At 43.6% G+C, this 288,358-nt stretch overlaps 1 long non-coding RNA gene across 1 annotated transcript; it reads left to right on the top strand.

Annotated features, from left to right (window-relative positions):
• Positions 1–284,713: 284,713 nt before the first annotated feature.
• On the top strand, positions 284,714–286,671 carry LOC144766922 (uncharacterized). The gene is made up of 5 exons (XR_013597983.1): positions 284,714–284,841; positions 284,949–285,074; positions 285,738–285,839; positions 286,157–286,233; positions 286,575–286,671. It is a non-coding gene; the product is annotated as an uncharacterized LOC144766922 (long non-coding RNA).
• The last annotated feature ends 1,687 nt before the right edge of the window (positions 286,672–288,358 follow it).

The following is a 288,358-nucleotide window of genomic DNA, read 5'->3' as shown; positions in this document are numbered from 1 at the left end:
GAGAAAAGCAAGAAGCAAGGCAGTGCCACATAGTCTCAGTGCGCCCCTTCAAGTCTTTATAAAGATACAGGCCAGTCTGGTGACTCTCGCGCTCCAGCAGAAAGTCCGCTATAACCCAAACTTAAATGATTGTTTCCAAGGCCGGACTGGCCAGAGCAGGCATCAGCCTTTTCCCCAGGAGGCTGGAAGGGTGGGGGCCGGCTTTGTTACTGCGGGCCAGTTTGCAGTGGTGCCGGATTATCTGTCCCCAGCAACAAAAGCAACGGGCCAGGCAGTGCTTTCCCAGGGTCTGGTCCAAGAACATTACCAGGTTTGTTTTGGGTTCCCAGTCAAGCACTGATTGTTTTATTCAAGCAGCACTCATGCAGTGTGTGGAGTTCCCATTGCTCTAAGACTGGAGACCCTACTCAAGCCTGGTTTCTGTGCAAACTACCCAAATCCTTTCTGGTTTCACTCGGAAGGATGCCACTCATAGGGGCAGTTTTCGGTTTAGCAGAGACCGTTCCTCCACTACAAATGTTAGTTCTACATATTGTGTGAAACTACCTATTGGCTCGAATTATGCTATGTTGAATTTGGTGCATAGTCATTTTTTAATGACAGATTCAAAAGAAAGATTAAGTCTGCTTTCATCTGCTGGCACAGTAAACAATACCCACAAGGGAATAATGGCAGGGTCTGAAACATTATATGCTATATCCTAACCCTCTGTCCACAACCATTTTTTTTTTATTTATTTATTTATTTTAAGGTTTTATAGAGCGCGAACATGACCCGTGAGGGTATCAGAGCGCTTCACAGACACAAGTAGAGTAATACAGGGTCATGGTGGGGCATAACACAAAAAAAAAAAAAAAAAAAACTGGTAAAACGATATTAAATTAGTACATAGGAGAGTTTACAGAAAATCAGGGGGGTGAAAGGTGGGAGAGGGTAGCAAACAGGTAATGTACCTGGGGAAAGGAATAGTCTGTACATCAGGACAAGAATAATACAATGAACAAGAGAGGTAATGTACAAAGACACAGGATAAAGCAATAGTCTCTCAGGTGGCTGAGGGAAACGAGATTATCCTAGGAATTTACCCATGAGAAAGGCCTTGGCCTCTTTTTTGAAGCGAGCAAAGGAAGGGATTTTCCTAATGTCGGGAGGGAGGGAGTTCCATATTCTTGGTGCAGTTCCGGTGAAAGCTTGATTGTAAGTTTTTATTCTCCTAAAACGAGCAGGCCGGAGTAGGAGGGCCTTGGTCGATCTTGAGTTTCTGTTTCCTCCCGATAACACAAGTTTCTGAGCCAGATACGCAGGAGAGTTAGAGTGAAGGGCCTTGTGCGTGATGCATGCTAGCTTGAAGTGAATCCTCGCCTCGAAAGGGAGCCAGTTTAACGCTTTCAAGTGAGGAGTGATGTGGTCGAATTTTTTTGAGCCTGTAAGTAGTCTGGCTGCTGCGTTAAGGCAGGCTTTTAAGGGAGCCAGCGAGATCTTAGGTAAGCCAGAGAGGGCGGAGCAACCGTATTCTAGTCGAGAGATGACTAATGATTGGACAGCGAGTTTTAGGTCCGGAGCATCTAGAAAGGGTTTCAATTTCCATAGGTAGTTCAGGTGGAATCTGGCCGATTTCGCCATTGTGTTGATGTGATCTCGCATATTTAGCTTATAATCCAAGGTAAATCCCAGAGATTTGGCTGAGTCCACAATGGTCTGGGAACAGTTTAAATCTGTGATGGCATTAATCCATGTCTGGATGTCGGGGTTGTTCTTGGGTGGGGAGATTAGGAGGAACTCAGTTTTCTTGGCATTTAATTTTAGTTGATTGGAGGAGAGCCATCTGACGGTCAGCTTCAGGGCTTCATTCATGGTGAGGATCTCTGCAAGAGATGAGATTTTTATGTAGATCTGAGTGTCATCAGCGTACATATGGAAGGAGATATTTGCATTACGCAGGACTTCGGCAAGGGGTTCCAAATACAGATTGAAGAGGGTGGGGGACAATGTTGATCCCTGAGGAACTCCCACCGTGACCATGGATGGAGCGGACAGTTTGCCATTGACTAGAAATCTCTGAGATCAGTTATGGAGGTAGGATCTGAACCAGTGAGGACTGTGCCTTCTAATCCCATCCTGAGTTTAAGGCGTTCGAGTAACATCACATGGTTGACCGTGTCGAAGGCCGATGAGAGATCAAAGAGGATCAAGAGACAGGTTTTGTCTTGGTCAAGAGCTTGAAGAGCGTCATCAATGATGTGGAGCATGGTGGTTTCGGTGCTGTGCCCCGGTCGGAAACCTGATTGACAGTCGTCGAGTAGATGGTAGTTGTTGATGTGGTGACTTAGCTGTAAATGTACACATTTTTCCAGCACTTTCGCCAGGAGCGGAATGTTGGAAATTGGTGTAAAGTTGTCTGGGGAGACTGGGTCCAGCATCATTTTTTTCAGAATAGGTAGGACTTGGCCTGTTTTCAGCGAGGTCGGTATTTATCCCTGTCGTAGGGAGGCATTGATGATTGCAGTCCAGCTAGGAATGATGGATTTGGAAATGGTCGCGAGACAGTTTGATGGGAGTGGGTCGTTGAAGTGGTTGTTGGGGTTCAGGGAGGCAAGGATTTTTGCGACAGCGACTTCATCATAGCATGTAAATTTGGACCAGTGAGCTAAATTCTTTGGTGAGGATCGAGGCGGCAAGGAAGGAGGAGGCAAAGGGTCGGAGATCGGAGGGGGGAAGGAGGCAGCCTTGAGTTCAGTATCTAAGGTTTTGATTTTGTTTGTGAAAAATGAGGAGAAAACCTCAGAGGAGATGAGAGACTTGGGGTTTTCTTTCACTATTTTGGACAGTTTGTTCGATTGTAGTTTAACCATCTCAAAGAGTTTGCGAGGTCTGTTCTGGGCATTTCCTAGTTCCGCTCTGAAGAATTCTTTTTTTGAGTTGACGATGTTCTTGTTGTAGATGTTTCTGGCCTGGCGAAGGAGTTTTAGGTGGTCTGTTGAGGGGTGCTGTCTCCAGGTTCTTTCATGATGTCGGAGGGATCTTCTCTCCTCGTTGAGGGAGCCAGTGAACCATGGGTTTTTATCTCTGACTGAGTTCTTTTTAGTTTAAGAGGGGCTAGGTCATCCAAGATGCTTGATATAGTAGCCGAGTAATGATCATTGAGGTCACTGACCGAGGTGATGTGGGGGGGGGGGTGGTAGGTCAGTTTTGCAGCGGATCTCAAGCTTGTTGGTGTCTAGGTTTTTGGTGTCTCTGACCCAACGTTTTGGGAGTACCTGTTGTGGTGTCCTTGTCTTGCGTCTGCTGGGTAACAGAAAGGTGATGGTATGGTGGTCAGACCAGTCGCAGGGCTCTATAGATGTAATCTTCACGGTTGTTTGCTTTGGGATGACCCAGTCAAGAGTGGCTCCTTTCGAGTGGGTTGGGAGAGGGCAAGCTTGGGTCAGGGCTAGATCAGCCAATAGGTCTTTAATGGCATTGACATGGGGATCCTTGAGATCATTCCAGTGCAGTTTGAAGTCGCCGAGGAAAATGTCCTTGGAATTAGGTGAGGTTTATTATTAAAATTGCAAATTCCAAGTCCTGGGTCCCCATTGAACCTACCTATGTAGGGATAGCAGTGTCCAGGAAAATTCAACAGCTGATATCTCATGCATCATCATTTGCAGTCAATGTATTTTAAGCTTATAGGTTCCCCCAGACATGACACATCATTCAAGGTGATTTAGGGAGTTATATAAACCAACTAACGTGGAGATATTGCAAGAGAGACAAACCAGACATTATACATTGCATGGTCTGGTGAAGCCACGAGTGTCATGTATGCAAAGCCGTGTTGGTCGCTTTTAAGGAAGCCCTGGTGTCTCTGGACTTCTTCAAACCCACCAGGAGGTGTTGGAGGGCCTTTGGAGCAGGGATGAGGGCTACTGATCTCTTAGTAATTCTCTTATGGTTGAAAGGCTGAAAGCTTGCAATGCATAGTCACTATTGAAGGTCGGGTCTCCTGAATTTGTTTTCAATGTCTGTATTCTAATGATGCTCTGGATTCAATCCACCACCATTTCAGGTACTTCATTTGTGATGTAAAGTCTAAAGTCTCTTAGCCAGAGTAGGAAGTTGTTCCTTAATAGGTCACTGGATCCTTCACACAGACTGAACGTGTGGACTTCAGGCCTTTAGCAGGAAGACAAGCAAGTCAGTCCCCCATTGGCATAGGTCCTAAATTCTGCTCCCTGATGGACAGAGATCAGCAGTATGTAGCCCCTGAAGTCTTGGAAGCAAGAACACAAAATTTAGCATCTGAATGTTCAAAATGTAGCTCCTCAAAAACTAGAAAGAGAGAGAGTGTGTGTGTGTATACGTACATGCATGCATATGTTTGCGTGCACATGTGTGCAAGGTTCAGTGTTGATGTTCTAACCATTTCTGCATCTAGTCTGTGGCTTTTCGAGCTTGCATAGGGAAACTTGACAAAACGTTTACACAAAACACTAAACCATTGGCTTTCTGAATCCGTGGTAAGCAGGCTCCTCTCCGGGGCGGTAATGCCTTATGTCACTTTAGAGTGCTTGTAAATCGGAGGCTCCAGATAAAGCTCCATTGATTCGCCGCCATTACCTGGCTGCTGCAGCTGGCAGTGTGTACTCTGGGCGGGAGATAAGCGACTGACGACTGGTTTTATTCTCTGCAAACACTCAGAAGGTCAATGCCGGCGTTTCTCCGATATATTGAATTGCAGATAAGTCACTGTTTCAGTTCAGGAGCTCCACAAACGCCGAGCCTAGGGGAAAATACAGACTGAGTGATGAGTATGGGAGAATGTCACAGCTGGACAAAGCATGTGAAGCACACAGAGGGCAATGGTCAGAAAGAAAGGGAAGTCTTTTGTTGACATGTAGAGGAGGTGTTGATTTGGAAGTATGTGGAAATGGCCACATGTTGGGGAAAACTGATATAACCTCTATATAGAGAAAGCCGGTAGGAAGTGAGATAGAACTAGTAATAAATAACTTATAGTCTGCTGTATATTCTTGTAGTTATTTTACTGAAACTCAACATTATAGAGCGCAAAATGACTCCAGGCGTCAGTGTGCTGCCGGCCAACGCTAGTGGCATCATGGGCACCTACTATCTCCCGCTGAGTGGGTGAGAAAGCTGCGGAGCGGAAACTGCTGTTGTCCAGGGAACTCATGGGCACAGCTGGCACAACCATGTGCCCAGTCTGGTGGTAGATCAGCTGTCGTGGCTCGCGGCCTTGGGTGCCCAGAAGAAAGACATCAGTCTCCGTGCAGTGATTTGAAAGCACATGACAAAGCAATGACAGCCGTCCAAGTGAGATCAGACATAAGACTTCTTCCTTTCCAGCAGGCAAAGCCCTTCCAGTCTTTTAATGCAACAGAGTCCTTTCAACCCAGGAGGCAGGCGGGAGAAATGCTTCATGATGAAGATAAAGCCCCCTCCCCCAATCTGAACTGGGTCCAGCAAGTGCGAATGACTTCCCTTCCCTGTCAACCTTGAAATCATTTCTAGGCTTTCTCTGCACAAAGTCTACAATGATCATTTCAGTAGTAAAATATCTCTGTGCTCTCCAGCTTCCATAACAACTACATCTAGTCTGCCTCTGTCTGTATCCAAGAAACCTCTGTGGGATGTAGAAATGGTTTATTTATTTCAGTAATCAAACCAGGCTCGCCCCTAGAAAGGGGGCAAAGATCCAATGCCTACTACTTCCTAGCAAAAGTTCAAAATGCTTACTTTGGCCAGGGTGCTGCCATATTTGCAGATAAACATGAGGGTATGCTCAGTGGGCATCCAAAGTGCCTACCTTCATGTGCCTGTCCTAAAAGAGAAAAGCAAGAAGCAAGGCAGTGCCACATAGTCTCAGTGCGCCCCTTCAAGTCTTTATAAAGATACAGGCCAGTCTGGTGACTCTCGCGCTCCAGCAGAAAGTCCGCTATAACCCAAACTTAGATGATTGTTTCCAAGGCCGGACTGGCCAGACCAGGCATCAGCCATTTCCCCAGGAAGCTGGAAGGGTGGGGGCCGGCTTTGTTACTGTAAATGTCCTTGGAATTAGGGGAGTTCCTAGCCGTAATAACTTCCATGAGGTAGTAAGTGAAAAGTTTGTTTGTGCCTGGGGGTGATAAAAGATGTGTAGGTTACAAATGTGGATGGTGCTACTGATGACTGAGAGGGCTAGATATTCGCAGGGGTCAGTAGTATCTGTTAAAAGCTCGGTGACAAGGAGGTTAGAGCGATGGATGCAGGCAATACCGCCTCCTTTTTTGTTATGTGGTCTGTCGAGCCTGACAATGTTGAAGTTGGGGGGGATTAAGAGGTCGAGGCATGGGGATGAGGATTCATTAAGCCATGATTCTGTTAGAATGGCTATGTCGGTGTTGTTGTTCAGAATGAGTGCGGCGATGTTGGCCGCATGCTTCACTGCGGAACGACAGTTGATTAAGAGACCCGTCAGGGCAGGGTGGGGAGTGGTGGCGAGGGTCAGGATGGACAAGGGCACTGGTGTAAGGTTGCTTCTGAGCATTCTTCTATTACTAGGGGGGGCTGATCTGTGTGGGTCGATGGCTACCGTAAGGATGGGGTGTGCTGCACTCACGTCACTCACATCAGTGGAGAAGTGTGGCTCAATGGTTAGAGCAGGCAGACCTCGATGCAGAGCTCTGGCCAGGGACCAGGGTTCGATTCCCGCCTCGGCGGGTCTCGGGTTCATTAATTCCCCTGACAGGATATTCTCGCCTCAGTGCCTATTCTGATCATGGGTCCCACACTGCAACTCTGGGCACTAGCTTGCTTAGTCTCCACAACGGCCCCCACAACGCGAGGGATGCCTGGTCTGAACCATGGGGGTGCCCAGGAGTGGACACTTCACAGGGAAAGCCAGGAAGGGTTTCCTTGCGGTATTCGTACAAGCGCCGGGAAACCCACTGCGGGTAGCTGGCCGCTATACAAGTACAAAAACATTTAAATTTACATTTACATCAGGTAGACTGGGAGAATTAGGGGCTGTGTTCAGGTCCATAAGGAGGTCCTAAATTTCCTTTTCGGTGAGATCTGGTGGATTAGTTGTGGGGAGGGAGAGGTTGTAGGAGAGGATGAGGTCAAAGGTTTCCTCCTCAGACAGGCAGCTAGTGTGCTTGTGGGAGCTCAGATGTCTTGAGCTAGTGGGTAGTGGTCGTTTGAGGAGCTCTGGGCTAGGAAGGCAGTCTGGGGCATGAGCTTTGCGAAGGAGAGTTCAGCAAGGTGGAGGAGTTTTGTAAGATCGAGGATGGAGGAATGGAGGTTCTGAATTAATATGGAAGCTCCGGATTGCAAGGAAGTGATGTCTGCGGAGTGGGGTGTGGGAGGGCACGGGTGGATTGAGCTGGGAGTCCTAGGAGAGGTGGCTTGAGTGTTCGAAGTGTAGGCCTGATCTGGAACAGTAGGAGTCGTTGAGGGGTGTGGGGCTTGGTGCCTAGGATGAAATGTGTGAGGGGTCATAGGGGGGGTGGCTTGATTGTTAACGGGCGGGTTTGACCTGCTATAGCCCAGGTCTCAGGTGGCGTTGAGGTTGTGGACCTGGAGATCGAGGAAGGAGCATTGCAACACCCATTACTGGTGTAAGCAAACATATGCATATGAAGAACATCTACATCCCAAGCCTACTTCATCAAAACATACCGCCCTTGTTACTGTCACTTCTCCTGTCACTGTCTGGGTTATTGTAGTATATTAGCCTAGACAGCTGTCATGTATATATGTCTGTCCCCCAGATCCCAGTGAACCTTTCCTGTGTAATTCAGCCCATATTAACTTTGCAACAATTTGTTGCAAGTGAGGTTGTGTGGAAGGTAACAATCTGGTATGTCAAACCTTCAAAAGTCACCGGTAGCCAGCGTTTCAAGGAGAGTGGTTGGTCCCAGGCAAAGGTCTCTAACCTGGAAGAACTATGTTCTATGTAATATCTTGTGACAATAATGCTTCTCAAACAAACATATCAAGTAAGTATTAAGCCTGCATGCACTGCTAAAGATGATCCTGTGGTTTAATGATTGCAGTGAAAGAAACACAAACAGAAATCGCTGAGAATCATTCTGTATGTGGCAAGCAAAAAAATCATAGATGCATACTAGTACACAGGGTCAGGGGCTGTAGAACCAAACCTCTTGTTGTGGAGCTTCCACTATGGAACTCCTACCCAGAGGTTAGTTTGAAAAATAATGAGTGCTAGTGCCCAAATCTCTGGTCAAACGACCCTGGCCAGAGCTATCACATAGCAGCGTGCCGAATACCACGGCTGTTAGTCCTTAATCCACCACAGGACTCTGTCATCCACTGCCAGACACTCCCTGTCCCTTTATCTCGCTCTTTCTTGCTCCTGCTTTCATCTTTGGTGATGGATTTTCTGTCTCTCTCTCTTCCTCCTTCTGTCCACTTTGTGTGTTTTTCCCTCTATTGCTTTCCGGAAATGTCTGATGAAGAAAAATAAGTGCCAGTTCAGAAAAGTGAGTGACTGTAGGCCCCACCGGCAAGCACCAGCTCAAATTAAGCACTGCTGCAGTCTCCAGAAATGGCGGTATTGACAAGTGTGAAGAACCTAGCTAGTGTAATCAAATCACACTGATGATATTGGCCTATGAGTATGATTCCTTAATACGTAGTCTTTACTAAATCGCACAACACCTCCATAGAGCATGAATAGGGTGTATTCAACTAATCACAGTGTTGCTGTGTACTCTGCAGGATGGATTAATTCGAGATATCAGAAAGAAACTCCAACTAATGACTGTTAAATGTGGAAGGCAAACAGTGAAACCATACTAGAGCCACTATAGGCAATCCATTCCAAATATTTAGCCTATTGCAATTGTTAAATTTTAGATCCAATTATGTTCCTTTCTGATAGAATATATCGCCATTCTGAAAGTCTCATTACTTGAAACGTACCTACATCTCTCAATAGTAGTCAATGTTATTGATTTGTTGGGCTTCCATGTTGCCAGGATCATCAACAACAAGGTAAAGAGACTATGCAGGAATTTCTACTCTTCACATGAGTTGGCGAGTCTCTAGGTAAATGGTTCTTAACCTTTTGACTACGGTCAACCCCCAGTTTATCATTACTAGAATCGAGGGACCCCCACTCAATTATATTGGAATCCAAGGACCCCCAATTGAGTTATTGTTGGAGTCCGGGGTCCCAGCCTAAGCAGTTTGGATCATTTTGAACCACAAAACAATACACACAATTTGAAAAACATGCATTCAGTAGACAAATGATTACATCATTTGTATAATTTAAAAACACATATACCAAAAATTTTAAGTGTAATTTTAATGGGAAAGTTGGAGTTTTCCTAAATTTACTTGAGGCCACCAATTATCCATACTGTATTCTGTTTGATGCTGTTGCTCTGCTACCACAAATCAATCTGAAAATACCAATCTCATTTTTAACCCCAATTTTAAATTCCAAACACATTTATAGAAAATTTTGACATGTTCTATTTTAATTCTTTATTTATATATATATACTTCATTAATCTATTAATATAATTTAACTTTCAAAGCAATGCAGACCCTGTGAGTAGGCATCGCAGATCCCCAGGGAGTCCTTGACCACAGGTTAAGAACCGCTGCTCTAGGAAGTTGTTAAGACCATCTTCAAGGCACTGGGTGAGTCAAATTCCAGCAGCTACGTTTGCAATAAACCTCAACTCTAAATCTGATTGGTACATTTCTTGGATGATCATTGCTCCCCATTCTAGAGGGTCAGCTTCACATTGGCCTGTTCTAGAGCATTTTGTGCATGTTTTCCCAACACCTCTGGTTCTTAGGTTGCTGCAGAAGATCACTGATTGTCCACGGTGCTTGTTATCCTGGTTGTACTGATTTAGCCATGTAAGGTTCGATACTTGAATGATCTCCATTGCCCTGTAAATCTGTCAGCCATTGTTCAGAACACACACCCATTGGGTGGTTTGTTGCTATTTGAAGTCAATGTAGACTGCCCAAAGGGATAGCTGTAGTGTGCCTTGGGTCAGCCAATACCCATTCAATCCATCAAATCCTGACCATTTCTCAAAAGCAGAGATCAAGAAGAGTCTAGGGTGATGTGGCGTAAATGACCCCATCGCCATTTCTTAAGCAGAATACTCTGTTAACCAGAAACAATGCATATAGTGAGATAGCTTAGAGTAAAAAAACACCATAATTGTGCAAAATGTGATACTAAGGTGGCACTTGGAACAGTGTTAGGCTATCATATGTATATTGATTTTTTATCTAGACCCCAAAAATCTGACCCCCCCATTTTAGGCATGTGATGTCATTAGACAAAATTTAATTTTAGTCTTCCAGCTCATAATTTAACGTATTTTTAGCCAAGGCTTTAAAAAATGTTGCAATTTGATTGACTCATAGTACACTAAGATAAATATGTAGATATATCATAGATATACAGGGTGTTCCACATAACCTGCTCACCCCCTTAACTTTTGAATGGCTAAAGATAGAAATTCCAAACAAAAATCATGGTTCATCAAAACATGTCTGCTTTATGTTGTCACTATTTTAGGGCCACTTGGGCCACATAAACAGGGTGTACCACAAGTCTATTACAAAATTTTAAATGACACCATGCATATTTTTGCTATTTCTTTTGTTATAATATAAAAACAGATTTTTTAACATTTAAACATCAACATATTTTTTTACTGAAAAAGAATGAAGATACAAATGATATTGTTATTTCTGTTAATTGTTTAGTCAACAGTTTTTCTAAAGGTTACAATTTGGTCAGTCATCTACAACATGTCCTCCTGATTGCATTGTCCATCACAAACACAAAGACTAGTACACGGAAGAGACAATTGTTTATATTTACAAGTGACCCCAGAGGTTCATATCCAGAATCTTCCCTCCGTAATCCCCACTGAGCTGGATCAGGAATATCAGGAAACACATTCCAACACTATGACCACACATAACCCGCATGGAAAATAGCTCTCTAGCTGTAAAAGAGCAGCCTCACTTCGTGGCATATTTTCTAGAGAGCGATTAGGTTTTGTCACCATCATTCTTCAACAGTCATTACCAGAATCTGTTTTAATGTTCTTGTTGTATAATCTAATTACAAATTGCTGATACTGACTGGAACTGGTATTTGAAATATCTGGTGGGCAATGAGCGAGCTCAATAAATGTTTCAGTGACAGCCTAAGTATTTTGACACGTTTCTAAACTTAGGGGTTGATTACGATGTAGGGCGGATCCCCACTGCCCGCATGGCGGTGGCGATACGCCCTACATTTCCTTTCGACCGTCACCCATTTCCCCCGCCATATTAGCATGGCGGGGGGACCCCGGCGGATGGAAAGACTGTCCACCAGTTTTCCTTCGGTCGACCAGACGCCTGGGCAGAAAAGGGGGTAGATATATATTGTGGCGGTGTCTGCTAGACACCGCCACCCATATTAGCATGGGTGCAGGAAGCAGCCTTTCGATGGTGGCAAAGGCATTCAGATTTTGCTGTCGGGCCCGTTGGGGACCCCAGGGTATTGGGGGGGTGGGGAGTGCACATGGGCAAGGTGGTAGGCACCGTGCAGTGCCTGTCACCTTGTGCATGAGAATGCACACTGTCCATTCCCAGCATTGTGGCAGGTGGTGCTATGAGCACCTCCCGCCACAATGCTGGGAATAGAGGATGCCACCGCCACATCCTAATTGCAGGTGCGGGACCGCCACACCACTGGTGGCCAGTCCCAGCACCACTAAGGTGGCAGGCGGACGAAAGTCCGCCCGCCATCCTAATCGGCCCCCTGGTTTCTTCCCATAACCAGCAAATGCAGATACAGGGTTGCAACCTGTAAATGCATGGACAAATAAAATAACATCACAAACACTTTTGCCAAATTTATTAGCATACTCAATTACTCATATGGATAGGCAGTAGCCTATAATGTTTCCCAATACCATAATCAATCCACAAATTTTAAAGCTTTAAGCTGCTAAATGCATAAATAGCAGTAACTGCTCCATGGGAGTCAACATTACATATAGTTATAGACTTCTGGATACATTCACTAGCATGTTTTGCATTTAATAGTATTCTGGTATCAGCTTCTTCTTAATAACATGGGCTGAGTTCAGATACATTCAGATTTAATGGGACTTTTCACCATGCTATCATCCTTTGTCAGTACTGCAATTTTACCCTCTGATATCTCAAGACTCAAAAAGTTAGAAGCCAAGAATTGGAACAAATCATTTTTGTTATCTTCATTTTGTATAAAAGTCGCCCAGTTTTTTAGTATATTTGTTGAACCTTTTATAAAATAATGCTTAGCAAAACCTTGCCTATTTTTTCCTCCTTTCAGAGACCCCTCTATGTAACAGTCAACTACTATGTCTACTTGTTTCTGTTTGTTAAGTATATTCATTACTTAAGGCTAGAACATTTAGGTGCTGTAGTCTTGAAAATTGCATACTTTGTTGGGTTTTAAAAAATGCATTATTGACGAGATGATGTAAGACTTTACCCTTTTCTTAGCAATCCTCCCTCAGAAAGTGATGGGGGATAATCAAGATTCTCATGGGCAAAACAATCCTTTAAATCTTATTCTCTGTCTTGGCAAGCAATATACTGTCTAGTGAAAAGTGAGCAGTTGCTTTTTAAGATGGATACTTTGTGGTTCACTGATTTTGGGACTACCTTATGAAACAAACATATCTTGTTTCTAGGAATAGGTTCAGAAATAGATTTTCCGCAGACATTCTCGAACAAACGTTCCATGTTGAGCTCTCCCCACGTCGACAGCAATGCACGCAGATTTATTTGCATTATGACTCATGATTAAGTTTGATGCAATATTCATAAGGTTTTCGCCAATATTACAGGCATAAGATTTCTGTTAACATGCGAAAACACTTGTCTAAGATCCTTAACATCATTTACAAATCGAGTGCTGCAAAGGACATTGTCTTCAAGGTGAACACAATTATTTTCGTTTTCACTGAATCGCATTTCTTCATTGAATTGTCTCAGTAAGTTGGCAATTAGAGGTCCAGACACCATCCACTTCATCAATGCACTAGGATTATCAAGAATACCAACAGCCCGACATTTAACTTTAAATTCTTATTACCATGCTCATGCATCTGATCATGAGATACCCAGGAATAAGGAAAACCACTTTTACAAGCAACAAAAAATCCATTTGAAAATTGTTCATACACATCTGGAATTATTGTTTTCAGCTCGACAAGCGTGTAAATGAACACTGCGATCCACATGGCCTAGTGGGTGTGGTCCATAGCAAACATCCAAAGACAGATCATTTGCAGGGGTACAATACACTTCTCAAAATGTGCTGGTTGAATGGTATCAAGAAACTGGAATAGCAGTAATTCGAGATAAAGTTTAATATATCATTATTTGAAATGAACAGACTCTGCAACTCTTCGTGTAATCCATTCTTTCTTGGATATTTGGCAATCAGTAGATACATCATAATCCTTTTTCAAAAGTATGCACAGTGATGCAACACTTAGTGTATGTAGTGGGGTCGTTTTACATAAGACCCTTTTAGACACTGCCCAACTTTACCCTCACTGGTAACAGTGTCTTCAACTAAAATATTGGCTCAGTCACTACCATCAAGCCGATCTCCTAAAACTGTAAGGAATTACATTTCAATGTGTAATGCTCCCATCATTACTACCTTTTTGTCTTCCCCATACAATTCTGAAAATAACCACTGTAATTGTTTAGTTGTTGCATAGACTGGTTGAACATGTCACCACAGGAGTCTTATTAGAATTAAATGTGATCAGTATACACTTTAGTATCTAAAATAGTGGCTATCGCCGAGCTATCGGCACTTTATTGCAGCCAAAGTTGTGCTAAAACTATTGCTTCATTCACAAGCTGGTACTAACAGCCCATATCACCAGTTTACCTGCAATAGCAGCTGCAAAAAACATCGCCACGGATGACCCCCTCAACTATCGTAAACTATGCTAGATCCGTTGGTGCACTCTTCTTTATTGATGAGTTTAATTGCTGTAATTCACTTATAATTTCAGTGCACTACTTCCAATGTGTTTTGTCTAAGAACTCTATTATTTAAATGATTTCTAGAAAAGGTGGAGGCTCCCCACCTTTGGTGGTCGTGTGCACCATAAACTTCATGATTTAGTCAATTAATCATGCTTCATCACTTCACGTAAACCCGATGCATTTCGGGTCAGGGACCCTTCCTCGGGGGTCTGTATTGGGAGAAAACAAGGAATTTTGAGCCAACCTTATCACTCTATCAGTATGCACCCTAAACGATAATGTCAATATATGTACAAAATAGACTTTGATATATCATTACTAAACCAGATAATAGAAATGGTCTCAAAGGTGTAAATGAAAACGCTGTAGGAACAGTGATCTAACAGAAGTCAACTGCGAGTGAAACAAAGTACAATTAAAAGAGTTAAATGCCAACTTCCTCGACTACTCTTCGTGTTCTATTGACTTCATTTACTTATCTGCATTTCTCATGCACCTAACGTCAATAAAACAAATATACCGTTACATGCAACTCAAACATCATTGTTTGTACTTACGGAAGTGAGAATCAACGCGAACATCGTAGTTCAACCAATCGTAAACGCGCTAGCTGTTTGCTGTGTGTATTGGCTTTAAATCAATGTGCTAATTGGATCACGGGAAAGTCATGTGATCGCAACCTGTCTTTATCGTCGGAAACCGACTGAAAAATGTATAGAAGTGGATGATTACGGTATTAATGTCTTACCACACGCATTTGGAAAGGTTACGTCTGTATTATAGAAAATATTAAGAGACTTAACAAAAATTGTGAACCAGGAAAAAAAGTGGAATGGTAACTGCAAATACCACTCTGTTAGGGATGAAGGACAATTCTTGGTCCCCTCATTTTCTTCAATTTTTAAGAAGGATGATATACCCTGTGCATCTGGCTTTCTCTGTATCAGAGACATGGCTGTTCAGTGGAATGACTGAGTGGATGAAGATAACAAGGGATTGTGATCAATATTGTTTATTGCAGTACAAGTGAAAGTGGAGAGGTGAGGCCTGTTGGACACATAACCCTGCCATTACAGAATTGCATACATTGTTTGTTAGTTATTGTTGCTGATACTTCTCGACCACACTCATATGACACCCATACACCCAGTTTGTGAAGTTTGTCAACTAATTCCTGTTTTTGAGTTTTTGCAAGCACCCTTAATCCAATATAAAGAGGTAGTGGAGTTTCATTTTCTTTTTTGTGGCGGATGTTTCCTTTAAGATTGGCCTTCTTACACTTACTGGTATGATAACGAACAAGCTGTGAGACTGACAAAGCTGCATTCTTCTTACAATAAACTGTGCTGTCATTTAAAACGTTACAATGAATCTCAGTTCCAACAGTTTTTGTACTAGATATAAGCTCTTCATTCATATTTACAAAATCACATCTTCTTTTGTTAGACATTTTTACTCCTTGACATCGGAAAATCTTTTCACAATTTCAGAAACATGCATCCAAAAAAATGTGTTAGTTTACAAGGGCAATACAACATACTTTTTTATTTACATCATAAGGTATTTATTTACTGGTTCCATTAAAATCTTCCCATACATTGTCAGGGGTCAACTAAAATGCAAAATGTGTACCACTTTTGGCATTCCCAACGAGAAAAATGTATGAAATTATGTGATGGATGTCTAACATTACATTCATAGTCGCTATACAAATAATAGCAGTGGCCATTTTCTTTTATGATTTTATACGGACAAAGTAGCCATATGATTTTTGGGGTCTATATCATAACTCATTTTTTACATTATTATTAAGCCATGTGCAAAGTATCACATTGTGCAGGATTCTAATGCTAAGCTACCACTAATACAATTTATTTGGGAGAGTGGCAGCAGTGCTTTGGAATATGGTCAGTCATCCTCCAAGAAACCATAGTAACCCTGTGTAGTTTTAAAGATGCAGACCTTGGGCACTCTGGGGATGTGTAGCTTGCCTGCCCTCACCATTGTTTGGTGAACAGAAAGCCTTACAAATGTCAATCTATGGCTAAGTAAAATGCAATTTCCTAACAGTTCCTATGGGTATGACTGCACTATGCTGGCTGGCCACGAGGAACCTTTACTAACTCTAGGCATATTTGAAAACTAAAGAGGATCTAGTGTGGCGTTCAATACATGAAACCCAGCATTCTCTCCTGCTCAGATTGACCATCAAACTTTTAAAATATACCTTAAAAGTATTTCCTCTCAGTTTCTTTGGAGAGTATTTACAGTATTTTGGCCCAGGATCGGTCTGCACCGAGGTAACCCTACTCACCCCAGGCATGTCTGAAATCTAGTGGTTCAGCAGAATCCAGCTTGTTGCTGCTTGAATGGATCACAACAATTTTTCTTATGTAAAACGCCCTTCAAAACATTTCTAACAATCAAAATTGCCTCACTTTTTGTACATTGAAAACACTGAAATTGCTCATCCCCTCCAATTCCAAATGTTTCCACTCAAACATGTGTGGAAATATATTTTTTTCCAAATTTTACATTTGGTGGGTTCCACGAAAGACAGAACTCACTGAACTCCCCCAGAGGCTTACTTTGACAATTGCCTGGGGTCGATAGGTATCCCTGTGCATGAGAGATCCATGGGCTCAAATAGGCAAACTACCCTTTGATCCAATATTAATCTTCATAATAACAACTTTCCATAGTGCAGTTTGTGGGCCTTTCCTGTCCTAGGCAATCGGCCTACCCACATGTGTAGTGCACCATTTTTATTGGAGAAGAGTGAAAATGCTAGGTTGTTGGACATCTGCCACTTTAACTCCTTCCGGTTGGGCTGTGCTCATGACGGAACCGTTCCGTCATGACCACACCCGTTTTTAAGAACGTTCAGCACAGCGTGAAAATTCGCGCCGTGCTGAACGGGTTAAGCAAATTCCATACCATTCTATAACATAAATATGAGAACATTGTATTTTCTTACCTAATGTTTGCAGGAGATTCTTCAGAAGAAATAGTGGGGGGTTACATGCAAATCACTGCACCCTGGACTCCCAAGGTCACTAGTTTCCTGAAATGTCTTGGAGTAGTACTTGTCTGTGGGTGCAAGCTATCTATGGGTGTCCAAGTCAGTTTATATTATTGTAGGGAACACCAATAACTCTGGTGGAGATAGGGGAAATTAATTCATATGTAATAAATTCTAATTTCGGGGATCAATCAATCCAGCTCTTTTTCTTGCACCCCTACTAAAGGTCTAATATACCATTTAAATTACATGGCTTTCCTTATCACTACTTACAGCACTCCTCTTGAAACCATCTCTTAATGTAATGTTTATCAATAGCACATAAGCTATGTTTATTGTTTACAAAATGTTTTCCATTATTTTACTTCATGTTCATAACCACATTAATGAAATATTTTGAAAAGACCTATGTCTCTGTGACCAACAAAAGAAGGAAAATGCATTCTAGAATATCCATATACAATAAAAACAACGCCCTTGTTTCCTTTTTCTTCATATTATTGTTTGTTTCTTCTAGTGCATACCTTACATTATAGAGGTTGAATAAAATAGTCACACTTTCTTTACTGCTGCTTTTTGTCCGTCAGGTATACATTTTATGCATCCTTTTACTTGTGATGGATGCTTCTTGTTTACGTTTCTGCCTCTGAAATTGTTGTCAATTAACATACAATACGTAGCAGTAAAAAAGTGTGACTGTTTGATTATTCATCCTCTCTATTGCAGCATACACACTAGATATATTATTATTATAACAACAATAATAATAATAATAACAATAATATTAATAATAATAAAATAAACTTATATAATAAAAATCATAATCAAATGTTAAATGTTAAAGTGTATACATTATAGACAAATCAACATAATTTCCATATATAATATACCTAGTATATAACCACTGTTTGACAAAAAATAGTCAATGAAATTCCTTTCTGTCCCGTGAACGTTTTGTTCCATCCATTCGTTCCATAACAATATTGTGAATCTATTAACAATTTACAGAATTTAGTTACTTGTAAAGATGTTTTAACATTTCCGCAAATTTTCAAGCATGTTGTAAATTCCTAATTCTGGTGAGAACTCAGGAACCTCTTTAAACATTAATATCAATATGAAATGTGTCTCAATTGTCCAAACCCCATTTATGCTATCAAGATCAATTAGGCAAGATATCTATTCACTACTTGTAAAATGGAACAATAAAATAAATGTGCCCGTGCTGCCATTATAATGTTGTGAAAAAAAAGATATATGAAGAATGGAATGTATCCATTCATTTCTATTAGGAATTAAAAGCAATTTGTGAGCAGCTTAGAGTGCACATCGACAACCAATGAAAATTGTCAGTCGTGAGAATACTACCCACTATTTGTCAGTGCACCCACTGGTGTATGATTTTTACGTAATATTATCAATAAACATTTACCTGGTTTTGATAAACATCTTATGAAGAAAAAAAAATTTGTGTGGTCAAACATTGTTCTCCTGGTGGTGTTCTCCCATATAGTTTGCAGGGCTCTGCATTGAAAAGAGAACATATGCCCTGTAAAGGAATAACAATAAGTGCAAAACAATTCAGTATTAATTCAGGATTAAGGTAAAACTTCCTAAATGAAAGAAATTAGGGGTGGAAGTACCTTAACTGGAGATCTTTCACACGAACTGCATGCAATCCTGGATGGCGTCTAGAAAGCATGCCATGGTATTTCCTTGTGATATATACTTATATCAGATTAACATGTCGGCCATATTAGAGGGAGCATGACTGACATTGCCATATTGGAGAGCTAACTGGATCTTGTACTTATCCCTACCTGGCAGCCATATTGAGAGCCTAAACAGTTAAAGCAATTATATCTTTAAATGTCATTTACCATATATTAAGCACACTATCCTAAATTCCTGTGTGTTTTGTTGTATTACAAGCGCAAGCAAAAAGATTGACCTTTCAATTTTGTTACTGAATATGTGATTTTGTTTATAGCCGCTGTGTTTTTTATTTGGATCCTATCTTATCTCCCTTTATATGGTTGTGTTTTTTGTCCTTACCTTTCCTCTGCTAAAGGCCCACTCACACATATAGGATAGCCTTTTTAGGTCGAGGACCGAAAGGCTGCACTTGCACAGTCTCCGGTCAGTGATTTACTGATGTTTAGTACGGGGCTTGAACCCGCCTCCCTCTTCCATTGGCTGGCTCCCTAAACGGAGGCCAGCCATTGGATGAGAGGGGCATCTCTCAGTTCAAGCCCCGTCTCTTTCGGATTCGGGGGCGTGTTTTTTTGCGTTCTTTCGACTGTGACATCATCCGTCACTCAGAACACCAAAAACACGCCCCCGAATCCGATATTTTCGGATGTTTGCGGCCGCCATTTTTTTTTTCTTTCTCAGCCTTGTAACTCCTGTTTCTGGGAAACCGTGCCAGGAATAACCCCATGTTTGCTATTCACTTTCGGAAAGTCTATATTTTGGTGGCAAAAAGTCCGAAGTTGAGCCTCCATGTTCTTTCATGCTCCGCACAATAAGCGCCTTCCTGATCGGACTCCGCTTAAACGAGCTCCCCTACCTGTGAGGGCTTGAAATGTCTGACACTGGCTGCCGCACATCTCCTCTCTTCCACCTCGGGCTGCAGGCGTGGGTGACCGTGATGAGCTCTCGCCGCATCTGGAGCCGCGCCGCCTCCGCCTGATGCAGTAAGGCCGCCCCCGGGCCCGCACCCCACCCGAGCCCGCCCGCACCGCCAGGATTCTCGGGTAAGCAATGGTGCTGCTGAAACCTACGCGTTGCGGCATGGGGTGGAGGCTACTGAGGCGGCCGAGTCTAGGCGGCTGCGCGAAGCACCGTTCGCAGGAGGAATTGTTGCTCCCACCTTTAAAGCAGAAGGGGCGCAAGCGGTCCTGACCCCCTCCGGTGCTGGTGATGTAACTCAGTTGCATTGTACTCCGCCCCCTCCATTGAGTTTTTTCTTTCTGCGTGCACCATGTAAATAAAGGACCATTACGTAATGAGACCGAGCTAGGGCGCCTGACAAGTCCACGACCCCCGGGGGGTGGAGGGGTGAGCGGGGTTGTACCTCATTTGTTCTGCAGAGATACCTGGGGTGTGCATGGTGTGCACCATCGCCAGGTCCACCCTAATAATGGACCCTGTGTTGATATAAGTAAACGAGGCCCCGCCGGGAGGCACATAGGGAGCATGTGGGCACTGTACCCCATGTTTGTTTACAGAGCCCCGCTGTTGTAAGGAGGTGGTGGGTGTACGTCAGTGTTTGTTTACCTAAACTCTGTGGGTGGGTATACAATTAAGTAGGGAGTGTGATCAGGCCTGGGGTCACGCGTACGTACTGCTGGCTCTGCACCTGTATGTTATGCAGTGGGCCCCTCAGTATCCCTATAGACAGGCCGGTTTTGACAGTGCACCCTTTTCCACTACGTACTCCAGAGCCAATGCATGTCACTGACATGAGCATCAGCCGTGCTTAGGCTGCATGACGTAACCCGGTGTCCCTGCCAGGCGGGGGACGGGCGGCACTGACAGCTCGCAGCAAGCCACCTTCTAGCTCGGTCCTCCAAGGGGCAACCATCTGTTCCTTCTTTGCTGTACTTAGACTAATTTCTACATTTTCAAAACAGTTTCGTTTTTGATTAACACTCGTGTTTCTTTTGTACTTTGTTTGGGGACCCTTCGTCTGGTTGTTATTGACATCTTGCATGTTTTGATTTTGAGCCAGGACATGGCTTCTTCCTCTTGTAAATTTTTGATAAATCTTAGTTTGAGTTTGTAAGAAAACCACTCTATCTCTCGCTGAGCTAATTTCCCCTTAATAGTTGTTAAGTATTTGGAACGAAAGTAATTTGCTGGTGAAGCCTTTTTCTAAGTATTGTTTGTCGTTAGTTACAATCCAGTTTTCAAGATAAATAGACCGATATGCCCAGCTTTGAATCTCAATTTTATTGAGGCAATGTGCTGCCATATAGACAGGTTATTAGATAGTTTCGACTAGAAAGGAACTTTATCACTGTGTTAGCGTTCTGAGATTTTGTTTTGTTTGAAACGCCTTTGAGCTTACATATATCTCTCTTTGTTTTCATCCTGCATTGTCACCAGAATGCCACTTGTTCTCAGCACAGGGAAGCTAGAGCATGTGCTGTGTATAGGTATAGTCAGCAATGACAGTTAACTTCACCAAATGAGGTTGGCAGCCTTTCATGTGATATGAATAAGATTTGGAGTCAATAAAACATAGCTTTGAGTTTGTGTATTAAATCCATGGTTTCGCTTTAATAGAAGTTGCGATTTGCACAGAACATTTCGCTGTGAATTGACCCCAAAAATATTTGTGGAATGCTATATCAAAGGATCGATGCATTATGGTGTGCCAACTGTGAATTCATATGCTTTTGCAAACTTCACTTCCTCTTATTTCTTTATATCTTAAGACCTTACATCCATATTAAAAGAAAAAGAAGTGAAACAATTGTTTACTTTTAGACTGTTTCTATTGGTTGTTCATATAGAATGGGTGCTGGCTTGTAGAGAAGGGCATGGGACTCGGCAGAGGAATACTAGGGATCATGGTCCTGACGAAAGACAGACACCCCCCTTCTTGGGTTAATTGGAAGACTGAAACATGTTGACCTAACAGATGCTGGTGCAAAATTATCTTGCATGCATTCCATTAATTTTTTTATGATCCCACTGCTCTCATAATTAAAGAGAGCAATTCATAGGTAAGGTTTTTGAGATTTGCATTTCTTCTCATGGCTCCTTTTCCTCACTCTTTTATAGAAACGCTCTCAGTGATGTCAGAGAGCTCACCCATCACTAGACTTCTTTGGCGAGTGTGCGTGGCCAATAAAGAAGTGACACTCTGGGTGGTGTGTGAGGCTGTTCCTTACATTTTATTTTGTAATTCTTGGGTCCTGTTTAGGTAATAAACTCATAGCAAGATCCTCAGTGAAAGGGTAAATCCCACAATAAGGACACTGAGGAATTACAATTCTAACAGTTGCGTTTGCTACTTGTGATTTAGACATAATTTAACTTCAACTAACAAACAAATCCAGAAATAAAGTTCTTCCTTTCAGAGCATGATTGCCTATTCATGTCTCCTTCAGCCTTCCTTAACATTTGATTTACTATCTCTCACCACCTACTATACTGTACTGTAACAGAGTTGGAGATGGTTGCTGAGAGAATGCAGCATACTTCTGTGGCTGCGACTTGCTGCAGCAACTCAGAGAATCACAGAGACATCTTCAGCTTCCTCTGGCCACTTCTTGGCATTTTTCTCACAAAGACAGAAAGGCCAACCTTGCTGTGATTGAGGTGTGATGTCGCCTTCCAAAGGGGTGAGGATGAAACAAACAAAAAATAATGTCAGGACGCTATATGGTCTCTTTTCTAAGGGTGCTACCTTCACCAGCTTGTGTTGCCACCAGAGTGAGGGAAAAAGGTGTGGGGTATTATTTATATGTGTGCCCCCTCCTTTTATTTTTCCCCACCCCCTCCCTTCTCTTTGGCCTCCCGCAATCCTCCCAGTCTTCTTAGCTTCTGAAATAGATTTGTCCAGTACACTTGAACGTCCTCCAACTTCATGAGTTTCTCCCATCTGCTGTCTCGCCCTCCCTTTAAATCATCAGTTTTGTATTACTCCTTTTCTCCTAACCATTCTCACTGAAAGGAGCCAGATCCTCTCCCTGCACTAGAAAATAAATCCACGCTCCTAGGAGAGCCCACCAACAACATTGTGCTGCATGTTATACCTTCAGTATGGACAATGGTGCGTTAGACTGCCGCCATTTCTAAAGATGTTATGGATGTGATCTTTATAGAGTATGGAAACAAAAAGCAAAGGGACATGCCTTCACAATCATCCAGCAAAGCAATAAGTAGATGTAGGAGATTCCTATTTGCTATAGTTATTTGACTTTGACTCTGGCTCTGTGTGGGTGGCTATGTATGTGTGTGTGGGTGGCTTTGTGTGTGTGACTCTGTGTGGGTGTAAATGCAATAGGTCATGCATTTACGAGCGATTAAGCTATTGGCATTGTAAATGACAATGCCATTTATTTAACTATTAAGCTATTGGCAATGTAAATGACAATGCCATTTATTTATGATTTAAAAAAAAAATAATTCATGAGCAATGCCAATAGCTCTACCTTTAATAATGCCGAGACCATTGCATTGTAAATGCTTGTTATAAGGAGTAGTCTGAGAGTGAATGGCATTAGAACATTTGCTATTCTCTATTACATGTCCCTGTAGTTTTGGCTTTCTACTGTTAAGTCAGTGTCCACAAAAACCTCTTTTTTGAAAAACATATAGCCTGGCTTCATGGATTATCCAGAATTCGGAGTGGCATGAATTACCATCTTCACTAAGGGCCTGATTACGATGGCGGTGGGACTGCCACCGTCAGGCTGTCGGTGGCAGTCCCACCGCCTTCCAACCCATTGGTCCGACTGCTTTATTAGGATGCAGGTGGCTGAAGCTCGGCTGTCAGGCGGAAAGACCGCTGCATCCAACAGGATCAAGGATCCCGTCAGGGGGGCGGTCAGACACCTATTCTCTGCAAAGAGGGCAATGCCTGCTCAGGCACCGCGGTAGAGATTAGGATGTCCCTTTCCGCCTGCCCTTTCACCCACCATGAAAAGGCAGGCATAACATTACTTTTGGGGCCTCCTTCCCCCCTGGCCGTCCCCTATGGGCCTGGGGAACATTCCTTGACCATGTGGCAGGCACCGCAATGGAGCCTGTCACATAGTGCAGGGATGTTTTAATTGTGTACATTTTGTATTGCGGCTTTTGCTGCAGCCCGCAGCGCACAATGCAATGCAAAATATACACACTGCAACCGCCGTGAATGCGGGCAGTGGGACCGCCAACTTCTAGTGGGTCGGTCCTGCTTTTGTCATGGTGCCGGTCTGACGAGTGTCTGACCGGCATCGTAATCAGGCCCTAAATTTGGATTTTTCTGTGCATTTAAAAAATGCATAGCTTTGCTTCATAGCCAATTTTTATTCATTAGATATTTTGTTATTAAGTTATGCATGGTTGGTACAAAGTGAAAAATCAATGTAAGTCACTATTTGGTTGTAGACTCTTTCTCACAGGTTTTGGACAAACTGCAAGCACTGTATATTTCAGAGACTAAAAGACTGTGGTGGGCTTAACAATATATTCTGTCATAGATTGTCCTTCCATACAAAAAGTTACAGGAGAAAACCTTGGCACCTCTTGCTATTTTTCCTTTTATATTCACTATTTTTATATTTCAGCAATGAGCTTATTTTGGAAAATCTTGAGCAATCTCTACAAATGATCCCTTGCTACAGTCTGAAGTTTTTGTAGTTTCAGATATGTATAACTTTCTGTGTTCACTGATGGGCTCCACATCTGTTTACCCTACAAATTACAGTCAGCTATAAGTTTTAAGCATAGTAAGCATTTACCATCAAAAACTGAAAACAGTAGTGCAAAAAAATGTTTGCCTCGCTTTCTGAAATCTGGGAAAAGGGTGACATTAGCACAGCAAACCTTTTGTTGGTGCAATATTTAGAAAAGCGCATACAATGTTTTGCGCAGTTTCAAAAACAATTGACAAGTTTTTTCTGTTTTTTCAAGCCTCACTACATAAATCAAAAACTCAGATTACCTTTATTCAAGTTCAAGTTTTATTCACGTTTATTTGGACCGAAGATCCTCAAACATTTTCACAAATACATTAAGATATATCTAACATCTCACATTATTGTAAAAACATCAAAAAATCATATTATACACTCAGCTTCCCTTTCAGCTTAGCCCATAACCATATGCATCAGATTGTATTACATTTAATTTCTAAAAACATTTAAAAATACTTTAACCCTTTGCATAAATTTCGCAATGGGAACGGCTATGTCTAAATGGCTCAATTCTGTTACAAGAATTACTGCCTGGGCCCTATCTTTAATATCATACTTCTTAAAAATCGGCCATAAAAACTCTATTAGAATATCTAAAAGCTTCTGACAGTCCATTAATATATGTAAAATGTCACATGAAGTGCCCAAAGTGCAGGTGCATTTTCCCTTATTGTCTACCATAGAGCCTTTCACCCCATTGTTTGCATAGCAGGGGTTCACCCCAATACCTTAACCTTAATAATTCTCTTCGTAAATGCCAGTCGGATAACCTATCGACTTAAGGGAAGCATTGATCTTTTTTCCACGCAGTAGCCATAAGATATACTGACATTTTATTCAAGAGATAGTCTTGATCCTGTGCCCGCGAAATTTCTTTCCCCTGCACCCTAAGTTCCCTCTTGTCCATTTTAATCAGGTAAGTGTTGGGGCACAATTTAACCTTCATCAGACAACATGCCTTTGTGATAGTAGCTCTAATCTCCTTTGCCCAATTTAATTCGCTCTTCTCAAGTTCGTTTTTGCACCATCGTGATATTTTAAAATCCTCTCCTGTTCGTAAACGCTGCCAGAAACGAAGTAGAGCCATACAAGCTAAAATGCCCCATGAGGTAATTCCCAATTCAAGTCTCACTGCCTGAACCTTTATGATCTTCCAAAATGTGGCTGGAAAAAGGACTGAAATTTGGCCTGGATCACACTAAAGAAGAAACTATAAAGGTATCAGAGCAAACTGTCTTTCCAAATGTCAAAAAAGTTTGAGCCTGAGGTGGTGGGGAACCCCTTAGTATGGTATATCCTCACTATATGACATGACAATGTCACCTTCACTTCACCAGCCAATATGACTGAGGCTTGGCCACACCAATAATCTGTTCCGGTGCCTGAAGCTCTGCTCAGTGGCTGGCCACCGGTGCAATTAAAGTTGGTGCACCAAATACCACAGCTATTAGTCTTTAATCCACAACCAGACGCTCCCTGCTCCTTTTTCTCACCCTTGCAAGTTTCTGCTTTCTGTTTGTGACAGTTAGTGGTCTTTTTCTTCCTGCATTTTTCCAATCTGTGTGCTTTTCCCTTCTATGCACTAGGTAAATATCTGATATGGGAAAAATAGGTGCTGGTCCCCGGGTGCTGTTGCAGAGTGCTTAATTTGTAAAAGAAAGAGTGACGGTGCATGAAGCTCTACTCAGATGCCTGCAGCCAATGCAACTAAATGTCAGTGGGCCAAATTCTAAGGCTTCGTAGTCTTAAATCCTCTTAATGCTTCTTTAATCTACTACAAGACACTCCCTGCCCCTTTATTTAACTCTTGAAGATTCACACATTCTACCTCTGTGATGGTTTTCAGCCTTTCTCTTCCTCTGTCTTTCAGATTTGTGTGTTTTCCCTATCTTGCTTTCGGTGAGGATAGGATGCTTGCAAATTAGTTTTGGTCCCCATTAATTTGTTGCTGGTATCACCCACCTGACCAAATTAAGCACCGACGGTGCCTCTCACCAGCAACCACCAGCTCACATTAAGCACTGCATATGTCACAATTCGTGGTCACTGGGCCTAAAGGTTAATTTAGGGCCAGTGACCCCGAAGGGTAAAGTACCCAGTGCTAAAATAACCTTTAGGTCCATGCACCTCTAACTCTTAGACTGTGAAACACAATGCATCCCGTGTTTTGGTCCTTTCATTTTTGGCCCCTCTCTGATTGCTTTCATCCCTGGGTGACCCTTGCATCTCGTCCCTTATGCAGTAGGTAAGATGACAGTACTTGCTGCCCGCATGACACTTGCATCTCCCTTCTCATACAACAGTGAGGGCTGCAGTACTTTCTGCCCATGAGACCCTTGCATTTCCCCCCTTGTACCACAGGTAGGGCGGCAGTGCTTCCTGCCCGTGTAGCTCTTCTCCCTCCTCATGCAGTTGGTAGTGTGGTCGTACTTTCTGCCTGTGGGATCCTTGCTTCACCCCCTTTATGCCGGAGGTAGGGCGGCAGTACTGTCTGCTCATGTAATCCTGCATCTCCCCCTTCATGTCACAGGTAGGGCAGCAGTACTTCCTGCCCACATAATGCTTCTCCCCCTTCATACCGCAGGTAGGGCAGCAGTACTTCCTGCCCACATAGCACTTCTCCCCCTCATGCCGCAGGTAGGGCAGCAGTACTGTCTGCTCATGTAATCCTGCATCTCCCCCTTCATGTCACAGGTAGGTCAGCAGTACTTCCTGCCCACATAATGCTTCTCCCCCATCATACCGTAGGTAGGGCAGCAATACTTCCTGCCCATGTAGCGCTTCTCCCCCCTCATGCCGCAGGTAGTGCGGCTGTACTTTCTCCTCATGTGACCCTTGCATTTCCCCCCTTGTGCCACAGGTAGGACGGCAGTGCTTCCTGCCCGTGTGACCCTTGCATTTCCCCCCTTGTGCCACAGGTTGGGCGGCAGTGCTTCCTGCCCATGTAACTCTTCTCTCTCTTCATGCAGTTGGTAGTGTGGTCATACTTTCTGCCTGTGGGATCCTTGCTTCTCCCCCTTTATGCCGGAGGTAGGGCGGCAGTACTGTCTGCTCATGTGATCCTGCATCTCCCCCTTCATGTCACAGGTAGGGCAGCAGTACTTCCTGCCCACATAGCACTTCCCCCCCTCATACCGCAGGTAGGGCAGCAGTACTTCCTGCCCATGTACTGCTTCTCCCCCCTCATACCGCAGGTAGGGCCGCAGTACTTTTTGCCCATGTGACCCTTGCATTTCCCCCCTTGTGCCACAGGTAGGGCCGCAGTGCTTCCTGCCCGTGTAGCTCTTCTCCCTCCTCATGCAGTTGGTAGTGTGGTCGTACTTTCTGCCTGTGGGATCCTTGCTTCTCCCCCTTTATGCCAGAGGTAGGGTGGCAGTACTGTCTGCTCATGTAATCCTGCATCTCCCCCTTCATGTCACAGGTAGGTCAGCAGTACTTGCTGCCCACATAATGCTTCTCCCCCCTCATACCGCAGGTAGGTCAGCAGTTCTTCCTGCCCACATAGCACTTCTCCCCCTCATGCCGCAGGTAGTGCGGCTGTACTTTCTGCCCATGTGACCCTTGCATTTCCCCCCTTTTGCCTCAGGTAGGGCGGCAGTGCTTCCTGCCCGTGTGACCCTTGCATTTCCCCGCTTGTACCACAGGTAGGGCGGCAGTTCTCCCTGCCCGTGTAGCTCTTCTCTCTCCTCATGCAGTTGGTAGTGTGGTCGTACTTTCTGCCTGTGGCATCCTTGCTTCTACAAATACCAACAACAAGGATAGCAATGGGTCAAGGAGAAACTATCTGTAAATATTCTGTACATTCCAGGGGTACAACCACGATATCTACTGAGAGTATAACGTAGAAAAATAATTATTCTCATCAGGTTACCGACCTGTGCCACCCTACATCATTTGGGATCCTTCACCTTGAAGGAGAAGTGGTTTTACCCACAGTAGATAAGGCAAGATGTAGCCTAATCTAATCAACTGTCTCAAATGTGAGTATAGTGTACTATGGCATCAGGGAGGAAAAAATGATTGACAGTGCAATGCGACAAGTGAAAAAGTGTTTTAAAATTGGGTAGTGGAAATGGAAAACAGTTTTATTAGGTCCTACCCACTCCCAAAGATTAAAAACAGTGCAAAGTAGTATAAACAAATAATTACTACTGTTGGATTATGGTCGGCATGTTTCTGCAGTGAATGCGGAGCCTATTGGTCTCCTACTGCTTCCTCAGGACCTTTATTAATGCTACTGCGTGTAGTGAATACTCTTAAAATAACGTGAAAACAATATCACCTGCAATTTGCCTGTTGTGATGATCCAGAGTCACCCAGTATCAAGAAGCGAATATGTGAAAAAATACAAAAAACATTACAGATAGTAACCATACATTTGTAACATACGTATAGTCTCGCTCTTGCCAAATGATTAATTGGTCAATCAGGATCTATAACAGTAACCTTTTAGAAGCCATATTACTATTCAGGCAAAAATAAACTTTTTGTAGTTTTCACTCACCTAATAGTTAGGGAATGCACACCCCACCTCACCTGGCTACAGCTCAGGTAAAAAGGAGCACCGCTCTATTTGAAGAAAGCAAGGAAAAAGTAAAGTAAAGGAAGGGCTTAAGGTTGTGCTATATCTGTTTTCTGAAATACGATTTTGTTAAAATCATGTATTTATTCTCTTAAATTTTCTGTTAGTTACTCGATTTAATTAACCCCCTGTATTAATTATCTCGCTCCCTCCATGTCCATTGAGTGTGTGTATGTACTTCAAATGGACTGTGGGTCGCCCTTTGCACATTAACGCCACAGCATCACGCCTGTACCGACGTGAAACAGCAGCGAAATGTAGCAGCAGCTCGAGCTCGATCACAAGACCTGTTCGGATAATGTCCGCACGTTGTGTTGCAAAATATGTTGATGGAGCATGAAGTATGCGGGTTAAGTCTTTATAGAAACGAAAGCGGGCGACAGAGGCTTCAACATTAATCAACCGCGTTAAGCAAATCGCTAGATATGCGGGCTTAGTGTTACACGCAACGATAAAAGCTAAGGCTGTGTCCCGTGTTTTCAATGTAAAGGTGTAGAAAACGGCACTTACCTGTCCGTCGGTACTCCGGCCATTCGTCTAGGCTGTCTTTGGGGAGGTACCCGACAGGACAGGAAGCCGCCATTAGTAACCGCCCTAGCGAGCGTCTCTTGACACGTAACGTGCGTCTTTAGACACGTGATCGTGTGTTCCAGCGTGAGATGCCCCTGGGAATTGTAGTTAATAACACTGTCAGTGTGTTTACGTTTTCAATTCCACACGTGCGTATACACGATGGTGACATATTATTTAGGAGAACTGGTGCTTATAACTAGGAAATGAAGCGACGTCATAATCCACCGTAAGTTGGAAAAAACAAGACTCTGAATTACCATATTATTGTCAACATGCAACGCACGGGTGTTGGTCACTTTGAATGGACGTGTCATTCATCAGGGGAGAGGTGTATGGTTACCTTCCTTAGGAATTAAAAATTAAAAAAAACCATTCTACATTTATCAATGTGTAATGGCCACTGTAGTTATGGCAGAGACTGGCATTCCTGGATTTGTTAATTTCAAGTACATCGACTGGTCTTACTTCTGAATTATATCGTAAGCCAATGGCACGTAATTCCTTACTTAATTACAATAGCTGTCACCCCAAGTCACTGCGTGACAACCTGCCCTATGGGCAATTTTTGCGTATTCAAAGAAACTGCTCAACGAAAACAGCGTTTGAAATACATGCGAAGAGTTTAGTACAAGACTTGGCTGTTAAGGAGTATCCCAAAAGGCTAATTCTGCAATCAAAAAAAAAAGCCTCTAATAACAACAGAGAGAGCCTTCTGGAAGTCTTGCCCCCTAAACCTAAAACTAATCGTATGACTTGTGTCAGTACCTTTAGCGTGGAGTCCAATCAAATTAAAAAGATCGTGAGGAGACATTGCGGAATTCTGAACACTGGTGAGGATACTCTGCCCCCCCTTTGTTTGCCTTTAAGAGAGGACAGAATTTAAAGGACAAGTTGGTCCATACTAGACCTAAGAGTGACATTCCCAGAGCGGTGGGCACCCTGTGGGATATGCCTGCGGTGACAGGTCATCATCCATGTGGCCACTGCGCTGCTTGCCCCCAAACATCTAGGTCTGTGACCATAGACATCGGCACAGACCAACCTTGGCAACAGCGCAGGTTCACTAATTGTAATAGTATGAATCTGATTTATTTGGTCAGCTGCCCATGTAATAAGAAATATGTGGGGATGACCACTAGAAAGGTCAAGCTACGAATATCGGAACATAAGAGCTCGATACGATGTTGTAGGCAAGCCACCAGACTCACTAATCATTTTATCCAAGCACATCATCTACCAACAGATTTACGTTGGACTGTCTTGGAACAACCAATGATTTCACCCCATATTCAAGACATCAGTAAATTTCTCTTTAAAGGAGAACAGAGATGGATTTATAAACTGCAGACGGACAAGACAGGATTAAATGAAGATATCCCTTGGATGTCGCTATGACGTCTGTCTATATGCTAATGACGCAACATAGACGTTATAGCGTATTCAATCATCATGTGCTGAGTCTTTACAAACTATAACATCTATTCTGCATAAACTGTAACATCTAGTCTTTACAATTCGAGTCATCTCGCCAGTTGCTGTCTCGACGATCTAGAGAAGACAGCAGCCATATATATAGTGGCTAGTACATATCTACAATAACTAAAGGATGGAGTTGAATAGTTTTATATGGAAGATAACCACATACCTCCCTTCTGCTGAGTCTAATATTAATTGTAACATCTAATCTTTATAAATCGTTATTTGCTGCCTCGACGAGTGAGAGATGACAGCTGCCATAACTACAGTGGCCATTACACATTGATAAATGTAGAATGGGTTTTTTAATTTTTAATTCCTAAGGAAGGTAACCATACACCTCTCCCCTGATGAATGACACGTCCATTCAAAGTGACCAACACCCGTGCGTTGCATGTTGACAATAATATGGTAATTCAGAGTCTTGTTTTTTCCAACTTACGGTGGATTATGACGTCGCTTCATTTCCTAGTTATAAGCACCAGTTCTCCTAAATAATATGTCACCATCGTGTATACGCACGTTTGGAATTGAAAACGTAAACACACTGACAGTGTTATTAACTACAATTCCCAGGGGCATCTCACGCTGGAACACACGATCACGTGTCTAAAGACGCACGTTACGTGTCAAGAGACGCTCGCTAGGGCGGTTACTAATGGCGGCTTCCTGTCCTGTCGGGTACCTCCCCAAAGACAGCCTAGACAGATGTCCGGAGTACCGACGGACAGGTAAGCGCCGTTTTCTACACCTTTACATTGAAAACACGGGACACAGCCTTAGCTTTTATCCTTGCGTGTAACACTAAGCCCGCATATCTAGCGATTTGCTTAACGCGGTTGATTAATGTTGAAGCCTCTGACGCTCGCTTTCGTTTCTATAAAGACTTAACCCGCATACTTCATGCTCCATCAACATATTTTGCAACACAACGTGCGGACATTATCCGAACAGGTCTTGTGATCAAGCTCGAGCTGCTGCTACATTTCGCTGCTGTTTCACGTCGGTACAGGCGTGATGCTATGGCGGTAATGTGCAAAGGGCGACCCACAGTCCATTTGAAGTACATACACACACTCAATGGACATGGAGGGAGCGAGATAATTAATACAGGGGGTTAATTAAATCGAGTAACTAACAGAAAATTTAAGAGAATAAATACATGATTTTAACAAAATCGTATTTCAGAAAACAGATATAGCACAACCTTAAGTCCTTCCCTTACTTTACTTTTTCCTTGCTTTCTTCAAATAGAGCGGTGCTCCTTTTTACCTGAGCTGTAGCCAGGTGAGGTGGGGTGTGCATTCCCTAACTATTAGGTGAGTGAAAACTACAAAAAGTTTATTTTTGCCTGAATAGTAATATGGCTTCTAAAAGGTTACTGTTATAGATCCTGATTGACCAATTAATCATTTGGCAAGAGCGAGACTATACGTATGTTACAAATGTATGGTTACTATCTGTAATGTTTTTTGTATTTTTTCACATATTCGCTTCTTGATACTGGGTGACTCTGGATCATCACAACAGGCGAATTGCAGGTGATATTGTTTTCACGTTATTTTAAGAGTATTCACTACACGCAGTAGTATTAATAAAGGTCCTGAGGAAGCAGTAGGAGACCATTAGGCTCCGCATTCACTGCAGAAACATGCCGACCATAATCCAACAGTAGTAATTATTTGTTTATACTACTTTGCACTGTTTTTAATCTTTGGGAGTGGGTAGGACCTAATAAAACTGTTTTCCATTTCCACTACCCAATTGTAAAACACTTTTTCACTTGTCGCATTGCACTGTCAATCATTTTTTCCTCCCTGATGCCATAGTACACTATACTCACATTTGAGACAGTTGATTAGATTAGGCTACATCTTGCCTTATCTACTGTGGGTAAAACCACTTCTCCTTCAAGGTGAAGGATCCCAAATGATGTAGGGTGGCACAGGTCGGTAACCTGATGGGAATAATTATTTTTCTACGTTATACTCTCAGTAGATATCGTGGTTGTACCCCTGGAATGTACAGAATATTTACAGATAGTTTCTCCTTGACCCATTGCTATCCTTGTTGTTGGTATTTATAGTGTTTAGGGACGATAGCAGTGTTAGGTCGGTAAATATTCCCTTAGACCCCTTTGTTACTTTATCCTTGCTTCTACCCCTTTATGCCGGAGGTAGGGCGGCAGTGCTGTCTGCTCATGTAATCCTGCATCTCCTCCTTCATGTCACAGGTAGGTCAGCAGTACTTGCTGCCCACATAATGCTTCTCCCCCCTCATACCGCAGGTAGGTCAGTAGTACCTCCTGCCCACATAGCACTTCTCCCCCTCATGCCGCAGGTAGGGCGAAAGTACTTTCTGCCCATGTGACCCTTGCATGTCCCCCCTTGTGCCACAGGTAGGGCGGCAGTGCTTCCTGCCCATGTAGCTCTTCTCCCTCCTCATGCAGTTGGTAGTGTGGTCATACTTTCTGCCTGTGGGATCCTTGCTTCTCCCCCTTTATGCCAGAGGTAGGGCGGCAGTACTGTCTGCTCATGTAATCCTGCATCTTCCCTTCATGTCACAGGTAGGGCAGCAGTACTTCCTGCCCACATAATGCTTCTCCCCCCTCATACCGCAGGTAGGGCAGCAGTTCTTCCTGCCCACATAGCACTTCTCCCCCTCATGCCGCAGGTAGTGCGGCAGTACTGTCTGCTCATGTAATCCTGCATCTCCCCCTTCATGTCACAGGTAGAGCAGCAGTACTTCCTGCCCACATAATGCTTCTCCCCCCTCATACCGCAGGTAGGGCAGCAGTTCTTCCTGCCCACATAGCACTTCTCCCCCTCATGCCGCAGGTAGTGCGGCTGTACTTTCTGCCCATGTGACCCTTGCATTTCCCCCTTGTGCCACAGGTAGGGCGGCAGTGCTTCCTGCCCGTGTGACCGTTGCATTTCCCACCTTGTACCACGGGTAGGGTGGCAGTGCGTCCTGCCCATGTAGCTCTCTCCCTCCTCATGCAGTTGGTAGTGTGGTCGTACTTTCTGCCTGTGGGATCCTTGCTTCTCCCCCTTTATGCTGGAGGTAGGGCGGCAGTACTGTCTGCTCATGTAATCCTGCATCTCCCCCGTCATGTCACAGGTAGGTCAGCAGTACTTCCTGCCCACATAATGCTTCTCCCCCCTTATAGCGCAGGTAGGGCAGCAGTACTTCCTGTCCATGTAGCGCTTCTCACCCTTTATGCCGCAGGTAGGGCGGCAGTACTTTCTGCCCATGTGACCCTTGCATTTCCCCCCTTGTGCCACAGGTAGGGCGGCAGTGCTTCCTGCCCGTGTAACTCTTCTCCCTCCTCATGCAGCTGGTAGTGTGGTAGAACTTTCTGCCTGTGTGGTCTTTGCATCTCCCCCTTCATGCCAGAGGTAGGGCGGCAGTACTTCCTGCCCACATAGCACTTCTCCCCAGCACACCGCAGGTAGTGCGGAAGTGCTTTGTTCTCATGTGACCCTTGAAGCTCCCCCCTGGTGCCGCCGCTACAGGCGTCAGTGCTTTCTTTCGGCCCTTCCCAGCAGCGTCTGTGCTAACGCTGAACAAAGATAGATAGACAGGCGCGAGCGGCCTAAAATTAGAGGTTAGCAGCAGTGTGATCCCCCTCCAGGGCATTGCTGTGGAGCGCATTGTACTGACTGCAGTACCTGCATTGTGCTAAGCGCTGCTTGTCTGAACAAACATAATACACGCTGTGCGCTTTCAGATTTAATTGAAGACAGAAAGCTTTTTTTACATAACTGATTGGGAGGGAAGCGGCGGAGCACTTTGTGTTTGTGCATTGTCCATGCTGTGGGAGGACGGGAACAGGCCTGGGAATAGCAGCCAGCCTGGGCTAGCAGAGGGAGCTTTATTGCTAAGACATCACGATGATGCGGGTGGTGCATTGTCAATGCAGCACACCACCCATCACAACACACCGACGCAATCTCACAAAAATGCTCTCCGAAGAGTGGTAGCCATGGCAGCCGCACCAACTGCTGGGCGGGGTTCTCAACAGGTATGATAATCCAGAAAATATGAAAAAGAAACATTTTGTTAGATTCTTTTAACCCTCTCATACCCTATGCACTGCCTCTCACTCCGGTGCTTAATTTGAGCCTGTGGTTGCAGGTGGGGGCCACTGGCACTCATTTCTGGGGACCAACACTTACCATATCATACCTTATTGTAGCAGAGGAAGAGAAAGACTGAAGAACAGTGCAGAAGGGAGAAAAAATAGGCGGGAAAAAAAGGAACTTTAAAGAGTGGGACACAGGCAGGGACTGACCGGTGGTGTATTAAAGAGGTGGAACCAACAAGACGCAGTTTTGATATTTGGTACCCCAATCTTTGGAAGTGCTGGCCGTGGGCTTCTGAGTATCAGCTTTGGGCCCCTGCACTTATTCTTTTACCAATTAAGCACTATCTCACTCCTTTCTGACGGTAAAACTCTAAAGGCATCCTGTTGTAAATAGGTTAGGTAAGCAGAAGGACACATCTTCAGGTAATTAAGATGGATTTATTAAGTTACATAGAATAAGACAGCAGAGCAGTAAAACCTCACAGCTGACCAGACCAACTGCCAAGACTGGAATCTTCACATACCTGATAGAACACACTTAGGTACTATGGGAGATAGAGAAGGTAAGAACACTAAGAACACAGACACCAAGTAGTCATATTGAACCAAGTAAGAATATACAACACATCCATTCTTTTTTTCTCCATTCATTAGATTCATTGGCATCAGATGGTACCGTTGGCATCATGCAAGAATAAAAGATAACACAAATGGCTACTCAAATGACTATGAATAAAACTAGGGATATACTAGACTTTGTGGACCTCCAGGAGCAAGTGTTAAACAAAAGACCATCACCACACAAATATGCAAGGGGCATGGTATTACTGCATCACAACGTTTCTCATGATTCCACCGTCTGTGACTGTTAACTAGTACCAAGGGAGACTGTAAACCAGCACCTAGGGATGCAGCCTACTGGCGTACCTCCCGTTGGTACTGTGGCACCGGAGCCCGACGGCCTGAGGGGCCAACTGATTATTGCTGCATTTCACCACTGCCACTGGACCCATTGCCTTCCTTGCACTAGGGCCCCTGACACTGGCTACGCCACTGATGCAGCCATAAAGTTCCAACATTATTCCTCCACTCCTCCATGTTTATGTTATGTTATGTTATATCCATTTGTAGCGCGCGCGGATACTGTTGAGTGTCCCGGCACTAACCTTTACCAGAGCTTGGGTTTATCTAGTGCTTCTCCCCAGAAGGGAGATATGTAAACATTGGTTAGATCCGGGAGCTACCTTCCCTGGATGACTGGCTCAAGGCCTTGCAGTGGACTTGTAGGTTGGACCTGGGGTGCACCTCAGGTAGGGCGAATGGCATCTGAGCCGATTTCTTGAGATGGAGGGCTATGTTAGAACAGGAAAGCAGCGCAGTCCTATGAGCATACCTAAGCACCTAAGAGTTATGGGTGCTTTAGCCCAGTTTGGTGTGGCTAGGCCACTGCTTGCGCATCAGTTGTGAGGCCGGCTCCATAATGTCACCTGCAATTGCAGCAGCTCTAATGATACGAGGACAAAAAAAACTAACCTTTATCAAAGCTCATGCGCGAGAATTCTCTTATTTGCAATACACCTTTTCCTGCTTTGCTAAGTTCTCGCCTCCAAGCTCACTTCCAGGACACCTTTTTTCTGGTATGCCCCCTTCCTCCCTCGTCTTTTCCCATAAAACTTTGAAGAGACCTTCCTGTGTTGTAAGCGCCACATGTTCCCTCATTTCAGTTTCCTTCTCCTTTCTAATGTACACTTTCCTTTGTCTTCACATTTTCCTTACTGCTTGAAAGTTCTAAGCGCTATACAAAGCCAGCCTGAGATAACGTCATATACCCTACCTCAAGATCCTCATTCTTTCCACCTTCTTCCTCCTCACGACCCTCGCCATTTTCCCTTTTCACGGGCACCTCGCATGCCTCCCACCTCTGTGAAGTGTATTAAAACACCAACTTGCAAACTTGCCAACTTGAAGAACAATATCATAGTGTGAGGAGGGGCGGAGCCTTGTGCCGAGAAGTACCTAGGAGACACTTTTGAACCCCACCTCACCCCCAAAGCCCCCTCATCCCACCAAAAAAAAGCTTGCTGAGGCTGGTGCTGATGTCCAGGGGTGTTTTCACACCTCTTAATGCAGATCAGAGCTTTCCAAACTCTGTGTCGCGACACCCCACTGTGTCACCTGAAAATGGTGGGTGTGTCGCGGGATGACAACAGCAGTGATCCCTGTAAGATGGGCGCATGCACTGTAACTTCCCCGAGCGTGCAAACTGAATTGCGATGTGCGCCCATTTAACAAATCATGAAAGAGACCGTTTCAGCTGATTTTAATAACGTGAATCTGCATGAAAAAATGGTCACTTGCATGCTGGAGAAGCGAAGACAATATAGTGTGGAGAAGCAGTTCACTGTGGATGAGGCAGGGGCGGGGGAGGGGGCCTGCAGTGGGTCACACGCATTGCTGGCTGTAATCGAATGACTGGGACTGCAGAAAGAAACTGATTGTTGTGGGGGCTGGGGTCGTTGTGATGTAATTGCAAGAGGTGTGAGGAAGATGGGAGGAGGGCAGGGGGTTGATCGTGTGCTAACAATTACTGAGTTAGGGCTGTCACAAGGTCGCTAGCTTCGTATGTTTTGCTGATATAGGCGGTGGCTACAGGGATTTACAGGCAGAAGTGTTGAGTCGACTCTGATTAACGTATTTTTAACTGCCATGCATCCATTGGCATTATTTGAAGGCCTGGTAAAAGTGTGATGTTTAAAGTGCTCTGCGCATTCTTCGTGTTTTTGTGTCTTTTGCGCAGCATGGTGTGTGCAACACATGCTTTTTGACATTTTACCTACTTGGTCTCTTAAATGTCAAATTTGAAAGTAAATTTTTTCTAAGCCAATATAAACTCTAAAACCCGGGCGCGCTTTTACATTTATAGGAGGCATAATTTATTACCTATTATGAGGGGAGGCCTTCTTCACCAGTCACTCGCCAGCGCCCCATGGTGAAACAGCCACCTGCCTGGCAGGGCTTCCAGGCTGCCTACCTCCCCGAGCAACTTTGACACAACCCCTGAACATCTTGGAATAGCGCCTCGGAGCCTGGGCTGGTGCGTAACACCCATATGGTGCGTCTGGGAGCACCCGCTTTCCAATGGACTGTTGTTCTCAGGGACTCAACAGTACCCCATCCTTCATTAAATTGTGGTCACGAACAAAAGCGGCTGGCTATGGTCTGTGCTGACCCCAAATAGCACCTGCTAATCTTTAACAAAACCAGACCTCCATGGGGGGGGTGTGGGCTGAGCGACGGTGGAGAGGTGGACAACGCCATGTCGAGTTCGGGAAAATCAATGCAAGATGCACAGAAACAAAGAGAGCAGCAAAAGCCAAGTGTTTTGAAGCACATTTAATGTCAATGAAAAGTGAGAAAGAAAAATAGACTCCAAGAAATGCAAAACGGTAACTTAGAAAAGTAAGCAGAAAGAGGGTTAGGGTACGAAAGAGGTTGGTTGGGGAGGATATGTTGTGGAGTATTGAACAGAGCAGGCATGGTCATAAGGGGTTAATCATGGTGCACCCCTTCGCAAGAAGTGGAAAGGAGATAGTTAAAAAGTGGGTGTACATAGCTAAAGTGGAATGGGCAGGAGGGGAAGAGGAGAATGAAAAGGGGCAGCTATAAGTGGTAGGGCCAGTACTGTTTATTTATGAGAAACTTGAACAGTGAAGATTATTTTTCCATTAGTACTATAGGCATGTGATTCACGTGAGCTGCAATTCAAACTAAGTACTTATAAATAATCACATAACATACTTTTAAATGAAGCTCACAAAACTGTGGTTTACACCTTGCGCCTGCGCTTGCCTTTTAGACATAGGTTGTGCCATAGAAGTCGATGTTCATGCTTTATTTTTCATATATTTTATTTTTTACTTGTGAAGTTTGCCATTGTCGTCATAAAAGGAGGCAGAAGTTGATGCAGAATTTGAGTTTCTGATACAGTTTTGTGGTACGTCTGGCTATTTTATTGTTTGGTAATCAATTTTCACGGCCAGGCAGGTTGCGTTTTGCATGATTCTGCATGATGTCTGGTCCATCCGCCATCTCTCTTGATCTTAACGTGGAATAAAACCCAATCCAAGATTTGTTATTTTTAAGAGGAGGTCTTTCTTCAAATTCATAGTGGTCATGCCCCAGCTATATCCCTTCTTCAAATGCAGACATTCAGGAAATTCCGCTATTTTAACTAGGTTTCCGTTTCAGACACTTACTGTTAGGATTTGGGAAGTTGATGCACAATCCATTGTGATATTTTTGACCCAGACTCATCACGTGCTCCGTCTTTTTTTTTGTGTGTGTAGTTTTATATAGCGCAAACTAGACCCAAAGGTATCAGAGCACTTTACATGAGCACAAGTTACGTTACAGATGGACACATTCATTTTTGTTAGGCTTGGCGGAGATTAAGTGATTTGCCCAGAGTCACAGAATGCTGAGCGTGTCTGCCGAGACTCAAACCCTGTTTCCCAGCTTCGAGGTCGACAGCCCTAGCTGTTATGCCACATTTTCTCTCCGTAAAACTATAGAAATGGGGATATAGTGATCCTAATGTACATTGACAGTGGCTATGTCTAATTTAAACCATCACTGGGAAACTAAACTCGAGAGAACCTGAAGTGGTTGGAGGTTGAAGTGTGAAAAAAGTGGCTGCTTCAACTCTTTGCTTGTGATTGGTGCTCTTACCGGAAGATCAGTGATGGTGGGAACATATAGCCAAGGCCCGCCTGTGAGAAAGAGCAAGAGCAGAAAAACGTTTTCTGCGGTTCATGTGTTCTCTGCAGATCAGTACCTGCAGTGTACATGATAATATTCTTTTCAGGCACAAACCTAACCTTTCTTACACCCATTTTTGCCAGTCACTGTCTGTGTTAGATCAGATTCACAATTGCTTTAATAACCTTCCTGCTTTCTAAAATTTGCTTGAAAATGCACCATTTGCCCAGTATTTTTTCAAAATTTTCTCAGGGGAACAATAGGCCCGAACCCCCCTTAAGAGGTTCAGGCACACTCACATTACCGTGTCACAAAATAAAGATTGTCTAAAAGTGTGTTACCGACATGAAAAGTTTGGAAAGATGTGCCTTAATGGATGTCGGCAGTTCAAAGCCTTGGAAAAAACGAGCTGGAAAACCACTATTTGCAGTGGTTTTCAGCTTGTTTTCCCTGCCACAGTGAGATTTCTACTCCTCACTGGGTGACTGTGTGATGGGAGCCAATATAGTGTGTCACACCACAGTGGCACCATGTGAGTCGGCAGGAATGAACTTGACATGACATCATATTTACAAATTCTAGCAAACAGTTACATTTTCTGTACTAATTCCAGTAACATGACAGGAAGCTAATGTAGTACTGTAAAAAAACAAATTTCAAAGAAGTGACAGGCGTGAAAGTGGTACATAGGGCGCGCAGGACATAGTGCCAAAATCGGCAACATACCCAACCCACAAACACAGCAATACCAGAATAAAGAACACACAAGACACATTGGTTGTTGGAGAAAACTTTGATGCAGGTTTATTTTGCATAAGAAATATGCCAACATGGTGGGTCAACTTACGGGCGATCCAAGGGCAGGCCGACCCTCTGCTGCCTGCCCACCTGATGAGCCAAATTGCACCGTGGCATAACCAATCGGTGCTAACCATTTTGGGGGATTACCCCGTACATCCTGTGGACCCATTTACTCACGCCTCTTGAGGGGGCAGAGCATATCCAGGCAAGCCCCCGGTTGCTCAGGTTTACAACTGCCCAACAGCTAAATTTTTTGTACTAATTGCCGTAACATGGCAGGAAGTCAATGTAGTACTGTAAAAAACACATTTCAGAGAAGTGACTGGCGTGAAAGTGGTTAATAGGGTGTGCAGGACATTCCATAGCTCAAGCTGCTGAAAGTATTGTTGGGCCCAGGTAGTTCTATGAATGACTTTCTCCTTGCCCCATGTGCCTTTCACATCATCTTAAAGTGCAAGAAATCTCCCAATGCCATATAGTTACATATGGCACCTCCTTAGTAAGTCATTTAGATATTTTCATTAATTTCAGGTGAGCAGTTCTCCATGAATGGTAATACTTTAAAACCTACTTTTTGCCATTTTAAGAGTGTGGTTCAAAGCCGTGATATATGTATTTGCAATTCTTATAGACAGGGAAAAGCTCTTTCATTCACCCATCTCCTTCTGAAACAAAATGAGGCACAATGTGTAGACTGTGATTTAGCAAGTCATTTGCAAATTGAGGTGTACTCTTTGTACACTGAGATTTAGAAATACACGCCCACAAATCCTGTTATTTTGTAAATCCGTCAGTCAACAATCTGTATTCAGTTTCTACAATAAAAACGGGAACATCCTTTTCGACGCGGATGTTACCCCGCAGCACTTTTAGAACGCGTCCTGCGCTGGAGGGTGCTAGAGGATAAAGAATAGTAAATTTACTATTCCAACACCTTCCCTAATATCCACGGGGACTGGTGTTAGAATAGTAAATTATACTATTTACTATCCGCGCCCCCAACGCAAGTCGTGGTTACGACTTGCGTTGTGAAAGACGCGTTGTAAAAGCACGCGTTGTGACGGTACGCATCGTACCGTCATACATCCAATAAAAACCATTAAAAGAACACAGATAAACCTACAGATACAAAGATCCACAAAAAGAATACAGGTAAAAACTTTATCTATGACTACATGGACAAGATGAACTTCACATCATGATTCAAATAACACCGTTCTCACATAAACTGCACCAGATTAAAAAAAAAGGCTATCTTAAAACTCATCCGGCCATAACATTAGGTAATAAAGTGACCTTCTTAACCTTTTATAAAAAATGTAAAACATGATAAAATGCATGGTATCCTGGACTGAATAATTATCACAGCTGCAAGAACTGGGGGTGGGAGTAGAGCTATCGCGAGGCACAGCCAATAATTAAGTATTGAGTTTAAACGGAAACGGGTCAAAAGAAACCGGTGAAAATCAGACATGTTTTACATGAGGTAAGGTTCAATTAGTTACGTGATCTGCAGTGGTAAAAAGGTTCTGGCGGGTGATCTGTCCTTAGCCACTGATATCTTCCCAACTGCACATTTCTTAAAATGGGCCCAGTGAATGGGGCAAAGCGGTCACGGGAAAATTTTGGGTGCTTGTTTGGATATTACAAGGAGTCTGGAATTCAAATGAAGTGTTATACTTTTTTTGTAAAGAAATCTGGGTAAAGCAAAAAGAGTGATGTCCCTATAGGTATAACCATCCCCAAGGATTCACTTGGCACCGAGCATCAACTTTAAAAGAGTTTTTTCATGTGCTCTGCCAGGCTAAATTGGAGTTTTGTGGTGTATCCAGGGTAAAATCAAGGACTCAAAATTCCGCGCAATTATTAGAAGGGAGAGAAGGTACCAGGGCACTTGCCATAACTTAACTCCATTAATTAACAAAAGTACCGAATGTCCAGAATCCGTAATCGGATTTCAGTGATAGCACTTTCTTGCTCTCTGGGGAAATTCAGACATGTTTTTGTGTCAGCCCTTGAGGGCACAGTTGCTTCGCTTTTCTTCCTAAGTGTTCCTGTTGGTGTCCTATTTCAGAAGCATGCCTTGATCTCAGATACTCAAACAGCACAAGGAGAAAAAACAGGCTGAAGTCAAATAGTCCATCAGGAAGATGGCCTCTTCACGGTTCGTTGCCAAGCTAATGTACCGAGAGGGGGAGCTCATGAGGTAATCTTTCATGCCCCCAAAGGAACAGAAGGTGCAGGTTATCCCACGTGACATCTGAAGGGCAGGCTCAAGGGCGCAGATGGACAGTGCTGTCATGCCACATGCGCCTGGCACACGCTGTCGGGAAAGCGAAGGGACGGTCAGTGGGGGCTCTGGCTTGGCAACATTGAAGAGGAGGTTTGGGTATTTTTTGTTTCCTCATATACTCTTGCAAGCGAGGTTGCCCTCTCCATACCACCCGCTTTGAACCATGTCCCAAATAGCTCCGAGTGAGTGGGTGAGGCAGGTGAACCCAGATTGTTCAGGAGATGGAATTCTGATTTTTTTTGCTTTCCGTCCTTCCTTCTCCGCGTCTTTCTTTTTGTTTTTTCCTTATGATCAGCTGTCTTGTCGGAGGGAAATATTGGGGACTTGAGAAAGCTAACCTAGAAATGCATTCCACACAAAGCTTCCAATTGGCTTTGCCTTTTGTCACTCACAGGTGCTTGCTTTCTGTTTGCTGACTTTATTTGTTTTAGAATGTCCACCTTAAATGAATCCCTCCTATGAAGATCTGCCTCTTTTATTTCCTCTCTTATTGGCTGCTTCTAGACTTCCACGACTGCTCACTTTTTGGGAACTATTAATTTTTTCTTTTTTGTAGCACTTTATAAGAATGCATGTTTTTGAGCTGTTTCTCCTTGCATCCTCCGCCACCTCCCCTCTCTGAATGGTTACAGTAAGGTGGTATGTGGATTCAGCTGTTACTTTTACACAGAGCAGTTTTGGTTTTGACTTGGTTTTTGAGACACATTTTTCTATTTAGAGGTCGCTTTTCACAGGCATGCTTCATTAGCTACCATGACATGCCTTCCACTGGTATGCCTCAGGCTGTGATTTTGTTTTTTACAACCTTTAAGATTTGTAGGTTAAGTAGCCTATGAGGAGACATGGTGTTATCTTTATAGCATGCCAACAAACACCCCAGGCTCATTTGCTGCTTGACCAGCGTCCTGATATATATAAATTGTCCAAACGTTTTCTCTTTTTGCTTCTGCCTGCTTTTAAGGTTCTTAACACTGGTAATTAAATGTGTTTCTATAACATGAAAGAAAGCACCCGAGTACACATTTTTATTTCCCTGGCAAATCTACCAATAGTTTGCAGTGATTACCAGTTCAATTTAATTTTCTATCGAGATGCCCTTATGTTGGATGCTTATGTACCATGAGCAAACACTTCCTTCTTTTCTGGAATGTGCATTCCACTAGGTACAACACCTTAGCATAAGCCACACAACACAGTTATTTTCATTTATTGTTTGGCAATTGAATATTCTGAGTGTTGCCCTTCTTCATTTATTACAATATAGGTGCATGGTAAACACAGCCATTAGCCAATTACATATTGCCTTATCATGTGCATGTACTGCAGTATACTACGAGATTCCCATGGTATACCACGGCACAAAATATAACTAAGTAGTTTAAAAGGTATAACTTTAAAAATACTTACTCTATTCACAAATAATATGAAAAATCACCATGTACATCAAATAATATATTTCCTGCCACCTTACATGTACATCCGTTAGCACACTTTTACGCTATGTCTGTTTCATTTACCATACTCTACTATACACCACTCCACTCTATGCCACTCCACTCTACACCACTCCACGCTATTACATTCTATGCCACTCCACTCTACATCACTCCAGTATATGTCACTCCACTGTACGTTAATCCAGTGATGCCTCTCCACTCTACCCCACATAACTCTACACCACTACACTATGCAGCACTACTCTGTATGCTATTACACTGTACGCAACTCAATTTTATGACACTCTAGTGTACACCAAGACACTCTAAACCATTTCAATCTATGCTACTTCACTATACACTTATTCACTGTATGCAACTTCACTCTATGACACTACACGTTACACTATTCCACTCTATGCCACTCCACTCTATGCCACTTCAGTTTACACCACTGCCCTGTACTCTATTCCGCTTTACACCACTGCCCTTTACGCCACTTCACTATATGCCACTCTACTCCACGACATTCTACTGTATGCTATTACACTGCACATGCCTCCTTTCTATGACAATACACTCTATGAAACTCTACTCTATACCAATCCATTCAACCGTACTACACTCTGCACTATTCCACTGTATGGCACTCCACTCTAAGCTACTCTACTCTATGCTATTCCACTATATGCCACTCCAATCTATGTCGCTATGCTGTATGCCACTAACACTCAAGGTTATTCCACTCTACACTACTCTGCTGTACACTTCTCTACTGTATGCAACTCTACTCTATGACACTGTACTCTACGCTATTCTAATACATGCCATTCCACGATATACCACTCTTCAGTACTCTATTACACTGAATGCCACTACCGTGTACCCCAGTGCACTCTACCCCACTCCACTGTACGGTGTTCCACTCTTTGCCATTACACTGTACGCCACTCCAATTTAAGCTATTCCACTGTACATCACTACACTGTATCTCACTCCACTTGACGCTAAGCGACTGTACGCTACTCCACTGTTTGCTATTCCACTCTAAGCCACTATATTCTGCCCCACTCTAGAGTACACTATTCTACTGTAAGCCACTCCAGTCTACTCCACTCTACTCTACTCCATTACAACACTTTACCCCACTCTATACCATTCTACAACACTCCACTCTACGCCACTCTAAGATACTCTCCCCCACTATATGCAACTTTGCTCCACAACACTTTACTACACTCTATGCCACTTTACAACACTCTGTGCCACTGTACAAGACGCTTCTCCACTCTATACCCCCCACTCATGCCACTGTACTACACATTATAACACTCTATGACATGCCATTCCCCTCCTCTCTATGACACGTCACACCACAGTATGACACTGCACTCCACTCTACGACCCTCTTCTCCACTCTATTGTACGACACACCACTATTCAGCACTCTACTCACCCTACTTCGCTGTACAGCACTCTGCTCCACTCTTCTCTAAGAGACTGTACGACTCGCTACTCTACGTCATGCCACTCCACTGTACTCTACGACATATCATTCCACTATATGCCACTCCACTCTATAACACTCTACTCCACTCCATGCCCCGACTCTATAACACTTTACTACATGCCACGCCACTCTACAATACTACACAAGACACCAATCCACTCTATGACATGACACTCCACTCTATGATATACCACTCCACACTATGACACTCATGCCACTGCACTCTATAGCATGACACTCCACTCTACAACATGCTACACTATTCTACGAAATGCCACTCCACTCTCCACTCTCAACACTCAATTCTATACTACACTCTATTTTCCTAAATTCTACATCACTGTGCTCCACTTCATGAAATGGCACTCCACACACTAAACGATACGCCGTCCCACTCTTTGGAACGCTTCCTCAATGTACCACAAGCCACTCCAATCTACGGCATGCCACTGCACTCTATAAAACTTGACTCTACAACACATAAAAGAAAAACTATGATGGATTTAGTTTGTGTTATGTTACAAAAAATGTTTCATAAAATTAAAAGGAAATACAAATTCAATGAAAACACCATGGGTTAAAGCTTAGCTATGGTTATGATTTATTATTTCTAAGCAAAATCAAATTAAACTACACAAATTCTAACGTTAAAGTTATAATTTACAGTTATAACTTAAAGTTATAATTTACACCCCACCATAAAATTACTGTCACCTGTGCACCTCCGTACACAGTGTTGTGAACTCCCTAGCCGCACTACATTAACTATAACTCGCCCCTCTAAAATACACAGCTTATACCCTTTCATATAACATCACTTATAGCACGTTAAATAATACAATGTATACCAATATGGCTGACATCTTAAATGACATTATTTTGAGAGCACTGATTAATTTCGGATCTGCTAATAAAAAGACATAAGTCTTTGTAAGTGTGTGCATGAGTAGAATGCATCAGTGGTGTAACGATAATTGAGGGGCCCCCCAGCAAGGTACGTGGAGGAGCCCCTTCCGGGCTCTATCAGGAGCTCTCTGGCTGAAGTGCTGTTCTGAGGGGGCCCCCTGGCGCTTGGGCCCCACGCACTGCGAGGGCTGCGGGGGCCTGTGTTACGCCCCTAGAATGCATGTGCATGCCTACAAAATAAGGCAACAGTCTCATAATTAGGTCTTTTTTTCAACCGGGTTCACAGCTTCCTCCATGCTGTTCTATATGGCAAAAAACTTTAAAAACATTAACAAAGGCAATAGGTCTCAACATTGTTTCTATCTATCCACCCATTGATCCTTATTACTGTCTTTTCCATCATCCATCAATCTATTCTTCCCCTCATCTTTTTTATCCACCCTTCCTTCTCTCCATCCGTATTTGTCTTTTTCTTTCCTTCTTCCTTCTTCATCCATTATCCCTTCTTCCATTCACCCGTCCATTCTTTCATCCACCCATTCATTCATCCATCCATCTCTCTATTTTTTCTCTCCATCATCCATCCATCTCTCCCTCCAACCATCATCCATTCTCTTCTCCATTCCCCATGCTCGCAATCCATCCATCCATTTTTCCATTCATCCTACGCTCCATCCATCCTCGCTCCCTCCTTCTCACCATCCAACCATCACTCACACATCCATCCTTCTCTCCATCCATCATTCATACATCCATCCCTCCTTCTCTCCACTCCTCCCTGCCTTCCTTCCACTGCCAGAGATCAGATCTTTGAGCTTCTCGGAAACTAGAGTTTCTGATCAATTTTAAAGGAGCTATAAACAAAACCGTAAATGTATCATGTTAAACAATACTGTCTAGAAACACCCACCGTCACCCCGCTCAAGCTGCTAAAGTAGGGCTTAATGATACACTTACCATAATACCATCCAGTTGCAAAAGCACTTATGCAAAATTGATATTGCCACCTTGTAATAGTGCTGCACAAAGAAAATAGCTAAGGGATTAAGGGTGCACTCTTTGTTAACGACTAACAGTTTGTTTCCCATGACAGGATTTTACTTTTCTCTCGCCTATTTCCTTGGCGAAGAAAACCTTCTGCATTGGTATAGTCTTAGATAGATAGATAGATAGATAGATAGATAGATAGATAGATAGATAGATAGATAGATAGATAGATAGATAGATAGATAGATAGATAGATAGATAGATAGATAGATAGATAGATAGATAGATAGATAGATAGATAGATAGATAGATAGATAGATTGATTTTTTGGGGGGGAAATATTGTTTTGTTGGTGTATGAAGAGTTAAATGAGAAAGGGAAATGAAAGTACAGAGGTTACTGATCTTCTAAAAGGATTCAGGCACACCCACAATCTCTAGCTTCAGACCATTGCTGCTTTTTTAAAGTTTAGTCTACCAGATATACATGCTGTCTGGTTGAGAAAGACATTGTGGGTTTACCAAGAACATGCAGGGGCTTGCAGTCCACCCTTTGTTTACCATTGGTTGGCTTTACTATAGCTCCTTTTTGCTTACTGGCTATTGGATGGCTTTACTTGTTTTAGACTATCCATCGTGTGCTTGTCCCTCCTCCGAAACATAGCCTCTTTACTACTTTGTTGATTGGTTCGCTTCTATGCTTCCTCAGTTCACTTTTAGGTAACTACTTTTTTCGTTTTGCTTAAGCTCTCCCTGGGAGTTTTCTAGCGGTCTCCTTCATGTGCGTTGCTTGTCCCCATGTTGCTCTTTCTGTCACTCATGTACTTCTCTCCCACTCCCACACTTGTGTTGTTGTCTTTCGCCCATGTGCTTTTCCCCCACCCCCGAACTCCACGTTGCTCTTTTTTCGCATGTTGTCTCTCCCCCTTGTTGCTTCTCCCCCACCTGTCCTCTTGCTTCACACCCCACCGGCTATGTTACTTCATCTGAGCGCCGAGACACTCTGTTGAGAAGCTGCACACTTTTACACATCGGGTTAACATAACATAACATACACTCCCCAACCCTCACCAAATTGCTTATCCGGTCAAAAAAATTGTTTAAACTGCTGTCATACTACTTTTGTTTTTATTTATTGATACATCTTGGATGAGTAAATAAAGAAAAAGGCTGTGTCCTTTTGTAGGCACACACGTTTGCTGAATGCATGCTCATGCCTGCAAAATGATGCAGTGGCTGTGTTACGGCGTCTTCTTTTATAAGCCAAGTGGCACAACAGCCATGATACTGTTCAGCATGACTGAAAAACTTTGGCAAAGACAATAGGTCTTACAGGTGAGACCTATTAGCTCTGCTAGTTATCTGTTGTTTCTGACTTCCCTCAAGTGCCCTTTCCTCACTGCCTGCCTACAGCATGGTCCCATCAGTCATGACTTGCGGGTGAGATTATGTCCCTGCTATCCAATTGTGAGTGCGTAACAACTAGGTCTTCATCCTTTAAGGAAATTGCAAGCATTTTTGATATTGAGTGTAACGGCGCCCCACAGGCCGTCCAATGGATGGTACGGGAAACGTCGTTTTCAACGCGGTGTTTACACCGCACGACCTTTACCATGCTGCTATTACAACGCAAGTCGTTACTACGACTTGTGCTGGATGGCGCTGTGGGATAAGGAATCTTGTAATTTTATATTCCAACACCTTCCCTACTGTTACGGGGACTGGTGTTGGAATATAAAATTATAAGATTCCTAAATCCGCGCCCTCCAACGCAAGTCTTGTAACGACTTGCGTTGTAATCTCTGCGATGTAAAGTACCGCGTTGAAAACAACCGCGTTGTACTGTCATACATCCGGATGGTACATCGCGGTTTGTAGCCTACTTAGGGATAGGTGTGTCCCAGTAGCCAAAGCAGCTGACTCCAGAGTGCAGAGCTTACGGTTCGATCCCGGCACTGGCGGCAACTCAGCTCAGCACCATGTGACTCTGGGCAATAGCTCACTTAATCTCCCCGATGGCCCCCAGCGCCTTGAAGCATTAAGGGGTGATATGTTTACGCTTTACAAATATGGATTATTACTTAGCAAAGCCTTTGCGATGGCATGCAATCATGATGAACATTCTTGGGTTCTGAGTTAAAATGGAAAATGGATCTAGATGTCGGCCCAGCAATGGGCATGAAAGAGTACTGATTCAGGGCCTTAATTGAAATGAGAGAAGAAGGCAACAATTGGGAGAGTTATCGTCGAATAGGGGTCGATGAGTCCTGCCAACCCGGCTGGGCTTTTGTGTGGCAAAAATGAATTGCGAGGCTAGATCAAAAGAACCTGGTTTCAATCTTGGCTTTGCATGTTTAACAAACTGTGCGACCCTGGTCAAATTACATTTCATGACTACTCCTCCTTTTCCCTGATCATCACATTTAAGACCACCTTGAAATAATTCAGTTCATAGTGTGCATTATTCAAATGCTATTCTTGTATATGCTTAAATAGATCATAATGCTGCTACAGCAACAACAATAAGGTCTTCTATAGAAGGCACAAGACAAGTGATTTGCCTCTTGAGTATCTCATAACATCGCTATCATAGCATAAGAGAATGGTTCAAATTCCTTTCTAAGAAGGGACCCCTCAGTATAGCGATATAAAGTAATTTACTTAAGTGAAACAATCCAAAACGTCACATCATATAGTTTTCTAATTTAAACATGTGTATCTTATGCTCAGGTGCAGTTAGCTACACTTTCAGAGTGGGAGGGCCAGGCTGAGCCTAGACCAGGATCTCTTGTCTCATCAGCTTCAGCTGCACTGCTTTTGCAGGCAGGAATCCTATCACAGATTGGAACACATGTGACGTCTCCACTGAGCATTGTTAACCCATCACCGCTATGAGTACTACAGTCCTTTTAGCACTGGTGGCAAGACACAATTAAGTGCTATGGGTGCAGTGTGTGGGGGAAGGCCTATGTGCCCCCACACTCAATCAGTTGTGAGTGTGTCTTTTCTGAATCCCACAGCATGGGTGCAGCATATTTCATTGTAAGAGCTGAGATAATAGTCACCCATGCTGTAAAACATGCTGCCCCCAGTCAGTGCTTAATTTGAGCCAGTGGTTTCCAGTGTTCAGCACCGGCACTTAATAATCAACCGCAGCGCTTTTCATGAGCACCAGTTAAGAACACATTCATTTACGGTAGGCACAGGGATATTAAGTAATTTGTCCAGAATCACAGGATGTTGAGCCGATGCTGAGACTCAAGCCTGGTTCCGCAGCTCCGTAGAAGTCAGCTGTGGCCATTATGCCACATCCAGTCCCACCTTTCATGGTTAGTAGTTGGTTCTGTTTTAGACCACACTAACAGAAGTGGGCTGGTGCAAGCTGCCTCCTGACGAGTGCCGGCACTTATTTTTCTACAAATTAACCACTGCCCCCACTACTTACTACCGGCAGACACTTCGTCAAACAGTGTGGAACTCTTCAAAGAGCAGTCCAGGGGATCAATGAGCCACTTGTCCCCCCTTCTGATGGCAGCGTTGCCAACTTCTAGATGATCCAGATATCTGCCAGAGGGTTTTTATGCCAGGGACAGTGATTAAAACTTTGTATTTTTGGAAAAAAAGAAAGAATGATCTGGGACAAGCTACATGCAAATTGCGCCAGAACACGATTGAAGGTGGAAGAGGAAAGGTCAATGTATAGGAAAGGGATCTATGGCTTATTATATGAGAATACTTTGTAGTGAATATAAACATTGACAGGAGGTATGTTGAAATACAGAACAGGAACGTTTGTTGTAGTAACTGTACGGACAATAAATGATGTGACAGTCACCAGGATCTTCTTAGCCATTGGTTACATTTAATGTTTCTTTGAAAAATAATGCATTAGTATAGTATAGTGTAGTATAGTATAGTACTTTTAAATCTATATCAAGTAAGTCGATAGTGAATCACCAAGGTGTAATGTTTACCCAGGTCCCATTTAGACACAATGGGTTAGCCTTTTGCTTGATAATCCGGTCTCTGCAGTTCTGACACTCTGTGTCGTTGATGGGTTTGTCCTCTAGGGAAAAGAGACCTTGATCGATGGCAAATGCGCCAACCATTACTCCAACTGATCCTTAAGCCCTGCTTAGGATCAGAGAGCAGCATAAGGCTCTCCGGCCTGGATACATTCCAAGATTGCGCCATCTGTGCCAGACCAGTAGCTTACCTGGGCACAGGTCATGCTAGGTTTCAGGATCATGAGAACCTGGTCTTGCTAGTGCTTGCTGTCCAACTCAACAGACAAAACAGTTGGAGAAGATCTTATCTTATGATCCCTCCCAGGGTACCAGGGGATTACTGAGTTAAAGGACAAAGTTTGTGGTCTCTTTGGCTATCCTCAGTCTCACATGATATCCACAGATGGGACGTGTGTGCGTGAATATTTATATGTTTTGTAAAACCGTTTTTTATAACAGTAACATAGCGGCACTTCTGCTTCAGAGGTCAGAAGTGTGTTCTAGTGAAGTGTTTTATGCACACTTTATGAGGGATCTAACTCAGGCCCAACAGGTAGATTTATTTGATTTTATTTCGTTGTGTTTTTGTACTGTTCTACTAACCTCCCTATGGAGGTCTCCGAGCAGTCTGGGAAAGGTAAGAGTGAGGGGGCAGATTGCACATGGGTGGTCGAGACCCAGTCAGTCGCAAGCAATGAGAGCAGTGCCAAGGTAACCCTATTCAGATGAGTCTGATGGGGCTGGTGAAGCAATTATTTTTTGGATAATCAAGTTTATTTATTTTAGGAACATTGCAGACACACAACAAAGCAATTCTAAGGACCTGTCTCGGGTAGTGACAGCAAACAGGCCCTGCCTGACAGCCCGAACAATGAACAAAAGAGTCGACATCAAATCCAATCCTCGCTAAAATGGCGGGGTTAGCATATTATATAACAATGTCTGGAAGGGAACGTGCTGTCTGAGGAAGACGGACGACCGGACGTCCGGTTTGCCAGCAGAAAGAGGCAAATGTTTGCCAGCCTGCCCGGAGAGCGCTTTATCCCCTCCCGCGCGCACCTACTAACGGGTGTAATTACGGCGCGAGCGTGCGGCAGGTGTGTGCCGAGCGCGCGCGCGGGATGGCTTGCTCCGGTAATCACATCCATCACGGGAAGGATTAAAGCGCGGGTTATTACGCCCTCGGTCCCACATCCAGCGCCAGGCTGGGCCTCGGCCTGCTGCAGCGATCACTCACTGCCAGCGGAAGGCGCGAGGCGCCCGCCTGGGAGCCGGGCCTGGCGGGCGCGGTAATTAATACTTATCCGCCATCAAATTTAAACCCAGAGAGAGGTGGGCCGCTGCCGCTGAACAACGGGGCATATAACACCGAGCCCACCGGTTCCATTACCAGACCAGGACTTGTTCAGCCATGTCGATTGAGAGTCTCCTGGGCGGTGCTTAATTTGTAAAATAATAAGTGTGAGTGCCCTGACTGGGAGGCCACTGCAGCTTGCCCCTGTCATCGCTGCCAAAACAACTACTGACCATCTCTCTCGCCTACAGTTCAGTTTATTCCAGGCCCCCAAAGCTAAAGAAATGGCTGGGCAGGCAGGTATTAGTAATTCCTCAGTATATTGCAGTTATAAACAACAGTTATTCTAAATGAGACGAGCAGCGCCAACAAGTGGCACTGGCAGACTGTTCTAAGTGGGGTGTTGACAATTAAGTGCAGGTGCCCAGCACTGGAAACCAATTAAGCGCTTGTGCCAAGCACCAGAAACCACCTGCTCAAATTAAGCACTGCTCCTGGGCCATGGCTGATGTTAAGGAAGGGCAACTGGGCAAGTGTGTGCAGAAAGGGGATGTGACGTGCAAAAAACATGCTGTGAACTTGAAGAAGTTTCCTGTTCCTTTAAATGTTGAGGAAGAGCAGTGTAAGGTGTGTGTGAAATTTGTGATTGTATTTTGCATAATTACACGAGTTTTCGGTACAGGTATGAAAAATTATGCAAAATGCAAACCTGGCATTTAGCACAATGTCGTCCATTTTGAGCATTAGGATGCATTTTACTCTTTTTAAAAAAAAGGGCAAAAACCACAATTGCGGCAAAAAGCTGCCGATTGTGTTTGTTCGTGTTCATGTATTTCAGCTATATGATTTTTTACTCAAATGTGAAATACAGCAAACATGGCTCAATGTGTAATTTCAGGAATTTTGTATAATGAACCTAATGCGGAACACCGGAAATTATGCGAGATTATGTTGGCGTGATAAAAATGTCACCACGGCTTGGAGCAGTGTAATTTCCTCTTCTGCAGCTGATTGGGTGTGCTCCTTCCTGAAAGGTTCTGTATGGCTTAGAGTTCACTTTGAAGGGAGAAGACAATCAGCTGAAAGCAGCAGCACATCAGATTATTCCAAAGAGTCCACGGAAATATCACTTTGGCATGGGCCACTAGCCCACGTTTATTGCAGTGATGAAGAGTACTGTGTTCTGCAGGGGGGCACCCAGGTTTCTACAACTCCTGTGGAGCAGCAGGGCCCAACTCAGTCCAAGGCCTATGAATATCTGTGAGAAATGGAAGTGTCACAGCCCATGCAGGTAAGAGCGGTGGGGCGGTAGGGCCAGGTCGCGGGTATTTTGACTGACAACGAGGAGGGGAAATTATTTATTTATTTAATTTCCCCTCATGGTCATCTGTCGAAATCCCACCCCCAACCCGGCCCTACCGCTCCACTGCCCTTATCTGCTGCGGCTGTGTCAGGGGCCCCTAATCACATTCTGCAGTGGGTGAGGGGTCACATCATATTCAGTGCGGTGCGTTCACAGGGGTGCAGTTGTGTTGACCCCCTGCTGCGAGCCACTGCCATGGACCCTGGCTCATTTGGTAATTGAAATTAGCCCTTACATCCTCTATTAATTACATTTTCTTAATGGGCCAGGGCAACAGAGCTCCCATGGGGTGGAACGAGCAGCTGTGGCTTGAACTGAGCTGCATATGTCAGATCGGCCGGTACTGTCATGCTCGCCAGTCTGACATGCGCAGTTCAGGCTTCCCCATTGAAGGCAGACATGGAGCTGCATCAGCAAAGGCACAGCCCCATCGGTCTTCAATGACGCATTGTGCTTCCATGCCCCAGCCAATCCTAGATCTACTCGTATGCTGCTTAGTATTATATGCAGCATAAGAGCAGTGCTTGTATTGGCTAGGGAGCAGCTGCCTGTAACACATGCTATGATGTAAGCAAAGCTTGAAGCAGAGCTTTTCTTATTCGGTCCGACTCCATTTGGCCCCTGCAAACGCCTATTTGTATAACTAGGGGCAAGTCGCAGATACGCAACGCAGTGAAGAGGGTGTAATTTTAATCTGAAAAAGCCCAGCATCATGCTATTTCCTCAGTGTCCAGAGTAGAGATCCGGATAGTCCCAAGATGTGGCAGGAAGGGCTGTGCCTGGTGCTGCTGCCCCACTGCCTGGTGGCTGCCCTCTTACAGCAAGAGCTCAGCTGCTCCCATTTGAGAACAGGGGAGACCTGCTAGTCCCGGAGGGGGCCGACGAGACCTCAGAGGTGGTCAAGCTGAAGAAGACTTTGCCGCTCTATGAAGCGGAGTTTGACAGTCTTTACGTGAGTCTGCGCGTCCTCTCTGCGCACCGTTGCTTCAAAGTGCTGTGTCCTTTGTACGTGGACTTCAAAGTACTATGCTTCCTGGCTTGCAGGTTAATTTGCGTCTCCGACCTCTGCTGCCCCTTTTTGTGTGCTGAACGCTGTTCCTCACCTCACCTTTCTGAAATCAGTGCCTGGCAATACATCAGCCTTGAAATGAAATGAAATGAAAAATGCATTTATACATCACGTGGCTACCCGAGGACCTTCCAGCGCTAATAGCAGCAAGCAGCAGAGAACCGTCCAACTAGGGAAATGGCCAGGTTTTCAGCATCCTCAGAAAGGCAAGGTGATTGGGTTCCTTGCGCCATTGAAGAGAGAGCCTTGCACATATCTTGTTGCTAAACAACCTGAAAGTCCTGCCCTATCTTTTGGGTTGTTCTTAAGATAAATTATTGGAGCAGACCACGCCCCAGCAGCTCTTAGAAGCTAGCACATGTGAACTCAGTGTAATGCTTCTAGAGTCTAGTACATGTTTGTAAAGTTCTGTGCTACACGTCGTGTATAGTTTAAGAAAGGTTTCTGTGGTATTTTAGGTTGTGTTTCACCCAGTCACCTCAAGTCGTTTGATGCCATAACTGTGCCCCGTTTGAGGGTATATTGTCTTTGCATACTCATGGCCCCATAGTTATGTGACAAAATTATGCAGGATTACCCAAATTATGCTGCAAGGTAAGTGAATTATGATGCACTTCAACTAAATAACTCTGCACATGCTGTGACAGATAAGTCACTGATTGTGTTAAATATTTCCATACCAAAGCCAATATGAATGACATTGCTATGAATACAGTCGTGTTTGTTTGCTATACTAGCTTAATGTTGTTGTATAAAGTCCCGTTTTTCTTGGCAAAAATAGTGTGAAACCATGGAGTCGAATAGGGGGATTGTTAAAGTTCTTGTTTTCTCACTAAATTATTAATTAAAATGTGCTTTAAAATGCACCATTTTCCACTCTTTAAAAAAAACAAAAATTCTCGGGGAAGACCCCAGGAATGCCCCTTATGTCAATCGGGCTCACTCACTTCTCTCCTAACTACTCCTCAATGTTTACGCCCTACCACTTTGAAATGTTACCAGCCACCACTGATCATATTGCGTTATACCATTGGGGTTCTGGTGAGGTGTTTGGTTGGTGGTGCATGTGCTGAGAGGATATACAACACGGTGCTTCCACATAATGCAGTTTTTCGCTGCCCTGCTCTTGCACTGTTTGAAGGTGAACATCAGATTTTCTGCCCCCTTTGTGCAGGGTATCAAGTACCTAATTATTAATGCAATGTCATGTTTCAGACTACAGACTTTTAGGGCGTAGGTCCCACAAGTAGAAGAAAAAGTTACACCATTCACACTAGGCCTCTGAAAGTGTGGGTGCCGAGGTAAAACTACTTGACATTGTGTTTCCATATCAGGCAACCATGCCTAGATATGAAATAGAGATGGAAACCTACAAGAAGTGGTGCAAGGTGTATGTGGTTTCAGACCTGTTATCCTTGCTGAAAGCATTGGTTTCGGTTGGATTGTGGATATATGTTAAAGTTAATAGTAGGCCAGGGAGAAATGTTAATTACGCCAGAGTAATCAGAGTAATTTCAGTAATTACACATTGCTCTTGTGATGCAAAATTTCATGATTACGGATGCCTGAGTAAATAAGAGTAATTTGGGCCAAAAATTCTACCGCAGGAGCACAGGAACAATGAACTAAGAGAGAGTGAGTGACTGTTGGCTACTGCTGCTCCTGTCCTACAGCATTTAGTGCTATTGTCGTAGCCCAAAATGCACCCTCTAGTCCATTCTGGATGAGAGAGTGCATTTTGCACTAAGAAAATAGAGCTATATACCGGATTATGTTTCTCGCATAATTATGAGTAATTTTGCAGTATTTGCAAGAAATCACGCTAGAGAAATGTATGGCAGTTACTCCCGCCACTAGTTATTCGTCAAGTCTAGATTGAGAAACAAAGTCATCCATGGCAAAGACACTGGAGGGTTGCCCGTGGTCAGCCGGATACGTTTTTATTAGCTGCACAGTTGGCCAGTGGCATTACCAGCTGGGTCACCTGGTAGCATCAGCACTCATTGGGGAATGGGCGATAGCCTGGGGTGCTCCTGATTTAGAACAATCTTTAGGATTTTAGGGTTTACATAAGTGGCATAGTTTAGGGGGATGACCTAATAATCACTGGCCATACCAAGTTTAAAGCCTACAAGATTCTGAGTAGGAAATCATGGACTTCTCTCAAGGCTTTTATCTGAAGACTTCTACATGATTGAGAGGCCATGACCTGTTTCTGATGTTTCATCCCCCAGTTCTCATTATTCCGTAGCTAAGTATTACCTGTTACTCAGGCACAAACCAATTTTTTTATGTAAAATGGTAAGAAAAAGAAATCAATCAAAATCCTGAAAAATCAAAGACGTTTACCTCATAAAAAATAGGCAGTTAGACTGGCAGGAAATATACGTTTGGATGCGGCTCATTTTAATCTTATTTCCGAGTCAGTCGTTTTTCACCTGTGTGGCAAGTTACTTGTAGTCAGTGAGTGGGTGTGTGAGTGTGTACGGTTACAGATTTCGTCATTCAGGGACTTAGTATAACACAAGTATATCATGCTTCCATCTCATCATGAGACATCATGAGAGGGCTGAATTTAGCGGGTACATGCCCAAATACACCAGTAACGTCCTAGGGCTTAATTACGACATTGGCGGTCTTGGAGGGGGCTGCTATGCCGCCGCCCGCGCTAAGACTGACAAAGCCATACTGACACCGCCCACCAGATTACAACTTTTTTAGTCTGTGGCGGGCGGTTCTTTGGCAGTCCCACAACTGTGCCTATGAAAAAGGCAATGGGAGCATCAAAGGCAGTTCCTGCACGGCATGGATTGGTGCAGTCCATGGCATGCACACTGGGGGGCACAACATGTGCCTACCTGGTTGCACCCCAAGGTCACGAGGCAACAGGGGTCCCTGTAAGGCCCCCTTTGTTTCCTACCTGCCACAGTTTTAATGGCGGGCTCAAAGCCATGAAAAACATGACGGAGAGGAAACTCATAATATGATTGGCAGTGCCACAGCGGCATCAGTCATAATTAGGCCCTAAGTATTCTTGGATCCAATGATGTGGACATTATATTTTATTGGGTTTTCAGAGTTGTCAATCACTTCTAGTACTTGATCAAGTGCATACTTCTCGTTTCACAATGTCTCTCAGTTTCCATTTAGGAATGTGGTCCTTCTTCACCTGTAATGAAAAGTTAGGTGACCGTGCTCTTACTGTGATAAACACACAGGAACTCTACTCTGGCTGTAATGAATACAGGGATATTGATCCTTTTTTGACAAAAACACTTATACCAGCTGAGTGACAAGTGCAGTACCCACACTCCTGACTTGATAAATGTGCAATGAAAGGTTAAAAAATGTTATTTCAGTATACTAAATCCAAATACAGTAGGTTTTGAAACGTTTCATTAGATTAAATGAAAAATATGAGTGCAGATGGGCCCTATCTGCAACCACTGGCAAAAAGTTAGCGTTGGTCATGGATGAAAATGGAATGCTGTCTTTGAAGTGCTGTGGTTGGGACAGTTTCAAGAATAGGACACCGAAATGTTCTTATACCCTGCATGGACCACCATCTGGTGCTGCATGTTCTTGCAGAGTTCCGTGATTATCTAATCTAGTAAAAGGCCTTTGCCACCAAACTGTCATGATCAGTTTTTCCATAGTTCGTGTGAGGGGCACACCTCAATGTGGTATTTTTGTCATGGTACTACCTACCACCAATGTTCCTTTTCTCTCTCCACTCTCCTTTTCTCCCCCACTGGAGTCACTGTGACTATAGATGAGATTGTATTTATTTGTTCTTATTTCTTTCAGTTGCCATTTAATAAAAGTTGGGAGTTAGGGGGGAATCTGGTCTTCTGTTCCCTTGAGTGTTGTTGGGCCCTATTATTTTATTTCACAAAAAAATTCCTAAAATGAAGTTGTAGTTTAAAAAGTTAACACACCCTTATCCATGACCCCCACACTAGAGAAAGATGCTGGTAAGTGACCCTGCAAATAAAACTTTCATTAAAAATCTACCAGGCTTTATAGAATAGACCAGGCCTAACAGCAGGAGCCTGGCTCATTACTCAGTGTCCTCTTGACTTGGTTGTATATTTCAGACTAACTGGGCCCCTTTGAATTACATATTGTATGTCTACCTCTGAAAAATACCCCTCAGAAAGAAAAGATGGAAATAGGAACACAAATTAACAACAGCAAACACAAAATGTTGAATTCTTGACATGTTATCTATCAAACTTCTATTAGGTCCAAAAATCTCCAGTTCAACATTCAAAGTCCTGGGCTGACCGGAAGTGTACAATATTGTTGAAAAAAATAAAGATGCTCTTTGTGAAAAATCTAATTATGGCTCCCTCCTCATATATGGATCGGATGAAGAAATCTCTGTTGTGAACTGTTCTGAATTTTTATGGAATGGCTTTCACTAGATATTGAGGGTTTTGCACATGTTTGGCAGTTTCCAAGGGTGGAACAGCAAGGGGTGGGGCATAATTTGACATTACTTGAATTAGCACCAGTGCGGTTGTCCTAAGGCTAACACTGCTCTTTTCTGTTTGCACTTATGGGAGACTCAATGTTCCTCTTCACATTCTGCAGGGGCCCGGTCATTTTGCAATATACAACTAACTGTTGGTGTTAGTATTTCACAACTGCACCTGTCATATTAACCCCTTAACTGCGGCGCAAATTCTCCTGCAGTGCGCGAGAATTAAACAGTGGGTGGGACTGCGACGTCCAAAGGACGAACGCAGCACCAGGGAGGTAGACGTAGTGCTTGCACCGATGCAAGCACCGAACGGGTTAATTACTCTGTATGGTTAATAAGTGAACATGTGTGTACTTCCAATATTGTCTTCTGCTATTTGCTAATTACAGCTGCATACAAATCAGATGAGTCCCTGTTTAACATAGAACATAGTTGAGAGAGGACCTTGGTATAAGTAGTGGAAAATATGTCATCTTTTCAAAATGCTGAGCTGAACTTTAATAAGGTTGCTTGGGCCTGACGTTTGAAGATTCCGTTCACAAGACGTGGCTGCAAATTGCATACTGACTTTTTGTGAATGGCATCTAATTTTGTCAATCAACCTATGACTAATCGGTTGGTTCTTAAAATCACGAATCATAGGAAGTCACAAAATACCTGCCTAATCAATATTCATTAGGAAAGGGCGCAACGTACAGCAGACCACTATCACTGTGATTGCATTCCAAAACGGAAGACTTATTTTTTTTAAGCTGTCAATGTTCTTAAAGAAACTTTAGCTGCTTTACAAAAAAAACAAGCATTGGCATAGCCAATAGGTCTCGCTTGTAGGACCTTATAAGTATTTAGTTACAAGGATATTGTGCTGCAAAACAAAATACTTATAAGGTCCCACAAGCGAGACCTATTGGCTATGCCAATGCTTGTTCCAAAATGTGCCTTTTGTCTTGTCACAAGAGATCGGAAGTCTTTTATGTGGCCACAACATAGATTTATAAAGACAGATTGCCAGGTAGATCAAAATGGAGGGGCGGTATGGAGATAGAGAAGCAGGAAAGTAAATTGCAGAGGGAGATGAGAAGAAAGGGAGGTGAGGTGGTACATGTAAGATCAGACAGCTGAAAGACGAATAACTAGACATACACGCAACCGGTTCAAGAGACAGCCCTGCCTGTGCTACCAAGAGGCCGAGTCACAGGGCCTTAATCTGTGAGTTGTGAATTTCACGCCAGGTCTCAATGGCTTGACATGCTCCGTGATCCTGTACAGACCTCGTTGTGTATGCCCCAGATGCATGTTTAAATGGAGACGCTGGTAGCAGCACAACGTTGGTATACCATATTACATAAATATGGTAATTCATTCATGAATAGATAATGCCCATCGGGCGTGAATAGCTAATCTGCTTTCATGCAAACAGTAAGAGTGAAGGGTTGGAGGCAGAGTGACATTTAAAAGCAACAAAACTGAATCAGCAGATGATTGACAGGTTTTGATCTAAAGGTGCACAGGAGATTACCGTTGCAGAAGTCTAGGTCTGGCCTGATATGCGGGCTGGATTGCTAGTCATTGTATCTGCACAATAAGGACTGAGATGGTTCGGTTTGAGAATCTGCAACAGTCTAGTTACAAAAGCGGAACGGACTGCAGATTTATCGGGTGTGCTATGGCCCCTGAAGAGCTGAGAAGAGTCAACTGCATGCCAGGCAGAGTTTAAGTCTGGGAATGAGTGTCACGTGCCAGCCCTTCAGATGCACTGGCACCTCAGTCAATGCACTGCACACCAGACTGCATCTGTGTGCCCTTGGGTCAGGGCTATTTTAGTCCGCAGCTCCACCTAGCACTTACCCACGTGGGCAGTGTGTGCTCTTCTCCACGGACGTGCTCGGTGTCTGGCATGATAAGGACAGCCCAGACAGCAGAGTTCAAGGGAAAGTGAGATACTGATGAAAACCAGGCCAGCCTCTCCTCCATGCCGGGGTCAGGCACGGCTTCCCCTCGTTTCGGGAACCAAGGGTTGCAAAAGGTGACAAAATACAGAGATTGGGTCAAAACTAACGAGAGTAAATCCGTGGATATAATATCACTTCGCTGGCAAGGAGGCTGTAACTGAACAACAAGTTGTGTTGCTCCGTGAGACTTAATTTTGAAGCAAGGTTAACAAAACAAATTCACCTATAGGCGGATAATGTTTTTCCTAAACTCTGGGACTGAATCAGTGAATGCGTAGATGTTTTCGGACCACTTTGAGAACGAATCTACACTTGCAACGTGAGTTTTCTAACACTTCATGGAATGCCCTGGTGACTGGAGTGTACATTTTCTAACCTTGGAGAAACTGAATCGGTCTTAATACTGTACGAGTTGCCAACCCTCATAGAATGAATACACATGTAAACGAAGTGAGACTGGATTTGTGAACGCTGCGAGCCAAAATGGATCAAGGGAGCAGCAGGGCAGGGGGAGAAAGGAGGGGCAGCGGAATGCGTGCGAGGGGAGGAGAAGTGTGGCAGGCAGATGTGCGGCCTGGTGAGGGGGCGGGAATGCGAGAGCCAAAATGGATCAAGGGAGCAGCAGGGCAGGGGGAGAAAGGAGGGGTGATTTTGCGAGGCTTCTGGCGGGGGGGGGAGGGGGGAGAAAGGAGGGGCAGCGGAATGCGTGCGAGGGGAGGAGAAGTGTGGCAGGCAGATGTGCGGCCTGGTGAGGGAGCGGGAATGCGAGCCTGGTGGGGGCAGGCGGATTACGGAGATGCTCGTGCTTGTGTGGTCACGTGACCCGCTTTGTGGCCACGTGACCTCACATGCACTGTGAAGAAACGCCAGTGGTTTCACTAGACGATCGAGCACTTGAATTCGATCCTATCCATTCCTGCGGAATGGGACAGGCTCGACCTAAAAAGAAATAGAATCTTGATATTTTTTGTATAATTTGTGCTGATATTGTGCACTGTTTTAAACAGTTTCGATGTGTGCTGGGGATTGTCATTGTATTCTGTTGGCCTTGGCCTCTAATTTTGGGGAGGTTGGTGGTTCTCACCTTGCAGCACCATCACAGAGATAAGGCAATTGCGAGATAGTGATATGTGCTACTCTCCTTAGTGGTGCCAGTAAATCTAAGTAGCGTATCACTGTTCGAGTTTTTTTCTAGATTAATTTCAAGACACCACTTCTTTGACCGTCTGGACTTTGCTGCACTTCCCACCGGGCATCAGGACTGCAACTAGGAAGACTCCTGCTGCTCCTGGTCTCGTCGCCCTGCTAGTCTGCTGCAACGTCCGTGCCTGTGCTCCATACAGGAACCTTCCAAGGCCTGTGGACATCCAAGACAGATGAAGGAATCTCCCTTGAAGTGAAGGGGTCACTGCCCTGCATCTGCAGGCACCGCAACAAAGCTGACCGGTCTGCTGACCCCGAGCTCCCACAGACTCCGAAAGGCTCAGCAACACTGGTGGTGGTTGTTCACATCCCTCGAGGCCTGCCCTGTCCCCTCACCAAGTTTGAGACCAGTATACCTCGTTGGAGCCGCAGGGATTGAACCTTTGTGCACCGTGTCAGCTTGCTGCAAAGGCTTGTTGGCATCCTTCCTCCAAGATCTTCGGGCTCCAAGTAGCCCCAACCTCAAGCATCTCCATTGACCAAGATCTTCGTCCCCACCGCAACTCTTGCATTGTGGGTTTGCATCGTTGGTGAGCTGCTCGAGGTCCTCTCGCGACTCCTGTGCCTTCGGCCTGTGGTTCCTCTTGAGTAGTCTTTGCTCGGGGCCTTCCCTGACTCCCCTGCTTGTGGTGAGTTACCTGGACCTGGCTGGTCCCAACAGTATACCCTTTTCACTTTCCATGTTGGTTGCAGTTGCAAAGACTTGTTGGTGCTCCCTACGGATACCGACTCTTAAACTGTCGATATCCGATGTGGGACATGTCGTGCATGGCTCCTGGTCTTCCACAGTGTCACCTGGTCGACACAGCTACAGCTTCAAGGTCACCGTCAGCTCTCCTGCAACACTCAACATACGTGGGCATTTGTCTTCCGTGCCTCCTGGTCACTTCTGAGTGGCATATACTCTGTCCCTTCTGCTTGCAGGGGTACTTCTAAACTTGAATCCACCTTTTGGGATCCACCAGACACTTCCACATTCCCCAGCAGTGGAATCGTCCTGAAGTTCTCCATTGAGTTTGACAGCGGTTTCCGAAACCACGTCACACCTACGCACCTGGCTTCCCTGATGTTGGTATCTTGGTTTCTAGGGTATCCACGGGTTGGGTGGCTCTCCAACCTTCTGTCCGCCTCCGGTTGCTTCAGGGTCCACTGTGAAGGGTCCTTCTTTAAAATTGCAAATGCGACTTACCCATTGACATGTATTGAGCCCGCGGTTGTGTTCTTGCCCATTGACTTGTATTGAGCACGCGGTTGTGTTCTCACTCTGCACACAGCCTCCGTTAGGTTCTTGGTTAATTACCTTTGGTGGTTCCTTGGCTCCCCGGCACTTCTAAGTCTTGACTTGAGTCTTGGTTCGCATACCACTATTTTAGTATATGGTTTGGTCTCCCTCTGGCGACCACTGCGTATTTGTGCTATTTACCTATTTCTATTGCAAAGTATTGTGTATATCTCCGGGTAGGAGTTATCTGAATGTGTTAGTGAGTATCTTATAATAAATACATATTTTTATAAATATACTGTGTGGTTCTTTTTCAATTACTCTGTACCAATAAGATTATGCTCTGGTAAAACAAGCTGATTTACACTCCTTCTGGACTAAGCCTGAAGGCTGCTTTTCACAGCTACAGATAGCTTTCCAAGGTTCTGGAAGACCACTAAAATCACCGTACGGGTTGTTTGGATTGGTACAGAGTGCCCACTTAAGTGTGCACCACGTACCAAGCCAGCTCCTCACACAGTTTGTTAATCTTGTGGTTGTCGCTCCCATGGAGGCTGGAATATCTGCTTCAGATGCTTGCACTTCAAGAACTACCTTTTTTGTGTTAACCACTCAGTGAGAGTGCATGTGTTTTTAAGCCGTCTCCTTCTCAAATGTTTTCTGTTGCCCAACTGCTTCTCCATATTACTTGAGCTCACATGTGTGCTTCTCCCCATTGCTTTCCACCACCTACCCCCTCCATTTTGCTTTAATGCTCCCTGCGCCCTTCTGCTTTTATGTCCCCATCTGTGTTGATTTGGCACCACCAGCCCCACTTCAGCTTTGCCGTTCCCGTCACCTTCCCATGTGTTGTTTCCTCTCCACCACCCGCTTAAAAAAATACACAGCATTTTATTTTTAGTTACTGATCTAAATGTGAGCTGTACCTACAAAAAAAGTGCCTCCGACAAAGGCTTTTGAAATTTTTGTTTTTTACTTTAACCACGCCTCACAGCATAGCCGCAGTGCCCCTTGGCTAAAAAGCCAACAGCCGAACCAGTACATCACAAAAGCGAGACATATTAGCTTTGCCAGTGCTTGTAGTAAACACCATAAGCCAGTTAAATATCAAGTCTCTCCTACATTGAGTCCCTTGTGTCTCTACTCGCATATAGCATCAAAATCCACCAATATGCTGGTAAGACGTAACTGTATTTTAATGGTCTCATCCTCTCCAGGGTTTCAATACTTTAAACACTGTTTGAACCATCTTCACATCTGTCTCTCCAGCACAAAACTGAATCATAACCCCATCAAACAAAATTCTCGTTGTTTTTCCATAAACGACAAGAAACCAGTAGTCCAAACCTGGCTCCATTACATGCACCTGGATGTATTCAATTCATTTATTTTACCAATTGCCAAGTTTCTCGGGTTCACTCTTGACACCAATGTCCCCACTTGAGAAACACATCGACAAGATAACGAAGACAAACTGATGCCAGTTCTCACTCTTGCATCTGCATGGTGGCAATGCCATGGTACACAAATTCTTGAACTCCACTCTACCCAAGATTGGGACCAACATCCATATGTTCATCAGCTCTGAGTCAACCGTGCTCCAGTTTAGGAAAGAGCTGAAATCCCCCCTCTTAAAAGAACACTACAGCTTGATGCAGTTACAATGCACTTCTGCTTTTAGACATCCGGTATCCCTCCAATCACACATTGACTTTATTTAAGCACTCTACAGAGCTCTACCGATTGTACTGCTAGCTTTGTGCTATATAAATATCACACATGGCTTTTATTTCTTTGCAGTCTGTTTACTGAAGTGTTCCCTTTATTCCTTCCATGATTTCTAAATCGAGTTTTCCTGCTACAGTACAGTTATGTTATGTCTGCTACAAGTGCCTTTAATAGCGCAACTGTCTGTTTCATAGTCTTGAATGAAACCATAGTGTGGTCTCCTCGCTCTCCTCCAGTTTCAGTGCTGCTGAAATAGTTTAATATATCTCTTTATTTGGCATGATTGGTGGGGAAAAGAGTAAATCTAGTGAAATGAAGCGATACTGGCATGGTCTAGGTTTAAGATCTTGAAGTCTGTGTCTGGAAAATACTAGCATATCTCGGTATTTTATTTGAACTTTCACTTTTGCACTCTGTGTTTCTGCTTACTACTGGCATTGTAGAGTGTTCATAAGGGTAAACTGCTTTTCCTTTAGTATTTTGATTGTCCCTGTGGTGCTTATAAAAGTAGGGGGTTGCAACACTGAACGAGATTCCACCTTTTAGATTAAAAAGTATACTCTGGAATTCCATGTACTTATTTTACAAACAACCGCTCAGTCCTGCATCCAGCTGCACGCAATTACATACATTGAAAATGTTGGAGAGTAGTGGTTTTCTTTGCTGATTTTAAAGTAGGCAGGAAGGTAAGCACAGAGATCCTCTTCTGGCAGATTTATACCAGAAAATTCATTCTTTGGCTGACAAGCGTTGAAAATGACAGTGTTCAAACACATTGGCAGCGCTCCTGAATCTTACACTAAGGCTACATTTGTCCTATGCATACTGAAAGGCTACATTGGCTAGTAGCGTGTCTTTTTCGAACGTTTTTTGCACAGTTGAAGTTTCTTTGGGATTTATCTGACCCGTGCATGATTTTTCTCTTGAGACAAGCATGACCTCACAGATTTCAAAGAAGCTGGGTTTGGGTCGAGTGGATTCCCGTTTCTAGTTGCAACAGCATGTCTGTTTAGAGACACTGTTGTACCAGACTGCAGTCTTTCCTTTCAACAGTGTTTTGATGTAGGTTTAGTTGCTATACTTGGTTTCCTTATTGCTTACATCCATCCGTCGCAGAGTGACCCAGGAAAGAGATCATTGAGGCCCAGACTCTCAAACATCAAGGAGCTATGGAGAAAGGGCACCTCAGGGGCGACAGATGTATGTGCACTCACACTATTATACTGGACTGAGAAGCACTAAATACAAAGAAGGTTAACTTCAGACAAGCATTGAAAATGCAATAGGTCTCGCAATAGAAGAGTTTGACATTTTTCGTTTTGCATATAGATGAGTGGCGTTGCGTGGATGAGTGGCGTTGCGTGGGTGAGTGGCGTTGCGTGGGTGAGTGGCGTTGCGTGGGTGAGTGGCGTTGCGTGGGTGAGTGGCGTTGCGTGGGTGAGCGGCGTTGCGTGGATGAGCGGCGTTGCGTGGCTGAGCGGCGTTGCGTGGCTGAGTGGCGTTGTGTGGCTGAGTGGCGTTGCGTGGCTGAGTGGCGTTGCGTGGCTGAGTGGCGTTGCGTGGGTGAGTGGCGTTGCGTGGGTGAGTGGCGTTGCGTGGGTGAGTGGCGTTGCGTGGGTGAGTGGCGTTGCGTGGGTGAGTGGCGTTGCGTGTGTGTGTGGCGTTGCGTGTGTGTGTGGCGTTGCGTGGGTGAGTGGCGTTGCGTGGGTGAGTGGCGTTGCATGGGTGAGTGGCGTTGCGTGGGTGAGTGAATGGTTAGCTGTTGCTTATGCGACGTATAGCACTTAATACTAAAGTAGGCAGACCTTCTTAGCCTTTATGAGAATAATAGCAAAATAAAAATAAAAACCAGATCAAGTCAAGGACGCAAACGGCACCATGCTATTGTTTATTTACTCAGATGATTTGCATAAAAATGTAACTTGTGAGCACGTTTCTCTAACTCTCCAATAATCCCATTACAACACTTTGTACAAATGAGATTGGGACTCATCCTTCCGAAGTCGAGAAAAATGTGCAACGCTGTGTTGAAGTTAATTTTTTTAATTAACAAAATGCAAATAATGTGGAGAGATTTCAAGTGATTCAGGAATGGGCGCCCTTGTAAAGAGAAAGTACGGCCGGCCTGGGCAGTGATAGGGGAGGAGGGAGGAGAAATGCGAGTCACGGCAGCAGCAGCCTTTGATGTGCCTGCCGGCCGGCCGTGAATAATTAGGGGGTGAGAAATGCGCTCGGAGGGCTGCCTTTGATGTGGTAATGCGAGGCAGGCAGGCAGGCGGCTGGTGGCATTGTGCACGCGCTTTTTAGGGCTTGCGCAAGCGCAATGACCTAAAAAGCACATGCACTTGAAGGAATCACCAGTGGAATCGCCAGTGGATAAACACTGGATAAGCCCCTATAGAGCTTCGCCAGCTATCTTGCTTCCCAAAGGAAAAGGGGTCCCGTAGGCATCATTTCCCCTTTGCAAATCAAATATCACGTCCTTTGAGGAGTCAGCAACTGATCAATGGTCCGCAAACAGAATTCCGGTCGCAAACCATTGCTAGATAGGTTACCGAATCGCAATATGGGAACAATCTAGCAGAAGAATCAAAAATGTGTTTTGCGATTCCTTATTAGCGAAAAATAAGGATTCGCTAATAAGAAATTGCAAAAGCCAATGCATGTAGGAATTGCTAAAAAATAGCGATTCCTACAAATTCCTTAATTGTGAATCGCAAACTGCGAGTCGCAATTAAGGAATGGCTTCCCATTCATTCCTATGAGCCTACAGGCCCATGGGAATGAATGGGAATTGCATCCGCAATTTGCGAGTACCCATTAGGTACTCGCAAATTGCACATGCAAATTCAAGGATGTCAAAAGGACACCCTACTGCACCCCTGAAATTGTAATGCGAACCCATGTTGCGCACACACATGCCCCAAGGGCATGTGTGTGTGACTTTGAAAAATGCCTTTTAGTGCTTTTTTCAAAGTGTCCGCTAATTGCCATCAGGTGTAATTTTCTGGTAATTAGCAGACCCTAATAGCGAAATCACTATTTTAAATGGCATCTTGCATTGCATTCAAGGCAATGCAATTTGCGATTCCTTAAATGTAATCGCAATTTGCGATTTTTGCATTTGGGAAGATGCAAAAATTCTGGTTGCAAAGGGGCAGATTCTGATAATCTGCCCGTTTGCAAAGTTTTTTTTTCCTTGATGCATGAGGGCCAATGTCCTTTTCACACCACTTAAAAGTTGCAGTTCAATAAGGGGTTTGGAACCCTTTGTAAAAAATTAACTTACTGTTTTTCAGCAGTTTTTTGGTATGTTTATGCATTTAGCATATTCATAAATGATGAGCACAAGCAAGAGCTTTTGCTTGCAGGAGAAAATCAAAACCATTCATACTTCAGCTTCTTCAAACAGAGTAGAATGATTCCTTCTTTATCTTGAAAAGTCTTTTTTTCACTCTTCGTGTTTGCATCACAGATACTGTTATTAAAAGCAGCAGTTATGTAGAGTTTTAGAAGAATGCAAAATATATTTTTCAAGTCAAATGGCTTCAATACCATTTATTTAAATATGTTCATCATAAGTATGAAATATGCAATAATCAGCTGCAGGGCTGTTCCTTAAAGGAAAAAAGTGCATCTAGGGAGTGTGAAATGTGTTCTTGCAGTAAATCTGAAATTTAAGCCAAGATTTTAAGCATAACTAGAATGTGTAAAATAAAAGATATCCCTTTATTTCAAGAAGTGCGTTAATGAAGGTTTTTTTTTATCTACTGTGCAGCAGTGTGTACTTTGTAAAGTAACTGTTTTGTTCTGGAGGTAGAATGGGTAGTGGTATAAAAATAGCATTACTGCAATTCAATACAAGGCAAAATTATTCATTATTGGTGTATCATATTTTAAAAAGTACGTTATTGTAGGAAATTCACATATTCTCCATGGTCACTCTGGATTTCTTTACCTTTTTCCGGACCCTAGTTTTGCGGTCTTTAAATTACCCCTGCTAACCATGAATATCTGTCCTCCCACTTTAAACATGGTTAAATTGACTTATTCCTAAATTACACATTTATCTTGCCGACGAGTCTCTAGTATATGATGTAGAAAATGCACCCAGAGCCTGGACTACAGTACTCATTGTGCCATCCACAGAATGGGTCTATAAAACATAGCTTCAGGCCTTCCATTATAGGCTAACCTTTGCACTGTTAAACCTACAGGGGGATCTGTCAAAATAACCCCTTTTGACAAAGACCTCCCATTTAAATATTAATAAGTCACTGCAATATAGGCCTTGTAGCTACCTCTTGTAGTCACCCCTATGTAGGCCTTGTATTTAAAAGTGGAACATGTAGAAAATTACCGTCACCATGTGACTACGGTCCAAAAATAAATTTTCACTGTGAAAGGCCTAACTGCCTTATAAAGAAAACCAAAATACAGATTCAAATGTTAATATTGATATGTCAGGCTTGGAACCCGCAAGAAAAATATTTAAAACAGTGCACTGTTTTTAAAAGTTATTATAATTCCAATTCAATGGTGAAGCGAAATGTTTAAGGAAAAGTAACTTTTAGAAAGTTAACTTTACCCCACCAGCTTCAAGCTCCTGAAAGTGAATTTGCATTAGCTCTTAATCAACTGCCAGCCTATACTTAGCCTTTAATGATGTGTGAAATGTCTTCTAGGAGCTGCACAACAGACTGCTCAGATTGAGAGGTTGATCTGAAAGGGCAGGAATGATCTGAGCTCAGCTGGACATTTAGGATGTGGGCTGCTCCCCTCCTGCTTGCCCAACACGGTAAGCTCCTGCCTGAAAGGTCTGTCTGAGGCACATGTAAAACGTGTGCGACCTTTAAAGTGATCAAAGAAGATCAAATCACACTTTTGTGTTTTCCCTGTGTGGTTGCTGAAGGACCCTGATTGATCTTACCAGACTTCTCCGACATTTTTTGTTGTGGTCCTGTGCCAGCTTCAGCCTGGATTTTAGTGTTAGATGTGGGAGGATACTAGTAATGTCTATGGTATTTTCCCCTAAACACCCCCAGGCCCAAGATTTAAATTTTGAAATTGTCCAGACACATTGCATTCTGGGCCTTTTTGCAGCATGCCAAACAGGAACTACTGAAAGGGTAGGTAGGAAATGTTTACCCTGTTAGTTATGAAGTTCCCAGGAGTCACCTCTACCCACTAACTAGTGCCAATCATGAATAATGAACCCGCCTCAGTACATGTTCTGAGCCTGCAGAAGAGGATTATTCCTGCTGCCTGTGAGGAGTCCTGAGGGCCTGGGCCTGCTCTCTCTGGTACCCAAGACAAAGAAGTGCACTCCAATGGCCAGTTGGCTGACATCCTGTGTGGCTACAGGAACACAACAAGCCGCAGGAGGCCTTTTACCTGAAGTACCCAGCTGGCCAGTGGCAACTGGGCCAGGTCCTTGCTGTTGGCCTCTGCCTGACACTCTTAAAGCCTCTAGTGTCTTCTCCTGGGGCCCAGAGTGCCTTAGAAGTATACTACTGTGGTTGTATGCACAGAAAAGAAAGTTTGGGCACTTTTGCAAACTTGTCCTCTAGAGCTTCAGAGGAATCCACCAGGAAAAGTATGGCCCAGCAGTTCCACAGTGTCAGATCGCATTTCAGTCTAAATAGCGCTCTTTTGGAGCACATTAGTGACTATTGGTACCTGGGCCTAAAATTTGCAAGTAATTTAAAAATGGATAACCATCTAGTAAAGCTCAAAACTTCACTTCTAGCATCTGTTAATGCCATGAAAAGGTTTGATTCCTGATTTGAGGGCCTGTTGGTGAAGCTTCTAAAAAAGCCAACTTTAGATAAATTAATACCACAATCTCTGTACGGAGCTGAATTACTTGCTAATGACCAGCAAGTCTAAAAGTAGCTTCTGAAAAGTTTTTGTTTAAAGACTCGCTTGGGCCTCACCTAAACATTTGACGATCCAAGCGGTAAGACTGGAGTTGAGCTTTAGATTTTGGACATTTTTAGCTCATTCCCATGAACTAAGGTTCCTTTTTAGAATTAAATGTTTCTTTAGTGTCAAAAAAACCTTTATTTTTAATGCTGAATGATATGCAGCAGGTGGATGAATTTTCACTAACTCCATCCCAGAAATGATTAATTGTATGAGTGATGATTCTCTGACGTCAAATAAGAGTCTCTGAGAAAGGATTAAGAAAGGTCCATTACTAAGTGGCAGACATTATCTGGCAGACAGCCATCTGAAGATCACTTGTTAGAAGCGTGGGTGATATTGAGACCTTCCCCTATTTGTTATAGATTTCTGATAAACAAATACAGAGTACTATCCTACAGTTCTAGACAGGATAGACCCATGTCGGACAATTGCTGGCTTTATAGGTAGAGCCTTCGAGAATAATGGATATATTATTTTGGATCTAAAAATGTAATACTCTTCAATCCGTTTTCTCTTAGACAGATTCCTCTTTTTGATTAAGAGGAAAAGGATCCCTTTCCCCTCGTTAACAAGGTATGGCATTAGATATAGGAGAAAAGCACTAGTCACTGTATGCGGAATAAAAACTTTAGATACTGTAATTGCAATTGTAACATATATTTTATTGTTCCAGAAGAGATAGTCTTGAATGGTACTAGGTGAACCATATTTAGGGTGTTTGTGGTAAGCTTATGAATTCTTTGGGGCACAGTTCCTGAGTAGGGATGTTGTATAATATTATGATGGAGAGCTTAACTGTAAATGCTGATGGGTTTTTAACATGGTAGATTATACCCTTTTAATTTGTATGATATAAATTGAAACTATGTTTTTTTTGCTTGGAATGCTGAAGAATGTTATATATTATCTTTAAGTTATTGAATTAGCTTCTCATCGAAGGCAATTGGTTATTTTGGTATTATCAATTGTATGTGTATTATTTATGTTTTTCAGATTTTTTTGTAATCTTTTAAAGTTTTGTATTTCTACAAAGTATTGTCTTGGAAATAAATATTGTATACTTACATTCACAAAGGGTTAGAGGTCTCTTAGGGACCTCTTGCTGTTTGTCAACGGTTGGCCACTTGCTTTGAGATATTGGCAAAATGGTAATGTTTTGTGACTAGATTTCGGACACAAGACATTACTACATAATATAAGGAATATGTATTTGGAAGGGGCATGTATGTATGTATTCTAACCCCATTTAATGATATGGAAAAGCTTGTCAATAAATAGGATTAATAAGTTTGGAAAAGGTTTTAGCATTTGCAAACCCTCTGATGTAAACAATCAGAGGATTTGCCAATGCTAATACACTTTGTACATCTGGCTCTTAGAGATGGCCAGTCTCCTTGTTTGGATCAGGGTCGTCCTAAACCGAGAAAAGGCTGTAGCTCTGTGATTGTGAAGGATAACCACATGGGGTTAACAGTCCTTGGTTCCTCTAGGAGATAAAATAGAAGGAGGTGAAATCTGTTTGATGTCAAACAAGCCGGCATAGATGGATGTGTCACAAATTGACTACTCTGCGTCCTTTCAGGTCTCCATAGCATTTCCAGTGTTTCCTGAGATAACACTTCCAGGTAGGAGGCAGCATTGAATAACATGCTACAGCCAAACTTCAAATCCGGTCCTGCCTAGGGGGAGACTTGAAGCATGCAGCTCCTGTTCCAGGATTTACCACATCCCAATGCTGGTGGTTTTTGTGAGATTCCTCAAAGTTCTGTAGTTAAGCCACTCCCTACAACTTAATTTTACTGCAACAAAGCAAGCAGTCCACTCCCAATCATACTGGATGCAAAATTCAACATTTTCTCACCAATTAATCAGGCTGCCTTTATTTTTGTATACTTTCTCTCACAGTAGAAAGTTATAGAAAACGTTTGAGACATCTTCCTTATATAGTCCTAAGGTTAACATTACTCTGAAAAAAGGCCACCCCAATTTATGTGGCATGAGGCATCTGTATACCTGCATCCATTCTTAGCAATACCAGGGGTATTGATATTTTCAGGTTGCTGAAATACCAGTCCATTGCAAGTTGCCCCCTTGGAAATTGTCAAGATCACACTCCGCAGGATCCGCATGCAGCAACAATGCTCCACCTCCGGACCCTCCAAACACCCTAAAGTATAAACACAGGGTGTTCAGACGATACGGTGAGGGAAAAAACCCCAAAAGGGGAAAAACCCGAAAGAATAAAGAGGAGAAGGAAGGGGCAGCAGGGATAAAGAAACTGGAAGACACAAGTACAAAGGTTAATATGATTCTTAAACCTACACTCATATAATTCTCGCTAGACCACAACCCGTGGATTCACCTGTAGAGAACTGTGCACATACACCATACTGCTGTGTTTCCCGCCTTCCTTCTGTCCTGTATAATCATAAGAGAACGTATAAGACATAAGGCATAACACACCATCTGCCTAAAACATTAGTTAATGCTAGTAACATACCCCCTAGCCATTACTCGGCCAACTCTGAAGAATACAGTTCCATAAATGAAACAAGAAATGCACCAGGAAGTTTGTAGCACACAAATGCCAACAGAAAACAAGGAGAGCCTCTTTAGATACGCTGTATTCCTCCTTGGTTGCAAATAGCGTAAATGTCACCAGCTCTAAGCAATGCTCAAAGGTTAGCCCAAACACGGCATGACGTAGTTCCTGCACTACAGTCATCCGCTTTGGTACTTCAATCCAAAGTAAACAAAAGGTCTAAGCAAATCCCACGTCACTGTCTTCGTGACGGTAGTGTGGAGGTCCTAATCCCCCCCCTGCACTCCGCCACTGGAGAATGCCCCAAAATGTATTATGCACCAACCCGCTGTTACTTCACAGCATCTGTACCTCTGCACAGCAAAAGCAAGAAAAGAACAAATGTTTTTTCCTCGCAGCCGCGAGGCAAAAGGACACGGAGGAATCCCAACACAGCAGACGCGCTAGCCAGCACATTTCGCAAATACCGGGCAGATCTTTGGAATCCCAAGCCAGAAATAACGAAGCTCCACAGGAATCTCCAGGACACAGAGGAGCGGCCGCTACCTCCGTCTACACAAAATCACGAGCCCTGTTTGTCAGGCTCCGCCCCGTAATATCCTGTGTTCCCGCCGGGGACTCTGGGAATAGTAGTTCTGAGCCCAATGTTGATGGGACTTGTAGTCTAGGCAGGCGCGGTGACCTGCTATCTGACAGAAATGGGGTATTTCCGTGTATTATACACCATTTGTGGCAGTTTTTTCACCCATGTATTTTGCCAACTTTCCAGTGAAAAATTAACAAGCCCATATATTCCTGCAGTGTTCCATTGAATCGTCTTTATGGCTCAATGTCACTCCTTAATTTGACTGAAAGTGTTCCCTTCTGCCATTACTAGGCATATTCTGGTTTTTCTACTCCTGCTCAGGCTGAACAGTTGGTGGATTATCTAAAGACTATGGAACAAGAAGGAGTGTGAAATGAGAATTGAGTTGAGCTATACAAAAGACCTGCTCCGTGAACCCAGGGGCCATCATGGCAACCTGGACTACAACAGCAACCTAGGTGGGAGGGATGCCTTTGCTAATAGAGAAACTTCCTTTTCTCACATAGAAATTATCTGACCACAATAACACACATACACACACAGCCTTCAATGACAGGGCTCATTGAAATGCACAATCACATTCCTCACACACTTGAGTGAAGCAGATAGGGGGCCATCGCCACTGAGGCTTTACTTGGGAGCTCGGTGCTTGCTGTTTCAGACAGTCCTCCTGTTTATGTGGCTTGCCACCTCCCTGCTCATTGAGGTACAACCTACTGGCTACACGTCAACAACCATCTCAGTGCCACAGAGATGTAGTTAATTAAGTATACCGGATTCCTTAGCTTTCTAGGGATTGTCCCAGGAAGCACAAGGTTTATGGTCCACAGAAGGAAACATTTCAATAATGTGCTGCAATAAAAGTGACTTCCAGAATGGGCCACCAGAAAGGCAAGTGTGCCCGGCAACCATAGTATTTGAAATGTTAGTTTGGGCTGATACACAGTTCTTACAGGCTGATTCCTTTTAACAATGTTTTGCACAGAAATATCTGTGATGATATCACAGGAACTGTAGTTTTCTTGTGGTGCTTATCTTTGAAATGCCAATAAAAATTTTTTTTTAAGTAGACCTAATGCGTCAAGAAATTGCATGATTTCTCAGAAAGCCACTCCCACTATATTCCTAAAACCCTGCCTGAATAATTGACCTTGCCTTAAAACTATCAGTTGTTTTCTTTTATATCTTTATATCGAATTACTCTCTCATTACCTTCCATCCTCTGCACAACTCCTCTCTGTGAGTATTGCTTATGTTAAGTCACATGACTGTTGGCCTCGTCTATGTTGATATATTTCTGCAAATTGTTCAGGCCTCATTTCATAGATAGCAACTTCTTCCTGGAAACCATATTCCTGCAACATAGCAATAATTTGTCTGTAGCACCTCCATTCACTCCACCAACCATCTGCATGAACTTGCATGCAACCGACTGATGATCACACCTAACTCCTATAAACTTAATCTTCAACAAAAAACTGGAGGAAATTCATGGAGTGGTTTGATTGAGAGCACAAGCCTAATACCAATTGTAGTGTCTTATAATCAAAGACGCTAGAACTTGTTTGATTCCCACTGTACAACGTAGGCCTGTGTCGTAAGTGATGGAGGGATGAGTTGAAGGCAGGCTTAGAATGAGTTCTGACTGACTTATACTAAAAAATAAAAACATGTAAAATTACTCTCTACATGTGGAATACTCATTGGCGAGTGCCTAGGCTGGCAGGACGCTACAACTGGCAATGAGATAAGGAATCCGAAGCCCTTACACTGAAAGCGCTCTTCTGGAGTTTGCTGTGGTCCAGCAAACTGCTTGTGCGTGCCACGTGTGCTGCAGTTGAAGTGTAGAATTGACGCTGGCACAGGCGGAGTCTCAGCCCAATGCTAGCCTGTATAAAATGCTTGAAGATAAAGAAAGCGACATTGAAAGTCTCCATGTTCGTGGCCAGGAACTGAATGAAACGACTGCAAATAAAAGGTATTGCACCATTACCCAAACTAATGCCTTATGCTGTACGGAGTAAGAAGGCTAAATGAATGAAATAAAATGAAATGGGGTTTTATAAAGCGCACTTCTACCCGGATGCCTCGTAGCGCTAAAGACAGATGCAACCAGGTTGCAAAAGTAGCCCCTCGATACTTCGGTACACATTTTATTGAAATTCATGTGCTATGAAGGAGAGATTAACCAGGTGGTTGTGAAGAAACATTTAAGCACAAGGCTGACAAAATATCATAACGCTATACACTTTTGTGTACTCGTGGTATATAAGGTTTATCTACTTACCGAAACCACTAATGACTCATTGTGCAACGATCGCTGTGTAGTGGCCCCAGAAGGAGGGTCAGGAGTTGTGCATGTGGAGTTGTCCTCAGAAGAAGAGGCCCACCGCCAAAGCTGCAGCACAGGGGCCCAGAACAACTCCCCAGACAGCCATTAAGTAAAGCTCTTCAAGCAAGGCAAGATCCAAGCAGCAACAGTTGTTAAGGATGACCCCGCAGCTAGCATGTGACAAAGTGCTAGAGATGCTCTGCCTAATCAAGTTTCAAAAGAAGAGCCTGAAAGACCACTACTGTCCACCAATGTACATATGGCTGCTGCATTCTTAAAACCACCGACTGCATTTGATACTGCCCAAAAACACAATATTGGCCAATAGATGGATAGCATGGGTAGAGACTTTTGAAGATTTCATAGATGAGACAGATGAAAAAAGATGAAGATTATAAAAAGAATATAAAATATCTGAGGAACATGGCTGGTGAAGGAGTGAAAGAGGCTATGAAAAAGATACCACAAGAAGGTGAACTGACATACGAACAAATAAAAACATCCTTGAATGTCAAATTTAATTCAGTGCCAAATGTGGATTACCAAAGATACATATATTTAGTCAAGAGCACCAGAGATTAGGTGAGACCATTAATGAGATAGTGGAGAGATTGGATGTTCTGGTGAAACACTGTCAATTCAATGCATTTAATTATGAGGAAGCTAACCGGCTCAGAGTAATTGACAGATGCCTGTCAGATTCCTTTCAACGAAGAATGCTGAAGGAAATTCTAAGCTTAGACCAAGTCCTCAAGGCTGCACGTGCTGAAGAATGACTCAAAGACACAGACGAGTTGTGTTTCCCTTGCAAGATGCTGTTGAAAAGGAATTTAATTCATTATTTAAAGATGACATCATTGAACACTCCACTGGTCCGACACCATGGGTTTCTCCCATTGTAGTAGTGCTCAAAAGAGACAGTGAAGGAGCTGTATGTATGTGTGTTGACATGCATCAGGCCAACAAGGCAATTTGAGAGATAGAGAGACATCCATGCCCACACATTGCTGATATGATCACTCAACTGAATGTGGCAAAGTTCTTTCTCGACTCGACCTAAATAAAGGATATCACCAATTGGAGTGTGAAGAAAAATCTAGGTACATTACAACCTTTTCTAAGCATATTAGTCAGTTTCGCTATTACCAATTGAGTTTTGGTCTATCCTCTGCTGCACAACATTTCCAAGACGTCATTCGACATATCATACAGCCTATTGTAAATGCATTAAACTATAGTGATGACAGCATATATAGTAATGCTTCGCTGAAGAGGTCCTGAAGAGAGCCCCATTTTATCGAGAAGTTCCGGCCTGAACAGTGGTACTGTTGAGGCAAATGATGGATAATATGCCCTTTCAAGCATGTAAAGTAATGTAATGTAATGTAATTATGTCTTGTAAAGCGCATGAATCAACCCACATGGGGTATCTCCGCGCTGTAGACCGCTGGGGAACCCGTCCTGGCTTTCCCTGTGAGATGGTCCCTACTGGGTAACTCCAAGGTGAAACCAGGCATCCCCGGCATATGTGGGGGGCTGTTGTGGAGATGAGGCAAGCTAATGCCCAGAGTTGCCGAGCGTGATCCCTGGTTAGAGTAGGCACCGAGGCGAGAATTATCAAGTCCACTGACCCTGGTCCACGACCCTGCCGCGTCGGGAATTGAACCCTGGTCCCGGGCCGTCCTCTGCTTCCGGGTCTGCCGCCTCTAACCAGTGAGCCACACCACCAAGCATGGAAAAGAGGTTGCTGGGCCCTGCTGGGAGACTTATATCCTGGTGAGATCTTCATGTCCTTTCATCAAGCCTGCAAAGACTTTGCACTCTAGCACTTTTTACATAATGCTGGACTAGCCTAGGTTGCCAAACTGACCTGGTCTCCTTATCCTTCCACACCTCAATACACTCATACTCCAGACATTTTGCTGTCCTGTGGTGCAGGACAGCACTTGATCACACTACTACAGCAGTGGTCACTAGCAGAGGAGATACGCATGAAGATAAGTAGGTGGGACGGAAAAATGGTAGAGGGCTTAAGTGATACATTTCTAGATCCACATGCAGACACTGACTTCACCGATAATGACACCATGAGTGAGAGCGTGGGTGTTGGTTCGAATCTATGGAGTGATGGGATCTAGGCTTATCAGTATTAAGATTATTTGTCCTCAAGATTGGAGTGCTGGATAGTGCCATTGGGTGCCAGTGACAAGTAGGCAGAGTGTTCGATGGTCAAAAGAAAGCCTTCTCCAGCATGACGTGTCATGTATTATATACTGTGCTCCGTGGACTGATGTATTATGTCTTCTAAAAGTCAAAAATAAAGGTTTAAAAAAATGATAGTGGTGACATCTAAGTTTTCGGAGCCACACAGAAAGAACATGACAAAGCGCTCATGCAAGTATGTCTTTTGCTGACCAATGCAGGCTTAACTCTGACTGCAAACAAATGTGATATCCACAAGAAAAGGTTGAAATTCTTTGGCCATGTCTTTTCTGATGTGGGTATGAAACCTGATCCTGCAAAAGAGCACGAATTGTCTACTGTAAATCCCCCACAAGACATTTCTATGTTACGATCCTTTCTTAGACTGGCTGGGTTACTGTTCAAGATAAATTCAAGAATTTGATACAGTCAGTGCACTGTTACGAGAACTAACAAAAAGAACATATCTTTTCATTGGTCGTTTGAGTTGATAACACATCAACCAAGCTATTAGGAGTGCCACTGAAATGGCCTACTTTAATTCCAAACTACATACAGAGGTTGTAGTTGATGCTAGCCCTGTTGGGTTGGACGCAATCATTGCACAGTGGACAGCCAAATGCCCAGAGACATATCATGTACGTAGAAACAGTTCCCAACAGGTGTTATTTAGAAGACAATTTACACAGTGTATGCAATTAGCATTACGAGAAATAACCAACAAGGAGTCACTTGAGTTCTTCGAAAAAGGTATTATTCACCATTGGTAGGGGAGGGGGGTTTCAAGGTAATACAGTTTGAACAGCACTGTACAGAAGGAATCATGTGACAACCCAGTGGCACTTGATAATTGGTGATATATACAGTAAGTGACTGTGAAGGTGCAAGTGCTAAAGTGAGCAGCGTGATCGGCGCATAGTGACAAATAATAAGGTAAAACAAAGATGGCTCCAAATTAGAATCAAGTTGTAGTCACTTAAAACATGATTTAAAACAGTTTGACAGGAGCACCAAGCTTAATATGTGTCTTATGATTATGCTGTAAGGTCGACGGCGTTTCGATCCCTGTCAGTTGGGATCATCTTCAGGACGGGGGTTGTCGGTGTGAACAGTGAGCGTCAGCCCGGTGGAGATCCTGTGGGCTGGGCGTCCTGGCCGTGGCTCAGGAGAGGATGGCTGATCGTGCAGGGGATAGAGTCAGATCAGCAAGGGAGCGTTGGGGCGCCTGTATGAATCAGGACGTCTCGGGCGATGAGGGCTCTGTAAAGTTGCTTGAAGCGGGCAGCAAATGCCGTAGCTGTGTGGGGCTCGGCGTCCTCCGTAGGAGACATATCATGGCATACGCCACTAAGAGCCTCTCACAAACAGAATGTGCTTACTCGAAGTATGAGTAAGAATGTTTGCCAGTGGTCTGGGCTGGTGAATATTTCTATGTTTTCTTGAACGGAAGACCTTTAAATATAGTGCCGGATAATCAAACACTGTTGACAATATTTGGCAATCAAGAAACCAAAATGCCTCCTTGACTTGAACACTGGGGTTTAAGGTTACAAGAATACAACTATATGGGAAAGATCAGAATCCAGCTGATTATTTTTCAAGAGTGCCATTACAATGCACTGGTGCCCCATCAAAGACAGTGGAGGCCTACATAAATGTTATTGTGAAATCGAGCACACCAGGTTCCATGTCTTTAGAACAAATTGTCACTGCCATGAGCCAATATAGTAACATGTTAAGATGAAAAGACATTATTGCTCATCAATCATGGAACCAGCACTCCAGACCTTTCACTAATGACAGTGAGTATTTGAAGTTTAAAAATGTAAGAGATGAACTGTCAATGACTCAAGAAGGCCTCATTCTGTGAGGTATATGAATTGTTATTCCTGAGAGTCTATGACAACAAGTAATTGATGTCACCCTTGAGGGACATCAAAGAAAAGTTGCCCCCAAGAGCGCTCTCCATGACTGAGTCTGGTTTCTGTATCTCGACGAAAGTGTTGAAAAAGAATTAAAGGCTTGTCATATATGCAATTGTCTTTCATCTTAAGTCATTCAGCATCCTTTGAACATGTAAGATTTGCCACATCATGCTTGAGGGTGAATTTGTATTGATTTCTTTGGTCCTCTTGAAAATGGACATCATCTTCTAGTCATTGTTGATGAATACTCTAATTTCCATTGGTGGAAGACCTTTTCATCCACTAAACATAAAAAGGTTATTCAAACACTAGATGCCATCTTTGCAACATGGGGTGTACCTGCAGTATTAAAGTCTGACAATGGCCTACCTTTCAATAGTTGAGAAATTAAAGACTTTCTAAATCCCCTCAATATAAAGCATCAAAAAAGAACTCCTCTTTGGCCCCAGGCCAATGGCCTGGTAGAACAATTAATGAGTGATCTAAAGAAAGCTGTTCAGCGTGCTGCATTGGAGAAGTTCGACCTCAAAGCTATTTTAAACACTCTTCGAGCTTACTGGTCAACCCCTCACTCAATGACAGGGGAAAGTCCTGCAACTCTAATGTTTGTAAGAGCCATGATGGCCAAACTGCCCCAATGGACCGGCCTATGGTCTATAGTGAGAAAGATGTTCACACTATGGCCTTTGGTCGCAAAGCGAAGATGAAAATACATGCTGGCCGACGACAACATGCAAAGGACATCACTTTTACAAGAGGAGATCGAGTGCTTGTTAGACAATACAGAAGAAGGAAATCTGATGCTCCTTTGGAGATTGAACCTTTATGATCACACCAACATCAAAGCACATATGGTGACTGCCCAGCGTCCTGGGAAGTGCCTTACTAGAGATTCCTATCATTTTCGACATGTGGCCATCATTCACCACCATCAATGTTAATGTAGAGACTGGGTCTTGACAGACCCATGGTGACTCTGTATCTGCTGATAATTCCACCTCACCTGTGCAGATTACTGAGACTTTGACTGCCAGTTCCAGTGTCCAATGACCCGATCAAGATGTATAATTCAGGCGCCATAATGGTTACATGAAGAATTGTAATTGCTTGGGTATCTAAGTATCTATGCATGTATTTATTTGTATATTTATTTGTGTATATATTAATTTAACTATTTTTGAAAGTTGTGACTTTTAATTAAACAAAGCGGGAGAAGCAGTGTCTCAAAAGAACACTGGAACCTATTTGGTTCCCACTGTACACTGTAGCCCTGTGATGTAAGCATTGGAAGGAGGCAGGCTTAGAATGTTGCGTTCTGACTTACACACAGCGGAATTTAGAAGTGTAAAAGTGTTCTCCATGTGTGGCTTTACTTATTGGTGAGTGCCTAGGCTGGCAGGACGCTACACCAATAACCACCAATACCGACTAGATTAACCACTAACCTTGGGTTATGAAGTTGCAGGTAGCTCGCCCCAAAGCGCTTCAGTGCCTTGCCAGGGAGTAAGCGCTATATAAATGCAATTATAAAATAATAACTACCTCCATGCCTCAAACTGCCCTGTAAAATGCTATTCTAGTGTGTACAGGTACTAAGAAACTTCAAGTGAATTATCTTCACACGTAGTAAGTTCTACAAAACAAATAAATAAACTGCTTTCTTCCCATATAAGAGATGCGGAAGTGCCAGTTTAACCTGCCTCCCACCCCTGTAGCACCAATAAAAAACAAAGCCATCCCATCTGCCCCCTCTGCTGTCAAGCTGTGTGTTCTCTCTCCCACACACTGCTTGCAGCAGCAGGAGAGAAGTGATGGGGACCGCATTTGGGTTAAAGTGATAAGACTCCAAGGATTCTCTTTAAATAGCATCCTGATGTGCAAGACTTAAATGGATTTAGAACTCCTCTGGTAGCTGTTTCATATGCTAATCACAGGTGTATCTGCCTACTATAGCTTCAATCAGCCTTGCACTCTTCAGGAAGCTCTGGCATATCAGTGGGCATGCCAAGCTAAAGATGGTACCTGTAGGAGGAGGCTGAAAGCAAGAGGCGGAAGCCATGAAATATTGTATTGCTACTGAAACATCTCTTCAGCTATTGACCTAGCCAGTAGGTTTGACTTTTGTATAGTGAATGCACGCTGATATGCAACATTCAAGCACACATTGACATAGATGACATATTAATGCACCATGCAAAGAAACGTGCATATAGACATTATCCACACACACAGCAAGCATACTGAAACCCAGGCACACATATGTCAAGACATGTATAGACAACAACATGCATAGACTAAAAAGCTTACAGTGACCCTTGCACTCTGGAAAATAGACATCCATACACAAAACACTTAAGCGTATTGCAACCTGTGCACACAGCTCAACAGACCTATAGGAACAAATGAATATAGAGCAACACAATGAAAACCACAAACTCACCATATATTCCAGCATCAAAAACATGAGGTTGTAAGGCACAGAAGCACATAAACTTAAAAGGCAGGGAGTGGGGTATTAGTGCCCATTTAGCCCTTGCTTCACTGGTGTATGTGTGAAGGAATAGGCTCGGCTCAGTGTGCATTCAGTAGTTACCTTTCGAAAAATCCGGTAGTGGACATTTGGGCTTGGGAAGTAGCAGAGGGCTGCATAGAGGAGCGTGCCTATCTCATGATTTTCTGCATCTGTCATTGCCCCCAGCCTCTTTTTACCTCTTCTTACTGACTAGGAATTTTGCTTCACACCCAGTGGGATTATAAAGTGATGGCTGGTAAATTTGAGCATGCCCTTGGGACTAATGAATGATGAGTGGCAAATCTGAGAATGCCCGGAGTATTACAAAGTGATGGGTGCACCTTGGTGATCATCACGTATGACATAGAAACATTTACCACATAGGATCAAAACAAAGACAGCATCCTTCAATCCACACACCCTACACGGTGTAGCATGTAACCCATGTAGACAAGCGCTTCCACGCCCCACAAATGGGCCGTAAGTGCTATATAAATGTTTTAGTAAAATGCAATGGTTGGGAAACGTTAGCATGCACTGTGGAATTTTGGATTCTGAGCAAAGGGCCCACATCAGAGCATGTACTGATAATTATTGGTTAGTGATTTGCACAGCATGGGTAGCTGCATTTTCTCTAGAATTCTACTCCAAGAGCTGGACAACTGAATAATGAACAGTAGATGGAAGCCTCTGGAGTAGCAATCAAACTTGCTTTCCCTTAAAGATTGCCAAAGGCGTATTATTTACAACCTCCTAACATGATTGGCAGAAGAAAGTGTAAATTACAGTATTTGAAAACTTATACAAACAAAGAAACAAGCAAAGAATCATTCTGAAGACAGGATAAAGATAAATCCATACAAGATAGTTTTGCCATAAGTAGGTTAACAAGCATTGGCAATGTCAATAGGTCTTGCTTTACAAGAATGCTCTATAGCAATGTAAAGCATTACAAGTAAATAGCATGGGAATTAATATGTATTTGTGTGGAAAGAAAGCACTGTAGAATAAGATTGGTGTAGGTTAAAAGGTCTTATGACAGTCACACTTTCGTGCCAGACCTAAATATCAATGTAAGGTAATGTCTGCTGCCCTACCATCTTTGCTCCTGCCAGAGAAAAGCAACATAAATTATCTTGTTGTCTAAGATACTTTAATAGCATTATAATGTCTTGTGTGTGTGCCCCTGAAAGTGCACTCTCAGGCTGCTGGATAAATAAACAAAATGATCACAGCTGTGTGTAGGGAAAGTACTTGTTTTAATAAACACACAACTTTTGCCAATCAAAACATGTACTCCAGGCCCCCTACATGTGGGTGGAGCCAAAACACCTCTCTAGTAATGCTCACATAATTGATTGGCAACAGCTGTGCTGTTAAGCCTGACCATAAAAATGGGTATATCGGTTGGGACTTGCACTCTTTAAATTATAATACATTTTTATTTTTCTTTAAAAGAAGTCAAGACCAGGTGGAAACTGTAAATATGTGGAATAGGAAGGAAATGGGTCATCTCTATTGGACAAACTCTTTGAACTCGCACATTCTGTATTTGCATAAGTGACTGCTCTCTCCTGTAGTCCCTTAGCAGAGATGCACTTTATTCACACAGAAATAAATACATGATCAGAAAATAATGGTAGACGGACATAATGATGACATTATCTTTGTAAGAAATGTAGTTAATGGTTGAGGGGGTGAAATCCTACTCAAGCAAGACCCACACCTCTGGTCATGGTGAAGTCACAAGCAACCCTTAATTAACCTGTGCTCAAACCTCAGGTGGCTTGGCACAGAGCAGTCAGGCTTAACTCAGACGGAGGCAATATGTAAAGTATTTGTGCAACACTTCAAACACTAATAAAATGAAAACACACTAAAAGAAGGATCCCACACCAAATTATAAAAATAGAGTAGATTTTAATGAACAAAAGAAGAGCAAACTGTCAAAAATCCAATCAGTAGAACCTAAGATAATTAATTTGAGATATTTCAGTGAAAAGAGCTCCAAAATGTACAAAGCACAAACTGAGGCTATCTGGTCGCATCGGACCAGGACAAAGTAACAAGTTCTGGTCAACGGCCATGGAGTGTGGGCCCAGTACAGGGACCCAGTTAGGCCAACTCAGCAAGAGTTTCTTAAATCCTGGTTGCGGAAATTTGCGAGGTCCTGCACCAAGGATGCGTCGCGCGACCAAGAGGTGATGTGTCGGTTCCGAGGCACATGGAGGCGGCAATGAGAGGTCCTGCATTGTCACGAAGGATCTCGGTGATGAGGACTTGCAAAGTGACGTCTGGCATCTAGGATGCATATCGCGCAGTTGAGGCAATGCATCCGTTCCAAAGAGCTGTGAGGCTGTGCTGAGAAAACCTGCATCGTCTTTGAGGCTGCAGTTGACAAAAGATTGGCTATATGAGGTCCTGCGTCGCTGAAGCTTGGCACAGGGCTATTCCGATGCGGGCTATGAGGTCGAAGAAGAGTCCTTGTGCTGAGGGAAACCTCACAGCAGAGGCGATGAGTCATTTCTGCTTGGGTATGTGCCATGCTGCAAAGGCGATGCGTTGGTTTTGCTGGATCCACCTATGGGCTGGCAAACCACCTTCAGGCCCATGTCCAAGGGTCAAGGGCTGCCATGTCACCACATGGTCTCCCATAGGGCAGAGAAGGTGCTAGGTTCAAGATTGTTGGATCCTTCTGTCCTGAAGCTCTAGTCAGGAGGTCAGCCTTCTAGCCCTTGGAGTCACTTTGGAGTCCTTGGTTCAACAGATGCAGGTCCAGACCTTCGCACCCAGGCAAGAGACCAGCAGGAAGCAAGTCAGCACAGCAGAGCAGCAGTCCTTCAGAGTGGCAATCCTTTCAGCCGCACACCAGTCCTTCTTCCTGGCAGAGTATCCACAGGTTCAGAAGTGTACTGAAGAGTTTGTGTCTGAGGACCAATGTTTTTACCTGGGCCTTCATTTGAAGTCAGAGATGCTTCTATAGGTTTCCCTGAGAAGTGCACAGGTGTTCTGCCTTCCCTGCCTCGCTACTGACTCACTGCAGGGGGTATCTAGCCCTTTGTATGGAGGCAGGACACAGCCCATTCAAGTGTGAGTAGGGCTGTGCCCTGCTCCGCTCTCCCATCCTGCCAGTGATGGCCCATCAAGGCACACCTGTGCTCTCTATTGTGTGTGGCTATCTAAGAGGAATAAACAAAGTCCATCTGTCAGCTACAACCAGTCATGTGACCCAGAGAAAGGCAGCAGGCACTAAATAGCCGAGGCAGGAAACTTTCCCACTCTCTAAAAGTGCCATTTTCAAAATTGTAATGTAAAATCTGACTTCGTTGTAAGTTCGGATTTTTCATTACAGTTCCTAAGACACCAAACATGACCTGGTTACTTGCTCCCATTTGGAAATTCCAGATTATTAAATGTAGTAAGGTAACTCCAGTGTTATCCAATGGACGTGGTATGCCACGTAGTAGTGAAAAACGTATTTAAGAGTATTTCACTACCACAACATGTAAAACTGAAAAGTACATGTCCAGCTTTTAAAATACACTGCATCCTGTCCCATGGGCTGCCCAAGGCCTGCACTAGGGGTTTCTGAAACATACTAAAAAGGATGGTTTAGACTTGCCAAAAGGTTTATTTAGCCAGGTCGAAATGTCAGTTTAACCCCTTCGGCGCTCATGACGAGCTCACCTCGTCATGATCGTAACGTGCCCTACGCTGATGACGAGCTGAGCTCGTCATGTAACGCGGGTTTTTTCAAATTCCAGCGCGCAGCGGGAAAACCGCTAGCGCGCATGCGGTTAAAACTGCGCACACAGGCTGCAATGGCAGGCCTGAAACATGTTTGAAGGGACTACTTGTGTGGGTGGCAAGCAGTGCTGCAGGCCCATGAGTAGCATTTAATTTACAGGCCTTGTGTACATGTGATACCACTTTACTAGGGACTTATAAGTAAATTAAATATTCTAATTGTTGATAAGCCAATGTTACCATGTAAGCACATGCACTTTATCATTGGTTAGCTGTGGTAAAGTGCACAGAGTCCTACGGCCAGCAAAAAAGAGATCAGAAAAAATGGAGGAGGAATGTAAATGTTTCTGAGGGAAGAAAACCCTAAGACTGACAGGTCTAACAATCTTCTGTTGTGCTGACTGATGAAGGCCTGGTTTCTTTTCCCATAGGGATGCCAAGTGTTCCAGGTAAGTCTTCACATTTAGATATTTCTTATGGGATGGTACAGCATCAACAAGGCTTATTGTTACCAGATGAATGCTCAGAACTTCGTGATACAACATGGCCATAACAAAATACATTCATTTCTCTCTTTCCACAGCATCCTCCCACTTCTCCTAGGATGCTAGGAGATAAGCTCACATGGGATATGTTTATTGCCAATAATTTCCAATTAGGACATTTTCCTTCCACTCTCTTACAATTAATAGGTTGCTACCATGTAGATTGGTGTTAACCAGCTTACCTTTTCAGCATCTTACCTAAGGCTGTTAGCCTCTTATTAAACAGCATATATCTTGCGATTGTTTTTCTGTTTTGCCTTTTGTGCCCAGACTCCTATCCGACTGCCTTCATTAAGTGAAGGCCAGAGAGTGTAGAAAATCAGATTAAATGTGTAGTAAGTCGTTTTTTGCGCATATTGCATGAATTTGCTATTTAGATTAAATTGTTATCTATACATTAGAATTGTGGTAATAGCACATTTCTGCAAGGGAAAGATGGCATGTTATCAAAAGAATAATGCTTGTTCTGCAATGTACAGTTAAACGTGGTAAAGCAAATAAAAACACCATTTAATCATCTGTCCCTCCACTCACACTGGGCTACAAAACCGGCCCGGGCAAACAGCTTGGCCGGCCCCCGGTGGGTGAGCGAGGGGGATGCTTGTTGGAAGCACCACTCCCTTCTCACCGCTGCCACTTTTGTTACAGGGAGACGATATTGCAGTAATCCTGCACAACAGGCCCCCTAGGGGTCCAAAACAAGCCACCTAGGGGTCCAAAACCGGCCTCAACCCTGGCGGTCCACCAGGAAAATGCCCGGTGCCCGCTACGGACACTCTGGCCCTGCCTTCACTAAAAGCTTACTTTATTGTTAATGGATCACGACTCTAGTAATCCAATTACTGAATCGTGCTGTAACCATGAATAATCCAGGAGAGGCAAAATTGATACCAAGCCTTTAAACTGACAGAAAATGATGTACAGTGTGGAAATGTGCTTTAACTTAATATTTGAGTGTTGGATGTCCAGCATCAGCTGGTTTTTTAATGAAACATAAGAGTGAAATTCTGAAATATTTATTGTTTCAGCGTTTTTTATTTTATTGAGTTTTTTTAATGATATTATTTCTTTGTTGGATATATATACAATATACAATATATTTTATCTATACATATGTGTGAGTGTGTGCGTTCATATACATATGTATATATATTAAATCAATGATCTTCGGACTGGGTTCTGCTCTCAACATTTTTTAAATGTTGCTAGAGTGTCCAATGTAAGAGTAAAGTGTGGTATAGCCGGATACATAGTGCATCAATGTATTGCTAACCTCTCAGACTGCTGCAGTTTACTGCTGGCTCTATGCATCGACACCTTAATGTTGATCACGGATGTCTGATTCCATTTACATTTTAGCTAACCTACATGTTTTATTATTTTTGTGGATAAGCTAAAAGGCTACATCATCAGCCACCAAGAGAGGCTTGTGTCAGAGAAAATGGGGAGTGGAGGATGTCAGAGGAAAATAAAAAAAATAATTTACCTGCCGCCCTCCAGCATCGCGCTCTTCTGCTCCTCTCCACTGCAGGCAGGTACAAGCGCCCATACTGCCCTGGGGCCAATCCTGAAGCTGCTCTCATGCATGAGAGCAACTTCCAGATTGGCCTAAACACCGCGAATTTGCACTCCCAGACAAACTGGGAGCCTGTGGCTGCTCTCTCCAAACCCGGCAAAAACAACAGTTGATAGACAGAATGCAGAGCAATGTCATACATTCACCTGAGTACAGAGATATGGGCCTAAATCCATCGTTGTTTTGCACTCCACACCAACCCAGTTCAGACATGGCCATATGCAAATCAGCCTTGACCCTGTGCCTCATGGGAACAGTCCAGCCCGAACTGCCAACCCGGCAACATAGCTCTAGCTGGAGGGAGCTTCAGTGTGCATGTGGTTTGTCACGCCTGTAGCGGATGGTCAAACTATCATGAGCACCTCCTCCAGTACTGTCATCCACCTGGCCCCGCCCCCAAGACTCGACACACAGTCACGTAGAAGAAAAATAAAACTATAATAAACCGGGTTTTAAACCCGTTTTTATCATCATTTAATTTTTTTTGTTTTTTAAGCTTCTGGCAGGGGGTGCCACACTCCACCGCCATTGCGGAGGAGCGGCTGCTGTCAGCCACCAGTGACGAGAGCTGCAGTTTGCGGCTGGCTCTATGCATCTACACCTTATTGTCTAATGTGTTTATGATCACGGTTGCCTGATTGCATTTGCACTTTAGCTAACTAACATGTTTTATCACTCTGTGGACGCATATCATAAAGAAGCTAAAAGGCTGCATCATGTAGCCCTCTTTAAATCAGAATCTAAATAGCATTCCTTTGACAGCATTGCATTTCCCCTCACTCAATGGGGCTGCAACGCTTGGACCTGTAGTATCCGATGGCCATTAAACGAATCTGAGGGGGGACTGGTTTAGTGCCTCTGTGCTCAGTTACATATCCATTTTGTTTGCTTGGCGTGCATAACCCTTGTATTTTTATTGTGTTTAATATGAAAAGTCTTACTTAGTCTCAATCTACCTGAATGTTCTGCTATCTTTACTGCTGCTTTTGTATTTCTAAAAGTCGCCCGTGGTTTTTTTAGGGAATAATAGTGAGATTGGGGCTGGTTTTGTCAGACCACCGCACTTTACGTCATTTTGAAATGTACTGTACTGATTTTTAAAAGGCCGTCGATGTTAGATCGTATTTTCACTTTTTAACAATTTCTTTAAAAAAAAGAATCTTTTTATTGCATTTAAGGCAACCAAACGCATAGTAACACAAGTTGAAACACTCTGTAGCACAGTGGCACCATTAGACAAGATCAGTCTCCTTCCAATCGGTAGGCCTCCACAACCCCCTTCCTCCCTTCACAAAGTCCTATGAGGCAGTCTCAAATCCTGGATGAGCAAGCACAGTATACACCACCGGTGTTTCCAATGGAGGCACATAGACCCCCTCAGTGAGTATTCCACTTTCCCCATATCTTGGTCCATTTATTGGGGCAGCCCCATCTCTCATAGAGCACCCTGTCTGCCACCATGCACCAGTCCATGTCTCGCTTCCTCTCCTCCAGCTGTGTTGCCTGGTCTGCCCTCCATAGACGCACTTTGTTCCGCTTAGTTATCATCAGTCCAACGTCATCCGCAACTGATCCATGCGCATGAGATCAGTGGCATCCCAGATGTTCAAAATTCACCATTTTGTGAAAGCACCCATGTCTCCCCCACAGACATCGTTTACACAATTAACCATTGATTCCCAATATTACTGACTGATCAGGCAATCCCAAAGCATGTGGAAAAAGGTACCCATGCGGCCCCAATGTCCTTTCTGTGACATAATGCAGATGTCACCCTTCCCATCTTTACTATGGGTGTGCATGCATACTAGGATTTGTGTAAAATCTTTAACTGCTCTAGGCTAAATCCATCTTTTTAAAAATTTCGTTTTATTTTTATCTGGTGATTTACAATGATGTTGACTAATCGTGCAAAAATAAAGAAAGTGAAACGTATTGCTACAGTATTTCAACTTCTAGTTCTTGTACCTAATTGTTGAGGATTTGTAAACTTTTTTAAGCTCTAGCATTTTTCTTATGATTTGAGGACTAGAGACATTGTTCAAACTTTGATCCTCTCCAAAAATAAAATCCTTTACTAGTTAAATGATGTCTTCGGTAACATGATAGACTGTTAATAGGGGCTCGTGCTGTATATGCCACAAGCCTAGCTCCCATCAGTTGACAGAGTGTGTTAAAATCAGCTTAGATGCAAGGGATACAGCCTAATAACTTACAGTCGAGGTTAAATATGATCTGAAAGAGATACACCTCTGTGATAGTCGAGAGACGAAATGTTACATCCCAGAACAAGCCGGATAGCTACAAGCACAAGTTCAGAGAAAACAATGCTCTCTGCAAATGGATGATAAAGAAACTGAAGAGCATCAGCTGTGCCTCTCTATGACAGAAGCATGACTAGATGGCTCGACAGGGAAATGTTTAAATTGGTTGGTTCACACAAGACATGTAAATTCACCGATGAATGATGTAGGCAAGAAAGGGAGGTGTAACACTTTTAAAGAGACAATTGCTAACCCTGTACGGAATGATTTACAATTTTGTAGACACTTCACTTTCTTGCGTACTGGTTACAGTACTATTTCTGCCAGTTTCGAGATTCTAAATGTCACTCCCTGGTCCTAGACTTTCTGAGAGGCATATAAAGGGATGCAGGACATATTGTGCCAGCTGGAGGTGCCACATTTTTAGGTCAGGCAGCGCACAAGCGCTGCTTTAGGGAAGATCTGTTATGTTATATGTTATGTTATGTTATATATTTCTTATAACGCGCACTGCTAGTCAAGACTGTCCTGGCGCAAGAGAAAATTCAAGTATCGGAGGAAGAAAAAAGAAAGCATGTGGACTACGTGACTTGCCTGAATAAAAAGGTTTTAAGGTGTTTTTTAAAATATGCAAGGCTTGTCGTGTGTCTCAGATGGTCAGGGAGGCTGTTCCATAGCTGGGCGGCTCTAACCGTGATGAATTTCCCCCCGAGGCGAGCTCTCTTAAATCTGGGAGTGACCAGGTGTCTGAGGGAGGCAGATCTCAATTGTCGCGAGGGATGATAAAAGGCAAACCTAACACTGAGGTAGGGTGGACATGGGCCGTGTAAGGCCTTAAAAGCTAGTGTCAGGATTTTGAAGCGCACTCTGAGAGCAACTGGGAGCCAATGAAGCTCGGCAAGTTGTTTTCGTACGCTAAGACATCTGGGAATGTTAAGTAGAAGCCTCACTGTCGCGTTCTGGACTACTTGAAGTTTGCGGAGCAGGAAGTCGGGGGCGCCCACATATAGTGCGTTGGCGTAGTCCAGACGTGAGAGGATAAGTGCTCTGGCCACTGTTTCTTTAGCTTCCTGGGGGAGAAGGGGAAAAAACTTCCGGAGGGTGGTAAGGGTCCCAAAGCAGGTTCCCGCCAATCGCGAGATCTGATCTCGGAAGCTAAGGTCAGCGCCGAACCAGATCCCTAGGTTCTTTGCAACTCCGCAATTTCCAGAGGGGCACGGCAATCCTATGGGCCAAATGGATTCCTTAAATCCCTCTGGGAATTGGCCATACAGGAGAAACTCCGACTTGTCCTCATTGCATTTGAGAGCCGCCTTGGCCAGCCAGGCAAATACTGAGGACAAGCATAGTTGGACTCTCTTTGTATCAAGGTTGTTCTTGTCCCACGTGAAGAGGAGCTGGGTGTCGTCGGCGTAAGCCATTATTTTTGCACCCAAACTCTCCGCAAGATATACCAGGGGGGTCAAATACACGTTGAAGAGCAGGGGACTTACAGTCGACCCTTGAGGGACTCCAGTGTTCACCTTGCTAATCGATGAATGGTAGGGGGGGAGCCAGATTTGTTGTGACCGGTCAGTGAGAAAGGACTTGACCCATTTGAGAACCGCGCCTGAGATGCCAATGTCCTCTAACCTAGAGATCAACTGGGCATGAGGAACCGTGTCGAACGCGGCAGAGAGGTCCAATAAAATTAGGGCCGCTCTGCCGCCCCCGTCTAGACAATCCCTGATAGCCTCAGTGACCTCCACTAGCGCGGTCTCAGTGCTGAAGGAGGAGCGGAATCCAGATTGGGCAGGATGTAGTGCCCCTGAAGATTCCACAAACTTCTCCAGTTGGCGAAAAGCCACTTTCTCACAGACCTTGGCTAAGGCTGGGAGCAAGGAAATAGGTCTATAGTTAGAAGTAACTAAGGGGTCCGCTGAAGGTTTTTTAATCAGTGGGAGGAGTTTTGCTTGTTTCCACTGAGGTGGTACATTACTTGTAAAAAGAGATTTATTCACCAGGTCTGTAACTATAGGTGCAATAACTTCCGCCACACCACTCAGAACTCTGGCCGGACAGGGGTCCGCCGGGGATCCTGATTTCAACACCTTCAAAATAGCCAGGACATCCTTCACCTCAACCTCTAAGAAAGAGCACATTGCTTCTTTGGGCTTTATGCCATTAGATGGAATAGAGAGTTGGGGGACGTTGTCCTGTTCTTGTGTGGTCTGAGCAGGTGGAGGATGGTCAGAGTCAGTGGTCTTAAGGCTTTCTTGGATTTTCTTTATTTTGTCTATAAAGTAGGTGGACAGTTTTTCGCACCAACCCTCAGAGGGAGGGGCTACCTGAGTTTCTGCTACCGGGGACGTGAAACCTTTTACTATGGAGAATATTTCTTTGCTATTGTTTTTAGCTTTAAGAATCCTATCTGCATAGTAATCTCCCTTAGCCTTCTTAATTGCAGCGTAATAATCTTTTTGCCCTGCTCGGAGTTTTGCCTTAGCTAACGGGCAATACTCCCTTCTCCGTGATTTTTCCAACATTTTGCAGCTTATTTTTAAACTTTTAAGCTGATCCGTGTACCAAGGGGATGGCGGAGTGGCTCGTGGGCGAATATTCGTTTTAGTTTGAGGTAGCCTGCTTGCAGAGGATCTGATCCATGACGAGAAATTCTCGACTGCTTCTTCGAGATTTCCCGACTTGTCCGGCAGAGTGTGGGATAGGGATGTTGCCAGAGCTGGGATACTAATCCTTAGGGGGAAGGGGGTCTGTTGATTGTCAGCTGTGGCGCGAGTCCTGTCCGTTTCCCAGGAGAAGTTTACCAAGAAGTGGTCCGACCATGTGACTGGGCAAGGAGTTTCAGATATCACACCAAAATTGGAATAGACCAGATCAAGGCAATGACCTCCATGGTGGGTGGTATCAGGACCTTGTGTTTTAAGCTGTGCTAAGGTGCATAATTCCCCCAGGTCACTAACCCACGGGGCTGTAGGAACATCCATATGTATGTTAAAGTCCCCCAGGAGCAGAAACCTGGGGAATCTCAGCGCTCTCTGGGCAACTAACTCCTCCAGTGATTGAATGAAGGAGCCCAGAGAACCCGGAGGGCGATAGATGAGCAGCCCCCCCAAGGTGAATTTTGGCGTGAGAGCAATTGAAAATTCCAGTGCTTCCCCGTCCTCAATAACACCAGTGCATTCCTTAATCAGAGACCATTTGTCTCTATAAATGACTGCTAATCCTCCTCCGCTACCCGAGCTGCGATCTGCCCTTGTGATTTTGAAGCCCCTAGGTATAGCCAACTCTATAGTAGGGGCGCAGTGGGGGTGCAGCCAAGTCTCAGTCACGAATAGGAGGTCAAGCGAGTTATCAAGTATCAGCTCTCGCACCTCTTCCGTGTGCTTGACTAAAGAACGGGCATTAATGAGAGCAGCTCGGATTCGAGGATCTCCCTCTTTTTTCCCCCCCAAGTCGGATGGGGAGGGAAGGCCCGGTTTAAGATGGAACTGGCATACAGGGCAGATCGTATTCGCAGAGTGTTGGACCTCCCATACCGTGCAGTTGTCACCTGTGATTTGATTGAGGGATAGGAGTACTTCTCTGCTATACGTTATATGGGAGGTCACTTGCTGGGGAACTGGCCGGGCAGCCTCTCTGGCCCTGCGCGCTGCCGGGGCGCGGACGGGCGCAGACGGGCTTACCTTAGGCGCACCTTCGGCGCGCCATCGTCGCGCCCGCTGCGCCTGTCCGCTGCGCTCCCGGAAGCACATTTGCTTCTTATGCCCTGCCTCTGCGGTAGTTCAGTACATGAGGGAAGCCCTGCCCTTATTTTTCATTGGCTTGTGGCTTTGAACTTCCTAAATGCTGGCTTCTGATTGGTTTATAGGCTTGTTAGTCCCTCCTTATGACGGCCATGTCGTAATTTGTATCCTTCCATGATTACTGGCCCCTTTACTTCGAGTCCGTGCCTTCTCGCCCCCCTGTCCCCGCAATCCCCACCCGCTCGCATTCTGGTTTGCAATGCAATAGGTCTCTCGTAAATGCGAGTCCTATTGCATTGCAAATGCTTGTTTTGAAGGCTGTTTTCTGCATATTGGACACATTCATTGATCGCTGTTTTAATATAGCGGTAAGCAGGGCCATAAAAACATTTTGCAGTCACAACCAGAATCTATCTGAACTGTTCTTATACTGTTTTACATAGCCACAATGTTAAGCGAAGAGGATGTACAGAACTACTGTGCTGTTCAATTCCACGATACTAAGAAAGCTCACTGAATTCAAAAGCCATCATTCGAACGCGCCATGTTGTGGAAGTAGTTTTATCTCACGTTGATAGAGATTCTACCATCAACATGGGGAGCATATGCTTCATGGAGGCAGCCATGTCGGAGTCAGGAAGATAATAGTCCTGGGTCCTGTGCAATCTGTGACCCACTTTGATCACTACAGAGATTTGCCTGTTATTAAAATGGCTACCGTTGTGACTCTGTTACACCTCGGCAACATAAGGAATACGCAGAATGGATGTATCTGCACTGGAGTACTTGTGAGTTTACCATTCGGGAGTAGAAGGGGCACTGGGTTATATGCTTTCTGCCAGATATCAGCTTGGAGACCACTCAGCCCCAGACACCAGCTTCCTCCGTAGTCAAGAAAGCTCCTACGTTTAACAACCACACAGACCCTGTGAAGAACTTTGAGCGATGGAAGAAAAAGTACAATAAAAAAGCAACAGAAGTGCAAGATCCTGCGAAAAGAGTGACGTAAGGCAGAGTGGCAAGTGGAGAAGGAGAGAATCAGCTGTCTGGTACAGCAATACAATGAGGTAAGAGCAGAAATACTGAAGGTACGAAAGACACTGCTTTAGGGACTCGGCACGACAAGAACATCGGGCTGTCACTGCTTGGGAGAAGCAGTGTATGTGAAAAGGCAGACACATTATTTTGTCATTTTTCGGACGGATATAGACACTTTAGAATGAGAGGCAATATGTACAAGCTGTGATTTGGGAGAGTAACTTATAGAGAAAGGCAACACTAAGGAAAAATAATTTTAATCTAAGAAACTACTTCTATTAGGGTGGTCAAGTTTCCAATATCATTTCGCAGGACACTTTGCGAATATGGCGAGGCATTGCACGTGGTGGCATCAGATTTCTGTTGGGAATGGGGGAGCTATAAGTCACGTAGCATTTTTTTGCGATTCCATTCTAAATCCCTCCTCTAAATAAATCCATATTAAATGATAAACACTGCCATATATTAAGTTTATTGAGTGTGATTATTGTGCACACTGTGCCAGTCTCCATTACCCGGTCTGTCCCACTGATTCCACTACCTCGCAGGGTTGGCTTTGGTGCTTCCAGATCATAATAATGTGCAAACCCAAGGTGGCATTATCGGCACAGAATATATTGCATTTGCCAATATTTCTGTATGTACAGGACTCTGAAGCATTATCAGCCGCATCTGCATGATATCCCTGTGGGGCGTACACCCCTCTCCTATGTCATTTCCAAACGTGTGATTGGAAATGGAGTTATCAGATATGGCCACTTTTATGAGACAGCGAATCAGAGTATAGAAAATCAATGAGCAATCCATACATGAGTGTGTGTCTTGCGATTGAGAGTAGTGCAAAAAGTTATTTCCTGAAGGATGGAGGTACCTCCAGTTGTCTATGGGACTGAGTCTATGAATTCTCTTTTAGTTCCCCTGACATGGCCATTGTGCCTGTGTATGACCTTCTGACCCTATCCAGCTTTGTGTCCCATGCAAAGTTGAAGTTACCCCCAACTATTATATCCCCCTTTGCATCCCCCAGTTGTTTGCTAAAAAGTTGTTGGAGGAAAGAGTCCGGGCTTTGTTGGATGCGAAAAGACTGAAGAGGGAATAAGGTGTGCTGTGAAAAAAGCAAGTTGGAGTTTAGTGAAGCATTTTTCTCTGTCTCTTTTAATTATGACTCCTTCTCTCCCCAAATTTGGTCTGCAGGGGATCGCCATGCCTGCTGTTTTCATGGGGGCTGGCACCAAAGTTAGGATGCGGGGTAGGGGTTGTGCTGAGTCTAAAACTAGTACTGCTGCAATAGGTGGGTTTCATGGAGAAAGACCACATCTGGAGTGTGCTTCAATAGACAACTAAACATGTGTTGCTACTTATTCTGGGAGGTTAGTCCCTTCACAGTCAGGGAAAGTAGTTTGAATGTTAATATCAGGTGTGCCTAGTGCTGCTCTCTGTCCACTTGCTACCTCATGACATAGAACATAAAATGTAACGGGCAAACTGGGAGTCCCCATTGGAGTTGCCTAGGACACTTGCGTGCTTGGCAGTAGTGAGTTAGTCCCTCCAAGTCTGTAGGGGCATTTTGTGATGAGTTGTGGGGTGTGCAGGTCTGTGATGTGCGAGATTTTAGAAAAGCTTTGGAGCCAGTGGGCCCCTAATCCCGTCCTGATTACCCCACCTGTTCTTTCCCCAATGTCTTATCGACACCAACAGGTTTGTCATCATTTAGGCTACTGCTGCCTGTTAAGCTTTTGCTTTAATAATTGTCGTAGTGCCCTCTGCTTGCCTTTGAACTGGAGGCGAAAGGAGTGGCCCACCTCCATTCCCTAGGGGCCCCATGAGTAGAGGATTAGCTGTTCCCTATAAAATTATTTTACTAGCGGTCTCTGCGTTTTGTCATGCTAACTGCCAACAAATCTTGGTACATCTGTTGTTTGTGTCCTCGGAAGAGAATAATATCTTACTTGCTTTATGATTGATTCTTCCTCCTTGAAGTCACACACCTTCTTCAGAATGCTGGGAGGGTTATTCCTTGCAGCCTTGGTGCACATACACTCTGTGTAACTGATCTAGCTTGAGCTTGCTCGGAGGTGCATCTGACCTCTGATTTGGAACAGACGGTCCTTTCCACATTCCTTGGGACTTCTGCGACTCTAATCTTCTTTCTTACTCTGGAGGTCCTTGTTCGGCTGCCAGAGTCATGTTCATGCTCATATTCCACATGCTCATGTTCCAGTGCCGTGCTGTGCCTGCTGCTTCATATCTGTTGCCTCTTGCACTAAATTATCAACAAACCCCCCCCCCCATTCTGTAGCTTCACCCTATAGTTCATGGCTATGCATCTTTAGGTAGGTCCTAATTAAACCCACCTCTATGCAGATCTCATTTAACACGTGAACTAGGTTGTCCTATGTATCCTAAGTAATGGTGGAGAGTCTTGTCTAGGGTGTGTCAGCTGGACCAGGTTTCTCAGGTTATGTGTTAACTTCTTATGGTTGAAATGATCCTGCATGTCAACTACTGAACGCTATTTTCAGCACCTATCTCGGCTGATGCTTTGGAGCCCAGGGTGCAGGAGCTGGTGTTCTCCGATCAGTGCTTTGCTGCTTGAATAACCCTGTGAATGAGACATAAAAGTTCACATGACACTCCTTTTGTCGTCCCCCATCTCCTGTAGCAGAGAGCACCCTTTAAATAAATGTGTGTCCAAATGTCCCCCAGTGAGTTGGATACCCCACGACACAGTGACTTTGTCAGCCCGAGCTTGTCCCCTGGTGCTGCATGCTCTGCTCGGAGTGAGGGTCAACTTCATTCATGTGCCACCAGGGGCATTCACTGTAGCGGCACTAACAGTGTTCCTTTAGTAATCCTTTGGGAGGTGTCCAAACCAAGTCTCCCGCATAGCAATGGGGAGACAGGCTGTAGGCACAGGAGGCACCCGACATATTGCCCGATGCTTCTGAGGCCCAACATTGTTATTGTTGGCCATGCACCTGGACAGCACGCTGAATCCATTCCGCTCCTCTCTAAGTCTGAGCCGTCCCACTGCCTCATGGGCTCTGTGGCCCTGTTTTCTTTAGTGTAGCACATGGGGTGATGGAATTTAAATTTGATACGCCTTAATTCTCTAGGGGCTCCCACCCATGGCCACTCCGAAGCAGCTCTATTGCGTATATGTGACAGGCGCTGTCCCAGCTCAGGGTGTCATGTTTGTGCCTTGAGGTTGCACTCCCCCTCTGACCCTCTGTCACATGGGCTCACCTCTACCTTCTGGCTCCCCCCTTTCTTGGTTAAGTCCACTTTCTCAAGGGTATGCAGTTGGACCATCATCTGACTGGGAGCCTTCACCCCCTGTTTTGCCAGAAGTTTAGATGCCTTGATGTCAGGAAGTCAAGGGAACTGAAAGCTCTCTGTAGAACCAACCAGAGTTCATTTGTGAGCTCCGATTGCTTACTTCTGCTTCCCAGTCCTACCTTCATAGATAGTTGCTTCAAAGAGCCAGGAAAGGAGGTACTACACCTATTTCATTAGCTCCTGTTTTCATTTGATGTGCTGCCTAGTGTTATCGCAATAACATGGCTTCTTGTATAGCCAAATTAGTGAATTATTCACTTAATACAGGAGAGATAAATGCCTCTCTCAAAAAATCAGAGCAACATTTTTTAGGTCTAAAAAGAGATCCCTTACTTCCTGTTACCCTGCAAAACGTGTCCTTCTGCAGAACTTGCCTGGATCTGTAAAATCATGAAGACAAACATATCATCCCAATTTGCATACTTTATTGGCTCATCATCTGAAGCTGGAGCTATCCGTCAGTTATCCTGGCAGCGAGGCACTGTTTTGGTCTCATAGCTAAATGACATGCTTACGTTGCTGATGATGGAACATTGTCATTGCCGATAATCTTTTTTCCAAATGTTATGTTTTCTTTTTATAACAAGTAAACAGCGAGCACAACAATGTACAGGCAAAGGCAATTCTTCATTCGGTACCTTCAGTAGCACGATATATCCCTTCTACTATCAGGTAGCACAGTACACATCAAGTCACAGGCAGATCATCATCCTGTTTAAAGCTTCCGTAGAAAACCTAAACATCATTCAGGTGAGGACACACTTTCTTTATCCATCATCCCCTGCCTTTCACCTGCACAGATATCTACCTAACACTCAGCAGTGAGAAACGTCAAAAAGAAATCTCTAATTTCCATATTTAAAAATAAATAAATAAATACAGCCAGACAAATAGTTTTTAGCCTGTATTCATCTATAAAAATCCGTTAAAAGAGGAAATTGGAAGCCTTACATATAACATAACATATAAGGTAAATTATAACATACCGGAGAATATAATGTAGCATATAACCTAGCAGTTAACAACATATAACAAATGTTCTTTATACATCCTCCCATCGCTGTTATAGTGAAGAGACAATTATAAGCGTTAATAATTTAATGCTATTCTTCACAAGCATTTGTTGACAGGATCAGAGCTCGGAACTTCTCCCTATTGTTATTCTGATACACAAAAATAGCACAAATCCATGTTTAAAGCTCAATACAAAATGAAGTGGCTGAAGTTACCACCTCGGGTTGTGTTAAAAGGAGACCATGTTCCAGCCCCTTTTATTTGACGACCTATTGCCTTGTGGGAGTTGAAGTCTGTGTCCTTCCATTGAAGCAATTGCATGTTTCTACTGGCTAAAAAAATATGGTTTTGTCCTATAATTTTTAAATTTACCAATACAGCTCGGATGAGGAATTTAAAAAAAAACAAAGCCTTTGCGAGACCTATTGGCTTTGCCAAAGCTTGTTGATAGAGCGGACATTTCTACCTCACACAGATCTTTCTAGACATTCAACTGGAATACTTTCTAGAAATGATTAGTAATCCAATAGAAAAGGGTAATACAGCCATTTCTTCTCAAAAACTGAAGCTCCCTGATTCACAACCAATACTTGAATGGCTTAGTCAAATTCCTGTGAGTACCGTTTGTTAACCCGGTACAGCCTAGTTTATATGTCCACGCTCTATGTGACTTTCTTAGAGCCTCAAGAATATGTTTTGAAATGTATGTGGATGATACACTACGGGCTTACAGCACTGGAGGAACATGACAGGAAAGCATTCTGCATAGTTGAAGAAGTTCAAAAGTTAATTAACACCACCAGGCTATTATCTATGAATCTTTTCAAAAGGCAATATATTTTCTGTAGCTCTACTCATTCTCTTAAACTTTTTTTCTAAAAAAAGCTTTCCTCCTCAGTCTTTGCAGGGATAAATATTCAATGCTTCATCCTGTCAGTGAGTGGTACCTTCTGATTTTCTCTGTGGAAGGTGCCGCTAATTGCATGACGTCTGATAGTGGCAGGCAGATATTCCTACCAGTGGCAACAATGTACCTGCACCCATTGCTTATCATCAGTTTGATCATTGTCTAATTTGCAAGTTGACATACCCCACCCAGATCCATTCCTGTCCACTTCTACTGACTGCTTCGAATTTCAAAACTGCATTAAGGATGGGTCTCTTCGAGGCAAGCCTGTCTTGCTTGCTGTGGGGGATACAAGGTTTCTACAGTTTCCTATCTCCCAAGGTCACATTGTGTGCTCCATTCCTCACTCGCTACCATGGCTCCTCCAATGAGGATTGTAGGCCTCCCAGCCATCACCCTGTAATGACAAATGTCCAAAATTCCCACTCACAGCTGCACCATTCTGCAACTTTGTACCTTTTCTCCATAAAGTTTCCTTATGTGCAAGACGTTCACCTGCCCACCTCTAGTATAGAGTCTTTCCAGACTCCAGATCTGAATTGCTGCTAGGCAAAGTACGGCTCAGTCATGCATAGCTGTAACCAAATTACTTATTCTTTCATGCCACTGAGTAAATTCTCCCTGGTTTCTAGTTGGTTGGTAGTAGTTTAAGTGGACTAATGGGTGGTGCTTTTTTCTAAACTCATGTGCGCAAGGCCTACTTACTCAGCTATTCACTGTAGCCACACTTTTCTCAAATCTTTTCACTCTGCCATGTGTGTGAATGTGTGAATCTCAAAATGTCATCTCATAATGCCTGAGATCCCAGTTAGAAGGGTGTAGTAAATGATACAGTACTGTATAGCCATTGCAAGCCCCTTATCTTCCTTATAAGTGTGGCCCAGTGTAGCAACTTTCTTACTCATGTCTCCCTGGTGAGCCTTCACTCCTGAAAAGAATGTAGCCCCTACCCTCCATCACCTCTAAAGTCTCCGTCCTGGCTGGTGGATGGTGACCTGGAATGATTTCAACATGGTGACCGTAAAGATTGTCAGAGACATCTACTGATCTCTGTGATTCATGGTCAACCAATATACCGGACTTGTATTTGGGACTTTTTGGCCAACGTTTCAGGGTTCTATGCTCCTGGAGCCTTGCCACAAGTAGCCCCTCCCCCTTTAAGACTCACCAATGATAAGATTCTTTGTTGACAACTGGTGGTTCTTTAGGATTTTGAAATTTCCCCAGTTGCCATTACCCTACCTATAATGACTACGACTCCCTACAACCGTTGGAAGCAAAAGTTATTCTAATGCAGCCCGCTGTTCAGTGCTATGGACCTTGCGCCCAACCTGTGAAGCCACCTATTCTCCACCTTAGCCCCTTCCTAAATCCCTCCTCTCTTTCAATGATGGATGCGGCCTCTGACCAGTATCATCTTTTTGGTTCAGAAACATCTTGGTCTCCTTGTGAACTATTTCAAGAAACCTCAGGTGTTCCTTAGCTTGAGAGTTTAAGTCATGTTTATGGTTCCAGGTTCCCTTACCCTTACAGTCTTAATGAAAGAAGCCACGTCCCTTAACAGACCCACATCTGAAAGACTTCTTTGGCAGCCCTAGCCATAACTTTAACTTGTGGATCAAGGTGAAACTGCCTTATAGTAGATGAAAGCATGAGCAAAACACTTATAGACTACTGGAAGCAAAGAAATTGAAATATAAAATTGTAAATGAAAATAAAAGTGAAGATAACCAAATTATAAGGTTTTAAGTGTGTAATTTGGATTCTTTTTAAACCAAATTAAGATTATAATTTAAGTGTGCATTCTGAACTCACAAACGCCACCTTTTTTTCGGCTCTTGTATGTATTCTGTTTCCTTCTTGTCTCTGACTCAAATATACAGCTGCTGCTTTTGATATGGATTTCTTGCCTGCTTCTCTAGACTGTTTCTCTCCTACCTCAAAACTCTTGCCTTCTTGTCTAGGACTCTTCTTTCTCTCTCTCACTCTTTCTCCTCTCTATCTTCTTGTCCAAACTCAGGGCCCAATTAACAAAGGTATACTTAGACTTTAGTTTAAGTTTAGTACTTTCGTGTATTCACCAAGGTAAAGTTATAAGAAATTTTACAGGGCGGAATCTCTGCACCCAGGGCATTGTATCTGCATTCGGGGCAGTCAGAGTGAGGAGACTCCGCCCTCCTAGAGTTACTACTTGGAACTTTACCTTTGTAAATACCCAAAAGTATTAAACGTAGACTAAAGACTAAGTTTACCTTTGTGAATTGGACCCTTACTCTCTTTCTATCACATTTTCCATCTCTGTCTTAGCCCCTCAACCTCTCTCTAATTCCCAAACTCTCTCCACCTCCATGGTTCTGCCCAATCACGTTTGTCTTCATTTATGTTTTTCTTACCATTTTCTCTTTCATGTTTTCTTTTGTTCCCTTGTCTCTATAACAGCTCTGTCACCCCTGTCAATCTTCCAGCTTTTCTTGTCTCCTCTCAGTCCATTATGTATCCTCTCTGTCTCTTTCTGTTTTCTTCTCTAGTTCCACCCACAGTTTTAGTTCTTACCTACACAGCGTAGGGGCTGTGCTGCAAGACATATTGGTTACTATTCATTGGGCTTATAACCCACCCACAGCATACCATTAGTTGTTTTCGTTGTCACTGTCATTTGCAATCTTTCAATTGCTTAGCTCCCTTAGGCTTCTTTTTCTTTCTTGTGTTAGCTCCTCCCTGGAGCATGGACCAAGTACATGTGTTCTTCCTCGTCTTTGTTGGTCCTCATCTTTTTGCAGCACACAATGTTTTTTTTATAAGCATTTCAATATCATTCTTTGACGTACAATGTGGTTTTCTACTTTTAACACAGGCATACAGCTTCTTATTTATGTTGCTTTCACCCTATCTGCTGTCTATAGCTTATTTTCATGTGTCTCTCTCCTGGTTTGTGTCCTTTTGAATGATCTTGCTTCCTCTTCTTTGCTTGTGGTGATATTCGCTCTTTTCTCTTTGCGACTCCGTTCTTTCTTCTTCGGTTGATCTCTTGCACGTTTCTGTTTGTTTTTCCTCTGTGTGTTTTCCTCCTTTTTATGCCCAGCAGCAAGTCGACAAGCTCTCTCACCGCCCTCATCTTTGCAGACAATTTTATTTAGTTCTGTAAGCCAATTATAATGGCCATTAATTATGTTCCCCAGCATGAACATTTTATTATTTCGGGCTAATATAATCACGATACACTTGAACATTATTGCATGAAGCGGCACCGAGTACGGTGGCCTCAAAATCAATAATGGCTGTGCACAGACTGAATACAGAGCAGTCTGCCTGGGGTGGCGGAGAGAGGCCAGGGCTGGTACCCCAGGTACAGGGGAGTAGCTTAGGGGGAGAGGGGTGTTTGGGGTGTTACAACCCCCCTAATAAATGTATTTTCTGATGAACAGTTGAGGACAGGTGCTTTCAGTCGGATATGGTGAGGTGTCTGTCGGATTTCACCCGGGATTTTTGAATGCACACACTAACAAAAACACACACGCTCATCACTCTCTCTCTCATCTCTGTTTTGAAAGTCCTAAAAAAGTTTATCCTTTCACAAAATATAATGTTTCCCTCACTTAATACTCATACTGGTCTGCATTGCTCTCCCTTTCTGCTACCCCTTAAGCCTCTCTCATGCACCTTGCTTGTTGTATAATGTATTTTAACATTAAATGCCAGCATGATTGACGCGAGATCTGAAGCTCACCCCTCCTCCCCCAATCTTACTGACCAAACTACGCCCCTGACCAGGTAGGGGTTTCTGTGGCAGGCGTGCCATTGTCCAACAGGTCAGGTCCTTTGAATGGACAGTATGGCATGCACTACGTGAAGCACTGTGTAGTTTGCGACTGACTTATCCCCACGCCTGCTGCTTACCAGAAGGACCAGCTTGTCTGAACATCACCCTGTCGATCTGTCTTTAGCTCCAGCTGCTCTGCACTGAGTGCTGTGTGCAGTCCTTTGTACGTCCCAATATCATATGCAGAAATGTCGTCTGACTTAAATATCCTCTCCAAATATTATATATAAACTACACTATTAGGTGTAGATTTTCTATTATTAACTCCAACGGGGCAATATTTTTTCACACAATGTGCAGGACTTGATATTTGTGCCAGGATATATTCAGACAAGATAATCTGGTCCCACACTGTGCATTTCAAGGCCCAGTACTAGATGGCTGTGAGCTAGGCAGGGAACAAGCAAGGATTATGATGCTCTGCAAACCGACTTGGTAGCACAGTAGAGCTAATTCTCAAAGAAAAATAAGCTCATGTACTCTACCTTATACTCTTATGTATGGTTAAGCCTATGTGTATGAAACAATCAGAGAGAGAGAGGGTGTAAGGCACTCTTGTTCCCCCGGGTTACGTATGCAAAACAAAAGAAGAGTGTCATATGCAAAAGTGTCTATGTAGAGACACAGCAGCAAAGACTGTGAAAAGGACTATAGAAAGATACCCTCTTATTGACACATTGGAAACCTTGAAGGGTTTTATAGGAAGCCCTCTCTCACCAACCTGGTTGGTGACATGCTTCATCATCGGGCCCACCAGGAGAAGCCGAGTGCCTCCCTGGTGTGCTACAACGCCAGATTACTGCGGAGCTGGATTTTGTGACTGTGGTGTGAAAAGTGATGTTAAAAACGTCTAAAGCTGTACCAATCACAATGATTGTGGGGTCCGGAGCAGGAGAAGCTAGGTGCCAAGAGGGTGCTAGGCGTTGCGGGCGGTGTGCCATTTTCGCCTCCACCCCCCTCCCGAGACCCATGGGGCGTGGATCTTTTACTACACAAACTACACAGGTTCCTCTGAGTGGAGGTAAATCCCACAACTTGTGGTTTGTGTTTTGTTTTGCACCTTTTTACACATAAAACAGCTTTTAACTTTCACGTCCTTTGGTTAGGGTGGGCCTTAGCGCGCCCATACCGCCAAGGTACACGCTACACGGTCCTGACGAATGCCCACGTAATGCTTACACTTAGAAAGGGCAGAAACATGTTGACCCCACTTTAAGTGGAAACTCCCATCATAATTTGTGGTAGTTATTCCACACATATTCTTTCTTTTTTAACCATGTCTAAACTGACCAGTAAATAAATCATTGTGATTGGTACAGCTTTAGACCTTTTTAACATCACTTTTCACACCACTGTCACAAAATCCAGCTCCGCAGTAATCTGGCGTTGTAGCACACCAGGGAGGCACTCGGCTTCTCCTGGTAGGCCCGATGATGAAGCATGTCACCAACCAGGTTGGTGAGTGAGGGCTTCCTATAAAACCCTTCAAGGTTTCCAATGTGTCAATAAGAGGGTATCTTTCTATAGTCCTTTTCACAGTCTTTCCTGCTGTGTCTCTACATAGACACTTTTGCATATGACACTCTTCTTTTGTTTTGCATAAGCTTATGTGTAAACAAAGGCTGTGATAGTTCATGTAGACTGTAGTGTAGCACCGAGCAGTGTATATATGGAGTAAATAATCAGCAGTTCCAAAATTGTTTTCACTTTACACTTTTTTTCCTCCTGACTGAATAATTTTGTCTTAAATGTCTCCAATATCTACAGAAATGTTGTAGCTTCTACACGGTTTGGTGCACTTTAGAACACATACGGCATGCACACTTTACATCTGATACTTTACAGTGTGCCTATGGTACTTAAAATAGGATATTCTGTCAAAACATGGAAACTATCCTAGCCACCATATTACAAGTATTTATTTTTATTTATTTTGTATACTTATAAAGCGCGATCCTGTCACCCAAAGGGCATCCTGGCGCTTGAACTTCGGTCAACATCACTTTTCGCAGCTCAAAAATTTTTGGGAAAGAGATGAGTTTTTAACGCTTTCCTGAACGGAAGGTAATCCCTATGGCTTCTCAGAGAGAGTGGCAGGGAGTTCCAAAGTTTAGCCGCTGCTACACTAAATGAGCGGCCGCCCATCCTAACTCTCTGAAACCTCGGGACCACCAGCAGTTGTGCCGAAGAAGAGTGGAGAGGCCGCGAGGCAGACTACCAGGCGAACATGTTCTGCAGTAACACTGGACCCTGTCGGTGTACTGCCTTAAACACCAGACAAGCCGCTTTATACAGTACACGCAAGTGCACCGGAAGCCAGTGAAGATCACTTAAAGCTAGGGTAGAGGAGCTAAAATTGGGGCGAGAGAGAGCCAGCTTAGCGGCCATATTCTGCACCCGTTGTAACTTCCCCAGCAGAGTTTTTGGAGCCTCCAGAAGTAGCGCATTACAATAGTCTAAGCGACTTAGTATAGTCCCACGCACTACTTCTGGCCTGGCCTGAGCGGGGAGAAGGGCTAGAACTTTGCGCAGCATACGTAACAGCATCATGCACGTAGAGATGGTCTTGTTAACGTGCATATCAAGCTGTAAATTAGTGCCGAAGATCACCCCCAAGTTACGAGCTGACTCCGCCGCCGACACTGGCTCGGGAAAAGTCACAGGCCAAAAGTTCTCTGGAAGTACTCGCGGGATCCGGTCCATGGAGCATTGAAGCACCTCCGTCTTAGTGCTGTTAAATTGGAGGGAGTTAGCCTGCAACCACTCCGCTGTGGCTGCCATACAGCGATGGAAAGTCTCCAGTGGGACCGCGTTATTTCCTTCCAAAGAAAAGACCAGCTGGGTGTCATCAGCGTAATTAAAAGCCGAGACACCAAAAGATTTTATGAGCTGGACCAAAGGGCGGAGGTATAGATTAAAGAGTGTAGGGCTGATGGCCGAGCCCTGAGGGACCCCCTGCCCTACTTTCCGTGGTTCCGATCGAAATGGAGGTAGCGAGACCAGCTGCTGCCGATTGCTGAGGTTGGATACCAGCCAGTCTCTTGCTCCCTCTGTGACCCCGCACTCCTCAAGCCTCCCGATAAGGGTCCGATGGCAAACCGTATTGAACGCTGCCGACATGTCGAGCAGCACTAAAAAGGCCGCCCGACCACTGTCGACACGCGAGCGAAGATTGTCCAGTACGGTTACCAGTGCGGATTCCGTCCCGTGCCCAGGACGGAAGCCAAACTGTGACTCATCGAACCATCCAATTTCCTCCAGGAAGCCCGAAAGAGAGCGGGTCACCCATTTTTCCAGGATCTTAATAGGAAAAGGGAGCAAGGAAATTGGTCTGTAGTTAGAGAGACAGGCGGGATCCAGAGTTGGTTTCTTGAGCAGAGGAGACACTACTGCTAATTTCCAGCATTCGGGAACAGTAGCCAGATCCAGAGATTGGAGGCAGATGGAATGTAAAGGCTGAAATAGTTCAGCCTGAAATGCCTTCCAATATTTAGGGGGCAGTGGATCGAGCGGCGACCCCGATGACACCGTGTGTGCCATGCCGCAAAATTCCTCTAAGGAAGGGTTAGGAAAAGATCTTAGTTGGGGTCGACTGGAGAGATTTTCCGGAGCTACCAAACTAAGAACCGAGTCATTCGGCTGGGGTCGACTGGATAGATCGTCCAGAGCTCCCAGCCCGGTACCAAAGACAACCGGCCGAGGTCGACTTGACGGGCTAACCGGAGCTCCCGAGCCGAGATTGCCCAAACTAAGAGACCAATCACTCGGCTGAGGTCGACTGGATGACCCGTCCGGAGCTCCCAGACCGGGCCCCGAGAAAGCCGGCCGGGGTCGACTGGACAGGCTAACCGGAGCTCCCAAGCCGAGATTGCCCGGGCTAAAAAACCCGTCACTTGGCTGAGGTCGGCTGGGTGACCCGTCCGGAGCTCCCAGACCGGAGCCAGAGACAACCGGCCGGGGTCGACTGGACGGGCTGATCGGAGTTTCCAGACCGAGAGCAGGAGGCGAAGAGTTCTTTAGACCGTCTAAAATCTTAGCGGTCTTTTCCTCAAAGGCGCCAGCCAGGGAGTCACACAGAGCCTGTGATGCAACAACCGTATTGGCCACGCATGCAGGATGAGACAGGTCCCTGACGATTTTAAACAGAGCCTGAGACTTGTTAGGCGCTTTGTTCAAGGTGGATTCCAGAAAAGCCACTTTAGCCACCTTAATCAGTGCCTTGTAGCCCTGCAATGCCAGCCTGAACGAGGCCCTTGCTGGAATCAAATAGTACTTCCTCCAAGCCCTTTCGGCGCGTTTACAACTTAGTTTCAGTTGGCGCAATTCCTCCGTATACCAGGGGCACGCCCGATTCAGTCTACCTCGAGACTTACGAAGGGGCGCGACCTTGTCTAACGCATGAGTAATAGATCGGCACAGAGTTAGATAACCTTCCTCTTCCGACTTACTCAGACAAAAGTTCTCAGGTAATAGAGAGAGTGACGAGGATGAGTGTAGTAGCCGGGACCAAGGTCTACCCATTTTAGCCTGTCCGACACCAGCCTCCCCGGACGGATGGACTCCTACCTGAAGGGAGAAAGCAACCAGTGAGTGGTCGGTTCAATATTGACAAAGAATGTCATTGACCACTGCAGATTGTGCGTCAGCAAAGACCAGGTCCAAGACATGGCCCCCCTATGGGTTGCTGATCGGACCAGTTGCTGCAACTGAATATCTCCAAGAGCTTGGCATAGTGTCGTAAGCGCACCATCCAAAGGACCACCCTGCCATAAGTTGAAGTCCCCTAGGACCAACAGCTTAGAGTGGGTGTTGGATAAATCGTATATCAGGTCGATAAAGTCTGATAGGGAAGAAACAGAGCCCGGCGGGCGGTAACACAGCACGCCGGTAAGCAGTGTTCTCTCAGAATCTTTTATAGAGAATCCCATCAACTCAAAGCCCAGGACCTCCCTGATTTTAAATTGGAGGAGCCCCAGCGTTTCTCTATAGATAACACCTATTCCATTATCATAGACTATAACACATTTACAATACAGCGGGCAAGGCAACCGCCAAGTTTGTGATGGAGTATCGCATCCACCAAATTCGAAATAAGTCCCCAAAGGTAAAGAAAGTTGTATAGAATAGAGATGGAGAAGAGTGGAAGAAAGAAGGAAGGAGGAGATGGACAGCAAGGAGGAAGAAATCCCAGTAGGAGAGTGATTACCTGCCCACAGCCGCTACCCAGCATGCACTAGAAGGACATCACCATGACAACTTAACACCTTCACGCCAATTCTTTGCAAACAAGTGTGTACTTACAACATACTCAGCTTTGAATTGGTCTTTGCTGAACCTCAGTCAAAAGGGGAAAATCTTTTTCGGCCATGTAATTTAATATTAAACACATACACTGATTCAGGTGCATGAAGGTGCATTTTACAAATTAAAAACCAGCTGCTGCGGTAAATTGTTAATCTTTTTCGTTTTAATATTTGAATTGCAAAGGTTTCATGGATGAAAATAAAAAGAATGATAAAGAAATTCAGGGCCATATTTACAATGAAAGCCATTTGGCTGTGCAGCACTGAGTCAATTTCAAAGCATAGGGATGCAACAAATTTACAACAATAAGTCACATCCCTGTGCGTTCCCCTGCGCTGGCGCACAATCAGCTGCCATGAGCAGATACACGCAACCATGCACCATGGTAAAAGGATGCCTGCGTCATGTGGACATTGTTTTTGAGCAGGAAGGACACCTACCTGCACAAAAACAATCAATTGAGGTGATTTCCTCTTCCCATCTGCGCCTCGTTACGGCATCCTGGGGTGGTGTTAACATTCTGACGCATTTCCAGGATTACAGCAATTCCCATGTCAAGCCCCTTACACGCAAAGTGTTGTGTGAGATGGGGTGATATTTACAAGCATGCGTAAAGCCACGCAGGGTGGCTTTATGTGTCATTGTAAATAACAGGAAGCAAGTTGCGCCGAAGGTGCGTCATGCAACGTGACATACCGGTGGTGCAAAGGCCTTGTGAATAAGCCCCATTGTACCACACGTCTGCGGGAGAATTTTTTACATCTGGCCTTAGCCAAGATCTATTGGTTTTACTAAAGTTATATTTAAAATACACTTTCGGTCAGCCCTACCAATACATTGGACGGTTGTTGTGTCATTCACATTTGACTTCCACTGACTACAGCACAAAGCGTGGGGCAAAGGGGCAGTCAACTTCAGCTATTGGCTATCTTCCCACTGTTTGATGGCATTCTGCTTTTTCACAAGGAGTGCATCAGCACACAGAGTTGGTCCTTTCAGTGCCTGGAACTACTATGGCAATGTGCATTTTGAGACTAACACATATTTTTGCTTTTAGCCAATTTGGTATTTTTCTATAGCTTGAAGGATCGAGTAGCTTCCCAAAAATAATGTTTGCTTTCAGATCAATAATGAAATACTTTTTGAAAGAATCCATACTAATAAACCTGCTACGTGCAAAATGTTTTATTGGAAAAAAAAACACCACTAGACCAGACTCATAGGCCAAGCATCACACTGTTCTGTAACCTTTGGGCAACTGTGAGCACCTCCTGCCTCAAGGAGAAGCGTTCAATGGCTGCCTGTAAGTTAATTTGTTACTATCTGCTTGAGCTATCAAAGCCTTCATAGCATAACTTCCTTAACATCCCTAAAAAATTATGAAAAGGAAGCACATCACTTCTGAAACAGTATGTCTCCTTATATATATTCTTAGCATAAAACAAACACTAGATAACTTATAGACAATCAATCAACAGGGTTTGTAAAGGGCACTACTCACCCATTAGGGTCTAAGGCACTGGGGGGGGGGGGGGGAGCAGCTCCGTTGGGGTAATTCGAAGAGCCAGGTCTTGAGGTTTTTTCCTGAATTGGTGCAGTGTCGGGCTTCGCCCGATGTAAAGAAGGCGATCATTCCAGGGTTGGCTGCAAGGCAGGGGAAGGACCTTCCACCTCCTCTGTTCCTGTAAACGCGTGGGACTGTGACTAGGGCGAGGTCGGCTGAGCGGAAGTTTCTCTTGCCGGTATGGAAGGAGAGGCGGTTGTTGAGGTATTGTGGTACGATCTTGTGGAGGGCCTTGTAGGCGAGTGTGAGCAGCTTGAAAGTAATTCTTCTTTCGACGGGGAGCCAGTGGAGGTCATGGAGGTGGCTGCGCCTTGGGATATCGAGGATTAGTCTGGCCGTGGCATTCTGGACGGTCTGAAGTTTGCGCAGGAGTTTTTTGTTGATTCCGGCATAGAGGGCATTGCCGTAGTCAAGTCTGCTAGTGATGAGGGCTTGAGTGACCTTTTTCCTGGAGTCGTGGGGTATCCATTTGAATGTTTTGTGTAGTATGCGTAGGGTGTTGAAGCATACGCAGGAGACGGTGTTGATCTGGTGATTCATAGTGAGCGATCAGTCCAGCATGACACCAAAGTTACATACATGGTCAGTCAGGGTGCGTGTGTTTCTGAGGGATGAGGCCACCAGGTGTCGTCCTATGCGGAGGTGGTAGAGCCGAGGATGAGGACCTCTGCTTTCTCTGAGTTGAGTTTCATGCAGCTATTGTTCATCCAGGTTATGACGGCTGGCATCCCTTCTTGGAAGTTGTACCTGGTGATGTTGGGTTCCTTGGTGAGGTAGAGGATGAGTTGGGTGTCATCAGTGTAGGAGACGATGTTGGGCCTGTGGTTTCTGACGATGGTTGCGAGGGGGCCATGTGACGTTGAAGAGGGTGGGGCTGAGGGAGGATCCTTGGGGAAATCCGTAACTGGTCTCTGTCAGTTCTGAGAGGAAGGACGGGAGATTGTGACGTGCTACTGTTAGCGGGTCACATAGTCATCTGTGGTGGTGAGGACTGTCTCGGTGCCGTGGTTGCTGCAGAATCCGGAGTGGGAGTTGTCTAGGATGTTGTTGGCTTCGATGAAGTATGCTACTGTGTGTTGATGGCCTTTGCACTGCCTTGGCTGTGAAAGGAAGCAATGATATGGGCCTGAAGTTCTTGAGGTCTGTCGGGTCTTTGGAGGGTTTCTTTAGAAGGGGTTGACTTCAGCACACTTTCAGTTGTCAGGGAATGTGGCGCTCTCGAGGGTGTAGTTGATGGTTCAACATAGCTCTGGTGCTATGGCTGTGGTGGCCCTGTGGAAGATGTGTGGCAGGCAGGGGTCTGAAGGTGCTCCGTAGTGGATGCTCTTCATGGTCTTTAGGGTGTCTTCTGTCATGAACGGGGTCCAAGTGAGTAGGGTCTGTTGGGTGGCATCGCTAGGGGTGGGGGTTGAGGTGGTGCACAGGTCTTGGTCACTGAAGTTATTGTAGTGTCCTGATCTTGAGGTGAAAGAAGGAGATGCGTTTGTTACAGAGGTCTTGGGAGGAAGGGATGTCTGTTGTCTCGTTGTTTGGTTTGGCAAATTCCAGTAAATTATGCTTAGAAAGTGTTACTGACACTAGGGCCTGATGTACAAAGTGATTTTACTGTTTTAAAAGTCAAATTTGAGCCTTTGAGATCGCAACATTGCTTTTTGAAATCTACAAAACCAAAATTGCGATTAGTTAGCACATTATCAAATCACAATTTGGGTTGCAGCCAAAATATGGAATCAGTATTTGGAAGAGGGAGTTTAAAGGGCATCCCTTCCAAATACCAATTCCTTAACTTATGTTTTAATGTTTTGCAACCAAAAACAAGTCACAAAACATTAATATTTTAACTTTAAATTCTTGGTAACCATTCCCAAACGGATGCTTTCAGGATATTGCAGATTTTTTTTTTTAGGAGCGCCTAAAATATGTTAGCAAAATTATTCAATTATTCATTTTCCTAGTTGCTCTGCTGCTGTCACTTTGAACTTACCAGCCTCACTTTGAACCAATCTGAGGAGACTTCAACTCTGTTCTCGCTGCTACTCCCGCAAACCAGCCAGAGGAGACGCGGGGCGGGGGACTTCAACTACCAGCATCCCTCCCTGTGGCGCACACCTACCGCGTCATAGAGTAGCGCCAGGATGCTCTTTAAAAACACCCAAGGGCTCCCGCAGTGTGGAACCCTTTCCTAATTGCTCTGCTGCTGTCACTTCGAACTTACAAGCCTCACTTTGTTTGAACCAGTCCAAGGGGACTGCAATGCTGTTCTCGCCGCTACTCCCGCAAACCAGCCAGAGGAGAGGCGGGGGACTTCAACTACCAGCATCCCCCCCTGTGGCGCACACCTTCCGCATCACAGAGAAGCGCCAGGAGGCGCTTTAAAACCACCCAAGGTCTCCCGCAGCGGCAGGAAGAGGCTGGGCTGGGCCACCCCTCTGAGGAGTCCACTTATTCCATCTATTTGCTGTGGACATCAAGGGTTACAAGAAGATCAAAGGTATTGTTCCATATAAAGGAAGTAAAAAGGGATTAAGAAATGAAAATGGAAAAGCGAAAGGGGGTAGCTGGTACATTGGATGCTTTTTTAGTGAGGGCAGAATCTATTTTAACCCATGAGATCCATTTGACGGAGCGGCGCCTTTCTTTAGATCCTGCAACATTACATAGACATGTAACAACCCATACTTCGTCACCTGTGCCGGGGGTTGTCAACCAGGAGTCTTTACCCGAAACTGTCACGAGTGCCTTATCTGATATCACTCTCTCACCATCTATTTATGGTGTGATACTGAGCACTCCAGCAGCTCAGAACGCAGTTACTAGGGCTCGGATAGCAAAAAATGTGACTGTACATAAGAACGAACCACAGGTAGACAAAAGGAAGCGTGGTACTGGGGTAAGAAAAACCAAAGGAAAGGCAAATGTTGGTACTTCTTCTTCTATAAAAACTGCTACGGTTGGCACCCAAATAGAGATGACTCTACCATCATCAATGAAGAATATAGTTATCAATGACTTAAAGGAAGTTAAGACTGATCTTACCGTGGGAACAAACGACCCTGGACTAGGAACAGCCCTAACATGTATGTGTGATTTGGCAGAAAAAAACTTTTCTATGCTGTGGGACAAAATTAGTACACTTGAGTCTGCCGTTAATACTTTAAGTAATGACATCATGGGGCAGTTCCTAACTGGAGAGGTCAGGGAAGATACAAGGTCAATGAAGGGTAATTTTTTATCTGTTGCTCAAGAAGGGAACATTTCCAAAACAAATGACAAAATAATTACAAAAAATATTGGGAATGATAGTGTGGGGGTTACACCTGTAGGGACAAAGATAATGGTCACCCAGGATCGCCAAAAGGGGCCAAAGGCAGCTTTAGATGGAGCGAATTGTGCTAGTGCTTCTATTATAAGCCAGATAACAAATGTATCTAGGGACTCTCTAGCCCCTAACAAGGAGATATTGAAACTCCCTCCAGCATCATGCCCTTATGTTTTAATTTTGGCTGGGGTTTCAGCATTAAGGACTGGGCAGAAAGAAACCTGGGTAGATTTAAGGAACAAAACTGTAGACTGGCTGACAAGACATAAGAATTTTCACCCAGCAGATGCAAATGAGATCCTAATGGTTAGGAGGGTAGGGTAGATAGGGCAAACCGTTAAGAATATAAGAGGTGATTGCAGTGTGGTAAATTTTTGTAGGCCAAGAGTGGTACATTATCTATTACGCCATTGTGATGCGACTTTTGCACCTAAAACGGGGATCAGTGCCCTACCTTTAGGATATTTCTATAGGCCGGAAGGGGAGAATAGAGATGGGAGATATCTACCAGTCACTCAAATTAACAGATTCCAGGCACTGTCAGATCTAGATTCTCAGTACTGACAATTATCCGGAATCAGGCAGGATAAGGTGTACCTAGCTATCACTAATGATTCCAGACCTGATAATAATGATGCCGAGGTAGTTGTAGCTAACTATGGTGATACCCCAAATGATCCTAAAGAGGCAGGTATCTGAGCTACCAAAAATATGGTCTCTGAATTGCCCTTGAATAAACAATCTGAGTCTCTGACCACCAATCCTAATAATAAGGAGAATGAGAACGCATGTAAGATTTATGGCGGGTTCTCAGAGCATAAAGTAGATCTAAATCAAACATATGGTGAGAAAGATTAAAGAGAAAGTCAGCGTGGAAAAGCTAAACTAAATAACAATACAGCTAATGATGTGGGTAATAACTGTGAGCATATACAGGGATTAGAAAATAGAAGTGAGAAAATAAGTAGTGCCTTAACGGGGAAGAGTGTAAAACAAAGATAAAGCTAACATCTTGGAACATTACAGGGATAAGAAAAAATCAAAGTGACCCAATGTGGCAAGAACATATTGGTCAGAGTGAAATAGTTCTGTTCCAGGAAACTTGGGCTGTGGAAGCCCCATAAAATTGGTTTTAAAACTTTTAGTATACCGGCTACTCCCTCACTGGGAGGAAGACCATCGGGTGGGCTCGCCATTTGAGTAAAAAATGTGTTTAGGCGCCGACTTCAAGCAAATCAACACCCCTAGTCAAGATATATTGGGAGTTAAGTTTCAAGCATCAGATAAAAGAGAAGTGTATATCCTCAACATATATAGTAGACCAAGTCCCGCCAGTAAAGAAGTGGATGTCATTGAGCACCTGGACAATATTTTAACTAAGTTTAACCAGAACGTTCTGATAATTATTGGGGGCAATTTTAATTGTAAATTCAAACCGGTGGCTGGACTTGAAAATATTTCTGAGGACGAGGATAGGGCAAATAAAATTCCAGCACTGGATAGCAGCCAAGTGCCCTGAACATGTGCTGTGGCACAGTTATTGCGAATGGTTACAGCCCATGAACTACGTGCCTGTAATAGGCGCCTACCTTCGGATAGCCCTAGTCAACCAACATTCAGGGGGGGTAATTCTAAGAGTCATATATACTATATATTGGTCTCTATCTCATTCTGGCCTATGGTACACGATTTAGTGGTAGAAGACCGTTTGGAGAGTGACCACTATCCTTTATGTCTGACGCTGTCTGCTTCTCTCTTCCAATTAAATCCTTTAGGGAGAAGCGACTTTACCCACACTCCAATTGGACCTCTACTTACAAATAACCGTAGAGCACTTAAATGGCTTGTGGTACTGGGGAAAGAAAAGACTGTTAAAAAGATTTATGAGACCTATACAGAAATAGTCTCTCCATATATTAACTTACCACAAATAGAGATTTCAATCATGCAGACGCATGAAAATATGATAGAGGGACTTGAACCATTACTAAGTAAGATTTTAAAGCCAACTAAAAGGGGAACACATCATATACCGGCCTTAGAAAACCCTTGGTATAATAAAAACTGTCGCAATGCAAAAAAAGATCTGATTGAGGCAGTAAAAAGTAAGAATATGGCAATCCTAAGGGGAAAGAGAGGGTAATACAAGGAGGTATTATCTAAGGCCAGGAAAAGCTGGGACGATAATATCTGGTCCGAGCTTATAAATGCATGCAAATCAAACGACCAAGCGACATTTTGGCGTTTGATATCTAAAGGTAATAGACAAGGGGTTTCCACACAGGACCTATTCCTTGATGCAAACACCTGAGTAACCCATTTTTCAAGTCTCTATTCGACTGCTAATAATGACGCAGATTATATTACTGATGAACTTGTTAGTTACACAAGTGAGTCAACCCTGTGTTTCAGCATAGCAGAAACATTAGTAGCAATAAGTGCAATAAAACCAGGGAAGGCACCTGGGCCAGATAAAATGCCAGGCGATTTATGGAGCCATTAGAAGGGAATATGGGCCCCCTATATTAACCTCCTGTGTGATACTGTTGCTTCTGGTGCACCAATTCCCGAAACGTGGCGAGGTGCAGAAATTTTAACTATTTTTTTTAAAGGGTGACTGCCAGGACCCGGCGCATTATTGGCCAATTAGTTTAATCGATGTTCTACAAAAGGTTTATGCTCGCCAAATTTTAAACAAATTGAGTATTTGGATTCGGGAAAATAGTATTTTAATCAAGTAACAAGCAGGTTTTAGAGAAAAAATTAGCACAGTCGACCAGGTCTTTAGGTGTCTTTGTATAATTTGGAAGTATATTGCAATCAAGAAAGCGCACTTGTATTTTGCCTTTGTAGATCTCAGGGCAGCTTTTGACCTTGGGCCCAGAAATCTTCTGTGGAAATCGATAATGAATCTGGGTGTTCCAGGGGAAATCCTCGTGCAGATTATTAGACTGCACAAGGGTCATTTCGCTAGGGTTAGATGGGGGCCCAATGGCGAACTTACAGATCGTATACAAGTAAATAGGAGCGTAAGACAAGGATGCGTGCTGGCCCCGACGCTGTTTTTGCTATATATGAATGACATTCCAGAATTCCTCTTGGGTTACGAACATGATTCTCCCAAGTTGGTGGGGGGTAGCAGCACCGGCACTTCTATTTGCCGACGATACGATCTTGATATCTCAAACCCCCAAAGGTCTGCAAAACGTACTCAATACTTTTGAAATCTACTGTGAACATAAGGGCCTGGAAATTAACTCCACTAAAACTAAATATATGGCAGTCAACCCTCACAATTTTTTTAGAGAGGATAGAACTTGTGCAACATTTTAACTATTTGGGTATTACTCTATATACTAAGCTGAACTGTAGACCACAGTTGGACAAAAGCAAAACAATTTTAATCCAAACCTCAGTCCCAATAATGAGGAAGCAGAAGAGCAGCCAATCTAAAGCAGTCTCTCCTGCTCTGGCACTATACAAGTACAGGGCACAATCGGCTTGCCTTTATGGGGCTGAACTATGGGGTTCCGCAACAAAGAATACCTTTATGGTACAAGAGAATACATTCTTTAGAAAGCTACTAAGTATTCCAAAGCGCGCACCTTTAATACACGTAGTAATGGATTTAAGCATACACCATACTGATGAGCAGGCGGCCTTGAGGCCATTATTGTTTTGGGTCGGCCTGTGGGCTACAGATGAGCTGGTTCATTATAGGGAAGGCCTAAAGGAAATTTTTTAGAATCAGAAACAGTGCAAGGTTGCCATGGCTAAACCACATTCAGGACTGGTTTTATAAATTGGGCCTAAAGCACTTTTGGGACGACCCTGAAGCTTTGACTATAGGATCAAACTAATTGTTGAAACAAACTTATTGGACGTTTGTCCAAGATTCTTTGTCCCATAACTCTAAACTGGGGACCTTATCTATAAGGTACCTACATATGAAGCCAAGCAGTAAATTTGAGTCTTTCATGGATGAAATAGAACCACAACTTGCTAAAAAATCTCTTTATCTTAAATTCTGCTACGGTATCTTACAAATCAATGCAAATACTGTCAAATGGATGCGTAGCGTAGAAAATGCAATTAATGGCTGTTGTGATATCTGCCACACAGGCGCCAAAGAGAACGAAGCACATGTGCTATTCTTCTGCCCTGCCTACATCCACCCTAGGAGAAAATGGATCAAACCCATCTGTCGACTGTTGGGCACCAGATCTTGTAAAGAGGCGGAAAGAATACTTCAACCAGACACTGCACAATCAATTGCATTTAGTGTAATCAGATACCTCTTTTGTATAGACTTAATAAGAAAGAGAAGGGGACTGAAGCTTTAATTGTTTCCCAAAATAAGTCCCAATTAAGTAGTAAATATAAAGTCAGATGCAAACTATTCAGTTGAGTGGCATGGAACCTTGTACCTGTTTCTGATAGTTACTAAATGCATTTTTATAGGAAACAACTCCCCTTGCAACTTGTGCCTTGAAGTACTATTAGTACTTTGAATCTATTGCAAAAAGGTATTGCTGAATTTATTGCAAAAAGGTATTGTTGAGGGCTTTTTTATCTTTTATAAATTATAAATTAATATTTATTGTTTTAAACTTTAGGAAAATTGCTAATGGGACATCGATTGCTATTTCCAACTGTTAAATCGAGCGGGTCATGCCTTGATGTATTGTTGTATGAATATTTTATATAGTATGTAATCTTTTATGATTTTTAAAATCGAAATAAAGATTATTTAATTGAATTTAATTAAAATGCATTTTGTTTTCTCTTAGGAAAAAGGGATGCATTTTATAAAGCTAGCTTTATTTAAAAGCATCACAGACACAGTGGTCTGCTGACGCACAGGAACTTGCCTGTGGGAGTACAAGCACCACAATCCATCAGTGACCCTGAGGAGGGGCCAGAGGATATGAGCTCTTCCCCTTTGAGAGAGCCCTATATTGCCAGGTCTACTCCCGATTGGGCAGAATGCACAGAAGCTTGTCTGAAGGACAAGAAGTCCCACAACCTACCAGTGACATTGAGTAGGGGGCGGAGGAAACGTGCCCCAACTCTTTGTGAAAACGATATAGCGTCAAGATTACCGCTGCTGCATTTGACATGCCCAGGCCACACCCGGGCAGAGCCTACGCCAAGGGCAGACCTGTCTTCACCCATCATCGACTGGAAGAGGTTGTTCTTGGCCATCCCACGTGGTTCCTCGATTAACCAGGTTTTAGCATCACTCTCTTCATATTTATGCAGCATCTTTATGTAAAAGTATTTAACTACTGACTGTGTACACTTTGGTATTGTGCCGGTTGGCAGTTAACTGGAAGGGGCTCAGAAGAGAGTGACAGTTGGTTGATCATTCCTTCGAACCCCCGAGCTGATAATAATGGGCAAGCATAAACTTGGAGCTAACAAGCAAAAAGCACTCAGAAATAAAATAGACTGATTTCTTGAGCTGGGTGATGGGGTAATTTCTAAAGAAATTGAACTGGCAGAAAGAGGCCTTTATTTCCCAGCTGAGGTGACTAACACATTTCCTCACACATTCCTATGCTCTGTAGCAATAGGATGCAAGCTCTTTGTTCCAACTTTTGTCTTGATGGGAAGTCTAGCATCCCCTCATCTTTGAACTATGCCACCTCATCTGGTTCACCCTCTTGCCAGCTGTGCGTTTATTGGTGAAACAAAAAAAGTGATTGCCAGTAATAAGGGACTTTGAAGACCATCTCAATGCCACGCCGATGCAAACCCTTCATGTTAGACAAAACTCAAACTATCTGAATAATCAGAATACCCTTGTAGAGTCGCTACATGCTAGATTTGCTTCCAGTTTAGAAACTAGTCTAAGTCCCATTTATAAGTGATTAGGGGCAATAGAAAGTCATCTGGCAAAATGTGGGGCTAATCCTCTTTTTGTTGGGATTCACCCCAGACCAACCCAAATGTACCATTGAAGTCTGTAGCCTCTCAGACATCCTATTGTAAGAATGATGAGGCGTGGCAGCAGCTGTAGAGGCCTAATTTCCATCCGATCATCTCCCAATAGCTATTTAGCATGCCTACCATCACATGTAGTAGTCAAGGGGATGTTACTGTCTCAGGTCCAGGACAGGTGCAACATCAGCTAGAGGTGCCCTCCACCCATCCATCTGCTGCCTGCTGTCTGTTCCTTGCCCATATGATAATATCCTGATGAATGTACTGCATCTGGCCCTCCATGCAATAGAAACATCTGAGCAATTAGGAAACACAGTCACCCACTAGCTTCATAGAAATGTAGAATCTAAAAACTTCCCATCTGGGCAATATTTTGATGGTGCGAAGGGTCTGGTGGGTTGGCCCCTTTGGCTAAGGGTTTTAGTGTTGATTGTGTAATTGTTAAATTCAGGCATACCAACATTGCCAAAGGTCTTTCATGCCATTCCCAGCTGAAGTCAAATTATTTAGGTTCAGTGAATCTCGGGCCAGTAGGTTTCTTCTGTAGACATCTGAATGCAGAACCACTGAGGATCACTTTAGGCTGCCATCCCAGCTGCTCTTTTTCTCGTATCACTACTGCCCACCGTATGTCAGTGCTGTCAGATCTGCCTGAGAACACTTGACACCCTAACCTTGCCACCAATTCCACTAATATAAGCCATTTTAAGCCGGTGAATAATATAGCAATAACTAATCAATACCACAGAGGGTTGGCGGAAGCCATAGAATTCAACAGTGACTCATATCCAAATTACCAACAGGTCAGGGTGTCTATTACAAATGGACCCTTGATTCTTTTGTATGTCTTTGTCTATGAAAAACATATCTATGTTTACCTGGATGATAGCGGGATTAAAATCTAAACTAAATAACAACTCTATTGTTGTGTTCAATTAAAGAGTTAACTACATGCTCTCCAGATATCCAGTGTTTATCAATCACCTCTGATAATTAGAAGCCTCTCCTTATAGTTAATATCTATAATGGAAGCGTTAATAGAATTAATGAATCAACTACTTTACAATTACTTGATGGTATACTGTGCTCCCATATCAACAGTCATCTTATTATCACTAGTGATTTTAATTATATACAAAACCGAAGGAGTGTCTTATATCATCACTATGATCATTCAATAGTCATATGTAGACATAATTAGTCCAACAAAAAAGAAACTCTTTACAGCAGGCTTGCTTCTTCTTTCGTTTTTTCATACAGTTCAGTTGATGATCAAATACAGCCTGTATTTGATCATCAACTGAACTGTATGGATATTTTTGAAACATCTTTGAAGAATATCACTTGAAGGGTGAAAATAATAATAAAAAAATGAAAGAAGAAGAAAGCCTGCTGTAAAGAGTTTCTTTTTTGTTGGACTAATTATGTCTACATATGACTATTGAATGATCATAGTGATGATATAAGACACTCCTTGGGTGTTGTATATAATTTCTAGTTTCAGTGGCTTTCGCGGTGGGCCATTCCAAGTCGAGTGTCTGAATAATTGTAATTGGATTGTGGAAGTAATTTGATTTCTCAAAGTGCACAAAGTAGGTGGCTCTCATCGCTTAGGGTTGTTGTAACTAGTGATTTTAATCTAACATTCAAATCCTCAAGTATCACTTGGGATTTGACAATAGACAAGGATCAATTCTGGAAGTTTAAATTTAACAGTCTGTTTTAAGAAACATTTTAGTAGGCCGGCACTGCAACTAGCTGATATACCACTTACGCCTGATCTACATGCTTGTAATGGTCGAACCCCTTCTGATAGCATTGCTGCTCCAACATTCACAATTAGAGAATTAATGTAGACTACATCCTGCTGGATATTAGGGATTGGAAAGTGTTGCATGACATGATAGTCATTCAAAGAGAAGAGTGTGATCATGATCCTCTGTGTCTTACTATCCAGAGATTGTTGTTTGATGACATGGCAGCTGAACCTTATTTTAGTGGAGATGCCATAACTGCCAGAAACAACCATAAGAATATAAAATGGAATGCTATCTGCAGCTCTATTGAAGTCTCTGGAAAGATTTATGACATAGTAAAATCCAATTGGGCTAGATAATTACGGATATGGCCCAGCAAAATTAACAATTGAGAACCATAATGTATCGTTTTATAAACCTAAAGTGTCCAAGAATGGCATACTCCAGCATGTAGGGTAGCTAAATCTGCACTTAGAGTGACTCTTAAGCTTGGTGATAGGGCTAAACTTACTGAATCTAGTGTTTCCTTGTCTCAGATCTCGGCCTCTGACATAAGACTCAGGCTGGCTTTCAGGTGGGCTTTACATCAACTCATCTCCACATAAGCACTGGTTGACGTCTGCAGATTTGAACGACCTATGGAATCAGGCTTCACATTTTATTCAGCTCCTCACAAATCCCTGTTACAGCTAGATATGTTTCTAATTAGCTATACTCTGGTTTCATCTTCTAAGTTATCTCTTAATCCAAAGGTCATATTCGATCATAATTCTCTATCCCTGTTTATTCAATCTACCCGTCCTATCCAGGCATCAGGGCCTCTGGAGTGGACTTTTGAGCATAAACTCCTATTAGACCTCGGCTATTAGATGTCGGCTATGTCAATACTATGAGCTGCACTTAGAATTTAACATTGGTTCAGCATTACCCTCTGTTGTCTGGGATGCATGTAAGGCCTCATGCCATGGACAAACACTTCTCGGCAATGAAAGGTAGCTTTGGCGTCAGAGATGGACGACCGCCACACTCTTTGAACCTTGGCTTCTAGTCTAGGATGTAGCATTAGAGCTAGGGGTGGCCTCCAATCGGAGTCCATCTTGAAGAAGTTTGTCGCTCTTTGGCATCACTCAGGAAGCAAATTTGGGGTTTGGCAGTTAAAAATGATCACGCTAGGCAGCTGACCAGCTTTGAAAACAGCAAAGACGTGGGGCAGATCCTTTCCTTTAGAATAAAGAATGGTTCCAGGGCTAACACTATTCATCAGATATGGGGGGTATTGAGAGCTGGTGGTTGATTCAACCACTATTAGAGATGTTTTAGACGGTTTTATCAAGCTCTCTACCGAGACGACTGTTCTTCAGCCACCAACAACATTCTCCAATATACTGGGTGTTAGCTCTGACATAAATTGAGCCAGATTGAAAGATCGAGGCTCTAAGCACCCATATCTCTTTATAAAGTAGCATCCACTTTTGGTTCCCTGGTTAAAGTAAAGTCCTCCAGCCCTGATCAAATCCTGATGGAATTTTATTCCACCTTTTTGCATATCTCGACTCTGTTCCTTAGGGATCTGTTTAACTCATATTCTCTAATAAATGCAGCTTCTAAGATTTAGCTCTGTAAACGGCACGGGGTGTTCTAAGATTTACGCATGAATTCTTGCGAATAGGCTGTCTACAGTTATTTGGGTTTGGTTGAGCCAAACCAACATGGCTACATACCGGGGCATGACACAACATCACACATCAATATGGCAATCACGGTGCTGGAGACGGCCTTCTATGTTGGGGAGCCAGTGGGCATGATCCTTCTAGATGCCGGGAAGGCCTTTGACTGAGTCTCCTTGCGCTTCTTATGAGGGGTCAAGGAGACCATGGGACTAGGCTCTGTATTTATTTTCGGAATTTGACGTCTTTATATTTGGCTGACAGCAAGGATCCTCTGCTCCGGTTCCCTCTCAGATCATCTCATGAGGTACGTGGCAGGGGTGTCCTCTTTTCCCTCAGCTTTTTGTATTATATAGAGAGCCTTTCATCCAACACCTGAGATTGTCAGAGGCGATCCAGACGCTGCAATAAAATACATCGGCATGAGGTTGAATGTTCTGGCATATGCATACGATCTGGCTGTTGTAATGCCTAGTCCAATTACATGTTTAGAGGCAGTGGTGCTCAAACATTTGGGAAAGTACAAGGATATAATTTGAATACAGAAAAGACTCAGGTTTTGTCCAATGTTATTGCCCTGGGTCATGACAAAAGATGAGTACAGACAATCGGCTATTTAGGGGTAACTTTATTGCTAAACATGGTTGACATTGTTGGGAAAAGTTATGGGAAACTTTATCAGCACAAAGCCACTACTTATACTAAATAGAAGTGTCACCATCTTGGTTTGATTGGACGCTGTCATCTCATTAAAATGATTATCCTCCAGAGGTACCTTTATTAATTTTGATTTATTCTGCTCTTTCTTCAGTGGTCTTCTTTAACAGGATTGAGGCTTAATGGCAGAAGTTTATTTGGTGTTTTAGGAAACTTCGATGCAAGTTCAACTTCTTCAGCAACCCAAAGAGTATGGTGGGGTCTCGCCTTCTGTCTTGCGGTTCTATTATTTTGCCTAATTTGTTTTCTAATTCCGCTTGGTTCTGGATTGGGGGTGTGGTTACAAGGGTGAATGTTTGCTGACTTCTTGCCATTGGGGGGAACCAACCATTCAAGGGGTCAGCGATGCAATGTATTTCAAACTAACTTAATTTAAGACCCTAAAGTTCTTTCATTATATTTGGAGTTCCCTAAAGTGAATATTTTCTGATCTCGCCTCGCTTAATCAGCTAACCTATCTTGGACATAATCCCAACTTAGCCTCCTGTGTGCATGATTGGTGTCATGAGAACTGGGAGAGGGTAAAACTCTTCACCCTGGGTCAACTATTTAAGGGCGTAGTTGTTCTCTCTTTGAGAATTTGGAGCAGCAGTATTCTCTTCCCCACACTTGTTTCTACAGGTTTCTCCTTAAGGAAGATGAGATCCGGTGCTCTGATAATTCTTTACTAGAGCTGGTAGCGAAGTCCCCAGTAAAGAGAAACATTGGCCTGGTATATAAATTAATCTATCAGCACTCTCGGGACCACATGGAGTATCCGTTTCAGGATAGGGCTTATAAATAGAGCCGCCTTCTCAATACAGCGGTAACGACAGGTGATCTGAAGAGCAGTAATATTCTTACGCATTCAGCTCTTAACTTGTCACATGTTAAGGTGCATCATTTTAAATTCATCAATGACCTTTATTATACTCCTTACCACCTCTTAGTTATGAAGCTTCGGGCGGACGATTGTTGTTTCAGGTGAGGTCTCGGAGGTGCTAACGCAGTTCATATATTTGCCTCTTGTCCCGGCCTTGACTTATACTGGGACTTTTTTTTGGGTAAAATGTAGAACATCTCAAATCGCCGGGCTGTGATGGATCCGAAACTGATTATTGTGGGACACTCGCTAGCTATCCCTTATTATTTAGCAGGCTTATATTTTTTGCAATCTCTTTGGCCAGACTCGTGCTGGCGCACTCCTAGCTCTCCAGTGAGTCTCCTGATCCTTGGAACTGGTGGTGAGAATTTTTGAATATCAGCGTGTTAAAAATGATTTTAGTAGAGAATGCACCACGGAGGTGGAGGTGGAGGCTCAGGCGTATATGAAATCCATTTCGGTTGTGGATGGTGTATGCACTCGCTGTTACATTGTTTCTATCCACGCTGCTCCCCTCTTCACCAGATAATGTATTTTCTATTTTGCTAACGACTATTTTGACTGCTACCTGTAGAATGTATGATGCTCTTTTATTGTTTTCATCTTGTTCCAGGTCTTTGCTATTTATTCTGTCCCCCTGACGCTGATGTATGTATGTTTCTCATAACTTTATTAAAACAAGTATTAATAAATAAATACAAGTAAACATAAATATATAACACAATTTTCTAGCAAAGATGTAATACAACACGAGGAAAGTTTTACCAGTAAACCAAAATGGCAATTGTCATCTCCAAACACTGTCAGATGTCTACAGTTTTTGCCAATCATAGTTTTGTAGTTGGGTGTCATCTCATAGTACATCCTCCATAAGTATGAAGCCTATCTCCCAACTGTGCCTACTCAATGTAAGCACTACCAGCCTCTTCGTTTTCTGAATCAACTTATTTGGGCTCATCAGCCAGGTATAGTCTGGTTCTTATAGAGTTACCATTTGTAACTGTCTCCACCTTTGCTACAAGCAATCAGCCCCATAAAGACGAATCAATGACAGCCCTTACTATGCAGCTCCGAATCACAGGTTAATACCTGCTTCAACCCTCACACACCATGGCAGATGGGCTGTGGACCAGAATGTTACAGCTGATTTTGCACCATTTTTTAAGGAAAGCAGTAGAATGTCTGAACCAAGATCCGCATAGAGACCAGGTACAACCAATGGCATGGGGCCTGTGTAATGGTGAATGTTGCCTAAAATGGGACTGTAGGTTCTACTTGCTAATGTTCAGACATTCTCCGTGTATGTAGGCCATGCTGCCTGATTGTAGTAGTAACACTTTAAGTACAGCTGCGTCTTGCTGAGGATGTGTCCTTATTTTTTGGGTCATGCTGCAAGATTTTGAGGCATAATCTATATGAGTGGGCCTTCTTGCTGAGGATGAGCTCTTTTGATTGTTTGAGGAAACTGAAACCTGTTGTCACTGCTCCTTTTTAACAGAAGGCCCTCCTGCCTTTGGAAGGGCCTTCTAACCTCTTCACAATTCCTGTTGGCTCATTGTTGGCCCTGTTCTCTGTGGGTGGCCTTTCTTCCCACAAATGTATCTTTGTCATGAATTAGTTTAGGGGATAAGCACTGAAAACCTGCTTCCTGACTGTGGGTCCTGCTGCCTAGGGAGGGTTCTGTTGTCTGAGGGTGCACTGTGCTGACTGACTCAAGATTGTGCTCTGTAACAGAGTACATGCTGATAGAGCACGCAGGTCACCCGACTATAATTTTACCATATGCACACTTGGGCCCATAAGTTTATTTTACCATATATAGTCTAATCGGGTAACCTACACTCTGCTACCAGCAATCCTTGTTCATTCCTATTTATTTCCAATTTACCCGACTTACCAATCCACTGTCACGGGTACCTATGATCACAATGGATCAGGAGCTAGTTGCAAAAGATAAGCAGTCACCAATATACAAAACCATTTATTATATTTGCACTCTTTATAATAACCAGAGACACAGGAAGTTTTTAAAACCTTTATCTAGTTCTCATCAAGTTCAGAAAGTATAAAATTCACAGTGAGTAAACTATCAATAATCAAGAACATGAAAATCGTATAACCAAAAGGAAGCAAGATGGCGGAGTGAAGACGCCACGGAGAGAATGCTCCACAGAACCCCTGACCCTCGAGTTTGAAGATGCTCGAATGAGCGCTGCAAATTTATAATTGAATGGCTATAGAGTGGAAGATACTGAGGCGCTATTGAGGCGCTGCCATTAAAATGCTATAGAAGCTGTCCACGGCGTTATCGGATACAAGGCTTCCAGCTAACGGGATTTGCGGCTTAACATTATACTGGCGTGATACAACAACGATTCAGCAGAACGTACCTATGAGTCATCTGTCTGCCTGGCTCGGAGCTTGAGGAGTCGGGGTCTGCGGAGGTCTGCAGAGACGCGAGTCTGGTGGACTGGTGGACCGGCGGATCCGGTAGAGGCTGCGGCGGCGGTAACCGAGTGAGCTGAGGTGAGCTGGAAGGAGGAGGGGGAGGAGCGCTCGCAACGCTGAACGCCGAAAACGCAGAACAAGGACGGCTGCAGCAGCGGAAAAGCGGTAAAAGCAGCAAGGAGTCTGTCTATTAACCCACGGAGGGGTATTCTTTGTAAAAAAAAAAATCTCGAGGTGTTTGAAGTAGTGTGTCTCAGGCTGCTCAAAATTCGTCGGGAGTTATTAAAGGGGTCATGCCACTGCAAGGAACTGGTTTTGAGACTTTGTTTTGCTTGCTGAGTACTGAGCACCAAGCGCTGGGACTTAAAAAGGAGTAAAAAAGAGTAATACATACCGGGCCCTTTATTTCTTTAGATCTAGTTCCAGTAACATCGCCACAGTTGCCAGCTGCTAGCTATTAGGGGGTCAGGTACATCTGGTACATCGGTATTACATTGTTTTATTGTATACTGAGCTAATCATCGTGTCAATGGCTCCTAAAAACACCAAGAACAAAGCAACCAGAGGCATTCCCATGGAAGATGGGCTTGATGAAGGAGTCTCTCCAGTACTCAAACCAATTTCACCAGCAGTGGTAGCGAGGATGCCTCGACAGGTGGATAAACAAGCTGGTAAACAGCAAACTATTCAATTCAATATAAAAACTCCTAATAAAGTTAACACCACTGCTGCCACTGCTGCTAAAAATAAGGATAAAGGAAAGGATAAAAATGAAGCTGCAGAAATATATGACAATAATTCTGAGCAACCGATGGGAAACTTTGCTAAAGACCGCAAGGGAGTGCTAGATACAGCGGGTAAGAGTACTGCAGTTAAGGTGGATAGCGCAAGCAAGACTGAGCACTATGAAATCATCACGACTGATGCTCTCACCGCTCCTACCACAGATACAGCAGATGCTGCTATTGAACTACACTCTAAATCTCCCCAGCATTTACCGGTTTTAGATTTAACTGAAGCAGACGAGAGAAGCTCTGGTCATCATAATGTTACCGACGTGATTGATGCTACTGATAGTGAGACTCATTTAGAGGTTAATTCTGACGATCCAGAGTTTGAGGAGATGGTTGAAATTGGTGATAATGAGAGTGGCGAAGATACAGGTGCGGACATAGAATATACCTCTGCACAATTAAAAGCTATCAGATCCTCCGCTTTAAGAAAAAGGGGGAAGACAAAAAATAAAGTTAAGAAGGGGGGGAGAATTCTGACCCCTGCAACGTTATTAAATACATTGATACCAACTATGAGCGGGGGGAAGCTGCTTACAGATCAGAATCCACTTGGTAAGTGGTTCCAGGCTCAAAAAAGAGAGGCAAAAATCCTTCCACCAAGTTTATCGGGAGGAAGCACTATGGTAGGGGTGAGCCCGAAGTCACAAGCCACTCCGTCCAATAGTGATACTTTACTTAACGCGGATGTAAATAGAGTCTCTGAACTGCCAATATCGCCTTTTTTAATTGATCCCTCTGCTCCTCCAAACACATTACCTATTGGTATCACTAGGATTGATAACAATGCTACTGTTACTGCTACTGTTATTGCTGGGGACTCTCAGAAAAACAAATTTATTGCAGCTACTACCCCACACTGCGGGTCAATAGTAACACCTATTATTTCCATCTCCACTTCACCGGTCTCTGTTCATGCCAACGCTGATGCTAACGCTAATGCTTCATCTTTGGATTTAATCTTAAAAACTTTAATGGATCATCGCCAAGAGGTACAAGAGAATTTTCGCCAACTAAGAGAAGATAACACTAAAATGCACAGCTCCCTCCAGGAAGTTACTAATAAACTAAGTGGCGTGACTCAAGAAATCGAGGAACTACAGCAAAGAGTTGTGGAAGTGGAGGAAACTCTCGCTACTACTTCAACATCAACAGATCATCATAACGAGGAAATAGGGGCTCTGCAGAATAAAGTGGAGGATCTGGAAAATCGACAGAGGAGGCAGAACCTGAGACTCTTTGGGATACCCGAGGGATCCGAGGGAGCAGATGCAAGGGCCTACATGGTAAAGATTTTACAGAGGGCATTCCCGGATTTGTCAGATTGGGACTGGGACTCTCAGCTTCAGCGGGTACATAGACTTCCTATCACCCCTAGAACCCAAGAGAGCAAATATCCACGGCCTTTCCTAATCTATTTTGGTAACTATCTGTTGCAACAAGCAGTCTCAATGAAAGCTAGGCCAAATTCTCCAGTTACAATTGATAATGTAACCTTTTTTGTTAAATCCGACCTCAGCAAGATCACCATGGACAAAAGATGGGGGCTACGTAAACTGATCGATTCTTTTAAGTCCCACGGAGCAATGGCCTACCTACAAGAACCTGCTCGCCTCAAAGTTATCAAATCTGGACATAGTGACTTCTTTCATGATGTCAAGGAAGCGGAGCTGTTTTTTTCAAAAATGGATGTAAAAACTTAATTAAGCTAACCTTGAAAGTAAATGGGTAGAAGGAAATGGAGGCAAAAAAAAAATATATATATATATATATTTCCACGAGCGATCCTGTCGCAGAGGGAACAGCTTGGCAAGTTGGTGCTTGGTTCGGGACCAGGACCGGGTCCCGTGAATAATTGTTCACGAAAGGAAAACCAGCACTCCTGCACTTTGGAATTAAAGTTTTATTTAGACACTGTGAAAGCCTACGCGTTTCGAACCAGATGGTTCCTTTTCACGGCAGTGTTAACAGTTGTCCTACTTCACTTACAATTATATAGCTTATAATGCTTATCCTGGTGCATTGTGGGACATGCAGTTTGGCATTCATTATGCATTAATATTTACATTTTTATGCGAGTTTTACATTACGTTTTAATTGTAGGCTAAGTGCCCTACATTCAATTGTAAACCTTTGAGCACGAGGACAGAGTGTCTTGGCAGTGTGGTGGACTGAACACGTAATCGAATTGTCCTTCTTGTTAAAGCCATGAGGTCATTAGTCCGGCTGTGCAGTCGTATCCTATTTGCCACGAAATGCATCAGGACACTGTGGACACCAAAATTGACCTGTACAAATACGTGAGGAAACTCAAACTTCAAAAATACTTCACAAAACTGTCCAAGCAACCAGGCCACCCATACATACAAGAAGCAACCAGTCCAGACTCCACTGACACGTTAAAAGAATTCACAATCAATGAAATTCCGTGCCTACGCACAGCGTATGAACTAGCGCATCAAACTCAGGCATCCTCAGTGACGGATACACAGATATTAACAGAAATGGAAATGACAACTAACAAAAGAAGATCAACACAATTTAAGAATAAATCAAAATTCTGCCCCATCTTAAACCCTGGGAACAAAATTGATACCTTCTATGACCTTGTGTTGGCAGATTTAGAGGAAATGACACAAATTGAAAACAACAAGAAAGAAAATCTATCAAAAGCAGAACGTGTCGCATTGAAAACTCTCAAAGACAACAATTCCATCGAGATCAAACCAGCCGACAAGGGTGGCAACATCGTGATTATGCAAAGAGAGGATTATGTGGAAGAGGCTATGCGACAACTAGGTGAAAATAAAAACTACACTTGCATAACCAATGACCCAACGTTGAAACTCAAAACAGAATTGGCAACAAAACTACAGAATTGGAAACGCATGGGACTAATAACAGAGGAGGAAAAAAGATTTTTAATGGTGGAACATCCCATCACACCAACCATATATTTTCTTCCCAAGGTCCACAAAACCCTCAATAAGCCGCCAGGAAGACCGATCATTTCAAGTTGTGGCAGTCTATATGAACATATATCAGAATATGTTGATCATTTCCTTGCCCCGATAGTACCAACTCTCAGTTCCTATATCAAGGACACCGGGGATTTTCTGCGTATCTTACAGGACACCCAATGGCAACCTACGTACATGCTCGTGACAATCGATGTCATCTCATTGTACACATCGATAGAACACGAAACAGGTATCAAAGCAGTACAATACTTCTTGATGCAACAACCAATCACAGAACGAGAACATTCCAAGATGCTTATAGACATGATTAGAACGTGTCTATATAACAATGTTTTCCTTTTTAACAGGAAAGTATACATGCAAAAGTGCGGTACCGCAATGGGAGTTTCCTTCTCTCCAAGCTATGCGAACCTCATGATGGGGTGGTGGGAGAGGAGCATAGCTTGGAGAGAAGAAAACGACCACCACATGGCCAATGTAGCGTTATGGCTACGCTACATTGACGATCTCTTTTTGTTATGGAAAGGAACTAAATCTGAATTCTTGATCTTCTTTGATGAACTGAATAACAATGAAGTTGGCTTAAAATTCACCTACAACATAAGCAGCAAGGAAGTGGAATTCCTGGATACGAAAGTATATGTTCAAGACAACCAAATACATACTACAACTTTCAGGAAGAAGACAGCCACAAACAGTATCCTGCACGGACAAAGTTTCCACCCTGAAACCTTAAAGAAAAGCATTCCGTATGGTGAATTATTAAGAATGCGGAGAAATTGCTCAGAAGAAAAAGAAATGGAGAAAAACTTCAAAGACACCAAGAATAGATTTGAACAACGCGGTTACAAATACCGAGACATTCACCAGGGAGAAATAAAAGCCAGGACAAAAACCAGAGCAGAAACACTGTTACCTAAACCATCCAGTACTGCTCTGGGTAAAGAACAAACCAAGGCCGATCCCCCAAGAATGATCGTCACTTACAGCAAGGAATGTTACAAAATTCGCAAAATATTAAACAAGTACTGGCATCTAATACAGAAAGACCCTGATATAGGTAAAAACATTGGAGACAGACCTTTAATAACCTACAAAAGACCTCCAAACCTAGCCAACCATTTGGTGCATAGCCATTATGAAGAGAGGAAACAGACCGACTGGCTCACCGAAAAAAAGAAAGGCTTCACCAGATGCAGTACCTGCAAAGCATGTAAGATAGGAAAAAATATGAAAACAATCAATGATCCAAAAGGCAAGACTTTTACCATAAGAGAACACATCACATGCGAAACAAGTTTTGTAGTGTACATGCTACAATGTTACTGTGGAAAACAATACATCGGCAGTACCACGTGCACCTTAAAGAAAAGAATGTTGGAGCACATCCGCGCAATTCAGAACAAAGATTCCACGTATGCCATGGCCAAACACCTAACGACCCACACAAACAGAACGTGGAAAGATACTCATTTCTTTGGTTTGGCCACAGTAAAACAACACGAACGTGGTGGTAATAGGAAGCAAAACCTAAGAAGATTGGAATCAAGATTAATAATGCGCTTCAAAACGAGACAACCGATGGGACTGAACGAAAATGAGGAACTTTATTTCCACCTCTGAAAAAAGAAAAATTATGTTCTTTGTAAATTGCCAAGAAGGAAATCTAAAAAATTAACAAACTCACCAGCCATTGGCAAATAATCATTGGAAAGAACCTCTTGCTTTCTCAAACCAATGCATATGCACATGAAAGTGTCTGAAGAAATGGCAGTGTGAAGGGCACTCAGCCCGAGTAAATAGGATACGACTGCACAGCCGGACTAATGACCTCATGGCTTTAACAAGAAGGACAATTCGATTACGTGTTCAGTCCACCACACTGCCAAGACACTCTGTCCTCGTGCTCAAAGGTTTACAATTGAATGTAGGGCACTTAGCCTACAATTAAAACGTAATGTAAAACTCGCATAAAAATGTAAATATTAATGCATAATGAATGCCAAACTGCATGTCCCACAATGCACCAGGATAAGCATTATAAGCTATATAATTGTAAGTGAAGTAGGACAACTTTTAACACTGCCGTGAAAAGGAACCATCTGGTTCGAAACGCGTAGGCTTTCACAGTGTCTAAATAAAACTTTAATTCCAAAGTGCAGGAGTGCTGGTTTTCCTTTCGTGAACAATATATATATATATATATATATATATATATATATATATATATATATATATATATAATACTAATCTGGTATGGGCACTACTTCTGTTTAAAACTCACTAGTCTCATTTTCTTCCTTCTTATTTTTGTATATCACTCCTTGGCTGATGGCCATTCTATTTGACGGCAATATAGAGGGCTAGGGTTCATGTGGACTCCTCTCAGGGTGGCTGCCCCTCTAACGGCAGCAGAAGATAGAGGGAGGCTTCCGGGTAGGCACGGGGGGGAGGGTACCAGTGGAATGGAAGGGAGGGAAGGGTGGGGGGGGACGGTGGGGGGGAAAGAAAGAAAAAGACAAGGCAAGGTCTAAAGTGGTTAACAATAAAAACTGTAGACAAGGAATGTTATGGCAATCAATGAGAGGTGCAGAACGTTTTTTATTCTCAAGAATTTATAATGCTGCAATTTAGGTGTTTAGCCTGGAATGTTTCGGGCTTGAATAATAAGAACAAGAGGCGTATGGTGTATGAAGAACTTAAAATGTATGATCCACATTTAATTATGTTAACAGAAACACATGTTTGTTTTAAAGATAAGAAAATACTGAATCAATTGGGATACGAGGTGGTGGTGTGCACTACTTTAAACGCTCCTATTAGAGGAGTCGCAATTTTGAAAAAAAACCAACCATGGGGGGTAGTGATTAAAACTGCCTCGGATAATGGAGGCCGGTGGGCCATTACTCAAATGCAGGTTGAGAACCGTAAATTTGTTTTCTGTGCTATATACGGACCAAATATTGATGACCCGCATATCTTTGATTGGTTAAATATCGAATTGCTTTCATGGGAGGGGGAACTAATCATGATGGGGGATTATAACTGTGTATTAAACTATGAACAGGATGTGACCAAGAGAGGCCCAACTAGACGCATGCGCAAAACCAGGGCGGCGATATTAGAACTAGCTCGGATACACAATGTAAAAGATGTATGGAGGAGCTTGTACCCAGATCAACCTGGCTACACATTTTACTCCTCACCGCACAAAATGTATTCACGTATAGACTTGGCGTGGGCTTCAGGTGAGGTTATTGAGGCTGGACGTATGGAAATCTTTCCAAAGGTCTCGTCGGACCACAACCCAATTTTATTTTCATTTAGTATAACACAAAGGGACCCGGAAGTTAGATTGTTTACTTTTCCTAGATATATATTGGCAGATGCAGTTTTTGTTGGAACGTTGAAGGCACATATCAGAGAATTTATCGAAATCAATTTAGGAAGTGCATCACTTTTATCAGTCTGGGATGCTTGTAAAGCCTCTATCAGGGGGCATGTGCAACAGCATGTATATAAACAAAATGCAGAACAAAGGAAAAAGGATAAGAATGTCATAAATGGTATTTTGCAGCTGGAAAAACAATTAGCCGATAATTTGAGAGCTGGGGGTTTGGGGGCGCAAGATATCGAACAATTAGAAACTAAATTAGTGATTGCACGTTCAACTCTTAAATGTGCTTTAAGGGAAAATAATAGCCGAAAGCTGCTTAAATATAAACTGGCACAATATGAATGTGGGGATAAGGTAGGAAAGGCCCTGGCTTACAAGGTGGCAGATGACCGAGCTACAACATTAGTAAAATGCATTAAGGCCTTAATAATATTTCATATACTCAGCCAGTACAAATAATGGATCAGTTTGTAACATACTACAAAAAACTATACACTCCAGAGGGTAGCTGCACAGAAATGGGGCGGACGATTGTTGTTTCAGGTGAGGTCTCGGAGGTGCTAACGCAGTTCATATATTTGCCTCTTGTCCCGGCCTTGACTTATACTGGGACTTTTTTTGGGGTAAAATGTAGAACATCTCAAATCGCCGGGCTGTGATGGATCCGAAACTGATTATTGTGGGACACTCGCTAGCTATTCCTTATTATTTAGCAGGCTTATATTTTTTGCAATCTCTTTGGCCAGACTCGTGCTGGCGCACTCCTAGCTCTCCAGTGAGTCTCCTGATCCTTGGAACTGGTGGTGAGAATTTTTGAATATCAGCGTGTTAAAAATGATTTTAGTAGAGAATGCACCACGGAGGTGGAGGTGGAGGCTCAGGCGTATATGAAATCCATTTCCGTTGTGGATGGTGTATGCACTCGCTGTTACATTGTTTCTATCCACGCTGCTCCCCTCTTCACCAGATAATGTATTTTCTATTTTGCTAACGACTATTTTGACTGCTACCTGTAGAATGTATGATGCTCTTTTATTGTTTTCATCTTGTTCCAGGTCTTTGCTATTTATTCTGTCCCCCTGACGCTGATGTATGTATGTTTCTCATAACTTTATTAAAACAAGTATTAATAAATAAATACAAGTAAACATAAATATATAACACAATTTTCTAGCAAAGATGTAATACAACACGAGGAAAGTTTTACCAGTAAACCAAAATGGCAATTGTCATCTCCAAACACTGTCAGATGTCTACAGTTTTTGCCAATCATAGTTTTGTAGTTGGGTGTCATCTCATAGTACATCCTCCATAAGTATGAAGCCTATCGCCCTGATCTCTTGACTGGGTGAGAGTACTCTGCTTAATTCAGAGACTCTGTCCATCACCACCCCTTGTTGTAAATAATTTTGTCCACCCTAAGCGTGGAAGGGTATACTCAGATGTGAGTCCCTTGCTCATTGCACCATCAGGATTCAAGCAAGCCGGGCCGAAGACGGCTGTAATGCCAGAAACCGGTCCCCGGAAGCTTGTTTCCTTCCCAGTGTAAGAATTGGCTTTTGTAGTCTGGTCTGCCCTGTTCCCATGATGCACTGGGCCAGGGACAGACTAATTTGCATACAGCCAGGTTCTGAAACTGGGATGGTGCAATGAGCTAAAAAACGGTGTTGGATCTAGCCCTGATCTCTTGACTGGGTGAGAGTACTCTGCTTAATTCAGAGACTCTGTCCATCACCACCCCTTGTTGTAAATAATTTTGTCCACCCTAAGCGTGGAAGGGTATACTCAGATGTGAGTCCCTTGCTCATTGCACCATCAGGATTCAAGCAAGCCGGGCCGAAGACGGCTGTAATGCCAGAAACCGGTCCCGGAAGCTTGTTTCCTTCCCAGTGTAAGAATTGGCTTTTGTAGTCTGGTCTGCCCTGTTCCCATGATGCACTGGGCCAGGGACAGACTAATTTGCATACAGTCAGGTTCTGAAACTGGGATGGTGCACTGAGCTAAAAAACGGTGTTGGATCTAGCCCTGATCTCTTGACTGGGTGAGAGTACTCTGCTTAATTCAGAGACTCTGTCCATCACCACCCCTTGTTGTAAATAATTTTGTCCACCCTAAGCGTGGAAGGGTATACTCAGATGTGAGTCCCTTGCTCATTGCACCATCAGGATTCAAGCAAGCCGGGCCGAAGACGGCTGTAATGCCAGAAACCGGTCCCCGGAAGCTTGTTTCCTTCCCAGTGTAAGAATTGGCTTTTGTAGTCTGGTCTGCCCTGTTCCCATGATGCACTGGGCCAGGGACAGACTAATTTGCATACAGCCAGGTTCTGAAACTGGGATGATGCAATGAGCTAAAAAACGGTGTTGGATCTAGCCCTGATCTCTTGACTGGGTGAGAGTACTCTGCTTAATTCAGAGACTCTGTCCATCACCACCCCTTGTTGTAAATAAATATAAACTGGCACAATATGAATGTGGGGATAAGGTAGGAAAGGCCCTGGCTTACAAGGTGGCAGATGACCGAGCTACAACATTAGTCAAATGCATTAAGGCCTTAATAATATTTCATATACTCAGCCAGTACAAATAATGGATCAGTTTGTAACATACTACAAAAAACTATACACTCCAGAGGGTAGCTGCACAGAAATGCAGATACAAATGTATATTAATAAAAATCTTCCAGCCCGTGAATACTTAGATCAAGAATGTGTTAATGGGCTAGAGGAAGAAGTTACGTTAAAGGAACTGCACCATGCTGTTACTTCTCTCCCTTCTAATAAAGCTGCCGGTGAGGATACCCTCCCCATAGAATTATATAAAATATGCGCAGATGAAATCTTACCACTTTTATGCTTAGTTATTAATTCAATTGGTGTTACTGGGCAGGTACCAGAATCGTGGAATACAGCTAAAATTATGTTTTTTCTTAAGAAAAATAAAATACCAACGGAATGCGGCTCTTATCGTTCTATATCAATGATTAACGCTGACGCTAAAGCGTATTCTAAGATACTAGCTCTTCGCTTGGCCCCACTTATGCCGCTGTTGGTAAACGAACAACAACATGGTTTCGTAGCTGGGAGGGACACAACTACTCATGTAAACATGGCGATTACTGCCTTCGATGTTGCAGCAACTAATCACACCCCACTCGGGATGATACTTTTAGACGCAGAGAAGGTGTTTGACCGAGTGGGGTGGTATTACCTATGGGGGGTGATGAAACAATATGGCTTTAAAGGACGTTTTTTAAGAAGTATACAAGCTTTGTATAGAACTCCTAATGCTAAGATCAGCTATGCAGGGGCCGTTTCATCTAAATTTTTTATTTCACGGGGGACACGGCAGGGGTGCCCTCTGTCACCCCTACTCTTTGCTCTTTCCATGGAACCGTTTATTAATGCCCTTCAAGAGCAAGCCAGAATAAAACCCATACTTCATGAAGACAAAACTTTGAAAATCACCGCTTATGCCGATGACTTAGCCATCTATACCACCGATGTGACAGAAGCACTGGTAGGGATCTCAGAAGAAGCCAATAACTTTGGGGCTATCGCAGGTTACAAACTTAATATAAATAAAACGCAAGTTATAATGAATTATCAGACTAATCCTCAAGTTCCAGGATATTGCCTGGCCGCGGTTTATTTAGGGGTTAAAATCTCTTCAAGGATCTCGGAAATAAACGTATTAAATTATGAACCTTTACTGAAAGAAGTTGCTGCTCTTCTAAAAAAATGGCATAAGATCCCGCTTAACCTGTTGGGACGATTGAATCTGATTAAAATGAATATTTTGCCTAAATTTTTATATCTTTTTCGCTGTATCCCTCTACGCGTTAATAATTAGTTTTTTAAAAAATTGGATAGCATTATCAATAGCTATTTGTGGGGCTACAAGAAGCCGCGAAGATCGATGGCAATCCTGAAATTAACACTGGAAAAAGGAGATCTTAACTTCCCTGATTTTAGAGCTTACTTTTTTGCTTCTTTTTTGAACCGGCTCCGCAGCCTGTTTATTAGTTATAATCAATTTTTTTTCATCAATTTATGCTTGGCAGAGAGGCAAAACAATTTCTGGCGAAGGTGCAGGACCCGAATTATTTTAAACGAGTAAAATTTAAGACTGCACGGGATGCAGTACGTATTTGGAATATGAGGATGATCAACTGTGAGACTTCTTTTTTCCACACTGACCTGTCACTTTGGGGTAATCCTGGACTTCCAGGGATTTTCAATGATAATACGGGACGAGAGTGGGCCAAGTACGGTATTTTAAAACTGGGAGACTTATATGGCTCAAGGGGCTTCTTACAATTTGAAACTTTGAAACTTTTGTTCAAATTACCGGAATTGATGCGCTTTAAGTATATTCAAATAAGGGACTATTTAATCCGTAAAATGAATCTGATATCCGTAAGTAGCTCAGATTTATGGAGTTGCTTTTATTCAACAAATCGAAAATCCGTAATTAGTCTGGGATATAAGTGTTTAAACCAAAATAAATTGGATGAAACTCCTCGATTAGCGACAAAATGGACTTTCATATTAGGATTTAATGTGACAACTCAGAATATTACAGCTGCTTTAGTAAACATCAAAACTCATTCATCTAGTTTAATGCTTCAATCGTACAGAACAATATCTCACCTATATTACACACCATTGAGAATTTCTAAATGGGCACAAAATAATTTGAACAGTGACCGTACTAAATGCCCTAAGTGTGGGCTGTTGGCTGCAGATATTGTACATATGATCTACACATGCCCGGTATTAGCAAGGTATTGGTCGGTAATAGAAAATATCTTATATAAACAAAAAGTGATCAGTTCTTCATTATCAGCAGCTTCAATTTTACTTGCTATATACCCGTCTAGCACTATTAACACAGATTTGTTAAATATACTTTTGACCAGTGCTAGATTGGTTATCGCGAGAGCTTGGATCTCCCCGAACCCCCCTCATGCAATGGAATGGTGGGCGTTAGTTAATGAGATCTATACTATGGAGGGTTCAATTGCAAGGAACCGGGGAATAAAAGCAATTGGGAAATTTGCCAAAATTTGGGGCACCTTTTTAGAATAGTACATGATTGCAGAAGATACTAACAGTGGTAAAGCCTCAGGGAATACATATCTGTGTTTTTTTCACTTTTTCATTATTGATACAATAATATACACTATCCCATTTGTTTTTTTGTTCTATCTTAAGGTTACATTTGAAAGATGGGTAATGTAAAATGCATGGCGTTACTTTATTTGTATTTTGATCTGCACCGATATTTGATTTTATATCATATGTTTTGTTTAAAATGTATTTGTTGATCATCTTGCCCTGCTTGTCAATAAAAATAATAAAAAAAAAAAAAAAGAAAATCGTATAACCATGCAACAAATAAATTATGCCAATCTCTAAATCTCTAAAGGAAAGGTAAGAACAGGGAACATGCTAATAAGAATTTTCAGAAATTAGACTTTGCATGGAGTGTCTAAAGGACGGGAAAAATAAGGAACATACTATAATGTCACAGTTGAATACTCCTCGAAGACTAGAGGATTTAGGAATAACCATGTGACTATAGAGAAAGGAAAAATGGAACACGCTAATAATTCAGTGTAACCGCTTTAAATTGACTAAAGGATGGGTAAAGAAAAGGAGCACCTATATTTCATGAACTGTATGTCAGGATTTTCTTAAAGGATGGGGAAGAATGGAACATGCTATAAAATAAACCAGAATGTAGAACTTTATTATTGGTCAGCACAGGGAGGGTAAGAAAAGGAACAATGCGCAAGTAAGACTTTTAGCAGTTTCAGAAAGCAAAGAAAGGACGTAAGTGTGTTTCCCTCACAGATGTATATTTACCTAGAACGGTGTGTAGACCAACCCTGGCCACGGGTCAGTAAGGACAGGAGAAACCCCAAGAAATGCAGTCGCCAGTAGGCCAGCAGGTGCAGAATGGAAACCCCGGACAGGAAAACCAGATTAGGATCAGGACAGGACCACCAAGGTAAGATCAGCACCCGCAGTTTCAGTTGCAATGCCTGCACTACACCCTCTCTGCAGCTATCAGTCAAAACCCCGATTGGGTTCTCGAATTCCCCAGCAAAGTGCTCCGACAGCACTTAAGGTTCTCAAAACCCGAATGGGTCTGTGAGTCTGTCTGACAGAGTGCTCCGCAGCACCTCTGTTTCTCGATCAGCTATTGAGTGCGTTGGGTCAGTGACAGGTCAGCTATTCGGACAAGTCGGACAAATTCTCTAGCTGAACTAGGCTAGTTATACTGTTTTCGGGTCAGTGTTCCACCCCCCAAATGTTGCAAGTGTAAGGATCTCCAATTCCGATTGGACAAGACAGAGGACAGGTCATCACACTTCCTAGGATTTGACTTTCTCAAGCCCCTCATTTGAATCTTTCATACCCGCCCATCGGATTTTGGGTTCCCATGACATGTCTTTTACACGTAACAATGGTGAATCTATTAAATTATCCATTGTGATACATTTAGTATATTTCAGCTCCTTCTACTAGGCGAAGGTGCCTCTTCCCAGGCACATCTTGGCTGGGACCTCTGTGTTGGCTCGTGTTAAATTTTTTCCGCAAACTACGCCTTAGAGCCTTTTTCCAAGACCAACCAGCAATTGACAAGACTGACACAGGGCTACGTAACCCCTCCACTTTCACTCCAACGGATGGGATGGTCCCACCCGAGGTGCTTACATTTGAGAGGGCAGTTATGAGGTCCCTAGAGAATAAACCACAGACCAGTAGTTTTAACAACCTGAGTAGAGCAGAAAGACAGGCGGTCCTAGCTTTGGGTAGTGACACCTCCATCGTCATTAAACAAGCCGATAAAGGGGGAACCACGGTTATACAAGATGCCATAGACTATGACACAGAGTGCAAACGTCATCTTGCCAACACCACCCACTACAGACCCCTGCCGGCAGATCCAACCAGTAGGCTGACCACGGACATCTCTAGCCTGATTATTGAAGGCGAGACCAATGGTTGGATCTCTAAACACGAAGCGGATTTCCTTTTGACGACGGACCCAGTGGTCCCCTACTTCTACACCCAGCCCAAGATTCACAAGGGTACCAGTGCAGTCCCAAGGAGACCCATTGTCTCCGGCATTGGCTCACTATTGGAGCCATTGTCGAAGTTCTGTGACGTATTCCTTCAACCCATTGTGAAGAAAATACCGTCCTATCTGCAGGACACAAGGGATGTCCTCCGCCTGATTGACTCAATTGATGGTAGGGAAGACGTGGACCTCCTCCTCACGCTTGATGTGGAAGCCTTGTACACAAATATCCCCCAAGCAGCCACACTAGAAGCAGTGGAATCTGCCTTAATGCAGGATGACTGGTCCTCCCCTACACCGATACCATTCATCATGGCCTGCGCGAGCATCGCCCTGACAGAAAACTTTTTCCAATACGGTTCCCAACTGTACCACCAAATCAGGGGCACGTCAATGGGTTCTACCTTTGCTCCGAGCATTGCCTGTATCTACTTGGCAGCCTTCGAGAACCAAGTGATCTACCCAGAATCAAACCCCTTCAGAGAACATCTGACATTATGGCGTCGCTACATCGACGACATCCTGATACTATGGAAAGGTGATCGAAATAGCTGCACCCAATTCTGTACATGGATTAACCAACAGAATCCATACCTCAAATTCACAGGCACCATGTCTGAGACGGATCTCCCCTTCCTTAACCTCACGATACGGTTGGGCTCAGCTGGACTGAGCACTACCCTCTTCCGGAAGAATACTGACAGAAATAGTCTTCTCTTGTTCAATAGCCATCATCCTAGAGCACTACGCGAGAATCTACCCTTTGGCCAATTCCTGAGGGTACGAAGAAATTGCTCCTCTAGGGATGACTATAGGCAAGAAGCTAATACCCTTCAACACAAACTGTTGGATAGAGGGTACCCCAGTAAACTGATACGCGACTCCAGCAAGAGAGCACTCAACAACCACAGGGAGGCCCTCCTTGAAGTACATCAGAAAGAGCATGATGACTTAATTACCTGTGTCACCAGCTTTACCAGGAATTCCAACTTTATTAAAAAAAACTGTGAACAAACACTGGGGCATCCTCAACTCAGGGGGCACCGAGTTACCCAAACCCAGGTTCGCTTTTAAACGAACAGCCAACCTCAAAGACTCCCTGATACATACACGCCCTAAGAAACAGCGCAGCAGCAGTCAACAGACATTATGGCACCTTCCTCCCGTGGTTGGACACTACCCTTGTGGCGGCTGTTCAGTATGTCCCCAGTCCAGACAATGCAAAGAAATCAAACTCACGGACTCCTACATATGGAAACTCAACAGACACACCAACTGTCTTAGTACTAAATGTATCTACCTCTTGATCTGTCCCTGTGACAAATTTTATTTAGGTATGACTATGAGACAAGTGAAGCTTAGAATAACGGAGCACAAAAGTAACATACGGTGCTCCAGGACCCACACGAGACTGTATGAACACTACCAACGTCACAACCATGCCGCGGACAGCCTTCAGTGGTTAGTGCTCGAATCCCAACCAGCCCTGTCCAGACAGGCACTGTTTAGACTGGAACACAGATGGGTGCAGCGCCTACAGCTCGACATAGTAGGTCTCAACGATGCAGTCCCCTGGGCCACCGTCTCTAGATGACCTCCGAGCTACCTCCGGTACCTACTCTACCCATGCATGACTAACAACGGTCAGCGTAAGGGATTCTTATCTTGCCCACAACCACAGGCCACCCCCTCCCCCCCTTCCCCTAAACCTTCCCCCCCCCTCACTTAGCAGCCAAGCAGCTTCGCTGCAAGAGAGGTCACCTCTATGGATCCAATACCCGTTAAATATTCAGCTTGAGCGCTTACACAGCAGCAGAATGCATATTCGATTTCTGCCTGCACTAGCGACCTTTCCAACATGGCCGCTATGATTGCCATCATTTTTTTACAACTGCTCTAGTTCCTGAGTTCCCGATGCGCATGCGCATGACGCGCGACCAGCGCCACTGCATCCGCGGCGCTTAGGGAGACGTTCGACCAGCTTCCTTATAGATGGCCAGCACTGGGACTCCCCACCAGTTGCTCCGCACCCTGACCAGGTGCCGCGAGTGTGAGGGGTAGGTGTCTCCGCCATCCCAGCGCCCGATCTGAGGTAAGCGCCCTCTCTCTCTCTCTCCCCTTTTCCCTCCCCCCTCCTTCCCTCTGCCCTCTTGATCCGAAGACACGCTGGCAGCTTTACATCGCGGGTGAGTGCGGGGGTGGCCCTCAGCCCTGCCCGGGCTCCCCGCCCTCTTGCCACACCGCGGCCGTCGACTCAGTGGAGGTAGGGAGCGCCCTCCGGTCCCCGGTCCTTTTCACGCTCCGGAGGCTGCACCCTGGGGGTTTGTTTCTGGCGCGGTGCGCCGCTGCGCCTCGGCGCTTTCTATACTTGCGCCCACGGGTTGTGGGCGCGATGTGTTGCATGGCGCCGGGTGTGCGGGCTGTGCCCCGCGCTGGAGGCTGCTCTTACATGCAAGCCCCCCCCTACTTGGAAGGAGGCACCGCTTCCCTGCCTACCAGTTGATCGCTTCCGCTTTGTTTGGCATACCCGGGAAGTCCACTGAGTGTGCACCCCTGTGTCCTCCACGCGGTTTTGCTCGGACTCGAGCCTGAACTTTCCCTCCCCCCCTCTGGGGAGCCCCTCTTACCAGGCACTAGCGTATTACCCTATGCCCTGCGTCACACAATACATACCTGCCCCTTCATACTCTGCAGGTATAACCAACAGACAGCGCTGGCCTCACAGGAGCACACTGCGAGGCCTTTGTTACTCTCCCTTAGGGTAAGACATTTTTTCCCCTTTTTTGTCTCCCAGGATTGGGTGCTGCATGGACAGATTCGGCTTTATACTTGAAATGAATTGTTTCACTGCATTCACACCTCTCCACTGAGAGATTATAATCGTGCCATACCCAGACCGATTATGAATGTTCGGTATGAATGTCCTCCCTGCACGTCCCCCCCTCACAAACCCCACAGTGTGGAGAGCTAATACCTTAAGTCACCCTACACTATCTCAATATATAAATCAATAATTCGAGATGTGACTTAACTTGCTCTCTCTTTATTTCTTCCTTTTTCCTTCAACTCTTAGGTCGCCTAACTAGAGCAGGACCCCCCGGCCCTCTTTTTACCCGACCCAGTGAGGTTGTATTTGCTTCTTACTTTTTGAATGAGCTGTATATCACCCTTTTTTCACGTGTAGTACCTTGTTTTGGTCCTGACGAATCGCCGGATGGCGAGAAACATGTTGACCACACTAGGGGGTTGAGTTAGGTTTCTGTACCCCACCACAGTCTCTAGCTCCCCTCCCACCACCTTTTAACCAGGGAAGCAGCCACGCCAATAAAACCCATTGTGGACTGGTTACCCTATTTTAATATTCACTCACTCTGCACCGACTACACTTCTTTCATACTCTCACACACCTGTCGGCAAGGAACAAAAGAACTCCGCCAAAAGGGTGTCCTCCGGCACCCCGTCAGACATTGCAGCGCCGGTCTGACGAGGAGCAGTGAGTCGATGATGACACTAGACACCCTACAGTCAGGGTGTGTTCCACACCTAACACTCTGGGTGTGTGAGGCTCTCTAGTTCCGACAAAGGAACCTCCCAGTTCCTTGACTCTGCACAACCTATTCCCTCTCCACACATGTAACACCCTCCTCCCCGGGGAACTTTGTATCCTACTGTGGGCTCGTGTTCAATGTCACAGAGTTCATCCTCTGGCGGAAGACTGTCATGCGCAGAAAGGCTGTTAAACATGGAGTATTCCCGTCCCTCATGCCCAAGGTTTACGATACATGAAAAGTAAATAGAAACAGTTTTAAAACACAGAAAAAATGAATGCACTGTATACCATGAATCCTTATACTACTCTCATTACTTCATAATATCTATAGCTTTAGTGATTAAATGCAGAACGAACAGCATAGCAAAAGCAGCGATGCAAGCTTTAGACATGTGAGAACATAAAGCAGCCATCTTAGTTTTACTGCGCAAGTGCAAAAGGTTTCCCACCAGAACTGCGAGTACGTCACATCACATGGGTATGACCGACGTATGCGCAGAAGAAATTCCCGCGTAGCAGCAGCCATCTTAGGTTGCAAGCGTATTAGGATTAGTAAACACATAGGCAAGCTTCTCTGGGACACCCCGTGTAAAATGAAAATATGCAAACTTAGTAAAACAAACATGTTGGTTATATTATTAACGTTAGTCGAGGTTCAGGAATTCGAGCAAGGCGATATACGTGCAAATCCTTCCTCCATCAAGCTTCCTGAGGAATCCAAGAGACTACATTGGGGTGGATTGCATAACAGCTGGCAGAAAGGATACAGATTATCATCATTCTTAGTGTCAGAGCAGGTGCCTTTCATGGCTCCACCATCACACTTCTGGGTCCATCTTCCAAACATCATCAACATCTTTGAAATCTGTTGCTACACCAATAACACACAGCTCAGTATGAAGTTGGAAAAATAACCAGACTTTAGCCACTGTGCCCTGTCCTCATAGACAAAAGCAGAGGAACAATAAACAGTTTATACTCAACATATTAAAAACTGAAATCCTCCATTGTGTGGACAGGAGACGCATCAACTGCAACCAGAAAGATCAGGAACTTAGGGCTCACCATAAAAACCAAGCTATTACTAGTCCATCAAGATAACCAGGTGAACAGGTCCTCACTCAACTTCTTAAGATCCTAAGATGTTTATTTCCCATGTTTGGGTTCCATCAGCTGATCAATGCAACCACCACCCTTATGATTTCCTGATTAGTGCCCGACAGCTTCTGCTTGGGCACTCATTTTCCCTCTTCACAAGCATTGGTGGATCCAGGAATGAACGTCCAGATCACTCTTCCTCCTTTCACCAAGGGATCAAGTCTCATCTGTTTTGCAAGTACTGCACTGGTTCCCAGTAGTCAGATGGATATAACTCATGGTGTATGTCTTCTCTTCCTGAAACGAAAGCTCTGAGAGCACCAACCAGGAAGCATCCTCAGATCTTAAATTTCTCCATTAGTTGTCATCCAAGGATTATAAAATGTTGGTTCAAATGGGTGAGTGTGCTCTCTGTTCAGATCACCAAGTTTATGGAACACTTTACCAATGTTAATGATGAATCTGGGAGACAATTTTGCATTTAAAAAAGCATTCCAAACCATCTGCACTGCAAATTGTAATAAATTGTTTTCTAGTGCTCATATCACCCTGTGGTGGACCCCACACTGTGATTTGGTTAGAGTCTGATTTGTTATAATTTGGTTTCATGGACCCCTTGCACACCTGTCATGTCTTGGTGGACACGGTAAGCTATCCATTTCACCTACAGTGCCGCACTGCTGTTCCAGACCATTCCACCTTACAAACGACAGAGCCACACACTCAGTTTCCAAGATTCATCAACCTGTATAAGGCAACTACGCATGCAAGCTCCTTCTTGAACGAGACACCTATGCATGCAAGCTCATGAGCTTGAACTCATTTGTTGCAAAACTCATCTATCATTAGTAACCTTTTGGGATAGAAACAAACATTGTCCAAGAACAGATCAATATGTCTTGTAAGTTGTTTAACCGCTCTCGATCTAATATATCATTCCAGTCTGAGGACAGAACAACATAGTTTTCCTCTCTTTTGCATTATGCCTCCCCTGGAGTTTTTTATATAACTATATTAACAGACTTGTTTACATATCTCAATTTTCTGTGATAGGCACTCTGGGGTGTCATATACATGTAGTTCTATCCACTCAGATCCCTTTACCTAGTGGCATATTATTTTGGCTTACTGGTGGCAGGCAGATCCCTCCACTTGGCACCAGCATCAATAGAAACATTCACCATGAGGTTATAGAGTCATAAATAACCCCCAGCCCCCTTTTTTAGTCCAATTCCTCTTACCTCACCAATGGGATGTCCACTTCCACAACAATATGCTCTGTCCACCATGCACACAAGCTATGACTTGCACCAAAGTTGTCAAGGCAACCACGCTTGCAAGCTTATTACACCAAGCAATTAGGCCGATGAGCTCTGACTGCCTCTAACCGAGACAAATCGAAAACAGCACTACTACAAACCTGCCAACTACAAAGTTGCCACCATATGTCACACTATAGCTGCTTTCTTTACACAGTGTCCCAGCAAAGAGATAACACCACAGGTGTACACACAGTGAGCTGGAAACACATGCAGTGAGCGTGCTTACAGCTCATTGTGTGGAGGCTCTGCTAAGCTGAAGTCCACAAGGGGGTTTACGAACTCTCCAAGTTGGTGGCAACCTCTATAGTCTTTGTAATTTGTCATTTGTTTTTAGGGGCAAGTGCGATTGTTTTCTAGGGCACTTCTAGGCTCAAGTCCCTGCAACCGCGTCTTGGGCACCTCCTCCATGGTAGCCCAGATGACGGTGGACTCAAAACCCAGCACCCACTTCAGGCCAGTCCCCTTCAAGGCCACACTGCCTCCTCTTAATCAGTAAAACTTTTTTCATATTTGGCAGCTCTTTTCTTATACCATTCCCAATTCAATACTCAACCTACGGTTGGGCCCTCAGCCCCCCGATGGTAACTTATTTCTTGGGCGTGCCCTGTTGTGCCCATTCCACATTAAAACCTCTGCAAGTGTCCTGTCTTCTGAGGATGATTATGAGGAACCTGTATTCGACCCAGGGTTACTCTGTGCCACATGACTGATTTACATACCCAGCAATGGATGTATTTTCAGTCCTGCCTATATGCTGCTTGCTCATTTTTCTTGCAAAACCTGTTTGTAAAAATAGACCAAATCTAAGGCAGCAGCAGAGAGAAGTCAAAGATGAGTTACAGCGATTAAAACATAGGACCTGACATTGGACGTCAATCTAGAGAAAGGTAGAAAGAAACACAACAGATCAGGCAGAGAATGTACTGTTAGAATGGATATTGATTGCACTACTAAGAACAGGAGAAAACAGGAGGGATTCTATTGTATTGTAACATTTATATAGCACTTACTAAGGCTATTTGAACTGCTGATGAACTTTCCAACATTGGTAATGATGACGCTGGGATTCACATACAGATTTTTCTTACCAATCCTTGGAATCCCTGGTCGACTAACCTCTTTAGTCTGCATAGAAGTGTAAAGGAAGTTCCTTAATTTCATACATTTAACAATTTTCCAAAGACCAAAAATATCTCACTCCAAAGGACCACTGACTACGAAATTAAGTTTAAAGATGTATTACAAAGCCAAAAATAACTGAACATACAAGCACCTCAGCAAGAGGTTCAAGAAATAAATTGGCACTAATACAAACACAATCCTACGCAGGAGTCTCAGGCAACTCAAAATAAAGAGCAATGTTAATTCAAGAAGCATTAGGCAATCAATAACAGTTCCTGCTGGAAAACTCGACTGCATCTGCTTCAAAAGGAAAGAAAGGATTAGTCTGTCCCTACACTGACTTTACGGTGACATCCCTACATAACATACCTCCCAGGCAAGAGAAAAAGGTGTCAGCTGTGAAGGCTCTCTAAGAAGCACATTCACTCTTTCCAGGTAAGTAACCTAAGCTACTGAGCTCGTTCTAAGTTGCTCCTTAATTCCTCCTGCCTAGTTCCCTCTGAGACCCATGTCCAAGTGCATATCCAATTGGACTGCCTTAGACAGTTATCAGTCTGACTCCAACTGAATCTAACCCTAGCTTCAATAGCAACTAACTCTCCACCCTCGGAGCACTTTTCCTAATACAAAACACCAAAACAGTAGACATGCCCACGGCACACCTCCTTCAGGCAGGTGCAACCCCTCGTACTTTTCCAGCACAGGTCCATCTTCTTCCAGAATTCGTTGCTGTGTCCTTGGGTCCCAGGCACCTTTCCCGCCAAATGTTGCATCTCTGCATTCCTGTACACTCCCTTCGCTCCTACTCCTACCAGCCTAACTTCTAAACAATGGCTCATTCTACCTAACGAGCTACATGGCCTTGCACCTGCAAAAGAAATACATGAGAAACAATCTTTTACATGATCTAAGTTACCATTAGAAATTCGCTGCAAACAGAAGCCTTTTCCCAAGGAAAATATTCAACTCTACGTTTCTAGTTATGCTAAAAACCACAGCTAGGCCTCTGCTGGCATTTTCATGTCTCAGGCCTTTACACTTTTTAAATGCATTTCTAATACAACAACATAAGCATTACATTAGTCGATCCTAACATTACATTTCATTATTAGCAAATCATTATACTCATGTTAAAGCATCACGTTTTGTTTATAGGCATCCTACACGTGCAACTTTAATATGGCACGTTCAAACTTAATACACATTTTACACATGAAGCAATTATTTCTAAATTACTTAAAGCATATTCTCGAATCTGGCACTACATTAGTTCTTTAAACAATGTAAGCGCACAACTACATATTGCACTGATCCCCGGCCTAGTACTACATTATAAAGTCACACATTAACATGGTCCTCTAAATATGTGGGTGATGACTACTTGGGATTATGGTGCACCCCTACAATTTTCAAAATAACATGGCGCTCTATCAGTAACATGCTGCACAATGGAGGATTTGTGGTTGGATCCTGCGAGTGAAGTGTTTCCATGGCGTGCGTGATGGCCACTGAGTTACGGTTACCATGTATGGGACACAGTGCTTAACAGTGTGATGGATGGAGTAGTGTGAGAGGTAGGCAAGGAGTTTATGGTCTGAACAGCCCTGCAGGTCCCGCTATGTAATTTCTTATGATATTAGTTCAATTAGCTGGGTAATTGACTGGGTTGGCAATTATGAGATTTTTTTGTTTAAAGTTCAAGTTCCTGAACAGGCATAGGTTGCAGGGAGAGGTGATGGGGAAATCCTGTAGATCTAGTGGGATGGACTTTGTTACTGTCATCTCATATATGAGTATCATTGTGAGATGTCAAATAGTAGTCACAGTATGTAGCTATTTGGGACCGGCAATGGTGGACTAAATTCGATTTCTCCATTGGGAAACTGGTATGTGGAAGATCTCTTCAGTTCCATGCCTGTTCAGTTGTTGATGGGTGGTTTATTTCTGTGGAGTGGTGCAGTACTGAGTCATGGTCAAGACCAATAAGGGTTCTATCCCATGGCAGTGTAAGAGGGTCGAGCAGTGTAATGAATTGTTATGCAACCTGTTTCAACTACAATTGGCTGCCCACCTGCTAAATATTGTGGTATTAGTTAGTGTGGGCCAGGAGTGTTATATATGAATTTACTTTACTATACTATACAATCCAAAGGCTAGATATAGGACAGCCTCCATAACTTACCTGGACATAGAAAGTGGTAAACTGGTTGGGTTCCCCATATCTGTGAACTGTAGATTGTACCTTGTACTTGATGGAACACTTATTATTGTGGGTTCTAGCTGAGGTTTATAGAATGATTTGGTTAGAAATAGCCATGTTTATTCTTCTATTGTGAAATATAAATGCTCCTGAATGCTTTGAATCTTGGCTGGTAGTGCATTTCAGAGTTTGGTGTCATGTACTGAGAATGCGGTGCCTCTAGTGGATTTCTTATTGTAAGGTGGTCTGATGGTCCATTGTGTAAGCCTGGAGCACAGTGTCCTATTCTGTTTGCATTGATTGAAATGAATTTGTAGGTATACTGGTCCTTTTCCCTAGGAGGGTCTGTGGACAATGCAGTGTGCCTTGACCATTGCCCTTCTAGCTATAGATTGCCAGTGGAGTGACTGCAGGACTGGAGTCATGCATGTTCTTGGATGGAGGCAGAGAAGGAGTCTTGCAGCAACATTTCAGATGGTTATCCCTGGGTTCCTTATTTCTATTGCTGTCACTGAATGAGCCTTATGTTCCTTGGGCCATATGAAAGTAGGCTGGTATTTTGCCCATTGCTCAAGGTCATGATCTTTGTCTTTGCGGTGTTGAGCTTTAGGAAGTTTTGGGGACAAGGAGGACAAACATAAGCAAGATTGTGAAAGGCAAGCAGACAAGAAATAAGAAAGAAGCAGTTGAAGGTAAGAAAGAAGCAGTTGAAGAAAACAGAGCGGGGAAGCATAAGTCTAGAATAAGTGCAAAGGCTTAAGGCATCATACGATGCCTGATAATGAGATAAAGTTAGTGAACAGAGAAGCCTGCGTTTAGAGGAGCAGGTGAAAAAGCAGATGCTTCCGAATAAAGCTCAACAGAAGAGAGGAAAGTTGATAAGGAGAGAAAGGAGAAAAGTGCCGACAGGATACGATAGCGGGGTGTAGAAGGAAAGGAGGGGTGGGTTTGTTAAGAATAGGAAGAAGGGAAGAATCACAGGGGTAGGTGAAATTAGGAATGAGAGAGAATAAGAGAAAGACACGTAGAAGTGGAAAGGGACCGGGATATACCAACACAATAAAAAAGCCAACAGTGAGACGAGAGCAAAAAAGGGGAAAAAACACTTTTTTTCATTTTCATTTTTCATTTTACATCACTGAATGGGTATACGGGGCACTGAGCACGACAGGTCCTCAGATGCAATTAGAGGGTCACGTGGGGAGTGAAGTTCATGCTGCATTCTCGATACCCTCCCACACCTGTCTAAAGCATGTCATTTCTCCGCTGAGGGCCTCTTACAACAATAATTACTATAATAAATGCTGATCTGTGGCCTTTGCTTCACTTGAGCAGAAACAATTGCTGTGAGGTGACCAGCACATCTTCAGCTTTAGCAATCATTTGCCGTAACTCTATGAGCAGGTGCAACGACTGGACGCTGTGTTTTTTGTTTCTTCCCAAGAGAGCTACAGTAGGTTCCGGGCACTGTGCCTAATGTCCCTCCATGGAAGTATGGTAGGGTTTGCATACTGTGCCTTTTGTTAAGCATCTAATCTATCTATCTATCTATCTATCTATCTATCTATCTATCTATCTATCTATCTATCTATATATATATATATATATATAGATAGATATATATATATTTATATATATACACATATATATATATATATATTGCACGATTTGGCTCAAAATTATTTGTAATCCCATGGCGCTCCAATCACCGGTGCCGAACTGCTAAGCAGAGCCCTGCTTCAATTATATTTTCCAACTCCCTTAAGAAAGGGAAAAAGTTCGCACTCACAAAAGGATTTTTTGTCCCAGTCTTCCGTTTTATTCGTCAATGTTTCAGCATTTTAACAAGGAAAAAGAATGGAAGACAAAAAGTGAAGCGATGTCCCAAAGATTTAAAAAAAGAGGATACAATAAACACATCATAAAAAAAGGATGGCAAAGAGCTAATTCGAAGAACCGCAGAGATGCATTACCCACAAAACGTGAAAAAGAATTGAACAACAAAGGAGATGCAAAAGTGGAGGATAGAAAAGTGAGATTAATCTTGGACTACACGAGAGAATCCAAACAGATTGCAAATATTCTGAGAAAAAATTGGAAATTATTACAATTAGATCCAACTACTGGAAAAATAATGGGTAATCATCCCCTTATCACGTTCCGAAGAGCGAGAAACTTAAAAGACAGACTGACACAGAGCCATTTTCAAGACCACACTAAAAGGAAAAAAGGTATTCAATGGCTCAAGACCAAAGGATTTATCAAATGCCAACATTGCAAAGTTTGTCAAATTGCAGTAAACAAAAAAGAAGTAATGTTACCGAACAAAAAAATGTGGCAAATAAAACAACTAATTGATTGCGTCAGTACACATGTCGTATATGTATTAGAATGCCCGTGCCCTTTAAAATACATTGGAAGCACCAAAAATGAATTTAAAAAACGCATTCTAGAACACATTAGAGCGACTACAAATAAGGATCGAAGTAACGCAGTCGCGAAACATATGGAAGTGGCACATAAGAGCGACTGGAAACTTTTAAAGACATATGCACTGGAATGCATTCTACCACATGAGAGAGGGGGAGATCAGGAAAAAGAACTGAGACGCAGGGAATCAAGACATATCCTGAATTTCCGAACAATGACCCCATGGGGATTAAATCAGAGCGAAGAACTTTATGTTCATTTGTAAATATTACTCTACTATTTGAGCAAACTGCAAGGGCCGATTTTGTAGGTGGGGGGGTGTGTTATGTTACTTTTTGCCTTTTTGTGAACGGAAAATGAAAGTCTTTTTGGAGCAAAAAAATGTCTTTTAATGAAATGGAAAAAGCATAGAAAAACAAAAATAATTATGATCTGTGTGAATGAACATGAATTTAAGGTGACCCAGGTGATGACCTAATCCCCTTTGGCAAAGGTTGATATGGTTTTGTTTGCATATAATTGGACGATTTATATACTTTAGATGAATTTAGGCCGGAAGAATTTTGGGGATGTTTCACCAATTTACAATATTAATTCGTTATTACCCACTGGAGGGTTTGAATGGTTTGATACTGCGTTTTGTTTAAGGATGGATATATAACAACCTAATGTTTTAGGATATATAATACACCCCTGTATAAACAACCGAATTAGGTGACTTCCCCTTTTCTTTGTTTAACTTAGCCCACTGGAGGGCATGATCATGTAACAATTTTGCAGCCTTTTATTTGCATCTCCAAAATGTATAACGTTAAAAGGTCAATAGATATACCTTGGGTAAAACCTTGTTGTCATCCATGTAAATGAATTTATGACACAGATCGTTTTTTCACATACAAATTGTAAATAATGGTTAAAAACTAAATTTCCCATTACACTTCCTGTGTACTCACAGGAAGTGAGGTCATCAGCATGATGGGTGTGGCGTTTCCTTCGAAAATATAGAAGGACTCGTCACTTTTTCTGAAACTTACCGTGAACAAGCGACCGGTGGGTTGCGAAACGCGTTGGTTTTGTGATTGTTGAAATGCTGAAACATTGACGAATAAAACGGAAGACTGGGACAAAAAATCCTTTTGTGAGTGCGAACTTTTTCCCTTTCTTAAGGGAGTTGGAAAATATATATATATATATATATATATATATATATATATATATATATATATATATATATATATATTTTGTTTTTACTAAAATACATTGGTTAATATGACGCTATGGTTAGGTTAACATTTCAGTTTGAACGTGATGTTTTAAAATAAAAAAAGATGCTGAGATTCAACCGTTTTAGTTATTTCAATTAACTATAAATTCATTCCCCACCATTTACTGTGATGTCTTCAATGATGTCACTTCATCTTTCATCAGTAATGCTATCAATGATGTCACAGAATATGCCATGAGTGTTGCAATTTGTGAGGTCAGAAGCAGTGCGTGGCGAGGGCACAAGGTATAGTTACAGGACGTTATACGTGGTGGGTATTTTTTAATGTTAAATATTTAATTTAGACAATTTAGCACGAAAGGGTATGTATTTTTAAAGGGGGAAATGAGTGTTGAAAAAATTAAGTGATATAATGTAACAGACCGTTTAGTTATCTGTAATAAGAAAAAGAGCATACCTAAATATGTAGTTAAGAATGTAGAATTCTGGAAAAATCATCTTTTGCTCTGTTAAAAACAATTTTGTGTTTAATTCTGAATGTTGGGTCTTAAGTTTATTGTTTTTTCACAACAATTACTTAAATCCAATTTCTGAAAGCTACACACAGCCAACAGATGTTTCATGGGAGATAGCCACTTTTTCACAGCTGAACGACGAGCAAAAATCACTATTGCAATAAATCATATATAATAGTCTCCACAGCTTTTCAGATTTCCCGTTCGTGACCATGCAATGTGATCACGTTCTAAAACTCCAAATCAAAAAGAGCATAAACCTACAGAAAAAAGAGCCCCTTGCATTGCAGAATATCACTTTTTGTGACATTCCGTGGCGTAGTGGCCTGTTCCATATTTATGAGGCAGCACCAAGCCACTTTTTTTTACTTAATGGTGCCTCATAAATATCACTCTCTTTAATGCAGTTTTCTGTGTTAAAGGGGCGAACAATGGGTGTTGCTAGGGGTGTTCCCAGCAACATCCATGACTTTTTGACACTGACCCAGATTTCTGGGAAATCATAACTTTGAGGCAGCTCCCAAAACATACACCTCCCCAAGTGAGGCGTAAGTGAGCACAACAATGATAAATATCTTTATTTCTCCTTGTTTTTCCTTTTTCTACATGTGGTGTATTCTGCATTCCCTTCCTGCCCAATAATAATCATCCCTGCAATGCAGGCACCCTTGCACCATGTTTCAAAGGTGCCTGCATTGGTGCACAGCAGCCCTTGTCCGCCGGCGCAGAGGGATATGACAGGAATGCACTGCATCTGATAGATACGGTGCATTCCTGCCCTTTTCCTTTGCCATAGGGCAACGCAGCAGGAAGGCCTGCAGCACTGCTCTACGGCAAAACCTAATAAATGAGGCCCACTGAGGTGTTCTCAGAGGCGATTAAACACCACAGTGGAACCCTAGATACGATGTTTGAAACTAAAGAGGAGTGAAATAGAGAAGTTTCACACAGCATCAAGATGAACCTGCCAGGCTCTATCAAGATGGGAGCTAAGTTGGAACGGTGGTCAAAAAAGTAATATATCACCAATGTTACATTATAATAAAACTTTACTACAAGTTGATTTTTTGTGGCTTGGTGGAAATCCATCTAGTAGTTTAAAAAAAGGTGAAAGGTCTGCTTCATAGAGTAAAATATATGAAAACTTGAAAAATGTAACAAATGTGATTGAACAAGTGAGATGTTTCTCTTGCTGGTCATTACAGGATCTGCACATCTACTGGGTGAGCTGTTTGGGTGGTAGAGACTGAAAATCTTTCTTGCAACTGTGACTGTGCAATGCAAGGGATCGAATAAAAACTTTCAATGATTAGGTCCTGCTCTCAGAAACTGCTGCTCTTGTCTTGAGGCTGTGTTCAACTAAAAACTGTGCACATCATTTTTGTAACTAAGGGGTTGTCAACATGGTAATCATAAGACCACAATGCTGAACATGGGCAAATGTTGTGTGCAGTGGATTCTGTTGATAGGGGGCTGGGTGCTGTGCCTGTTTTGTACACACAAGTCATGTCACTCAGCCATCTTCTGCATCCATTCCTCCTTCAAGTGCTCCCATTGACATAAATGCAAACCATTTCAATCATCATTGGTTGGACCAGTGCTTTTCAAACCTTTTAGAACCACAGCCCAATTTATAGAGTGGCAATCTTTTGTGACCTGGCCTGGGCGGTGAACTCTGCTCCATTCGTGGAGTTTGCAGTGTTTTCTGCACTATGCGGCGTTCTGAAAAACTTTGAATTTTTTTCTTTGCTCCCTCTCTCACACGTTGAGTTGATGAGCGTGAACGGGAAAAATCCAACATTAGACTGCCTCCCAGTGAGATTTCTCTCAGCGGGGGTAGCGGGTGAAAATCTTCTTGAGTGCCAGTAAGAAGCAGCACGCCTCCTTGCACTGCGCATAGTGCCATTTACGCTGATTTTCCAGCATGGGACAAACACCAGGCACATCAAATCTGCGCGAATGACATAACCTAATGCACTCGCCACTTTGTGGAACTCCGCGTCGTGCGGTGGAGTTGTTTTTACACTCTGCATAGCGCAGTGGAGGTTTTTTATCACTTCGCGGAGTTCCGCATCAAGGCATACTCAACCCAGGTCTATTTGCAACCCACCTAGCTTTAAAGGATATAAAAAGAGTTTTCATGTAGCTAAAGCAAGGTGTTGTTGTGTACTGTAATTTACAGAAAGCATAGTTTCCATTAAAAAGGCCACTAAACGTGCACAGACATACAGTTTTACTGTAAAAGCTATATTGCACACAAATGATAATGTGTAGAAATCGGGTTTCAGTGAATATTTATAATTTGTGTGTCACCAAGTAAGGTAGCTTAATTTGTTTTAATCCTATTAAATTCTTTGTTTCTATCACAATTCAGAATTACAAAAAATTGTGCTTCATTTATGCTTTCCTCACTGCAAAATGTATACAGCTCCTTTACATTTGCATTTTGTTGTGGTACAAAAATGACATCCTAAAGCCTTTTTCTTAACACCCTCTGTCCCCCTAAAATACTGTCACATTATTCACTTTACTTTCCTTTTGCTGACTGCAAAGTTAAAGGAGTTTGTAAACTCCAATTTCCATGCTAAAAGAAATAAGCAGCAATTTGTCATATAGCCTGATATTTGACCTCTGTCTTTGAAGCGCAGCAAATTTAACAAGATAAATACAGAATTAAAAGGCATTTTTATTTATTGCTTGGACTTTTGTGACCCACCAAAAATCGGGTCACGACAGACACTCAGGGTCCGATTCACAGAAGTAATCTGAGACAAAATCCTAAACTTCTTACTTTTGGTATTCACAGAAGGCATTTAGTAGTAGTAAAGTTAGGATTTTGTCTTAAATCTGTCTTAAGTCCGTCTTAAGTTTGTCTTAAGTTTGTCTTAAGTCTGTCTTAAGTTTGTCTTAAATCTGTCTTAAGTCCGTCTTAAGTCAAACTTAAGACAAAATCCTAACTTTACTACTACTAAATGCCATCTGTGAATACCAAAAGTAGTAAGTTTAGGATTTTGTCTCAGATTACTTCTGTGAATCGGCCCCTCAGTTTGGGCAACACTGGTCAAGACAAAAGAATTTTCAGCTATGTGCAGTATTCTGGCTACCATTTTCCATCAGACACAACATTTGTCTTTGGAACATATTATACATTTATTAAAGATGCATGTCAATGGGCTAACTATAGCACATCGCTAAAAGATCATCTGCTAAAACGGTGACATTCTCGTTATCGCTTCTCTTCCCGCTAGTCACTGTCAGTATACACAACATGCACAAACTATGACATTTCACTCCATCAACGTTATTGGGTACTGGGTAGACAAAGGAATGTTACTCGTTATGTTGTTTTGTACAACTTTCATTGCCTAATAAAAACACCTGTTGTAGGATTCCAAAGAGTAAAATGAAATCGGCTTTTGAAACTTTTAATCAATTGTCAACTTGTGAGCAGCCCCAGCCATCATTATGGAAAGAGAAGTGAAAAACTGCCTCTACTTTGATGGGTCCACATTTGTCAAATTGATAAAGCATTATTGTGTAACATTTTAGCAAGTATTATGAACATGTGGCCCAGTAGAACCCTCGTGTCTCTTTTGCAAGCACCAGTATGGACCAGTTTACCAGTTCTAGGGTAAAGGAATATCGTGTTATGACCCATGCAACTTTCTGGCCTTACCAGGAGCCAATCAGACATGTAACAATGCCAAGAACAATCTGGTCTCTTTCTTTATTATTGTTGTGCTTTCTGGCATCCTTTCAGCGCGAGTCCACACACAAGAAATTCTTACTATTATTTTGAAGGCTTTATTTTTAAGTCAGTTTTCGTGCAGAATATATTAAATACAATCATTGCAGAAACTAGTAAAATAGTAATCACAGCCTAAGCGATAAACGTGAATATAATGAAAATAGGAAACATATATACACAGTGCCTTTTAGAATCACTCTGTCTGATCTTAACACATCAAAGTATTGACATAATGAGGGTCAGAATTTCATTCGGTTCAACACACTTTTGTGCATACTTCATATATATTTTTCCATCTAGCAGGGTTGTCTGCAAAGCAAGGCTTGCTTCTGTCTGTGCTGAAATATGTTATGAGACAAACAGTCTCAGATGGCCTTGGTGGGCTCCCTTCCGAGCCTCGCTTCTCTGATGCCTTGAATGCCCTCAAAGTCCCGGTCTCTCTGAGAGGATTGTGAACAGCTATTCTCAAGGCACACAGTAAATGTATTGCAAGTAATGCACATTTTGGTACAACAATGATTTGAAAATACATTGCAAAGGAATAACAACTTATGTAACCTAAGCAGAATGTGAAAATGCGCAATATAGAGAAAGCTTTTGATAAACAATAATATGACAATCCACATTCTGAAGTTAGGTGCTCTAAAATCAGACAGAAATAACAAAGTAAGAGGTACTAATTGGTTTGTCATCAACTTGAGAAAATTGCTTAAAATGCAAATAAAATACTTATATCCCCGGCCCTGTTAAAAAAAAGTCAGGCTCCCACTTGTATCAGTTTTACTGCCTCACCCTAGATGGGTTATTTTTATTAATTATGGGGAGGGTGTGTGTGGCCCACCCTCCATGATCCATTACCAGGCTCCGTGGAGACAACTCCCTGGAGCCACATTGCATTTTGAAAGGGGAGGGGGCGTGTGGCCACTCTTCTGCAGGCCTTTACGAGACCCAGGGGACCCCCATCCCTTGGGCAGCAACAAATTTGAAAATGTTATGGGTGCCCCTGTCCCACCCAGGACACCCGCAACTATTGTAGAGCATTGGGCTCCAGGGATATATTGTGTGTCCTAAATCATTAAAATACAAATTAGACAGGCGCAAAAATGACATGACACACAGTATTAGATGTTTGCACATAGCACAATCCTCAATTGTCATACTTGAAAACAAATCAATAAATTCTCTCTTATGTATATCTACAAAAACACAAATATGTAATAATGTCATGAGTTGAAGAAGGTAAAAACAACCTTAAAAAACAAATCAGGTCAAACATATCACCAGGCAACATAATGAAATGGTCAGACATCCACCTCCTAAAGGTGGTACAATTGTAAATAATACAGCCCAAATAGGCAGGAAATTAACTATAATAAGTTTCATGCCAGAGGAATGCAAGTAGTGACCAAGATAACTCAGGAGATCCCTTAAAAAGCCCAAGTGGCCATTTCCTGGTGAAAAGTCACAATATCAAGTATATGTATATTACAATCTGCATTGTAACAGATACAAGAGGCAACCTATAAACAGAGCCAGAAAATAGTAAAAAAAGTGAAAAATCTTATCTTTGTAGAATCCTGAACAACCAGGTACAAAACAGAAGAAAAGCATAGGGGTAAACACCTGAAAAGTGTGCCATTCTAATAACTTGGGCGCTGTTTGACGAATCTCCCCAAAACTTTCCATCAAGGTGCTACTTTCTGACTAATTCGGCATGGAAAGTTTTGTTTCGGGGTGATCCGTCAAGTGGGGGCTAAGAAAAAAGGGGGGTCCCAAAATGCAAAATCCCTATGCCTTTTCTATAGACTTCTTTAGGCAGGGCTACAGCAAAAATTGCTGAACAGAAATACACCAGATTTGGTAGGAATCTAGATCTTGATCCACAGATTGTGCTTTTTGTGATTTAGGGTAAATCCATTCAATAATTCTTGAGAAATTAAGATTAATAAATAATTGTATATCTGGATGGTTGGGTTTGTGAGAGGTTCGAGAGAGTCTTGCAGGAGTGCCAATTTAAAATTAGAGCACTCTGATTGGCCCAGGGAGCTTTTTCCCCGGGGGCCATCTCACTCCTCCAGGAGTCAGATTCTTGTGGTAGCGGGCGCTCTGATTACTGTCAGCAACATGGAAAGAATTTTGCTAGCAGCCATTACAGGACTCTGGGACTTAGTCCCCTGTCATGAAGTTAAAAATAAATAAATAACATAAGTGGCCATGGTAGGGATACGCTGATAGGTCCCAAGGGAGCAACCCAGAGGAACTCTCGCTGGGACCAAAATATAAAAACAATTGGCAGTTTTTTCCATAATCCAGCAAAACTCCAACTTTTTGTTGTTGCAGCCCACCCTCATCCCTGAGCCATTATTGACACAGGGGACCCCATCCCCTGGGGGTGACTCACATGGTATGTCTCAGGGAGCACACCTTGGGACACAGAAGTTTCCCTGCCTGTACTGGCGCTAGCAAGAAAACTTGTGTTTGCTCGTGCTTGGCGGTAGCATTTTTAAAACTCCCGTCTAATGAGTTCAAACACCAAGTCTGCCCCCAGTGGGTGGAGGGTTTAAAAATGCTCCTGCAGCTGGGTACAGACTTACAATTCATTCCCCTGCCTGCATTGATGCGGGCAGGGAAACAGATCAAGAGATTGCTCCAGGCCGAAGGGATCTGCATAAGTAGCTGCTCACTGCAAGCGCAAGCAGTGCCAACTCCCACAGCGTGCAGGGAGCGGGCTGGGGCCTCAGATATGGTGAATGCCCTAGGTGGGCACCCACCTTAAAATTAATGTGTTCCCCTGGAACGTGGTCTCAAGGGCCCAAAGACTAATCTTATGCCCAGTGGCGAAGGATCAATACCCGGTCACATACAGCCAAAGGCGGTGCACAGAGTGCGGTTGACTGTCTGCTGAGGGTGTTGGCCGCAAGGTCTTACCGCAGACCAGGCTCTGTGGCCAACCCCCCCGCCACGCATGGCCAACGGCCCAGCCCAGCGTGGGGTTGAGTGCCTCTGGAGGTTTGGCCACGCCCTGTGGCCAACCCCCCTCCACACAAGGCCATAGACTGCCCTAGAGGCTGCCCTAAGTTAACTATTACTCATCCCTCACCATGCATTGCGAATTACCCCACATATTACATCACCCATTACGTCTTCTATGAAATCATTGACAAGATCACTGCATCATTTGTAATGAAATTATTGATGCGGAAACTGCGAATGGTGGGTGCATCAGTTATTTTTACCTTAGGTCACGAATCATAGGTACTTGAGATAACTATAATTTTAATTGGTGAATTTTCGTGGTTTCTGGAATTTAAAACTGTACATTGTTACTGAACATTTCACCTAACTATAGCGTTACTTTAACCTTTGGTTTTGCGCTCGTCACGAATCCTCACAATATTTTCCCAAAAAGTGCTGAAATCTGATTGCCTGCCAGCTCTTCAACCAAGAAGTGTTGCCAGCCATCTTGGGCCTCGGGTTCAGCAGAGTCCCCCCTACAAAAGTTGAAAAAAAAGAAAAGCGAGCATGACCACCTAGCTCTAATCCTTTGTTTAAATGTTTTTGCTGTGAAATTTCAATGGAGTTGCAAACCTGTAGCAAAATTATTTTTAATAACAAGTGTGGGCTCCTGCACTTGTATATATTATAGTTCCCGGGTGGGCCAGGTCCTGGGGGCATGTGGCTATTGAAAAATAGAAGGAGAGGGACGTATGGGGATGCCCTCCTAGGGCTGTTTTTAGCCCTGGGGACTACCACCTCCCCATGGCTTTATTTTAATATTGGAGGGTGGTGCGAACCCCCCTCTATTGGGCTCATTGAAGCACCAGGGATACCTGGGCTTTTTGCTCAAAATGGAGGGGGTCCGTGTGGGCCCCCCTCCTGGGGCTTTCATATGCCCTAGGGAACACCACCGCCCTGGGGCAACATTGAATAACATGCCAGCGGTCCATGCAGACCGCTTGGGCCCGGAGAGCAACACCTCACCGGGGCAAATATAATTTTTAAAACTGGGAGGAGTGCTGCACAGCTCCTTCATGGGCCATATACGGTCCCGGGGACCACCACCTCCCTAGGGCGGGTCTGTGACAGTGAAAGGAGGCGGCCCCCCATCATGGATCCAATAATGGCCCTGGGAATTTATGAGGTGGATTGAGCTGCTCTATAGGTCACCAACAGCAAGAGTGCAGGTAAATGGGGCAGTGTCTGAAGAGTTTGCGATAGAGAGAGGAACCAGGCAAGGGTACCCGTCATCACCGATGCTCTTTGCATTGACCCTGGAACCACTAGCTTTCATTGTAAGAGCGCATTCAGATACTCAAGCCCCAATTCCAAACCTCTTTCAAGTACTGGGGACATTCAGGATACATGCAGGCTATAAAATTGACTGAGGTGAATCAATCCTTCACCCAGTGGGCGGCACCCTGGCATGCAGAATCTCCCCTGGGGACTACAAGTGACCACCGAGGGATTTAAATACCTGGGGATATGCATATCTTCAGACACCTCACGCAGCCACACTAGTAACATTTGCAGGGTGGTGACAGAATTCCTCGCTGATGTGGAGAGGTGGAGGAGGTTTTCTCTCACGCTACTGGGTAGAGCAGCGATGTTTAAGATGATCACGCTCCCCAAGCTTTTGCTTAGCTTGCAAAACACATATCACAAGATTCTGGAAGACATATTCAGGGCAATAGCTGGCAAGGTACGCACGCTCCTGTGGGAAGGGGGCAACCATGGATTACACTGAGTAGGCTGCAACATCATCAGTACAATGGGGGATGGCTCTCCTGGACATTCGGTCTACAGGGCAGCACATCTGATAGCCGTCAATGAGTGGCGATACATGTCAAGATCACACCCAACTTATGCACTGGAACGCGACCAATTAGAAACACATTCACACCTACACTATATATATGGGGGAAAGGGGTTAAACACTTGCTCCCAGTGACACAGAGGGCTCTGGAGGCCTGGAAGGGTGCCGAGAAACAAACGGGCTGGCATATGAAACTAGCGAGGCAGACCCCATTATGGGAAGGTAGGCGTCTTCCAGAAATAGGGAAACTGAAGGGGTTCAAGGACTGGGATGGGCATATCCATGAAAGGGGATCTACTAAAGGGAGGCTCCTTGATCTTGTTTGTGGACTTGCAGCAAGAATTCCAGATGGGAGATAGACAAAGGTACAAATACATGCAAATGAAACATGCGTGGGCTACAGAGGGAATAGAGGTGGCGGTCATCCCTGAATTCACACCGCTAGAGGGTAGACTCCTGCAGGGTAAGATCCCGGAGAAGGCCATACCCTGGACCTACAAGACCCTCCTTAACATTGTCCCAGACAAACTAGTGGCCCTGAGGGGAAAATGGGAGGATACCCTGGGAGATGTAGAAGACATGAACTGGAAGGGGGCCCTCATGTAAGCATGGGTGAATTTTACGGATTTGCAATCCGCGAAATTGCGTATTAACGGATTCGCAATCCGCAAAATCCGTGAACTCTCGCGAATTTTGCGGATTTTTTATTTTTGCGTGTTCACGGGTGTTCGCGGGGCGCTTTCGGTGTTCGCGGGGCGCTTTGCGTGTTCGCGTTTTTTTTTTTGCCTGGTTCATCACTGCCACCCTCTCGTTTTTATGCCCTTCTGCCCTCTGTACCACTTGTTTTTGTGCTTTTCTACCCTCTGCCCCACTCTTGTTTGTGCCCTTTTGCCCTCTGTCCCACTAGTTTCTGTGCCCTTCTGCCCTCTGCCTAACTCATGCCCTCTGTCCCACTTTGTGCCCTTCTGCCCTCAGCCATAAGTCAGCTTCAACAGGAAGCACTAATAGATAAAGTAAAGCAGGTGCTCCAGTTGAAGGTCAAATTAAGTTACACAGTCATTAATCACCCCAAGTTTGGGGTGATTAATGATTGTGTAACTGAATTTGAGCTTGAACTCTAGCACCTGCTTTACTTTATCTATTAGTGCTTCCTGTTGAAGCTGACTTTTGTAACTATTTTAGAGGCTCTGGCAGCTTGCCGGCGCCATTCTAAAATAGTTACAAAAAGTCAGCTTGAACTTTTGACCCAATCCGTTCCGCTCGCGGATTTTGCGGGGAATTCACGAATCTCGCGGATTGCAAACTTACCGAAAATCCGCAAAATCCGCAAGCGGAACGGATTTTCCGCCCATGCTTACCCTCATGTACCCAAGGGAGGTGGCATTTAAACTGCAGCTGCATCTAATCCAATTCAAAATATTACACAGGATATATATAACCAGATCCCATCTTCACAAAATGGGAAGGGTAGAATCCCACGGGTGCCTCCGCTCCAGACAGAAATAGGCACGTTTATACACACCCTATGGGAATGGACACGTATAAAAAGATACTGAGTCAGAATAGTGAGGGTACTTAGTGACATATGGGGGACCCAGCTACTGATGGATGCTAAATACGCGCTGCTGGGCATACCCTCTGATGTAGGCTTACCCAGATGGAGTCTCAACCTTTGTAATTTAGGGACGATAGTAGCAAAAAGCAATATATCCCAAAAATGGGGAGCACCAGAGGTCCTGACCATGAGGGAGTGGAAATCCGGGATGGACATATATATGGGGGCAGAGCAGGGGAATTACAGATCGAGAGGCTGTCTGCAAAAATTCTTTACGATCTGGCGTCCCTGGATCAGGTACTATGGGCTTGAGCTTTAAGACATGCAGGGGGGGTCACAAACTGTAGTAACGCCCTGGGACAAGGGAGGACCTACCGAACCATCACCTTTGAGGCAGACAGGAGCAGAACCCAGTGTATATCAAATGCCATGTCAATAAGCAGTATTATATCAGGCCGCAGGAAAGGAGTACTGTCTGTAACCAAATGAGAAATGTGTACTGCCTTTTAATTATATCTGTACCAAATGCGCAATTGATTTCTTATATTAAGTATGGAAAAGTTTCAATAAAAACATTTATAAAAAAATATTAATAATAATATCCCTGGGAACCGTCAACTCCCCCAGGGCTGGCTCCTGCTGGCCCACCCTCAGGAGATAGCGGTTTGCTTTCACTTTGCTTCTGCCAAGTGAGAACAAACACTAACTCCATTCCCAGCAAGCCGGAGCTTTCAAACTTCTCCCGTTTGCTAGGAGCAGAGGTTTAATTTGTTTCCCTGCCCACTGTCATGCGGTCAGGGAAAGAGATAAAAGGATTGCTCTACCATGCAGGCAGTTGTATATTTTAGCAGCTCCCTGCATGTGGTAGCAATGCCAGCTCCTGCAGTAGGTCGGAAGCCAGCAGGGACTGCTGGGGCATCCAGGGTTACCCACGGTCCCCATTGTACTACACTGGGTGCCATGGATTGGCTCCAGGGCACTCAGCATGACAAGGCCGGACCCAGAGTAATGGTCCTTTACATAGCCATCGTGTAGAATATGCACGAGAAATTTACCCAATGAGGTAGCACTTAGTAATTAACCAGATGAAAGACGCTTTCTGCAAAATTTCTTTAAAAAAAATGATGTTTCAATTTGACCCTGGTGCTGATTTCACAGAAATTAAACCTCAACCGGAAGTACTAATATAAACATAGGAAGTGCCCCAGTTGAAGCTCCACTTCAGTAAAGCACAAAAAATGCTAACTTATTGGGCTTGGCAAAGGCAAAGCAAGTGTGTTTGCTCTCGTATTCCATGTTGAAAAATTATATGAAATCCTTAATGGAGGTGAATGTTTCATTGATGTATTGTAGAACGATCTGATGTATAGTGACTATGATGAGTGGTTTCTTTCTTGTCATTTCCTGGTAAGAGCAGATTCCATGGTTCTCCCTTTTAAATACCCTAAGTATGCAAATGCCCGAAAACCCTACCATCACTCACACACCCACTTATAGACATACACATGCACTTACACACCCACTCACAGACCCACACAGGCACTCCCTGTACCACTCTCACACTCACAGACCCACACTCACACAGGCACTCACAGACCCACTCACAGACCCACACAGCCAATCACATTCCCACTCTTAAAGGTGACAGTTTACAGTTTGGATTTGTAAGTTAAAAAACTGTAGAAATTGTATCAAAAAAATGAAGGTTACAGGGACGTTATAGTTAGGAAACAAAATTTTAAAACACCTTAAAAATGTACTGGAAAAATCAAAGGCTATAGGGTCATAAGAGTTAGGTTCAGATTGCACTCATACAAAATCATTGAAATTCAGCAATTATAGTTACCTGAGCTAACTATAACTTACTCCCCAGCAATGCACTGCTTATGACCTCACATATTACATCACTCATGACATGGCTCATCAAATCATCAAACAGTTATTCTGTATCAATATCAAGTGAAATTGAAGAAAATTATTGTGCCATGTCGATGTTTACCTCAGAGAACTGTGTGCATAGAGGTACGGCCACAAGTGAAGAAAATGTCAATCAAAGAAAGATCGACATGCCAAAGCAGCAAAGTTATTCAAACATTGTCTGAAGATTACACTGAAAGTAAAAGGCTATTCAATACCTTTCATCCTCGACAGTGGTACATCGATAAACATATTTGCCTCAGGAGAAATACTATTAATTATCTCCTGTGCCGCAGCTTTCTCCATCGAAAACCAAAGTGTATACATGAGCTGAATTGACGCCCTTAAAAAGTCAAGGTTCATTTATAGTGACAATGAAACACAAGAAAACAAAAATGCAAGCACCCATCCATGAAGTGCCTGTCTACTCAGTTTCAGCACTGCTGCTGATATGGGACTGATTTCTGTGAATTGCAACATGAATGTTCAGCATGAAATAGTTGGTCAGTTCCCTTTGTTATATCATAGTTTGAGAAAACATAAGACTATGAAAGTAAAGTTGCATATTATTGAGGATGTCCATCCTGTTGCACAAAGACATAGACAAATTGCTTTTTACTTGCACGAAGCCGCTGGAAAAAAACTTGAATCGTTACTTAGGCATGGTATTACTGAGTGTTCTACTGGTCCAATGCTATGGGTTTCTCCCATAGTGATAGTGCCTAGAAAGCATAGTGAAAGAGCTCCATGCATTTGCGTTGACATGCGTCAGGCAAAAAAGGCTATTGAACAAGAACAGAATCCAGGTCCACACATTGCTGACATGATAACATAATGGTGCAAAGGTCTTCTCACGCTTTGATTTAAATAAAAGTTATCATCAATTAGAATACGAAGAAGATTGCAGGGTCATTACAACCTTTTCTACACATGTTGGTCTGTTTTAATACAAAAGACAAAGTTTTGGGGTGTCACCGGTGCGAGTCTGGATGGAGTCGTGTGCGAGTGCCTTTTTCCGCATTTAATTCACGTAGGAATACAGAGTCAGTATATAATTTGAAAGGTGGGGCGCGCCCATGGACTGAGAATTTTTCTCTGGTCCTGGAGATACCTACTTCAAGAATCACCCAGTTGCAATTTCATGCACTGCAAAGAGTGGGATATTAGATGTTTCATTTCACCCTTGTCCTGAGGAGGCCAAGATATCTGGAGGCCGAAATGCGTCTGCACCGGCATGCCATATTTGACAAGAGGAGTCTGAGGATATTTGTTTAATTATTTGATTTTGATTCAACACAATCTTAGAATTTAGGTTCTGGATTTGTCTGAACCGATTGTGTTCATACAGGACTACCTCTTAGTGTACCCCCTGAACAAATAGGGGGGCATTGGACTTTCTTAGTGTGACCTTCTGGGTGAAAAGGTTTTTGCATATGAATATTATTTGTTGTTCTTTTGTTAGTATAAATGCATTTATTTGCATGAAGGATTACTACAAATACAATTGGTAATCGTGTTTATGATCAGGTATACGATCATCTTTGTAGATTATAAATTAAAGTTGAGAATTTTGTTCCCAGTATAAGGGAATTTTGAGTCCTTTATCGTTTAAGTATTGGAAAATCAATCCCTCCCGACCAATTTTTGGTTTTTGCTGTTCTGCACAACAGTTTTAAGACATCATTTGATGCATCATACAGCCTGTCATGAATGCCTTCAATTACAGCGATGACATATTGACTTATGAAGCTACAAAAAAGGAGCACGATAAAGCTCCTATACAAGTATGCCATTTACTTGCTGAAGCAGGTTTGGCTTTGAATGTAGACAATTGTGAGTTCCATGAGACAAAGCTAAAATTCTTTAGCCATATCTTTTCTGATGGGGGTATGACACCAGATCCTGTTAAAGTACAAGCGCTTTCAAATGCTCATCCTCTTCAAGATGTTTCTATGGTGTGTTAATTTCTTGACAAGGCCTGTTACCGTTACAGATACATACAAGACTTTGCCACTGTAAGTGCTTCATTAAGAGACTTGGTGAAAAAATGGTTAATTTCATTGGTCACATGAATGTGAGAAAATCAAACAAGCCATTGAGAATGCTACTGAAATGGCATACTTCAATCCAAAGCATCATACAGAAGTTGTTGTTGCTGCTAGCCTAGTTGGGTTAGGCGATATCCTTGCACAGAACAGCGGACACCCGAATGCTAGAAGGTATATTGTGGCATATGTAAGTAGGATTTTGTCCCAAACACAATGTGCTTACTCACAATGGGCTTATGCACATTTTCATGTATTCCTGTAAGGAAACCCTTTCAAGCTGATAACTGATCATCAAGTGTTACTGACTATATTTAACAATCCAAAGGCCAAAACGTCACCTCGCATTGATAGATGGGGACTTTGGTTACATTTGTATAATGATACCATTCAGCATCATCCAAGGAAGGGTCAGAACTATGCTGACTACTTTTCTGGAGTGCCTATACAAGGTCATGGTACTCCATCCAAGACGGTTAAGGTCTATATAATTTTATTGTAAAATTAAACACACCAGCTGCTATTTAATTAGCACAGATTATCACTGGAATTATCTATGTTAGTGACATGTTAAAGTTGAAGGATATAATTACAAATCAGTCATGAAACCAACACATTTTACCGCTAACCAGTGGAGAGTGGAGAGTCTGTGACAGAAAATAATTGAAGTGGCCCATGAAGGACAACATGGAATTGTTGCCACAAAACGAGCTCTTCAAGACAAAGTATGAGTTCCTCATCTTGGTGACAGGGTTGAAAGGGAATTAAAGGCCTGTAATCTATGGAACTGCCTTTCTACAAAAACTAATCAGTGCACCCTGAACATGTCAGAACTCCCAAAGCATGCATGTGAGAGAATAGCCATTGACGTTTTTTGTCCACTTGCTAATGGGCATCACCTGCTGGTGATTATGGATGACTACTCACAATTTCCATTAGTTGAAGATCTTTCATCTATTACTCAAGAACGAGTCATTGAAAGACTAAATAGCATGTTTGCGATATGGGGTGTTCCAGAGATAGTGAAGTCTGACAATGGCCAGCCTTTCAATAGTTGAGAGTTCAAAGATTTCTTGGAGCATTTGAATATGAAGCATCAGAAGAGCACACCTCTGTGGTTGCAGGCCAATGGACTTGTTGAGCTTTTTATGAGTACGTTAAAGAAAGCAGTGCAGCATGCTACTCTTCAGAAGCTTGATTTGAAAACTGTGTTGAATTCTCCCTTGAGAGCTTATCTTTCAATAGCTCACTTGACCACAGGTGAAAGTCCTGCAACATTGATCTTCGGGAGAGCAATGAACACCAAGTTACCTCAATGGACCAATGAGAAGGACTTAGTTATCAAACAAGAGTTGAAAGCATATGCTGACCAAAGCTGACGTGTGAAGAACATTGTCTTTAAGAAAGGAGCTCGAGTGCTCACACAACAGATGCGTAGTAGAAAATCTGATGCTTCATGTGATGCAGCGCTGTGACTGATCGAAGCCCCATGGTTCAGTGCTCAGACAGGGACTGGAAGCTTGTTCATGTTCTCCACCCAGGCTTTAAATTACAGCCCGGTGGAGAAAATGCTAAGTGCGCATGGCTGTTTGGCCAGCGCAAGACGGTCGGCCAAACATTTATATGCACTTATTGTGCACAAACCACTTCTCCCCCTGTGACACTAGCCCCGTCCCACCCTAACCCAGCCCCATAGCTACCAAAAATAAAATGATAATAACTATGTATTCATCATTTTATTTTGCCTTTTTCCTGCTCTGAGAGCAGTGGGGCGACACTCCTCTGTCTTAGCGGAGGAGCCGCCCCCAGAATAAAATATTAAGCTCCATGTGTGATGCAGTTATTGGCGGGCACATATGCTTAGGAGAATGCTACAATTACTATAGTGCAAAGGTAAACTTCACCGTTCTTACCAAAGTGCAGCCCTACTTGATGAGATAGCCCCATTTCCTGCTTCACACCCCGTACTATATTCACTTTGCATGGCCAGATTTTCCTATGTAAAGTGAATGTACGACAGAGCGTGTGGGGGCAGGACATCGTGCTTTCTCAAGAAGGGCTGCACTTTGGTGAAGTTTGACCTTTGCACTTTGTAATAAACATGTGAATTAAATGCACATGTCTTAAGGCACTTATTCCGACGAACATGCCTTATTAGGCCACATATATTTTCCCTGGCAGGACAGAGATGAAAAGGTGCATCGCGTTTCTCAGACAACGGGGTTAACTCTTTAACTTGGAGGCAGTTCGAAGAACCTTCCGCCTCTCTTAGTCACAGGGATAAAGGACCCGGACGCATCCGTTGCTCGGAGGCTTTCTCCATAACCCAGATAGAGCAGCGAGGACGGCGCTGTGGAGACTGCTTCTGCACAGAGCAGCTGCAGACACGGCCCTTAGAACCCAGGAGGTCCTTCTAATTATGTCGCCCATGATTAATTTATTGATTGGTTTTTCCTGCTCATTATTTTCCTTCTCTGCCTGAAGCTGTTCTTGGAGCGTGACAGCATCATAAAGTAACCAACCCAGTCAGGGCAGCAGTCTAGCAAGAACAACAACAGTAAATGTAACAATAGCTTCAAAATAGCTTTTATTTGCATTAGGAGTGATCTTTACAACAGTGTTGTTAACGGAGATTTATGTTTTTCCTACCTTCCTAAGAAATATATATATGTATATATATATATATATATATATATATATATATATATATATATATATATATATATATATATATATATATATATATATATATATATATATATATATGTGTGTACTTGAGGATGAAGGATCACAAGAAAACAACAGACAGCCAGGGCAAAAATCGGGATCCCAAAGGATACAATGAGTCACAAAGAAATAAAATATCCAAGAAAGAAGTGACTCAAACAGATAGATTCACCAAAGAACAAAAATATATTTCCACTACAACGTTTCAGCTTCCGTGTGTATATATATAATATGTGCACAGAAATGAAAAACAAATCTGTGCATTGTGCTGAACCAAGCACTGACCAAAGCTTCAAATACCTCCTGACAGGTTATGGTAACAAAATGCACAATTAATACAATTTCACTTGAGCTCAGCAGCGCCAGAATCATATATCTTGTAGACAAGAGCGTTGCAGACTTCACAGCCCTGTTTGTGGCTCCCCAAGATGATCTAGAAAGCAAGATTTGCCAGTGAAGAACCTTGAAGAAAAACAGAAAAACTGTGGTTGTTAGACATCGTTGAGAGACTTTTGTCTGCGGAATAATCAAGTCTAAATGATGTGGTGATAGAGAAAGGGTCTATCAGGAGATGATTCGTGGGCCCTTGAGCAAGCAGGAAAAATGATGTATCCGCATTTTTACAGTAAAAGACCATTTTAATTCGGTGCGAGGTGCCACTGCACCTGCTGCACTAAGAATAGCTACTTTATTCTTTTTGACAGTCTGTTGGGAGCTTTGAAAGGGTCTATTGGGGACTGTGGAAGGGTCTGTTGGGAACTGGATTTGGGTCGTATGGGATGTATGAGTATTTCATTAGGGGTCTACCTCAGGGGCTTTGTGAGTGTCTTTAGGGGTTATCTGAGGGTCTGCTGAGGGTTATGTGAGGTCTGTTTGCCCCTTGTGAACATAAGTGAGGGTTGTGCAGAGGTTGTTTTGGGCGGTGTGCAGATTCTCTGAGGGTTTTTAAAGGGTGCGGTCAGAGTATTGCTGACTTCCCAAGGAGGTCAAACTTATCATCTTGTTAATCTTCCTTGTTAGCACTTTTCTCATATTTGTGGCTGTTTCTCTTGTCTCCTACTTATCTTGTTAGTCCCCAAATGTAAAGCGCTCTGATTCCCTCCCGGGCCATGTTGGTGCTATAGAAAACTTTATAAATAAATACATAAATGCCATATTTGGGTAATGGTTTTGAAAGGGTGTGTTCCTGGCTAGGTGATGGCCTGTAAGCACTTGTGTGAAGGATGCTAAGGGTATCAGATGTTTGTAGTTATCAAATATTTGGTTGGGACGCCTTTTCTCTAGCAGTCATTTTTCTTTGATCAAATCAATAAATTCTTCTGTGATCCATGGTTCATCTCCGTTGACCTTTTGGGATAGCCCGGTTCCTTCTCAAATAGGGCAAATAAAATAAAAGTGATGGACTGTTGTTGGCTGTGAAAGGCCTTAGATCAATAGGAGAATCAAGGAACCACAAAAAACAGACATCAACAGTCAAATGCATCATGGCAGACCCAGTGCAAGCAACAGCAGTCACAGCTGAGTACAAGAATGAAGATCCAGCTCAGGCAGGAAGGGGGGCAGCGCCTTTCAAGGCAGATGTAACTCAACCTTGTAAGTCAGAGCCAATGCAGGCATCAGCAGCCAAAAGGCGCTGCTTATGATTGTTGGGGCTTATGATTGTTGATTGTTCCTAACAGGTGCAGATCATTATTGTTTCAGGGATTAAAGGGGAGTCAATAGATCTTGCTCCACCCAGGAACACAGCCATGCTGTCATGGGTGGGGCAAGATCTACTGACTCCCCTTTATACAATCTGTACAAACTGTAGCCCACTCTAAGCGGGACCCTTCTCTAGAGCTCCAGGTGTGTGGGCAGGAGCTTAGCAAGGATGCTAGGGGCCTTGCTTGATGCAAGCAATGAAAGTGTAACCTTTGATTGCTTTTGGGGCAGTAAAGTACAGGAATGATCAGGGTTCGGTAGGCCCGATAGGTCTCTGGGCCCTGGTGTCACTGATCTGGCTTCATCAATGGTAGCCATGCCCATGTGTGTGGGAATATTGTGAATGTTGACTCAAAAGTGTCTGGTGGAAAAGGCCTTTTGAGGGACATAATCAGAGATGCATAAATGAAAGAAGGTACATTCTTCCCCCCCACAGTGTCATTCCTCCTCTTTCCGCTATTTGTATGTCCCATCTTTCCGTGCCACTTTCCAAGCTCAGGGAAAAACCTTTGGACAACTCTGCCTTTTGTACAGACCCACAGAATCTGCCCTCCTAATAGGAAGCATTACACAAAGCTTCTTCTGGGAGACAGACTGCCCAGCATCCATAAAAGGAAACCCCATAAAGGATGTTGAAATGCCCATTAGATCCACCTGAGCCAGCTCCTAGCATTCATGCAAAAATGCTTGCAGCCTGAGTAGCTAGCCCCAAATCTAGGAACATGGTAGATTACTTGATTGTCAGTGAGATTCTGCCCAACTGTCACTAAGGCCCATATTTATGGAAAGGTAAGGCAACGCAGCACAGCAAATCACGCTACTGCACTGCGTGTATTACACAGAAAGCGCAGGAGCGCACTGCATTCTAAAGAATACGGTGCATTTCTGTCTTTCCCCAGAGCTGGTGCCGTTTTGGCAGCTTAGCGCCAACGCAGGCACTCTTGCACAATAATGCAAGGGTGCCACTGTTGCATGCAGGATTGGTTTTGTGCAGTAAGGGATACCTTCCTGCACAAAAGAAATCCTTAGATGCTTTTCCCTCTTTCTATGTGTGCTGCAGGGTGCAGTACACATAGAAAGAGGAAGAAATTAGGAGAAATAGAGCTATTTCTCCTCTTTCTATTTCTTCTCTTTACTCTTCTCTGGGACGGTGTAAGATTTTGGCACATTCCCAGGTCTACAAGTTGTTGGAAATCTTAGGATGCATCAAAATCCATGGGAGTTGCACGGAAACACCCACGCAGTGCCAATGGAATGCCTTTCCAGTGCAGATTAACGCAACACAGTGATTTGCGCTGTGTTGCGTTACTCCAGATTTTTTGAGCCACTCAGAGCGACGCAAAGTGGTGTTGTGTGGCTTTAAAAATCACATTACGGGGTGCAAGAGCAACGTAAACAACCTCATAAATAGGTACCTAAGAATATATGCTAAAGATCTAGGTTAACAACTCGAGCAGCTTCACTCCACTGGTGAGTGTAAATTGGCCGGGCTGGACTGGGAATGCGCTCCAGCCCTAGCCGCGGGGTGGAAGGGGAGCATGTACTTGTGGGAAACACTGCTGCTGCTGCTTTTGGTACAAGGCGCCGATATTGCAGCACTGCTGCAAAACTGACCCTCTGTTCCAAAATTGGCCCCAACTGGTCCAAAACCAGCAGCCACCCTTCCGCCCCACCAGGAAAACACCCGGTGTCTGCGATGGCCAATGCAGCCATGAAGATTGGAGAGCATCACACAAAGAAATTTCGAAGGGTTTCAGCACCTGCCTGTTGGTTGTGAATGCATAGAAAGGGTTACAAGGCATCCATCAGTGCATACGAGAAAAAAACCTGGATTCAAAAGAGTGGAAGCAGTGTCTTACTTAGGCTCCTATAATGTCCCTGGCTTGAGAGTCCAGGTCATTTTCATTTCTCTACTGGCTGGGGACTTCCTAGATTTCGGCAAATTTCGCTCGCAAATTTGGTGATTTACAATTACAACCTTAGCACATCATAAAAATTATATATTTTGGTCAACTTTAGCAGATGCTAAAAAAAACTCCAGCAAAAGTAGGGTCTACAGAAACATTTCCTTTTTTGTAACGAAATTCCCCTAGTAATTGTGTTTTTTTGCAGATCTTTGTTTTCTCCCAACCTTATTTTATAGATCACACTTGAAATTTAAAATGTGTAACCTTCGTGAATTTTGCTAAGCTTTTACAACTTTGAAAAGTCAAGGACATGTTAGAGAAACATTTTTGCAATTTTGTGCATCCCTTCCCCTTAGCTTAAGAGTAGAGACTGTCTAAGAAAAAAATCCTGGGACACAGAGTATGACGAGAAACAAGTGTGCAAGAATGTATTACATGGAGACAACTTCCCTAGAGCTCTTAAGCATGGTGACCTAAACATAGACTTTCTAGCTTTTATTTTATTTACTGTTATAATATGTTCTTCAACTCTTTGAAACCTATTTCTTGACAGTTCTTTTGTTTTATGGCTCGAGGACTATCAGTGCTTAATTTGTAAAAACAATAAGTGCCAGGACCCTCGTCAGGTGCCCCCTGCTGCTTGCACGACCCATTGCCCCTGCCATCTCTGCCAATGATGGTATCAACACAACTACTAACCATCACACTCATGCAAGTGTGACAATTCAGACTATTCCAGGTCCCCAAAGCTATAAGAATGACTTGGGCAGCCGGTATTAGCCATTTTTAATGTGTACTGAATTAATAAGCAACTGTTGTTCTTCCCTTATGTAAATTAGACAGACAGCACCTCCATGTGGCAGGCTGTCATAAGTGCTGGTATTGACAATCAAGTGCCACCCCAGAGCCCCGGAAACCACCCGCTCAAATTAAGCACTGAGGGCTACAGACAGAGTCGGTCAGAACATTCGGTTTCAAGACTATGAGTGTGCGTTGGGGTATGTGAGGGGGCTGTCAATGCAGATGTGTCTTATCCTCTGTTTGAGACTACATTAGGGTCCTTTAAGAACTATTTGAGGGAATCTTAAGGCCATGTTGGAGATATGTGAGTCTCTTTTGAGACTCATGTATTGGTAATGGCATGCTATTTTATTTAAAAATGTGTAAAATATTAATTCTCAAATTGGAAAAATAGCATCAAAATTGAGGGGAGCAATGTACTTAGCGCAAGGGACCTACAGGTGCATTCACTATAGGAACTGTTCAGGCATAGCGTACTGGAGCATCTTGCGAGCATGATCGTTGGGGTGGAGAGGGGCCTAGACAGACAGGCAAGCTGTGAGCACAAAGTTGTACAGTGCACTAGATATTCATTTAGGAAGAAACACTTATGCATATTTCTGAATTATAGGATGGATGTAGCAAGTTTGATTTATACAAAATTGTATTCCATCGTTAAGAAAGTTTATCTACGTGTCCTTTCTCTTGCAGTTTTTATGTCCCTGTCTTGCAAGTGACTGGATCTCGGTGGTGCAATTGCTGAAGGAGATGGTGAGTTTTCTGGCAAGCATGATGGAAGTTTATTTATTTATGACTCCATTTTTGTGATGCAGGAAGATTTGAAGATGAATTTGAATTTTAAATTAGCTCTTATATTTTAATTAGTACTGAAGTGATGGTATTGAACTTTGCTTGCCCTGGAGGAGTATTTGAGGCAGGATTGAGGATGGAACTGGTGGGGGTCAAAGATGACCTCAGTAGGTTTTTGAGTAGAGCGTTACCACAAATAAGACGGGTCAATACTAGATTTTGGGTAATCACATGGGAAATAGATCATGGAAGAAAATATCAAGACTTCTTTACATGAGGTAGCTGGTACCAGGTTCTCTGTGATTTCTTTGTCATGTGTTTTGAAGGATAGGTTTCTATTAGCATAGTTAGCAAAGAGGACCCCTTGAGGTTCCACGCACAAGAAGGGGTCCTTGGTGAGAGACTTGCTCCCTAGGGGTATCAGCTGTTGGGATTTATGTTGTGATCTGTTAGTATTTAAGTCAACTCGGAGCTAAGTGGAGGCTTTAAGGAGGTATATAAAGGTCTATTGGGTTTGATCTGGTGTTCTACTTGGAGCTGCTTGTGAGAGTCTGCTGAGACTATAATGGGGGTCCACTAGCAGCTATGTGAGGGTTAAAAAAGAAAACCTTCTGTAAAAGACTTTCTTTGAGAAAACATCTTTGTTTCTTACAAGTTCATGTCCTTAGCAGAACTATAGCCCTCACAACCTTGATAGGGAGTTGTGGTGAAAGCAAGATTAAGATGACTAATCTATATGAGGCACTACAGCTGTGAACGATACCTCCACAGCTGCCTGGCTTTCAGGCTCTGGTTTTTGATGTTGACAAAAATACTGGTCTAGCGTGTGAAGACAACCAGGAGCTAGCAATAAACATGAACTAAGTCTTAACATCTAATGGTGGTGGCTGGGGACGGAGTTTTAATATCAGCACTGTCTGTTAGTATCCCACATGTGTGCTTTGAGGTAGTCATGTCTGCTTAAACCATGTACACTAGATGCGTTTCTTAATTTCAAAATGGACAGAGGCCTGCAGTGAAAAGGACACTCTGAACATCAAGTCTGCATCTTTAGGTCTTCTAAAAGTCATACATGCAATGTGACCAGGAAGCTGACCGGTTAAAGAACCCAGGACAGCTGAACTGACCATTTTATTGTTTAAGATGTCTATTTCACATCAGTAGCCAAGATATGACTGGTGAAACATTCAGCAGTGTAGAAATGGATGATTGAGGTCATATATGAAGGATGACTACTATTGTGGTATGTTCAAGGATCAGTAATTGCCATTTTTATGAACACAGACAAATCATGCTTATTCCCACTTCATACATGGACCCCCATGCGTGACCCTGGCTGATCATTGTTATTAGGATTTGGTAACGAATCATGCTGGTCAATGCAATCAGAAATTTGGCAACAAACTTTTTTCTCTCACAGGAATATGTCCATAGCAAATCATCTTAATGCTTAAAATAAGAGGCTGACAGGCTTCAATAAGAACGCAGTAAGTGGATGACTCAACAGTCCGCCCAGGCTCCTTGCTGCTTGTGTAGGCGCAGTGAAGTATCCGTGAAATGATCCCAGTGCAACAGACTGAGAATATAAAAGGGTGGAGGAAGATGTATCATGGGAATTGTGCTGGAGCTGAGCTTAAAAACAATTAGTATCATAAAGAGTTGTAGGGTACATACGGCTCAGCTTCTCACACCGGGGCTGGAACCATTGCTGCCCGGTGACCAACGCATCCCAATATTGTTAATATTTATCAATTTTCCAGCTTTGCAACACAATAAGCCAATCTCTGACTTGTTTCGGGTGACTTAATAACAGTGTGAGATTTTCACTTGCCTGGTACCTCAGATAGGTACCAACATACTGTGTCAGGTTACTTATCTAATGAAACTCCTGGGCGGATTCTGAACTTTTCTAAATGTCCTATAACTCCCATACCCCTTGTGTATATGTCAGTTCCTCAAAATGTCCTGTGTAGTACAAATCACATCATGTATCCTTGTTCTTCGATGACATCATAGGGTTGACCCCTAACCGCTTAATGCCTCAGCCCGCCATTCGTGGCTGAGGAGCGAGGGGAATGGCCAGGATGGGGATTTACTGTTGTTGCTACTGCCTTCGTGAATCCTAGGCCCTACGGTAGCAAGGGCTGTGGAAGAGGATAACCAGGGGTAGCCGCTGCTAATCCTGCCTGCTCCTTATTGATGCCCTTGGTTTCTTCTTCCCATTTACATGGTTCTTATCCTGTTATATCATGATGCAATCAGTTTCAATTCCATTCAGTTTCTTGCTAAACATTGGCTCTTTATCATCATAAACACAGCACTTCATAAAACACCTCTGTCTCTTTTCTGAGTAATGTAGCCAACATGTGTTACTATTACTCTATTTGAATATTTTCATTTGATTGCCTTCTACTTGCACTTCACTTTAGTTTTTTTTTATTTCTCATACAATACTTTTCCTTTAGTAAGCGTTTGTTGCATTCTTTGCATCTGCTTCCACAGAGATCCCACAATCTTATTTGATAGTCAAGCTAGTGATAATGAGTGAAGCGTGAACCTATGAAAGATACCAATGCTGGAAAACTGTAGTTGCAGTTCTGTAACTACTTTCATATCAAAGTTGCGCTCTGAGAAATCTGTTCCATTATTCTGGTGAGAATAATGTTGGTTTTGAAGCGTGGCTCAATGGTTAGAGCGGCAGACCCTGATGCAGAGGTCTGGCCCGGGACCAGCGTTCGATTCCCGCCTCGGCGGCTCTTGGGCTCAATTTCCCCGGACCTGATAGTTCTCGCCTTGGTGCCTAGTCTAATCATGGGTCCCACTCTGTGACTCTGGGCAATAGCTTGCTTAATCTCCACAACGGCCCCAGCAGCGCTTGGATGCCTGGCTTCACCTTGGGGGTGCCCAGGAGTGGACATTTCACATGGAAAAGCCAGGAAGGGTTCCACAGCAGTAAGAGTGCAGCGCCGGGACGCCCCGTCGCGTGGGCAGCCGTGCGCTTTACAAATACAACACATTTACATTTACAGAATACATCATTTTTAATCTCTAACACTCTTTCATTTGACTGCAGCACACAGCTGAAAACTGGCTCCAAATTTGAAATCTTTATTTCTAGCAGCATTAGACTTCAGGCACACAGTGTCCGTGTGCGTCACTGAGAGGTAGTCAGTCTTATGCATTGATGGATTTTTGCAGCCAGCAGGCTTGATTGCCTGGGACAGGCAGCGGTGGGCAAATGTTCACATGCATTTCCAGTTCAGTCCCTATGCCCCCTAGTTCCAAATGTCCATGCAACAGTGTGATGCAGTGGAAACACTACAGGTGCTGCACCAAAATATCCCTGTATTTTGCTCTTCTTATTGTTGGAGGTATTTGCAGTGTGCTCTCACCTCGAGGGACAGGGCAACAAAAGACACAACCCAGAGAGAAGGGGAGACAACACATGTCTTATAGCTGACTCTGTCTTTGACCCTAGGGAACTTTCAGAGGCAAGACCTGTCGGAAAAGGTGCAAAAGCTGCATTTTCTTTTGAGCCTGCTTGCTTCTGATTGTGCGTTCTCTGCTTTTAAAATAGTGCCTGGAGGTAGAGCTCAGAGCAATGTTCTGAAGATTTTGTTTTGTATAGTACATTTCCCAGCATTTGTAGGGATAATTGAATTCCCCTCTAATTGCAATGTGCTGTTTTTAACATTGTCTCTTGTTCCAGTAACTGGCCACTGATGTCATCTTTCTGGCCTGGTGCTCCAAAACAGATTCCTAATGACACCTGTGGTGGTTATTTATTCATCCACCCTATCCTAGCATGTTCCCTGTGAATACTTCCTGCATTTTTCTTTGCATTCCCTACATCTCTATCATTCTGAAGCAGCATTCACCAAGCATAGATTTTTCATGCACTAAAAGGAAGCGTGAGCTGGGTTTAGACTGTTGTCAGACAGGTTTGTTTTACCTTTCTGAATGCCCCGGTTAAAGCAGACTTAAAGATGCACTTTGTCACTGTGATTAGGCCAGAGGCCTGTAATTGTATGACTGATTTCAAAGCAGTGTTTAATTTGTAAAACAAAAAAGTGAAAAAGTGTATTATTAATATTAATAATAATAATAGTAATAATAATAATTACTAATATGATTCAAAATTGCATAATAAAATTTTTCACAAATATTACGAAATGTGTGCATTTTACCAATTTCCCAAGCATAACTGAAATGTAATCCAAGTGTATAGTATGCACTTGTGTACACAAAACTAGCAACATGGGTTGAATACACTTATAAGAAAAAGTCAAACAAGATCTGCGTTTGCATACAAAATGCTTACTTGTGAGTTAAAGGCACAAGCTGCCGTTCGCCAAGGATTACACAAGTGCATAGATATGGGAAAGTGGAAATCTCTGTGAACTATGGATTTGCTTGTTATTGAGAACTCCACAAAACTATGGGCCTTATTGCGATGTTGGGCGGACCGTTGTGGAATCCGGACCGACCGACCTCCGGTCGGCGGTCCCGACAGCAGCCTTACAATGCGACCCCACATGGTGCGGTCGCATACTCCCATTTCCCTATGGCAGCTTGTGCTGCAGCCGTAAACCGGCAGTAGCGCAAGCTACCATAGAAAAATGGTAGAATCTGTTCATTCCTGCACTGAGTCGCTGGTACCTCAAGGTGTCAGCCACAAAGTGCAGGGATTAACAGGGAGTTACAATAGGTGCCCCCTCGGGCCCCCAACCGGAGGCCGCAGGGCAGTGGCAGCTCGCACAGGTAACGATGTGGGGCGGTGAGGTGGGGCAGGCGGGGGGGTAGTGAAGGTTGACATATGACGGGAAATATTAAAGTAAATAACTAAAACCACTTTCCTTGCATTCACCGCATCGTCTACCTCATGCATATTAATGAGATAGGTCTCAAATTGTGACCCACGGTGATTAGCATCAATCACAGGGATGGTAGCCTGCTGAGGTCAGCAGACCACAAAGTCTGCAATTGCTTTTAAATAAAGCTTTTTTTTTTCTTCAAATGCAACAAAAATTAAAAGTGTAATTTCTCTTTTTAAGAGTAGGCAGATGTCCATTGGAACACTGCCTACTCTTAAAAATATTTGTTTTCAACACACAAAGAGGAAGGGGGTCCCTTGGGGACCCCTTCCTGTTTGTGAATGGGTTCCCACCTCCTTGGAATTGCCGGTAAAATATTAATTAATGTTTTGCAACCACATTTAATTCGCAAACCATTAATACATACATACATATGATTCAGAACTTGGAAGTGACTCCCCAGATATGCCAATTCTAAATCCCAAGTAGCAAACCCAAATTGTGATGCGGTAATAAGTTACTGAATCACAATTTGATGTTAGTACATTTAATAAAGCATTTTTGTGGTTGCAAATGGCCCTATTATGCAAATCTAGCCCATGGTGCTTGTATATCACCAGGTAAAAAAATGCATCCCGTAACTGACCTCTACGCATATTTGCCCGTTTGAGGCCGTTAGCAATCGTCACACTGATTCCCACCTCTAATATCGGATGCACGTCCCGCCTCAGACCTTTCTGCAAAGGGTACAGCAATTAAGGTTGCTTCATTTTGCTGGTGCCGGTGTTGTCGCTTGGTACTTCAGAGGAGAATGTCAAGTTAATCTGACACGACATCATGGGTCTTTGGTTACAATTAATGATACATAAAGTGGATCTGCTTGCTAAATTTTGTGCTAATTGTCCTCTGTTGGAAAAGATGTATGATTTGTATGCATGTAGATACTCATTTCCGGTCTAGCATTATAGTAAAAGCAGGTCCACCTGCAGGTCCTAGCATGTGGTCCTGGCATGATTCCAGGCCCGCCTCAGGCTACTAACTCCCTCCTCATCGCTCCAGTCAACCACCTCCCTGGCGTGAACAATATCTGGCCGTACGCAACATGCGTTGTCCATAGAGACACCACTCAACAAACTGGAGGAGCATTCAGAATGTTTAAATGGTTTCCTTCATTATTGATGATATGATGTTAGAAACCACAGTTCATGTTGGGGTTTTGGATTTCTTACATATTTGGAGAAATACCTTTTAAGAGGTACTATCACTTAAAATTCCCTTTAGAAAGCATTTGTGGGTGGTAGCTTCGAAGTCGGCGGTAAAGTCAACACAGAGTACTATTAAGTTACCAACGCTGTACTATGGATACTGTTTGCCCATGTAGATCTTAGGCCCAGTAATGTGGTACAAAGGGCTGCTCAGAAAGATTACTGGCATCATCAGTGCATCCATGAGGAAGAAGCAGCCATTTCAGGTGCCTGCTGAGTCTACATGCTTAAAGTGAACATGAACTTATGCGCACAGTATGTTTTTCCCACTGTCCACTGGAAAATCGTATAATGTTATTTTCTCAGATTTCCAAGGTAAGTTTTGTTTTAGCACATGTGCCATGAGATTGACCATCAATCCTACGCCATCAAGCCAAAGCATGCCGTGATAATGTTCTGCTAAATTTGTGTAGGACAATAGAGCCTTTAACCTTCTGCGTCCAGTACATATTTCATTTGTATTTTGCTCATGATTCCTTGGCTGCTGTAGTAGAACAATCAACACTCACAGTGAGCTAATACCACATCAGCCAGGCTATGGATTCTGAGGAGTTACAACTATAGCCAATGGATCCAATCCCAGGTCCCTTCTTATACCAGGAGTAGTGCGTCAGTCTTTTGTAATGGGAGAGGTGTGGCGCAGCGGCCAGAGCGACTGCCTCCGGAGCGTGGGACTCGTGGCTCGATCGCCAGCAGAAACTCAGCTCAGAAACATGTGACTCTGGGCAATAGCTCACTTAATCTCCCTGGCGGCCCCCAGCGCCTTCTAACCCTTGGGGGTAATTAGTTTGCGCTTTACAAATACGGGTTTTATTTTCATTGCTGCGATTTGGTACATGTGATGGTGATCGATTCAGACGCAAGAGTGGTGTCCTTCTTCATCTCTTCATTTGCGCTTGCTCTCAGGTCTCAGCTATGTCGAATAAAGTCGATGTGCAGGACATCCTAGGCCTAATCTGCAGAGGTGGCACCTAAGGGTTGGACAACGGATGGACCCAATTAAAAAACTCGAAATTATAGAGTGTGTGAAGAAATAAGTATTTGTCATTGAGGACAGATATCCCAGCTCGCAGGTCATTAGCCAGGCTTCAGAAATACAAATTGATTTATTGATTGATTGATTGATTAACAGATAGATAGATAGATAGATAGATAGATAGATAGATAGATAGATAGATAGATAGATAGGATGACTCCTAACTGTATTTATAAGAGGGATAATGTGTAAAAGGCATATAGAAAGAAATTGTTAAGGAAGACAAGTATCATTTGATATAACAATTGAAAGTTATTAATGCATGATTGTTTGACTGTGGAATTATCTTTTTTTTGCATATAATTTGGATTGTTGTTGTTTTTAATTGGAGCAATTAGTACCTCTCTATAGAGTGTAATTTAACTTTTGGATTGGAATGCCTTTTTAGTCATTTGCATCTGTGAATATGTTTTCAAATTGTGTGTTTCATTGAATTCCCCTGTGCTAAAACATTTTTATAGAGTCCCACACAAGAAAACCCAGGACTAGTTCTGACACTTATGGCAGCAAAACGTGGACCCTACTGTTACGTGTGTGTGAAAATCCTTGAATGCATTATTTTGATGTAAAAGTTGCTTGTGTGAAACCGTATATGCTACTAGAAAGGTCATTGCAATGTAGAAACCCCAAAATATTAAAAAAAATTAGGAGTCTATCTGAAGAGGCACCTACTACATTAGAAGAGAATTTAAATGTTTTTCTCAGATTATTTTTATAAAATTGATCCATACTAAGCAGGATATACAGACTCACTTTCTATCATACTCCAAATCAAATATGGGACAGGGAAACGTGGGCAAAATCATCAAACCTAATGATATAATACTGGAAATGAAAAACAGGAAATCACATGCATCCTATGGGGGAGAAAATCAGCCAAAAGAATGTGACATGGTTTGCATCCCATTGACTGCCAAGCCTGATAAGTTGACATGACACCTTAAATCTGACTTCAGAGCCGTGATATTTAAAACAGCGAGACAGAAACAATACCCATACAGCAATAAAGTAGGTTATTCAAACCCACAAAAAACCTACAAAGCGTGCCGACTATAAGCCTGCATCAAATAGGCAGGAAGATAGATAGATAGACAGACAGACAGACGGACGGACAGACAGACGGATGGACGGGATTCCTGAGGCGGAAGCCGGGAATCTTAGAAGTAATTGTTTTTAACTGTTTTTTAGAAAATCCTACCTCACTTCTCCACTCACATCTCCCACATCGTAACGCTCTTCCCCGCAGCCGATTAGGAGCTGCCCGGGGGACATAGGAAGTACTTCCAGCCGCTCTTCGCCAGGCGCCATCTTGGGGGGAATAGGGGTCGGCGGGCTAGTCGTATGGGCTCCACTTGCCCTTAGAGTACAAATACCGGATCAAGACGCCAGAGCTCACTCCTAGGGCATTCCTGAGGCGGAAGCCGGGAATCTTAGAAGTAATTGTTTTTAACTGTTTTTTAGAAAATCCTACCTCATTGCTGCACTCACATCTCCCACATCGTAACGCTCTTCCCCGCAGCCGATTAGGAGCTGCCCGGGGGACATAGGAAGTATTACCAGCCGCACTTCGCCAGGTGCCATCTTGGGGGGAATAGGGGTCGGCGGGCTAGTCGTGTGTGCTCCACTTGCCCTTAGAGTATAAAATGACTCTATCAGCGCGTACGCGCAGTGGACGCGTGAGGCCGGCATGCCGTTGGCGCACGGAGGCGCGCCAGAGGCAAGCCCGTCTGCGCCCGTCCGCGCCAGACAGAGACAGGAGGCAGAAAATGCTGCCTAAATGGCACCGGAGGCCCTGTCGTAGAACTCCCTCTTCTATATGATAGAAGCTTTGCTCGAAATAAGAACTATGGATTATAGCAGGCAAGAGTCAACTAACATCTGTCCCACTTTTTTCCCCACTGTACTTGAAGGTCCGATCACATGTAGAAGCTGTAGGTTTAATCCCCTCTCGGCAATGGCTTGCACGAGTGGTCGCGGTGCTGATTTTTTCAAACACACAATAGACCAAGCTATATCCTATGCAATACAACATCCCTTGTGAAACATTCTACTGAAATCTGGGATATGATCTCCACCTACTCCCCTGACTTATGCTTTCTAACAGACACATGGTTAATTCCCTCTAACTGTCCATCTATTATCCTAGCAATACCTGACAACTATAAGTTTATCCATTTAGATAGAGGAGGGAAGACTGGAGGAGGCATTGAGCTGGCCTTTAAAGATCATTTGAAAGCCCAATGGTTGTCGACTATCAGCAACGACACAATGGAATTGGGAATTTTTAGGGTCACTATGTCACATACGGAGACTTGGGATGGGGCTCTACTCTACCGTCCACCGTGTCCGAAAGCGAATTTCGTCAATCATTTGACGGAATTTATAGTGATGCAAGTCCTTGCTTCCAGTAAATTTATTCTGCTGGGAGATTTTAATTTTCACGGAGAAGACTCTACGAACCCGGACGTTATTCAGCTAACCTCCAGTCTGAGTGACATGGGTTTATTACAACAGGTGGTGGGACCTACTCACTGTGCCGGCCAAACGTTGGACCTGATTTTTACGAACTTAGAACAGCTAAAGGTTCACCCCTTGCTTACTCAGACCTGGACAGACCATTGTATAATTCTATTCACTCTCCTGCCGCTAACTGATGACTTATAAGAAATCTTTCAATCCATTAAAGACACAAAGGTGTAGACCTTGGCAGAAACTCACTTTAGAGGCGTTTGTGGAGACGTTTCCACACCATTATAAAGATACTGAGCAAAGCAACCAGGATACCTCTGACTTGCTGGCCAGTTTCAACTCAGCTTTGATGAATACTTTAGATATAGTTATTCCTGAGTGTGAGAAGAATTTTGATACCCGACGAAAATCTGCCCCTTGGTATTCGGGTGATTTGAAAACTGACAAAACATCGTGTAAGGTTCTTGAGAGACGATGGAGAAGATCCAAACATGATGGAGATAAACAAAGCTATAAATTAGTCTTATCACAATACCATCATAAAATCAAATTGGCTAGATGTTCGTATATTTATAACCAAATTGAACAGGCCATTAATTTTTCTAAAGCATTGTTTAATATAGTCAAGGACTTTGCTTCTCCTCAAGCTTGTAAACAGCCGCCACTAGAAACGCAGGAACTCTGCGACTCATTAGCAAATTTTTTCCAAAATAAAATTTCACTAATCTATGCCAATTTTGCTACCTCGAGTATAGAGCATATTAGTTCTATCAGGGAACAGGAGTTCCGGAGAAGACTGTTTACTCCTCAACTGAAGCACTTTGAAACGATCTCGCTGGAGGATGTAAACAATCAATTATTGGCAGCGAAATCTGGATCACCGGGTGACCTATGCTCTCCTTACACCATGGCACTTTTGGCCCCGGCCTGCGCTCCGATAATTCAGAAAATTCTTAACGCCTCTATTTTAACGGGCTCCATTCCAGTTGCATGGAAAGAAGCCTTTGTCCGGCCGATCCTGAAGAAACCCACTGCAGACTCTCAGGTTTTAAGTAATTATAGACCAATATCGCTGTTACCTTTGCTAGCTAAGATATTGGAGACTCAAATTAATAAACAACTGAGCCATTATTTAGAATCCAACAATATCCTTGACCCTTCGCAGTCAGGTTTCCGCGCAGGTGTTTGTACCGAAACCGCCATAGTAGCAGTCACAGACTCAATAAGACAAATTCTGGATGAGGGCGGATCTGCGATTCTCGTCCTCTTGGACCTCTCCACAGCATTCAATACGATCTCCCATCGGCTCCTGGTGGACAGGTTGCGAGAGTGTGGTGCTGAGGATCTTGCTCTTGAGTGGCTCAGAAATTTTTTGTCAGACAGATGGCAGATTATCATTCTGGGCCCTTTCAGGTCTTGAAAATTTCTGTTGAACAAGGGAGTACCACAGGGCTCATGTCTAAGCCCTACACTCTTTAATGTATATATGGCTCCTCTGGCCAATGTTGTCAAGCCTTTTGGGTTTGAGATAGTTTCCTATGCTGACGATACCCAGCTGATATTCCCAATAGGATCCAACTCTATAGAGGAGAGACAGCATTTCTCGGCGGGAATGCTCACCATTTCAAAAAATGGATGACGGAACGCTGTCTTCAACTTAACCCAGGAAAAACAGAGCTTATGCTCCTGGGAAGAGCCACTAACATCTGCATGAATGATTGGTGGTCCTCCCAGTTGGGGGCGGCTCCCGTCCCTTCCTCCTCGGTAAAAAGTTTGGGAATACAACTGAATGATAAGTTAACTATGAGGGATAATGTCAAAAACATCTTGGGCTCTTGCTATTACAGTCTTCGCCTCCTACGTAGGATGATTCCCTACCTGCCACTGGAACATCACAGAACGGTGGTCCAGGCGATGGTTATGAGCCGCCTGGACTACGGTAATGCCCTACTGGCAGAGGTGGGAGAGACTGTGTTAGCCAAGCTTCAAGTTATTCAGAACACTGCAGCAAGGATGGTCTTAAATCGTCCTCCAGGATCTCCATCACTACCCCTGCTTCGAGAGCTTCCTTGGCTTTCAGTCAAAAAGACATCATTTTTCAAGATTTGCTGCCTCACCTTCAAGGCCATCAATGGAATGGGCCCTGGTTATCTGCAAAATAAGATCTGTAAGCAAACATCTCAGCGTAATCTTAGGTCAAACTCATTGGCATTGTTGAAAGTCCCACGTATCCGTCTTAGCCGTACAGGGGGCAAAACCTTTTCATACGTTGCCCCTAAGTACTGGAACACGTTACAGCAGGCATTACGTAAATCTACCTCTTACTTTGTTTTTAGAAAACATCTTAAAGCATTTTTGTTCTAGCGCAATCTACCTGTCAATGCCCCCGGTATCTGTATTCTCCGGTTTTGGTTCTCCTCTAGGTAAGCGCTGAGATGTCCCTGGGTGAGTCATGCGCTATATAAGAGGTCACTAACATAACATAATATAACATAACATAACATGGACAGACAGACAAGAATGTACTTTTTAATGAAATGCAGAACTGTACGGCGTCCCCTTCCTGATTTTAGTCTGGTGGGCTGGCACATAAGGCATCCCCTTCCTGATTTTAGTCTGTTGGCCTGGTACATATGGTGTCCACTTCCTGATTGTAGTCTGGTGGCCAGGCACATACGGTGTCCCCGTCCTGGTTTTAGACTGCTGGCCTGGCAGATACGATGTCCCCTTTCTGATTTTAGTCTGGTGGACTGGCACATATGGCGTCTCCTTTCTGATTTTAGTCTGGTGGACTGGCACATATGGCGTCTCCTTTCTGATTTTAGTCTGGAGGACTGGCACATATGGCAGCTCCTTTCTAATTCTTTTTTTGAGCTGATGAGATCTTTGCAAACATTAAGTACATTGGTTTTGCACTAATGATTTCTAGTAATGAAATGTCAGGAGATAGTTATCAATCAAAAGCATTACACCAGCCATTAAAGTGAGGCTTAGCTGATCAAAAACATGTTTATGTTTACACGATTGGAGGTTGCAAAACGGAGGATGGAAACTACCTAAAGAAAACCACAAGTGAGCACATCGTCCACTTCTTTTTCTTTTTCCTCTCTTGTTCCTTTGTTCCAAGACCTTGATGAGGGCCCCACAAGGTTTCCAACAAATGCTGGCTCCTAAAGATTGTACCTAACCACCTGCACATTGGATGTGTTCACCACAGTGCATTCTGGGAAGTGGTGTCTTTCCTTGACGCCCCTTTCAAAAACCCTACCCCAACCTAACTGATTGGATTTTCGAGCTACAAAGGATGCACTCAGCCTGATTGACAGTAGACTGGCATGGACCTGCATGCATTGTGAGGTGATGCATCTAAAATATGGACATGAGCGCTGCCAATTTCCTCTTTACTTTGAACAAGAGTGAAGATCATCAGAAGCTCTTCTTACCTGCCTACTCCTTCTGATCTTCCCTTTATGAAAGCCCCAGCCAGATTAAGAAGTCCAAAAACACTGACACCGGCTCATCTTGGCAGTTCGGGCTGGACTGTTCCCATGAGAAACAGGATCAAGACTGAATTGCATATAGCTGGGTCTGAACTGGCGTGGCGAAGTGAGATAAAGAATAATGATGGTTTCAACCCACATCTGTGACTGGGGGTGAGTGTCTGAAAAGTTACAGTGCTCCGTCCATCATATCCTTGTGTTGGCACAGGCTCAGAATCCCTCTCTATTGCTCTCCAGATGTTAGGAGAGAGCTTGGAAGGGACCTTTCACTAGAATCAACAGCTACAAGTTCATATGAGCTGAGTAGTGATTCTTCCTGGTGTGACACTCCCTTACTGTATTTACAACAAGGGGTGGTGATGGACAGAGTCTCTGAATTAAGCAGAGTACTCTCACCCAGTCAAGAGATCAGGGCTAAATCCAACACCGTTTTTTAGCTCATTGCACCATCCCAGTTTCAGAACCTGGCTGTATGCAAATTAGTCTGTCCCTGGCCCAGTGCATCATGGGAACAGGGCAGACCAGACTACAAAAGCCAATTCTTACACTGGGAAGGAAACAAGCTTCCGGGGACCGGTTTCTGGCATTTCAGCCGTCTTCGGCCCGGCTTGCTTGAATCCTGATGGTGCAATGAGCAAGGGACTCACATCTGAGTATACCCTTCCACGCTTAGGGTGGACAAAAATATTTACAACAAGGGGTGGTGATGGACAGAGTCTCTGAATTAAGCAGAGTACTCTCACCCAGTCAAGAGATCAGGGCTAAATCCAACACCGTTTTTTAGCTCATTGCACCATCCCAGTTTCAGAACCTGGCTGTATGCAAATTAGTCTGTCCCTGGCCCAGTGCATCATGGGAACAGGACAGACCAGACTACAAAAGCCAATTATTACACTGGGAAGGAAACAAGCTTACGGGGACCGGTTTCTGGCATTTCAGCCGTCTTCGGCCCGGCTTCCTTGAATCCTGATGGTGCAATGAGCAAGGGACTCACATCTGAGTATACCCTTCCACGCTTAGGGTGGACAAAAATATTTACAACAAGGGGTGGTGATGGACAGAGTCTCTGAATTAAGCAGAGTACTCTCACCCAGTCAAGAGATCAGGGCTAAATCCAACACCGTTTTTTAGCTCATTGCACCATCCCAGTTTCAGAACCTGGCTGTATGCAAATTAGTCTGTCCCTGGCCCAGTGCATCATGGGAACAGGGCAGACCAGACTACAAAAGCCAATTCTTACACTGGGAAGGAAACAAGCTTCCGGGGACCGGTTTCTGGCATTTCAGCCGTCTTCGGCCCGGCTTGCTTGAATCCTGATGGTGCAATGAGCAAGGGACTCACATCTGAGTATACCCTTCCACGCTTAGGGTGGACAAAAATATTTACAACAAGGGGTGGTGATGGACAGAGTCTCTGAATTAAGCAGAGTACTCTCACCCAGTCAAGAGATCAGGGCTAAATCCAACACTGTTTTTTAGCTCATTGCACCATCCCAGTTTCAGAACCTGGCTGTATGCAAATTAGTCTGTCCCTGGCCCAGTGCATCATGGGAACAGGGCAGACCAGACTACAAAAGCCAATTCTTACACTGGGAAGGAAACAAGCTTCCGGGGACCGGTTTCTGGCATTTCAGCCGTCTTCGGCCCGGCTTGCTTGAATCCTGATGGTGCAATGAGCAAGGGACTCACATCTGAGTATACCCTTCCACGCTTAGGGTGGACAAAAATATTTACAATAAGGGATGGTGATGGACAGAGTCTCTGAATTAAGCAGAGTACTCTCACCCAGTCAAGAGATCAGTGCTAAATCCAACACCGTTTTTTAGCTCATTGCACCATCCCAGTTTCAGAACCTGGCTGTATGCAAATTAGTCTGTCCCTGGCCCAGTGCATCATGGGAACAGGGCAGACCAGACTACAAAAGCCAATTCTTACACTGGGAAGGAAACAAGCTTCCGGGGACCGGTTTCTGGCATTTCAGCCGTCTTCGGCCCGGCTTGCTTGAATCCTGATGGTGCAATGAGCAAGGGACTCACATCTGAGTATACCCTTCCACGCTTAGGGTGGACAAAAATATTTACAACAAGGGGTGGTGATGGACAGAGTCTCTGAATTAAGCAGAGTACTCTCACCCAGTCAAGAGATCAGGGCTAAATCCAACACCGTTTTTTAGCTCATTGCACCATCCCAGTTTCAGAACCTGGCTGTATGCAAATTAGTCTGTCCCTGGCCCAGTGCATCATGGGAACAGGGCAGACCAGACTACAAAAGCCAATTCTTACACTGGGAAGGAAACAAGCTTCCGGGGACCGGTTTCTGGCATTTCAGCCGTCTTCGGCCCGGCTTGCTTGAATCCTGATGGTGCAATGAGCAAGGGACTCACATCTGAGTATACCCTTCCACGCTTAGGGTGGACAAAAATATTTACAACAAGGGGTGGTGATGGACAGAGTCTCTGAATTAAGCAGAGTACTCTCACCCAGTCAAGAGATCAGGGCTAAATCCAACACCGTTTTTTAGCTCATTGCACCATCCCAGTTTCAGAACCTGGCTGTATGCAAATTAGTCTGTCCCTGGCCCAGTGCATCATGGGAACAGGGCAGACCAGACTACAAAAGCCAATTCTTACACTGGGAAGGAAACAAGCTTCCGGGGACCGGTTTCTGGCATTTCAGCCGTCTTCGGCCCGGCTTGCTTGAATCCTGATGGTGCAATAAGCAAGGGACTCACATCTGAGTATACCCTTCCACGCTTAGGGTGGACAAAAATATTTACAACAAGGGGTGGTGATGGACAGAGTCTCTGAATTAAGCAGAGTACTCTCACCCAGTCAAGAGATCAGTGCTAAATCCAACACCGTTTTTTAGCTCATTGCACCATCCCAGTTTCAGAACCTGGCTGTATGCAAATTAGTCTGTCCCTGGCCCAGTGCATCATGGGAACAGGGCAGACCAGACTACAAAAGCCAATTCTTACACTGGGAAGGAAACAAGCTTCCGGGGACCGGTTTCTGGCATTTCAGCCGTCTTCGGCCCGGCTTGCTTGAATCCTGATGGTGCAATGAGCAAGGGACTCACATCTGAGTATACCCTTCCACGCTTAGGGTGGACAAAAATATTTACAACAAGGGGTGGTGATGGACAGAGTCTCTGAATTAAGCAGAGTACTCTCACCCAGTCAAGAGATCAGTGCTAAATCCAACACCGTTTTTTAGCTCATTGCACCATCCCAGTTTCAGAACCTGGCTGTATGCAAATTAGTCTGTCCCTGGCCCAGTGCATCATGGGAACAGGGCAGACCAGACTACAAAAGCCAATTCTTACACTGGGAAGGAAACAAGCTTCCGGGGACCGGTTTCTGGCATTTCAGCCGTCTTCGGCCCGGCTTGCTTGAATCCTGATGGTGCAATGAGCAAGGGACTCACATCTGAGTATACCCTTCCACGCTTAGGGTGGACAAAAATATTTACAACAAGGGGTGGTGATGGACAGAGTCTCTGAATTAAGCAGAGTACTCTCACCCAGTCAAGAGATCAGGGCTAAATCCAACACAGTTTTTTAGCTCATTGCACCATCCCAGTTTCAGAACCTGGCTGTATGCAAATTAGTCTGTCCCTGGCCCAGTGCATCATGGGAACAGGGCAGACCAGACTACAAAAGCCAATTCTTACACTGGGAAGGAAACAAGCTTCCGGGGACCGGTTTCTGGCATTTCAGCCGTCTTCGGCCCGGCTTGCTTGAATCCTGATGGTGCAATGAGCAAGGGACTCACATCTGAGTATACCCTTCCACGCTTAGGGTGGACAAAAATATTTACAACAAGGGGTGGTGATGGACAGAGTCTCTGAATTAAGCAGAGTACTCTCACCCAGTCAAGAGATCAGGGCTAAATCCAACACCGTTTTTTAGCTCATTGCACCATCCCAGTTTCAGAACCTGGCTGTATGCAAATTAGTCTGTCCCTGGCCCAGTGCATCATGGGAACAGGGCAGACCAGACTACAAAAGCCAATTCTTACACTGGGAAGGAAACAAGCTTCCGGGGACCGGTTTCAGGCATTTCAGCCGTCTTCGGCCCGGCTTGCTTGAATCCTGATGGTGCAATAAGCAAGGGACTCACATCTGAGTATACCCTTCCACGCTTAGGGTGGACAAAAATATTTACAACAAGGGGTGGTGATGGACAGAGTCTCTGAATTAAGCAGAGTACTCTCACCCAGTCAAGAGATCAGTGCTAAATCCAACACCGTTTTTTAGCTCATTGCACCATCCCAGTTTCAGAACCTGGCTGTATGCAAATTAGTCTGTCCCTGGCCCAGTGCATCATGGGAACAGGGCAGACCAGACTACAAAAGCCAATTCTTACACTGGGAAGGAAACAAGCTTCCGGGGACCGGTTTCTGGCATTTCAGCCGTCTTCGGCCCGGCTTGCTTGAATCCTGATGGTGCAATGAGCAAGGGACTCACATCTGAGTATACCCTTCCACGCTTAGGGTGGACAAAAATATTTACAACAAGGGGTGGTGATGGACAGAGTCTCTGAATTAAGCAGAGTACTCTCACCCAGTCAAGAGATCAGGGCTAAATCCAACACCGTTTTTTAGCTCATTGCACCATCCCAGTTTCAGAACCTGGCTGTATGCAAATTAGTCTGTCCCTGGCCCAGTGCATCATGGGAACAGGGCAGACCAGACTACAAAAGCCAATTCTTACACTGGGAAGGAAACAAGCTTACGGGGACCGGTTTCTGGCATTTCAGCCGTCTTTGGCCCGGCTTGCTTGAATCCTGATGGTGCAATGAGCAAGGGACTCACATCTGAGTATACCCTTCCACGCTTAGGGTGGACAAAAATATTTACAACAAGGGGTGGTGATGGACAGAGTCTCTGAATTAAGCAGAGTACTCTCACCCAGTCAAGAGATCAGGGCTAAATCCAACACCGTTTTTTAGCTCATTGCACCATCCCAGTTTCAGAACCTGGCTGTATGCAAATTAGTCTGTCCCTGGCCCAGTGCATCATGGGAACAGGGCAGACCAGACTACAAAAGCCAATTCTTACACTGGGAAGGAAACAAGCTTCCGGGGACCGGTTTCTGGCATTTCAGCCGTCTTCAGCCCGGCTTGCTTGAATCCTGATGGTGCAATGAGCAAGGGACTCACATCTGAGTATACCCTTCCACGCTTAGGGTGGACAAAAATATTTACAACAACTCCCTTACTGTGCCATCATCCATGGTTGTATTGTGCTCTGACCTTGCCTTTTTGTACGGTGGTCTAGTACAGGATTGTTCTGCATCCAAGATAGCTTAGAGGGACCTGAGTGATCCAGTGTGTGTCATGTGGGCAACACACTGCTGTCTGCCTGGTTCAAACTGTAGTCTACCCTCATTCCTACCAAGGGAGATCCCCCTGAGCATGCAAATGCTGGCCCAGAGCATATAGGTCCCTCGGGTCTGATGGCATCCCCATTTAAAGGGTCCAAAATCCTACACCTGAAATGTGTTTATTTTCATAGACGCTTTACTTCATCTTTCTGATCTCTGAGACAATTATTATTTGCTGTTTAATTTACCACGATGGTTCTTTTGCCTTAACCAGTTTCACTGTTTACAGTAGATAGGATCTGAAGCAGTTAGCATTGTGAACTTATGAGAAGGAAACGAGATTTTGGTGGGAAGATTGTGATCCTCCATTTCTGACCAGGAAGTAATCACAAATGTTACATGTTAGAGAACAATGTATACGCCCTGTCTCCATTTTAGAGTTACAGCATTGGTGTTGTGTGTTGTTTCTCGCTTTCAGGAGTGTTTCAATCGGATACAGATTGACGTTTTGTCTAGTGGCAGTTTTGACTCATCTAAGGTAGCTCAGAAGATTAATATACCTGCTGCAAAGAGTGTGTACTATGCAGATCACAGAACAGTATTTTATTTGCATTGCTCAGTGGGTTCTTGCTTTTGTCACAGAGATGCTTTTGTTACTGTGCAGTCCAGAAGTTACAATCCTAAAACAGGTTAGAAAGTTATGTTTTCCCCAGTCTTTCATTATCCTATTTTTGCTAAAAAAGGGTTTGCCTGGATGGAAATAAATACTTATTAATAAAGTCAATCGTAACCACTGTGTTACATTTTGAATTCTGAGATTGTGCTTTCCCAGACCAAGAACTCTTAAAAAATGCCTACCATTATGGATGACATGTGAAACCTACACCTTTTTGTCCCCTTTGTCGTATGTAACATTTTCTATACACTGATTTGCATGTATGATTCATTGCCTCTGTATGTGTGTGTGAGAATTAAAATGTTTGGATACCCTACACTGGTATAAGAAGCGATATAAAACAAATCAAATACATGTGATAGAGGGGCTGTGGAGAGTAGAGACACTGTTGGAGGGTGATAGTGAGGGAATCATGTAGAGGCCTCCAGTCAGGGGGAAGTCCCCCCTTCACCTCCTGATGCTGTCCAATCAGCGGAGGACGCTTTCAACTCATGAGCGGCAGGGGGAGGAGTGGTACACGTCAGACTTGTCGAAGCTGCAGGAGACTTGGCTCCCCCTTGGATGAGGGCTCTCCTCATCACGTACAACACCCCTTCTCCCCGTGCCCCTTGAGTCTGATCAGTCAGTGACACTCTGATGCTAATTAGTTCATTTGGTGCCACAGCTGTTCGGGGTGTGCTCTAACTCTGCTGCTAACAGATTTTCCTTATGGCACCTTTTAATTCTTTCAAATTGTTTCAGATCCTCAAACAAAATAGTGTTGTTAGCTTCTTTGATGAGCTCGGGGACCCACATCCTTGATGTGGGTGCAAGCACAGGGAGGGAGGAGGACGGGGGGCCCATCTGCTCCTCTGGATGGTGGGTGCCCCCCGCCTACTGCTAAAGGAGCACGCTCCAGGCTGTGAGGTGGGGAGTTTGCATTCAGACTGAGTTTTTCATGGTTCTGCAAAGCTGCAGGCAGAACAATTCAAGTGAACACCAATGTTCATACAGCAGATTCGGGAAGAGGGGGGCAGAGTGAAACGCTGCCTTAGGACCGAGCTCTATTAACCCGTTGGCTGCTTCCGCTTTTTTGCAGCAGTGCGGCCGTTTTAAAAAACGGGCGTGGTCGCGTCGGCCATTGGCCGACGGCAGCACCAGCGAGGTAGTGCTGCCGTCGGCCAATGGCAGACGGCAGCAGCCAACGGGTTAAGGGTCCATCCAAAGAACCAGCTATTACTTCTCTTTTCATCTTTTTATTTTTTTATTTCAACACTTTGGATGCACAGGATTGGTCAGCATTTTCTGTACTGCATGAAGAAGCAACAGAAGATATAGTAACATTGGGAATCATGACGGTTATACCCAACTCAAGCATGACCAGTGGCTATAACAGGAACAAAGTTCTGACTGTTTGGATGAACTAACCTGTGGGTCCATAGAGAGAGGGAATGGAAGCAAATGGAAGGACTCACTGTAACAGGGGAAGAAAAATGCTAAACACAAGTATTCAACAGAAACCTCTCAGTTCCTCAATAGTCCAATAATCAAGCATTAAGTTGGTACTCAATATCTCCTCAAATATTTCCATCTTTATGGTTGTCTCTTAGGACAGACAAGATGGGACGCAAAAATAAAAATCAGAGAGACATCACTCTGAACAAGGCATACAGCCTAAACCAGAAAGGGGCACAGGTATTTATCAGATCACCGTGGTCGGTATACTACTCAAAAATTAAGATTTTCATTTCGACCTACTAATATATCGACTGTACAATATCAACTACCACAATATCATGAATGTAAGCAAAGCTTTACTAGTCTCAACTCCACATCTTTTTACCTTAAAGATATGTGCAGGGCCGGACTGGCTACCATCTTTCCTTAACCCCTTCAGTGCTAATGACAAGGTCAACTCGTCATGGGTTTTACCTGCCCTGTGCTTATGACGAGTTGACCTTGTCATGAACAATGGGAAAACGGAGGATTCAGCGCCCAGCGGGAAAACCCCCTAGCAGCCAAGGTGTTAATAAACAATGCAAAACAAATGTTTTAAAAAGTATGCCTTAAAGCTATTTCTTTTGCATTGTTCATTTAAAAGCGCCAGCAGCTCCCCAGCAACAAAATCAGCCCCTCAGCTGTAAAACTGGACCCCACCTGGCCACCCCAGCAAAAAATGACCGATAGCCAGTCCGGCCCTGGATATGTGTATAATTTTAACCTGCCCACATATGCTTATGTTAATAATATAATGGTAGCTTATATTGTAGAGTCAATATATACTTACATTGATGATGTAGTGGTAGTCTCTATTGTTCAGTTGATATTTTTGTTAATCAATATTCTTTACCTCAATAGACTGACACTGAGAATGCGTCCAGCTGACTCCTTCTAGCATTGTGCGAGTTAAGTTATCTTTTGCAGCACCATTTTGTATTCAGCCGCCATTTTGTACTATGATCGAAAGTAAGCTTCTGTCCCACTCTGTCTGCCTCAGCAGAAAGCAGCCTCGATTGTTTCTCTGTATTATGCAAGGTTGAGCTTCACTGCACAAATGAATAGATTGTTCTGTGTTTGCATGCCTTTCCCAATAGGTAGGTGTAGGACTTGGTCTTTTTGGCTAAAGTTCCCTACACTTTTTGCTTTTCCCCAGACCATTTTCCAGACATAGAGTTGCCAATTTAGATGCTTTGGGTACTTTGCCACTGTGGATCAGTGTCAAAGTACAAGTGTTCCCTGTGTAAAGAGTAATGGTAATTGGTTGGCCATGATTGGTATGTTTGCCTTACTAGTAAAGTCCCCAGTGATGTGCATTGTGTGTGCCTGGGCTAGTAATACAAAGGCGGGTGGGGAAGGTAACTCAGGCCTGCATTGTAGGGCCTGCACACAGTTTGCTAAGATAGCATGTTGTCTTGACAAGTGCAACCACTTGTCAGGCGTTACTTTCTCTTTTTCATACACATTGGGCACCCCTGTGGAAGGGTGCAATGTAAGTAAAAGGCAGGACATGCACTAAGGTGTGTGTTGAGTTCTGGCAGTGAAAAACTCTCCGTTTGGTTTTTCCCTTGTGAAAGGGCATTCTGCCCATAGGACAGAGTGGGGGAGGCTGGGTGTTGTGTTTGTTAGCATAGTTTCCTGACAATTTATAGTGGAGAAGTGAAGTTTGGTATGTGTGAACTCACAGTGTCATAATGCATCTTTCTGTGAAGGTGGTTTTGTCACTGTGTGTTTATAAACCGCTCTTTTGGAAAGTGGTTGAGTTTGTGCCCTGAGCATTTCTGCGTGTCTCTGAAATGTGGATTGTATGTCTGGAATTGAAAGGTGAGAGGAGATGGGAGAGGTCTTGACCCAGGGAGTGGTTGAGATGGCACCAGGCTGCCCTGGCACCTGGAGAGTAGGAGAAGGAGAAGCCCGGGAGGTGAAAAGGCCTGGGCTGTGCTATAAACCAACTGACCTATCTCCTGCTGAGTGATTAAGGATCCAAACCCTCAGTATCAAAGGGGGAAAGGTGACACTGGGAGGGAGACACCCAGATCTGATTTAGGGAGGGGCCATGGACCCCTGAGCACAAAGAACTTCAAAGACATGAAGGGGTATAACTAAGAGAACTGAAACCCCTAGAATTTGGTGTAGTTTTGAATGGCATAATGGGCAGGTTGAGTTTGCAAAGGCTTCACCTCTTTCGTGGTCAAGAAGAACCTCTGCCAAGGAAGAAGTTGCTGAAGAGACTGCTGGATAGGACTGACCCTTGCTTCATGATCTGCGGCTGGCCTACAGTTTGAAGCTTTTACTAAGGTAGAGACTGAAGGGACATTGCAATGGGTGGTGTCCCCCCTTCTTGAACAGGATTGTGCTTTGTGCTGTGTCCAGAACCCCAAGGGCCCGAGGTGAGCTGACTCCCTGTTTGGAAACACAGGAACATAAAAGTTTCTGGAGAAGTCCCAAGCAACGTGGTTTGCGTGTGCTTTTGCAGCTTTAGACCCTCAGAAGTCAAGCCTTGTGATTGTGGACACACAGGTGTAAACTGAGTCTCAAACGTGCAGGGTGCATGTCGTGGTGCAAGCCAATGCATTGGTGAGGAGCGCCATGTTGTTGTGTGCACCGGTAGAAGAGTTGAGACTCAGACGTGCAGGGTGCGTGTCGTGGTGCAAGCCAAGGCATTGGTGAGGAGCGACTGGTCGTTGTATGCACCGAGTGAAGAAGTGAGTCTCGGACGCGCAGGGTGCGTGTCATGGTGCAGCCAAGGCGTTGGTTACGAGTGCCTGGTCATCGTGTGCACCGAGAGGAGAGGTGAGAGTCGGACACACAGGGTGCGTGTCGAGGTGTAAGCCGAGGCGTTGGTGAAGAGCACCTGGTCATCGTGTGCACCAGAGAAGAGGCGAGTCTCGGACATGCAGAGTGCATGTCGAGGTGCAACCAGAGGCGCTGGTGAGGAGTGCCTGGGTGATGTGTGCACCGAAATCGAAGTACGTCTCCACAGTGCTGAGTGCAGGTCACGGTGTCCACTAAGACCGCTGGATGGAGGGCCAAGTCATCGGGCCCTCGAAGTGAAAAAATAGCGGCACGGACTGGCAGCCCCAGTCGCTGAGTGCCCATTGACGGAGTTCTAGATCAAGGCCCAAGTCATTAAAGGAGGAGAGGAGAGTGGGGTCGCGCCCCCCAGGTAACGTGGATCACTACCTGGGGTGGGGTGCGGGCCCGGAGGGACACTCTCTCGGCCTCTCGCTTCTGTCAGTTGCGCGAGCCTGTTGCTTTGGCTCGGATCGAGGCCCGTGCTGGCCCAAGGAAGGGCAGTACTGGGGCCAGAGTGAGAAGCGGTACTTTGTGTCATCATTGATCCATATTGGGGGCAACTGTTAACGGAGCACCTAAACTGTCGTATTATACTTTGTAATATTGGTGCTAACTGTGGTATGATGCCTGACCTTATTTGTGCCTGACGAACTACATGCTTGGTGCACTACGCACTGCGTTATTTTTCCCTTGCATAATACATGATTGTAACGTGGCGCATTGCAATATTTCTTCATCGCACAGTACATGATTATAACGTGGCGCATTGCATTATTTCTGCATTGCCCATTACATGATTGTAGCGCGACGCATAGCTTAGTTTCTTCCTTGCACAGGGCATGCTGGTAGTGATACACATTGCATTATTCCTTCTATTGCAAAGTACATGACTGTGGCGCTACGTATGGCATTGTTTCTCTATTCCACAGTACAGGAGTCTATCATTACGCATTGCAGTATTTCTTTTCTTTTGCAACATGTGTGATTCTAGCAATACGGCCTTCCTAACCTTTTGGAAATGGTTAGAAGTAAGCTTAACTGTTGGTTAGAAGCGGTGGTTGGGATTAGAACCTACCAATCCACCGGAAGGAATACTACCCATTCTTATATGTTGGTTTTGTATCGTGGGGTCATATTGTATATCTTCTTATATAAAGATTATGCTTGTTTTATAAAACCTCGTGTGGAGTCTATTTGTGGTGACCTCATTGGGTTGCTGTGAGTGTGGTTGCCCATACTGTACACTCGTGCCTTGGCGATAAGCCTGGCTGCTTCTGCCAAGCTACTATGGGGGTGATCCAGGCTATCTCAGACGGTGTCCTTACTTAGAGTTAATGTTGAAATGAGGGGTCCAGATCTCGCACCTGGTGACAGCGGTGCGGGACAGGGACTCCCGCCTCCAGCATATGGTGGCGGCGGTGAGGGTTAAGGACCGCCACTTCCAACAGTAGCCCAGCTCCCACTCTCCGAGAGACGGGCATGGGCAGTGTAACCTTGAAAATAAGATAGCATGTACCCGGTCACAGGATGGTAGCTCGTCTTTCTGTACCTCCTTTGTTCATTAGCGCCCAGACTGAAAAATCCCAGTCTGGGCGGGTCTTTAGGGGTGTTGGAAATGCATATCTTGTGTTACCATGAGGCCGGGGGTCATTCCCTCTACAGCATTCTAAGGAGGCTGGTCAGATTGGACTCCGCTCAAGTGTATGACTAATGAATAACTTTGGTTTGTATTCTCTACTGTCTGACTGACTCTTCATTTGTATGGAAGTCTGAGAGGTGGTCTCGAATGTCCCTTGTGGCCCTAATCGGGTCACTTCCTTCACAACTCCTTGGTTGGGCAGCTAATAGTAATTATGAGGAGGACACTCCTGGTGAAAAATCTACAGAGAGGCATTGGTAGGTTTGAACAAGGGATCACATGCTTTAAACATTTTGAAGCAGAGATTTTTGGCTCAAGGAGGGCATTGTGGCCTGTCAACACTGCAACTTGTGTGTCTATTGGGCTGGTTAGGGAATATGGTAGTGGCTACAAATAGTAAAATTAGGTTAATAATATTGAAAAATAAACTCACTGTGTCAATGTGCAGAGAGTATCAATGGCAGGGACAGCTCCTCCACCAAGGTGAAGGAGCGTTGCCCCACTGCTTTAAAGCAGTAGAAAGTAAAAATAAACTAATTATAACAGAACGTCCATTATTATCATTTTATTTGTAGTATTGCAGTTGCACTGCAGTGCAGCCAGGTTGTTAGGGAGGGGTCGGGCCGGACTTCCCTGATGACAAGGCTGGAGGAGGAGTGGTGGCTGTACTTTAAGTGACCATGACGGTTTGGTCGGCCATCTCAGTCATGCGCACTTAGCATGTTGACCACCTAGGCTGCATTACTGCCTGGGTGGAGAACATGCCCAGCCTCCCAGTCCCTGGTTGAGCGCCGAACCACGGTGCTCAGACCAATCACAATGCTGCTGTAAGGCAGCGTTATGATCAGTCATGGGGTTTCTGGGAGGCTGTGTGCTTCCTGGTTCCTGCTCGAGGAGAGGCAGCGGCTGGCGACGACCAGGTACATTTTGTTTTCTTTTGTATTTTTTTTTCCTAACCCCCCCCCACCTTTCCCTGTCCCCTGCTACTGTTTCCTATCAGCTGCCACTGATAAATGGGGCAACCTGGGACTGACAGGGGCTGGTCAACAAAGTCAGAAGAGGTCACAAACAAGGAATTCATATAGCCTCCTTATGGTTTAAGCTGGAACCCTCCGAAGGCAGCCTGTGCTCATGTATGCCATTATGTAAAAGACCTGAAATCACTTAGGTGTTAGTTTGTTGAATGTACACCTATGTCAAAGATCGGCTGGATTGGACTCTAACCTTGCTAGCCATTGGAAGTAGGTTTTGGCGGCGACTGCAGTTTAGAGGGATCTTAAAATGTGGGTGCGTAGCCCACATGAGCAGCCAACGTGAGCTGCAAAAATAGCATGGATCTCCTCTTAGATGGTTCAGATGTTTAAAATTGTGGTTGCATGAATTTTTAATAGGTTCACAGAGAGAGGTACAGTGCAGAGAGGGGAGACAGGTGAAGGGAGAGGAAACTTAGTGACGAATCCTCAAAGCAGAGACACCACAATCCTTGACTCCAAGTTCCCAGCAAACCACTACCTTGCACAAGCTAGCCTCCATATTTTACAGAGCCCACCATAAGTGCTTTGCCTTTTTTCCATTTCCACTGCATGTAAGGCTCTATGTAAAGGGACTGCATACAAATATGCTGTGGCCAATATCTATCCTCTTGCCCTTCCCTATAATGTGGGATATTGTCCCAGTATGCTATACTATACCCACCCTACCATTCCTCATAACTAATCATTGCAGCCCCTCCTGTTTGGTGCTATAAGTGTCTGCTTCCCACAGCGGCCTCTTCCATAGCTGCTTCATGTGTTTCATCCAACCTCTTCAACGTAGCACTGCAGGCTTGTATTTGGCAGGCCTCTCTGCTGGTGGCTGGCTTTCTGATGGGCACCTGTCCCAGCTGAATATATGATGTCAGACCGCAGACAAACATCCCGCATACCATCATACCGCAAATTTGATCCCGCAAGTACTATTAGGCCGCAAATAAAAAGAACGAATACTTTTTTTTTTTTTAAGTTTGAAGTTTATTAAGGCATAAAGAAGCAAAGACAGTACATGAAGAAACAGTCATAAGGTATAAAAAAACAAGAAATCTCTCTTACAAAGGAAGAACTTAATCAAAGAGGTATCAAATACAGTATAATAATTTGCAATAAAAATTCAGGAATATGGAGGTAGGAGGGAAAACAGTGGAAATGTGTAACGCATAAGTGTTATATATAAAACATAGGAAGCAATCAATAATCTTGCATATAATTAAGGTAAAACAATCACGGAGGTTTTTGAACTTCCTCATTGCAAATTGGAGAAGTGGGAGAAGGCCTGGCAATTCTGGACAAATATTCTGTAAGGGGGATCCATAGAAGGTCACGTTTAATTGCTAGGGAAATTGGGGAGACAAAATTGGTGTCCAGTCGGTGATTGAAACAAACTGCGTTCCACCAAGCAGAGAAGGAGACATCTTTAGCTTGTTTCCAATGCGATGTAATATGGTGAAAAGCAATGGCTATCAAAAGATCAAGTAATTTGTGTCTATGATGGGGTCCAGAAAGAGCAGGGGAAAGGGAACCTAGAAAAATATGAATGATTGAAAAGGGGAGAGTGAAATTGAAAATTTTATGGAATTGGGACCAAATTAATTGCCAGAAATGTAGAATGGGAGGGCATTCGAAGAGCATATGTTTCAAATCAGCCAAAGGGCAGGGACAGGACCAACAAGTGGAGGGAGTGTCAGAGGAGAAAGATGACAGAAGTAAGGGAGTAAATAGTGTACGATTATAGATAAAAAATAAAGTTTGGGTAGTGTTAGCAGCTCTAGATGTATTGTGAATTTTAGACCAAATTTTATCCCAAAGAGTAGAGGGCCAGATTTGAGACAGATCTTTCTCCCAAGCCAACTCAACCTTAGATTTAGTGCGTTCGATAGAAGATTGTAGCGATTTATAGAGAAAAGAAGCAGAGGGGGAGTGATCAAGAGCATTTGAAATAGAAAGGTGTGCTGCAGGAATAGAGTTGGTAGCTGGGAGAGAAGAAAGATACTGGGTAAGGGAGGGGATCAGCGATAAATATTGTTTACGAGAAGAGGATGGCAACGAAAATTGGGTTTGTAGGAGATGAAAAGGAAGAGGATGAGTATCAGAAAGAAGTTGAGAGATCCATTTCAAACCACGTGAATGCCAAGATTTCCAATAGAGTGAGCGATTACGGATTTGAAGGTGTTTATTATGCCAAATAGGCTGGAGGTGAGTAGAAGCAGTAGAAGGGTAGGAAGATAACAAGTAAGGCTGAAGAAGAGAACGAGAGTGGGTAATAATGGGAGATCTGAGAGAGGTTACATTAGAGGAAAAAGAAAGAACCTCAATGAATTCATAAGGATGAAGGAAAGATGATTCTATCGTCAACCAAAGTGGAGGATAATAGGGAAGATCCGAAGAAAGCCAACGCAAGGTTTGTTTCAAGGAAAAGGCATTATGATATGATTTAAAATTGGGAAATTTGACTCCACCCAGAGATTTGTCCTTCTTTAAGACAGAGATGGCTATTCGGGGTTTTTTGCCTTTCCATAAAAACTTTAACAAAATAGAATCTATCGACTTGAAGTGGTGATTAGGGATACGAATGGGGATCATAGAAATAGTGTAAAGGACCAAAGGAGCAAGCATCATCTTAATGGAGTCCAGGAGACCCCACCAAGAAAGAAAAAGGGGATTCCAACGCTTGATGGATGTAGAGAGTTTAGTAGCGAGGGAGTCAAAATTGAATTTGAGGGTATCAGAGAGACGAGGAGCGAACCAGACACCCAGATATTTAATCTTAGAGGGTTGCCAGGAAAAGCCAGATGCATCAAATAGATGTTTTTGACATAAAGGATTTAGGGGTAGGATTTCACATTTGTCCGAGTTAAGTCGATAGCCTGATACCTTAGAAAAGGAGGAGACTTGAGTCAAGAAGGAAGGTAGAGTCGTTTGAGGGTCTGAGCAATAAAATAAAATATCATCAGCGTACACCGATAATTTAACTTGCTGTTGGGGACCATATTGAAAACCAGAAATAGTATAATCGCGTCTAATCTTGGATAAAAAAGGTTCTAAAGCTAGAATAAACAAAAGAGGAGATAGAGGGCAACCTTGACGTACCCCACGACGAAGGGGAAAATAATCAGAAGTGATACCGTTAGCAAAAATGGAAGCATGGGGGCTAGAATAGAGTAAAGAAATAAGAGATATGAATTTAGGAGGGAAACCAAACCAACGAAGAGCTTGAAACATAAAATCCCAGCCTATCCTATCAAAAGCCTTCTCGGCATCAAGAGAAATGGCAGCCAGTGGAGAGGAGAGGGAGGTGGCTTTATTCAAAATATTAAAGAAAACACGAGAATTATCAGATGACAAACGACCTTTAACAAATCCAGATTGTTCAGGACCAATAAGTTCTGGTAGCAGAGGATCTAGGCGAAGGGCTATAATCTTGGCAAAAATCTTATAATCCGTATTTACTAGGGAGATTGGGCGGTAGTTTTTACATATGGTATGATCTTTATCTGGTTTGGGTATTAGACAGATTAATGCTTCTTGAAAAGTACCCTGAGAGGAGCCAGAAGTAACAAAGGATTGAAATAATAATAAAAGTTTAGGGAGGAGAAGGGAAGAAAAGTGATTGTAGAACTCAATGGTAAAACCATCTGGTCCTGGAGCTTTGCCACGGCGGAGGATTGAAACAGCATGTGAAATTTCAGAGAAGGAAATAGGTAAATCCAATGATTGAAAATCAACATGAGAAGATGGAGGGGAAGGAATATCCTGTAAATAAGCAAGAAGATCAATGGGGTCAGGACTGGATTCAGGAGTGTATAAAGTTTGATAGAAAGAGACAAATTGGGTTAATATGTCTTTGTCTTTGAAGAAAGAAACACCAGCTGGACCCTGTATAGATTCAATCTTTGTTTTTTCTTTCCGTATCTTGAGGTAGTTTGCTAGAAGCTTGCCCATTTTGTTTTGGCCGCCGTAGTAGCGGGAATTACATTTAAGGAGAGAATTTGATGCCGCATTTGTAGTAAATTTATTAAATTCAATTTTGGCAGAAATAAGTTCGCGAAGTGAAGATTCAGAGGTAGAATTATAATAGGTATATTCTAGATTCTTGATTTTATCTAAAAGTTGAGTTGATTTGGTGATTGATTGTTTTTTCTTTTGAGATACGAAATCAATGATAAAACCTCTAGCAGTTGCTTTGAAGGAATCCCACACCGTGACAAAGGGAGGTGATTTAGTGCAAAGAATTCAGAGGTAAAAGCTGTAAATTTAGTGCAGAAAATGGGGTCTAGAAGTAAAGAGTTATTAAATCTCCATCGTCCTGAATGAGGGGAAAAGGGGATAAGATCAATATCAACATAAACGGGAGCATGATCTGAAATTAAAATGGAACCAATGTCTGAATGAGTGGTTAGCTGTGCTAGGGGCTTGCTGAGGAAGAGGTAATCAATACGGGATTGGGAATGATGGGTGGGGGAATAAAACGAGTACTCTCTAAGGTCAGGGTTACATAGTCTCCAAATGTCAACTAGAGCATAATTTCGAATAGAAGTAAGAAATTGGGAATGCATCTTAGAGGGAATAAATTTAACTTTGGAATTTCTATCCAGAAAGGGGTCCAGAACTTGGTTGCAATCACCACCAAAAATAACATATTGCTCATTAATTGTAACCAATTTGTCAGAAATAGCAGGCCAAAACAATTTATCAACACCTGTAGGAGCATAGACATTAAAGATGACGATAGGAATTTTATCAATAAGAAGATTAGTAAGAACCCAACGGCCATTAGCATCATTTTCAGAAGAAATAACTGAAACATTTAACTTTTTATGACATAAAATAACAGTACCATTTTTCTTACCTAAAGCAGGGGAATGAAAAACATGTCCCACCCAACAACGTTTAAGTTTATTAGCCTCCTTGTCCGAAAGGTGGGATTCTTGGAGGAGAGCTATGTCGGCTTTAAGCCGTGTCAAGTGTGTTAGAACACATTGACGTTTAATGGGGTTATTTAACCCCTTAACATTCCATGTAATTACTCGGAATTTGCAACTTCAATAGAATGATATAAAAAGAAGAAAAGATGAGTTGAAAAAGTAAGAGAATAAAAATGAGAGTGGAAAAATAGTAATTGTAAGAGAAAGAAATCAGAAGCGAAGAAAGAGAACATAGTAAGGAAACAGAAGAGAAAAGGTTGAAAAAGAGAATAGAAAAAGAGAACATTAGTAAATGCAGAACAATACATGTAGAGAGTAAAAAGATCTCAACAAATAGAAAACAAGTCAAAAGAACTGAGGGGTGACGACGCCAGAAGAGGACGACATCAACACCGTCAAACACCTGAGGACCCAGCGATGGAACAAAATTGGAGGGAAACATGGGTACACCGGGATGAAGAAACACGAGGAGAGGATCTGTAAGAAGATAAAAAATCAGAAGAAAAACATTATAGAGACATGTGGTAAATGAAGCAGAGAAATATCACGATAACACTGCACAAAATAGGGCTAGATATACATGGGTAAGAGGCACTCAATCAAATACAGTAACAGCAACAAGATACAGCAGGATAACAGAGAGGCAGACAACCAATAAAACATGGGAAAACAAGAATGGTTAGACAGGTCTTGCAGTGTCCATGTTTTCGGTTTCGTGACGATGTAGGAACTCTTCAAGGACGAGTGGATCTTCAAATGTCGTTGTTCTATCTTTGTAGGTTACCTTGAAGAGACATGGATGTAGCAGACCAAATCTAGCACCAAGGGTTCTCAGACGTGGTCTCAAATCGAGGAATTGCTTTCGACGATCAGCTGTAACCTTAGCAACATCTTGGGAAAGATATAACCTGTGCCCCTCCCACATAACCTGCTTTTTAGTCTTTGCTGCCGAGAGTACTTGAAGGAGGTCAGTATATTGGAGGAACAGCATGATGACTCCGCGGGGTTTGGAGGAAACTTTCGGGCCAAGTCTGTGCGCACGTTGGATGTTAAGCGAAGAGGAAGGTGGAAGATCCGAAATTTTTGGCAAAAAGGTTTGGAAAAAAGCTGTCGGATTGGATCCTTCTGTAAGTTCCGGAAGATTATAAAGGCGTAAGTTGTTCCTCCGGTTGCGATTTTCCAACTCCTCCGACTGTCGTTTCAGGAGAGAGACATCTTTTTCCAAGTGTGAAATTTTTGCGCAGGAAGATTGAAGAGACTCGGTAGATTGTTCCACCAGAAGAACCCGCGATTCCAGAGTGGACCATTTGTCATGAAGAAATTGCAAGGTTTTAGTGGTTTCGGCCATAAAGGGTTTAAGTGCTCGAAGCTCCTCCAGGATAAGATCCATGGACGCTGAGTGCGATGCAGAACCTGGAGAGGGAGGGTCTTTTTTCAGACGTTTCGTTGAACCAGGTTGAATAAGCTTACTGGATGTAGTAGCCTTAGGAATAGCGCCGTGAGCAGCGTTTGGTTTGTGGAGAACAGGATCATCCATATTTTGCGTAACAGAGTCAGAGTCTGAGGAAAGTTGTGGATTGGTCTTTGAAACTTTAAGTTTGAGGTTTCGAAGCTTCCCCATATATAGCTATGGAAGGAAATGCAATGTCACCACAAAAGTCAGATGAAAAGTCTTGTAAATAGGAAGCAGGAGTTACGCTTATGATGAAAAACTGAAAAGCGTATAAATGTTGCAACGAGAAATGACGAGATGCAACCAAATGACAATCACAAAGCTTATAGTTTCTCCACAGAAAAAGCCAGAAAAAATTGTGTAAATAAAGTTTCACTGCATGGTAAGGAATAACATATTGAGGACGGCTATTGCGACTGAAGAGTGTCCATAGGTGCTATACAGATGAGCGTGTCCCCATATTGTGTGGAGAAAGGCAGCATGCAGGAGAAATGAACGCTAAGGCTTGTTGAAGGAAAATAACGTTTTTCGTTTTCATCAAAAAAGAGGTAGAGAGTGTCTCAAGTGGAGAGACATGATAGAGAAATAGTCTCAGTTAGGCATGAGGCTGGTGTAGGAAATATCCGCAGCACGCACGCTGAGGCATAAAAGCGGCGTTTTGTGGTGGAGGAAAGAGCGCGGCAGAATGGAAGAAAATGGCGGCCGCTAGAGTAGCGAACCGCGTCACCACAGGAATGAGCGCATAACGCTGGAGTAGAGGAAAGCAGGTTAGCTCCTTCTGCTCACCTCATGTTCCGACAGCGGAATATGTTATCTGCGCCCACAATGTCCCGGTGAATGCGGAGAAAGTCGCCGGTCCCGGTGAATGACTAGCGGAGCTCCGCTATCAAGCCGCCATCTTGTGCGGCGTTCAAACCACGCCCCCCGAACGAATACTTTTTAAACGAATATGCCTTTAACACGCATGCCTTTACAACGAAAAGGCATGCATATTAAAGGTATACTCGTTGTTAAAGTAGTTAAGGTAAGTAAGAGTACCCTACCCAACCCTACACTACACTGTAATGTAGTACCCCTGCACCACCCACCCTCGACACACAGTCCTTTTCCTACATTTACACAACCCAGCATGACCCCCCAACACTACCATAAAGCACTTTACTTCCCTACACATACACTACAACACTACCTTAATACACTACCCCCAGCATGACCCTACACAAACACTACAATACTACCCTAAACCACTACACCCCAGCATGACCCTACACTACACAAACACTACAACACTACCCTAAACCCTAAAACACTACACCCCAGCATGACCCTACACTACAAAAACACTACAACACTACTCTAAACTCTAAAACACTACCCCTACATGGCCCTACACTACACAAAAACTACAACACTACCCTAAACCCTAAAACACTACTCCCAGCATGACCCTACACTACACAAACACTACAACACTACCCTAAACCCTAAAACACTACACCCCAGCATGACCCTACACTACACAAACACTACAACACTACCCTAAACCCTAAAACACTACCCCCAGCATAACCCTACACTACACAAACACTACAACACTACCCTAAACTCTAAAACACTAACCCCAACATGACCCTACACTACACAAACACTACAACACTTCCCTAAACCCTAAAACACTACCCCCAGCATGACCCTACACTACACAAACACTACAACACTACCCTAAACCCTAAAACACTACCCCCAGCATGACCCTACACTACACAACACAAACACTACAACACTACCCTAAACCCTAAAACACTACCCCCAGCATGACCCTACACTACACAAACACTACAACACTACCCTAAACCCTAAAACACTACCCCCAGCATGACCCTACACTACACAAACACTACAACACTACCCTATCCCCTATAACACTTCCCCCAGCACGACTCTACACTAAACAACCACCACAACCCTACACTGCACTAACAACACTACACTACACAATAACTATCCCAGCACAACCCCCACCCCTAAAAAATTAACCCAAACCCCCTTACCTCTCTCGTCATCGTGGTTTTCAAAGCGCAAATGCATTTACCATACATGCCTTTACAACGTAATTCGTTGTAAAGGCATGTGTGATAAATGCACATGCGTTTTGAAAAAATGCGGCCCGATGGTATGCGAGGTCAATGTCCTTGCGGGTAAATGGTATGCGGCCTGAAAGTCCGCGGGATAAAAAATGCGGGATAATGGCTGCAAACCGTCCCAGCTCCCTCATACCCAGCCAAACCTGCTAGCTACACCCTACAGGTCTTGCAGCAAATCAGGTGGCAGCAGATAACAAAATGCACATTTCCAATGACTTCTACACTTAATAATGAAGCAAAATCTCCTTTACAGATGAGGTATCAATAGTATCAACAGCAGGCAACGTTTAGGACTATAAGGCAAAATGATATTGATCCACAGACTTAAAACAGCATCAGTTGAGAGATGCCTAAAGTTGCTGTCTTAAAAGAAAACGTGTGCTTCTCTTCCAGGAGACTTCACTGTCAGTGGAGACCTTGAGAGTAGTTAAGATAGCCATCAGAGAGACAGGCTCCCACCCAGTGGGGGCTCATTCAAAGGGGAACGGCTCCATTAATGATGCCTGGATATTGGAAATTGGACTGTTTAGGCCAATCATAAGTAGAATTTGAGATGTCTAGCAGAGTGATACCTTCCAACATAAAACTGAAAATGCAGTAGTCATAATCTCCAATGCCTCACACTCTGTGTAACAGATCTTTGGAAAATAAACATTTTGGGAAACTGTACTTAATTCTCCTCCATTTTCCTTCTACCTCACACTGGTACCTCTGATCTCTTGATATATATCGGATTCACATACTTCTCTACAAGTTTCCATCTCACCTATGCCGCTTTTACCCTCTTTAAGTTTCCATGTCACTGCTTTCTCTCTTTTTCCATCTCCACTACAATTCTACCCCATCTTTTCCCAGTTTCCTTTCACCTCTGTCTTTACCAGTTCCCATCACAATTCTACCTCTATCTTTTTCACCCCTGTCACTGCCAGCATCTTGTCACTTTCAGTCCAGATATCACTCTCACTTCCCCAAACCTTCCTAGCCAGCCTCTTGCTCACCTGTAACATAATGTAAATCAATATATAAAAAGCATTGTTACCTGTAACAATGCAAAACCTTGTTGTTGTTTCTAAACAATTTATTTAGACGGACACAGAGCAGTCCGCTTACTTTCCAGTCTCTAATCTATGTAACTGTCAAACTAGAGTTTCCGGATGTATGACGTTACAACGCATACTTTTACAACGCCTACCTTTACATCGCAAGTTTTACAACGCATACCATTACAACGCATAATGCTTTTGGGCGCTGGATAGTGAATAGTTTAATTTACTATTCCAACTCCAGTCCCCGTGGACACTAGGGAAGGTTATTGGATAGTAGATTAACCTATTCCCTATCCTAGAGCGCCCCCAAGCACTATGCGTTGTAATAGTTTGCGTTGTAAAAGTTGCGTCGGAATGGTAGTGCGTTGTAACAGTTTCGTTGTAAAGGATGTTTCCCAGAGTTTCCACATGTTCTACGTGGCCATGGCAACATGGCCACAGTTCTATGTGTGATATCACTACATCTTCCCATTTCTTGACAAGGGAAAACATTGCTATATCTATAAGTAGCAAACAACAAAACAAAATAAAATAAAATGACAAAAACAAAATAAAGAATGAGAAATAAATCATTAACATTGTTCAATCAGTCTTTGGGATCTTTTTTGTATCCTTTCTGTTCTTCTGAGAGGAATGTAATCATTGACTTCATCCACTTCTCCACGCACTACATTTGGAAGGCTTATGAACTTCTTGAAATGTGTCTTGTTTCTTATTAATATTTTATCTTCATTTTAGGCAGTAATAGCTAAACCCTTCACCCTAGACACTTCCAAAGGAGACAGTGGAATCTGTGCATAGTCTTTCGTGTCTGATTTTGCCTTACCAATACCAGATCTCCTATTTCGTAACTTCCTGTGTGAACATATTTTCTTTGCTCTGCATTTTGTTTAATCTTTTCTTTCATTATCTCATCTCTTTTTGCAATTTGTATATGGTCTTTAGGAGGTTTTAAGAGCATTTGGGGCAGACGTGTTTGTCAAGACTGGCCAAATATCAGCTCTGAAGGAGTTTTCCCAGTCGCACCATGAGGCGTATTTCTGTAGTCACGCAAAACTTGACACACAGCTTGATTCACAGAAATGTCTGTTAGTTTTGCCCGTTGCACACTTTTCTTCAAGGTAGCCATCAATCTTTCCACTATTGTGTTTGCTTGTGGCCAGAGTGGAGTAATTTTCCTGTGTCTCAAACCCATGTAGCCAAGAAATGTGGTAAAATATTTTCCATTGAAAGGCGTACCAATATCTGTTTTAAAAACTTTGGGTATACCCCAAGCTGAAAAAATGTCATCAAGAACAGGTAATATCGCGGATGCTGAAGTGCATGATACTGATTTTACAACTGGGAACCTATAATATTCATCAATGAGTACAAACAAATACTGCCCCAAGTCTAGGGGCCCATAGAAATCACACGCTAGTTTGGACCATACAGCATCTGGTAGCTTGGACATGTGCAGCTCGTCAACGGTTCTTTCTTTTGTGGTACACTGGCAGAAATGACAAGACTGTACAATTTCTTCTACTAGCCTGTCAAGCCTCGGAAACCACACTTTTTCTTTTGAAAGAGTTTTTGTCGCTAATATCCCTCTGTGACTTTCATGTACATGATTAGTGACACGCCTTTACAAATTACTTGGAATAACTATTCTGTTCCCTCTTTAAAGAATGCCAGAAGTGGCTATATTAACTCTGCTTGAATATTTTTGAATGCAAGTACATCTCTTTTGATTACTCCTGGTTGAAATTTCGTTATGGCATTGACATGCTTCCATCTATGTAAGCCTATTATTCTTTTCAATTCTGCTAGGGTATTATCTTTATTAGATTCATGAATCAATTCTTGTTCAGAGATTACTTCGAGAACTGTTAACTTAATTATGAAATTTATATGATCTTCTGTATCATCTATTTTGTTTTTGTCTGCATCCGTTGGGTTTTTGGACAAATAGTCAGCTGGATTGTACTCTTTTCCAGGCTTACGAATTATTTTAAAATCATAATCCATCAACCTCATACCCCACCCTTCAATCCAAAGAGGTCTTTTCCCTTTAGATGTTACATCACTACAGTTACCTAAAATGTGTCCTAGCGCTAAGGGATCAAATATATAATGGAGAACAAAAAAGGATCAGAGGAAGTTAATTGGAGGATAACCAGGTTCCAATGGTTTTCCAGAATGGAGGCGGTGGTTGAACCCTATAATATGATTTGATCTGCATTTGTAAAGCCAACATTTACCAGTGGGCATCTTGGCACTGCTGTCTATTTGAAGGTATGAGCTCTACAAGGGAAGAGTAAACAACAAAGTTTTAAGTGATTTTCTGAAGGTAAGGAAATTGGAATGATTTCTCAGATGCCATGGCATTTGGTTCCAGAGACGGGAAGTGGTGTGGGAAAAACTTCTGCCACCCCATTAAGCTTCATGAATAAAGGAGAGATGGGAGAGAGTTCCAAATCTTGGCAGCGATCATAGAAAAATCCCTACCTCCTTGCAATGAGTCGTGCGTTAGAAGGCGTGCTTCTGAGGAGCATAGTGAGTGGATGGGGCAATAGTGAAGGAACTTTTCTTTGTTTCTCTGCCCTATTCATTCTTTAATTTCTGTCACTGAGAATCTTATTCTCTTTGGTATAGTTAAAAATGTTAATTTAACATCTTGTTTTCTCATACCTACCCCAAGTTTTTTTTATGTCCATATTCTTCCATTCTTCCATTTTTACCTCTCTGAGTTCCTTGCCTCTATTGCTGACAGTTTTCTCTCAATTTCATCGCTACCTCTGTCATTTTATTCCTTGCCTCTCTGTGGTTCCCTCGACTGTACCAAATTGTTTCGCCTCTAATCACCCTCTTATCTCTTCCACTTTCAGTTGCCAGTTTCTTTTCCATTTCCGTGTCACTTCCGTATCTGTTTCTACTATTCTGTCACCTCCATTCCTCTTACTTTTTCTCTGTCTATGGCTCATATTCTTTCACTGCCATGTGGTCCAGTCCTACACTTAACTCCCATTTTCCGTTTGTCCTCCGGTCATCTCTATCTCACACCAGCTACTAGCTTCTCTCACACCTTCAATGTACTTATTTGCTGCCACATCAAGCCTCCTTATTCACCGTTACTTCTGTCTGATTAGTATTATTTCACTTCTTCTCCGTCTTTGATTCAACAATCCTGTTGCCTCCTGCTTTACCCCTACCTTCCTTCCCCCTTTTCACCTTATTTCCTCCTACTATTCTCCCTCTTTCCATTTCTTTCTGTTACTCGTTCCCATTTCTTTATCTCTTTCTTTCACTGCATTTTAATTTATTGTTCTACATCCTTATTTTTTCTTTCTTTACTTTTAAATCAGTTTCGCGTGTTCTTTATTTTCTAGTATTTTCTTCAAAACTCTTGTTGCTTTATTTGTTTGTCATGTCTTGCTCTCGTTTTCTCTCCTTCTCGCTGTGTCTCTTTTTCACGCTCCGTTTTCATTCCCCCTAACTATTTACCTTTTTGACTTTCATTCCCTACCTTTCTCTCTACCCCTTTTATTTGAAAACACACCTCCCTTTCTCTTTGCACCCCTATATTTTCTTTCTTTTCCTTGCATGTTTTCGCTTTATACCTCGTGTGTTCAATATGTTTGTCCTTTTTTCTCCTCCAGAATTCCAAAGCTTCTGCTACTACAGAAAAATCTCTTTTAGGGTTATTTATAACCCTCTGCAGGAGGTCTAACTGGCTAGAGTCATTGGGAAAGACTGGGTAGTTAGGAAATATGTTCCTGAGCCATTCTGCTCTCAGTGTTCTTAGCTCTTAAATAGGCGTGCGTGAAAGGTTTCTTCTCTTAAATTTTGTGAAGCATTTCCAACATTTGTCAAGAATAGTGCAGGAAGAAAATTCGCCTAGGGTGGGTGGCTGGAAAATAAGTCACAGCAAACGCCTATTCAATGAGATAACTATCGTGCAAGAAAAAAAACTTTCCTGAATCCTCTTTTGAAAAATATTTTGCAATAATTGTTGCTAGTGAGTGTAGATTTGCGATAGTTGACTTTCTTGAAGAGAGAAGTTAAACTTCATGGGTGAAATTTACATTTCGCTCTCCACTGTTGTTAACCAGCTAAATCTGGTACCGATAGCAAGGAATAACTTGCATTGATAATCATTATTTCACTGATACTGGTGCTACTATTAACAAGGTTTAGCTTGATATAGCCGGCATTGTTGGCTTTATATATAAATATATATATATATATATATATATATATATATATATATATATATATATATATATATATATATATATATATATATATATATATATATATCTTTGATTACTAACCATAGCATAATGATACCAGGGTTTAGGAAGGCTTTGATGGCCAGGGTCATCGCTTAGCGACATCGGGGTTCATGCCTGTCCTCAATTCTTTTTAACATTAATATGCGATGTTTGCATCAGCTGTTGCTTAGCCTGGGTCAGAGCTTCAATACTGCACCGATTACACTCAAAGCGTCAGTCATTGGCCGACGACTCCCAGACCATCCGCGAGAGAGTTGCAGAAGTATTTGCCAAGATCCAGAAATGAATGAACATAAGACATCTAAGCTCCGCTGAAGAAAACCCCAATTCCTCCTGGTGGAATCAGGGATAATAAACTATAACTGTGTATTGCCCACTGTTGCTCTTTAAATGTTGGCAACCCTGACACGCCTGTGAAAGAAGTAAAGACTCTTGGCCTCCTATTTGAATCCCATCCATCAACGAATGACTGTACCAACAGCCTTGTGTCATAATCCACTTAACACCACAAGCTCCTTCGCATGGCTCGTCATCTATCGGAATATGGCATGGCCGTGTGTTCTAGCACTATAAAATGTGCCAAATTAGATTATGGGAAGCCACTGCGAACAGGAACCTCTACATAAAGTTCCAGGTCCTGGAGATTTTGGTGGATAAGGTAATGTTTAAGATCCCAAGGGATGCCCTATATCCCCCACTCTGTGGTGGTTTCAATGGCTCCCAGATCCCATGAGGATCCAGTTTATATATTCTCCATTGCTTCTTAATCGTCTTTTGGAAAGTCATTGAAAACAACGGTTTGCACAATAACGCCCAATCAAGGATCGCAGGTCCACTGACCAAAAGCCACACATTCACCCTGAAAAGTGTGAAAGAAATAGTGAATAGATTGTCCTTCCCCCTGGAAAACCAGCTCTCGTTAGAATGGTCTGTCCAGCAATAGATGGCAACCATTGCCATTCCGAAAGCCCCTCAACATAACCCATTTTGAGTAGATTACTCAGTATTTACACTACTTTGTTGACTAGATGGTATTTAGCATTGTAGAAATCTGTGATACAAAAATGGCGCAAATGTCTTTAAATCAGATTCAAGCATAAAACGCCTACAAGGGTGCAGCATGCCAGTGTCCCCCAACCTTCTGTACACCATCGACCTAACATCCTTCGCTGGGTCAGTGAGTCTACTTTTGCACCAAATAGAAAAGGTCGTAAGACAGAAGCACGCATGACAATACCAAACATGCCTCTACTACGGTGCCTAAACACAGATGTGTCCGAACCACGTATTACTTTACCACACATTCCTTCACCATGCAATTTCGTGGTGAAGGCATGCTGGTACAGGGATGTGTGGTTAAGATCACACCCTATACCACTTGCCCTTAGCTCTAAAAACTACCCCGACACCCCACCCTAAAACCTAATCCAACCCCCAGTCCCTAACAACTGCCTCCACCCGGCCCCATCCCTAAAAAGTACATCGACCCCACCCTGAGCCCTAAAAACTACCCCGACCCCCATGAGTCCTAAAAACTACCTTGACCCCCTATTCCCTAAAAACTACCCCGACCTCCCCATAGCCCTAAAAAGTTACCTGACCCCACCCTGAACCCAAAAAACTACCCGAACCCCCAGCTCCAAGAAGTACCCTAACCCCTGAAGCCCTAAAAACTACCCCACCCTTAAAAACTGCCCCCCCCCCCATGATACGGTCTCAGCCCCACTTACCTCACTTCTTCCTCTCCCGATCCTTCCTGTTCCTGAGCCCACCCATCTCAGCATCTAGACCGCACATTACCTTAACCCCGCATACGCATTGTTAAGGCAAGCATGGTTGCACTTGCGTTGAAATGGCATGCTTGGCTCTGCCTGTGTTGTTCACGCCATTTCCCAATAGAAAAGGTCTGATGCAGCAGCAGCCCGTGTTACAAGGACCTTGCTGCCTCCTAGGTTGACCATTTTCCTGCCCAGCTGTGATGACACATATGTAAGGCACTTTTCCAGAGTACAGTATGCAGAACTGTCACTGGGCAGGCTCTCGACCATGATCAACTCTTCTTGAACCACTGCTGTTTCACTTGTTTAACCCCTCCCACGCTCATGATGAGCTCAGCTCGTCATAACGGCTCCAACGCTGACACGCGGGGCTAATTACCCTGCTGTATGAGCGTTCCACGTAAACGGGTGTGGCCGTGACGAGCTCAGCTCGTCATGAGCTCACGGCCACCGTGGCTCATGACTAGCTGAGATCGTCACGAGCACTGAGGCGCTGTGCGCGCCCCCCAGTACCGTGCGGGGAATGACCCCCGCGGCCAAGGGTTTAAACTGTGCACCTCGACTACCATCCCTGTGCAATAATATCTCCTCTGGACATACTATGCGACACTGCTGCTGCCTCAGTATTAAGTGTGTATCTCTCATTGTCCCAGAACATACAAGACTACAAGACAGTACCTCTTTTTCCTGGTTCTCATGTGTGCATTGAGTACCACTGCCACCATTACAGTACCTCATCAGTACATAGTGTGCACCATTGCAGCTGCCTCTATATATACTATACTGTGCACCACTGCCACATCCCAGTGCTTAATAAGCATCACTGGTGACCCTCTTTATAAAATGCACACCAATGTATATCCCGAATGCATAGAGTGTACCACTACTGCCTTACTAGTATACACTTTCAGCCACCTCTGTTTCTCCAGTACAGATGTGTACCACTGCCACCTCCCTGATATATACTATGCATGACTGCTACCCTCTGCCCAGGGTATACAGTGCATCACCAATGCCCCAGTACACAGTGTGCATCACTGTTACACCCACCCAAGCATACACTATTTGCTACTGTTTGAGAACATACTGAGCAAAACATCCATCTTCTTGGGATCTACTGTGTATCTCACGCCACCCTAAACCTTATAGTGCACCTTTGACATCTTCCTATACATACTGTAAACGACTTTCACATCCAGCCCATTATATACTGTGCACTCCTTACACCACCCCAGTACATATTGCCGTCACTGTCATCTACCTAGAATGTACTGTGCACCACAACTACCACGCCCCCCAGCATGTACTTTATACCTCTGACACTGCCTTATTGCATACTGTGAAAAGGTGCCCACTCCCTGGAATGTACCCAGCACTTCTGAAACCACACCAGCACATAACATGCACAGCTGACACGTCTGGAATGTACTGTGATCGATTGACACCACCACAGTACATACATGGGTACTGATCACCTTGCCTTCAGTGTACCGTGTACGCCTTTACTATCCCTAGTACATACTGGGCACCTCTAACTTTCCCCTAGAATTTACCGTGCACCACTCATACCACCCGTGCTGAGTCCATGCACTGCATACTGCTCCCTACAATGTAGTATGCACTGCTGACACCACCCCAGTACATATAGTGCAATGCTGATACCATCCCAGTACATATGGTGCACTGCTGATACCACCCCAGTACATATGGTGCACTGCTGACACCACCCCAGTACATATGGTGCAATGCTGACACCACCCCAGTACGTACGGTGCAATGCTGACACCACCCCAGTACATATGGTGCACTGTTGACACCACCCCAGTACGTACGGTGCAATGCTGACACAACCCCAGTGCATATGGTGCAATGCTGACACCACCCCAGTACGTACCGTGCAATGCTGACACCACCCCAGTACATATGGTGCAATGCTGACACCACCCCAGTACATATGGTGCAATGCTGACACCACCCCAGTACGTACGATGCAATGCTGACACCACCGCAGTACATATGGTGCAATGCTGACACCACCCCAGTACATATGGTGCACTGCTGATACCACCCCAGTATGTATGGTGCAATGCTGACACCACCCCAGTACATATGGTGCAATGCTGACACCACCCCAGTACATATGGTGCAATGCTGACACCACCCTAGTACATGTGGTGCAATGCCGACACCACCCCAATTTGTACGGTGCAGTGCTGACACCACCCCAGTACATATGGTGCAATGCTGACACCACCCCAGTGCATATGGTTCAATTCTGACACCACCCCAGTACATATGGTGCAATGCTGACACCACCCCATTACATACGATGCAATGCTGACACCACCCCAGTACATACGATGCAATGCTGACACCACCGCAGTACGTACGGTGCAATGCTGACACCACCCCAGTACGTACAGTGCAATGCTGACACCACCCCGGTACATATGGTGCAATGCTGACACCACCCCAGTACATATGTTGCAATGCTGACACCACCCCAGTACATATGGTGCACTGCTGACACCACCCCAGTATGTATTGTGCAATGCTGACACCACCCCAGTACATGTGGTGCAATGCTGACACCACCCCAGTACATATGGTGCAATGCTGACACCGCCCTAGTACATGTGGTGCAATGCTGACACCACCCCCAATACGTACGGTGCAGTGCTGACACCACCCCAGTACATATGGTGCAATGCTGACACCACCCCAGTACATATAGTGCAATGCTGACACCACCCCAGTACATATGGTGCAATGCTGACACCCCCCATTACATATGGTGCAATGCTGACACCACCCCAGTACATATGGTGCAATGCTGACACCACCACAGTACATATGGTGCAATGCTGACACCACCCCAGTACATACGATGCAATGCTGACACCACCGCAGTACGTACGGTGCAATGCTGACACCACCCCAGTACGTACGGTGCAATGCTGACACCACCGCAGTACGTACGGTGCACTGCTGACACCACCCCAGTACGTACGGTGCAATGCTGACACCACCCGGTACGTACGGTGCACTGCTGACACCACCCCAGTACGTACGGTGCAATGCTGACACCACCGCAGTACGCACGATGCACCACTGACAATTCCCTGAAATCTGTTGTGCAGCAGGGTTCAGACTCAGCCCCATTTCCCCCTCTGCACTCTCCAGCCGTGTGCCAGCGATCACAATGTAGTGCCTCTTCCTTGCAACACCTGCAACCCCACAGCAGTCAGATCTGTGCCCGATACATTCCCTCCCTCCCACTCCACCCACATGACATCTGTCAATCACTTCACAGAGAGACGCATAGTTCTACACCTTAATCGAGCGAGGTTATATTTGAAGCTTCCCTGTAAGTTAGATGAGTGACGGGTTCGGTGTGATTGGCACTCTGTGCAGGATGCAGTTCAAGGCAGGGCTGTACGGAGTCTCAGAGAGGACAAGGCCCCCTTGCAGGCCTTGGTGCAACCTGCCCGGTAGCATAGATGAAAGAGGGCTCCGGGAGCTGGGCTCCCAACGGTGCCTATCAGGGGCAAGAAGGCCATGGCAGGGGATAAAGCAAAGCTCAGGGGAGCTGAGATGCAGGCTGCAAGCGGGGCTCCTGGGCAGTTTGGTTTCTACTTGGAAATTCCCTCAGATCTACTCGGAAAGCACCCCTATGAAAAGGTGTGAATGCTAGAGAAATACATCACCCGTCCCAGCAAAGAATAGCTTTCACCTGCAAAACTGATATTTGAGAAAAGAATCAGGTGAAAGGCCATTAGTAGGTTCTGTAAGATTTAACACAAAAATGTTTCCAGTGTTCCGAGGTAGTCCCAAACTCTGCCAGTAACTAGGGTCCCAGGTGAAACATGCAGTCAGCTCCCCTCCTTTTTATTTATTTTGATTTAATTTTAATTAATTAGATTTTTTCCCTCCAATTTGGCACCCTATTTAACTCCTCTCTCTATCCTGCTGCCTAATTCTTCTATGCAGACAGGAGACCTGTGGTCATATTATAGCCTTATAGCCGCTACTGAGGACTAAACCAGTTGTAAAAGGCTCTGAACCTCTGTAATAGGCCTAATCTGCACTCTATTTAGTATTATTTTCCAATGCATTTGATTATTTTTTTAAACTCTTCCCCAATAATAATTAACAAATGGAAATGATTCAGTAAAACTGTTGTGGTTTGCTTTATTGGTCTAGGACACACCACATTTTGAAAACTTTGCCTTATTTTGTTACTTCTGTTAACCGAAATGTCCACATCTGCTGACAACAAACTTAGGGCCATATGTACGAAGCATTTTTGACATCGCAAACGGGCCGATTTGCAAAATCTGGCTATTTGCGAACGCAGAAGTGCTTCTTCTGATGTACAAACATCCAAACTGCTGTAGAAATCGCTATTTTTAAGGGGTGTGCATAAAGAGTCCCTTCCAAATAGCGATTTCTAGTGTTATGTATCAATGTTTAGCGACCGAAATGTGCAAAACCTTGATATTTTACCACAAAATCAAAGTTGATGGCAAAGCATTCGCAAATGGGAAGGGGTCCCAACAATACCGCTACCCCTTTGTGAATGTTGGAAAAAAAAATTTAAAGACAGACCTGCTCTTAAAAAATTAGAACAAAATGTTTCTTTTTTTTTCTCGTTGAAGCGCATCCTGTTTTCCTTTAACCCGTTCGGTGCTGGTGACGGCTCCCGGCCATCATGAGTTACGGTGGGCGTGTGCTGATGACGGCCGGGAGCCGTCATGACCACGCCCGCGATCGGAATGTCCCGCACAATTCAGGCCGCAGCCAGGGGGTTAAGGAAAAAGGGTTGCATTTCAACAGAAAATAAAATCTTTATTCAAAAGCACAGACACCATCCCTGTGATGACCAAGATTTCAAATGAGTCGCAAACTGCTACCTACTTAATTAATATTCATACATTAGGTCTCTTTGCGATCCACTGGGAATCGCAAGTATGAAACAAAAGGTTTCATACATAAGGAATAGCCATTTCCAAATAGAGATTTGGATAAAATTGCCATTTGGAAATCGCTATACCTAATTGTTGTACATATGGCCCAAAATCCTGTTCCTGGCCTAGCAATATAAAATATAGAACAATGATAGGCCAGAGTAAGCTCAAGCTACAAAAAATAGAATGCGATGAGGACCGGTCGTAATACCATGAAATATACACAGTACTAGATAGCTCGCTGCACGGTTTGTACTCACGCGTTTATTTACAGTAGGAGGTACAGGGCGACACAATGATGTGTGGACAGTCACATGGTGTTTGATGACTTACCAGAGGCAGAAACAGTACTAAAGTCTACTGTTTACAAGGTCATTTAACATGGTAAAAACTGTTTATCATTGTAATTGAGCTAAGGCGCATGCTACTCGCTCCATGCACCAGCCCTTGAAAAGGGCGGACCAGAATCAATTGATTTTTAGAAATAAGAAAGCTGCTCTGTAGGTGTGATAATCAAGAGTGTCTTTCTAAAGGAAGGGCTGGAATTATGAACAGATAAATTGAGAGTGATGCGCAGATTCACTACTTGATCCATAAAAAAAAAATACAAGGATAGAAATTGTGTTTTTCTTTCTACTCTCTCTCCTCATCCCCTGCAAAAACTGTGTTGAACACAGAAAGCCGTCAGAAGTGACCTTTTCTCTCTCTCTCTCTCACAGCAAAGGCTATATGACGTGTGTAAAACCCCAAAAAACTAATAACAATTAAAGAAATTCTCCTCTCAGTGCAGAATGGGCAAGAGGGACAGCTTGCCTTTACAGTCTCAAGAGTGCCCCTATTTGGAAAATGTGGGACAGTTTTGAGCTATCTGATTGGCTAATGGGGCCACTTTCATTTTGGTGCTGCAGCGTATTTTCTGTCCCAGTCCAACCCTGTCTCATGAACCATTGGGCAACTTGTCCTACGCCAGCACATCACGGCTAGACAAACTCTGCTTAACCCAATCATCAAAGCGTGGTTTTAGGTAAAGTATAGCTGTCAGTACTGTGTTCTTATCCAGTGATAACATAGGGCACATTATTACACAGGAGCATTATTTCTCCACAGAAGCAACTCATGTCTGTGTCTGTGTTAGACCTGGCACCATTGGCGTGGGTCCCCCTTCCATTTTTTGCTGTTGCCTCTTATGTTTTTGCTGGTCTTAGATGATTTTGGGCAGTGTGCCACTGCTATTTAGTGCCACAGTCCAAGTGCTTACTATGGAAAATTGATGTATGGATTAGTGACTCCATGATTGGCTTGTTTGGTTTACTTGTCAGACCCTAGTACAGTGCACTGCGTGTGCCCACGGCTTGTAAATCTAATGCTGCTGGTGGGCTTGCAGCACTGATTGTGCCACCCACCGGAGCAGCTTGTAAAGTGTGTCTCAGGCCTGCCATTGCAGAGCCTGTGTGCAGTATGGTACTACCATATTGACTCGGCAAGTGCACCCACTTGCCAGTCCCTAAACCTTCCCTGTTCTACATATTAGTCACCCCTAAGGTAGGCCCAAGGGCAGGGTGCATTGTAGGTAAAAGGTAGGACATGCCCTGATGTGTGTGGCATGTCCTGATAGTGAATTACATCAATTTTGTTTCGTTTTTCACTGTTGCAAGGTTACCTGTTCCCCATAGGCCAGAATGGACAGTTTGATAATAACACCGTATAATCCTAACTGACCCAGGGAACATGGTAGAAAACTAATTTAGTATGCCTGAACTCAGAATGATAAAACACATCTTTTAGTGAAGTTGGTTTTAACATTCCGTGTTTGAAAATACCACTTTTAGAAAGTAGGCATTTTCTTGCCTAACTATCCAAGCCTGCCTCTGCTAGGTTGTGTATTCCTTGTCTGGTTTTTGAGTGACAGGGGCTGGGAGGCTGCAGGAGACAAGGTGAGTCGGCACAGGGCTGAATAGACCTATCTGCATGTAGAGTGGTGGGAGGAGTTGTACCTGGGCCTGAATAAGGCTGTGCCTGCCTTCCACAATGCTGGCTCCACCTCCTGTGGTGTGTCTGATGACCCTGGCCCACACTGTCAAAGGAAAGAAGGAGTCCTGTAAACAAAGTGCTCCAGGGATGCACAGAACTGGTTTGGACTAGGCACAGACACTCTCTGCCTTCAGAGACAAAGGATTTTGGTGTATAAACGGGAGGACCCAGAACCCAGAATATTAGATCACTTCTTGGAATCATGACTAACCTTTGCTGGGGAGAAGAACCAGGAAGCTGTAGTAGGAGACTACTCCTGTGCTGTGTGCTTGGGGGTTGGCCTGCAATGGTTGCTTCATTGCCGAAGACAGGAGAAGAGGACTGAGTGTGCCTTTCATAAACTTGGGCTTGAACTTGAGCTTGCCTCCTGCCTGAAGTCTCAGTGATACAAGACTTCACCAACCAGCTCCCCCCTGAATTCCCATGCTGGGAATTGAAGCTGGGAGCTGGAAGCACAACTCAACGACGAGAGGCATATCGCCGCAGCAGCAGTTGCCATCGCATCGCCATGGAAGCATGCTGCCGCTGCTGCTGTCGCCATTGCATCACCGAATCCTATCGCATCACCGGAGAAGCGTGTTGCAGGGCCTGTTGCTGCTCAGAAGATCATCGAGTCACCGCACGACCGTCGGGCGTGCGCGCATCGAATCATCGTTGTTACATCATAACCAAGACGCCATTTTGTCGCATTGCAAAGGAGAAGAGTACCGCATTGAGGTGCCATTCTGTCGCATCGTACCGGAGAGCAGTAAGAAACCGACACATCAACTCCCCACACAGTGAGGAAGTGAGCATCAACTCCCCTACGCAGCAGTAAGGAACCGAGGCATCCACTCCCCTGAGTGTAAGGAACAGACGCATCACCTTCCCTGTGACCCTTTTGTTTGTTTTGCATTATGCATGCAAGGTACATTCAGAGTAAAGTGTTGCATTTACAGCTTGAGAGAACTGAGCTATTTCCTACCATTTTAAAGTCTATTTTTGAGTACATTATAGTGGATTTTTGTCGTTTGGTCTTGTGTTAACTCTATATAAAAATACTTATTTTTATAATACAACCTGTGTGGTGTCCATCTGTAGTGTTGTCACTGTATACTGTATGTGTTCACAAATGCTTTACACACTGCCTCTGAGATAAACCTACCCCCTCGTGCCAAGCTACCAAGGGGGTGAGCAGGGTTTATTTTAGGAGTGTAGCCCCTTACCCTGACTAGACGCAAGGGTCTCTATTTGGTCAAAGGTACCTACCTCTGCCAACTAGAGACCCCCAAATCTAACAGTCTCTAAGAAAACTGTGTACCCCTGTGGTTGCTTTCAGATCTGGATGTTCGAAGAGCATGGGCACCAGAAGGAATGGGACTTTAATCCTCCTGAGCTGCATCGAAGTTGATCATCAGTGGAGCGACAATGTAAGTGTCCCATTCTGCCCCAGAGTAAATAGTGAGAAGATGGAGGGATTCTTCAGTTAGATCCCACTGTTCCACTCCTTTCTGCCTTGTCAAGATTAGAAGTGGACTATTTTCCCCTGGGTTGTTTTGGCCCAGGGGATATTTACCAGTCAGCGGTGGTCCCCCTGTCCCCTCTCTAACCTGCATATGTGCACAGACACTGGGCCTCATTTATTAAAAGTGACGCATTGCTGCGTAAAAACAGCGAAGCGTCAATTTTTATTGCGCCCTCCTTGCGACATGCTGGATGTGTCATATTTACAGTAGGACGCATCATGTCATAAGGAGTTACAGATACGTCAGTATTTCTGACGTATCTGTATTCGCAAAAATACGCATTGCTGGAGTGTGTCACAAAAGTGACGCAACTCCAGCAATGGGTCATTTCACATGGGCAAGTCACATTTCAAATGTGCCTGCATTAGTCTTACGCCTGCTGTCAGGCAGGCGTAAGATAATGACGCATTTGCGTCCTAGAAGTGGCGCAGTGAAATCTTATGGATTTATGTTATGTTATGTTATGTTATGTTATGTTATGTTATGTTATGTTATGGATTTCACTGCGTCACTTCTAAGAGGGTTACTTGCGTCAGAATGCCCACCCTGCATACATTATACCTGGCGCAGGTATAATGTGGCACCGGGGTTTACAAAGTGATGCAACTACCTAGATGCATCACTTTGTAAATATGACGCAACATGGCGCATTTTTTACGGTGCTTGTGCGTCATAAAAAGTGATGCAAGGGCTCATAAATAAGCCCCACTTTGTTTACTCGGTCCAGTATAAAACTGGTGTTAATCCATTGTAAAGGGATTCTTAAAGTGCCCTGCCTCACAACAGGGCCAGAATGTGGAACTGAAAGCAGTCCTTGAAAAAATGCTCTCATCTGAGGCATAGCTTGATCACTAAGATTGGGGGGCCGAGGAGGGGGGGTGGGCTTCAGATTTTCCAACAATAATCTGGCATAGAACGTTAAAATACATTACAGACAAGCAGGGCACATGAGGGAGATTTAGGGGCAGCTGAAAGGGAGAAGGATACGAATTTGTGAGTGTACTAGGTGAGAAAAAATGTAATATATGATAAAATAACCAACATTTTTGAAGTCTTTCAAAACCGAGAGAGGGAGAGAGCGTTTGTGTGCATTTTTGTCTGTGGGTATGTAAAAATGTCTTGTGGAAACTGACAGACACCTCACAATACCCAACTGAAAGCACCTGTAGCCAACTATTTACCAGTAAATACATTTATTTTGGGCATGTAACACTCCAAACACCCCCCCTGAAGCTACCCCTCTGCTCCTCATGCAATCTCTTTCATTCCATCAACCAATTCTCTCTCCCTCCCTCTCCGATTTCTCTCTTTTCCCCCTCTGATCGTTTTCTCTACCTTCCCTCTCGAGACAAGACTCCTTCCCTGTCTCAAAGCCTCTTCATGCCTACTTCAGTTAACCCCAGGGAACTGTGGAATGTGACAGAGGCACAAAGAGCGGCCCTTGGCTTTTAAAATCAGAATCAATGGGCTCCAGTCCACAGGGAAAATGCCCAGCAGAATTATAAGCCTATCCGACCCTACTTTACACTGGTATGGTGGCAGGCTCGCAGCGTGCTGCTCAACACCATCCAGTGAGCAGTGTCAGATTGGGATCACAATTAGGCCTGGACAATCCCCCAAAAAGTGGACCACATTTTAGAATCTTTTATTTTTTTTGTAGTTTTATATAGTGTGAACAGGGCCTCTGGCAGGAAAAGAAGAAGAAGAACAACAGAGGCTAATTTATGCCCCCCTTCCACGAATGGAGAGAGACACAAATAACCTGAAGAGCTCCCTCGCAGTACCTAGCCATCCCCCCATCACCCTAACTTTCCAGTTGTCCTCCCTACCCCAAACCTCTGCAAAGCAAGTGCTAATAGGGAGAGGTGTGGCGCCGCGGCCAGGGCGACTGACGCGGGAATCTGGGGACCACGGTTCGATCCCCGGCTCCGGCGGCAGGTTAGCCCAGCACCATGTGACTCTGGGCAATAGCTCGCTTAATCTTCCCGACGGCCCCCAGCGCCTAGAGACCCTTACGGGTGATTGTGCGCTTTACAAATGTGGACTTTACTTTTACTAATGGCTTCCCATCAGAAGCTCCTTGAGGCCTCAGTCACAGCTGGCGGGAGCTAGGGGGCAGGGACATCTCATGCTGTGACAGAAGGAGCAGCCCTTTGTCACTCAGCCTCTGACAATTATTTTTCCTGAGGTAGGTCAGGCTCAGTATATGTATGCAAAGGCTGTAATAACAGCCTTTTACGTGGTGCACTTGCAGTGGAGACAAGGATGTCCCTGGCTGATTGGGCTGCTTAGTCCACCTAAAAAGCATCCCAACAACTGGCCTCAGCACCAGGCCCATCAGCCCATGTCCGATTGCCCGCCTTGCCAATCTGAGCCTGCCGGTCAGCATTTGTGCTTCTTCCTGGTATGTTACTGACCCTGTCTCAGCGGGTGGACATTCCGGGGGGAGCCCGTTGTGATACGCACGCTCCAGCCTCAGCTTGGTTCCCCTGCCCCCCCTCCACAGGCCCAGCAGACCTCCTCAGGATCGCCTCATGAAGGAAACCAGTGGTGGACTCCTGCCGTTTTCAAACTGCCCAAAGCTAAACAAAGCCTTTGAACTGACAGGACGCATTAGACAAACGCCCCTCACCTGCGCTCCCATGTTTGGTGGGGAGCCTTGACAATGCCTTTGAAATGCAGCCTTTTCCTTTTATGTTTCCTTTCATCACTCGCCCTTGAAAAGCTCAGCTGGCCCGGTAACTCTTTCAGCACTGCACAGAATTCTCAGTGTCGTTCGCTGCGACACCTTTGATTGAATCCGTAAAAATAAAAAGCTTGTATCCAGCGGGCTGTCAAGGCCACCAGGTTGCTTCTACAGAGGAAGGCAGTAGCACGGAAGCAACAGGAGCTGGAGTTCACCCTCTGCAGTGTAGGTAGGCTTCCAACGAGTGAACCATCCATCACCCAGACGTGGCCCTCATTTATGGGGATTTGGCACAGGGCAGCAAGTCAGCTTGCTGTGCTGCCATACGCCAAAGTGAAAGAGCAGGAATGCACCATTTTTATCCAGTACAGCGCATTTGTGTCCTTTACCCCTGTGCTAGCACAGTTTTGGCAGCCTAGCGCCCACGCAGGCACCCTTGTGCCATGGTGCAAGCCTGCCTATGTTGTTGGTAGGATTGTTTTTGTCTAAGAAGGGGAACATTCCTGCACAAAACAATCATGAGAGGTATTTTCCTCTTTCTATGCTTGTTGTAGAATGCAGCACACATGGAAAGAGGAAACAACAAGGATAAATAAAGATATTTCACCGCGTTACACCTCACCTCGGAAGGAGTAAGATTCTGACTCATTCCCAAGTTTACAGGTCCATGTAAATATGGTAATGTGTGAAAAACCATGGGATTTCTGGAGGAACACCCACCGCAACACCCATGGAACGCCTTCTCTTTGTAGAGTAAGGCGACGCAGCGATTTGCGCTGCATTGCCTTACTCAAGATTTTTCAGGACACTCAAAGCCACACAAAGTTGCTTCATCAATCTGACTCAGAGCCTTGCGCCAGGCATGCACCGATTTGCGTAGTGCTAAAGTGATGCAAAGCTCTCATAATTAATTACCCCCCTTATTTTTCAATCCCACTTGTGGCGGTAAAGTCCAGAGTGCCCATCTCAGCTTCAGATTGATAGTTTGCAAGAAGCTACCTCCTACGAGCGGGTGTTGCAGCTGAGTTGTATGTGCGGCACCTGCGGAAATCTATATTAAGGGATGTCCATTGTAAGACATGCAAGGGTACTTCAGCGTACGTCTGATGAAGAACCCTTAGGCTGTAGCAGTATGTCTGGGAGCCAAAGTCTATGATCGCTGTACAAAAGGTGCTTGTGTGCTAAACCGCAGAGCAGGATCGCAGCATTCCATGCCCGGTGGCTCCTCATGAGCAAATACACATACATGAACTTATGCATGCTCTGGGCAAGGGGGAGCATTGCCTTGGGAAGTCTTTTCTTGGTCCTATAGATGCACGGTTTTTGTCACTGCCCTGCAGCATGGATTCTTCTGTGCATGTTACAGTGACTGGATGTTTGCTTTCACCCTTGAGGGAGTCTTTACTGTTGTTTTGGTGGCTTTAGTTGTTCCACAAGTAGCAGAAATACCTATACGGGTATTTCTGTCCCCCTGGGCACCAGTTTTGTGCTGAATAACCTGCTCCGGGTTTTTAAATTCAAAGTTGTAAATCCAATGGTTAACAAATGATGCTTCTTCTCAGTCATTAGTTATGCCATACTTTCATTTTAATTCATTTCTGTTCCAATGCATTTCGGCAGTTCATGTTGCCTTCATCAGGGAAATATTTTCTACAAAAATCAAACCATAAACAATAATCAGCATCAATAGTTTCATTAAATTCATGACTTATTTGTTAGTAATGCAAAAAAATGTTTATACATTCGACTTAAACTAAAGTTACATAGTGCGCAAGAAGTACCATTAATTGTTTATACACTTTCCTTGATTAGGTTCTGAACTTATTTCGCGCTTAAAAAAATGCGGGCTTCATTGTGGCGGCGTCTTATAAGACCATGCTCATTTGTTTCTCTCACGTTTAACTGAAAACGGGCTTCATGGTGGCGGAGTCTTTAACGACTATCCTAGATTATCTGCCTCGCTATATGCGCTGGGTGGCAAGTTGTAAAGCTCACTTGGTTAAATGCAACTAAGGTAAAAGAACTAACTACACGCTTTCATGCGCTATGCCTCTCTGTTGCTCACGCTTACCTTCGCGTGTATGGCGCCCTGTTCTGCGGTCCTCCCTCAGGTTCCTTTCTCTTCCGGTATGGATACTCGGAAGTATGCGCATGCGCACTATTCATACCTTCTCGGTTTTTTTCTTTTTTGTTTAGTAAACAACTTTATCAGCAGTAGAGTATCAGGAGGTGATCTACCCTAGCGCTCGCTTCCTATATGATTCAAGGGACATAAACATAATGTCCTAATGTTCCAAAACATTTTATAAATAACGTACTGTGTGAAAAAGGTAACAGCTGGTTAATGTCATTTCTGAGTTCATAGGTAACAAAGAAATTCTGTCCGTTCATTTAATCCGCCCGGTTTCAAACTGCACAATTTATAAATCCAGTAGTTCTCCTGCTTGAGGAGGCTCGTTTTGTTTAAAGATCCATCTTTTTTTGGTAAGATTTCCAACACACAGGTTCTAAGTTGGCTGACATTAAAAAAAATCCAGTAATCGAATCACATGCGTAAGCAAATACTCTACAGTGAGTACCCACTTCAAACGGATCATCCAAAAACATTGGCAAATGCTCAAATTGGAACCCGATTTCGGTGGAATTTTTTTGGAAGAACCAATTTTCGCATATACTCGTTCAAAAAACCTGGCAGATTTTCTCAAACCAAAACCCAAAGAAAAACCCATCTCTTTCCGAGGCACAGTACCATGTCACAACTGCAACACATGCCATAACATCATTAAAGGAGCCACTATAACACATCCTCAAAAGGGGTACCCCATTTCATTAAAAGTAAATGCAACTTGTGACTCAACCAATTTGATTTACATGATAAAGTGCCCATGTGGTGATGTTTACGTGGGTCATACAGAAAGAAAACTTAAAATACGCATGAATGAACATAAAAGTACCATCACATTGAAATCATCCAAGACCAGCATAGCAGAACACTTCACACAAAAACAACATAATGTCAGCCAACTTAGAACCTGTGTGTTGGAAATCTTACCAAAAAAAGATGGATCTGCAAACAAAACGAGCCTCCTCAAGCAGGAGAACTACTGGATTTATAAATTGTGCAGTTTGAAACCGGGCGGATTAAATGAACGGACAGAATTTCTTTGTTACCTATGAACTCAGAAATGACATTAACCAGCTGTTACCTTTTTCACACAGTACGTTATTTATAAAATGTTTTGGAACATTAGGACATTATGTTTATGTCCCTTGAATCATATAGGAAGCGAGCGCTAGGGTAGATCACCTCCTGATACTCTACTGCTGATAAAGTTGTTTACTAAACAAAAAAGAAAAAAAACGAGAAGGTATGAATAGTGCGCATGCGCATACTTCCGAGTATCCATACCGGAAGAGAAAGGAACCTGAGGGAGGACCGCAGAACAGGGCGCCATACACGCGAAGGTAAGCGTGAGCAACAGAGAGGCATAGCGCATGAAAGCGTGTAGTTAGTTCTTTTACCTTAGTTGCATTTAACCAAGTGAGCTTTACAACTTGCCACCCAGCGCATATAGCGAGGCAGATAATCTAGGATAGTCGTTAAAGACTCCGCCACCATGAAGCCCGTTTTCAGTTAAACGTGAGAGAAACAAACGAGCATGGTCTTATAAGACGCCGCCACAATGAAGCCCGCATTTTTTTAAGCGCGAAATAAGTTCAGAACCTAATCAAGGAAAGTGTATAAACAATTAATGGTACTTCTTGCGCACTATGTAACTTTAGTTTAAGTCGAATGTATAAAAAAATGTTTGCATTACTAACAAATAAGTCATGAATTTAATGAAACTATTGATGCTGATTATTGTTTAGAAAATATTTCCCTGATGAAGGCAACATGAACTGCCGAAATGCATTGGAACAGAAATGAATTAAAATGAAAGTATGGCATAACTAATGACTGAGAAGAAGCATCATTTGTTAACCATTGGATTTACAACTTTGAATTTAAAAACCCGGAGCAGGTTATTCAGCACAAAACTGGTGCCCAGGGGGACAGAAATACCCGTATAGGTATTTCTGCTACTTGTGGATTATAGTTTTATCGTCCCAGACGGGGGTCGAACCCTGGAGGCACGTAACAAGCAGTAAAAAAACAGGAATAACAGCGGTGCACAATTCTAAACCCAAAAGGCTTTAGTTGTTCTTCAGTACCCTTACCCGAGTGGAAAAGGAAAGTCTGTGGTATCTGGCAGCTACCATGCTTTATTTGTTGGGGCTCATGCAGGTATGGAGAATACCTTGATTTTCACAGGGATTCTCGGTCTTTGGCCAGATCGTTGAAACTCAAAGTACAACCCGGGGACCCTCTTGACCTTTACATGTGGCCCCCCATGGTGAACAGCAGCACCAGCTGCTGTTTGGTTGCTGAACACTAATATTAAAGAAAATATTAATATACGGACAAGCATTTATTAACCTGCACATAAATACCTGCTTGTTTATTTGACATGATTTTAGACCTACTTACACAATCCCTGACCCACCCAGACCCTACCGCCACCCTGCTGGCATCAGTGCTTCCCTCTGTCACACCACAGACCGTACTTTGTGGCCCCTGGGCAAATATTTGTGAATGCCCATGGTCCGCATACTCTCCCAGGGCCAAGTTGTAGATTTATGATGCTTTTCAGGTTGACACTAGAGCTCACAGTGATATGTTTCTTGATATCTCTTCTGAGGGAAAAAAATCCTTAAATTATGAATTGAAATGAAAGCTACTACGAGAGCGCGCATCCCATTTATATTTTATTAGAATTACATATTAGCGGTATTTGTAGATGGCAGGATGATCCCACCGGGATTCCAAAGCGCTTCAAAGACCTGAAAATCTACTCACACAACAGTAGGGCTGTATGCAGCAGTACCTGTCTCCATAATACAGTTTCTAGACAGGGATCTTCTAGAAACTGTATTATCTTGGGTTCTTTCTGTTTTATTTCATGGTGTTCATTCAGCTAGTGTGTGTCAGAGAACAAAGGATTGGCAAGGCCTCTGTTTTTTCTCTACCTGTACAAAATAGATCTTGCTCTGTTACATATCTGCAACATGAGCTGTTGTAGGCCTGAGGTGCAAGCAATGAGTGCAAGGCTTCCATTAAGGTGGAAAGACACTGCAGTCTCAAACATTTCAGGAATAAATGAGAGAGATATCACACCATCCTCCAATAACCCCAAGGCCAAGTTCTCCCAGTTCTATAGATAGAAATGCACATTTGCAGATACCTTTGGATTTTGTTATTCCATTACCTAGAGCCACGGCTCTTAAACTAGGGTCTGTCATACCTTCTAAGGCGGTCCACGACTCCTGGGAAAGTTACATTTGATTAACAGTTTAATAAATGATCTGTACATAAAAAAGCGAAATGTCAAGTTGAAAACTATAAAATGCTCTCTATATCCGAAAGAATTTGAAAGAGGAAGCTAAATAGTAAGTTGGAATTCTTAGCAGAATATCATTGTCAGAATCTAGTGTGACATAAACATTGTGTCCGGAATATTGTTGAAAATATCGCTCCATTGAAATTGTTAATAGAACATCTGCAACCAGTAAGTTCTTATTTTTGAAAATGATATTTAGAAAGCAGCATTCATGTCAGGTGTTTTTTTCTGCATACAATTATCTGACATACTACCATCTTGCGAATGGATAATGTACTACACATGTCCAGTGCAAGAAATACAATTTGATTTGAAATTGCTTTCTGGATCTAGGGATGTAAAGGCCAAACTTTTTTCTTTACCATTTACGGCCCCTTTGCAATGAGGATTCTTCAATGTGGGTTTTGCTGGACACTGTAGGTTGTGTTGTTTCATGGATAATCTGAAGGGTGTCTTTTCATCAAATGGTAGAGGTGTGGATATTTGTACCACGGCACTGCAGACTGACTCTCAAGGGCCTGAGATGGACAGAAGAAATTCCAGTGAGCCTTGCAGCTGCTGGTATCAAAATCACCAGTGTTCCACACACCAACATTCTGTCACAACAGTCACACTTGCTGAGTAGAAGGTATAACAAGCATTCCTGGCATACTGTAAACGTCCTCTAAGTGTCTCTGTCACACTCTTGCCTGCCGGCTCCTTCCTTTAGGTATGTTGGGCATTGGGGCTCGGGAGCACCTCAGTCCATCCGGCTCACCTCAAATACAAAGTAGATTCATCAGCTCTTTCACTGGATCTTACCGGGGCAAACAGTAGGAATCTAAAAGCCAAACAAACAATTTTGGGCCAAAATTAGCTTTCTGTGTGATAAACTCCCCATCCCTCAATTTGGCCATACAATTTGTCCCAAGAAAACGGACAGAGATAACGAATGAATTCCTTTGTAACAGTAGCTGCTTGTTCTTGTAAATAATGTTATCAATTGGTGAGGATAAAGAATAGATGAATCGAAAAAATCAACTCTATCTGTGACAGAAACAATGGTTCATGACATCACGAACAAAGATGTGGTTAGGAAGACAATTTCGTATTTCTTGTAGGAGTTTATTTTTATGCTTTTCTTTTCGATTTAAAATTGATATTAAACAAATTAAAGGGGTTCCAGCTCAAAACAGGTGTAACGAACGACATATGATCGCTTCTTCCCATCCCCCACTCCGTCATCTCACGGTGCCTGTTCGGCTCCAGAGCCAGCGCCCACCCCGGGCTTGAGCGATTCCAGACTTCCAGAACATTCCTCAGATTTGACAGTTCGTCCCAGAAGTCACCTGTGACAGGCTTCCCGTGAGAGTGACTGGTTGACTAAGAGCAGGGTTGGTGAGCACCGGAACACTCTCAGCTGTGGCTGATGATGAAGCAAGTGTTGACACATATGCCCGTTTCTTGGATGCTGTAAGGGCTGATGCCAAGCAGCATCCGTGATAACTTGCCTCCTGTTCGCCATGACAGCTCGCGTTGCCTTTCCCAGCCAATCATATTTCAAGGCAGGCAAATTCCAGCTCTGCAGAATAGGCCAAACAGGCTGCTGCCTGTTTTTTGGCGGCAGGCAGTAATTAGGCCATATGAAGTGCCTCACGAGAGGGACATTTTAAAAGTAAGTCCTCAAAAAATTACTTCTTTTCCAATTTGTAGTTTTGTTTATCTGAGTTCCTGCTATACATTCAGGTGTGTTAGTGAAGTTTAACTTTCAGTGTGGCGCTGTGTTTAATTTGAGGCGGTGGTTACAAGTGGGGCCCACTCTTTTTTCGGGACTTTGGCTTATTTTTCATCTTCAAACTTTGACCCACAACAAGGAAAGGAAAAGGAGGAGACAAATAAAGACAGGATAAGGGTGACAAAGTAAGAAACTAAGGTTGAAAGAGAGCCTGCAAGAGTGAGATAGGGAGACAGGGAGAGTATGGTGCTAGAAGAAAAGGCATGGGGTGAAATGCAGCCCTAGTATTCTGCAATCGTATTTCACAGTGACATCAGCAGGATTCTGAGTACAATTTGGGCCACAGCACATCTTTCTTATTTCAATGAAACACTGCTTATACGCTGTGCACACAGAAGTGGCATAACATACGAGGCTTCTTCCATAAATCCACAGCTGTATGCAGAGCCATTTCTAAGAAAGAAACCACATTACGGTTGTTCTGTTAAATATACGCTATAAAACTGACATGCCGTGAGTCGGTGGCTGTATGCAAAGCCATTCTAAGGGCCTCATTACAATCCCCATGAGCCGCCGCTGCGCCACTTTTTTTTTGACACAGCGTTGTTGCAATCAGTGCGCCACACTGTGCCATATCTACAAACTGATGCATTTGGTCCAATGTGTCAGTGTGTAGAGCCCTGTGTCACATTATATCTGTGCCAAGTATAATGTATGCAGGATAGGCGTTCCCACACAAACAAGCCACATAGAACTGGTGCAGTGAAATTTACAATTTTTCACTGCACCACTGTACGACTTCACTGCATCAAAAATCCATATGCCTGTTCATACCAGGCGTAGAACGACGTAGGGCTTTTACAGTGGGACTCACCTATGTGTTTGACGCATTGCTGGAGTTGCATTCAGTTTTACAACCAACTACACCGATGCGTCACTTTTGCGCCAACAAATGTGTACGAATTTCTGACGCTTCTGTTAATCATTGCGTCATGGAGCCCTGTCTTGTAAATACAGTGCATCCATTGTGTTACAAGGACATTTGGTGCAGGTGCAAGGAAACTGACGCATTGATGCTGATGTGTCAGTTTCTTGTAAATGAGACCCTAAGCCTGAAGCACCTTGGCAGTCATAGTAGTTTATACACACGTGAAGAGGTGACCTAATATAGGAGTCTTTTGCCATAGGCCATTTGGACGGCTGTTATATACAAACATCAGTTTTTTGTGCATGCTTTCAACAAAACCTGGTAATGCCGAGCCTGCATTCTATGCATGTGCTTTTGCCCTGATTATTAGCATTAGAGTGCCAGCTCGCCGTAGACGTTTTCAGTAATTCCTTCTTTCTTCTTTTTGCACAGAGTATCACACTGAACAATAACTTAGGATTCAGAGGAGCTCATTTCAGAGCATGAATCTGGCATGTAGCATCTCAGAGACAGCAGACACCACCATCAATTAGAAACAACACAGGCTGATATTTTAACAAAAACATGAGTGGTGCTGCCAACATAAAGGAAGGCGTTGACTGCCTAACATAACATCTGGCACGACTTCCGCAGAACCATGAGAATCTTCCTTAGGCCTCTCACTATACTAAAAGTAGTGGCAGAGTTTTTCTAATCGAAGCACAATCAATAGGACTACTCCAAAAAGTGTCTGCAGTGATGGGCAAGCAAACCTTGAAGGATGTGGCTGCATTGACGTGCTCATGTTTGGCAAATAAGGGTCATGATGAAAGCAAGTCTGATTGCATAAACATTTGAAATTATGTCATCTTATTCACTTCAATTAACACTGGGAGTGTTACGATCTTAAGTTTAACAGAAGGCCGTAAGCATAAAAAAAAAGAAAAACACCAAATAAATCTGTGTGTGCGCTTTGGTTGCAAATGGTGTAATAGATCTACAAATAGAAAACAATGACATGGATGCTGATGTAGATACAGAGGTAAAGAAAAAGGTTTGAGGATTTCAAAACTTTTTAACTTTTGTGACCTTATTTGAGCCAAGAGACATTTCGATTATCCTTTAAATGGAGTAAATGCAAGGTAAAGAAGAACCCAAAATAAGCAGCAGTGGAGGAGCTAAGGGCAGGATGGCCAGACCCAAATGATCTCACATTCAGATACACAGTGCCAGCAGTAGCATAGCAAGGATGTCATGGGCTGTGGTTCAATCAAGGAAACTGGCTCCTTTGACTGCTTGTGGGGCAGTAAAAAACAACAATTGTCCAGGAGTGGCTCCCCCGCTAAGGAGGAGGAGCGTCGCCCCACTTCTCTTAGAGTAGTAGAAAGGAAAAAAAATGATAATAACCCCGTTATTATCATTTTATTTTTCACTAAGGGGCTAGGTTAGGGTGGAGCTGGGGTCACAGAGTGGAAGTTGTTTGCACTCCCTAAGTGCTCATGACTGTTTGGCCGACCCTCTTGGACCAGCCAAACCGTCATGCGCACTTTGCATGTTCCCCACCAGGCTCCATGACACAGCCTGGTGACGAACATGCCCAGGCTCCCATAACCTGTCTGAGCACCGAACCACGGCACTCAGACCAATCACAATGCTGCATCTCTATCGGTAGTGAATAGATCAATGTATCTGCTCGGTCGAAGCAGAAATTTACAATAAATTGCTCTCGATGTATCACTCAAGTCAAAATTAGGACGCAGGAATCTCTTACTAAACAGTGGACTTGTAGGAAGGAGAGGTGGCTGTTATGCTGGGGTTTAAAGGAGTAAGAGTATGTAGGGATATCAAAATTCATTGATAAAAGAACATGCTAGAAGTTTTTTCTAAATGACTCTTCAGAAAACATGAAGGTACACATACATCTGCAGAGAGAGGCATACAACTAATACTTCTTTTAATAAGCCACTCAGAAAATCCACACCAAACACTGGAAAAAAAATGACTGAAATGTATTTTCAAAATGTTTTGTTTGGAAATTAACAGTATCCAAGTTAAGCTTTTGAAAAAAAATAAGTTTATCATTAAATGGTGATATGCTCTGTTTCAAACGCATTGGTGTTCTTCCACCAGGGGAAGGTCATTGTTCAACTTATCAAGTCTAGTTATCTCAAGTGGAATCCCAATGAAAGCCAACACTGAGGAGGATGCAAAATAACACAGTTATATATCAGACTTGTCAGCTGCCTACTTTAGATCATTGCACGCTACATATAGGCATTAGAACATACTTTTGAACTTTTAAAAGTTGTTCAATGTTCTTGCACGTATGAATGATTTGAGAGTGTAATTTTCCTTGATAGAAGTGGGATTAGTGGCTAATGTTTCAGAGGACATTCACTGTCTCATGTACAGCAAATACATACGTGTTATCACATGTTAAACTGCTCCACTTTTCTGTTAGGGATCAGCTAATTGTTTGGAGTTTTGCTAAGTAGCATTTACTGTTGGAATGTCAATCCCCATGAGAGAAAATCCTAATGGTTAGTGAACAAAACACGCTCACCACAAAACCGCGCCCTCTCTTGATGTAATGCTGCCATTGTTGTAGGCATACTAATGATTTAAGTATGAAGGAGTCAGGAGCAGAACTATGAGAGTTAGCAAAATAGATTTGAAATTATTATATATAACAAGACAAACACAACAAAAATCCAGTCAGTAGAAATGGATATATTGAATTTTAATTTTCTTAGAGAAAATAGCACCAAAAGGTGTAAAGCATCAACTGTGGATAAATGGTCGCTCCGGACTGGGACAAAGTCACAAGTTCAGGCTGACCTCGGTGGGGCATGGGCCAGCTGCAGGGACCCAGTTAAGGCCGCTGAATAGAGTACCTTAAATCCTGGTTTGTGGAGTGTTGCGGGTGTCCATGTTGAAGATGAGTTGTGCAGCTATAGTGATGCATTGGTTCTGAAATACGCAGGGCTGCGGGGCAAAGCCCTCTTGGATCGGAGTTGAGGTCTTGCGATGGAATGTCCATAGTCGGGGATGTATTATGCAGTCTGAATGTAGCACCGGTTTGAGGAGCTGTGAGGCTGCAATGCAGAATTCTGCGTCATTGTCACGGCTGCTGTCAACAAGAGAAGCGAGGGCGTGCACTGAGGATATATGCGCAGCAGCGGCTCTGAAAGTGACGCGGGCTATGGTGGTGATGCGAGTCTTTGCAACGGGTCCTATACACGCAGCAGCAAAATGTGTCAGTTCTGCTCAGTTTGTGCTGCGCAGCAGAAGAAATGTGTTGGTTCTGCTAGATCCACAGAAGCTGACAAAGTACTTTAAGCCCACTTACAAGGGTCCAGGCCTGGGGTGGCACACTTGGCAGGGTAATTTCATGGATGGCAGAGTAGAGGTGTGGATGCAAGTTGTTGGAAGCCTGTTACATCCCCGAACCTTCAGATCAAGAGGCCAGCCAACTAGCTGTAGGAGTCACTCTGGGTTCCGGGTTCAAGACGCATAGGTCCAGTCCTTCTCACCCAGGCAAGAGGGCAGCAGCTAGCAGGTCTGCACAACAAAGCAAGAGTCCAGCTGAGTGCAGTCCAGCAGAGGGGCAGTCCTTCAGCAGGATTCCTACTTCTGGCCAGAGTATCCACAGGTCCAGAACTATACTGAAGTGGTGTTGTCTGAGGTCCTTCTTTTATACACAGGTGTGCCTTTGAAGTGGGAAGAAACGTCTAGAGGCATACCTTTAAAGTGCACAGATGCCCTGCAATCCTGACTAACTAGACTAACTAACTACAGTGGGCCCTTTTGTGTGGAGACAGGACACTTCCTATTCAAGTGTAAGTGCGACTGAGGTCGGCTCCTCACTCTCATCCTGCCAGTAACGGCCCATCCAGTCACACTTAGGCTCCCATTGTGTGTGGCTGTCTAGAAGGAATATACAAAGCCCAACTACCAACTATACCCAGTCATGTGACCAGAGACAAGCTGCAGGCAGCAAATGGCTAAAGGAAAGAAGTTGGCAACTTTCTAAAAGTGGCATTTTCAAAATGGTATTTCAAAATCCAACCACCATAAATTAGGATTGTAAATTAGGATTCCAGAAACACCAAACATAAACCGCTTATCCCTTCCCATTTGGAAATTACACATATAAAATGTAATAAGGCAACGCCAATATTATCCTACGGGAGAGATAGGCCTTGCGGTAGTGAAAAACAAATGTAAGAGTTTTTCACTACCAGGACATGTAAAACTTAAAAGTACATGTTCAACTTTTTAAATACACTGGACCCTGCCCTTGGGGCTGTCTAGGGCCTACCTATGGGAGAACTTATATGTAATAAAAAGTAAGATTTGAGCCTGGCAAACGTTTTATTTTATCAAATCAATTGGGGAATGGATCACTTGTCCTGTGTAACCAGGGTTTTTATAAAGTTTTCATACTGAGTACCGATATAAAACCCTCATTCATGTTACAGAGGCTGATGGTGGCGGTATATCTTGGTTCTCCGCCTTACTCTTTAAAAACGTGATTGCATCATCATTGGGTTAGTTCTTATGCTTCCTCCACCTGGAGGCATACCACTGGTTAGAACAGTAGTGATCAGTAATGAGGGGGTGTTGTAGTGATATGACAAAAGAAAATATTTAAAATTAGCTTGTATCACCAGATTCATCATTTTAATAGTTCTGGGTTCGAGGATCACTTAAAAACAGTTCCGTGCGTAGGGGGACTCGTTTAGGGATCTCCCACACTTCAAATTGTCCGTAAAAAGGTTGACATGTTTCAGCCCCAAAAAATTGCCCATGCGGGTCAAGTGGGCCTTCTTCAGGACCTTCTTTCTCCCTCCATTGATTTAACATAAATGCTTTATTTTGCCAGGTTGACATGGCAGGTCAATACTGCACACATAGGCTATGCATTTGGAGGCCCGAAACATGTTTAAAGGCTACTTCAGTGTGTGGCACAATCTGTGCTGCAGGGCCACAAGTAGCATTTAATTTACAGGCCCTGGGCACATGTAGTGCACTTTACTAGGGATTTATAAGTAAACTAGCAGCCCGTCCCGACGTTGTCCGGGAGCAATTAGGCTTCAGGGCCCCTGCCCGCCCCGACGTTGTCCGTGGGTCCCCCGGAACCTTCCTCCATATATTGCAGTATTATACCTCTATGTTTACTGTGTACGCTTTTGTAGCAGCCCGTCCCGACGTTGTCCGGGAGCAATTAGGCTTCAGGGCCCCCGCCCGCCCCGACGTTGTCCGTGGGTCCCCCGGAGCCTTCCTCCATATGGTGCAGTATTATACCTCTATGTTTACTTTGTACGCTTTTGTAACCTGCACACGTAACTTTTTCCTCCTGTAATGCACCGTTTGGCTCACTTTTTTAATGCTCCGTTTGCTTCCTTTTGCTACCTGCATACTTCACTTTTTCCTCCTATACCTCTATGTTTACTTTCTACGCTTTTGTAACCTGCACACTTAACTTTTTCCTCCTACAATGCACCGTTTGGCTAACTTTTGTAATGCTCCGTTTGCTTCCTCTTGCTCACGATGTACGCTTTTATAACCTGCGCACGTAACTTTTTCCTCCAGAAATGCACCGTTTGGCTCACTTTTGTAATGATCCGTTTGCTTCCTCTTGCTTACGATTTTCATTTTTGCTTCATTTTTCCGCCGCTCACCGCTCCTAAATAAATAAATAAATAACCTTCCTCATCCGCCGCTCACTGCTCCTCCCCGCCTGTCCGCCGCTCCTCACCGCCTGTCCGCCGCTCCTCACCGCTCCTCCCCGCGGCATGTCCGCCGGTCCTCCTCGCGCTCCTGGACGCCGCTCCTCCCCGCGCTCCTCATGTCGGCCTCGCACGTCGCGGAGAGCACTTCTTCCAAGGGACTACATTTTTTCGGTACATTTTTTAAATAACGTATATTTATTAAGTTTATATAGCCTATGTCCATCTGCACACCCTGACGATTACAACGATGTATCGGGTGTGTGGATTGGCGCTGTGGTTCGTGAGTTTACCCGCCTCAAAGGTTCAAAGTTCTTCCATTATAATAGTAGTATAGATTAAATATGCCAATTGGGTATAATTCAATGTTACTATGTTTGGAGCAGAGAGAACAAGCCCTTTAGCATTGGTTAGCAGTGGTAAAGTGTGCAGAGTCCTAAGGCTAGCAAAAACAAAGTCAGCAAAATTAGGAGGTCTGAAGGCAAAATGTTAGGGGAAACCACTCCAAGGATGCCAGGTCTAACACAGACCAACAATAGTTGGAAATCCCGACAGCTTGTAGAAATGAACATTCAGCTGACTAGTGACTGCAGATCCAGAGGGGAAATACATGTTATTTTCTTGCATGAGATCATGATATTTAAAATGTGTTACACTATGTGGCTATCATTAGCTGCGAAAAACCATGCAACATCGTGGACAAACCGTATAGCTGATCTGAATTTCAGAATAGCAAAAAACTTCTGTTTGAATGTTACATTTCATCTCCGGAACAGCCCAAACAGTGTACATCTGCTCATTCAATATGTCAAAGAGGTTCACATATACAGAGAATGATCCCCTCTGTTAGGTCTGGTGTTACCAGAACCTTTAGATTGTATTAAAATAAATGTTTACTATACTTATATGATCTGTCAGCCAGTCCTCTTCATCAATGAGTCTGCTATTGTGTCATTTAGATTTGTCTTCCTCCTACTGCAGCAAACTGCATGGGGCAGAGGAGCAGCAGCACTTTTCCACCATTGGCTAACTACATGGAGAGTGACAGCACTATGGCCTTTCAGAAAGAGCACAGGGACACACAATGTAGTTCCATTAAATGTCAGGGGCGATTATGGCAATGTGTGCTTTTTGAGACTCAGAAAATAGTTTTGCCCTTTGCTAATGTTTTTTATAGATTGATGAGAGCCTGGCAACTTCATTAACAATAAAAGTAGTGGAGAAGTGTGGCTCACTGGTTAGAAGAGGCAGACCCTGAAGCAGAGGTCAGACCCGGGACCAGGGTTCAATTCCCGACGCGGCAGGGTCTTGAGCCCAAATATCCACGGACTCGATAATTCTCGTTTCGGTGCCTACTCGAATCACGGGTTCACACTCTGCAGCTCTGGGCATTAGCTGCTTAATCTCCACTATGGCCCCCCGTGGCGGGATGCCTGGCTTTCACCTTGGGGATGCTCAGTACGGGTATCTCACAGGGAAAAAAGCCAGGACGGGTTCCCAAGGCAAGCGCCGAGATGCCTACGGGTAATCGAGTGCTATATAAAAACGCATAATAATAATAATAATAATAATAATAAAAGTATTGCAAAAAGCATGATAAAACAAAGCAAGCATTGACAAATCCAAAAAGCTGGTGGCCGATGGCAAATCTATTTGCTTTGCCAATGCTTGTTTTTCTCTTCTGTCCAAGCTGTTCATCTCATGCAAGCACCCCTTGGTCAGAATGACGCATCATTCAACTGTATGTGGCTATGGTACCGCATTGATAAGTGGGAATTGACTTCATGACTTTTATTGTCTTTCTTGCTTGGGCCTTTTGGGTGGTCTTACATGTGTTTCTGTATGAAATACTTGGTGGCAGCAGTGTACATCAACTAGTCTAAAACACTACAACCACCACCACTACACTATGAAAATACCGTATTTGTGCAGTCTTTTTTAAAGTAGTTCAATATCAGAATGTTGCCTGGGTGTCTCAAAAGATGATAACAATAGTTGTTGTGACATATTGTTATAGCAGAAAAACGCTGATAGTACGTAAAGTGGTGCTGAACTGTTAAATACGTTTAATGCATAATTTTAAATTAGATCAATTAGCGATGATTCCGCACCGTTAACTAGCGATTTCTTCCCGATAAGTTTAAGGGACACTGTCTGGCTCCAAAAAATGTTTTTCAAACACATAGGCCCTCATTACAATATCGGGCGGAATCACTTCTGCCGACACCGCATTGGTCATGGGACCGAGTGACACCCAGTCAGCAGTCCCGACCTCCTCATTAGGATGTGACCTAATACTGTTCAGTCGCATTCCTACATTTTGCTATGAGAGCATGCATTCCAGCCGTAAACTGCCCACAATGAATGCTCCGCTAGTAAAATGGGTGGTGTGGTTCATCCTTGCACCCCGTGGCAGGCACCACAAGTTAAAGAGATCAACAGGGGGCACCATTGGTGCCCCTTTGGCCTCCAACCAGAGGCCGTGCAACAAAGGGGGCCCTGCTGGGGGCCCCTAAACACTCTTTCCGGCATGGTTTCTATGTTGGACCGACCAGGATGGAAACCATGTTGGAAACCGTCATTGTAACCTCAAGGCCAGAAAGGCCCCCCCCCCCTTTAGATTACTTGATACATTCTGACTACCAGACGGGCTCTCTGAGCCTGTTGGAAGTCAGCCGGAATGATAGGTCGGATACCTTTTCCACCATCTTCATCAAAATGAGGCAGTCTGAAAGGAATCCGACCGGCACATTACGATGTGGTTCGGACTGCTCCGACCGACGGTCAGAGCCTTCCTAATCGTACCGTAATCAGGACCTTAGTCTTTTCACAGGACTCTGTCTTGACAAATTTCGTTAGCCTAACAATAAATAAGACAAGTTTTTTAGCACTATTTTCATTTCTCGTGACCGGCAAGTTACCTCTGTTTTGCCCTAATGCCTTACCTTTTACCTCAAAAGAACCGAAAACCTGATTTTTAACAAAAAAAATAGTTCAATCTGTTTAACTTGTTGAGGGGATGATTATTTCTTTCCTGGGGACATAAAACAATTCCTCTATACAATAAGGGGAAAAGAGGATGCCTCTGTTTCCAGCTGTGTTATTGGAGAATCATGTTGCAGATATTTTGAATGTTGCCAGTGTAGCCCACATTGTAAAGTTAGAAGACCTAGTTTTTCAACTTATCACAGAGTACTTTGCTGATATTATCTGATTGCCATCCAAAGATATTGGTTTTGTGGACACAACAGATGTTGCAAACATTTTGTTATTGTAAATGCAATTGTATTTATATAGCGCTTACTACCCCTGACAAGGTGACAAAGCGATTACACCAGTCAGCACGCTGCTGCGGAAACCAAGGTTAATGAACTGTTTGTTATTGAGGTTAGTTTTGTGTGCTCAAAGCAAACCATTCCATGCAGTCATTTCAGATTTGTATGGTGGACTAAAGTAATGGTGGTTTATAGCAATTATTAGGGAGGGGGTGAGCTCAACCACATGGCTGGTGGGATTAATACAGGAGTTAAAGAAGATTAGGTATTAGATTGCTTAGGTATGACTTTTAGTGGAAGGAAGAGCGATTGTGATCTTGTAAATGAGTTCTGGGCAATTTGTGAATAGTTAAAGTTGCACGTGTCAAGAGTAGGTTGTGCTCAGACAGGAGGCATGCAGAAGATGGAAGGGAAGGAGAGGGACATTTGGAAAAGAAAAAAAGGATAGGCGACAAACAGAGGTTTTAATGAAACAACCATTTTTTTTAATGCTGGATTTAAAGCATGTAGTGAATATTTTTGAGACAGCATGCAGTTTGAGGATGCAAGAATGTAGAAAGAAACAACATTATCTAATTGTGAAGATTGTGCTATATTGGAAATTGTTAATAGGTACTAGGATCAGGTAAATCATCTGTGTTGCTAGACGACCAGATCAGTTGATCAACTCCAGGGTTAAAAGGGAAATATAATGGCTGGACGCATATGTCGAGAAAATGCATGGGGAAATAATGTACACATTGAAAAAGATTCTGATGTTCATCCTCAGGTTTGACTCAGAGTATTAATGTATCTTAATTAATTATATGAATTCATAATAATTATGTTAATTTATATTTATATTAATTTCATACATTGCACTTTTGACACAGCAGCTTGAAGATAATCGACATATTGTTCCAAAGCAAGTGGAGATTTAGGCACTCAGGTAGATCAAGGCACTGTGAATGGGCCTCAAAGAAGGAAAGAATACAGGAACCAAGGTCTGGTGGCAGTGCTTGTTCAGAAGAGTGTTACCCCTAAAGAGTTAGTAATAGAAAATCTGCAACCAGCAGGATGACATTTTTTTATAGGCGATATTTAGGATGCAATATTTGTCAGTTGATATTTTTGTCAACAATATTCTGACACTTTGCTTGGAAAATGTCCAAACTAAAGATCGGTTTGAAAACAACCTTATATGGAGATTGGTGTTAGAGAGTGGAATCAGACTCAGTGCTTACAAAAACGTTACATGCTCGCTAATGAGGAAATAACACAACTATGCCACCCAAAACCTATACTATAGTCTATAGCACTGGATAGATAGGTAAACCTTCTACCGCAAAGAAAACTTAAAATAGAAATGGGCCCATCTGCTTTAGATGTGACTTCTTGTTTTCTAGCTGCCAACCACCGTGTCTGCTGATCAACCGCAGCGGGGCCCAACCTGTGGATAAATGGCTTCCAGTATCCTGACTACTGTGTGTGGTTGCCTTACCAAGAAGTCACCACTCATGATGTGTTATTAAGGGTGGCAGGTTGACCATGTGACAGCATGTGCCCAATGAGAGGACAAAGCTGCAACGCATGTGGTGGAAGTGTTGACACATATGCCGAAACCCTAGATTTGCCAGGGCTGATTCTAAGCTTAGTCGATGGGTGTCTTTTCTCCCCTTCTCCGATGGAGAACAATGTTGTTCTCATCCAATGAGATTTAAATACTAGCAGTCTTAACTGAACAAAGCAGCCTTGCCCAACACAGTTGGACATCTCTTTGTTTGCACACTTTCCTTCACATTGGTGACAGTCCATCCCTTACCTACCTTGAGCTGTCAATCATCAGTAATAGAATACATTGTGATGCGCTTCCTTTCTTATGGTGAATTTTGATGAAAGATGTTGCAAGATATTTGTTTAATTCATGTATAAATGCTCCCAATCTCATCCGTGTAAAGGTAACTTGTAATGTAACATATGCATAACTAGTTCCACGAGTTTCTCAACTGGTAGAAATTGATATACTCTTTGGTGCGCTAACCAAGCGAGGGAGTCATTTCTTCAATATCTGTGTGTTTCCAGTAAAGCCTCCCCCTCTGTACAAGGACCCCACCCTCTCCATTTTGCACATCAGAGCAGATGTGTGAGCTGTTTTCAGCCAATGGTAGGTATACAGGTCTTCAAGACGCCATTTTCTAAAAAAATGACTGTATTGTTCTATTTCTAATTTCTATTAATATAGCATCAGTGGTGTCTGTCTTTCTGTGTGCCTGCCGTACATTCAGGAGAGTCCAGCTGGAATTAAAACACTTTTTGCAGTCATGAAGCAGGATCACATTTTTAAAAGGTTTGGTGCTGCCCTCATGTCTGCGTGGGAGGTACACGTACCAAATGACGCATCTAAGGGTCAACTATTTCGCTAATGTTCCCCTATTCAGAAGCCTTAGCAATTATGTAGAGCAACGACTGATAATAACTAAAAATACGAATAAAACCACCCAAAAAGTTTATTGAGACGTTTTAATAGTGTTTAATATCCCTGTACAGTTGAGCTTCACTAAACATTTGAGATTAATCGTGTCATGCATTCTGGCGAGGCACAGTAATGAAGGAGATGAGACCCAGTGAATACCTTGTAATCCCAGCATTGCCACTTTGCCGACAAATCATGTGATTCTAGGCAAAGTGCTTATTCCCCTACGTTTTCAATAATGTGTCATGCCGTGCCACTACGTGCAATATGAATATGCAAAAAATACATGTGTTACTGTGTAATCCTCACATTGCTTCTCTGTGTACAGTACCACTTGGTTAGATGCTCTGCTGTGATAACAGTTTTCTCTCTAAGGGGAATATTTATGAAATTTGTGGCGCTGGCCAGCGCAGTGGGCAGCGCTCTTCCTTGTATCACAGGGATTTATCCAATGCAGCATATTCCTGTCCTTTCCCCCTGCACTGGCACCATTTTGGCAGCCTAGCACTAAGTAAGGCATCTCACACTAGGTTTCAGGGTGCCTGTGTTGTAGTCAGGGAAAGCTTCTGAGCGAGGGAGCTGACCATTTCCTTCCAGGTCTGTTGCTAACCCCAGAGACCTGCCTTTAGACTGTAAAAGAGCTCTACACGCTTCAGTGCATGGAGGGAATACTGAGCTGGACAGTGGTGTTTCAAACATTGAGAACCACAATCCTACAATGAGATTAAATAACACTGGGCATGATTTAGAGTTTAGTGGAACGGGTGCTCCATCACAGAGGCAACTGAGTACCCTGTCCACCAACTCTTGGTCTGCCCGGCCGATTTAGAGTTGGGGACAGTAAAATTAACTCCATCAGCAGAAACCTTCCTCCAACGGCCCATGGGAGTACAAACTGTTGGAGGTAAGCCATTTTATAGGCTGCCCTATTTAAAGTGGGCAGTCGGATGGCTTTTTTTCACTGTCCGTCACTGCCCGGAATATCCAGGCAGTGAGGAACAGTACAAATAAAAAAAACTCCCATGGGGTCGGGGCATTTGTTTTTTCTTATCCAAAACCAAATTCTGCGCAGGGAGTTTGTTTTTTGGGAAAGAAAAAACATTTTAAAGTTTTGTGTAGGAGTTTGTTTTTGGGAAAGAAGACACTAAAATTTTTGGTATTGGCGCCTGTCACCAATGAAGTACACATACCAAACTTTTAAATGGCTTTGTATAAACCGCTGTGACTGTGATATAGCAGATGGTGTTTTCCATTGAAATGTCAGATTTTACACAGAGATACTTCTTTCGTCAGTCTCCTGCAATACTGGGACACAGACACCCCACTAGAAAGAAGCAGTAAGAAGTCATGTTTGTGCACTATTAGCCATTCGCACCCAGTCTTGAGAGGCTGCCAAGTGAATTAACTCAACTGGTAGTCTGAACATGTGGGACAGAGAGACAGACAAACAGACAGACAGGCAAATGAAGAAGCATATGTATGCAGGGCTTGGAAGTGGATGAGAGACTGCTGAATTGTGGGTGTGAATGTGACCCCTGCCCTCCCCTCAACAAAGAGCATTATTTTTTGTCATTTTTTTGTTCTTTTTTGTGTGGCCGATCTGGTAGCTCCCAGGGCCTCAACAGGGAATGAAAAAACAAAACAAAAAAAAGGCTCTTCCTATGAAGCCAACCAGTTAACCAGTTGCATCTTGTCTGGCACTTAGACTTAGTGAAGATTCCTTGGTGGAACTGGGAAGTGAGTACCAAAACTAGCTTACACTCACTGTGGCAGTGATCTGTAAAGAGGACTCTCCCCAGGGAGGCAAGGACTTTACCGTCCCCATGAGGATATGAACTGGCAACTGAGAAGGAGGTTTAACATCTATTGACCTAAACAGAATTAGAAGGACTGCCTGTTGTGAACACACAAGCCAGAAACAACATACAGCAACTGTGAAGTTTGGAAGTTGTGAACTGAGCCTGCCCGTACAGAGTGACTGGCTTTCACCCGGTCCTTGTGGTCTATTTGAAGGCAGAAAAGAGCTGTGAGCCATGCTGTGCTATAAGAGTTGAAACATATCTCCAGTGATCACTTGTGAGCCCTGTGCTGAACTTTCATTGACTGTCGGTGCAGAAAGGAAAGGCTATGTGGAATGGACCTGTTATTGTAAAATGTCATACCTTTGCAGTGCCTGATCCAATTTTTGTCATTTTGGCCTTGTTGTAATCATAAAATACTATTTGGTTGTACTAAATTCGACGAGGAGCTTTACTGACTGGTTTCATGGCACAAGTATTGTGCTGGGGCTGCTGTCGCTGAGACTTCCGTCTCGACTCAGTGCTCATACGGGTAGACAGGTCTGTTTCAGAGAAACATTGCTTGCATGACTAGGAGCTAGTTTTGCATGGCGGGTGGGAGAATGTGCCCCACCAACCAATCCTGCTTCACACAATGGCAATTTGAAAACCATCTTATTATTTCCCATATAAATCATATAATTTAAATTGGATTTGCATTTATATAGCCCTTACTACCCCGGACGAGGCATTGAATGGAGTATCGTCCAGCAATGTCATCTTGGGGTGCTGCTAGCATTTACAAACAACTTGGACTAAGCCTCATAGATTATTATCATGTCAACACAACCCCTGTGGACAAGTTAGAATTATATTCAGAAATGTTGGAATTATATATTTTTTTCAATTTTTGCATGATTAGGGATTTAGTTCACTTCCCACAAGATACATCGTCTATCACTTACTTTGCTGAGTTCAGAAAAAAAAGTGTGCCTCTATCTCAATCCCATCAAGAGTCACAAAAAGGTTGCATATGAAATGCAAAGCAGCCCTTGAAGCACTCCAGAAGTTGGTTTCTCTTGGTGATTGATGTATTCTGACTTTGAAGACATGAGGAGCTCTCCTGAGAAGGTGTTAATATCCTTAATGCAGCCACTTATCGATTGGGAAAGTGCTTTTTGTATTTTATCTTCAGCAACAAAAACACTGCTTGAATAAATACATTTAAAAGGGGATCATTCATTTTTGTAATGGAACATGAGTAAAACATTTTAGCAGGCTTCCTATATTCCCTTTTATTTAACAACACTTTTATCTACTTAAGTCCTCCCTTCAAACCATATAAACAGATTGAAGAAATGCAATTCGTTAGATACAAAATGCAATTCATTGGAGGGGAACACAATTATATAAACTATTACTATTAGTTGAAAGCTGTTAAAATGGGTTTTGTGCAGGAGGAAATGGTGACATTAGAGTCACTTGGCAGTAGTTACCAACGCTCATGTGAAACAGTGGGGTGTTTCAGTCCATGTGGAGCGACCATTTGAGGGGGAGAATTCGGTTTGTTTTATAGCCTTTCTGCCAGTATTGTAAGTTTCCAAAGTTTACCAATTATAAAGGGTGCAAGGATAAATGTTGGAAAGGTTGCCCATTGGCACTTGCATCCTGTTTGTCGAAAATAAATTGTGTGTGGTTCCAGAGAGGGTGCCCAGTGACATTTATTGTTCCAGGTGAGGTGGCAGCGATGAAAGGGCCTGCTGCCTCCTCTTTCTATCATGTGTCTGAGAGTCACACTCAGAGGCAGCAGGGGCATTGTTCAATTAAGAGGCCCTTTGCCCGCCATGACATGTTGCAGAAAAGAAGGTGTCACATGCATAAGGAATGTCTCCATACACTCAGATCAAGCCGCTGTAATGTATTGTTATGCACAGGCCAGCCAATGCCTGCCCTTCCATGTACCACGCATCAGGCGTTAGACTTACACATTTTAGGTTAGGTGTGCGCATCACTGCACTAAAAAGCATTAGTCACGCATAATTGAAGCTCCTCTGATTTTGTGAAATCATGAGGCACTGCATTTATTTGCACAAAATGAATCCAGCATGCTGGGCTGCTACTGGTATTGCCAAGCAATTTTTTATGCAGTCGCCGTACATGACTCTCATTGATATAGTGACACTGAATTAGTTGATACTTTATTTACTTCCCCGGTGCAGCCATCAACAAGAGTGTCATGTTCCTTTAAGAAAATTGAGCTGAGAATAAACCTGGCCTCTCTTGATCGAGTAGATTCGGCAACTAGTGACGTCTACAATAAACAAAAGGAAGGCGTATTTAGCAGTTTTTTTCAGGCTGGGGTACCTGCAGGCCTGGCCGGGCGTCTCTCATATTGGACAATTGAGTTTCAGTGCAAACACCTCCTGAGGTGGTGCAGGGCAAAGATCACTTAATGCTGTTTAAAAGAGGCAGCAAGGAACTGACACACCACGAAAGGTAAAAATTCATTTTTTCAGTTCTATGTAGCGTGACCTCGACTCACAAGCATAGGTGAGCTTGACATGAGTACAAGTTACATTACACAAGGTCACATTCATTCTTTAAGCCTTATACTTCGTTTTCGGACTCTCCAAGTTTCTTTAATTTTCAGTTTCTGTCTGTCTGCCCAGGGCTGGACGGGAAACGGCCTTTACAACGAAGCCGTTTCCCCGAAATCTTTAACCACGCATGCAGTACAACGCATGCGTGGTTACCACTAATGCCTTTACCACGCATACCTTTTGTTGTACTTACATTTATGCTGCTCAGCCAGTGTGTATGTGTGTATGTATGCAACCTTGGAATGAGTGATGACTGCGTGGAATGTTGGTGTGCATGGTGGATGGGAAGAATGACAGTTGGTGAGAGTGGGCTGAGCAGCGAAGATGCAGCTCCTGGTGGGGCTCTGTTCCAGCTTTGAACCAGCTCTTGAATTAGCCTGGAACCTGTAACTATTATCTTGGAACTTGACTAATAAACCTCTACATTGAAATACTTGGCTACCTCTAGTCCTATGTACCATTCACCTTACAACATTTTGGCGACGCTTGGGATGAAATCCTGTATCTTTTGGAAAGAAATCCAATGAAGGTGAGAAAACCTGTGTTCATCTACTGAAGGTGAGGAAACCTACAATTCTACAGAACAATTTTTTTTTCATTCAAGTAACAAAGCAAAGCAGCTTTAAAAAATAATAAGGAGAAGAACGCCCGTTTAGCCCCACCAGTGTCCATTAATATCGGGACAGCCTGCTCCGGGCGCTTCACACTCCTCATGTTAATTATCGTTAAAAGAAAAGAAAGCGTTAAGGAAAAGAAGTGTGTGTGAACAGTTCGTGTCTTCAAGAAATGTGGTAGCAGTTTCTCTAATTGTGCTTGGATTGCTCGACCTGTGAATGTTGAATACTGGCAAAGAACGAATTATTTTCCCCAACAAACTCCAGCCGTGCACTTTAAATACGAGACTTTCAGATTTAAAGTTATTTATAACTTTAAATGTCTGCCGCAGCCTGAGTTTGCCTGGAGGTCGAAGGGTCAACCTGTGGAAAGCTGCTCTATGTTCTTTTGCCACGGAAGTTTGTAATGCAAGTAAACTGTAAATGAGACATTTTACGTAAATAAGTATTTGCCTTTGATTTGCCAGTCATTAGGACTTCGAGATATTTTCATTTTTATTTTGTGTGCACTTTAACTTTGCCGCTTGTCATAATCGCGGTGAGGCCGTTGATCAACTGGAGTTTTAAATTGTCCTCGAGCCATCTTTCAAAAGAAAATGGAAAAACATGTACCTGCTATTCCTGATTACGTCCTTATCTCCGTCATAGTCCTTTCAGCTTCGAGGCATTCCTCTGGCGTTCTGCACTGCTGGAAGACGCCCTGCTGCGCTGACGCGCCGAGAGCCACCCGGATTTGCGTGAGAGGACGTGCCACCATCTTAGGCAACATCACCATGACAACATCACGGCAAGTCATTTATCGACAGGTCGGATCGGAGCTGTTTTTGGCATATGGTATTTGTGAAAACTTTGTTTTTAAGATATTCTGAGACAAAGAAAAAGTGTATCCTGCGCTACTCTAAAGACAGGCTGCCACACCAGTAAATCTCGAGTACTCTTCACATTAGACATTCCGGGTGCCACTAGAAGTATCTGAGGAGAAACTAATATATTACTTTAAGATCTCGGGTGAGGGAGTTCGCTCACCGGCGTTTGCTTGCAATACATTGTTACTTTATCTGTTTATATACAATATTTAATATGCTTATCGATATGCTTATAATGATTCATTTAATAATCTAAGGAAGATTGTGCTGTGTTTAGTAATTGCTGGGTATAGAGAAACTACAGTCCTTGTTTAATGTCACAGCTATGTACTGGCTTTATACTAGTATCACTCGCACTTTTGTTGGGTGGTTTTACAGTATGGTATGTATTTAATGAGAGCTTCAATGGTTCCTGTTTCCCTTTGAAACGCTAGTGTATTTAGTTATATCTTTCCTGTAGGTAGTTGTGTATAGGAGCTGGTCTTCATACATTCGGTCTAGTCTTCAGTGTGGGTGGTGTGCACACCCATCTCACTGTCACACCCTATGTGGTCTTTGAATTTGCCTAGCTTCAGTATTACCATTTACTCGTACCACATTTTTCATCCAGTAGTGTGAATTGCTGTTTCTTCTTAGTTTTTATTGTGTTTACTCATTTATTCATGATGAACAATGGACTGTAGACCCTCATTTTGTTGTTGTGCGCATTGGACTTTGTATCCACTTTTATTGGAATATGCGCGATGGACAGTTGGTCCATGTTTTAGCCTCTTTGTTGGACAGTGGATCCATACTTTTGGAATGTGTTTTGGGCTAAGTGCCTTGAATTGTGCACCCATATTTTGTTGTTGTGCGCATTGGACTTTGTATCCACTTTTATTGGAATATGCGCGATGGACAGTTGGTCCATGTTTTAGCCTCTTTGTTGGACAGTGGATCCATACTTTTGGCATGTGTTTTGGGCTAAGTGCCTTGAATTGTGCACCCATATTTTGTTGTTGTGTGCATTGGGCCCAGTACCCACTTTTATTGGAATATGCGCGATGGACGGTTGTTCCATGTTTTGGCCTCTTTGTTGAGCTGTGATCCATACTTTTAGTATGTGTTTTGGGTTATGCACCAATTTTCTTTTGTTATGCACATATACTTGGTTATGCGGGATGGGCAGTGACCCATAATTTCGCCTTGGCTTTGTAGTGTTTTGGGCGATGTACCCATACTTTGGCCTCTGTTAAAGCGGTGCCTATATTTCATCTGTGTTTGAAATACACTTTAGGCCTTGCACCCAAAAATGTTTTCATTATTATTGTACAATGAGTCGTGTGTCCTTTTCTCTTGTACCTTTGAAATCATACTCCAGATTTGTTTATTATGTATGCATTAGTAATGTGTACCAAGAACTCATTTGTGTAGGATACTTAATGGTTTGGTGTTTACACACCGCGGGTGTTCTCCATTCTATTAGTCGTGCGCAGTGTTTTCTTTTGTGTGTGTTATGTAAGAATGGGTGATTAGTTTGAATTTTACATCTTCTATATTTCAACTTTTCTCCCATTCCCATACACTATGAGTATGTCACTTCTTTATTGCATTTTATATTTTCTTCATGATGTTCCCAAGGGAAGGGGATGTGCCCAGCTATATATTCCTGCTTGCACTCTTTCCTTGCTGGTTTTCTGTACTTTTTATTTCCTTCTTCGTTCTTCTACAATTTGTACTCATCTTGTCCTGCTTCACAATTCTTTTCACTTTCATTCTTCTTTATAGTTAAATTGATCTGTTTGCAATGTTGTATCATTTTGTTTACAGACATATGTTGCTCTCTCTTAGAGTTAAAACTAATCTTTGTTGATTGTTTCCATAAAGAGAGAGGATATGTTGTACTTACATTTATGCTGCTCAGCCAGTGTGTATGTGTGTATGTATGGAACCTTGGAATGAGTGATGACTGCGTGGAATGTTGGTGTGCATGGTGGATGGGAAGAATGACAGTTGGTGAGAGTGGGCTGAGCAGCGATGATGCAGCTCCTGGTGGGACTCTGTTCCAGCTTTGAACCAGCTCTTGAATTAGCCTGGAACCTGTAACTATTATCTTGGAACTTGACTAATAAACCTCTACATTGAAATACTTGGCTACCTCTAGTCCTATGTACCATTCACCTTACAACACCTTTACTACGATGTTTGTAGTAAAGGCATATGTGGTAAAGGTAAAAAGAAAAAAAGGGGGGCTTGGGGGGGTCTCCCCCCCAAATAAAACAACTCACCATAAGTCACGTTGGCGTCAGCGTCGTTTAAGAGAAATCGGAAAAAAATGCCATTTTCTCTTAACGACGTATGACGTCACCACGCAATTATTCGAGGAAAAGTTTATCCGTGGTAAACGAATTCCGTTGTAACGCATGCGTGGTAAAGGCATGCGTTGCAACGGAATTCGTTGTATCATCATATATTCGGGCTGGACTGGGAACAGAAACCGGCTTTGGCAAACTGCCCAGCCAGCCCCCCTGGGGGGCTGTTTGTTGGGGTCGATTTTGACCAATTTTGTTACAGGGGCCGATATTGCCGACCCCCGGTAACAAAAACGCCCCCCTCCCTCCCCAGGGGCCGAAAACCGGCCCCCACCCTGGCGGCCCACTGGGAAAATGCCCGGTACCTGCTACGGCTCAATGACAAACACGTTTCTGCCCGGTGTTTGTCATTGATTCACTCCTACCTTTATGCCCCATTTTGGGTCCCTACGTTTTGGTGTGAGTTCCCTGTTCCTTTCTACCCTGTGTCTGCATTAAGTATTAGTGGACAGTCTGCCCATGTCTGTAAGCCCCTGTGTCTATCTTTCGAAATCCCAGTGTCTGTAAATAAGCGTCTGTTACAGTATCTGTGTCCCAGTGTCGGTCAAACCATGTCTTTCTGCCTCCTTGTCTCTGAGATGGAGTGTGCACAGTACCACTGCCTACAGGCCTTTCACAGCCTTCAGAAGCTCCCATTCAAACTTCACTGAAGTCCAACTCACACAGTGCAGTGATGCCTGCCAGACACTTTAACCCCTACAACAGAGGGAAGCAGGGGTGCACTGAGGAGCTAGAATGAGGGATCTGAGAAGGAGCTACTTGGAACTGGGACTTAACAGAGATTGGCGACTCCTCCTAACTAAAACTGCAGCGGCGTGATTCTTATTCGAGATTTTATTAAACAGTTTTTTGAACGAAAATTAACCCAGAGTGCATTGGAAGTGTTGGTCTTTTTAATAATGACAAACTTGCAGGTTGACCTTGAATGCAGCAGTATTTTACTTGTGTTCATGTATTCTCATGGTGTCCTGACTACACTTGGGCTTTGCAATGTGCCCACTAAATCAGGGTAGTCCATGTCTGTGTTGATTTATACTTGTCTGTATTTATCAGTTGGAATTCCGAGAAACTGATTTAGATTGAGGAGCATTCGTAGACCTCCACTGTGCACAAAAGTTGGTAATTTCTGTAGTGTACATCATTACATGAGATAACTTTTATGTTGCACATGAGATGAAGTGTCACTCAAAGTGTCACACTTAAGGCAATGAAGTGTCACACATAGGCATACAGAGAACTAGGAAATGTCACACATAGGCATACAGAGAACTAGGAAATGTCACACATAGGCATACAGAGAACTAGGAAATTTCACACATAGGCATACGGAGAACTAGGAAATTTCACACATAGGCATACAGAGAACAGGGAAATGTCACACATAGGCATACAGAGAACAGGGAAATGTCACACATAGGCATGCAGAGAACAGGGAAATGTCACACATAGGCATACAGAGAACAGGGAAATGTCACACATAGGCATACAGAGAACTAGGAAATGTCACACATAAGCATACAGAGAACTAGGACATTTCACACATAGGCAAGCTGGACACTTGGCAGCTATGCAATGAATGTTGTGTACGTGCCTGCTTACCTCAGAAGATGCTCCAAGCTTGTTCTGTGCTCATTGCCTTGACTCCAGGGCTCACAGATTGCATCTTGCTACTGCACCCTACTCCTGTCATTGCCTCCACACATGACTGGCATGGATCAGCTCTACCAGCAATGGTGGAATCCCTTCTGGAAACCTGAGCCAGGGCCCTGCTGCTGCTTCTGCTTTGGTGCCTCTCTACCGGTCTCCGCTCATGGTGGGCCAGACCTTCCCCCTCTCCTCCAAGGTAGCCCTGTGGAGGCTGGAACAAGATGTGGGTGCCAGGCACCCGCCAGCCCGCTCTCCACACCAGCGCCTGGAGAGCGAACTGTGGGAACTAGGTTATGTGAATGAGTGTGTTCATGTGTGTGTTGGTTAGTGTGTCTGTCTCTGTATAAATTACATAAGGGTGTTCTCTGGACTAATATATGCTGAGCCCTGCTGCTCTAGAATTTAGGAGAATATGTGTATTTCTTTTTAACTGATCAAATGCTATTGGGGAAGTGTGCTCAGTGGGCAGCTGTGTACGACGGCAGCATTGTGGAAATGGGCTTGCTCTCACTCTTACCTTCAGGCCACTCGCCATCACAGCTCTGCTATCATTTTCCTGGTGGCCCTTCTGTGACCCAGGCTTTGGCGCCCAAGTAAGGACAGGAGTGTCCATAGGCAATTCTATAGGTCTCCATGTAGAGCACATACTCATATAGTTCCTGTGGACACACAGATGTCATCTGGGGTAGCTGGCCGGATGGGTCAGCGAGTTAATGCTCCCCACCCTTCTGACCTTGGTGAACTGAGTATCACAAATGGGGTAATTGTAAGATCTGCTATTTTCAGCACTTAAATAGTAGGTGGTAGGAAGCTGCATTGTGCCATTGGGCAAACCCCACTACATCATTAAGCAAACATGCTCTCTGGCAATATAGGTTTTTCCTACAAATGTGTGCATTACTGCAGTGTTGTTGAAAGTGGGTACATGTCTGCGTTTCTGTGGCATTTTCTAAAATGCAGAAACATGCATTACTGTAACGTTGTAAAGATTGAGTTAATATGTGCTTTATCATATAATTCTGAGAATCTCTAGAAATATGTTCATTATCATATTTTCAAACCTTACTGACTGTGTCTAGTCTATGACACTATTGAACTGACTCAACTGTGGAGTGCATTATTATGGCATTATGGAAGCTGAAAGAACATATGAATGTCTGTGACGTTGTGAGAACTAGAGAAGTGTGGAAGTTATCACCAAACTGGGCTGGCTGGGCAAATAATAAATGTGAACATTACTATAGCGTGGTGGAAACTGGACTCACCAGGCGAATCTGTACCTACCTACTGTGGGAAAAACTGTGCTCACTGGACTAAGATGCACATTGGTGCAGATTTGTGAAAGTTGTTTTTTCTTAAAATAGGCCAATATGAAATACACATTTTTAGAGAAAGTCATTGAGTCCAATTTGACTCTCTACTGTTGAGAAGCTTAAGAGGTAAGTTCCATTAAAGCAAACTGTTTCTCCTTTGGACATATTTGAGGCAAATATTGCTCCCACATAGGATATGCTTGGGTCTAGTTCTTTTTTAATTTCCCCCAATATTTAGTTATTTCGCTCTCAGTCCATTAGAACTCAAGGCTTTTAGCCACACCCCCTGCTAGAATGGAGGGCTTCAAAAATGACGCTGCTGCAGTCCACGATAATTGCAAGATTAAAGCTGCAAGGGTCACTCAGGAAGCAGCTCATTCGGCTCGACGACACCCATTTTGGTGTTTTTTTTCCTTTTATGTATGGAGGTTCCTGGCTCCCATAGGACCCTTGACTCATTCAAATCTTTCTTTTATTTTCAAATTATTGTTTTCATTATTCTTTGTTTTCCTTGTAGTTTCTGAAGGCAAGGGAGCTTAACCTCCCACATTGGAGCTACTGGAGTCCAGTTCCTTTTTTAATTCCTCCTCCTGTGTTTAGTTATTTTGCTATCATTGAGTTAGCGCTCTAGGCTTTTAGCCACGCCCCCTGCCAGGATGGAGGGCTTTAAAAAGGACGCTGCTGCACACCTGCACCGCTGGTGTGCCGAAGACACGTCTGTCAGGTCCCGTCTCCGCCTCTACTGTGCCCAGAGACTCCCCGCCCGATCATTTTAACTCAGACCAGATGCGCAATTTCAGATAAGTGCTGCCTGCTATGTGCCCAAAGGTTAAGTGCCGACCTATGGTTGACACTTTAGATCCAAAACAGCTTACCTGTCCATCAAGTCATGTTGTTTGTAACCATTCTCCTTCAACAGACCATGATCACCATATATCCCTGGGTATTGATAAGTAGTTCAATTTTTATCTTATAATTGCCAGGTCTCTGACTTAACATAAGTATGAGCTCAGGGAGCTCATGAATGATGTGAATCCGGAGGCCATTTTCCTAATGAAAACCTAGCTCAGAGATCATTCTGCACCCAATATCATGATTTGATTTGATTTGATTTGCAATTTGTAGAGCACAACAATCACCCTAAGGCATCAAGGCGCCGAAGACCGGCCGTCCAGAAGAAAATTGAAAAGGAAATTGCCCCAGATAGATACTAGGCAGAGAAAAGCCAGGTCTTAAGAGCCTTTCTGAATGGTAAAAGAAGTGGAATGACCTTAGGGGCGAGAGGAAGAGAGTTCCAAAGTTTGCTAGCTGCTACCGAGAATGCCCTGTCCCCCCCATTTCCTCTTTTTGGTTCTTGGTACCGCCAGTCGCATTTGAAGCGAAGATTGAAGTGGTCTGCTGTGGGAGTGCCAGCTGAACATTGTTTTTAATCTTGACGGGCAGGGAAGATAAAGTGACTTGTGTACCATGCAGAGTGACTTAAAATTAATATGTTTTTTGATAGAGAGCCAATGCAGGGATTCTAGTCCCTTCCTGGTAGATTGTTTTCTGGGAATGCCCAGAACAAGTCTTGCCAGTGCATTCTGCAGCACCGAAGTTTGTACTGCATACTCTTATTGGCGTCCAGGTATAATGAGATGCAGTTATCAAGTTTGGACATTACCAGAGCCAGTGCTACCTGTGTTCGTGCTGGTCATTGGATGAGAAGGAAGACTTTTTAGCACCCTAATGATCCAGGTACACGTAGAGATGGTACTGTTCGTTTGAACATTAAAATAAGTTCAGTATCCATCAGAACTCCAAGGTTCTTAGCCTTCTTGCTTGGGACTGAACAGCATCCTAAGGATTGGAGCCAACACTTGCTTTTTCACTTTGATGTCTCTGACCAGAATATCATCACTTCTGTTTTCTCCACATTAAGTTTCAAGAAGTTAACAGACATTCACTCTGCCACTTTAGTCATACACCAAGAAGGTTTTCTGACGTTGAGCATGAGCATTTGGGGATAGTAACCATGATCTGTGTGTCATCTGCATATGACACTACCTCCAATCCAAAAAGGTAAATCACGGTTGCTAATGGTGCCACATATAGATTAAAAGGTGTAGGGCTCAGAGAAGATCCCTGTGGCACTGCACAAGGTAGGATGAAGGAATCCTAGAGAAAATAATGTAATTTCACCCTTTGAGATCTACCTGTCAGGAATGAGGCCAGGAGGATTAGTGCTTGATGAGAAACACCAAGACTTTGGAGTCTGTCCTGCAGTAAAATAGGTGAGATGGTATCAAATGCTGCTGACAGATCCAGGAGAATCAGCACCATTCCCTGTCCTTCATCCACGGTACCTCTGATGTAATCAGTAGCAGATATTAAAGCCGTTTCCATCCCATGGTGTTTCCTAAATCCATACTGAGAATCATTAAGTCATAATTGTTGTTCTGCAGCTTCCATCAGCTGATTATAGCTCCAGGATTTTTACAGGAACTGCAAGCAAAGATATGGGAGGATAACTCTTACAGTCCCCTGGATCTAAGTTAGTTTTTTTTAGGAGAGGCCTAATAATGGCTTGTTTCCAACTATGCGGATAACTTCCGGATAGAATCACATTATTCATGAGTTTACAGAGGGGCTCTGCTATGGTGTTTGCTGCCATATGGAGAACTGCTGGTGGACAAGCCTCCATGGGTGATCCTGCATGCGTTCTCAGGAGATATTGTGCAACAAGTAGGGCCGAGAGATCAGAGAATTTTGAGAGACCTCTGTTCTCGATACAGGGATCCAAAGGCGCCCCATAGGGAAGCCTGCTGGATACCGATGTTTTAGTGTGGATGATCTCTACCCTTCATGTAAACCGGGAGAGAGGATTAACTGTTATTATTAAACAACTCTTCATAGGCTCAATCACTCCTCATCTTGATTTCCCCGTTGCATAAGTCTTAACTTTCTCACTACAACTCACCCCTGATTATACTTTCTCTGGAGCTCTCATTCATAGGCCTCTAAGTCATGATGGTCATGATAGCTCTTTTGCCAGAAACATCTCTGATTTTTGTCTCCATATTTATAGCTTCAAATGTCACCATTCTCATGAATTTTAACTGCCATATATTATCTTGATGGACCAGCCAACCTTCTTATAGAGGAAATGTCTGCTTTAAATCATTTTCAGATTGTTTTTGGCACAGCCCATTCTGCAGGTCACACCTTAGACCTTATTTGTACTAATTATGGTACGATAAGACCTGCCGCCAGGCTCATAGTTCTTTGATCGCTGCTATTAAAACTAGGGTGACATCAGCTATCCAAGTGGAAAGGACAAGCTATAAGAAGGTTTTAAAGCATGTGAAGAAGTCATGGGACGACCATCGCTGGCTGGAACTCTATGAGGCAAGTTTATCTTCCAACCAGATTAAATTTTGGCAGGTGGTGAAATGGGGTGGGCCAAGGGACCTGCAAACCCCAGTTAACCATGTCTCCGCCGAGGACTGGGTTGAGTTCTTCTCGTCCCAGTTCTGCGGGAAGACGATGGGAATAAACGACATAAGGGAGAGAGATCTGTTACTTATACCCAAAACTATCAACGTGCCCCTAGTTTTTGATAATAACGAGGCGGTGAATGCATTAAGTATGGTCCAAGCCGGCAAAGCGCCCGGCATGGACTGCGTCCCAGCGGATCCGACCTGGATAACTGGGCCCCCTATATCACCACTTTGGCTAATGCCATTGCTAATGGCGTCAGGATCCCAGACTCATGGAAAGGGGCTGAAATCCTACCTGTTTTTAAAAAAGGTGACCAGTCCCTCCCAGAGAATTATCATCCTATAAGCCTTATAGATGCTCTGCAGAAAGTGATAGCTAGAATGCTTTTGGGTAGAATCCAGTTTTGGATGAACGAGGAAAGCATTCTGTCCCCGATGCAAGCCGGTTTTAGGTCTAGCACAAGCACAGTCGACCAAGTGCTCAGATTTATTCTGATCTATTGGAAGACAGTGCATTTAGGTGAGGGCACTATCTATGCAGCGTTCGTGGACCTCAAATCCGCGTTCGATCTGGTCCCTAGAGAGAAGATGTGGACTGCCTTGAGAAAAATGGGAATGCCACCTGAACTTCTAGAGTTAACCATGAGGCTCCATGACAAAAATTTTGCTAGAGTAAGATGGGGCAGTCAGGGCCAGATGACGGAGCCCTTCCCAGTGACCCGTGTTGTAAGGCAAGGGTGCGTTTTGGCACCAGCCCTGTTTCTACTTTTTATAAACCAAGTTGTGCAGTTTCTAGTAGATACCCCGACCGATGCACCTGTCTTGGGTGGGACAAGGTTTCCCCTCCTCATTTTTGCCGACGACACATTTATCTTGGCAAAAACACAGGTGGGACTGCAGACCGCAATAAATAAATTCATGGAGTTCTGCAAAATTAATGACCTTGAGATCAATGTATCAAAAACCAAATTTATGGTCATGACTAAGAACAAACCATTGCGAAGCCAAGTTACTATGAATGGCACGACCTTAGAACAGGTAGGGGTTATGACCTACTTAGGGGTGGTCATAGACTATAGGCTACGTTGGAAGAAGCAGATCGAGGCCCTATGTTTAAAGTTCGCCCGTTTATCAGGATGTTTAGTTAAAGAGCAGCGATGTTCCCAAACCAAGAGGATTTTGCCTGCATTAAAAATCTTTAATGCAAAAATAAGTTCTGCTATCCTCTATGGTTCAGATTTATGGGGTACAGTAGACCTTGCTCCTCTGGCCAAAATCCAAAACAAGTTCCTCCGTAACTTGGTTGGACTTCCGCAATCAACACCGATACTCCCCCTTATGTTAGATATGGACTGTCATTCTATCAGAGATCAGGCACGATATAGGATGGTAGCCCTGTGGAGACGTATCTGGTCTACTCCAGAATTATCTATGTTTGCTAATGAGATTCTGGATGTGAGATCGATACTAGGTTCAGGAAACCTACCTTGGTTTAAGGAAGTGAAGTCCATTTTACAAAAAATGGGCCTGAATCCACAGTGGTCAGATCCGGGAAACCAGGTGTTCCCGTCGAAAAAAGAATTTAAACTACTATACTGGGCCACTGTAAAAGAAGAACATGTTTTGCTCTCACAGAACACAAACCTGACAGGTCTTTTCATTCTGTACAAGGTTGGCCCCCACATCGAGCCTTATTGGGACAACATCACTAAAAGTCTTGATAGAAAACTTTATCACCAATTTAGAGTTGGTACGTTACCAGTAAGGGAGTTTACAAACAAATGGCATACCCAACCAACCATGTATTGTCCCTGGTGTAGTGGGCAAAAGGAAACCATCGGCCATCTCCTCTTTGCATGCCCTGCCTACTCCGCACCCCGTCGCAAATGGCTTAAGCCCATTTGCAGGAGGATTAACCTGCGGGTGTGTGAAGAAGCTCTTGGAGTCTTAAGATTTAACACTGCAGAGTGGGTGTCCATAGGCATGGCTAAATTCCTAGGGTGGGCATGGACCATTAGAGCTAGGCACTTACTTGATGAAAATTGAAATATGAGACTGACGCAGGATCTCATTATTTTGCTATCTTGAATGAATTTTAAATCCTGATTGGTTTTTTTGGAACGTCTTTTCGACTTAATTTAATAGAATTTTAGTGTGTAATGAAATGTATTTTTAATGAAATTGTATTTCTAAACGTGAATTTTGTACATATTTTATCTGTTGTCTTTTATGAAGAAATATTCGAAATAAAGACGTATGAAACTGAACTGAAACTGACTAATTATGTGATCTGGATTGACTACTCTGATGCAGCTCATTTGTTTGGAGCGATCATTATGAAATTAATTTCTCCTAAAGAGTTTCCTTTCAAAATAAATCAGATTATCTCACCCCCCCCCCCCCCCCCCCTCAAATTGTATAGGCCTTAGCAGCAGGTCACAGTTCCCACTTTTAATGGAGTTGTGAAGGCCAACCGTCCTAAAGCGACATGGAGATAGACTTTGAATCATACTGGAAGTGGTTAAAGACTGCCTTAAATGTGATGGCTCCTCTTAAGTGGAATAAAAGGTGCACAGGGAAGGGAGCCTTGTCAATGATTTAACCAGATGCTTAGATCTCTTAATAGAAAATTCTGTCAACTTGCAGGAAATGGCGCAAAACGTTCAAGGAGGCAGGTAACATTAGATATCATTTAGCTAAAAAAAGATCTAATTAGCTAAATCTACCTTCTATACAGAGAAGATAGATGCCGCTAAACAGTCTTCAAAATACCTGTTTTCGAATAGAGAAGACACTGCGGCTCTTTTTTAGTAGATCTGTTTGCAGCCCTCAACACCATTTTCCATTGCAGTCTCATTCAGAGTCTAAGGGAAATAGGTGTTGAAGGCCTTGCATTAATCTGTATTGCTAACTTTCCAACTAACAGAGCCCAATTTGTGCACCTCCCTTCTTTCCCCTCTGATTCTGCTCCATCGGACTGTGTGGGACCTTAGGGATCATAACTGAGACCTACCCTTTTTAATATTTACAAGTCCTCTTTGGCTGCCCTCGTGCAAATCTTCGGATCTGAGGTCCTGTCCTATCCTGATGATACCTGATTCATTGTTTCATTAAAGTGTGACCTGACATCTAGCCGAGAAAACATCAGGAAATGTCTTCTTTCACTTGCAACATGGATGAATGAAAACAACCTAAAGCTAAGACTGAATAGATGATAATAAACACCTTTGGAGTGATTTATTGCGGCCCCAGGAATTTGGCTCATCTTCTCCCCCAGCCGATGTTAAGAATTTAGGTGTGAGATTCAGTAGCCAACTTCCTTTTTAGCAATAGGTCCTGTCAGTCTCCTCTACCTGCTTCAGTCTACTTAAATTTCTTCATAAGGTATTAGACTGTCTTCGCCACAAGGCCAGAAAGACGGTGATCTATGCATTAATAATATTTTGTCTGGATTATTCCAATGTATTATATCTTGGTCTTACCAAACAACTTACTAACAAACTTCAGCCGGGGCAGAATTCGGCAGCCACGCATATTCTTTATCTTCCCAGAAGTTGTTCAATGTCTTCTAAACCAAAGGACCCTTACTGGCTTCCCATTCAAAAAAGGATTCAATTTAAAATCTTGACGCAGATACACCGGGTAGTTTTTCAGTCTTGTCCACTTAGACTTCAGAAATTGGTTACATTTCATTACATCTCATTTCATTACATCTCTTAGATCTTCTAATGGCTCTTTAATTCTTGCTTCCTGGCAGCGTACTACTTGGTTGGCTGGAGGCAGTGGCTGGAGCCATACTCTGAAATTCTCTCTCTTTATTTCTTTGTTCTGAACCTCTCAGAGCTAAGTTCACTAAGAACGTGAAGATATGGCTCTTTGGGAAAAATCGATCCCTGCCGCCTCTCACACTTCCTCCTGTTTTCTCGTTTCGGCTTTCTTGTGATTTCAGCGCCTTGAAGCCTTGTTCTTGGACATGAGCTGCACTTTATAAATCATATTTCATTTAATTTCATTGCTGTTATGTCTGCTTCCAGGAAATTTTCCACGACAATATAAAAGAACATATGGCTTTGTAGTTGCTATGAACTTTGTATAGACATGGAAATCTTTTACAGACATATCTAGAGTACCTCTTATCTATAGACTATAGAGGGCTTGCTTAGTATACTAGCTCATAACCTCTCTTTGAAGAATGTGATTTCAGGCAGCATTTTGGTTGGTTCCTTCAATAAAATCCACCTGTTGGAACGGCTTTTCCTCAATAGGACCTTAATGTGATCTTTACCTCCATTTTGCATGAACAGTCCTGTGGTTTCTAAAACATCATCCTATATAGCTGGAAGATTTCCCATCTTGTCTCAATTACTTCAGCTAGAAGTATTGGAGAGTGTCATGTGTTCTACTGCATCAATTCCTTGCTTGTCTTCTAAAGACCCTTAGAACAGTTCCTTCATTTACATGTCATGTAATTTCGATTTGAACAAAAATATTATTCTTTAGGCTTTCCAACAAGACGTCTCTAAACTTTCAGGTAAAGAGAGTAAGGGCCTGATTTAAAGTTCGGCGGACTGGTTACTCTGTCACAAATGTGACAGATATCCCGTCCGCAATATTAAAGTCCACATTTGTATAGCGCACAATCACCCGTAAGGGTCTCTAGGCACTGGGGGGCCGTCAGGAAGATTAAGCGAGCTATTGCCCAGAGTCACATGGTGCTGGGCTAACCTGCCGCCGGAGCCGGGGATCGAACCGTGGTCCCCAGATTCCAGCGTCAGTCGCCCTGGCCGCGGCGCCACACCTCTCCCCTGGATGTAATGAACTTGTAATACGGCAAACTGGATATCGATTGAGTTTGTGGCATAGTAACGCCATATTCTGAACTCAAAATCAAGCCCTAGGTTCCTTAATAAGTTCAGATCATCTGTTCGTCAGGAGTGACGTACCCAATGCAACAAGGCTCTGATTGTTATGTTTGCCACATGAAAAGTCCCATGTTTTACTAGGACCTGCCGCATTGATGGAGGTCAGCCTCTTCTTAAGCTTCATGCCCATCACAAGTGCAAAGACAGCACTGTTTTCAAAAGCATGCACCAACTACAGAGAATTTTAGAGCAGCTAAACAGACAGCTTTTCATCCCTTCTTTACTGAATATTCAGTTGTTGTTTTTTTTTCATAATGGACCACCCATTGGCCAAGATGTTCTCCACAATATCTGACCATGAAGTCTGGTCTGTCATATGTTATCTCCCCCATCCAGCCTGATACATTGTGAAATCTGGTTCCCAGTAAGTGCCAAAGGAGGGAGGCATGATGAAGGATTAAGGCGGTATTACTTGCATGGCTGTTTTGGTACACTTGCTCGTTGCTCTCCTTCCATTGCAGCACCCATTCGGCCACCCCCTCAGTAAGTTGAAGCCATGCTACCACCAGCCATTTCAGAAACAAACCTGGTGGGAAGAGGGCTGGGGTGCTTGGTGATGCTCTGGCAGGGATGAGAGTTGACACTCAAGCATCGCCATTCTGAAGTTCCTAAGGTGGCGGAATCTATACAAGAGGCCTATTCAGGTCTTGTTTGAGTTTCACGCTATTCGCAACCTGGTATGAAGGAGAGAGAGGAAAGACAAGGTGTATCAGGAACCCCAAATGTCAGTAAATGAAGTTCCCCTTGGGCATAATCACTCTAAAGCAATCACTCACAAATTTTCACAAAACACAGTAATATAGACTCAAAGGTAGCAAACAAAGAGGCAATGTAAAAAACATATATAAAAAAGGTATACTTCACAGTTTATTCAAAACAAGTGCAATAAAACCAATGTGGTTCGTAGTAATCAGATCTTTCCACAATACACAATATTAAAACCAATAAAAAATATTCACGTGACATGTATGGGGACAGACAACAGAAAGGAGTCAGTACTAATGGTTTCATATATAGCGTGCTTCAAAAAACTGCAGGTAATCGGACCGGACGTTTCTTGAATAAGAGTTCCGGCACTTAAACAATGGGGCACACGCCTCCGACCAAAATTGCTAGCGTACTCGTCCAGCGAGACACTGTCCTTTTTAAAAAACACGAATATAATCACCACAACCAGTCCTGTTACAGCCTGTGCGTTTTTATTTTTTCATTTTTTCAAGCGCGCCTCGGCAGTTTGCTTCCAGATAAAATCTGGAAGCAAACTGCCGAGGCGCATGATCCGCCATTCGTCGCATTTCTGAAGAACAAGCATGTGGTGACCAGTTCGGCGCTTACACTATTCTGTATTGATTTGGAGGCGTTTGCCCCGCTGTCGTTCTTCGCGCTTGAAAAAATGAAAAAATAAAAACACACAGGCTGTAACAGGACTGGTTGTGGTGACTATCTTCGGGTTTTTTAAAAAGGACAGTGTCTCGCTGGACGAGTATGCTAGCAATTTTGGTCGGAGGCGTGTGCCCCATTGTTTAAGTGCCGGAACTCCTATACAAGAAACGTCCGGTCCGATTACCTGCAGTTTTTTGAAGCACGCTATATATGAAACCATTAGTACTGACTACTAAGTAGTGAAGCTATCCTTGGATTGCAAGCTATCCTTGGATTGCAGGGTATTAAAGATTTTATGGGATGGTTGTATTGTTTTCCTGAAGAAGGTGTTGACTATTTTATAAGTGTCCACCGAAAAGCGTCGATGCTCAAAAAAAAGGAGAAATACTTGAAGCATTGAGAGACAACAATTTTGACGCAAAGCTGAATTGATCTCATACTTTGTATCTCCTTGTTTACGAATAGGAACTAACTTTTCCTTTCTGTTGTCTGTCCCCATATATGTCACGTGAATATTTTTTATTGTTTTTAATATTGTGTATTGTGGAAAGATCTGATTACTACGAACCACATTGGTTTTATTGTACTTGTTTTGAATAAACTGTGAAGTATACCTTTTTTTATATATGTTTTTTACATTGCCTCTTTGTTTGCTACTTTTGAGTCTATATTACTGTGTTTTGTGAAACTTTGTGAGTGATTGCTTTAGAGTGAATATGCCCAAGGAGAACTTCATTTACTGACATTTGTCTTTCTGGTATCCTATCCCTTTGGTAGTTGGGTCCCTCTCTTTTACTAGAGGTATCAGGAACCCCACACATGTATTTTGTTTTTCACCCATTACTGGGTCACTTACTAGAACTGGGGATCAGACTATTCCTAGTAACTAATCTGGTATAGTGCTCTGTAGAATGAAAACTAGTATAGAGACTGATCAGTATTATCAAGCATGTCCACCTTATTATTCTGATAGCAAAGTTTGCCTAAATGTCAGCCAACACTTGCCCTGTGCGTCCTGGAAAGTAGATTGGTTAAGAGACCAACCACCATAGAATGGAGGACCTACTAACTAGTCCTTTGTATCTCCTTGTTTACGAATAGGAACTAACTTTTCCTTTCTGTTGTCTGTCCCCATATATGTCACGTGAATATTTTTTATTGTTTTTAATATTGTGTATTGTGGAAAGATCTGATTACTACGAACCACATTGGTTTTATTGTACTTGTTTTGAATAAACTGTGAAGTATACCTTTTTTTATATATGTTTTTTACATTGCCTCTTTGTTTGCTACTTTTGAGTCTATATTACTGTGTTTTGTGAAACTTTGTGAGTGATTGCTTTAGAGTGAATATGCCCAAGGAGAACTTCATTTACTGACATTTGTCTTTCTGGTATCCTATCCCTTTGGTAGTTGGGTCCCTCTCTTTTACTAGAGGTATCAGGAACCCCACACATGTATTTTGTTTTTCACCCATTACTGGGTCACTTACTAGAACTGGGGATCAGACTATTCCTAGTAACTAATCTGGTATAGTGCTCTGTAGAATGAAAACTAGTATAGAGACTGATCAGTATTATCAAGCATGTCCACCTTATTATTCTGATAGCAAAGTTTGCCTAAATGTCAGCCAACACTTGCCCTGTGCGTCCTGGAAAGTAGATTGGTTAAGAGACCAACCACCATAGAATGGAGGACCTACTAACTAGTCCTCTCTAACCCAGAGACATGCACACCCTTTCCCAATCCTTACTGCTTTCACCTCACTAATCCTACCATACCAGGCCAAACGGAGCCAGTACCAGGACAGTTAACTTCCTAAAACTGGTTTGTGCTCTCTGTCCCTGAACATCATGCTCCCGCCAGCTCTCTAATACACTTGCTGCGAGCTGACAACCCTGGCTCTGAGATTAACTCTTACTGCATCTCTATACTACAATCCATGGCTCTCACATGGCCTGTAACGCCCAGCATCGGCCCGTGCAGATAAGAGCGGTGGTGCCAGGCGACCACGAGGGGAAATTATTTATTTATTTAATTTTCCCTCATCATCGTTTGTCAAAATCAGTCAACCCCTCCACCACCCCCCGCCGCTCTTACCTACATGGACCGCGGCTGGTTACTCCCTAGTACTACCATCTCATAAGCCTCCAGTCCTGTCAACCAACATTGTTTTCTATAATGCAAACCCCCAATAAACAGGTCTAATCTGTATACAAGTCCACCACCCAATTTTTTTCACTAAATTCAGTGAATATGATTTGCTTGTAAAAGCAATATACACCCTTTGTTCGAGTGATCACACTTCTCGAAATCATGATATCCTTTTTCCTCCAGTTATGTGTGACTAGTATTCTATACACACTACATAGAAAGACCAGATCAGTGGTTTAAACCAGTGACTCTTAACCTTTTCCCTTCTGTGGACCCCGCTTAATTATTCGCAGAATCAGGGGACCGACACTGAATAATTTCTGGAATCGGGAAACCTCAACTCAATCATTAGTGGTAGCTGGGGACCCGGCCTAAGCATTTGTGAGGATTTGAACCACAAAATAATGCACAAATGTTGGCATATTGTATTTAATTCACAAAGAAAAATAAAACATTCACAATTTAAATCTTAATGGGAAGGTTGGAGCTTTTCTAAATTCAATTAAGGCTGCCCATCATCCATACTATATCATTGTTGATGCACTTTCCCTGTCCCAGAAATCAATGAGGATAACAACTTAATTTTTAGCCTCCAATTACAAATTAATTCTCATTTACAGAAACTTTTAAAAACTTCAGTTTTACATTTTGCTTCTTTATTTATTTATATACACTTTATTCATCTGTTAATATTATTTAAGGCATTGCAGACTCCTTGAGTAGGCTTTGCGGACCACTAGGGTTCCACAGACCACATGTTAAGAACCACTAGTTTAAACCACTGCATGTATCTAGTCCTTAAAATTTGCTAGGGGCGAAGGAAAGAGTTGCGTTTAATTGTGAGAATTTAGTTGTGGACTACTACTCTAAGTCGAAGCAAATGGCTGCAGTGAATAACCGTATCAATCAGTCAGTCCATTTGGGCTAAATTCGAGGGGGATTATTTACAAGAGCCTTGCGCCACCGGTGCGCCACTTTTTGTGACGCACCGCTGGAGCAACCTCCTGCCCCATATATGCAAGGACACGTAAAGAACCCTGCATGGCTTTTCTGTCCTTGTAAATATCACCCCTTCTGTGACATGGATGTTTCTGTTGGTGTTCCCATGCCACACCCATGTATTCTGCCACATTTCTAGATTCACAAGAATTTGTAAACCTGGAAATGCATCAGAATGCTATGCAGGGGTGGCGTAGCGAGGCGCAACGAGGAGAAATTTTTACATCTCTCCTCGTTTTTCCCTCTTTCTAGGGGTGCTGCATTCTGCAGCCCACATAAGAAGAGGAAACCACCTCTTTTAATTATTTTGCTATTGTTTTTGTGCAGGAAGGTACCCCTTCCTGCACAGACACAATCTCGCTGCAACACAGGCACCCATGCACCCTGGCACAAGGATGCCTGCGTGGCTCATGGCAGTCGGTTGTGTGCCAATGCAGGGGAGTACACAAGGATGCATCATATGGTGCATCCCTGTGCTTTGAAAGTGCTGCAGCGTGGCACAGCCAAACGGCTTGCGGTGCCGCGCTGCAGCACTCTCTTGTAAATAGGGCCCAAAGTATTTCACTAATGGAATGATTCTCTTTTCTTTACATGGTTCTTTCTATGACTCTTTGAAAGTGTTGTTTCCTTGTTGAAGCCTATCTATGTTTACAGCCCGTTTCAATGTTAACCCCTTCCCTGCTGCCGTCGGCCGTTGAACGTCGCGCGCTCTACCTCCCTGGTGCTGCGCACGTCCCAACAGCCGACGCGGCCCTGCCCACCCTTCAGAACGCCCGCAACGCGGCGGAAAAACTGCTGCGGTTAAGGCGTTAAAAGACTTCTTAATGAGTCAATTCTGTAGTCAGTATTCAAATGGGCCACTGTTCCGCCGATCTTTATGTTTTTAGATGGTTCAATATTCGCGCAGTGAGAACACAGATTAAATCCCAAACTGACCTCCTAGAAGGGATGTTTAAAAACACAGCTGGCGTACCATAAAATAGTGCACGTTTAACTGCAAGACTCCTGTATGTGGTGTTGCCTCGTAGTTTATTTGCACCCTGCTGAGTGTGTATCAATTCCTTTCTTTAGGGAGCCTTCTTTTTATCATACGAATTTAGATCAGTCTTGAGATAAATATGCATGCGTTTACATTTCATGCCAGCTAATTTATAATACGGCAGAATGTGCACCAAAGGTTTCATTTTATGCAATGCAATTTAATTTAAATTAATTCAGATTTAGGGTTGAGGGTAGAATTGGTTTGGTTAAGGTTACTTATTTAATTTTATATAATTAACTTTATGGAATATTGTCTGATGAATTACAGTTATTGTGAGTAGGTCTTTTTAATTTAGGGTTAATAATACCAATCGGATTAGCTAAGGTTGCTTGTTTAATTTAATTACACTTAATTCAGTTCCGCATAAGGGGTAGTATTAGTGTTGTGCCTAGTGTTAGGATTGATATAAATGTAGAGATGAGTAGTAGTGAGACAGGTGCAGCAACAAACATTGTAATAATAATAATAATAATAGGGGGTTTTATAAAGCGCTTGGTGATGCACAGCGGCGTGTCCCCGCGCTAAGGAGCGAGTGCTGTGGGAGAAGTACTAGGCGGAAACCTGTTACCGGGTAAATAATAATGTTTTTAACTTGGCTCTGAAGATAAGTTCTGATGGTTCTAGACGCAGCGCCACAGGAAGTTTATTCCAGCTTGACGCAGCCATATACCTAAAGGATCTTCCGCCCATCCGAGCTTTAGACACCTTGGGAATAGACAGGAGCCCCGTGCCGGAAGATCTTAGGGAACGGGAAGGCTCGTATTGTGTCAGCAGTCCCTGCAATGGAAGGGGAGCCTTACCATTGACAATCCGGTGGCAGGTGCAGAGTGCTTTGAATTCCACCCTGCTTCTCACCGGGAGCCAGTGCAGGGCTTGGAGCGCCGCTTTGGAGGCTGCTCTTCTGGGTAATCTGAGCACCAGTCGGGCAGCAGCATTCTGCAAAACCTGCAGGCGGCTCAGATTCTTCTCTAAATTCCCTAGATAGAGAAGATTGCCATAGTCCATCTTCGATGTAACTAATGCATGCACTAATGTTTGGCGTGCTTTGATAGGCAGAAACTTCAGAACCTTCCTGAGGCTCTTGAGAGTCCCGAAGCATGATCCGACCACCCGATTGATCTGGGGTCCGAAGGTGAGGTTGGGATCGAACCAGATACCCAAATTCCTCGCCTCCTGGCAGGGGATTGGTGCTGGTCCCAGGCATGGTGGCCACCATGCCGACGTCCACGCCGCCTGGCCTCCCCCCGCGACCAGCACCTCAGTCTTGCCTCCGTTGAGCTTGAGGCAATTGGCAGACATCCAGGCAGCAAGATCTTGCATGCATGCTCTGAAGATGTCCGCCGCAAGACTGGGCGCACGTGACAGGGAGATGACCAGCTGCGTGTCGTCGGCATACGACACCATGCGCAGGCCGTGATTCTCCACTATGGTGGCAACCGGGGCAACGTAGAGATTAAAAAGAGTTGGACTCAGGGACGAGCCCTGCGGCACCCCCTGGTCCAAGGCTACTCGCTCCGAGTAGCAGTCGCCCTGCCTGACTTGGAAACCTCGGCCCGATAGGAATGATTGGATCCATTTCAGCGCTGCACCTCTCACCCCTCCTTTGTTCAGACACTGTAGCAAGATGGAATGTGCTACAGTGTCGAACGCAGCGCTGAGATCCAGAAGAATCAAGGCCATAGTCTGGCCCTCGTCGGCGCCCTGCCTGATGGTTTCGGATGCCATGAGGAGAGCTGACTCAGTCGAATGACGAGGCCAAAACCCGAATTGGGTGGGATGAAGAAGGTTGGTCTTCTCCACAAATTGCATTATCTGCACGTTGGCCACCTTCTCCGCCACTTTGGAAAAATAGGGTAGCAGGGAGATGGGGCGCAAATTATCCAGCTTCTCAAAGCTGATATTGGGCTTCTTGCGGAGGGGAAGCACCACAGCTTGTTTCCATACCTCAGGCATAGAACTGGACCAGAAGGAAACATCCAGCAGATGCCTAATGTAGGGTTCGAGTATCGTCAGGCTATCCCCCAGCCGTTTAGGAGAGGCTGGGTCCCGAGGAGAGCCCGATTTCACTGAACTGCATATTTTAATTAGATCTTCTGCTGGAGGGGTGGTAAAGTTGAGCAGCATGTTTTGTCCAGCTGCCTCTCCTACTGATACTTCCAATTCGTGCCCTACTGAGGGTTGGGCAGGAAAGGCGGAGTAGATCTTGGACACTTTGTCCCCAAAATAATTAGCAATACGATTGCAGGTAGCTGCTGAGTGGTCTTCCCCTCCTGTGGAGGCTTTAGGGACAGCCAGGGATTTATATACACTGAACAGTTCCTTAACTGAGTTCTCTGCACCCAGTATCCTGTCAGCATAATAGGCGGCTTTCACTATCCTAATCTGATTGTGATAAGCCCGTCTATTGACAAGGTATCTCTCTTTCATCTGGCTGTCATAGGCCACTCTCCACTGTCTTTCTGCACGCTTACAGTCCCTCTTGGCACATCGCAGTGCCTCGTTGAACCATGGTGCAGTTCTTTGTTTACGGGCGCCCTCCTTCGATCGGCCTAATGGGGCCGTGCAATCCAAGGCGGCCGTGATACGGTCATTAAGCAATTTATTTGCCGTGTCCGCATCGTCACCTCCAGGGGGCCCCCCTGCGGTAAGAGCCTTATTGAACTCTGGCAGGGAGAACCTAGCCCATTTACGCCTGGGGTAGTTGAGGGGGGTGGGGTCAGTGGCTTTATGTTTAGGAAGATAGATAGAGAATGGTACAAAGAAGTGATCGGTCCAAGGCAGGGGCACAGGAGAAGCCACCATGACTTCCTCCCAGTTGGCGAATATTGGATCTAGCAGGTGTCCATGCTGGTGTGTTGGAAGCTGCCCCTTTAAATCTAACTGTAGGGATTGAAGTTCTTGGCGGAGCTCCATTGCTCCATTGTCGGACAAATCTTCAAAATGCGTGTTCAAGTCTCCGAGTAACAGAAACTTGTCTCTCCGCATTGCTATCTCCGTGATGCCCTCTAAAAGGTTGCCTTTAAACCTTGTCAGGGGACCCGGTGAGCGGTAGATTAAATAGCCCTTCACCGTCGTACTCCCATCAATATTTATGGTAAAGACACCAGCCTCACTTCCAGTCAAATGGACTGGTTCCAGTTGACAGGCAAGTTGCCGTTTAAAAACAATCGCTATTCCCCCCCCTCTGCCTTCCGGTCTGTCCAGTCTCACCATCCGGTAATCGTCTGGTAGTGCCTGAATAATGTCGGGGTCAGAGTGGGCATCCAGCCAAGTTTCTGTGATGAATAGCAGATCTGGTTGTATATCCGCAAGGAGATGGTATATGTCAAGCTTATGGCATCGGAGCGACCTCACATTGATCAGACCACAGGACAGAGAAGGACAACTATCCCGGGAGTCAGCTGTCAATGTACAAAAACGGAATTGGCAATGTCTGCACCCTTCAACCTCCCCTACTTTTATACTATGGTGGCCTGATGTGCAAGTATAGGAGGACAGACTTACTAAATCACTCCTGCTCCAAGTGATTTGGCTTTCGGGGCCAGGGGTAGTGGCCGTAGGCCGTGTCCGGTCGCGGACGGGCGCAGACGGGCTTGGCTTAGGCGCGCATCCGGCGCGCCCGCTACGCCAGCCCGCTGCGCCGTCTGGCCATGATGCACATTATGTAGGAAGTGAGGAGGGTGGGAGGCCGGCGCGACTAGAGCGCACCCCCAGCCACACCTAAGATGGCGCCCACCGCCGCCAGACACCGATTCTAAAAACGTCTGGTCGAGGCAGGGAAGAAGGACTAAGAGCGTGTGGAGGGTGTCAGTGTTCCTGAATTACTATTCACATGATAATTACAATTTAAAAGCCCCCAAAGTTAAAAAGATGTTCGATTTTAAAATGCTCCTAAAAACAATTTAGCAAAGGTATTCCACCAGCAAAGTAGTATTTTCCAACAACCAAGCTCGCAGCCCTAGTTGCACTCACTAGGGAGAGCTCCAAATGGGATCTATGTATCTGCATAGTCAAAATGGCGTTAGTAGGTGTAGTGGCTTCGATGTGGCGATTGGCAGTTGACTTCATGGTAGAAATATACAACCGAAGACAGACATAAGAGAGGACAACGCAAGTGCTAGATTGAGAGAATGCACGTGACCTACTCACGATGCTAGCACGCGCAGAGACATTTAAGGTTAGATACTGTGTGCCTTGTCCAAAGAGTTAAAACAAACATATATGTCACATTTCGACTAACACACCACACAGTATCAGTGACCGTCATTTGAACATTCCCTCTAACGTGTCACAGTGGTGGCCGGCGCTGATTGGGGGTGGTGGGCAGGGGCAAGGGGGTATGTTAAAAAAATTAAAATAAATAACAACTTACCTTATCACTGCCGCGTCTCTTCTCTGCTTCAGGACTCCTTTGGCGGCGAACAAGAACCAGGAAGCACCCAGGCTCCCCTAACCAATCACAACGTCGCAATGCTGCATTGTGATTGGTAAGCACCCAGGCTCCTCTGACCAATCACAACGCTGCAATGCAAAGTGTGATTGGTCTGAGCGCTGTGGATCGGCGCCCAGCCAGGGAATGAGGGCCTAGGCATGTTCTCCATGCGGGCTGTAAAGCAGCCTGTATGGACAACATGCAAAGTGCGCATGACTGTTTTGGCCGGTCCCAGAGAGCCGGCCAAATAGTTATTATGCACTTGGAGTGGGCAAACCACTCCTGTCCTGCTTCGAGAGCAGAGCAGACGCGAGAGAGACTGATGAGTACTCAGTTACATGTTAGGGCAGTCTCAGGCCACTGCCTTGAAGGGCCGGCAGGACTGGTGTGGAATCAGCCACATGCCAGAATGCTGCATCTGGCAGCTTCGCAGAGCTGGAGAAGAGTTTGTTCATTTAGGACAATGTCCCTGAAGTGCTGCAGGGTCTGGAATAAAACCCTCTGAAATACCGGGAGGGCTGGGGAAGGGACAGTTACAATAGGCTTCTATATAGGTAAGGCTAGTAGGATAGGGAAAAAAGCCATGTCAGTGCCAAGCTCATGCCTCTGAAATGCTAGTAGGGTCAGATACTTGTCAGGCTGCTGCCTCTAAAAGGCTGGTAGGATTGCGGAACTGTCAATAGCACGTCAGAAAGTATAGATGATGGGGTGTAATTCAGATTCAGAGTCTAAATCTTTATTCGGATACAAGAATATATCCAGAAAAGTACAGTCAAATGACGACATATTACAATAAGGATGATTCATTAATAGAGGGAAGACAAATAAATAAAAAACTGTTTTTTTTTTAAGTTTTCAATTAAAACAGGTCCTCCAATGATACCATGCACATTAAAAGGTACAGATGCAAGAGCAAGACAAAAATTCATCAAGAAGTTTGTTTATCAAAGTTAAAATACTATTAAAAGTGAAAGTAGACATAACAGACTTCAAGGAGTGCACATTGAGTTACAAGTGCGCACCGCAACTTTCAAAAAGGATCCGACGCGAAAGGTTAGCTCTTCATCTTCCAAGCCAATAACCTTCCCATAAGCTGCCTTATAATCAATCACAGGTGTAGCCTTAAAGAATTGTATCAAAAACCTTTTGGTGTATTGTAAATAGTAACCTTCCCTCTTTTATAGAGGATACTAAAGATCTACTAAACAAATTGGAAAATCTAGCATGGGTAGATGATGTGTTGTTTGTGACACTTGATGTATGTGCTTTATACACGAGCATTCCAGTAAACAAGGGGATGGAAGCTTTAACCTTCTATTTATCAAAAAGGGATGCTACTTTATACCAGCATACTCAGATGATATTAGAACTGACTCTTTTTGCACTAAACAACAACTTTTTTGTGCACAATGATATATGGTACCAACAACATTCGGGTGTAGCAATGGGGGCGAAATTTTCGCCCTCATTTGCTAACATCTATATGGGATTCTTTGAAGAGTTCCACATATGGAGACAAGGCCCAATAGAACTATCTAATCGCATCATAATGTGGTGTCGATTTATAGATGATGTTTTTTTAATATGGGCAGGTGATGAAGCTTCACTTAAAGAGTTTGTGACATACATCAACACCAATACATACAATCTTAGCTTCACCTCCAATTACAGTAGAACTAATGTTGACTTCTTGGATACCACACTATATGTTGGCAAGGAAAAACTGGAAAGCAAACTCTACAGGAAAACAACTGCATGCAACTCAATTTTGCACGCCAGTAGTGCCCATCCCATCTCCCAAATTACAGCTGTTCCGTTTGGCGAAATGACCAGAATACGCCGTAATTGTAGTGTGGAAAATGAATTCCAAAATGAGATAGCCAATCTTAAAGATCGTTTTCTGGTAAGAGGATATGAAAAGCCCATACTAGAGAGAGCCCATAATCGAATAAATAAGATACCCAGATCAGAAACTCTCAAGCGTAAGAATAAATATCTATCTGACAAGGTGGACAAAGTAGCATTCATCACTCAGTTTAATGCATGCAGCAATCAGATATACAAGACCCTTAACAAACATTGGAAAATCCTGAAGTTGGATCCAGACCTCATGACACATGTGACCACCAAACCTAAAATTACCTACAAGAGAGGTAAAAGTCTGAGGAATCTTATAAGTCCTTCTGTTGTAAGCGCCACTCTTCCCCCTGTTTCCACCAATATATGGATGCCTATTAAACCTAAAGGCTTCTATAAATGCACCCAATGCTGCATTTGTCAGTTCGCAGACGACAAAAAGAAAACCTTCAAATATAACACCAAACAGATGTATCACATTAATCAATTCATTAACTGTAATACAAAGTTTACTGTTTACTGTATTGTTTGTCATTGCGGAGAGATATATGTGGGGAGCTCAATTCGACCTCTGAAGGAGAGAATTCAAGAGCATATACGCGCCATTCGTAATAACAATGTCAGCTATCCTCTAGCAGTCCATTATAATACGGCACATATAGGATCAGAAATAATTGCCGTTAAATTCCATGGTATTGATATAGCCAGGGCGAATCCAAGAGGAGGGGATAGAGTCAGCAACCTAAGAAGGTTAGAATCACAATGGCTAATCAAATTGAGGGCTGTTGACAGGGGGTTGAATGTAGACCGAGAACTGCATGTATTTCTCAAAGATTAATGATGTATAGATCAATATTTCTGACTGTATCTGTATTACTACAACCTGCCTAAATATCTCATTGACAGTGTGTAACAATGATCTGATCTTTGTTCATCAAATGTATAGGAAATGGGTGATAGAAATATGTCCTTATAGAAACATGCCTCTCTATGAAGTACTTGAGGAAACACTGTATGTACTCCGGCTGGTGTATAACAGTTATCACAAATTAATATGCTTGTGTTCTCCTAGTGACATTCTATATATATATTTTAATTTTATTATATATCCTTTCCAATGCGTCTGTAAACTGTGTCCCAATTGCACTACTAAATTTCCATTGTTCTCCTTAAGTGGGTAAGTGGGTTGACGATGGTGACCACGTCTTCCTAACCTGAAATATTCGCGTAAATTTTATTCTATTCACTATTTGGTGCTCCTATGCATCGGCGTGCTTTTGTAACTTGCTATGCCACTGTTGCACGCTACACTCCAATATGGCCCCCACTTTCGTTTCGGAGATCGTCGAATCCTTTTTCTGAGTCCTTTTTCGATTTTTACTTCTTAGCAGCGGAACTTCCGCGATATGCGACTTGCTGTGCACCCGTTGGTGCACGTTGTATATATAATGGCTCCCGCTCTTCAGGTTGGCTCCTTGAAGCGGACCGTTACGTCGGGATACGAGCACTTTGCTGCTTCTGGTAAGCGCAGACAAGTAACTTGGGTTATTTATGTGCTAGGGAGGCGACTCCTCGTTGTTGCCCGCTATTTCACCCATACGCGTTTTTGTTACTTTCCTGTTTTTTAGATTACAACTTATCAAGGTTGTTCTAAAAGTTTTGTATTGAAGCTGCGCCCATACTCTGCGCTATACACCACGCGCTGTAACTACAAGGACCCATTCAACTTTTGTTGGGGTAAAGTAATACCAAATGTGAGTATACTTTTGACACTGTCTCCCCATCTGTTCCGCCCCTGGAGCGTGAATAACTATTTTGGTGATCACATCCAGATTGTAGTAGCAACGTTAAATAATTGGGCACCTATTGTTCCCCGGGTGGATATTCTTTATTGTTTTACTTATACTCTATACAAAATACACCCTGAACTATTTATATCTATCTGTATATCAGATATGTACGGAGGAGATTGGCACTGGTTACCAATTTGCTTGTCTACCTCACATATCAGAGTGTCTGAGTTTTTGGTATTTTATTATATGCTTGCACTCCATCTCGTCCTAGCCTGGACTGTTTATAATCCCTTACTTAGAAACAGGTGGATAACTTTATGCGTGTATGATTACCAGCCATCCACCTATGGTTTTGCAAATTCTAATCGTACTTCAGATTTATTGGAATCATACTATGTACTTATGCTCTGCTTTGCTTTAACCAGGAATTTTCTAATCTCTTATCTAGAAACAGGCATCTAATTATACATTTGCGTAATGAGCTATCCCTGGTACCACTAGCCATTCATTTATCATTTTGAAAATTTTGATTATGTTCTTCTATGCACAGGGCCTGCTTCTTTTGAGACTCAATGTGAACATGTCACGTTCAACTTTTCCTTCAAACCTCTCTTTTTGATACAGAATTCGGGTCATGTCGGCCTTTCCGCTATAATCCTTTATATGCTGCTGCCCTTCTATCGTGTGCACTAACCACCGGTATTGGACGTTGTTCCTCACACTTTGGTGAGACTTTTAATTGTACTGTTAAATTATGGGCATGGTTTCGTTTATACCTGCAAAGTAGCCCTATAACATTACTGTTATGTGTTGAGTTGGTTGATATCTCATGGGCGGCTATACAATCTGTGCTTTGTTGCAGGCCTTCATTGCTCCTTGTGCATACTCGCTTAGCTTGACTTGTTTGGTCACTTATTGGTCTGTTTTACGGGGATGCTCAACCCTGATGGCCGTTCTATTGTTATTGCATGTGGACATAATGTCGTGATTCTGTAGCCAGTACTTCTAGTGCCTATGATAACTACGATTATTCTCACTTCCAGGTGTTCTATCCTTGGATTATAACAGTGCCCCCTGATACGTTCATCTCTGACATCACGAATTCCACACATGATTTATGGTAGGGATTATTTTTCCGTCTTGGTCCTTAATGACTCTTGTTCCATCCTTTGGGGTCCCCCCCCCCTTTTCTTGTTTTAATATTTTCTAGTAACGTTTCTCCCTAGCACATGCACTTTGACCAGTAGGTTATTATGCACTTTATTGTTGGTCAAATCTTGTCATAAATTCTTGTCTGTTCACAGGTACTGTCTTTTGTGATTTGTTAAAGTTCTCATGTATATGTGTAATGTTCCAGTGTTTTTTATATATGTGTCATTTTAACATTGTCCATGTTTTTGTAACTTTGTGTAAACATGTTTATATATAAGTCTTCTAAATGTTTGTATTTAATACTTCCAGCCTTGATAAAGTCTCAGCAAGAGACGAAACACGTGTTGGCGAACAATATGCTGGAAAAATCCTTATGAAATTTTGAATAAAGAAACCTTGAAGAATACAGACTTGGATCTCAAATTATATTGGCGTCACAACTGTCGATCCCGTACTATATACAAATAAACTGCTCCTTTGAACTGCATCTGTGTTTGCTTGTCTGAACACTCCTGTGTATAAAAGCTTGAGTGCTGAGGGCTATATACTAGAGCTCGTTGTTGATTTTTACCAATTTGGAGTGCTGTAATTAGAATTTCCCCATATACACTGACTCGGGCTTACATTTCGGTGTTTGCCTATAGCACCTTTGGATAGTAGGTGCATAGATTTTCTTTAGCACCCAAGATACCATTACTGTTTCTATTGCGTTGTTCTAACTCTTCGTGTACTATTTCATGATATATATTTGTGGCTTATAGGATAGTGCGGACATTTCCCTCGGGAACACCACTATCCTCTCATTTTTTATTATTGTAAATAGTAACTACAGAAGAATAAAAAATGCAGCATAGCTTGTCTAAATTGGCTATTACAGGGACATGGCAAATAATTGAGATTAGAATTGTACCCCACAGGAAAGCAAGGCAAAAATGTAATTGTGTCAATCCTCAACCGAAAAAGCAAACCTCTTTCCCAACGACCGATGGGTTTTAGAAGATAGCTAGATGGGCCGTGGGAAATGTTCTCAATATGCATATATCTGCGAACAGAGGATTCCTGAATCTCTTTGTCATATCTGGCTATTCTGTATAATGCATATAAACCCTTCTGAAGGGTTTTCTTACTTGTAATACCAAAATCAGGAGCATTTAAAAATAAATATTCATAATTCAGACTAATTAGGCTTTTGCGTACAGCGGCTAGCCAAGGTATTTCCATGCCCCTATCACATTTTAAGCAATCTGATATAATCTCCCTAGTGAGTTGTGCCGCGGGATTCTGCCATACTGAGAGCCGGAATAGTGCGGGTCGAGCCTTGATATTATCTTCAATGTATGGCAAATTAAGTTCACTGTGGCAGGCGTACTGTGAAGAGGAGATAGGGATGGGGTGTAATGTAATACTTTATTATTTCTGATTAAAATCATTGCAGTTATTAAAACCCCTATGAAAAATATTAGCCAAATCCCATAAAACACTTGAAAAATGCATGGACTGAAGCACTCGATTATGTACCTTGGTCAATGCATCTGACAATATAAAAGATTTAAAAAGACCATTAAAATAATTTGCTTGTTTGTTTGCTCTGAATCTGCCGATAAAATTGTGGTAATTAAAAGTGATCTACTTTGCGCAGTGGCCTAAAGTTGCACGGATTGCGACGAGTCACTAAGTCTGATTATATACCAGTGACACCCTACTAGTGAACCCGCATCGGGCCTGGCACCTCTACTTCACTTGCTTTCCTGCAGCCTTATATTAATCAATGAAGCATTGGTAGTGAGATGTCAGTCATTCTTTTGTGCACTATATTTAAACATTTTACCTAATTAGCTCTGTTATATTCCTAGTTTTAAGGCAGAATTTTGGCACAAGTAAAAATCCTATATAAAAACATGGGTTTGAGACGTTTTCGGCGTTCAGAATTAAATTCAGTGCAGCAGCAAAGCAAGTGCAAGATTGATTCATTCTCGCGGTTACAAAATCTGCAGTGTGAGCGAAACATGTGCCAAGTTTTTCCAATTGTGACTGTAATCCTTAATAGGCAGGACCATACATCTCAATACAGCCCGCCTGCAGGTCTGGCTAAT

The sequence above is a fragment of the Lissotriton helveticus genome, chromosome 7 (assembly GCF_964261635.1).
Source record: "Lissotriton helveticus chromosome 7, aLisHel1.1, whole genome shotgun sequence".
Classification (NCBI taxonomy): Eukaryota; Metazoa; Chordata; class Amphibia; order Caudata; family Salamandridae; genus Lissotriton; species Lissotriton helveticus.
This window is presented reverse-complemented; position numbering and strand designations above follow the sequence as displayed.